Source organism: Sceloporus occidentalis, unplaced genomic scaffold (genome assembly GCF_023333645.1).
Source record: "Sceloporus occidentalis isolate IW3139 unplaced genomic scaffold, rSceOcc1.0.p SCAF_3, whole genome shotgun sequence".
Lineage (NCBI taxonomy): Eukaryota > Metazoa > Chordata > Lepidosauria > Squamata > Phrynosomatidae > Sceloporus > Sceloporus occidentalis.
In genome coordinates, this window is record NW_028316983.1 from 30,990,826 (window position 1) to 31,222,537 (window position 231,712).

At 41.3% G+C, this 231,712-nt stretch overlaps 3 protein-coding genes across 7 annotated transcripts; 1 reads left to right on the forward strand and 2 right to left on the reverse strand.

Moving 5' to 3' along the window:
* The first annotated feature begins 2,708 nt into the window (after positions 1-2,708).
* Positions 2,709-19,895, forward strand: LOC149315730 (apoptosis inducing factor BLCAP). The gene is made up of 2 exons (XM_089513963.1): positions 2,709-2,985; positions 18,174-19,895. Exon 2 carries the CDS (start codon positions 18,202-18,204, stop codon positions 18,571-18,573), a length of 372 nt encoding a protein of 123 aa, XP_089370089.1. The 5' UTR covers positions 2,709-2,985; positions 18,174-18,201; the 3' UTR covers positions 18,574-19,895.
* An 18,237-nt stretch (positions 19,896-38,132) lies between these two features.
* On the reverse strand, positions 38,133-170,579 carry LOC149315731 (proto-oncogene tyrosine-protein kinase Src). 4 transcript variants are annotated; one of them, XM_089513964.1, is made up of 14 exons: positions 170,267-170,579; positions 93,416-93,491; positions 77,924-78,169; positions 76,942-77,041; positions 73,381-73,398; positions 61,450-61,548; positions 59,367-59,470; positions 55,653-55,802; positions 54,614-54,769; positions 52,780-52,959; positions 52,145-52,221; positions 50,131-50,284; positions 49,693-49,824; positions 38,133-44,926 (listed from the first exon to the last, which is right to left on the reverse strand). In XM_089513964.1, the coding sequence occupies exons 3-14, from the start codon at positions 78,159-78,161 to the stop codon at positions 44,718-44,720; spliced, it is 1,617 nt and encodes a 538-aa protein (XP_089370090.1). In that variant the 5' UTR covers positions 78,162-78,169; positions 93,416-93,491; positions 170,267-170,579; the 3' UTR covers positions 38,133-44,717. The 4 variants fall into 4 exon arrangements, with proteins under 4 accessions (XP_089370090.1, XP_089370091.1, XP_089370092.1 ...); XM_089513965.1 differs by lacking the exon at positions 93,416-93,491; XM_089513966.1 differs by lacking the exon at positions 73,381-73,398.
* Positions 170,580-203,772: 33,193 nt separating this feature from the next.
* LOC149315732 (protein MANBAL-like) lies at positions 203,773-213,247 on the reverse strand. Of its 2 annotated transcripts, none has more exons than XM_089518520.1 (3): positions 213,208-213,247; positions 208,885-209,081; positions 203,773-204,890 (listed from the first exon to the last, which is right to left on the reverse strand). In XM_089518520.1, exons 2-3 carry the CDS (start codon positions 209,032-209,034, stop codon positions 204,783-204,785), a joined length of 258 nt encoding a protein of 85 aa, XP_089374646.1. In that variant the 5' UTR covers positions 209,035-209,081; positions 213,208-213,247; the 3' UTR covers positions 203,773-204,782. The 2 variants fall into 2 exon arrangements, with proteins under 2 accessions (XP_089374646.1, XP_089374647.1); XM_089518521.1 differs by lacking the exon at positions 213,208-213,247 and adding an exon at positions 210,471-210,629.
* Between the last annotated feature and the right edge of the window lie 18,465 nt (positions 213,248-231,712).

The window sequence follows — 231,712 nt, forward strand, 5'->3', positions numbered from 1 at the left end:
GAGATAATTTGTGGGCTTATTAACAAGACTAGTTTCTTGTCCAACATGTTCTGGGTTGCATTACAGAATTCCTAATCAGTACCTTACATTGCTGCATAACAATCTTCTGTTTCCCTTCCAGGTGTGTGCATTATATTCTTCCATCCTTAAGGTATTCCTAAAATACAGGCTGGTGTCCTCTTAATGAGTTACGATAGCATAATTATATATTGTAGTTATGATATCTATCATAATTATATACCTTAGGGGCGAAAAACAGGTTGCCTCTAAACACCAGCTTCCCGGCAGCTGCCTGGCTGTCCAGATGTGGGACAGCTCGCAGCGGTGCACACCATAGGAGTGCTTTAAAGCTGCAGCGGGGTGGGAGAAGCCGGCTTTTAGCTGTTACAAAAAGGAGCAGCAATTTGCCGCTTCTTTTCTAGCCAGCAAAAAGGTGGATTGTAACCTGTTTTGGGGATTATTATGCAGGTTATGCAATTACCAAAAATCAGTAAGCGATGTAACTGCTCCCAATACAGCCATTTCTGTGTCAGAGAGCAAGGAGACCAGTGGAGATGCACACTTTGCACCAGACATGTTCAGGGAAGTCTGTGGTTCCTTGGGGGATCCCTGCAGATGATATCCTTGCATACTGCAACAGGAGAATAGCTGGACACCGCTCTGCTGATCCTTGCACTCTCCAATAACATGGAAATGGCTGGTTTACCTTGCTTAAAAGATGGGTTTGGGGGAGGTAGCACCAGGAGATATAGCTACAGAAACTCTGTAACAGTTATGCGACAGATGTATTTCTTATGCAGGATCTCGGCCCCAATCGGATTTTATTAGCTTTGGACAAACAGAAGAAGCTCCTTTACAGATACTCTGTCTGGCTTGGTATTAGAGTGGTGGACACCTACCCATGCCCCCTGCAGGCTGCTCATTGTTGGGATGGTTGTCCTTAAGTTACATCTGATGTAAGTTCTAGCTTATCCACTGGCAGTTTTGTTCAGGGGCCCAGCTTTGTGCCTTGTGCCACTTTGCATGGAAAGGTAAAAGGTGACTGGATAATTTTCCACCTTTCCCTGCCTGTGGAAGATCTACTTGCAGCGTGTGTTCCTAGGATCTCTTAGGAATGCCAGCTTAGAGGTACTCAGATAACTTCTTCACTGGATCTAATCTCACCTAATATTCCCAAGAGTTGCTGACAGCAATGATTATTTCGTGACCACAACAATGATCATTTTACCACATTTCCTGCTGTACAAATGAGCAATATGTAGTCCTGCTAGGGTGTCAAAAGAAAGAAAGAAAGACAGCTTGATTGCAGAAAACTGAAGCTTAGTTTAAGGGCCAAACTTCAAAGCATTTTTTCCATTGCTGTTTTGGAGGCTGATCTTTGAAATGTAAGTCACTCAGGATAAGGAGGAAGCAGATTAATACAGGTTTTTGTTCCAAAAGATTCAGTTTTACAGTAGGACAGATTGTGCTTTGTCAAAAGGAATGCAGAAAGTGAAACTGTTGTAAGGTGACTTTGCCATGCTCACCCAGTGGATTTCCATGGCCAAGTGAAGGTTCAAACTATGGTCTCCAGAGTTGTAGTCTGATGTTCAAACCCCACACCGTCTCTCTGTGGTCTTGCTATTGAGATGCTTTTTCCATAGATAAGGAGTATGGCACTCCTTATGTGCGGCAAGGAATGCCATACCAGCTTTTTTACACACAGGGCTCCAGCAATTGCCCAAGGATGCAGTACTCCAGACTTGCAGGGACTGTATTTTTCAGCCATCTATGGTAAATTCAAGTTGAAACAAACAAAACATGGGTGCGTGGGGCAAAGGCTTTACCTGGAATCTTTACATTTGGGTGTTCTTGTTTTCAATATGGAGGGGGGATTCCAAGTGTTTTCCTCCATCTGCCTTGTTAGTGCCATAATCCACCCCACACCTCATCATCATCATCATTTATTTGTATAGTGCTGTTAGTTAGTGTACATGGTGCTTTACAACAGAATAAAACATTTGGAACTACTTCAAATCGCAGTTCAAGTGAGATTGATTTTCAGACACATCGGGCGACATTAAACCAGTTAGGAAGTCGACAAAATGCAATCCTTTTTACTTTGGGAATTTTGCGGAAGTAAAAAGAATCGACTTTCTAGCCGGGTTAATAATGCGGTTTGGCCCCGCTTTGACTCTTTTTCTGGCTCAAAGCTATGGAATTCTGGGAGTTGGAGTTTGTTGTGGGGCCCATAGCGGAGCTGTGCTCTGGGCCCACAACAAACTCCAACTCCCAGAATTCCATAGCCTTGAGCCAGAAAAAGAGTTAAAGCGGGGCCAAACCGGGTTATTTCCCCAGTGTGGATGTAGAAATGATGACCTAAATCAGTGGTTCCCCCCCAACTGTGCCCTTTTAATTGATTTGTTGGACTCCAGCTCCCAGAATCCCACACTACTGGCCAACATGGCTGAGGCTTCTGGGAGCTGTAGTCCGAAAGCAATTAAAAGGGCAACGTTTGGGGTGGGGGACCACTGACGCAACGAGAAGAGTCCCGACGCCTCTCCTCATGGAAACGTTTCCCTCATGATGCCAGGGATATTTTCCCTTAAATAGCCGCTTTCCTCCCCGCCCCGCCCCCTTTTTTGCATATTCATGAGGCGGCGCCAACGGCCCTCCATCAGGGGCCTGTAATTGACAGTTAAGCCTTATAGGTCGAGGGCTGTCTACAACGATGCCTGCTCAAAACAAACCAAAAAAACCTTGCCTCGCTGCCCCTCGAGCGAATTGAGAGAGATAATAAGACATTTATGGACGACACGGAGCAAGGAGAAAGCCTGGCTTGTCGGAAATTGTGGTGGGAGTGCGCTTGGAGTGAAGGCAGCGAGGTAGACGGCCCGTGCCTGGGGTCCTGAGGCGGCGGTTGCGGGGTCCTTGGGAGCGCGAGAGGAAAGGGGATGCCGGGCAGAGCGGCCTAGAGGCGAGGCGGCGCCATGGCGAGCAGCGCAGGTGAGGCGATGTTAAATCCGGGAGCTACTAGTACAAATGGCAGGACTTGCCCATAGGGAATCATTGCAGAATACTTGCCTTATGTTTCCCTATGGGAAAGCCTTCCCCTATGATGCTTCCCTAAGGGGCAAGGATTCTCCAATGATTCTTTATGGGCAAGTGCTGGCCTTTGTTTTAGTGAAGTCGAAGGCTTTCACGGCCGGAATCCATAGTGTTTTTTGTGGCCATGTTCTGGAAGAGTTCAGTCCTGACGTTTGGCCAGCAATCTGTGTGCCCTGAAAAACACCAAAGTCAAGACCCAGCAAGTGCAGATGGAGACCAGTCAGGGCGAAGGGGGTTTCCCAGCAGCAGGCAGTAGATCGCTGATTACATAGACACCCTGAAGCCTTGCCATTCAGCAACAGACCAACACAGAGATTAACTTGGAAATCACTTCCTCTCAACCAAGGGCCACACAGTATATATATATATATATACACCCCACTCACTTCCATGCCAGCGTCCTCTGAAGATGCCAGCCACGGATGCTGGTGAAAGGTGAGGAATAAACTCTTCCAGAACACAGCCACATAGCCCCCAAAACCCCACCAAAAACTATGTACATTCCTGCTTCGAAATGGAGGGCATTTTGGAAGTCCTCCTGGGCAGAAAGCTGGAATGGAGGGCATGTCCTGGAAAAGGAGGACGTGTCTGGGCCCCAGGGAGTCCAGATGGCAAAACCACGAAGGAGGAGAAGGACTGCAAAATGTGATCTTCAAGAATAAGGGACCAAAAAAAGCTAAAAACACTCATAGAAATCCGTGCTTCTTAGCCATGCTCCAAGCGGAGGGCCAGTTGGAACGGGTGAAATGTAGGACATGTCTTGGAAAAGGAGGACACCTGGTCAACCTGGGAGGGAGGGAGGGAGAAGCCCCACACTCTCCTAGGGATACTCGTCCTTTGTGCCCTAATAGCATCCCCACCATATAGTACCTTTACTTGGGGTCGCAGGTGAGGATGGTAAACTTGGGCTTCTCCCCCACCTTCCTCCTTCACTTCCATGAAGTACAGGTCGAGTCTCCCTTATCTGGAATCGGGAGATCCAACGTATTTCAAAATAACCCAGATGGGTGGCAGAGATAGTGAGGCTTTTGTTTTTTGAGGATTGAATGTTCTTGATTTCAGGCACAAAATTATTTTAAAATATTTTATGGAAAATTGTGTCTTGTTTAACTTCAAGTCATTTCCAACTGACAGTGATCCTAAAGCAAACCTCTCACAGGGATTTCAGCCTTCTGTCAAGGAGGAATTCCAAAACATCATCCATTTGGAGCAGGACTAAGAAGCATGAATTTACATTGATACGTTGTGCTTTTATTTTGCAATGCCCTACAATGTCCTTCATTTTGCAGTTCCTTGTCATTCTTTGCAGTTAGGACATTTGTTCACCCTGGTTTTGCCATTGCCTTCCCTTGAGGCTGAGAGCATGTGATTTGCCCAAGGTTGCTCAGTGGGTTTTTGTGGCCAAGTGGGAGTTTGAACCCTGTTCTCCAGAGTCATAATCCAGGGCTCAAGCCACTGTGCCAGCTGGCTCACTTCCAGGTTATAGGTATAAGGTGTGTACAAACATAAATGAATGTTATGTTTGGCTTGAGATCCCATCTCCAGCATATCTCATTATCTATACATGGAGGAAGGGGGAGAGAAGATCGGAGGGAGGAATATCAACAATCTCAGACATGCAGACGGCACCATACTGCTAGTGGAAAACATCAGTGACTTGAAACAATTACTAAAGAAAATCAGAGAGGAAAATGCCAAGGGAGGCTTGCTGCTGAATATAGAGAAAACAGAAACAATCACCATAGAGCAGCTACAGGAAATCAAAGTAGACGATGAGAAAATTGTAGTTAAAGATTTTCCATACCTTAGATCAGTTACTGATTCAAAGGGGGATTGCAGTCAAGAAATCAGAAGAACACTAGGATCGGGAAGCACTGCTATGAAAGAACTAGACAAGGTTTTAAAGTGCAGATATCAAGCCAAACACCAAAGTTAGGATTGTCCAAGCCATCATATTTCTCATAATCATGTATGGATGTGAGAGCTGGACATTGAAGAAAGCCAATAGGGAAAAAAATTAATCGTTCTAGAAGTGGTGCTGGAGATGAAGGCTGAGGATAACATGGATGGCCAAAAAGACAAATGGGCCATTGAAGAGATCAACCCTGACCTCTCCTTAGAAACCAAGATGACAAAACTGAGGCTGTCGTGCTTTGGTCACATCATGAGAAGGCATGACTCAGAAGAGACAGTAATGTTAGGAAAAGTGGAGGGAAATAGGAGAGGAAGACCACATACCAGATGGACAGCCTCAATTAAGGAGACCATGGCCATGAACCTGATGGACCTGAGCAGGACACTTGAGGACAGGGGGCTTGGAAGTGTCTCATTCACAGGGTCAGCTTGAGTCAAGGCTGACTCAAGGGCAAATTAGCAACATTATACAAAAACTCCAAAATCAAAAAAAAAACCTCGGAAATCCAAAACACTTTTGGTCCCAAGCATTGTGGATAAAGGAATCTGTAACATTCCTTAGAGTTTCCCAGTTAAGGTGAGCTCAGGATTGGCAAATGGAATTAGTTGCCCCATCACCTCCTCATTCAAAATATGACTAGCATATGGATATCCTTGCCAAGAATTTTTATCTGGAAATATTACTTTATCTGGAAATATTTTATCCCTGTTGTTGCCTTTATTAGTTGTATGACAGTTTTCCGTTCAAAGCAGCACCTCAGGCAGCTCACAGAACACTGAAACTCAGTCAGAATAGTCATATAGAAAATGTGTAAACTTCAGAAGCACACCATATACATTAAAATATTTAATGAATAGTTATGTTGTATTGGGTAGTGGTTTAGATGGACTTTGTTTATGTGTACTTTCATGAGTCGTGTGTGTGTGTGTGTGTGTGTGTGTGTGTGTAGTTCAGAAATATATAATAGGTTAGGAGTGGGGATAAATATTGCTACCCAAGTCTATCTGAGGTTAAAAGATAGCTAAAACCTTGTTTTCTCTTAGATGCAAAACTGGCACATGATAATGCAGCTTTCTGTACCTAGAGGAATAAGTGTTTCTAGTATCTGTAGCTATTTTATCTGGAAATAGTTATTTTTATTTTGGAAATATAGCAAAGAGAGAATGATCTCTACTGTCACATCTTCTTCCCATGTTGATTCTTTATTTATTAAAAAAAAATCACATTTGTTGTATTTACACTCATTTAATGTATCAAGGGGTAGAGAAGAAGCAGGCTAGAGTCTCAATATATCTATCTGTTTGTATGTTTGTTTATTGGATTTATATCCCACCTTTCTCCCAAACTGGGATTCAAGGCAGCTTACAATTTAAAAGAACAGTACAATTGAAAACATACAAAAAGAACATTAAAATAGAATTACCTACATACATAAAGTCAGAGTACTCTTTAAGTCCCAAAACACTGCCTTTGTGAGATAATCGGAGGAAAACACAAGGGACCACATAGATGTTTGGTTCCTTGGACTGTGTGTTGAATTTGAATCTAGGAGAGCTGAGCCCAAGTCTTGTGCTCATCCATGGATATGTTTGATGATTCTTTGTTGTGTTAAAAGATGAACAAAACAAAGGTTGTAATACACTTACATAGTTGTGCTTTATCACAGAATAACTGACAAGACCTTATGCTACTTTTACCTTAACTGTTCTTTTTAAAGAGAGATTCCCTGTCTCTGATTATTCCATTCCTGCGTATCTGCTTTAGCTCCTTCTATTCTATCTTTCAGCTTTCCTTGCCTCTTTTGCCCTCCATGGATTGACCTTCTTTGGCATCTGCCTGCATATCTCTCTTCCTTGGATACTAATGTAAATGTAGGAATTTCTCCACCATATATTGGCATTGCTTTAAAAAAGTGTGCATGAACTTCTTGACAGAGCTAATTAAGCTTTCAAAGAATACCTTTGTACCATATTTCGTTTGCTTGTAATTAGCTTGAGGAAATGTGTTAAATATTCTTGCTCTCATCTTCTAACGTATTCTGTAGAAATTGATATATTTTTAAGCAAAGCAGCCTAATAAAGAGGGTGGCTCACAGTGTATTGTTTCACCCACAATTTTCAAGATCCTTGTAATTTCATATATATTCAATTCTCATACAAGATAGTGTCTCTCTCTCTCTCGCTCTCTCACACGCAAGGAATATTCAGAGATGGTTTTGTCAGTTCCTTCCTCTGAAATGTAGCCTACAGCACCTGGCATTTGTTGGCAGCCTTCCATCCAAATACTAACAGGCTGACCCTATGTTGTGTATAGTGTATATAGGCACCTGTTAAGATATTGTTATTCTGTTCCAGAGTCATACTTCAACACTCAAACCACTACACCACACTGTGGATCCTGTTAAGCTGTACAGGATACCAAAATTATGGGTGGGGAGTTTTCCTTCAGTGGAACTATTGTAAAGTATCTATCTTTGCTTCATTCATCCATAACAATCTGAAAGGACATCTGCATTTCCTGCTGTAGTCCTGCAAATATAGGGAGTAAAAAAACAAAGACAGCTTGATTGTAGAACATGGAAGCCTAGTTTAAGGACAAAACTTCAAAGATTCAAAACATTTTCCATTGTTGTTTTGGTGGTTGATCTTTGGAAGGGAAGTCACTCAAGGTAAGCGCAGAGTAGATTGATATAGGTTTTTGTTCCAAAAGGCTCAGTTTTACAGTAGAACAGATTGTGCTTTGTCAGAAGGAATGCAGAAAGTCAGCTTTGTGACCCACTGAGCTATCTGTCTTTTGTGCACAATGCTGTGGGATTACATGTTATGGAAGATCCTTAAACAGTGGTCATACTGCCTTTATTAATTGGAAACTGTACTATTTAATGTAGTAGTGAATATTTCCCCCCTTTCTTCATATTTGTGTTCACAACAGTGGAAGACCCTGTTTAGGTGCATTATTTTAATTTGTTATCACCTAAACACTTAAAATACTAGAATGTTTTTCTAGTTAGGAAAACTGCAGTATAATTATGTGTCAATTGAAGTCCATAGCTTACACTTAAAGTGTTTCCATTCTCTGTGTGGTTGCTGTGGTCAAACCGCATGCTATAAACGCTGATAATATGATTTATTAAAGGAAAAGGAGGGGAACCTTTGCCAACAAGTGTTTTACTTTATTGATATACCATAGCTGCACTGGCATGAAAACTCATAGAGAGGATGCGGTTTTTTAAAAAGTATGGGTAAGGGTTATTTAAAAGTGACAAGTGTTGTGAAAGCTTCACTGAAGAAAACTGGGAAATGGAACCCAACTCATCAGTTGTGACGGAGTTGAACATGCATTAACCTATTATATTTGCGATCCCTAAAGGGGGAGCAGCACTTTCGTTTGCTTGGTATTATATTATACAGCTGTTTTGAGATGTTCCTTAATGTGGCCTCTAGGTACATTACTGAAGTACAGATAGTGGTTTTACAGATGCATAAGAACGGACGTGCCCCAGGCAGACACTTTAAAGTAGTTGAAATCCATATAATAGCAACTTGTAAAATTAATGGTATATGGAACACAAGGAATGGTTTTAGTAGTATAGCGGCTTTGTACTCTATTGTATGCAACAGCCAATAGCTAATAATTTTTTGCTAGTTTTCCCTATTAGTATGATTGGTGTCACTTTTATTTCTGGAAATGATCAGTAAAACAGTTATTATCCTTTTATTTCTAATGTGCATATTTAAAGGTTTCAGGTGGCACCTTCTGCTTTGTTCTGTTCTGCTGTGTTCTCTTCTTAAAGCCAACTGGATGTTCTTTCTCTAAAGATGGAGTGGGAATCTTGTTGGACTGTAAGTCCCCAGCATAGTTAATGATGAAGAATGCTAAGAGTTAGCAATGTCTGAAGGGCCACATGTTTTCACTACTGCTGTAAGTCTCCTGATAGTTAATAGCTTAGATGGTGCTGGCAGAGGCTGAGAAAATAGGATGTTAACTGACATGATTTCTTTACTCCAACAATTTAGAGTCAATAAATATACAGCTTTTCAGTCTTCACTTACTCATTATTCATAAGTAGTGAGTAGGATTTGGGGCATTGTGTGTGTAGAGGAGAGAAGTAAAGAGAATACTAGCCATGGTTTGTTCCATAGTAATCCTAGATGCTGATCTCATTTGGTTGGCCTGTAAGTGTTTCCAGGTTGTAAGTGAAGTCCAAATTAAATCTGTAATGGAGAAGATCAAGTTAGTAGAGGAAGTCAAATTAGACAGAAATTGAAAAATTACCTTTTTTTAGATGTTTGTGTTATGAAACAAATACTATTTTGACAGGTTGACCGTCTACTACCAAATATTTTCTTCTTGGAGACATAATGTGAGATTATGATAAACAGTATAGTAGATTATAATTAATATGTCTCAGCCGTTATGGCATAGCTAAGATTAGTGATGATACTCAGAAGGTATTATAGTGTTAGAGGGGATCTGGACTCAAAAATCAGCTTGGTATTGTCATTTATAGGAGTTAGGCTTTCTTCAGTTTACATCAGTTCTATTCTTATATTAGCATTTCAAATCTTCACTCTTCTCGTTTATATCTTGACCTTACTATTCACTTGAAAGCTTTATCAAAGTAAACTCAGGCCTTAGCATTGCTTGTATAAAAGGCTAAGAGAAAATTGTTTTGTTTTTTTTTTAAAAAAAAAAAAAGCTGAATGCTGTCTCAGGAAATTTATTTGTCTGATGAAATGAATGAAATGTGGAATCCTTAAATGCACCAGATCCTGTCTGATCTTGGAAGTTAAGCAGGGTTATCCCTGGTTAGTACTTGAATAGGAGACCACCAATGAATACCAGGGGCTGTAGGTTATATTACAGAGGAAGGAACATGCAAAATCACCTCTGAATATTTCTTGCTTAAGAAACTTATGAAATTCATGGCATCACCATAAATCAACAGGCAACTTGAAGGCGCATGTATGTGCACACACACACACTCAGGAAGTCATTTGCCCATCTAGCTTAGTAGTGTTCACTCTGGCTAGCCAAGAATATCCATGGTATCTGCCCTTTCCCAGCTGCCTAAAACCCTTTTAATAGGGAATATCTGCAGTTCAGCCTAGGACAGTGGTTGCATGGTTGCAAAACCATGTGCTCAGCCAAAGCTGTGTGCATAAGCATTTTCTTGTTTTAAAAACAATAATCTGTGGGAGATAGTAGGAACTGTCTTTGACAAGATGGCCAGAAGAAAGAATGGACTTGAAGTGTTAAGTCAAAATGTCACCAGTTTAGGGGAAAATGTAGCTTACTAAAGTACAACTTTTAACTCAACATCAACAAAGTACTGAACAAAGAGAATTTCAGTGCTGTGTAACATCAGTAATACACTAACCTGCAAAGCGTTCATGCCATGTAGCCCAGGCTTGACATTCCACTAGTGTTAGTCTCTTGTTCCTGAGTCATTGGATTGCAACATGATCAACAACTGGCACAATACTATGACTACTTCTGACAAAAATGGTCTCTCAGACAGCCCTCAGTGTGATATTCCTCACACATTTGAGCTTGACAGTAGTGCAGAGGGAATGACAAGTGGGATGGCTCCTGGGAAGAATGGTATCACAGCTGAAGTGCATGCATGTGAAAATATATTTTAGTGCATATCCATTATGGTTACTTTTCCTGTAAGAGGAAAAAGAAAACTCCAGAGAACATGGGCAGCTGGGATAGTGTGTTTCCATTGTGGTCTCTAAATGGATTTCTGCTCATAGGATAGTCCAACCCACAGAAGCAGGGAAAATGGCTTTTATTTTATTCCCCCCTGTTGTTTATTGTTGTGTGCCTTCAAGTCGTTTCCAGTTTCCAGCAACCTTAAGCCATACCTATCACTAGGTTTCCTTGGCAAGATTTGTTCAGAGGATGTTTTCCTTTCCCTCCTCTGAGGCTGAGAGTGGATTACCCAAGGTCACCCAGTCAGTTTCCATGGCTGAGCAGGGATTCTAATGCTGTTCTTTGGAGTTGTAGTACAATGCTCAAACCATTTGGCCATGCTGGCTTCCTCCCATACCTGACTTTTGGCAGAAGTTGACAATAGAGAATCAGAGATATTAATCAAATCCATGAATAATCAAATCCACTATAATCAAAACCACAAATGTGGAGGGCTGACTGTATATCATATCCATTTAGCACCCTAGAGGAAGCACTTGCCAGAATATTTGATAAGGATGCTCATAATAATTTTCTGGTTGAGCGTTCCCTCGGGCACACTGAAGCTTCAGACCAAGCAAAGCAACAAATGATAAACGTCTTTCTGCACTAGCGACAAGAAAAATGCAGAAGACAATGTAAGATAATCTGCTCCTGTTGATCTGAGCGAGGCATTTGATGCAATCAGCAAGGTGGGACTCTGCAAGATCCTTAGATGTTTCAGAGTTAGTTAGCCTTATCTGATGTTTCCATGGCAATATGCATAATATTCTCCTCCTTGACATAGTCATGTATAGTAGCTTTTCTGCTACTGCATCTCCTTGCTGTTCTTTCTTATCTCTCTTCTCTTCAAGAACCTTGCTCTGCTGCCATGGTAGAGAAACGTTATTTACAAACAATTCATTGCTCTTTATTGACAGATGAGGTCAGGTGTATGATTAGTATTCTCCCACAGAAGTCCCATGTTTCGTTATGGATAGCCTTAGCAAAAGGACAGCTAAGAGGCATTATAATATTCCTCTTGGGACTGTTTGTATTGCTCCATTTCCTTTATAATGACAATACTTCCAGATGCGCTGATGGGAGCAATTGTGCAGCACTGAGCATAGATAATGTATCCAAGGACAGTCTCACTGATGGGAATCTATTCTCAGGAGCCCAGAGGTTGTCTAAACACTGGTGCAAGGGTTGTGTCCTCTGGATAGTGATTTCAATTGGGGAGGAAATTTATAAAAAAAATACTTGATATCACACTGGGCTGGTGCACAAGACAAGATGGCTTCTTCAGCTTCAGAAAGAGAATGAATATAAGAGGCAGGAGATCAGTCATTACCTATTATTTGAAGACCCTCATTTTAGCACCTTGGAAAGATTCTGGTGATGCAAGATTAGTCACGTTAATTAAATATAACCATTCCTCAATTAAAAATATTTTTAAATGTTTATTTCTGTCAAATTGAACTTCAGATTAAATGTCATTTCCCCTTCATTTTCTTCAGAATGCAGCACCAAATAATCTTGGAGTGCCATGCTCTGCCTTCCAATTTCTTTTTTTAATTTTTGATATTTTTAAAACTAAAAATGTCCCCCATTCTCCAGTTATTTATACCCTTGGCCTGCTTTAGGCCTAGAAGACGCCTGTTTAGAACCTGTACTAAGAGAAATGCAGGATATAAATTAAATAAATAAACCCAGAACCAAACTGTAAATTGACTTCCAGATTATTTGCTAGTTCAGCAAAGGTCTCTCTGGTTCGGTGGTTCCCAACCTGTGGGTTGCGACCCCTTTGGGGGTCGCAAGACCCTTTCACAGGGGTCGCCTAGGACCAGCAGTGAGGCAGTGTGTGTGTGGGGGGAGCCTAGAGCTGCCTCTCCAGAAGCTTCTCAGGGCTGAGTGGGAGGCAGAAGTGGCTCCTTGGGGGGTAGAAGGAGGAGGCGTTGCCTGGGAGCAGAGCCTCTTGCCGGCAGTGAAAAGCAGGGTCTCCTCCGAATGGTCCTGGCCACTTCCCTTGGCTCCCTCCCTCCTCCTCCTCCTCTTCTTCTACTTCCAGAGGAGCCTCAGCCCAGGTGAGCTACTCATTCACACTTTTCTCTCTCTCTCCCTCTCTCTCACACACACACTGCACTTTGAGACCCCTTTAATTGCCCCGGCTCAGTGCTCTGGAATTCTGGTGTCTTTGAGGCATTTAGCCTTCTCAGTCAGAGAGCTCTTGTGCCACAATAAACTACAATTCCCAGGATTCCATAGCACTGAGTCCTGGCAGTCAAAGCAGTGTGTTTTGGACACAGAGATCCTCCTGTTGTGAGTTAATGAATGAATCCAGTCCCTAGCCTTTATATCTCTCTCACACACTGCAGGAATAATAACCCACTTTGAGACTGCTTTAACTCAATGCTAGGGAATCCTGGGAATGCTAATGTTCGGGAGACACTGAGACTTCTCTGTCAGAGATGGCTCTGAGACCACAATAGACTACAATTCCCAGGATTCCCCAGCACTGAGCAGTCTCAAACTGGACCATTTCCTCAGTGTGGATGCACCTGGTGAGGCATTCTGGGCACTGCAGTTCAACTACGTTTGGAGGGTTATGTGACTCCCTGTCAGAGATAGCTCTGGGGCCACAGTGTACTACAATTCCCAGCATTCCCCAGCACTAACCAAGGACAATTAAATCACTCTCGAACTGGATTATTTCCTCAGTGTGGATGCAGCTTTGGTGAGGAACTCTGGGCATTTCAGTCCAGCTATGTTTTATTTCTGCAGTGTATTTTGGACCAGAGAGAAAGTGACCAGACATCCTCCTCCTTTTCCAGGATATGTCCTCTTCTGTCAAATTTCAAAATGCCCTCCATTTGGATCATGGCTAAGAAGCATGAATTTATAATTACATGGGTGTTTTTAGCATTTATTTTTGGTCATGTCCTATATTTTTTGCTTGAGTGCCCTACATTTTGGGGTGAGGGCATTGGTCACCTTGGTCAGAGAGCTTTACAGGGGTTTAACTGCCATTCTGCTGTTGTGCTGGAACAAATCACCATTCCCAGAATTCCATAGCATTCAGCTGAGGCAGTTAAAGTGGTCTCAGACCAGATTATTTCTCCATTGTAGATGCAGCCCAAGCCTTTTGCCTCTCTTATGCCTGACATTTCAACATACAACTTCAAAAACACGATACAATTCTTAAAAATCCTGTTAATACAAAAATTAAAAAACAACTAAACCAACTTTAATTTAAAAGAGGTCTATCATATATTGTAGTGTAGTGACTTGAGTGTTGGGCTAGGACTCTGAGAGACCAGAGTTGGAATCCCCACTCAACCATGGAAACCCACTTGGTGAACTTGGGCAAATCACACTCTCTCAGCCTTGGAAGACGACAATGCCAAACCCTCTCTGAGCAAATCATGGCAAGAAAATCCTGTGATAGGTTACACTTAGGGTCTGCCGTGTATCAGAAATGATTTGAAGGCACAGAACCACAAAGTGGAACAGGACTGGATCCAGAAGGTTCTGGAATGCTGTGAGAAGACTAAGACCATCGGAAATATGTGTTTTCTGATGGTCTTAGGGACCGAGACACCACTCCAATATGGTTGGGGGTCACCACAACATGAGGTACTGTATTAAAGGGTCGCAGCATTAGAAAGGTTGGGAACCACTGCTCTGGTTGATCTGAGGAGAGGAAATATGGCAAAATTACCCCCTCCCTAAAAGATTGGCGAAATGAACAGTGAATTCTTATGTCCAGTTTCTATAATTCCAGATTTAAAAATATGTGGAAGGATCACTGGGATTTGGCTGTATTTGACATACCTGTGTCCCACAATATGTAGTAGAGAGATCTTGTAGCACCTTTGCAAGTAATTAGAGAAAGAAGTTGGCAGCATGAGCTTTCGTCGATTTAAATCTACTTCCTCAACTGTCTCCTAGTTGTTCTGCATTCATAATCCAAGAACTCTGTTGATTCTTCATGCCTTAAGATCAAGTTACCAAGGCAGTACTTGTGGTCATAATAAACACTATATTCAAGGAACGGTGCTTATATGATCCTTTGTATTGCTATTTTCAGCTGTTCATAGATTGATCAACAAGGATGGGAAGCTGTAGCTTTTCTGTAGAAAGATAGAAATCTCAGTGAGTGTGGGAAGGGTGGCTGTGGTTGTAGCTGATATGGGACAGCATTTTCTTTTAAATACAAATTGCCAACAGTGTGTAGGTTTTGTAACAATGTTTCTGTCTTGCTGTAGCAGCTGAGCCTTAATGCAGCTTGATATGGATAGGGTTGCCATTTCACGGTGGTGGGCGGGACTTTCCCGGCCCCTGGGGGGCGTGCCCGGTCCCGTCCCGCCCCCGGGTGGCTGCCCAACTCTGAGCTCCCAGGGCTGCTGCCTGCCTTCTATAGAGTGCTGCCTGTGAAGCATGGCTGGAGCAGCAGCAGGAGGACTGAACCCAGCAGGGGCGGGGTCTGCTGCACTGCCCTGCCTCTATTGGCCAGCCCTCTGCTTCCTTATTTGGGCAACATCCATGCAGGGAGGAATTTGCATTCAGGCAAGCTGCTTCCCCCTTTCTCTTTCCCCTCCTTCTCTTCTTCTTGTTACTCCGTGTTTTTTTCTTCTCCTCCTCTTCCCCTCCTCTTCCTCCTCTCCTTTTTCTTCCCCCTCCTCATCTTCTTTTTCTCTTTCTTCCTCTCTCTAAGCCCCCCTCCTCTTCTTCTCAGGGGTCCAGGGCTTCTCAAGGCTTTGCCCCCATTAGAAAAGAAAAAAGGCTTTGGATCTGTCCCATAAATCCCTCCTAAGTTGAGACATACCTGGGAAAAAGAGGGGGCGAGGGGTTTGGGGGGGTTGGAGGGGGCAAGGAAAAGGAGGAAGGGGGGGAAATTGCTAAGAAGGCTTGGGAGTGAGAAATGTAGTTTTCAATGGCACAAAGGACTGCCTGTGATCTTGCAAATGCTATGCCTGCTTGGGAGTGGGAAATGTAGTTTGCAATGGCACAAGGGACTGCCTGTGGTCTTTAAATGCTATGCCTGCTTGGGAGTGGGAAATGTTCTTGTAGAATTTGGGGGGGGGGGTGTTTGGCCAGAAAGAGAAGTACATTTCAGCCTTCTGTCTAGGAATAATGCCAAAATGTCCTCCATTTTGAGCATGCCTAAGAAACATGCATTTATATTAACATTTTAAAAAAGTATCAATTTTTTCATGTGTCCTCCATTTTTTAAAAACGTGTCCTACATTTGAAAATGTGGCCCTACATTTGTCCTACATTTGTCCCAGTTTGGAGGTCCTGCCTTATGGCAACCCTAGATATGGAGCATTTGCTAGCTTTGAAATTATTATGATTGGCCAATTTAATATGCTTCCATTATATGAGTGGAAAATGAATATCTATTAATCTTTCTCAAACCCTCAATAGAGTATTACACAGCCACCTTGAAACCCATTTTGAGAGAAAGACGAGATGCAAATCACTTAAATAAATAATTAAATAAATAGAATTTAATAATTAAATAAATAAGGTTTTAACTGAGCAGTCTCTGGAGCATTCTCCCACTTCTACCTAATAAGCTGCTAAAGAACTTTTTACCATTTCCTTTTTGTTTTGAATGTAAGATTATATTAGACAGTGCAGCTAGCCACTAGGACATTAAGCATGTCAAGCAGATATGTAGGATTCCCTTTGGATGCAAGATCAACATATGTCAACCATTTATTTCCTTAGATTTGCTTATTGCACTACAGCTATGAGATTACACCTGTTAAAATGTGCTTTCTCATGCACCTTTTTATAGTGTAACACAAACCTATATAGCTTGTGACCCACCAAGCTAAACAGCTTACTAGAAACATATGGCTCATTTTTGCTATGTGCATGAGATAGGAGATTTCAAGTGCCTGGAACACTACAGTGCATACCTAGGGGCCCTTCTTTGTTGTAGGCTATCACAGGTTCTGGATATCAGATGTGATAACAGCTCTCTTTTCCCAGGATGGTTTCAGTGAGTTAAAATTGTAAATGTGATTTCCATGTTCATCGTATTCTTACAGGCTTGGGTTTGTTTACAGTTCTGTATTTCCAGAAACAAGAGCTTGAAGCTGCAAATGATTCATCCCATTTCTCTGCCAAAGCAGTATTATTTCTAAGCTAATCTTTTTCTAGTGCTTCACATTTGAAAAAAGGTATAGTGGTAAGCTTCTAAATCTGGGTGGTTTCTGCTAAAAGCTCAGTGTAGAAACAGTTCAATGTGTGAAGGAGAATGGTTTCCATCTGCCCTGGCCCTCAGTTATTCATTTGTAGCATACTAGTTTTCCTGTACCACATTTTGACTTTTCCTTTCTAATCTCAGCTGAATAAAAATAATAATTTGTACAGTGCCATTTAATGAGGTAATTGTGGTAAATGTAAAATTCTCATGACTCCCTAGCATGGCAGTCCTAAATATTAAGTCAGTATCTTCTCTAAGTGACAGATGAGGCCTTTAATATGAGAGGTCATGGTATTAGGCAATCTGCTTAGCTCAGGGGTAGGCAATCTTTTTGAGCCGGGGGCCGGGTTGCTGTCCCTCAGACAACTGGGGGGCCGAAGCCAAAAAATAAATAATTAAGTATTTTTTTTAAAAATTAAATAAACCAGGAAAATGTAGGACAAAATTTTCAAATGGAAGACACTTTTTTTAAAAAAATGGAGGACACGCAAAAAAATTTTACTGATTTTTAAAAAAATGTTAATATAAATGCATGTTTCTGAGGCTTCTATAGACAATTGCTCCCCAAAGGCCCCGGCGGCCATCGGCGGCAGGACTGGGCTGGGGCCGGTCCCAAGGCCTCGCCGGGCCGCATCCGGCCCGTGGGCCGCAGGTTGCCTACCCCTGGCTTAGCTTAATACATGTGGTGAAATTTGAACCAGCAGTTTCCAGGCTCTTACACTTGGATAGCTTACCAGTCTCCAAATTTGGGGGAAGAATAAAAAGTATATTTGTGCCTATAGGGTACAGTTGTTTCTTCCCTGGAAGCTATTGTCTTGGGGATTATCACTTTGAGTAGCAATATTGTAAAGAATTCAGCTATCATTTCAATTCAGATAATGTGTAAATTGAAGCTGTCAAGTAATAGCATAGTGTACACTGGCATAGTCTTTCATCTTTTAAAAAGGTTTATGTTAAAATTACAATGCACTTAAATACAGGGAGGAAAATATTTAGCAGGAACTAAAGATATTGCAAGGAGTGCATTTGCCTCCTGACCATTCTTTAGGGGGCTAGAAAAAGTCACAGTTGGGGCTTGGAGTTCCACAGGTCAAGGGATTGAAGTGGCAAATGAAAAAGCAAGAGTGTATGAAAATTAAAGCTGTTGCTAGTTGTGCTTATGTGGATTTGTAGTGTGTTATCGGTTGGATTATTAATAAATACAGATTGTAAAATGTTTGAGAATTAAATTTGCTGACTTATTATTTTTCTTCCTCTCTCCTTCTCTCCATCAAGACTTACTCATACATTACCACACAGTTTTATGAAGCCTGCTGATCCAAATTCTGAAGAGTTGAAGGCGCAGAGGAAAAGTTTCACACTGCTGCTTTGTATTGCTGGCATCACTGTAACACCCCGATCACCTGACACCATGTACTGCCTCCAGTGGTTACTGCCTGTTCTCCTCATCCCCAAGCCCCTTAACCCAGCCTTGTGGTTCAGTCACTCAATGTTCATGGGCTTCTACCTACTGAGTTTCCTGTTGGAGCGGAAACCTTGCACAATCTGTGCCTTGGTCTTCTTGGCTGCTTTGTTCCTCATCTGCTACAGTTGCTGGGGGAACTGTTTCTTGTATCACTGCTCTGGCTCCCAACTGCCTGACTCTGCTCATGATCCCAACATAGTTGGCACCTAAAACCTTCCACTTGGTTGCAAACTTCTCTTTTTCCCCCTTTTCTTTTAAAGGGACAGTTTTATGGGAAGGAGGGATTCTAAGGCATATGATTGGAGAACAAGCAACCTGTTTGTATGTCTGGATTAAAGTGTTTCATTCACGATCACCTGCACTTCCAAAATTTGCCTGTAAAATTTTACAAATGCTGTTCATAGTGATAACCAACATTGCTGTCTGCCCAAGGGTAGTTTCCCCACCCACACCCACCCCTCCTGCCTTCTGTATTGTCTGAAGTTGGTCCTCCCATTTCTGATTTGGTGACGAAGACATCTGATGAGTACTGCCTGACATCAGGATACCAACATCAGCCTTCTGGAATATGTCACCCAATTCTGTTGAGAAAGTTGGAAAGACTTTTCTCCATCTTGTATTTGATAAACAGTTATTGTTTATTGCTCTGAACATCTGAGAGTGAACTTGCAAATGGCTAATAAGCTTGAAAGCTTTGTGAAGCCAGAGGCTGCTTAATCATCTGAGCAGGCCAAACAGGAATGTGTGTGTTGCCAGAAAAGCGTTCCAAACTATTTATCTGCATAGATCATAGCTCAAAAATTCCAGAGTCGTCATGATGCCACTTTTACAGCACAGGTGCTGAAGCTTGTCTCACCCCCTCCCCTGCCAAAAATCTGCTGTTTACAAAGGTCTTAGGTTGGGAAGAAAGCATGCTCTGCTATAATGTTTTGGGGTCCTTTTTATCATTCTTGCTTATGAATTTTAAGCTCTCGGTCTTTCTACCTTAGAAAAGCAAAGGGGGTTCAGGGATGGGGGACTGAATGTGCTAGGATTGAGATGGGACGAGTGGACTGCTTTCCAGTATTGAATTGGAGCTGACACTTGAGCAAAATGTTGCTTTTTTCTTTGAAGCCAAGAGTATTATTCTGTCATCACAGACAGAGCTACTGCTCACATATATGGGAGGAAGAAAGTGAGAGATGTATCATAGTTCCCCCCCCCCCCCCATGTTCAGCTTTTATTCTCTTGCACATCAGCAGTTTCCAGAGAATATCTCTTCTTTCTTCCCAAGGGAGGGATTGCTTGTGGGAAACATAAGCTAGCCCTGGGAGGATAGCAGAAATACCCCTTTTCCCTATAATTTTTCAAGATTATCTTTTTGTTTTGCCACTCGTTTGGCTTCGCACAATCTTCCCTGGAGGAGCATTGCTGAATATTTTTTTTCTCCAAGGGAAACCAATCGTGAAAGCTCCACAGAGAATTTTTATTTTATTTTATTTTTGTTCATTGCACAGCTGTTCAACAGGTTTAATAAAGCTTTATAAACTTTGGTCTATGGGTTAGTGCCATTTGTGATGCAGTCACTCTTACTGGACTAAGGCCTCTGAGATGGTAATATTTTTAACTCCTTGTTTCCTTTCTTTCTCCCCCAATTTATCCTTCTGTTCCCAGGATTATTTGCTTGCAAGTTGAAACAAGAACTGAAGTGAATATGAGTAAGTCAGGAGTTTTGGAATTAAGTACAGCTGGGAATAGGCTATGTGAACTTTCTTAAATTTGTAGAAAGCAACACATAGTTGGAGCCCAAATCATAGCATGGATGCCTAGTGATAGGATAGTGGGCCTTTTTTGTGTAATGGTGTATTTGTTAATGAAAATGTCAAAATCCAGGTTTCCATGAAATCCAAAAGTTGAAATTTCAGAATTCAGATTTTGCAAATTAATGTACCTTTTTTGTGCCCCAGTGTGAAAGTCTTATTGGGATGGAAGACAAAGTTAATATGCACGGAAATTATTTGGCAAGAACTTGGTTGGAAGCTAAGAATGGAGGAGGGGAATACACAGTGGAAACAGTCGGCATGATGGGACAAGGAGAGAAGGGGCACAAAATGGGAGAATGAATATAAAAGTATTTTCTCCTGACAGTTGGAACACCTGCCCAGATATTGTTGGGAGTGTCACCAGTACACTTCCTCATAATGAAGGCAGTTTCACTAGATAACCAATTTTCGCCCTCTGACTCAAAAGATAGCTAGATAACCTATGATTCTAGGCACAAACAGACCCACTTCACAGTGACCTTTGGCTAAGAAAATGCACTTGGCAAGCCTTTTACAAATGAGGCTGAAAAAAGAAAACCTTTGTTTCATTCTAGCTTGTTAAATGCCCAGTATTTTACCATAGGACTTTGTTCCTATCACCTTTTTTGATATTCCCTGCTGTTAGCTTGCATTAGACTGGCTGGGTAAAGCCTTTTATTGTTCGTGCAAGTTTTTAAACATATTTTCTGTATCATGGAACAAGAAGATGGATATCAACAAAATATTGGCTTCATGTAACTATATGTTTATGTTTTGGGCAATTAACTGTTCATGCTTCATAATTTTAGATGTTCACATAAAATTGGGGAGGGACATGGATACTCATTGCTGTTCGGAGCTGATGAAAGCTAGAGTCAAAAAGCAATTGGAGGGCCATAGCTTTCCCAACCCTTTTTAAAAGCATTTCTTGTATCTACCTTAAAAATATAGGCATGCTAGTTTTGCTTAAGTCGATTAACATAACTGGGATGGATTGTGAAAATCTAAGAGAATGTGGTGCACATAGTTTAGTCCCAAACAAAAAAGACACTTTTTGTTGTGTGCCATCAAATTGTTTCTGACTTATGACAGCCCTAAGGTGAACCCTTTATAGGGTTTTCTTGTCGAGATTTGCTCAGAGAGAGTTTGCCATTGTCTTCCTCTGAAGCTGAGAGAATGTGACTTGCTAAAGGTCACCCAGTGGGTTTCCATGGCTGAGCTAAGATTTGAACCCTTGTCTCCCAGGTCCTAGTCCAGCACTCAACCAACTATATACCATGCTAGCTTGCCCTCCATTCATACGTGATGTTTAATTTTTTAATTAAAGCTTAAAATGAGACGTTTTGATGTGGAATGTCAGCTTCAGTTACAAATGTTTAATACACAAAAAATTAAATCCTGTTAAATTTTGAAATTTCTCTGTGGATTGGATATAAGACTGTGTGAAGAAGCCCACCTTTATTAATGTTTGCTCAAAGTATGCACATTATTTAAATGAATGCTAATGTGTACAACATACAGTTAGATGTTTTAAGATTGCATAATACAAGAAATCCTGCCCATACACTGAAGCTTTAGCCGTTTCATCTTGAAACACTGGAAGAAAACTTTGCTACTTTTTATTCCCTGTACACATTAGAGTAGACTGTTTGTAGAAAAGATAAATTTAAAACATGAAATGTAAAGACTACTCAGTTCCTTTTGTAACTAATATCCTCCCATATACAGTACTATTTGGACTGAGTGTTTAGCACACATTTGCAGACCTGTATTTTATAAAACTAAATACTTAGTAAGTACATTATTGGAAGGGGTCTTTTATAATTATTTGTACAAGTATACCACACTTACCAAAGCAGATGTATTCCTGGGCTTTATTTCTATTACAGAGAGTTTGGTACCAGAGGCAAAACAACATTGATTGATTGATTGATTGAAATTTTATTTATATACCGCCATTCCTGCGATCATGGCGGTTTACAAAACAATAGTAGAAATACATTACAGGACAAGTTACAGATTATAAATAAGAATTAACAGCAAAAAAAACCCTCATATAAAACCATACACTACTATACATCATTAAAATCCGTCGTTAAATCTACTCAAAATCGATAAAACAGTCTAAAAATACGATACACAATACACAGGAGAAAAAACAATCAGGACAACAATCTCCTGACAATACTAGCTACACACCCTCTCCTCAGTCTCCCTCCCTCCTGAGAATCCGCAACATGGAAAGAATAGGAACAGGTTACTACAGCACAAGAAGGAAGAGCAGTTCCACATGTTTCAACAAACTTGTTATTAAAAACTGACAATATGCGCATGTGAAATGAGACGACCAGTACAGATGAACCTTTGCATAAGTAAACAAAGACATTTTGAACCTTTTAGAGATGACCTCTTGGAAGTTTATTCCAAAATGCATCCAAGGATGATTTTTTTCCCCTTTCACCAGCCTCCACCTTAATCTTATCATAGACAAGGTTTTCTTGGCAAGATTTATTCAGAGCAGGTTTGCCACTGGTCTCTGAGGCAGAGTGTGTGACTTGTCCAAGGTCCCCCAGTGGGTTTCCATAGTTCGTGGGTTCAACCCCTCAGCTCCCTCTCAAACCGCTACACCACATTGGCTCTACATGGAAAGTGTGCCCATTATCCTGCATTGGAACTTGGTATTAACAGACATTGCAGACAGGAGTGGCACTGGGCTTGTCTCAGTTGTGTCCAATCTGATATTGAAGACTACTGAGTTTTCTTTTCTTTCTCAAGTTACATTTCCCATGGTAATACAAGTGAGGTGGTGGAAATCCTGCAGTTTCCCCCATCCCTGCATTTTGAGGCTAGAGGTAACAGCAGGATTCATCTGTCCCTTGCACACTGCTTGCCTTCTGTGGGGTAATGGCACAAACTGGACCAAAACCCTCACCACATCAAGCCTAATTGGAACATCCAGATTCAGAAGGAATGTGCTACTGAACAGTAAGTAGTTCAGGCCAAGCAGAGGGAGACAGTTGAACAGAACTATTTTATGTTCTGTTTGTGGACTTCCAGAGACCGATAAACCTTGACTGGATGAACTTTTCATCTAGAACAATAAGGTGGTTCTTAGGTATTTGGTCAGGGCTGGGCAGACTTCAGATATCTACTTTTTCACTTGAACCCTAAGGTCTGCCAACCACTGCAAAAGAAAGATGCTTAAATTAAAGCAAAGGGTTTTAATTTTTGTTATTTAGAAGAATGGAATATATACAGAAACATTTCCCATGCATGATAAATAATTAGCTTTCTCACCAACATCAATCCCATATTTTCTAAAATGGGGTGGAGGAGCTCTAAACCTCAGTATAACAATGGGATGTGGTCTGCATTGTGAGTCTTTCCATCTCCCTGCCTTTTCAGATGTGGCCTGACAAATTTTATTTTGTATTGGGAAGCACTCTACTTGAGGGCACAAGTTTGCCTGCTGTGCAATTTCACTGACAAGCTAATGTGCCCTTTGACTCTGCTTGTGGAGGACTCCCATGAGAACGATGACAGACAGCTATGCTGTCTTGCAGCCAAAAGCAGACCAGACACTGACTGAAGATTTAAATGCCTTTACTGTGGCATTGGGGAAAGCATACAAGTTGTACCAGCCAGCTGCTCTAGTTGCTTTTCCTAGAACTATTCAGCTAAAACACAAACACTCCATATAGCCAAAATTATTTGCAGCTACTAGCTATAATTCAAAGAATCCTGGGGGAAAAATTCCAAGGGGCCTTAAGATGTGCTTTTCTCAAGCATCAGGCTTCTGTGGCATGCAGCAATCTGCTTTTGAACTGCAGAATGCATGAATTTAAGTATTATGAGATGGCACAAGGTGAAGTTCAAAATAATTCACCAAGGTAGCACATCCCTATCACAGCCAGTGTGAAGCAGTGTTTTGACTGTTGGACTCTGAAAATGAAACCCTTTGGGTGACCTGGGCAAGTCTAGCTCCCTCAGTCTTAAAGGATGGCAGTGGCAAACCCCCTCTGAAGAAACTTGCCAAGAAAACCCCATGATAATTTTGCCTTAGGGTTGCCATACGTCAGAAATGACTTGGACTCACAAAACAGCAGCAACTCATCCCTATTGTGGACTTAAAACAACTCTTCTTTGGACTCTCATGCGTCCTACCATTGGTCTGCAAGATCCACATGTTTCCAAGTTCCTTTCACTCCTCAATCTATCACTTGCACATTTTACCTCCCTTAGAAATGCTCACTTCTTCATGCCCTCTTCTTACCTCTGAGCCGTGATGGGGGCATACTAATTCTACTTGTCTCCTCAGGGTTCAGACTTGAGGCCTATGATGGGGCCTCTGGTAAGGCAGACCCAAGAAGCTCCCAAAGTCCATCAATCAACTCAAGCCAGAGCCTGCTGGCTGGATGATTCTGAGAAGCTTTTTTATTGCTTAGGTGAATATAAGAAAGCTGTTGCGTGGCAGAATATCATCATTGCAACAAGAACCAGCCAAAAGGAATACAGAAAACCTATCCCCCCTCTCTCAAAAGTCCAGCTTTTCTTCTAGGACTCTAAACAGTTTGTCTATGGATCCTAGCAGGACTTCAGCAAGGTCTTATTCTGTTCTGCCTTTTACCATTCTATTCCACATACATCACAATCCCAGCTGGGTATTGAAGCACATATACTGCTTGCATGGACTGCTTTGGTTCAAATAAGCTGTTGCTTTATATACCTTCTGTGCATGGTTAATTTGCAGTTGCTTCTTTTGCCCTCTTACTAGGCAGAGGAAAATACCATCTGTGAGAGAACAAATAAAGGAGAAATCTAAATGTTCAGAGGTTATTGCACAGTTTGCACTTCTAAGAACTCAGCCTTTACAGCCATTATAATGCAGCTGATTAATTTTGTGCAGTGATTTCTGTTGCCCAATTTAAGCACCCCACTAATTGGTATGATGGCTTTGTGTGTCATGCTTCATTGGTTCATTGATGCATCAGCAGTGTGTCTCATACATTTAACAGGGGTAAAGGGAGATTGAATCTGAAGGGCATAGTATGGGGGGAAGGCAGAGGCAAGGCAAGTTCAAATGGCTTTTGACTTACAAGCCTGTAAATAGGTCAGTTGATGAGACTTGAGTTTCATCCCAGATTGGTATAGTAAGCTAATTTGAAAAAGGGCAAAAATGCAGATTTATCTGATTAGGAGGGTAGAAACTATGGATTCTTCATTCACAAATACATTGCTTGTAATCAGAGAGCCACAGCTGAGTTATCAAAATTAGGGCTATTTCACTGGGGAATTCAGAAATTACTATATTTCCATTCTTTACAAAAAAAAAAAGTTTCTAAGCCCTAATGCTCACATTGTCTGGCCCGCACCACTGTATGTCAATGGTCATATCACATAATGCATTCATAGGCATTCTCTGCACATAGAAACTAGATCTCAGAGAAATTGCTCAGAGGATCCTTCTGTATATGAAAGACTGGTTTTTGTATGAGGGTGGGGGCATTCAGTTATACAAGGCCTTTCTTAGACTATAGAGTAGTACAGCTCAGACACAACTTCACTGGTTCTATTTGAAAACAAACCCACCTAGCTTTAGTATAAGTGAAACTAAACATGGAAAGTCCTGCTCTTGTCTCTCTGGGGTCCACTGATAAAAGTGTTCTGGCCAAAAGTGGGAAAAAGTTTTGAGTGTAACAGGCAACTGTAGCACAACTTCCCACTCAGCATTCTTTGAGTGTGACAAAGAAACATGAATTTACCTTTCTGTGAGTGTTTTTAGCTGCTATTTGGTGATCGGCTTGGGCTGCCCCCAACCACATTTAGTGCAGTGGCAATTTCCTCTTAATAGTTCTTACCATTTTGGCCCTTATGAGCCAGCTGTCCTATAGTGTCCCCTAAACTAGAATTCAGAAGGCTAGTTTTTATTTATTTCTACTTTTAGACTGTCCAGCAAAAAAATTTAAAAATCCAAAATTGTGCAAGCTAAAATGTCATGAGATAAAACCAGCAAAAGGGATTAAACACATCGCACCACACAATAAAACAGCAGTAAAAAAAGAAGAAAACACTAGCATTGGAAAAATGACATATGCAGAGGCCTAAAAATAATCCTTAAAATAGCTGAGATAGACAAAGGTGTTGGGGGGAGGAGGAGAGAAGTAATGTACGCACCTAGTAAGCCACTTTGGGAAGGGCATTGCACAGACAGAGTGCTGCTATGAAAAAGCCCTGTTTCTTATAGTTATCCAGCTTGCTTCAGCTCAGTTGAAAAGAGAATTTGTGGCCAGGAGGGGGCTCAGACAGTAGTCAGCATATGTGGATAGGTTTGTCAATATGGGTAGGAAGATATGGGAGATGTTACTTTGGAGAATATGATCCCAAACTGTTTAGAGCTTTGAAGTTTAAATCAAGAATTCTGAATTTCCCTTAAAGCAGACTGGCAGCCAATGAAGACAGTAAGGCAGTAAGGCACTGGTATAATACATTTTGCCCAGTTCCCATTAACAGCCACTCTATAGGAATAACTGAAGTTTCCAGGCACATAGCAATAGCAATAGCAATAGAAGCTTCATTTATATACCTCTACATACTGCCTAAGCAGTCTCTAAGCAGTTTCCAATGTGTAAGCTAATTGCCCCCAACAAGCTGGGTACTCATTTTAGCGACTTCAGAAGGATGCAAGCCTGAGTTGAGCCTGAGCCCCTGGATGGGATTGAATTTACAACCTTATGGTTTGTCAGTGAGAGGCTGCAGTACCGGCATTTAACCACTGTGCCACCTGGACTCCTCAAAGATGGTCTCACTTCAGGGTAACAAACATTCTCCTTTTCCAGGACATCTCCTACATTTCAGCCTTCTGTCCAAGAGGAATTCCAACATGTCCTCCATTTCGAGGGCGACAAAGATGCATGAATTTACATTTCTGTGAGTGTTTTTAGCTGCTGTTTGGTCATGTCCTCCATTTTTCATGACTTTGTACATTTTTGCAGTGCCTTGTCTTTCTTTGCAGTTAGGACCCCTGGTCACTCTTTCTCACTTGGAGTTACTAGAGCCTGAATACCTCTTGCAAGCTATCTCTCTCCAGGATGGGGCTGAAGTTGGCATATCAGTATATATTATCTGTTGCAGAAGTCTACAATTCAGGAGGAGTTTAGAAAGGGAGCTGTGCTGGAAGTCAGAAACTTGTGTATCACTAGATTTGTGGACTCCAGTATCTTCTAGCCACATCATGCTAGAAACCATGAAACTCCCTCTGTAAGTCCCACATAACCAGTTTATTATTGGTTCGCTCTGCTCTGCTCTGCTCTGCATACTTTTTTCTCTGTTACCACAGTTCATTTGGTACTTACTAAGAGCATTCTTATGTTCATTTTCTCACCAAGACACTTGTCATTTCTTTAACAGAACTGTTCAACAGACCATTAACACTTAGCAGAGGTCAGCTACCAAACTCAGTTTAGAAAAAAATCCACTTTAAAACAACACCTCCGAAACTGCCCTCCTTTCTCTTAGATAAGGAAGGTGGAATTGTTCTCTTATATTTGTGGTCGCAAAATGAATTCAATTAAACTATTTAAAAATCAACAGCTGCAGTTGAATACTCTATCCAATTTCATTAATAAATACAGCTTTTATTTTGATGCTTCCCACCACCCAGATTATTTATGCCTATTTTTCCATATGAAGTTTACACAGTAAGACTAAAGGGATTTTATTAATAACAAAAAGTCTTGCACTCTGTCTTCCCAATAGTAATCCATGGTTAGCAGTGTATTTTGCTACACAAACTGACTCTCTTACAGTCCTCATGATGTGTACATTGTCTGGTTTCAAAATAAGTTTTAACTCTTCATAGTCCTAGAATCTTAGTGAGCCAATTTAATTTAAATAGTGGGAGATTCTAGTCAGGAAAAAGGAAGTACTTCCTTATATAACATATTCTTCAGCCTATGGCATTCGCTATCACAAAATGTAGCAATGATCACCAGCTCGGATTAAAGAAATCCATGGGTATTATCTATCAATGGCTGCAAATCACAAAGGCAGTATATTACATGAAGTCGAAGGCTTTCATGACCAGCATCCGTGATTTTTTGTGGGTTTTTCGGGCTATGTGACCATGTTCTAGAAAATTTGCTGGATTTTCTTCGTCAGTTTGTTTGCCAGGCCCAGGAAAACCCAGAGAAGTGAAGACAAGCAGCCACCCAAAGGGAAGGTATTTTTACCATACATCAAAGGAATCACAGACGGAATAGGCAAAGTGGTGAGGAAGCATAACCTGCAAATGGTTTACAAACCGATAAAGAAAACCCAGCAAATGCTTTGCTCAGCCAAGGACCAGAGAATCCCTCTCGCAGCCACAGGAGTTTACCGCATATCATGCAGCTGCGGACAAGTCTACATAGGGAGCACCAAACGCAGTGTGCAAACAAGAATCAAGGAACACGAGAGACACTGCAGACTGGACCAGCCAGAAAAATCAGCAGTAGCAGAACATGCCACAAACCATCCTGGGCATAAAATACTGTTTTAAAACACTGAAGTTCTGGACCATGCCAACCACTACCATGTCAGGATGCACAGGGAAGCCATTGAAATCCACAAGCATCTGGATAATTTCAACCAGAAAGAGGAAACCCTTAAAGTGAACAAAATTTGGCTACCAGTCCTGAGGAGTAGCAAAATAAGGACTCAGCAAATTAAAATGGGAAACCATTCAGAGTTAAGGGCTTTCCCAGCAGATAATGATCACCAATTAGCAGACACTAATCCTCTTTTGCATTAGCCTCCCAGCCTGAGGCCTGCCATCAACATAGAACAATACACAGGCAAATCACTCCTGCATTCCCAGGCTCACCCAGTATATATAGACCCACTTTTTCCAAGCAAAGCATTCTCTGAAGATGCCAGCCACAGATGCTGGCAAAACATCAGGAAGAAAATTTTCTAGAACATGGAATTCTTTCATTTGTATCCCCCCCCCTTTTTTTTTTTAAATCAGGCAGCAGTCTGCATCTGAGGCTACACCTTTCATTCCAAGATTCATGACTTATACTTGGAAGTAAGATAGGGACCTTTTGTTCTTCAAGGCAAGAATACAGGTTAGAAAGGTCAAGCTTACTCCCCTCTGCTTTGTGCCTTCTATCTCTTAGAGGGAGGGAGGTCCATCTATCAACATGAGATATTTCTTTCCTGTGAACTGAAGGCAGGGTGATTTTTGTCTCTTGGATGGTTCTGCAAAGCTTCTGTTTCCAAAGGTGAATGGTTTAATGGCTCACTATTCCCTCATTACTAACAAATGGTGGAAGGCGGGGTGGAGAGAAGCTGTAGGCAAGGTTTTTTCTTAAGCTTGGGCTTTAATTTAGGATGAAGCAAGGGCCTTCCTTTCCTGATAATGAGAATTTCAGCACAAACAGCATAGGCTAGCCCATTCCTTATTCCTTTCCAAAAACAATATTCATGATATTCAGAGATAACATTAGCAGGAAGCTCAACTGAATGTAGACCAGATGTTGCTATTACCCCCTCTTGAGAAGCAATACCATTGGTAAACAGGGATAACCTCATACAGTAATAATAATAATAATAATAATAATAATAATAATACATTTTATTTATAGACCGCTATTCCACAATGATCATAGTGGTGTACAGTAAAAAAATTGCAATACAATACAAAATACAATGTGACAGTTAAAGGAGGGAGAAGTCTCGTCCTTCAGGCAGTCCCTGATGTTGCTGGGTCTGCCTGATGGCTCCCTCTGAGGCCGAGATGACAGTTGAGGAGGGAGGGGCCTCTTCCTTCAGGCAGTCCCTGATGTTGCTGGGTCTGCCTGATGGCTCCCTCTGAGGCCGAGATGACAGTTGAGGAGGGAGGGGCCTCTTCCTTCAGGCAGTCCCTGATGTTGCTCGGTCTGCCTAATGGCTCCCTCTGAGGCTGAGATGACAGTTGAGGAGGGAGGGGCCTCTTCCTTCAGGCAGTCCCTGATGTTGCTGGGTCTGCCTGATCGTAGTCCTCTGCCATTGTTTTCCATAGAAAGTCATAGGCAGAGGTAAGCTGTTTCTGATCCTATAGCCATAATGACTACTTGTTATTTATAGCCTCAGCCTTTCTTAATACATGCAACCTCTTTTTAAAGGCATCTAAGTGAATGGATATCACTATAGGATTTTTCTGTCATTATGAAGAACATTCTTCCCCATGAACATAATCCATAATAGAGGGAGAGCTTTGATCCTCCAGATGTTTTAACTAATAACTCTCCATCATCTCTACTGAGCATGGTCATTGGCAAGGCACTGTGGAGCTCTAGCAGAAACCATCTGGAATACCAATGATTCCTCACCCCTGAACCATATCTTCTCCAATCAGGGGTGAAATGTCCTTGCATAGTAGTCATAAACTTTTGAATCACTCCTCAGAAATATATAATGCAGAATCACATGTTAACTTGAACACAAGTGGGGCAAGCAGAGCAGGGGGGCTGGGGCATTCTTTAGCTTTAGTGTTTGCAGGCTTGTTGGATTCAAATCCTATCTCTAGATTGCCAAGTAATCAAATGCTAACACAAACAGTGAGATTAATTCCTTTAGGAGTTGAATGAGATAATCCCTCAAAGGTTCACCAGCTAACTCAGATCAAGATTAGCAACTGTCCTGACCTATTATTGGTAAAGAATTATAGTGCCATGGCACTGTGAATTGAGGTTGGCAGGAGTATTTTTTTTTTGGGGGGGGTGGCCATGATGGGCTAAGAATGTGCAGCAAGCGACAACTTCTGGTGATACTGGTTATCCATTAAAAATAAATCTTACTGCTTCCATTAATAATAATAATAATAATAAGTTTTATTTATAAACCGCTTCTCCGCAGTGATCAAAGCGGTGTACAGATAGAAATTGCAATGACAGAATATAAAGTGCAGACTAAAAATTGCAATACATAAATACAACTTCAATAAAAACATTACAATTATACAAATTATAACCATTACATCAAATCCAAGCTAGCTGAGTGCAGTCAATAATACAGTACATATAGAGGGGAGTCACATGATATCAAGGAGCATCGGGGAAGGCCTGCCGAAACAAGAAGGTCTTGAGTCTCTTTTTAAAGAGATCCAGGGAGGTGGTGGAGGTGGGCCGAGATGGAAAAGGCCCTTTGCGAGGTTGATACATATCTTGCCATCAGGATCCTCAACAAATTCTTCCCGGCTGACCTAAGTGTGCGGGGCAGATTGTATGGGGAGAGGCGATCCTCCAAGTAACCTGGGCCGAAGCCATTTAGGGCTTTATAGGTTATAACCAACACCTTGTATTGCGCCTGGAAGCGAATAGGCAGCCAATGGAGATCTTGCAAAACCGGTTTTATATGGTCAGCCCTGAAGCATCCAGTGACCAACCTTGCTGCCATATTCTGCACAAGCTGAAGCTTCCGGGTGTGGTACAAGGGTTGCCCCATGTAGAGCGCATTACAGAAATCCAACCAAGAGGCTACCAGAGCATGTACCACTGTTTCAAGGCCCCCCCGGCCTAGGTAGGGTTGCAGCTGGCGTATCAGCCGAAGCTGATCACAGGCGCTTCTGACCGTTGCATCCACTTGAGAAGTCAACTGGAGCGACGAGTCCAAAAGCACCCCCAAACTGCGGACTCAGTCCTTCAGGGCGAGCATTCAGGACGAGTGGGCAAATTTCACTACCCAGACTGGGAGAGCCTATCACTAGTACTTCCGTTTTCTCTGGATTCAAACTGAGTTTGTTTTTCCTCATCCAGCCCATTACCAACTCCAAGAAGGCATTTAGAGGAGAGATGCCATCCCTGGTCACTGCATCAGTCGGAGACACAGAGAAACATATTTGGGTGTCATCAGTGTACTGATAACACCGCGCCCCGTGTCTCCGGATGATCTCTCCCAGCGGTTTCCTGTAAATGTTGAATAGCATGGGGGACAGAATAGCTCCTTGAGGGACACCAGATGTTAGTTCCCTCTTATCGGAGCAAATGTCCCCCAGCTGCACTATCTGGAATCTACCCGAGAGGTAGGAATGGAACCACTGGAGCGCAGTGCCCCTGATACCTAACTCCCTCAGGCGTTCCAGAAGGATACCATGGTCAATGGTATCGAAAGCTGCTGAGATATCCAAAAGCACTAACAGGGACACGCTTCCCCTGTCCATGCCCAGATGGAGATCATCGACTAAGGTGACCATGGCAGTCTCAACTCCATAGCCCGCCCGGAAGCCGGTTTGAAATGGGTCTAGAAAATCTGTTTCTTCCAAGATCCCTTGAAGCTGGAAAGCAACTGCTCTCTCGATCACCTTCCCCAGAAAAGGCAGTAGTGACACAGGCCGATAGTTATTCCGAATCAGGGGGTCTGGGGAGGGCTTTTTTAGCAGAGGTTTTACTACTGCTGATTTTAAGCTAGATGGAAAACGCCCCTCCCTGAAGGATGAATTAATTATACGGCGTAACATAGAAGTTACTGCTGTTCTCCCCTGGGCCGCCAGCCATGAAGGACAGGGATCAAGAGAGCATGTTGTCTTCCTAACACTTCGAAGAATCTTGTCCACTTCCTTGGTACTCACAAACTCAAAGTGATCCAGTTTAATGGAGTCCACGGAAGCTCTGGAAGCCTCTCTTATAGGATCTGAAGAAATACTGGCGTCGAGATCAGCCCTTAGCCGAGTTTTATCCGTGAAGAAGTTGTTAAATTCGTCGCAGCACGCTTTAGATGGTTCTAAAACAGGGTTCAGGGAGGGGGGCAGTTGTGTCAGCTCCCTCACTACCCTGAACAGCTCTGCCGGACGCGACTCCGCGGACGCAATACGTGCAGCATAAAACAAATGTTTTGCTGCATTTATTGCCACTCCGTGAGCCTTCAAAAGAGACTCAAGGAGTGTCTTGTCAGCTAAGTGCTGGTGTCTTTGCCAGTTGCGCTCTAGTCGTTGCACGGCCTGCTTCCTTCCCCTGAGATCTTCTGTGTACCAGGGTTGTTTGTTGGAAGCAGGCCGGAAAGGACGCTTGGGAGCGATACTGTGTATAGCCCTTGAGAGACCTCTGTCCCAGAAGTTGGTCAGGGCATCAACAGAGTCGCCGCCAGTTCCAGCCATATTACCCTCTAGGGCTTCTTGGAACCTTTTGGGTTCCATCAGCCTTCGAGGGTGGACCATCCTAATAGGTCCTCCACCCCCGGGGGGATTTGGGTAGAAGCCTTGATTCGAGCCTCGACCAGGAAATGGTCCGTCCATGATAGGGCAGAGATATTAGAGACCTCTGCCCACAGAGTATCCGTGTCCATACTAAAGATGACATCGAGAGTATTACCAGTGCAATGCGTGGGCCCTGAGACCAATTGGGACAGGCCCATGGCAGTCATGGTAGCCATGAACTCCCGAGCCACACCTGTTGGACCTTGACTGGCCTCGAAAGGGATGTTGAGGTCCCCCAGTACATACAAGTATCTTTTCCACATTACTCAATCAGTTGCTTTCTCCAGGGACTTGAATTCTCAGTCTACCTTATCTATCTCCATGCTGGAAGCAGTAAATCCAATTTCTTCATTCTAATGAATGAAGCAAGGCATGGCCATCTTTGCAGTGGTTCACCCATAATCATAAGAATTTGGAGAAAGTGATGGCGTTACAGATGATGTATGGGGCAGGAGGAGTCAAGAATCAAGAGCCTTTCCAAAACATCCAGTTCAGCACAAGGGCTACAAGCACAGAGCCTGTTTGCATGGCTCCTGAAGTAGCAGAGCAGCACATGGAGAGGGTGATCATTTTTGAGCTATTCCTTTCAAAAGAAGGGGGCAAACACGTCATACCTGGATAAGCATTCGAGTACTGAATCCTTGGACTAAAAAAAAGCTCATGCATACAAATGCACATTTATTGCTGATTGTACACAAGAGCATACACATCAACCCTATGTGTCTCCTTTAAGAGACAGTTGTGCTAAATGCTATGTCCTAGTTTCTTTGCATCATGCTGTCTCACTGCTTCATGTACATTTCAGGGAAACAGTGGCTGGCAGAAATCCTCTTTTACCTTTTCTCCCAGTAGAAATGGATGTACCAATTAAGCAAACAGCCCCATGTGGCAAAGATGTGCAGCGAAGTTGTTGCTGCAGAGTGAGATTCCCTTTCTTTGTGTAAGCTGCTTTAAAGAGAGGTGTATAGTACAAAGCATTTCACATTTAAAAGACACGAATGACTCCTTTACCAGCTTGCTAGATCAGAGGAGTAAGAGGCAAGAGCCAAGCAAGCCGAAGTCAGGAAATCAATGACTGCAAAATGAGCAAGTGTGGGGACTCCCAAGACCCATGGCTTTTCAGAAGTGAGACTTTGCATGATTAATTATGTGTGAATGAACAACAGGACTGACTACCTTCCAGCTCCAAATGAAACAGAAGGTAATTTCTCAAGGCACATGCAATTCAACGGATTTATGAAACTGACTAGACCAGAAATTCCTAAGAGCCTTTCAGTCAAGTCAGCTTCACTCATAAGGCGGTCTGGAAAAAGAAAATGTTCTGGAATGACAGGATCTTGCTGGGAGTATAACTATACCATCTAATAGTTTCCTGAGCTAGATTAAGGGATATGGCTGTGTACCCATCCTGTTACATGCTCCCTCCCACACAACTGTAAAACAACAACAATCATACAATATGCAGCAGTGCAATATGCAGCTAGTCTGATTTCTAGGAATTAATTTTGGGTTTTCTATTATATAGATTGAAGCAACATGAATAGGGGCTTGAACTGGATGACCCTTGAGGTCTCTTCCAATTCTATAGTTCTATCTAGCCTGAAAAACTCACAAAAATCTATAATTCTATGATTCTATGAACAAAACCCTGCAAAACTAGTGTAACAGTGGTGATTATTTAGTACAATCTTTGTAGCTCTTAAAAGCTATCTGCCTTGTACAATATAAATAAACTGATCAAGAAGGTAATTTAAATTTAGAGTGCATATGTTTCAGATGCTTGTAATATAGGTACAACCTAATATGCCTTATTTATTGACCACTTGTAGAACCTACTGTACAGAATTCGTAACTCAAAACCTGTCATTGATTAAATTGCAGTTCAGGTATAATCTGCAGTGATTGATCACTTGAGCTTTTTGAATTCCTTGGTTAATATATAAAAATTCTCCTAGAACTACACTTCTGTTGCTGCCATCTAACTTTAAAAAAAAAAAAAAACATGGACCAACTCCCTGTCTAGAACATAAAAACTGGAAATCCTGATAGAGTTCAAACATCCTCCTCTGCCTTAGTTGCAGCTCTTACTTTACTAATGGTTGCTTGCACAAGGAAAAGTGCAGCCAGGCTCCATTCAGGTCTTCCGGGCCGTTACTTTGTGTGGGAAGGTGAGAACTGTGGAAAATGCTCATGACCTATTTTGGGGGTGGGACTGTTTCTCATTACAAAAAATGTGGCAACTTGCAGGACAGGCTACAGAGTCCAAACCCACTGCACTGCCGTTCTTTGGCCATACAGATGGAGAGCACCACACAGAATGATGGGCTAGATAGTTCTTTGGTCTGATGCAGCACCATTGTTTCTGCCTTCTTTAAATGGAAACTCCAGCAGGTATGCCTTTGCTGAGATTACTTCATTTATACAGTTTTAACAGCTTTCTTCACCCTTTCAGCATTTTTGAACGCATACATTTTAACTTGTTCTTTTTGTGGATGTGTTATTTTCTATTTCTCTTTAAAATTATAATGTAGGAAAGAGATTACATTGCAGACTGTCATAGACGGGGTGCATGTGTGATATCAGAAATGATGAATTCCACCTTCCAATCCAAAATAATACCATTTGGGGACCTTGCTATATATGAGCCTGAATGTTTCCTAGCTTGTAGAATTCGAGGGTAGGACTGCTTATCAGCACCTTTGTGCTGATTGAAACTGAAGAAGGCTATCTGTTAAATTAATTTTTTTCAAGAGCCAGCATTTGGCAAGACAGTCCTATGCTCCGTCTGGGCACCAGGTGGCAGTAAACAAATAGAGAAGGAGCATTGTAGGGCTATACAGTACATACAGTCAGGCAAGAATCTTCACATTTATAAAGGTGAAACAGATTCATCTGGTAGTAATATCTCAGCATCAAGGGAATCTTAAGTTTCAGGTTTTGGTCTCTTGGGGTTATAGATGGCTGTGCAAAGGAGTGAGCTCTAAAAACTTCTACCTGTCAGATAAAGCAGATCACACCCACAGGGTTTAGATTATTATCTCTGTAGCCATGAGGCTTTTGAAAATGTTAGAGGAGAAAAATTCAATCCAGCCACACATCTGGTGTGGTAATCGTATTTGACAGGTTGAAGGGAAAGACAATAGCATACAGGATCAAAGTTTTCTGCTTTCTGCCACAATAAACCCAGCATCCATTTTATTAGAACAAAGAAAATACAAACTATCAAGAAAACTTGGGAAGTGGCTCAAGGTTGAGTAGCTGGGTGATACCAGCACACCAATTTCCTACAGATTCTATTCCAACAGGGTTGCTTGACTTTGCCATATTTGAAGGCAAAGGGGCTTTGTAATAGGTGAAAGCAGTCTCTGGTCTGACACTAGATCAAACTTACTGATGAGAAGTATGTGCTGCATCCTAACTGCCACTGCCCTGGCATCATAGAGATTGAATACACAGGCACAGCCCCACATGCCCTCCCTCCATCTGAACCACTACCAACTTGGCCTTGGAGGGAGAGAAGAACCAGCAGTATCTGCTAGGCTTGGTCCTCTTCCCTTTTCCCACTGCCACGCCCTTCTTTTTGTTTCATGTCTTTTTAGATTGTAAGCTTGAGGGCATAGTTTCTGGAAGACTATTCCATTTGAAGTGCACAAGTTTCATGGAAAAGGTGCTTAGTTTCTTGTCACTGCAGGGGGTGGGGATCCCATTTCCCAATTACAAGATACAAAACTGTTTCATTGTTCTTGATATTTGTTGGGACTCGGAAAAATTGAGATTTACCATCCCTAGATAACAGTCACATTTACCTTTGCCAATAGCCACCATTTCAAACAAAAAAAACCAAAAAAAACAAAACAAAACAAAACAAAAAAAAAAAAAACCAATGGCTTAAACAGAAATAGTGCAAGTCTTTTGGTGCCCTCACTGCATCCTGTTCTGCTGTGCACATGATTTCAGACTTTTTTTCTCTTATTAAGGTACAATACCAGCTACTGCGTTCCTGTTCCTTGACATCTTCCATGACAAGACAAGCTGAATGTATAGTGGTGAACATCTTGGGCACACTGCAATAGCTACTTCTTCCTGACAAGTTACCAGAAGTAATGTCTGGCATCCTGTTCAGTCATTACAATATTGTAAGTCTGCCTTATGCCATCACAATTCACTTTTATTGCTATTGTGCGCACAACCATGAAAGTCTTTCCAAAACCTATGTTTTTTGCAGCAGTCCCCCAGGCAGGGTAATTTCTGTGTTACTGTGGGAAGGGAGGGTAAGCAGATGTGTCCAGCTCTCTTCCTACAGCAGGATATACTGAAGGGCATCTGAAGGGAACCATCTCTACTGTTTCCCTCCACTCTGGCAACTTGAAAATGGCTGTGAAGTAGGGGGCTGTACTGCTGAACAGGTAGGTTTTACAGGGTAGCATGGGGATACAGAGCTATATCTCCCAATGTAGGACCACCATTTTATTGATCTGTTGGGGCTTCCATTTCCAATTCTAGTGTCGTAGAAGCAGCACTGGATTTCTATAAACAGAAGGGTCTCAGCAAAGTTTAATGACCCAGGCCCCGGACAGAATCAAGATTCAGTTGCCAAACAAAAGCTTGTTCATTTGGAGAGCATTTGTTCTTATATATGTTATACACATATGTCACAGCCACAGCAATGTTTTATCAACACAGGTCAACTAATTGCTCTTTTTTGAAGCAGAATTATTTGTGGTTTTTCACATATACCTAATATAATAACCCTTTTATTAATTTATAACAATCCTCAGTATGCAGAAACAGTATGTTGGTCAAAAATATAGGTATTCCTGAAAGTTAAAAGCTCATCATTACATGTAGTCTGTGATAATGAGCGGGTAATATATCCCCACTTATGGAGCTAATAGATTTAACATGGCATTTGTTATGTTAGGCATGTTAGGTCATTTCCACACACCAACACTGTAACATCTACTGATATTAAACAATTTTTTTTTTAAAGAGAGAGGGATACATACCAAATTGAAAGAGGGCCTTCACCTTCATAGATTTAGGAAATGTCATTTTCAAAACATTTTATTTTTTAAAAAAGAGTTAAGTACTCAAACACTAAAAAGGCAAGGGAAAATGAGAAAAAGCATCACATTCTCTGCATAGTTATCTGTAGACTTTACAAAGGGTATGTGCGCGTGCGTATGTGTATGTGTGTTTATAGAAAAGAACGATAATAGCAGAAGAAATCCATGTATGGACTTGTTTCAATGTTATTCAAGCAATGCCAGAGCCTCAAATTCCTCTGTTGTGGGCTTTACAAAAATGAAGGGAATATAAAGAAGGACAATAAACATCACCACAGGAAGCTCTTTTAATGCTTCCCTCAGTTCGTATATTCCTTGCAAAGGTCAGTTGATCTCCAATCCTAAAACTGCCTGTATTTCACTGCACAAGCATCTTTTGTATGTAGCAAAGATTCTACATCTACAAAATGAGTTGGGAAGTTCACAAAAAAACCCCACCTGTATTCTGTATTTTTCTTTCAAAACTTTCCTGATGACAAAGAAGAAAATTAAGACTTAAGTACACTGTTCATTTAAATTAGTATTCATCATCATTATTGCTATACCAAAACCAAGAGATTTTAAACAGACCTATTTGTCTTGATTTTTTTTAAAAAATGTACATACTTGGAAAAAAAGGAATCTTTATACATTAATATCTATACATATATATGTACAGAGTCATACACAAACCCTGGTTTTCACTTCCATGTTGAAGCTCCCCCTCCCCCCACCCCCAGCTTGGTATATGTTCCATTTTGTATTTGCCAAGAAGCTGTTCCTCCTTGGTAGCAGACATTTAAAAATAAAGCATATAAGTTATACAAGAGTCATTGGCACAAAATAGCAGTAACCTCTTTCCCTTCTGCAAAAGGGACTTCTCTCCATATTTAATTAAACAGCAATAATAACAAAAGTGGCATCTCCTTGGAGAGAAAAATCTCCCCTTTTAAAACAACTGTTCCAGCTTGTACAAAAACCCTGAACACATGTAACTGTTAACATGAATATGCAAATGCAAGTCCTGCTCACAAATAAAGAGTGCTTTTTAAAATACAGCAATATTACACAATGGAGAAATGGCTCAGTCACAGATTTAAGAGAGGAAATTTTTAGGCCAGATTCTTCTGACTGAGATGGTGAACCAAAATCACGGAGTCTGCAAGTGGGAACTCTCCTAAGAAAATGTGCCTTGCTACCATACTTTTCCTGTGGAGGTGTTAGAGGGAAAGGTACTGACTTACCCATCTACTATTTTCTATGTGAAGAGTTTTTAGGGTTTTTTCTTCTAATAAGGAATCCTCACCTGGAGTCAGAGGTGACATAGCTCTGCCACCCTTTTACTGTATCATTTAAAACTGCATATTGTGGAAAGCATTAACCGAACTTGGTAGATGGAGCAATTTAACCAAGTATAAAATATCAAACAGTGTCCTTTACCCTGAAGGCAATTGACATTGGTGTTTCAACAAACTTTGCTTTAATAAATGAAGGTAATGAGTGGAATTAGGTATATGTTGAAAAATTAGAATCCTAAGAAATGGCTAAAGGAAGAAAATAATTCATGTCCCAGCAGCAATCACATCTCTGAAAACAAGGAAATGTTCAAAGCGGAAAAGAAAAGAAGTGAAACTGAAAGTTTTAGGAGTTGAAAAGTGACAGTCTCCTTCACGTTCAGCTTAGCTCCTTTTCTATTCAATGTGGTAGGTTGGTCAAAATGACCTATATGATCTCCCTACAATTCAAATGGCACCAGAACTGAAATTCAAGATATCAGAGAAAGGAATGTTTCAAAAAAGCAATTGTGTTTCAAGGGCTTGGGAAGAAATAAATATATAAGGTATTATGATACATAGTGCAAGAGATTCAGAAAGGCAAAGAAGAACTGCTGACCTTGGAAACAGCCTTCCACAATGTACCATAGACACCATGGTCATATTGGAGAAAGGAGGTTAGACCCTGTTCCGACCACAATGAAAGTAAGAATTCTGTTAGGAGTTCTATAGAAGATAGGGATCTGGGCATGTAACAAAACAATTGGTTGAAAGGATGGTTATGGGGCCTTCCCATTGTTCAACTTATGGTAACCCATTGATGGAGTTTAAAAATTATTTATGGTAACGCATTGAACATTTGGTAGTTTTGAGGCACACAAATAACCTTGGCATAAGACTGAAGAATGGCTCAGTTACCTTGAAACGGATATTGAAGTCTGGTTCTTAGTATCAGAAAAATGTCAATCCAGACTATTTAGGGAAGGAGCTTGTGCAAAAATGGGAACTTCACTATGTTACACAAATCTCCTGACACACAGGCATGGTTGCAGAACTGAATGGAAGAAAAAGCACATGAGGATTTATCACTTCAGGCCATTTTTTGGTTTCTTGCTGCATATGTTTGGGGTTGTAACTGAAACACTGAAAGAGGTTCTATACTCCAAATACATAGTTTGAGCAATCCCACGCATTATCTTGCTTGCATGAGGTGGAGTTATCAGATTTCTACTTTAAACCTTTCTGAGCAAAAATGTCCAAAACACCTCCTCATCCTAACACTGAGCTGATTGTAAGTACTATTTACATCTTGTACATATGAGATGACACCATAGAGAATGGATAGGAAAATGTAACACCTATTTGTCTAAAATAGGCAAGTTATTGGAAACAACATCATAGTCCTGACATAGGTTGGCCCTGAAGGCTAATCAGATATATGAAAATGTTTCTGCCCTTGGATTTTCCCCCTTTTTCTTTTGGCACATCAGAGAATACCCACATTTTGGACATGAAAAACAGACAATAAAATGATAAGCCAAAGACAATGAACATCAGCTAAGTATAATTGCAACAAACATTCTCATGACTGTAAAAATCACATGCACAATTCAACATTCAGAGCCACTGAGCACTAAGAACTCAAATGACTAAAGGGCTATGTACAAAAGAGGGGCTAATTTACAGCTGGTAAGAAATTCTCCCAATAAAAAGAAACTGCTGCACTACAGATGAATTTTTGAAACCCCCTTGGAAGTATCCAGTGAGACAAAAGGCAGATCAATTTACATATGGCTTGGCTTACTGTTTTTGCCTTCACTTACATTTTTGATACAGCTCTTGTAGCAGGCACCAGGCCACATCAGAGAAATTGCTGCAGTGGTTTCCTAATATTTTTTTATCTCTTCTATTGCAAGCATAGCAAGATTCTAAAGCCTACTCCAAAACCATCTCACATGCTGTGTGGATGAAAGGCTGTCTCTTGGGTTGTAGGTTCGGGAGTCCAGCTGTAATCAGAGGCCTCATCCCACAGAAAATGAGATTTTATATGGGATAAAAGTTGTAAATAACAAGAATTAATTATTTCAGTATGATTTTAAGAAAACAACTAGATTTCTCTGGATTGGGAATATCAAACTATAGGCACCAGAAACATGGGATGGTGCAGTAACAATGTTTGTAAGAACAGCTTGAATAAAAGGAAGATTAACTGAATGCTCCACATATCTCCAGGGGGGAAAAATCTTGCTTCATATACTGCAGTGACCTTGTCGATTTAAAAACACTTCTTCACCACAAGTGCTTCAGAGAAGCTGCATTTTCAGTCACTCTGAGGTATTTTCTCAGGCTGGGAATCTGAAATGTACAGCTCTATTTGTATAGAGCAGTTTGCCCTAGTTAAGGAAATAGGAAGACTCAAAAGCCTAAACTCTCCTGTCAGTTCCTGGAGTGCATCTCAGGTCTTTCCTATCGTGCTGCATATAGTTACTCCATCTGTCCAGCCACCCCTAGGGTGAAGATTTCTTGGCTGACAGACTAATGTAATAGGCAGGCTCCAGCCAAGTCACCTGCATTTTTGCTCCCCTGGGTGAATCTCGCCAAGCAAAGTCACAAGACCAATAGCGGATGGGATTAATTGCGGGTGTCCATGATGGTTTGGGCCTATACTAAAGAAGCAGGATCTTAGACTAGACTAGAAACTTCCTCCTACTCCATGCACATATTGCCAAATATCAGCTGTGTATGCACAAACTCAAATGTAACCTACAATTTGCTGCAGCTAAAACAGCTTTTGATGCACAGCAGGATATATATGAGCCTGGAAAGCTCTTGCAAGTACTGTGTTCCTGAAAAGAAACCAGTGATTGAAGAAGAGATGCAGAGGGCCTGATCCAGCAGAAGCCTAAGCATCCATAAGAAGGAATGTTACGATCAAACTAATTGTCACATCTAGTTGTGTAGATCTCTTCTCCTTTTAAAAAAAATCCTCTCATGCTGTGCGTTTTTAGAAAAGCAGTGATATTATTGTGTGTACATATGCATGTATGTGCATGTGTCCTTTTGCTTTCCAGCTGTTTCTCCATCTGAAAACCACATCCATACTAGCTTTCCCCCTATGAATTGAAAGCAGATTGGAATGGGCACCTTTGAGTGAAAAATTAGCAAAAATAAAATAAAACGAAGCACTCCACATACACTATTATCTTCCTAAAATTCACATCAACAAAGATAGCTTTTAATTTAAAAATACAGAAAATGTATATGCAGCTACATGTAATGTGTAGCTTAGTCCTCTTTTCTGCTTTCCCACTGTTTCGGCCAACAAGGCTTAAAAATGGTGGGGGAGGAGAAGCCAAAAGGCAAAACAAGGACATTTGGCATGATTTGTATCAATCAAAGGACTATTTTCAGGTCATGACCAGACTTCACACAAAAACATAGAGTCTGATTTTTTTAAAAAAAGTCATTCTGTGCAAAGAACCTCCATGTAGTTTTCTCTTGTGCGTACTTTCTAGAACAGATAACTGAATCAACGACTTAACGTTCTCTGCAACAAGCTCATCCTCAGGATAATATACAGCTTAGAAAACAGGCCATATGCTCTCTAGAAAAAAAATCTGAAGATTTCCTCCATGGGCATTGCTAAGTCTTCTTTACTGGAACCCTTGACCTGCTTCATCTATGTCACAAACCATAGCAGGGGAAAGGAACTGCATTCCAATTTCTGTACAGAGATTAGGCCAAGGATACATAATATACAGGTAAGATATCAGGTACTGGAAAGTTTGTCCAGCAAAGGTATTATCTTTCTGAGGCACTAAGGAGCTCCAGAACCAGTTAAGATTAAAATGTAGCAATGTAGAAAGAAAATAAACTATGTGCTCAATTAATTCTTAGAATGCCATGTGGAATGCTAGTCTTAACTGGGGTGGGGGACACTGGCATTTAGGGGCTGGTAGTATTTTATATACAGGAAAAAGAAGGACTTACAATTCTGCTGGATGGTTCTTTTCCAGCAGGTCTAAGAAATCTATTAATAGGCTCTCATTATTGGACTGAAATGCTAAACTGGAAGACAGTCCAATATCTAACATAGTCCTGAGAAATACATAAGTCATCACTGGCACTACAAGTATCACAGCAAAACCAGCCTCCCCAGGAAATCCTTGTAGTTCTTCACTGACTCCCCCGAGGCCAAAAACTAACCAAATTCAGCACACTGACAGTTTTCAAGCAAGCCTAGCATCTCCAGTTCAGCTTATTATATGGCTAAAATCTGCAACTGCACCATACACAAATGGGACAAGACTGCATGTACAGTGAGACAGTGACATCCTCAGTGGCAGATAAAAAGAAAGAAGTTCACAGGTACATGGAAACATGAAGTGCCCAGAATATTAGTGAGCTACAAATTTTTCTTGGAGTGAAATAGTTGGTCCACTTCCAGGCAGTGTGATTTGATACAGGAGAGAAAGGAGAAATTTGTGCTGGTTTTATATGCAAAAAAGAACAAAAGCCATCAGAATCCAAAAGGCAGAATTCTGTAGCATCACCACTCAGAGATGACACAGTGCACTGAAGTCATACAGCCAACAAAGCATATCATTGCCATCAGAATAAAATCTGTCATGTTCCTTCTGATTGTAGTCATGAGTGGTTTTGTGGAAAGACAGATTTCCAGAAAGTAGGTGGCTTTCATAAACAGCATCGCTTGGTTTTCACTTGGCCTCTTTGCTTCTGGAATAACCTGACTTTTTTTTGAAATTTTGTCTACTGAAAGTTTATATTAAAGAAGTGGAACCATGTCACTTTGCTAATTCATGACCAATCAAGGCCTTCATTAACCTAGAACTGGCAAGGGCACCACATCTGCTTTGTAAGGGGCCCAGAACCATTCTTGGAAGGAAGAGTGAATCACCAGAATGAGGAAGAGACCTCAGCAGGTGCTTCAGAGATGTTCCAAGTATGCTTCAAAGTCTCTCCCTTGAGCACCTATGCAGTAGAAGCAGCACTGAGTCTTTGGCAATTGATTCTGTTTCCAGATTTATAAGTTCTCGCCTGGTTGATACTGAGGTTCTGTTGACGTGAAATAATCCTCCAAGAAAGCTTGAAGGTACTCAAAAGTAGGCCTTTCTTCAGGATCCTTCCTCCAACACTGGCACATCAGATCATGCAGAGATTCTGGGCATTCAGGTGGGCAGGGCATCCGGTAGCCTCGTTCCACTTGATCTAGTACTTCCCGGTTCACCATACCTATCAGTACCGAAAAAGAGATGGATCATTGGTACCAGTAATAACATTGGAACTATTAGCATGCAAACGAAAATTATTCAAATTTCTCTTGGTTTCTAAACTTTATTATATCTTGAAAAAGTAGTATAGTTGGCCCCTCTTATCCAAGGATTCTTTATGCACAGATTCAGCCATCCACAACATGAAATTATTTTAAAAAAATATAAATTCCAAAAAGCAAACCTTGATTTTTTTTTACCATTTTATATGAGGGACATCATTTTACTACACAATTGTATTTAATGGGATTTAAGCACCCATGGATTTTGATATCCATGGGAAGCCCTAGAACCAAACCCCAGTAGATACCAAGGGCTAACTGTACATGACTTGGCTATTCATCATATCATTCCATCACAATACACACTGACATTAGTAATTTAAGCCAGAACCCTTTTGTACACAAAAGAGATTCCACCTCAACATTAGTAACAACTTCCTGACAGTAAGAGCTGTTCAGCAGTGTATTATTATTATTATTATTATTATTATTATTATTATTATTATTAAACTTTATTTCTAAAGTGCTGTAATATGCTGCCTCAGAGTGTGGCAGAGTCTCCTTCTTTGGAAAATTTTAAACAAAAGATGGATGGCCATCTGTCAAAGATGCTATAATTGAGTGTTCCTGCATGGCAGGAGGTTGAATACGAGGGCTCTTGAGGGCTCTTCTAACTCTATGACTCTCTGCTGGGTACATATACTTGTTTGGGCATTGCAGAAGAAGGTCTTCAGTGCCATCTCCTGCAATTACCCCCCTTCCCACTGCAACTGAAGCTTGATGGTACCAGGTAACAGCCACAGTGGCTGTGAGGGATGGGGATCCTGGGCACAAGCCACCTACAGCTGCACAGCTGGGAAAAGGAAAAGTTATTGCCTGAAGTGGCTATCCAGGAGGGCAATGGCTGCTCTTTTTTCCTTACCATACTACTGCACCTGGATGGTGCCTAGGAATCCTCTACCTGCCACCTCTGATTGACTGTGGGGTGTCTTCTTCAGTGACATCACGTTATTTAGTGCAGCTGATGCAGCAGAAGCACAACAGAAGTATGGTAATGGAAACTGATGCTCCACCACCAATGCACAGCCTCTTGTATTTAACCTCCTGTTAACTAAGTATAGTTGGACTGAATTACAAGGAAGCAGTATACGCAGTTCCCTTAATTTGGCACAGAAGCTTTCCTCTCTTTTCTTATTCCCCAGGTAGTTTTTCTACTGCTAGCAAATACAGAGCTAAAGGCATGTTGAGGATGAAAACCCTCTCATAGCTGAGTCCAACGTCTTTGTGGCATATGGGCATCCTGACTGTGTGGGTGGTGCAATTGCACTGAAATTCCATCAGATCATTCATGTCATCAGAAACAATCATGTGACCCAAGCCATCTACAAGGTTGGAAAATCTATAATATTACTGATGATAGGTAAAAGAAGAACCACAAGGATAGGGGAAGAAGTTGTTCCAGAGGCTACGATGCTGTTAGCAGAAAATATGAAATGGGCTTCAAAGGAAGAGAAAGGCCTGCAGTCCATTTTCCATAAGATATCTAAAAATTTTGCCTCCCTGTGTCAAATACCTGTCTGTGTAGCTTCTTCACTAAACAACAACAACAACAACAACAGCAACAAAAATGATGAGCTTTCCCCTTCATGAACTAGCCCCAGATGATGGCAAATGCAGCTTCCGTTTCTTTTGAACACCACAATAGATGCTTGAGAGTTCTGCCTTTTCCTCACATTTAAGACATCAGTGGGAGAAAACATGGCAGTCTTACATTAAAGTCAAGCCAAAATTTGGTGAGTTTCAGACACGTGTCAAATTTGGCATGGTGGATGAGGGAAAGATCTTGTCAAATGTTTAAGCAAACTGAATGAAAATGCAAAGTATTTCTCTGCTTTTTCTTTAAGCCCTGGATGCTAATTATATCTCAAGACTGTGTCAAATACACACACATTCCCCACATTTCCCCAAGGACTGAATTGTAAGGCTCCAGGGAAATGTACAGTGCAGAAACTACTGGCACAGCTCAGAGATGCTCTCAAGGCAGTGCTTGAAAGTAAGATGTTACAAGTCTGTAAAAATATTACCTCTAAGATTTTTAACGCTGCCTATAATGGATTGCTATTTGGGGTAATGAGGGCACAACAACCCCCTGAAACACACTCACAATTTAAAGCAGTGCTTGGTAAAATTGTTACTTCTTCATGTAATAAATAAAGTTTATTTATTAGATTTCCTTGCAACTTTTGAGAGCTAAAATGCTTTGGAAGACATTTTGAGGTATTTCCTTCTCCTCATCTCAATTTATAGACCATTGTCTTATCTTTTTAGGTGGATTTTCTCCTACAGAAAGCAAAATTTACCTAAAAAGGTTTTGTAATGGTACACAAGTTACAGAAGTAACTTTTAAGCTCTCTCTGAAGGATTAAATAAGTGCTGTCTTTCAGCTCAACCAGTGAAGGTAAAGACAGCTCCCCAATTAATTAATTAATTAAATTGAGGCACAACTCCTTTATAGTCTTATAGTCTTCCCCAGCTCACATGACCACAAGCAGAGGCACAACATGGCTTCTCCTAGTCCTATGGCCTGGCAGCAAGGAGCCTTACAGATAAGATGCAAGGGGAATTTATCTAAGCTTTAGCCTATCCAACTATGATGCCAAGATCAGAAACTCCAGGGCTCATTTTTCCATGGTTTGAAAACTTCCCTAACTGTATCCTATGGCCCTATAACATAAAGACAGCTACTAAAAATACATTAATATACATTAAGCCTCAAAATATATAAAATCTCCTCCTTATAGTGTCCAAGTCTTAGATGAAAAGAATTTAGATGAAACTGTAATGAGAAAGTTCCAAGTGAACAGAAAAACAAAGGTGATTTTCAACCACAATGGAACTAAAACAATCTAGATTTTTTTCCAGCCAGCTTTTTTTTTAACTGCCAGTATGGGATATCCTTCAAATTGAACATCACTAGAAGGAATAGCTTTCATCCAGATAAGCTAAATTTTGTTCTTTGCCCATATCCAGACATCAGAGACATAGTAGTCAGACAGGATGACAACAAGTTACCATCACAAGTATTGTACTTAGTGTTGCAGCAACTGTGAAAACTTCTTCCCTGATCTGCCTTGAAGTTCATTCTTCTGCTGCTGTATCAGCACTCAGAAGGAGAACAGTGGGCTAGGCAAGGATACCTGTGAGTCCCCAGGGATTGTGTCAAGCATGGAGGGATAAGCTGCAGCTGTCACTTAGGATACCGCAAATTAGGCTCACCAAGAGGCAGCAAAGCAAAAGGAGGACTATGACAGACAGTAGCTTCCTGGTGTGCTTTTAAATTACAAGGGACTATAGGAAGTTTCTAATTACCAGGAGTGGTTTCAGGCAAGGCTTTCATTGGGCAATAGCACTTATTCACAAAATGATTGGAAATTCAGATGAAAATGTCTTCCATTTGTAAAACCCTATGTTTCCCCATCACGTGTTCCATCTTATTTCTATCCACACAAAAAAATCTATTAAAGAGGGAAGGCAGAGTAGCTACACAACATCTTTTGATTGGTACCAGCTAGGAGCCCTCCATAAGGAAGCAGCTGAGATCAGAAGTGTCACTAGCAGAGTGTGGGGGTGTGTGTCCAGTCTGCACTAGGTGACACCCTAAGGGTGAGTGACACCACTGCCCCCCAAACATTTTCCTTTTGGCAGAAATGGGCTGTGGTATTCGCCTGCATCCCTTTAAAATGCTGCAGCTCAGCAGAAGAAATGACATGAGTGAGATGAGACTCAGTGGGAGGAGAAAAGAGAGGCCTCAGGGTTTTTTTTTAAAAAAAATGAAAGAATATATTAGCTTTACATTTTCTTTAAAAACATCACATCTTGCCAAATTTTCACTTTAATTACACAACACGTAAACACATTTACACTGTGTGTATGATATTGTAATTTAAAGGTATAATTTTAATTTTGCTAATTGTTTATGCCACAACTATTGTCCTTACATTCAGTGATATATGGAAATTATGATTTATGAGTAACATTAGTACAAAAAACATTACTAAGGATTCTGTAGGATGTGGTATGGGAGGAGGTCAAGGGTGTGTGTGTGACACCATGAGTTACTACACTGGGTGATGCCAACCCTAGTGACACCACTGGCTGAGGTCAGAGCTATTTAGAGTTGGTCTCTATGATCTTAAGCAGATCTTTGTGGTTTCAAGTTTTCCCTTACTTGCTGTCCGTCCGACCATGGAGATGGATTAAATTTGGAGCTTTATGCATGCAAAGCATGTGCTCTGTCACTGGGGTAATGGCTCTATCCTAAGCGAATGAGTTCTTTAAACCTGGCTCTATGGCCCTGGCAGAACAAGTAGCAAAACTAAGTACAGTTGTCCCTCCATATTCGCTTGGGTTAGGGGAACAAGACCCCTGTGAATATGGAAAAACCGCAAATAACAAAAACACTGTTTTTACCTGAGAGGACACCTCTCTAGGAATCTCTAGGTCCTCCGGTGCAACTCTGTGGTCAATGTCCAAGATACACTGACCACAGAATGGCACTGGAGTAGCTACAAATGGTCTTTCAGTGCAACTTTTAGTTAAAGTTGACCACAGAGTTGCACTGGAGGACCTAGACAGTCCTAGAGAGAACATATTAATGAAATTCATGAATAATCAAATCTGCAAATATCAAAGCCGCAAATATGGAGGGATGACTGTACACACTTACCTGGATATGGCACTCGGCCCTTTGTGGCCAGTTCAGTCAGTAGTATTCCAAAGGACCATACATCTGACTTGATGGTGAATCGGCCATAAAGTGCAGCTTCTGGGGCAGTCCATTTAATGGGGAATTTAGCACCTGAGCAAGGTAAATACAAGAATAAAAAACAAGTTTAAGAATTACCACTCTTGTAGAATTGTAAGATTGGAAGGGACCCCAAGGATCATTTGCTGCAACCATGATGACTTCAGCTAACAATTACATCTGTATCTTTCACTCGCTGTGCTGAAAAGATCCAAACAGTGAATTCTGTACCTAAGTAAAAACTCACTTCTACATTATGTCACTAATGCCTTGCTGTATTTCAAAATCATCCTCTCTGACACACTAACTAGTTGCTTCTGAAAATTATCTTCAAAGAACACAGGAACGTGTAGTCCATACCTTGCCTTGCTGTGTATTCATTGTCTTCAATCAGCCGTGCCAGCCCAAAGTCGGCCACTTTGCACACCAGGTTCTCTCCAACAAGGATGTTGGCAGCTCTGAGATCTCTGTGAACATAGTTCATTCTCTCCACATATGCCATGCCAGATGCGATCTGTAACCATCCCAAACACAAAAGACATTCTAAATCTTCTTGAACTATCATTAGGTTCTGTCAACATAATGCCTAACAAGGCTCAATCTATTGATCCAGGGTGGATTCTGAGCCCTGGTGGCGCAGTGGTTAAATGCCTATACTGCAGCCATTCACTCAAAACCACAAGGTTGCGAGTTCAAGACCAGAAAAAGGGCCCAAGCTCGACTCAGGCTTGCATCCTTCCGAGGTCACCATTACTTGCTAATTAGCTTACTTGCTGTTCACCGCTATGATCTTTGGAATAGCGGTATATAAATAAAACAAATTAAATTATTTTAGTAACCATTTTGTATACTGGCTGATTGAATGAAACTGCTAGGTGGGTGGTGGGATCATTTTTAAATGCTCATTTGGACAGTTTAGGGGGAAACAAGCTAAATGGTCCCAGAGTTCACCTGGGATAGTGACTCAAGGAAATCTGAATAGAGGAACTGGAGGAAGATAAAACAGATGAAAAATAAAATGTCATTCACGTACTACTAGGAAGTGGCATTGCCCCACATACCTTGCCAATACTGCACAGACTACAAGCGGCATTGACTAGCACTGTGGGCCCTTGATATCCACTGGGATTTGGTTAGAGGACTCCCTGTAGATACTGAAATCTGTGGATGCTGTGTCTGGTGTTTTAGAAAAAATTCCAAATTTGGCATAGCTGTGGAGAATTTCCTCCTCCCCTTTTCAAGTCTTTTCAGCCTCTGCAGAGTGAGGAAGCATCTTGCTACTTTTCAAGCTTTGCAACTCTGCACAAGGTAGAAACTCTTGAATAAAAGCCTCTTCCTTAACCAAGAACTGGCTCAAAGGAAGCTAATGTGTGGAACCAGTCCCTTTGGGTGTCTGTGGCTCCTCACTCCCAAAACAATTCTGCTCAGTTTCTCCCAAAATACAATCAGTACCAAGATAGAAAGAGGCAAGAGGAATGTGAAGGATAAAGGAAGCAGGAGCCACCATAGTCTTGCTCTCTGAAGCTTGGTTGATTAACTTCTCACTCAGGCTGGAAAAAGTCTGATAGGGAAAGTACTGTTGCAAGATATGAAACCAGAAAATGCATGGCAAGCAACAAAGAAGTGTGATGCATTTTCAGTATAATCCAGCTGTCTGACGGACCATTTCTACCACAAAGTGACTTAATGCTACCTAAGGAAATTGTGATCCGCTTAAATCTTTACAAAGTACTGCTTTTTTTCTGAATTTTAAAAGAAACAGGGAATAACATGGGATTAATTCTGTCAGCACACATACACACACAAAAGCACAGGATCAGGGCTTCACATAGACACTGGCATCTGAATGACTGAAAAATTGCCACTGCAGATTTAAGACCCCATCTGAAAGCACTCAGAATATCATATTTTTTTCCAAGCATGTACCACTTCAAACTACAACAAGGAGAACTTCATGTTTTAATACTTCAGCCAATAATCCTCTTCTCTGTCTCTTTCCCACTCTCTCTTTACACATAGATAAACTCAGTACAGTCAGCCTTCCTTATCCATGGATTTTTTTTACTCACAGATTCAAGCATCCATGGCTTGAAAATATTCAAAAAAGTATGAATTCCAAATAGCAAGTTTAGATTTTCCATGTTATGTAAGGGACACCATTTTGCTCTGCCATTATATTTACCGGGACTTGAGCGTCCATGGATTTTGTTATCCATAGGGGATATTGATAACATTGGATAACAAGGTCCCACTGTTTGTGACAGAAAGAGACTGTGGTAGCCTACCATGTGGACAGTCTCTTTAAAGGGAGATAGTTTTCACAGGGAAGCATTCAAAATAAGCAAAAATGTTTCCCAAAGCATGCTACACTCACCTGAGCTGCCATGTCCACCAACTGAGGTAGTCTCAAATACTTGCCCATCTCACCCTTTAAGAAATCCAAGAGGCTTCCTAGGATTGAACATACATTCATCATTAATTAAGACCAATCCTTCAATTTGTGCAGATGTTTCTCTCCCACCCCACTTCACAGATCAGCAGCTGTTTTAAACTCAAAAAACAACCTTTAATTGGACTAACCTGCTATTTTAAAAAAGTAGAAGGCACTTAAGACTAATAAACCATCCATTACAGCCTCCTCACATATACTGGTTTGGTGCAATTCTCTACACTCCTGTTATAGTGGCATAGCAAAAAAAGTGTTGAACTGTGAGTTGGCTGTATGACAGAATAATGTGGCCTCTTTAATAATATTAGCCAGTTTCTTCACAATCCATTCTTCCTACATTTATAGCACACTACTTTCGTTATGTGATTTGGTCCTTGTAAAATGCAAGTGTCCTGTGTGCTGCCTATCCCACCTATAGCTAAATGAGAAAGACAAGGGGTAGTTGTGGATTTTTCCCTCCTTGCCTGAATTTCTAGCTTGTTCAGTGTTACCCATCTGATTTGAAAACAACGGCATCCACACAAAGTATCCAACCACTCTGACACATGTATATTAAGCACCTTTGCACATATATTCCGTCACAATGTAAATAGGCTCCTCAGAAACCACAGCATACAACTGCACCAGTTTCTCATGGCGCAGTTTCTTCATGACCTGAGCTTCCTGTAGAAATGCCTCTGGAGACATTGTCCCAGGTTTCAGAGTCTTTATTGCCACTCTGGTGGTGCCATTCCAGGTCCCTGGAGTAGAAATAGGAATAGATTAGTAAAGCAGACTTTTAACCAAGAAACATGTGTTCACAGGCTCCATTTTACCACATACATGTATCTCAGAATATGACAAGAGATTAACAGCTATTTCCCACAGTTTAGTGTTTTTGGACTTCAATTCATGCTCCCTCAACCACTGCTCATCTTAGAGAAGATTGATAGGGATTGTAAGTGACCAGGCTGGGGATGGCTGAAATATAATTTGTACTGAAGAACAGGCAGGGAAAGGACCAGTGGAGGATACAGTTGCTAACAAATGCAGATTACCAGGATTTTTTGTGAATCTGAAGTATAATAATTCTCCTTCCAAAACTGTATGTCACAAAATAATTTTTTTCCCTATCTGAGGGATGTTGTCCCTTTATGAGAAGATAATCATTTTGGTTAGCAAGAAATAAATGTTTTCAGAGTTATTTAAAATGTTTGTAATCCTTCCCTCAAAAAGTTAAGTGTTAAGTCTGTGCAGTTCCAAAAGCAACCACCTATTCAGGTATTATCTATGTTTAAATGTCCTCTGTTTCCAAGATAGAACCATAAGTCATGTTTGACCCATCTTTTGGATTGTATTCTGTCTTCAAATTCACGTAGCTTTTAACAGTGTCTAGATGAACAGAGGAGCAAGCAAATTGCAATTTTCGTGTTTGGCAACACCCTGTGGTTTGTTAAGAGACTAGGAATTAGTTCGATAGTTAGTTAGCCTTGGAGCAGACTGACTGAAATCAACTGAACATATAGTAATCATGACTGAGGACTTTATCAGACTGTCAAAAAAGACGGGAGAATAGCGGTATGCTCCCATCAATATTGAGCAACAACTCAAAGATTATCACATGGCATTGTATAATATTGCTATTATCCCATGATTATCCCAAGAATAAAGAGGCATTCTAGAATGCCTCTTTATTCATGGGATAATCGTGCAATAACCACGATGTCGTGTGATAATCTTTGCATTGTTGCACGATAATGACGGCGACATACCACTATGCTCCCATCTTTTTTGCCAGGCTGATAAAGAACCAAGTTCCATTGATTTCAAAGATATTGTTCCAAGTATGATTAAATATGGAACCAACACACACTCTGGAATACTCATGTTCATGTCTATTTTGATCTGTGACCAATATATACATAAAACTAAACTAGAATAGTCTGGTTTATAATTCCTACATTGTGTTAGTCCAAGAGGAATCCCTAGTATTATCCTTATTGCTTAAATATTCTTGCTTTGACTTGGTTCCTTCTTTCCTACCTACCCCTTAACCTTTCCCCTTGCCAATAACTGACAAGCCTTTACTGTACTGGTGGCTATTATGCTGCTCCAATGCAACATCGAACATACTTCTGATGCAAGCTGGCAAGGCTTCTGTTACATCTGACCTTGCCAGCCTTTTGTTTTTCACAGCAGATCATAATAAGGCTTGGGTGCAGATTACTGAGATGGATACCAGGAGAACTTGATAGCCATGAAACAGCCAGAAAGATGTTTGTTTTGCAAGCAGCATTAGTGGCTGCCTTCCTAGATCTCACCCTCCTTCTAAAATTCATTTTCCTTCCTAGAAATTTAAAAGCCATCAAATCCCACGTGTACCTTATGGCTCAGATATCTGCTAGAAATTCTTACCCATCCACACTTCTCCAAAACATCCTTGCCCAAGCTTCACCTCTAATCTCAGGGATTCCCGGGGAATTTCCCATGCATCTTTTGCAAGGCCTTGGGTCTGAGGCTTGCTGGTTGGGCAGACATTGGTGAGACGGTGGCACAAGCCATCTGCATGTTCTGGAACAAGGAAGCATGGAATAAGACACAAAGAAAAGCCACTTTAAGAAGTTTTTTCCCCCAAGGTTAAAAAGGAGCACTTTTCCTGCCTCTCTGATCTCTATGTGCTAGAAAAAATATTGGAGAGAGACACCATGAAAGTGTTTTTTCTCTCTACCTCTCTATTTATAGGTTACTATTTTGTATCTTTTACTGGATTATCACTTCTTTCTTTCTGCTCTAACAGAAATCTCTGAACCAATACAAAATGATGTGCACCCCTCTTATTATTTTCTTCTGAAGCAGAAGCTGCTGATTTATGGTCTTATAAATAAGTAGATCAGAGGCTTTATGGTGTTATGGCAGTTAGGAAGCAAAAGCTGGAATCAGTGAAATCAGCAGAAAAAAACTGGAGACATGTCTCAAGGTGCTCAGAATGTGGAAGAATGATTTATTGATAAAAAGGCCAACGTGTTTCAGCTTGCATAGGCTCTCAGAGGCCTTCATCGGGGACTATATAAAATCATAAAAATAATGGATAAGGAATAGTACTCGATGGATTGGCCTGCTGGAATTTTTTGGATTAATGCATAGGGAGTCAGTAAATACGCTGGGTAATGTTAGGATAACAGATAACAGTGAACTCCTTTAAGATCATTCAACTCTACTCTTGCTTCCCTTAGAATTAAAGGTAAGAAAGCAGCTTGCCCAAAATTAAAAAAAAAAGTTTGATTTGTTGCCTCCCCCTTAGGGGTTCTGTCACATTTTTGGACTCCCACCCTTTCTTTAAGATACTGTTTAAACTTCCTCAGCTATTTGCTTTTTCTCAAAGTACCTTGGAAAAGACCTCTGTATTCTGCAAATAATTCTTCATGATTACAAGTTATACTGATAGGCCACTTACTGGAGTAATATGCCACCAGCTGCTGAAGGCTGCTGAATTGCGTGCGAGAGGTGATGTAGAAGCCACCATTGTCCAGCTTGCGGATCTTGTAGTGCTTCACATTGAGGCCTTTGGCATTGTCAAAATCTGAGACAGAGAGGCAGTAGGCACCTGTTGAGGAACAGCACATACAGCTCAGAGATTCTACCCAAGAGACATTTCAGGGCCAATCTTTGTCAGGACTGTATCTCCACATGATGTGCATTATTCATTCATTTAAAGGTGAAAATATTAACAACACTAAGAATGTTCTGATGACCAAGGAACAGAATGACCCAGTGTGAAATGGATGTATAGACTCTTGTTTGTCTTATACAGACCTAGACTAACCTATCTCATAAGAGATGGGAACAAAATACAGAAAAATGATACACAAAACCCTATTGATTCATCATTTCCTTCTGGCACTCTGAAATAGAAAAAAATTTCTGAACAAACCTCACACACAGATTTCCAAGCAAGCCTCTCAGCCACTAGAATGTTTTGATGCTATTTGCATTTTTTTAAAGCTGGAGATGCTGCAGTCAGCAGGATAGTAACTTCACAGCAGGATTAAGATGGGGGAAATGCAGAGCGGTTACCTTTGAAGAACAAAAAAGAAGCCAGCAAGGCCAGGGCTGTCTAATTATGGCTTCCAGCTGGATCAGCCTTCACTCTGATCCTGTCAAAGCTCACCAACTAATTTGTGTGGGGTTAACACAGAGCTCAGAGACAGAGGACCTTTGCAGCAACACCTCAAGGAGGAGGGGGGGAATAGATTCTGGCAGGAGATCTATAGGGAAATGTGGTTTCTTCCTTCACTGCTGATGTGATGCTCCAATTATAACAGGAAAGTGCTGTTGTGTTAACTTGTCTGAAGTGTCAGCTTTTGGATAGTATGTGCAAGCCTGGATTGATTGGCCAGGCATTTCTAACACAAACTCTTGCATTTTTTTTAGAGTGGCTCATTTCCCTGTTTTCTGAGTGTTACCTTCATCTGGACATCTAGTGGTCAACAACACACTGACCAAAATTAACAACTAGGTTGTTATTTATTGCCTTTTAAGAATGTTGGGGGGCCAATCAAAAGTTTAAAAATCAGTAGTAAAAAGCTATATGCCATTTACATATTTATTTTTTAAGATGGAGATGCTACAATCAGCAAGCTAGTAACTTCACAGCAGGATTAAGGTAGGGGGAAATGCAGAGTAATTACTTTTGAAGAACAAAAAGAAACCAGGTGTTGGGTAAATCACACTCTCTCAGCTTCAGAGGAAGGCAAAGGCAAACGTCCTCTGAACAAATCTTTCCAAGACTGCCCCATGATAGGGTAACCCTAGAGTTGCCATAAGTCAGAAATGACTTGAAGGTACACAACAGAGCTATTTTGTAGGAAGTTGATTTTATTTTACTATCTTTACTGCCTCAGACAATTATTCTTTAAAAGGGACCATGGAATAAATAGTTTTCCCAAGTGTTTCACCTTTAATGTGAACTGCAGAAGCAACCTCATATGCAGGTTGGTGTAAAAATAATAAATCTCACATTCCTTTTGATGTGTCATCGGCTGACAGCATACTGTACAAAGTTTTAGCACACAGCAATGAGGAATATTTCAAGGAGGAATGCAGGAAAAAAATCTTGAAGAGAATATGCTACACAGATTCTGTTATAGCTCTAACCACCAAACTCTCCTACTCTCTTCTAGTCTCAGTGGGCTCTTGGTATCCTCTGGGCTATGATTCCAGAACCTCCTGTGGGTACCAAAATCCATGGATGCTCAGGTCCCACTAAATGCAATGGCATAGTAAAATGGTGTCTCTTCTTTATAATGGCAAAATCAAGTTTTGCTTTTTGGAATGTATATCGTTTCTGAATATTTTCTAGCTATTGTATGGTTGAATCCATGAATAAAGAATCCGTTGATATGGAGGGCCGACTATAAATATATGGCCTATTCATAGGTATGAGGGCTTCTTCCTTCATGCCTATCTTTGATAAACTTATTTTGCAGACCAGGAACTGAGAGGTCAGAACCAAGAATTTCTACTGCTAAATTCTGTGCTCACATGGGTTTTATTGCTGGAGTATGTATGTATATTAAATATATGTTGAAGCTATCCTTTGTCTCTACCAACAACTTCCTACAGTACTACGCATAACTCCATTAAATAGTTCCTGTAAACACAACAAACAACAGCCCCTGGCAGCGAAGAAAGACAAAAACTCCTTTCCTCCTCTGCAGAGTTCCCTGTTGCCATTGGTTACCCAGCTATTCCCAGCTCAGTGACCCAGTTTCAGCACCATTCTCTTACAAAGAGGACAGGCACAGGATCCAGTCTCTGTTTACATTTAAATCCCTCCCAGCTCTCTACCAATCAGATCAGTGGGGAGGAAGAGAAACCGAGGGAGTACAATTCTGTTGACAGGACTGACTTTAGATACCATATACAGGCAGAAGATGTGAGAATATGGCCATAACAAAAACATACCTCCTTGACTGAAGATATTTGTTCTTAAGGATTTTGAGCCATAACACTGGAAGCCTGCAGACTATACAAGGTCTAAAGCTCCTGGGTTTGAAAACTTCCAATTTCTGATTGCCCACAAAAGTGAATCCACATTTATTTTTTGCATGCTTGTGGCCTTTCTCCTTGGACAGCCAGAAAATGTGTGACTGGTAAATGGTAGTCCCCAGTGATAATGTCTTTTTACTGCCCTCATCAAGAATTCCAAGACAGGAACACAACTAGGGTGCAAGTCTATTTCACTCTTCCCAAAGAGCTTCACTTTAGCAGCCTTAATATGTGAACTTCTCCAAGAAGCTTAAGAGAGGGACGAGAGGTCCTGCTAGAACAGCAATTCCCAAACAGCATGTCAGGAGAAACATTAGTGGGTCATTTCACCAGAAGCTTCTGTGAGCTCATTTACTGACCCATGGAGCAAGGTTCCCACTACATGTCTCTATGATGATTTGCTTCTTTCTGATCAGAGAGGTATTTCTGCTTTGCCTTCTCTTTGAGTACCTCTGGAGCTTTAATCACTTCCAACCTTGTCTCCTTCTTTGGAGGTTTTTAAACAGAGGCTGGTTGGCCATCTGTCAGGGGTGCTTTGATTGTGAGTTCCTGCATAGCAGGGAGTTGGACTTGATGGCCCTTGAGGTCTCTTCCAACTCTATAATTCTATAACCACACAGTTATAAGCCAAATTATGATTATCCAGAGGTAGTTACCTGTTGCAAGTCTACATGAGTCAAGAGGCACACCTAGAACACAGATCTGATGAGATATAACACCCTACACCCTGTTTAATCACTTACATCATTTAAAAAGGATACATTTACTTGTGGCTCTCCCAGTGTTGTTGGACCATAACTCCAATCATCCCTCACCACTGGCAATGTGGGTGAGGACTGATGGAATGTGCAGTCCAACAGTATCTGTAGGACCACAAGTTTTCCTCCTCTGCTGAAAAAAATAAACTCTTTGTGGTTATAAATGTGGTATGCTTCTCAAATTAAGTGATGTACTTTCTGTCTCAATTCAGGAAAAAAGAAGAGCATGCCTAAGCTATTAGAAATTTGGGCACCACCATCTTAGGATTGTAGAATTGTTGCAGTATTCTAGGTGAAACAGGAGTAGAGTCTTCACAATGATACTTTCCAAACATATGTATTGCTTCACCAATGACTGTTACCTTTTGTTGTCTCACTCTCTCTTGCCAGGAAAGTTCCTCGAGGATTTTCAGGATTGAGTAGTAGCCGTTCAGATTCTCGGCGAGTTATCTTGCCAAAATACCACCTGTAGCAATGGAATAGAGATGAGCATGGAAAGATCACAGACTCCAGGTTTCCTCAGCTATTGGCCCGAAAAAGACGAGCCACATAAACCGGTTTCCAGCTGCATTTTGGGCTTAGTGTTTAGATGACACACGCCCCAAGCGGAGCCAGAAACCACACTGAGGCGGTGTCTTTTACAAAGAACCGGGCCAAAAAGGAGTGGTAAAATACCTCTTATTTTGCTAGCCCAGTTCAAAACCATGATGGGAGTATAGATTGGGCCTGCGGCCTGATTTATCAAGCCTGTCTTGTTTCAGCCCTATGGTTAACATCTCTTTAGAGACAGGAGAATCAACACCTTCTCTTATAAGCACATAGCTTGCAGATACTAAGGCTTAGGCCCAAGTATTTGTAGACAATAGGAAGAAATATCAGATACTATTCAGCTGATGCAATCAACAAAAGGGAGATCAAGAAGCTGTACTATAAAGAACAATCAATCAATCAATCAATCAATCAATCAATATTTCCAGTGGAAATGTAAAGCTTATTAGTTGTAAATAGGAGGGGAAGACCAAATTTAAAATGTTTAGAAAAACCCTCTGGTTCATCTTACACAGGACTGTATGGTATGAGAACGCAACTAGGAAATAGCATGCAGTGTTCATCTTCTCTCCCATATCCAGGTCCCTGCACATGAACTTACATATTAATGGTGAAAAAATGTATATAGAGGTACTTTCCATGGACATATGTTTGTTTTTTATAGAAGTTTTACTGAGCACACCTTCTTACACAATACATTCTAAGGTGGCAGAGCTGTCAGTGTTGAGATTGAATATCTGAGCCCTCGTACACTGGGTCCAGAACTTGAACCTACATAAAGCAGTATGCAAAGTGATCTTGTAGCACCTTTGAAACTAACTGTACAAAATAAGTTGTAGCGTAAGCTTTTATAGACTTGGTCCATTTCCTCAGATGTATCTTCCTCTTCCATCTAAAGAAGTAGACCAAGTCTACAAATATATGCTACAACTTCTTTCATAAGATTCCTTTGCAAACTAATATTCCAGACTAACATAGCTATGTCTCTGAATTCTGCATAAAGCAGTAAATGTTAGGTAAGGTACACCAACAACCATTAGCTAACCTGAAACTCCAACCTCAAGTATAGTATACTAATTGTATACCAAATACTGAGGAAGTAACAGGAGGATGTTTCATATCAATTTGTGGACTTTCCAGAGGCATAGGACTAACAGTGCTAAACTAAATGGACCTTTCGTCTGGGTCAACTGAGCTCTTTTTATGGTCATAAATTTTAAAAAAGAATCTGCACCATCTGTTATCCTGTGACAAGAGATGACAGTCTGAAATGCATCTTGATCTTGCCAAGCGTTGTTGGAAAGTCTGAGGTTTATCTCCACAGAATATTGTGGAACTTCCCCTTGCCATGAATGTCTCTTATCCCAGGACTCAAGAAACAGGCCACAAAGTTAGAAGCTTCTCCATAATTTCCTACCACCAGCAACTACAGTGCACCCGTGTTTTATGCGGGCTGTGCCGGAAAAGCCCCTCGAGTGTCCCAGAAGTAGCAATGGGGCACGAACCCCATTACTTACAATGGGGCTGCAGCATATGCTGATATCCCCTTATGCAGAGGGATCTGGAACGGATCCCCATGTAAGGGGAGGGCCCACTGTATATGAATTCTCAAAGGGAATTTATGGGTTTATTAGGCAAGGAAAATTTTATCCTGTTTCAGGGGCCTGGAAAAGTTCTTTCTGGGGACTAATTGCCATAATCTCAAATTATCACTCAACACTACAAGCAATCAAGGGAAAATATCTTATATGCAAACCAGAAAAAAAAATCAACAAATTATGTTAGATAATTGTTTGAACTTAATATGTGCTCAGGTGTTGTGGCCAAAGACTTAGTGAAAAACATTCTGGAGTTTGTTCTTCTTGTTGTTAAAACTGTCTAAAAAATTTCAATTACTCTTCAGCCTGGATGGAGTCTGAGGGTGCGACATAGTTACTGGGGATGTAGCCTTTCTGACCAGTTGTGAGAGAGTGAGCCAGCCACCAATCTCCTTCCCTGGAAAACACAAAAATAAAAGAATGCATCAGTGGAAACATACAGGTCAAATGAACTTTCCAGACCAGTGATATTCCCAGCATGAAGTCAAAGGCTTTCACGGCCAGCATCCATAGTTTTTTGTGGGTTTTTTTATGCTCACATAGCCTGAAAAAAAAAAAAAACACACAAAAGTCTATGGATGTTCCCAGCAGTTTTCATTGACTCCAAACCAGCTCCACCTGCATGAGTTGGGAAGGCCAAACTGCATGTTTGAGATTTACTCTACATTAATTTTTGTGGACCAAAATTCTCCAGCACACATAGATAAGATCTATAATGAAGTTAAATATCATCCAATAATGGACATATGCTAGGATGGTATGAGATCATTAGCATGGGAAAAATGAATGTGCTTCCCAAAAGACTTTGCCTTTTCTCCTGAAGCAGATCTGTAATTGCTATTTACCTTTCCAGAATGTATAAAATAAAGCAATTATTATTAAACACAGATGATATAATACATCCAGAAACACAATAATTAAAAAAAATTATTAATGAAATTGAATGATTTTGTAAGCACACCTCCGTCCAAATATGGTAGGACCTCTGGGAGCCAGACCTGGCTTTCATTAAGAATCCCTGAGATCTTATACAGTTCTTTGACAAAACAACCTGATCTGTATCTCTTGGGCTAAGATTTGGATTGGAATTTAGCTATCACAGGAGTATGAAATCCAAATGTTGAGAAGCACTTATTGGTGGGATAAATGTCTTAAAATATGCTTGTAAACATATTTTGAAATAATATATATATTTAAATATGAATTAGCATACATACTTAAACACATATTTTATTTTTTAAAAATTAAAAATACAGAATAATGGAAAGAATGAATGTGATGAAATTAGGGGTAAAAATAAAACATGCAAAATTTGACAGGGGTTGGAAAATAAAGCATCTTCATCCCCAGCTTAAAGACCACAAGCTGGCCATCCTGGCATAGGCAAAAAGAGGACATAAGCAATTAAATGAAATATAACCTCTGAACAATCACCATTCCGCAGACAGAATAAGTAGACGGATGCATGATTTATGCAATATATTCCAACAAAAGAATGTTGGATTTTTTCTTTGTAGTGAGTTCCTCAGCACATGGCTATGGGGTATGCTGGTAATGAGGGTAACTCAAGCAAATAAGGTGGTCCCCATAGCAACTGAACTGTGTCATTATCAGAGATTCCACAGCTGGCACCTTATTAGTTTGGTTAAGTGACACATAACACACAGTCCTTTTAAATAAGGAACTTCCTTACTTAAAAAGGCATGTCAAGTACCCACTGAAAATACCTTTGGAGCCCTTTGAATCTGAACCAGATCTGGTTGCTGTATAGGAAGCATTGGAAGTCCAAGAAAGCAGAGGTGGGAATGGGGAGGAACAGGCATACAAACAAACACAAAAGAAAGAATTGTGATAATAAAAAAGGGAACACATAGCCCAAAAGCAAAGTTTAAATACAAAACAGCATAAAGCAACAGTAAGAACTAAATATTAAAGCACAAACATGCAGCCTGGGAGGGAGGAGGTATAGTGGAGGTGGGGAAATAAGTGATGAAAGAGGAATTGTATATCCTGGAAAAGGACAAAAGCATGCTTCATCTGACAGTAGCAGGGGGAAAAGCCACTGAACTGGTTAAGCTAAACTATACAGAATAGGTATGGCAATGTATTTTACTGAAGCAGCTTCTCTTACTGGGGGTAGGGGAATTATACTATCTTCTGAGTTTCACAAAATCTTCATTAAGGAAGAGACATTTCAAATAAATATTGACCAAAACTTCATCTTAATGATTTCACACATGGCTGAAACTTAAAAGTTAAGAGACCAAGTGTGAGTAATGGGGGGAAAAGATTGAATAGCTGCATAGTGCATTTTGATTGGTAGTACTAGAGAGTGCCCTTCAACATACTGTGTTACATTTTGAACTGTCTGTTATATTTCGAGGCATCACTTGGAAAGATAATTTTTGGAAGAAAAAAACTATAGTGGACACTGAAGCCACCCCTAACTAAACAATCGTGGGATTATATTCTGGGACCCATCGCACACCATTTTACCATTGTTCAGTTGTGGATTGCTTCAGCATATTTTTCTATTTATTTTCTAGTCACCCTGAGTCCCATTGGAGAAAAGTATACAGTCAGCCCTCCATTTTTTCAGGGGAGCCATTCCAGGCCCCCCTGCAAAAATGGAAACTTGCAGATATTCAAGCTCCATAGGCTTGAATGGGGATGCATGCCTATGACTTGAGTGGTTGCAGGCACGCCCCCCATTTTAACCTCCTCAGTTTGTTCCTCGCGAGTAAGTGAACGTCATGGATCTGAAGTCCATGCCAATGGAGGGGCAACTCTATAAGCAATCAGTTTTGGGAAGTAACTTTCCACGCACATCTTTTTAAGAAAGTAAGAGTAAGAAAGCAATTCAATGCACCAAATATATCCTGGTCCCAGTAAAAGGGGGCAAGAAATCTCTGGCGTTTCCAGGTAGGTTCCAGCTGCGTCCATGCAAGGTGTGATACTGTAAGTATAAACTGTGATATATCCAAGGGCAAAATAGGTTAGAGGTGAGGAATGCAACTAAGACTCTCCTAGGCCTGCATTTTTCTTTTCCTTTTGCATGACTAAGCTTAGAAGCACTCACAGAATGTCCAGGTGGCTTGGAATGCCTTTATCTTGCAGAAAAGCACAAAGAGCGCCAGTAGCAAAAAGACAGCGGGTGGCAAATATTTAGACTCAAGAAATGCCTGGGAACAGCAGAGAATGATCATCTCGAGCCAAGCACTGATATAATGTTTTTCAATGGTTTGGGGAGTTTTACTCGACTGTGCAGATGTATTGTTAACACTGCAGAAAGAAAGCAAAGTCTCAACAAATCAAGAATCCAAATATTATGTATTTGATTTCCAAAAATAAATAAATAAAATGGTGCCGTCCACAAAGATCTTTACTGTATACTGACTGATACTTTTTACGTTGCTGGTTAAAAATTTACACTTACAGTATTACTGACATTCTTTACATCCCAGTTAAAATGTAAGGTATGGCTAATAAATTGACTTACTAATCATGTCAAGGCTTCCGTTAATGCAGCACAATGAAACTAGTGTCACTCTTACAGGAAGAAATACTTTTTTAGGGATGACAGGTAAAATACGATAGTGTGTCTAGAGAGACTGGCGTATTAAGAAGGGTTTTCAGATATCCTACTTTACTCCACCCCATGCCACCTAAGGGAATTTTTGTAACTGGGGCAAGTATGGACGAAAATGCAAGAAGATATGTTATTCATTTGAGAAAGAGGCTGCAAATGATATCCTACATATTAGAAAGAAGTGAAATTCCCCTGACTTCTTTCCATGATATTTCAGTGTCTCTCATTTACCATGACCGCAGGGAGAAACAAAGCTGGAAAAAAGAATCCCTAGAATTTTCTTCCAAGGCACTCTCGAGAGAGAGAATTTGCAGAAGATTATACACTTTTCAGAACAACTTTTCATAGGAATGAGTAACTCAGTAGAACCAAAAATCACAAAAGGCAAATCTCTATGCTTTGATTAGCAAGACCTGGATTCAAAGGCTAGCGTGATCACTGTTTAGTTCTGACCAAACTATTCTTCTCTGTTTCATCCAAATTTACCCTGCAGGATAGATGTGAGGATAAAATGGGATACTGCCTTGGATACAAAGGCGATAAACTGGTTGAATTTTACAAGGTTACATATCAAAACTTATCAATACCTTACGTTTATGCTAGGGGATAAACCTAATTTCAAGGCATGTTTGCTTTAGTTCTTTCCCAGACAAATTTAAGATACAAAGGAAGATTCAAAAATACCCTAAAATACTGAGAGAAATCTGGCTACATATGTCCTTAAAAGACATTCAGGAGACTAAGAGACATGGCAACTTTTTTTCTAAGTTGAAAGGCTTTCACAAAAGAGGGCAGACTTGAGCCAAACCCAAGTGATTGGTAATTTGTGTTGCTTAGCCTGCATGGCATAGTGGTTTCAGTGTTGGATTGTGACTTCAGAGACCAGGGTTTGATTCCCTGCTTGGCCATAAAACCCACTGGGTGACCTTGGCTAAGTCACACTCTCTCAGCCACAGAGGAAGGCAATAGCAAACCTCCTCTGAACAAATCTCGTCAAGAAAAACCCATGATAGGTTCACTTTAGGGTTGCCATGAGCTGGAAACGACTTCAAGGCACACATTAAATACACAAATCAAGTTTTCCCACATTATTACTCTCCTCTTCATAAACACTGTGAGCGCAGTGACAGTGGAAGGGCAAGGCATGTACACTTCTTTGGGTTTTCCCTTTGTTGTTGCCTCCTCTTTGACTAACACCTCAATAGGTGTTTCTTTGCAGCTTCAAAAGCCAGGACTGGATCTAATGCGTTTTAGTTATAGGAGGGTAGGTATCAGCTGAACAATTTGGTAAGATAAATGACTACCAAAGTTCAACCATAGAACCAATTACTGCCAAGGCTAATACGCTCTCTCATTCACTACAGGTCTTCAAACAAGTTGGACAGCCTTCTTTAGGGGATGCTCTACCTCTGAATTTTCTGCATGGAACAGGAATATATGGACTAGTTGAACGAGAGCACTCCTTTATCACTTTGAACTCCTAAACATTTTAAATACTGCCATAATAGTAAGTTCTGTGAGAGCCAGTGTGGAGTAGTTGTTCGACTAGGACTCTGGCTGCATCCACACTGCAGAAATAATTCAGTTTGACACCACTATAATTGCCATGTTATAGAATTCTGGGAATTGTAGTTTCTCTGACAGAGAAAGTTAAATATCGAACAAAATGGCAATTCCTAGAATTCCATAGTATTGAATCATGGCAGTTAAAGTGGTATCAAACTGGATTATTCTGCATTGTAGATGCAGTCTCTGGCAGACTCAGTCATGGAAACCCACTGGATGTCTGTGCACGCCCCTGCGAGTGCATGTTGTAACGCATCGGGGAATGTTTTATCCCCGATGCGATAAACTTCCTTATTTCTTACTTATAATTCCAACCGGGAAGTAATATTGGATATTGTGGAATCATAGCTTGAACTTATTTTGCTCCCTCATGCTTCACTATAATGCTCTAAAATATAAACAACTCATCTCCCACTGACATTCATTTTGTTCTCAATGTTATTTATCCAAGAGATAAATTATGAAATTACAGTACATCTATTCACAATATTTTATCAATTCAAGTAAAACACACACACACACACACACACACACACACACACACTACTTTTTACCAAGACACTGTTGATAAACATTCAGAGACCAGATCTTTCAGTGGAATGTGTGTTTATACTTTGTTCCGTAATTTAAAAAGAAGCAGGGAAAACAGTTTAGGTAAGGAATATTGCAACATTTCAGTTTGGATGCCAGCAATACTGACATTTCCGTAGCAAGTGGTTCAAGAAAGCAAATATATGTGAAAATACATGGACATCAAGGAACCTAAAAATGATATTGATTATTGACTGACTTCATTTATATACTGCCTATATCCCGGCATGGGACCTAAGGAAGCTCACAAACAATAAAACGAAAAGGCATAATCCAATTAAAACTCAATTAAAAGAACATGGATTTACACTTTGACAGTGCTGGCAAAAGTGATAAAGTGTACTTGTGAAATTGTGGTATGTGATTAGAAAAATTCAAGAACCATACACAGTGTGAGTCCTACTATTAGGAAGAGTAAAGGCAAAAGATGGTGTGTGGTGGGTAATGTTGGATATGTGTAGGGCCCCATAGCATCTAAAATGGCCAGTCCCTCACCAGTCACAAAGGGTTTTTTTTTACTATACAAGAAGAGAAGCTTGAAGCCATCTTGTTCTGTTTAGGGAACAAACTGTCTTGGGCCAACCCAACCCCCTTTAAAAAAAGAAAGTCTTTAGTTCTTTTAGGTGCTCAGATATAGCATAAAATGTTCAATCACAAGCATCCCACTGCTGTTCAGAGTATTTAACAAATGAGGTCTCCCACCCTTCCCTAATTCTAACTCCCAAGGTTAATATTGTGATTTTGAAGGAATATTTAGCTTTCCAGGGAAAGTCTAGATAGGGTCTGTTTTGAAGAGATCTTTGCACAGATTACACAGAAGGCAATGGAATAATCAGATGTAAAGAGGCAACAAAACAGGGTAAAAGATACTCATACCACCATATAATTAGTGTTTATCACTATATCTGTTGCCTTTGCTGACTTAACTTTTGCATGACTTGATACTTGTATAGGGTGTTGTTAGATTTTTTTTGTTTTTTTTTAACTGTTCTTAATTATTAACTTTGTATTATTTCATGCTAATGTTTCAATTGTCTTACTCTTTGATGTAAACCGCTGTGATCGCTGGAATAGTGGTATAGAAATAAAATTTTATTATTATTATTATTATTATTATTATTATTATACACTTGCATAATGCATTTTTAGCAGACTATTTTTTTTAAAAAAAATCAAGTTCCATTTTATGAGGGGCAGCTAAGGTTTCTCTTATTTGCCTGATGCAGGAGGAAAAGAGACATCCCCATTATTGCCTCTTCTCTCTACCAACCCCTTATCTACTGCCCCTACTACTGCCCTTGCTACAGTCTCCATCAATCTTGCTTTCTCTCCTTCCTGCTGCTCTTTAGCTTGCAGTGCTGAGAAGGAACGGTTTGCTGGAACACAAGCAGTGTTGCCAACAAGCCTCGAAAATAATTCCCGGAAATGTTTGTCCAAAACCCGCTGAATCCCCCCAGATCACACGGAATATTCAGTCACAATTCCCGGGAAATTCCCATAATGTTAAAACGGCGGATGTTTTGCAAATAAACGTAAACATAATTGAATAAAAATAATTGTAACTTATTTCAACTCTCAAAATCACCATTGAACCAAACAAAGAATCTTTCAGTCCTTTTAAGATATTTATTTTGACATGAAGGGGGTTCAGGAAGCTTTGTGCCAAATAGAAATGTGTTAGGCTGCAACCGCACTGCAGAAATAAATCCAGTTTGACACCCTTTTAATTGCCATGGCTCAGTGCTAGGGAATCCTGGGAATTCTAGTGTTCGGAGACATTTATCCTTCTCTCTCAGCAAACTCTGGTGTGACAACAAACTACAATTCCCAGGATTTCATAGCACTAGGCCATGGCAGTAAAAACGGTATGAAACTGGGTTGTCTCTGGAGTCTGGAGTGAAGATGCAGCCTGAGTTGGGTCTAAGACACACTGCAGAAATATTCCAGTTTGAGACTGCTTTAACTGCCCTGGCTCAGTGCTAGGGAACCCTGGGAATTGTAGTTTTGTGAGAAAGAGCTCTGGTGCCACAATGAACTACAATTCCCATGCATCTGAGGAAATACGCTTAAGTCTAGGAAAGCTCATGTTGCCAACTTTTCTTTCAGTGAGACTCAAAGGTGCTGCAAGATCTCTCTATCATCATCACCATTATTATTATCATTATTAAATCCAAATGCAGCTGAAGAACTGGACTTAAATTGGCAACACTGATATCCTGTAGACTCATTCTCTAGGGCTGTGATCTGGAAGCGTGGAGGCAATTCCCTTGTTCAACCAGGGAATCCTGGGAATTGTAGTTTCTTGTGACATGTTGAGACTCTGCTTTTACCGGCAGCCAGGGCTCCATGCATGAAATTCTGGGCTTGGTGGTTTGTTGTGCCCAGAATCCCATCATCGCATGGAGCCTTGCAGTTTGAAGCAGTGCCAAACTGGATTATTTCTGCAGTATGGATAGCAATGGAAAAGAGAACGAAAAAGAGATCCACAAAACAAAATTCTTGGAAGACAGGGCAGGGATGCCAACTTACCAGGTGCTCTGCCCATGCTCAGAGGCATATTCAATCACTAACACACACACTCAGGGACATCACATTCACATCACACAACCCAAATGGTCCTCACAGTACAACAACAACCCTGAGAGGTAGGCCTGGGGCACTCTGCCCAAGCTCAGGAATTCAGAGATTCAAATGTCACTCTCAGGCAGACACAGAAGTCCACAACATCAAGCCATGATACCATGATCAAGTATTGCCTTTGTGTGCCTTAAAACCTATGTCTTACTTGGAAATCCAAGGCAATTGGGATTAAGCCAGCCAAGATCCTGCCTCTCTCCAGCACTTTTGCCCCTGGAGCCTGAGAATGCCTGAGGGGGGGGCAATCACTGTCCTCTCTCTGATTGGCTGAACTGTTAGTGTGAATGTGATTCCTCCAAACAGTTGGGGTTGGTTGGGCTTGCTCCGTCCTGGCTCTCAGAGGGAGTCATTAGAGAGAGAGAGAGGGAGGGAGAGAGAGTTTTTTCTCCAGCCCAAGGTTGGTTGCTCTGCAGCAGTCTGGAGCTGAAATGGGCCAAAGTCGCCGAAAAGGCACTGAAAAAGAGCCAGGCGCGAAAATCACATGGAACGCTCTGAAAAGTCCCCGTTTTCACGTGAAAGTCGCGAAATTGGCAACACTGAACACAAGATAAGGCAAGGGCGGGGAAAGGAAAGGAGGGTGAGAATAGAATGGCTAACTTCCTCTGCTAGTCTTTTAAACTGTTCTCTATCTACAGCAGTACAGCGGCCCTATGCAGTCACTGCTTCTTTAGAGGACAGGCTGGCAAGGCAGCAGGACAGAATGAGCCAAGATGTAAGAGAGAATGGGAAGTACAAAGAAAGCAAGCATGGTGTACTCCAAACTACTTGTGAAGTATGTAGCCTAATGGTAGTTCTTCTGAGACTCTTTGGGGATTATCACATGGGAGGAAAGCGTCCTTCTCCCGTTCTTAATTCGTATTATTAGTGTGATCGGGGGAAAGATTACACCCCAGCATGCTTATCCTGTTCTCCTACCATCTGTAAACAATAATGGATCCATGATCGGGTATTAATGGGAACTCCCATTAATACCCAATAATGCTCCCACTACTGTTTACAGATGGTAGAAGAACAGGATAAGCATGCTGGGGTGTGATAATCTTCCCCCCGATTGTGCTAATAACACAAATTAAGCACAGGAGAAGGCTTCCCGCGCCCATGTGATAATCTCCTCTGTCTTTGAACATATACTACATGTGCTCAAAGGCTCTCTCTCTTTTTAAAATCCCACTTCAGTCATTTCTGGTCTGAAGCTTGTAATACTGCAAAAGGTACTGCTGTTCAGATTTGTACTGAATGAAGTCCTCAAGACTGGCAACTTAAAGAAGAAAGAGAAATAAAGAACTTGATTTCCTTTGCAGAATTAATCAACCCATATTAAAGATCTTAAATTTTTTTTAGTAATAAATCAATAGATTTAATAAAGGGGAAACCTCAACTATGAACATTTCCTTGACACTCTATCCTTTTACAAGTGTCAGGAAAGTTACTGCGATTGGAAATTAAAAAAGTATTGCCATGGAAAAACAAGGAGACAGAACTGGCCAATTTTTGTAAATCATATACAGCTGGCCCTCCACATCTGTGGCTTTGACTTTTGCAGATTTGATTATCTGTGATTTTGATTAATATTTTCTCCCTAAAGGAATCTCTAGGTCCTTCAACGCAACTCTGCCAGAGGTTGACCATAGAGTTGTGCTGGAGAACCTACAAGTTCCTAGAGAAAACACTTCTCTAGGCATTTGTAAGTCCTTCAGCATGATTCTATGATCAACCTCTGGCTGATATTAACCATAAAGTTGCACTGCAAGACACTGGCTGATGACACCCAAATATGGTTCTCTATTTCTCTGGCTGATGCAGTGACTAGGGAAGGCATCTCTCCTCTGAACGCCTGCTTAAAGTTGGTAATGGGCTGGATGAGGGAAAACAAACTCAGAGTGAATCCAGAGAAAACGGAAGTACTAGGGATAGGTCCCCAAGGTCTAAGGAAGGATATTTGTCAACCCGTCCTTGACGGGATCACACTTCCCCTGAAGGACAAAGTTCGTAGTCTAGGAGTACTCCTGGACCTGTCCCTACAGTTGTCATCTCAAGTAGATGCGACGGCCAGGAGTGCTTGCTATCAACTTCGGTTGATACGCCGACTGCGACCCTACCTAGACCGAAGGGACCTTGAAACAATGGTACATGCTCTGGTAACCTCTCGTCTAGACTTCTGTAATGCGCTCTACATGGGGCTACCCTTGTACCAAGTTCGGAAGCTTCAATTACTACAAAATATGGCAGCCAGACTGGTCACCGGTTCTTCAAGGTTTGACCATATAACATCTATATTGAAAGATCTTCACTGGCTCCCTATTAGCTTCCGGGCACAATACAAGGTGTTGGTTATTACCTATAAAGCCCTACATGGCTTGGGCCCAAGTTACTTAAAGGACTGCCTCGCCTTTCATAATCTGCCCTGCACCCTCAGATCATCGGGTACAAATTTATTGGAAACAAGGAATCCCAAATATGCCTCCACTTCACAAACAGCCTTTTCTATAAGGGCTCCGAGTTTGTGGAATAGCCTTCCTGAGGACATCCGCCTGGCAACCTCACTACAGGCATTCAAGAAACGATTAAAACCGAGCTTTTCTGCCAAGCTTACCACGATATGATATAATATACTGACTGACATGTTCCCTGAAAGAGATGCTGCTCTATTCCCCGATTGTATTGTTAACTAGTATTTTAACTGATAATTGTTATTGATATGCTTAGATTTTAATGTTAGTAATTTGTTTAAAGATTTTTATGTATATGTTGGATTTTATCTAGTCTGTAATCCCGCTTCAATCCAATGGGAGAGGTGGGGAAACATAAATAAAATTATTATTATTATTATTATTATTATTATTATTATTATTGAGATTCCTAGAAAGGTGTTCTGTTGGGTAAAAAGAATAGTGGTTTTTATTTGCAGTTTTTCCACATTCGTGGGGGTCTTTCACCACTAACCCCAGCAAATGGAGAGAGACCACTGTACTCCAACTGGAATAATCGACAGGTTTTCAGGAGGAAATTGTTATTTAGCTTCCATGCATTAGAACTCCAACAGATAATGTTTCTGGTGTTCAGATCTGCAGGTACATAAGTGAAAAAGTGTTTATCCCAAACATGGACATGCAGTTGGGTCAATGGAAAGAATATCAAGACAAAGTGACAGAGCAAGCATTTGTTGGGAAATGGAACACAAAAGTACACATATTTCATCACGTCCATGGCAAAAGGTTCTGGACTAGTTTTTTAATATCCTATTGTAGTTCACTTAAACAGTTGGCCAGTGATGTATAGGATTACAGCATTAGATAATAAATAATGAATGGAGAGAAAATTATGCAACAATGTAATTTTATATTCAAATTTATGCATTTAGATTTAAGTGTGCTTTCATAATTATAATACATTTGTGACACAAGAAGCATTTCCCTTCACTTCAAATAATAATAATAATAATAATAATAATAATAATAATAACAACAATGTTTTTTTTAAAAAAAATACTAACTTTCAAGTACCACTGTGCTGTGACTATAAATCAAGTGGATCTGGGTTATTATACTTTCCCCCCAAAGACCTGGAGGTATACATCGGTTAACATAGACAGAACTGTCAATTGGAACAACACCATATACTTGGATGCAAAGAGATAAGGATACTCAAAGACAGAGTGAAATCTATTAATTCTGTAGATGTGTAAATAAATACCATAACAAGTTCAAGTTTTATATATAACATTATTCTCTTTTGCAGGCCCAAACTGCCCTTCTCTCATTCAACCCTTTCCCCACAGATTAGACATCAGAGATCACGTTTGCTCTTACTGTTTATGCCAGTATCAATCAAATAAAAGATACACACCTGACATCCACCTTTCTCCTAAATGAAAGCATGAGGATCAGGATATAAGAGAAAGAAAGAGAAAGAGAGCTTAGATTAAAAGAACTGCAGTTTTGAGATGCTATTGAAAATGGGAAGGATGCATTAAATAAAAGACTAACAGCAACATGACTGTGTTTTTACATGACATTTTAAAGAGCCCTGGGTATTCTTCAAAAGCTTGTTGATTTCTTAAAGAATACATCTATAAGGTTTTAAAACAAGCACATTCCCTGTGTGAACAGATGCTGCCACTGAGAATATGATATTTCCAAGCCCATTTACATGGGCTTTTTTTGGCACCGAAAAGGAAAAATATTTGAGAAGTATTACACTAGGATAGAGATGGGAAACCTCTGGCCTGTAGAATGGATCTGCCTTTCCAGGTAAAAACACCCATTTCCACAGATCCCCCTTAGCAATGCTCTCCCCTTGTCTCAATTGTAATTCTCAAGTATACTCAGTTAATGGAATTTATTCCTTCCATTCCCCAATCTGAAATGGCATATAGGGATGAAAAGTCAGCCCTGGCTGAGGTATGTGGCCTCAAGAAATGCTTCATGAGACTATGTGCCTCAGCTTTTCACCTGCCTCATATCCTTGGGGACTGTAGATGTGGTGGGGTGGGTGAAGCAGACTTTGAATAAATTTGTACTCCCAGAGATACATGGGTTAATTGGAGCTTCACCCACCCCCACAAACATACATACTTCCAAGTCTTAATACCTAACATCTTTTTAAAATGCCTGTATTGTAGAAAAAAAGAAACACATTCCATAGAATGGACACATTCTAGTCCCTATGAATCTTTTCTTCCATTGATCAGGAAACAATATTCTATATTCCAGGGTAAAATTTTTCCAGTCTACAACTTTGTGGAACACATTTGATTTTCACAATTTTAGCAGTGCAGAAATTTAATTCTGTCCACCCGCAGAAAGCTCTTGACTTGCCTAACCATCTCCTATTGAGGGGTCAGCAAACTCTGTCAGAAAGACATACAGTTTCAGATGATCCCTCCTCTCTCTGTTACATACCACTGATCCAGCTGTTTTGTTGGAACAAACACAAAAACCCATCTAGAAACAGAAATAGCAAGTACATTTCTATAACACTTATCAGTGCACTTAAACTCTCCCTAAGAAGTTTACAATGTGTAAGCTAATTGCCCCCAACAAGCTGGGTACTCATTTTAGCCACCTCAGAAGGACGCCAGGCTGAGTCGACCCTGGAGCCCCTGGCTGGTATCGAACTCACATCCTTGTAATTGTGAGTGAGTGGCTGCAGTACCAGCATTTAACTGCTATGTCTAATAGATGCACCTGGGAAATTCGCAAGCAGGATATGATGGGAAGAACCATCTTTCCCACATGTTGCTTTTTGTCAGCATCTTGTAGTTAAGATGCATTTTGCTTGCTAAGAGAAGAAAGGAACATCGTAGACAGCAACCATTAAAATGGAGTGGGGTGGGTTAATAGTTAACTAACTCATAACCTTTCAGAAAGGTTCCTCACTGTTGTGGGTGACTGTTAGCCAAGAGAGGAAGAAAGGAACAGGCTACAGAGATGCTAGACAGCCTATAGGCACATTCAGTGTTTAGACAACAGAGCAATGAGTTGAAAACATGCGTGCTGAAAGGAAGCAGCAGGAGGGTGCAACATCTGTCATGAAAAGTCCACTTCCATCTGCTCAGTCATATGGCAATAATATCATTAATTGTTTACAATGTGCTTTTAATGTGCTAAGTGCTTTACAGTCTTTATCCTGTTTGCCTCCACAATTACCCTATGATGTAGAGCAATACAGGTTTCTCAATATCTAAGATGGAAACACGGTGATTCCCCACTTTCTTTGTTAAACAGCACTTACCTCCAGAAGGGTATCTGTACTGCTCAGGTCTAAAGGGTCTAAGGAAGGATTCCCCTTGCATTCATGGGTAAAAATATCCCAATGGCATGGGTCATCCATTTGCTGCATATTCTCTGAGGTGAAGCTAGATAGCTGAATAGTTACATTTTGCAGCATCCAGTTGTGCAGATGATGATCCATTCCAGTAAGATTTATGCTTACATATACATGTGGAAAACACCCCAGAAACCATCCCACAGATGTTGCTTTTTCTCGGTCCACGCAGCAGTGGGGATGTTCCAGTCCAAAATGAGCACATCATATGAGATATATAGATAAATTAGGGGAAAACTTTAGGTTTGAAACCACAGAGGCATCTCAGCTATAAAAATAAGCAAACATACCTAGCTGATTCAAGGTACCAGTATTAGTTCTTATAGGTTCCACTTCACCACGTATCCAAATTTTAACTTCCCCCTGCTACTAGGTACTCATGAGAAAGAGAGGTTGTTCAGGAGTCCTCTTCCAGGTGTATGAAACACTGACTGAAGCAGAAAGCCTTGCCTTCTTTTTCTTGAGTCAAGTACCTTGTTTATCTCTACTTACTGGAAATGTACAATGATGTTGATTAAATTCATCAATGCCTATGTGTTATGTGGGACATAAGGATGCTATCATATTTTCTTCTCTTCCATCATCTCCCCAGGAATATTACTTTAAATATGACAGAAGATGCCATCAAATAACATGTTCTTCCCTTCCCACACCCCTCCTTCATACAGCAACCAGTATGAACAAGCATAGAGCAGAAAACATTATGATGCAGAATGCAGTAATGTTATATAGCATGTCTTGATTAACTAAACGTTATCATGGAGGAGATGGCATGAGACAACTACGGGTATGTAATTCCCTTTAACATGAAGTTTGGTCCAAATATAGAGAGGATTGAAACATACTACCTCAAGACACAATACTATCATTTTTATTGGTAGTTCTGAAAGCAAGATACACAGGAAATAATGAACTGTTGGCTGATATGTACAATGATTATATGATAACCAGTCTATTACTGCACAGGGAAAAGGAGATGAAGCCCTTCTTGAAGACCAGAAAAGGAAAGTTATACAATCTAGTTTGATATGGGGTGATACTTACTGGAGACTGTGACAGTTGAATGTATATTGTATTCCAATCTCCATCCCTCCCATTTAAGCCCAGGTTATTTAAAGATCCAGACATACTCTCTCATCTGATTTGATTTTGTTTTCAGTTAAGAAGAAGCTAAAAACAAATGCAAGTCCCTCAAAACAGAAGAGTATAATCATGTCTTTGTTACCTCTCAGCTTGGGCATAATTAGCTGAGGAATACAGTGAAAGAGCCAGTGTAGTGTACTGTACTGTAGTGGTTTGAGTGTTGGACCAGAACTCCAGAAAACCAGGGTTAAAATTGCTGCTTAGCCATGGAAGCCCACTGGGTGACTTGGACTAGTCACATGCTCTCATCCTCGAGGAAAGCAATGTCAACCTCTGCCCAGAACCAATCTTGCCAAGAAAACCCCATAATGGGATTATGTTAGGATTGTGATAAATTAGAAACAACTTGAAGGCATGCAGCAACAAACAATGAAAGAACAAATTTACTATAAAATTAAGTGGGTCTCTTATTTGAATACCAATGTAAATGACACTTACGTATTATTGAGGATTTGGAGGCGCTCCCCTTTCTTAAAAGAAAGATCTGATTCTGTCCTTGATTCATAATCATAGAGAGCCACAAATGTAGTGACTCCGCCTGCAAAAAGTAAAGTTCAAACATTAGGCAAATGCCTTTCCAAGTAAAGTATATACATCAGAAAACAAAATACAGTGGGGCCCTTGTTATCTGCTGAGATTTAGTTCCAGGACCCCCATCCCATCTCCGTGGATAACAAAACGTGTGAATGCTCAAGTCACATTCAATACAATAACATAGAAAACACAAAATGGCAAAATCAAGGTTTGCTTTCTGGAATTTATATATTTTTAAAACATTTTCAAGCCGTGGATGCTTGAATCTATGGATAAAAAAATCTGTGGCTAAGGAGGGCTGACGGTACACTATAAAGGAAACATGGTGTGAAGAAATTAATACCCTGAAGTCCTTTGCAGACATTTTTATAGTGTTTACAATGGATATGTGGGGGAAGCATAGCACTGAGCTCCATTCTTTGACATACACACATAGATTGTATAGTTCTGAAAACTCCCTGTACATAGAGAATAGTAACATAAAATAGGTATACATCAGAGAATGGAACTTTCCACCTTGCTCCATGCTCACTGTAAGTTTGATTAAAATATCTTGAAAGGGTTTGAGTCATACTTTTATAATTCAGCTTGAACATATGCACACTTTAAAGTTTAGATAGAAATTTCTCTTCCAGGACTACTGCACCCTACTTTCTAGATTTAGATCAAGTTGTGGCTGCTCCAGATGTTATCTGTTAAATTTAAACTCCCATCATCTCTAGCAAGCAGAGCCAGCAGCGAGCATTAATGTGAGCTGCAGTACAACAAGACCTGAAGGGTCACAAGCTGCCTTCCCCTGGTTAGCAAATAAAGAAAAAAAATACAGTTCCGATAAATGACAAAAGTCATGATTAAAAGCTCTAGTATAAATAGCATTCATACTGACCAGCTAGAGCTCCACAGCGCTGAGGAGAGGTGACTGTATCAGATGTATTTGAGCCTCCAAAGAGTTTTGGTTCTGGTGTTGTGCTTCCAAATAAACGACTGGGTGTCCGATGAGCATCTGGGACAGTGGTCTTGTTGGGTGTCTGAGAGGCAGAGCAGCCACCATGGATATTTTCTGTGGATTCCAGACTGCGTCTCCGTTGACTGGGATCTTTGGGCTTGCTCTTACTGCTCCCCATGGCCCAAGCTGCAGGAGAAGATGACAGCAAAGGGTTAGCAATTGTCCAAGGAACAGTTCTTGGATAACACAAAATGTTTTCATACTTTGGTGTAAGACTGACCAATCAAAAATTGGCTAAATGATACAAAGTACAATAGGGCAGTATTTAAAGAAGTTAGCTATTTTACACCACTGAAAGAAAAGTAAAATGGAAGTATAAACAATCTTAAATAACTATCTGTAGACATGTTTATGGAAACAAAGCCATATTAGTACAGTCGAACCGCCTTATCCACAGATTCAACCATCCATGGCTTGAAAGTATTATACATACATACATTCCAAAAAGCAAACCTTGATTATGCCATTTTATATAAGGAACACCATTTTATTATGCCACTGTATTTAATGGGGCTTCAGCATCCATGGATTTTGGTATCCACAGGGGGTCTTGGAATCAAACCCCAGCAGGTACCGAGGGCCCACTGAAGGAGCAAAAAAGCGGTGTTAAGATATTATTAATGTCATTACTAATATCTACTAATACTAGTAAGATATTACTAATGTTATCTAATGCCTCAGAGTGTAGTGGAATCTTCTTCTTTAGAGGTTTTTAAACAGAGGTTGGATGGCTATCTGTCAGGAGTGCTTCAACTGTGTCTTCTTGCATGGCAAGAGGTTGGACTGGATGGCTCTTGTGGTCTCTTCCAACTCTATGATTCTAAGATTATGGTATAAACTTTCTGGTACTAGAGGTCACCTCAGCAGACACATGAGTTTCTATCATCTTGCATCGTGTACTGTTGGATTCTGAAATGTGTATGATACACCTCTTTGATTCTGCATTTTATCATCTTTTGGTTCTCTGTTTCCCTGTTAATGTGACAGCAAGAGTGTATGTATGTATGTTGTAATAAATTATTCTTTAAGCAACTGCTTTAATATCCATTGGATGGATGTGTGGAAAGCAACTGGATATCTGTTTGAAGAGGAAATAAAAATTGGCATGGCCAGCTGTATCATAAGATGCCTTGCATTCTGGAAGTGTAATTTGGGTGCCACATTTTCAATTTTTAGTAACTTATTTCAACTTAATTTTATAGGTGTGCATCATATAGATTTAATTTTTAATTTATACTAAAATGTCTGTCTCACTCAATCAGCCTAGCAGCAATTTTTGTGTGAAATATACCATTAAAATGTTAAAAGCACAGACATTAGGATCTTGGAATGAACCAAAAGACCAGCACATCTGCTCATCAGCAGCCTATGAATACAGTCTCAGCCTTTTGATCAGGCACTAACTAGTGGTTTCAAGACTGTCCATCCCCTTTGTATGTTTCTTTATCTTTAAACCACAATTGCATCAGGCAGCCCTTCAATGAGAGGTTGTCTTATAAATACAGAATTATAATTTGTCAGCCCTTCAAAGAGAGGACAATTTCCATTAAAGTATGATGTATGGATAAAGGGCTCCAGTATGTTGCTATGGTTAGGAATCTTCAGCTAGTACTCATAGAGACTTACATACAAATCCCTACTCAGCCTGGAAGCTCATAATGAGTCATGATCTCCCAATCTAATCATTATCTTACAAGGTTGTTGCAAAAATAAAGTAGGAGAGTGAGGGAAGGGAAGTATGTGGACTGCCTTCAGCTCACTGGAGGAAAGGCAAAATTTAAATTTAAATATATAAATACCCACAGCGAAAGAGTCTCCTTCAAAGAACTTAAAACCATGATTCATTCATTCATTCATTCATTCATTCATTCATTCATTCATGCATTCATTCATTCATTCATTTTATACCATGTCTTTCTCCTGGGATGAGATTATCTGTTTTAAACTGCTTTTAAAGCCAGGTTTATACTTGGACACAAATCAATCCAAGTTCCAGCCGTGACCCTATTATGAAATAGTATAGCAAGGAGGCAGTTTTTAAAATTGTATATACTTTCTTAAATTTCCAGTTAGCTTTTTTAAAAATGTACTCCATGAATGAAAATTGTGGCATGGGGCAAGGTGAGAGAGAGATGAAGCAACTACCACAATGCATAGAGTAGTGTTAGTCTTGGTTGTTAGCCTTGGTTCTTCTTGTCCAAAGAATTCTGAGGTCAGTGTCTGGCAGAGAGATCTATAAAAACAATGAACCAGACAGGCAAAGAAGATGGTTCTGAGGATTTCAGGCAATGAGCAACAGAATGTGAGGCTCTGATGCTCCACTGCTTATACAATGGCAGGACCCACTGGGATTTCTCTTACTGAATGACACAAGTACAAGTCAATTGCCCTATGGAGATAAGAGAGGGGATATTGTCACAGCAAGCTTCAGAAGGATTAGACAATTTCTCCCTGTATGAAGCCATAATCAAGAACTGGCAGTAGGTATTTTCATACTTCAAGAAACTAACATGATCACTGGCTGGTATTACATGGCCATCGCTGTCTTTCTGTTGCAAGGCCTGGGATTTTTTTCTTGGGATGAACTATTAAACTTTCTGCTAGGTTTCCCTTAAGAAAACCAAAAACTTAACTGAGCCCCCCCCCCCCTCTCTCTCTCTCACACACATGGCCATTCAATTAATCTTGGGGTAAGAAGGAGCTGGTGTAGTATAATGAATGAGAAAGTAATCCTATGGACACTTAAGCTCAACTGGTTCAGCAGGACTATTGCTGAATACATGTGGATCTAATCAAGCATCAGGAAAGTGTCCTGAATGCTATGGGTCTTTAGTTCTACCTTATCTTAGCCACCAACTCAATGAGATAGACCCTGGTATCCTCTGGCTTTCAGCCATGATGGTTATGGCTGATAGGAGTTGTAGCCAATAACAGGTCACATTAGTCCCTGCCATCATGACTAAAGGTCAGAGATTATGGGTGCTGAGGTCTAAAATATCTGAGGGTGGCAGGCTGCTTACCCTTGTGTTTTTAAACACTCTGCTCCATACTCCACACTCAGCCAATGAAGCGTGGAGCTGCCCATTGCCTCATTCCACTCACTGCCACTGTCATTTGGGAAAATATTTTGATATTGACATGTAAGGTAAATAGTGCAAGAACTGACACTGCAAAGTGCACAAGGCAAAATTGATCCCCTACAATTTTGTATATTGAAATACTCTTCTCAGAATTGAAGAGGCTGGAGCAAAGGAGAGTTCCTTAGTGACAGAACATGTGTTTGGAATACAGCAGGTCCCCTGAAAGGACTGGGTAGCAAATAACAGGAAAGAGTCTTCTTGAGATCCTTGAGAATTGTTCCTCATCAAAGCAGGCAATCCCCAGTTATCTAGAATTTAGGCAGCTTCTTATTTACCTTTCAAGACTCCAGTTCCCTTACAAATGAACTATGCAAAATCTGAGCTGCCCAATAGTTCTAATCCAAAATTTGTTGATGCTGTTGTGTGACTTCAATTCATTTCTGACTTATGGTGACCCTAAGGTGACCTTATCATGGGATTTTCTTGGCAAGATTTGGTCAAAGGAGGTTTGTCACTGCCTTCCTGAGACTGAGAACATGTGACTTGCCCAAGGTCACCCAGTGGGTTTTGTGGTCAAGCAGGGAATCGAATCCTGGTCTTCTGAGTCATAGTCCAACACTTAAACTACTAAGCCACACTGGCTCTCTAGTCCAAAGTACTGCATGACTAAGTGGAGACTACTGGTTTTTTGGATCCGTTTATTAAAAAATCAACTTACTGCTGAACCTTGAACTATGGAAATTTAAAGCACTACATTAGTTCTTATTTTTAACAATTTAGGCATATGATCTGGAAGAATACAGTAATAGCTTGTAATAGCTTGTCCTTAGTCTTCTTGCTTTTTCTTTCAAGTAGATAGATAGAGAAAGGGGGTTTCAGGGTCAGAGGAAGGATCTTACATCTCTTTCTTTTCAATTTTCAAAACGTAGGGCATATGAAGATATGGCCTGTTTAGTCCCATAATCTGTATCTCTGATATATCAGCTGTTTTGGCTAGAACATCATAGCAGGTTCAGACTTTATGCCTGATTGAGCATCTTGTACTCAGCTTTCTTCTCAGAGGGTTATTGCTGAGCTACTTTTGAGCATGCACTGCTCTGACATGGCCGAGCCTGGCCTTTTCCTTGTTCATGTTTTTCATGACTTTGGGTGCAAAAAATAGAAGACGGCTGCCCGTATCGCCGGGCAAGCCGATTTGCCGACGCGGCGGCAAAGAACTACAGGCCCCAGAGTGCTCTGGGGCCTGCCCCGGCTCCCTATTGGTGCGCGGGGCGGAAGGGGCAGTCCTTCCTCCCCGCGACGCTCTGGGAGCCGGGCTCTGTGGTTGGAGCTCCCGGTCCTCCAGGGCAACCCATTGGCCGGGTTGCCTTGGAGGAGGAGCTCCGTAGCCACACGTTGGAGGGGCGGGGCTTAGGCCTATATAAGGCCGCGTTGTCGGCCCTGTCCCTCAGTTGGCGCTTGGCTCTGCACGGTGCAGAGCCAAGATAGGAAGGGAGGAAGACCGGGAATCTTCCTCCCAGGCCTGGCCTCCCTTCCTTTGGAGCCAGCCAGGGCCGGGGTAAGTGGGGCGGTGTGGTGGGGGGGCAGTTGTCTTCCCCCCCATCCCCGTTCCACTGGGGCTATTTGCCCCGGTCCGCGGCTCCACAGCCAACGGACCCGCGGGGGTCCATGCGGCCCCGTTTAGGGCCTTGCCAGAGGGCGCGGCAGCCATTTTGCCTCCTTTTTAGGAGGCCTTTTGGGTGCGCCCGCCATCCTGTTTCCCTGAGCGGGAAAATTTGGTGCGCCCGCCATTTTGTTTTGGCGGGAAGCCGCCATTTTGTTTTGGCGGGAAGCCTCCAGTATGCAAGTCACATCTATTAGCCTCATGTGAGGTTTTATTGTGGGCTCCTTTTCATGAACCTGGTATATTTGTCCATTAGTTTGCCTTTTATCATGCCTCCCAAGAAGTCCAACAAGAGTGGGGGCCAGAGCTCTGGAGCTGCACAGCAGCTCAGACTTTCGGTTGCTCCCAGTGAGATTCCAGGTCCTAGAGACATCTCTCCCAGTTCTGGCAGTGAGATAGACGAAGGGCTTTCGCTTGCTGCTGGTCAGTCTGATAGTACCTTGCCATTGCCGGCTGGGGCCTTTGGGCTGACTGAGGACTCTTTGGCTGATCTGCTCGGATCCATTGCAAAACTCATCCAGAAAGCTACTACATCTGGTCAACCCGGTCCTTCAGCATCTGCTGCACCCGAGCCTCGAGCGTCCGATCGACAACTCCCCAGATCGTCGGTTCCAGTTTCGACATCTTCTGGTGGTCAAGGCTCCAGTTCTGCAGCTCCTGCATCTCGTCATCGAAATCGGTGGGGGTTAAGTTCCTCCAGCTCGTCGGGCTCGAGTTCGTCGTCGACTTCATCGGCTGAGCGTCGAAAGGAGAAGAAAAGAAAACGCAAGGCCAAGAGGAGACGTCGCAGAGCGCGCCGCGAGGGAGTTCTTCAGCCTGCCGCAGGAGGTCGAGATCTTCGTGGGGTGCCTGTTGGGAGGGATGGTTTTTGGGTGGAACATGCCTTGGTTCCAGGTCTGCCTACGTGGGCCATCAAGAAAAGGGCTTGGCGCCCGGGCCTTCAAGGTGTGTGGTTGGATCCGCTTGCGGCGGATTTTCCTGTTTGTTCGCCAGGTGAGCGTCCACCTGGTGCTCATCTATCCAAGAAGGTGCGCAAAAACATCTTAAGGGGTTGCTACGTTGATGTTTTTACCCTGCTGCAGCCTAAAGGAAGTGATGCGGTTGCTGTCACTTCAGCTAAGAAGAGCAAGCGTGAGCCACAGGTGGTTCCGGTGGAGCCCACCTTTTCCAATTGGTTGGAAGGTTTTGCCATCTTTAGGGCTGTGGTTTCTATGGCCTTCCCTGAACGTGCTTGGCATTTGGACAGCCATTGTTTAAATGTTTTGCGGGCAAGGGACTTCTCGGGAGATGCAGCTGCCATCGCTTACGATGCGGCCTTTCGGCAACATGCATCCCAGAATTCCAGGGAGCGTTGGGATTTGCTCCATCACGAAATTTGGTTGTTGGAGGTTGGCACACCTGCTGCCCTCAAGGAACAACAGAAGGGACTTGTCAAGAAGGACTCTAAATTCTTACCATGTTGGGACTTTAATTCTGGTCATTGTGCTCGTATCCAATGTAATTTTGAACATAGTTGCACTGGCTGTAGAGGGGCTCATCCTAGATCTTCCTGTTTTCGTCCGGCTCAAACAAATCAGATTTTTCGTGGAGGGCGCACTGCTCCTGCCACCATTGGCAAGCGTGCTGGTGAAGGGGGCCTAGTTGCTGGTTCTTTGGGGCCGTAATTAACCAATTTTCCCTGCTTTTATAAAACTATACTGGCTTTGGTCTGATTCCTGGTGCTCCTTCACCTGGGGCTTGTAGCATTCCCCAACCTTTAGCTGCCTCAGCTTGGCTTCAGTTTCCCTTCCAGATTCAGGCTCTAGTCCCAGAATTTGTTAATTTCTAGCCCAGCTGTGTGTCTGGCCAATTTTGTTTTTTCCTCCTCTTCACTTCTTCCTTTGGTTTTCTATTTGGCTTGAGGGGTGTTATGGGTCAGTTTCATAATAAATTTTGTCCATTTGGAGCTGTTTCATTCTTTCTAGCAGCCTATTTGGGCTGAGTTCCTCAGTAACAGGTTCGTCTCCCCCTTGTTCAATTGGTTATGGTAGTTTGAGCCATGCAAAAATTTGATTCAAGGAATTAGGAATATGGTCTATTATGTGTTATGTTTTTAACGGTAATTTCTTTCACAGCTCTCAGTTTGTCCAGAAGGGGTGTTTCTATGTTGCCTTTTATAGCCTTTTGGGGGTTTGTTGTTATGGCTATGTGCTGAGTTCCTTTCCACCTTGATACCTGCCATTCAATATGCTTTATATTTTCTTTGTTATTTCATAATTCTGCATTGCTGCTGTGTCTGGCTCGAGAATCACAGGTGTGGTTTGTGCTTTTGTTGGTTTTACACTATATATTTGCTCCTAATATTTTTGGTCAATTAGATGATGTTCTTTCATTTACAGGCCAAGGTTCCAGTGACCATGGTGCTCCTGTCGAAGAAAAATAAGGGGCTATGGGATGGTTGGAGATAAGGCTTCGGCCAAGGTTGCCAGGCGTTCTATATGTTTTATTTGACATCCATTGTCTACCCCTCCCCCCTTTTTTCCTGTTGTTATTGCATCAATTATGAATCTGTTCTACATCCGGTGGTCTTCTTTGAGGGCTCTTGTGGGGGAGAGCTGGTGGTTGGGTCCAAGAGCGATGTGCCGGGGGGCTGTGGTGCCTATGGCATTTGCTCATGTAACATGGTGTTATTTTCCTTTATGGTCCAAGTGCAACCTTCGGTCTGGGTCTGGCAGTATGGTTCATTTGCTTTGTGGTTCAATTATTTCTAGGCTGCTCAGGCTTTTCCAATTTGTTAGGTTTGGCCTGGGGTTGTTCATTTGTGTTCATGTCTATTTACTGCAATAATATGCTATTTGATTACACTGTTTGTTTTGTCCGTTGTTGTTCTGGGCTCTCACCTGGGGACAGCCAGGCCCCCCCCCCATTTGTTGCTGTTGTCGATTTGCTGCTGCCTGCAGGATTGCCTTCACAGCACGTTGCCTCTCGTTGGGAAGAATTGGCCTATGCTGGTTGTTCTTCTGCACTTGGACCTATGCAATGAATGTTAGCATCGCTCTTGGCAGGGTTGGCGGTAGGCCTGCTCGCAGGCCTTTTGTGGCGGCAGCATAGGCCAGGATCTGCACGGTGTGATACCAGGGATAGGGAGCTCTGGTTTGGGAGTCACAAGGTACCCGGGGGCGAATAGGGCAGGCGTATGGCCATTGCGGGGGCCATACGTGGGAGCGCCTCCCGGTGACTAGGGGCTTAGTGAATATGTGAACGCATGACATGGTTTGCGGTCAAGGTTGTGTTCCTTAGCCCCTAGGTCATCCCATGCGCCTGGTGGGTGCCAGGTTTTGAATCAGACAACATCGGGTTGTTCGATTCCGCAGATCCTGACCTCATGCTTTGTGCCAACCCTTACCAATTGCTTGCTAATAAAGTTGTGGCCTTTCTTCCAATATGTTGTTGTGTAGTTATTTGCTGGAGCCTCTGAGGCAAAAGACGGCTGCCCGTATCGCCGGGCAAGCCGATTTGCCGACGCGGCGGCAAAGAACTACAGGCCCCAGAGTGCTCTGGGGCCTGCCCCGGCTCCCTATTGGTGCGCGGGGCGGAAGGGGCAGTCCTTCCTCCCCGCGACGCTCTGGGAGCCGGGCTCTGTGGTTGGAGCTCCCGGTCCTCCAGGGCAACCCATTGGCCGGGTTGCCTTGGAGGAGGAGCTCCGTAGCCACACGTTGGAGGGGCGGGGCTTAGGCCTATATAAGGCCGCGTTGTCGGCCCTGTCCCTCAGTTGGCGCTTGGCTCTGCACGGTGCAGAGCCAAGATAGGAAGGGAGGAAGACCGGGAATCTTCCCCACCCACCCACCGCTTTCTCGTGGGTTTTCCTTTTTCTGTCACAACTTTGGGCGGCAGCATAGGCCAGGATCTGCACGGTGTGATACCAGGGATAGGGAGCTCTGGTTTGGGAGTCACAAGGTACCCGGGGGCGAATAGGGCAGGCGTATGGCCATTGCGGGGGCCATACGTGGGAGCGCCTCCCGGTGACTAGGGGCTTAGTGAATATGTGAACGCATGACATGGTTTGCGGTCAAGGTTGTGTTCCTTAGCCCCTAGGTCATCCCATGCGCCTGGTGGGTGCCAGGTTTTGAATCAGACAACATCGGGTTGTTCGATTCCGCAGATCCTGACCTCATGCTTTGTGCCAACCCTTACCAATTGCTTGCTAATAAAGTTGTGGCCTTTCTTCCAATATGTTGTTGTGTAGTTATTTGCTGGAGCCTCTGAGGCAAAACATGTCTACTGAAAAGGAAGTGCTGAAGGGCACAGACTTTACATTATACTGCAAAACAAAACAAGGAGAGCAGTGATGCTGAGACAAAAGGAGAGCCAAGGGACAAAGTAGGGAAATCGCTAGCAAGAAAAGAGACCAATAAGCAAGATATCTAAGGACCTGCAAACACAATCACTGCTGAAGATCTTGGTAATTCATGGTTATTCTATCTAATCTAATCTATCTATCAATCATCTGATGTATATCCTAACTTTCTCCTGGTACAGGACCCAAGATCCCAGGTAAATGTGAAGGCAATATGGAATCAATACCCTGTTGTTATCTGAGTCCCTGACACTGGAAAAAAACTGGAGGCTTATTTTTCTGAGAGATCCTTGACTGAACGTTCCAACATTTCTTTTTTTTCAAATCAGCTGCAAGGGGTTTAGAACTGATCAGAGCACTAGACCTTTGGGGGGGGGGGGGTGTTACCTATTTTCTGACTAAAATGAACCCAGTACCGTAACCTTGTTGGGAAGAAATACAGCTACAAGTGCTAACAGGATCTTCAGGAGGAAGATTTCACTTCAGAAAATGGCATGGGATGGAGAGGATTAAACCCACCTTTCCTACAACTTTAGACAAACCTGCACTTACTTTCTGTATATATTTTGGATGTTTAAATAAAAAAGGGAAGAAGCCATCTGAGGCTTCCTTCACCATGGTTCTTTTGGTTCTCTGTAACCTAAGACTGAATGCCAAAAAGATCACACACTCCCTGTGGCTGAAGCCAAGACCAGTTCCCAAGTGCCATTTTGTCAGGCACTGGAAGAAAACAGCTTCCTGTTGTTATCTATTTTGGAAGACATAACAATATTTGTAAGTCAGTAACCAGTAACCCAGGCATTTCCCCACTAAGCAGACCTTTAGTTTGCCTGTATACCTAGGAATTTCTCCCACTAAACAGATACTCTGATACTGTTTTTGCTATCACTGATTCTAGGACAGAAAAAGTGAACATCAAGTGTGCCTGCTCTTTTCAGAAGCTTTTCATGCACTGAAGAAAACCCAGTCAACATATCTATGTTCACGGACGAATTGCTATTCTGAGTTTACCAATCATGATGGGAACACGCTCCAGTTCGGGAGTTGAGGAGAAAAAAAGCATTGGGACTGAGTCATACCATATGAGAACAATGGGAGAACATCACTTGTGTCATTTTCTGAAACCACTGAATTATCTAACAAAACCTTTATTTTCAGACATTTTGCCAGCTGCTTCTCTTAAATAAGTCAGGAAGCAGTTTGTTGCGTGGCATTTCATGAGACTCCTTGGGAACAATGAGGCCCTATTGCTGAAAAAAGGGACTCTAAAAGAAACCTTAAGCTCTTAAAAGACCCAGAATATTTTGTTGTACATCTCCCATCTCATTGCATGATGTTGAAGAGCATGGCCCTCCAGATGTTGTTGGACTGCAACTCTTATCAGCTGAAGTCAGCACTGCCAGTGGCTAGTGATGATGAAAGCAGTTCCCCAACAACACCTGGAGGATCACAAATTGCCCATCCCTGGTCTCAATAATGAAATGTCCAGAAATACAGCTCAGCCCATCTCTGAATATGTCACATGTGCCAAACCTCTTCTCTGTATCATGAGCCAGGAGGAATGATACACTTTCCATGGGAAGAGGAGGTGGCAGGGGTTTGACTGTCTGGTGGGAATCAACACTACAGTGTCAAACTAGGGACAAACAAGTTTTTGTTACTTATGGAAATCATTTCCCACAACAAAATACTCTTTTTGAAGTTGTCCAAAGAAGGAGACTCCCCCCCCAGCAATTGGTTCCATTGCCAAACCACTCTTACTGTCAAGAAATTCCTTCTAATGTTCAGTTTAAATCTACCTTCATATAACCTCAGACCATTAGACCTATTTCTACCTATGAGGCAGCACAGAATAAAGCAGCACCCTCTTCTTTGTGGCAACTCTTGAGTTATTTAGATAGTGAAATACTGTCACCCCTTAATCATTTCTTCACCAAGCTCAACATTCCCAGCTCCTCCAACCTCACCTCATATGTATTATTCACTGTACCTTTTATCATCCTCATTGCCTTTCTCTGAACTTGCTCCAACTTGACTATATCCTTCTTAAAACGAGGTGCCGAAAACACAGTACTCCAGATGAAGCCTGACCAGCACAGAATATGGGGAGACTATTATTTCCCTTGGCTTGAAAACCATGCTTCTATTAATGCAGGCTAAGACAAGATTTGCCTTCTTTGCTGCAGTATCACACTGCTGGCTCATGTTCAACGTATGATCAATAATAATCCCAAGGTTCTTTTCACATGTAGTACTGCTGAGCCAAGTACGCCCCCATCCTACATCTGTGCATATGTTTTTTGTGGCCTAGATGTAAAATTTTGCATTTGTCTCTGTTGAATTTCATTTCATTAATTTCAGTCCAGTTTTCTGGTTTATCAAGGTCCTTTTGAATTCTGTTCCTATCTTCCAATGTTTTAGCTACCCCACCCAGCTTTGTGTCATTTGCAAATCTGATAAGGATTCTCTCCACCCCATCACCACAATCATTGATTTAGAAAAATTGAATGAGGTGCAAGAGGACTGGAGATGAGCAAACATTACCCTCTCTTCATAAAGGGCAAAAAAAGAAAGTTCTAGGAAACTACAGGCCAATCAGTCTAACTTCAAAAGCAGGAAAAATATTAGAACATATTATACAGGAATTAGTCTGCAAGAATCTTGATGAAGGTAAAGTGATTAGTAGGAGCCAATATGGATTTGTCAACAACAATTCCTGCCAAAGTAATCCTATATCTCTTTGTGATTCTTTCACTAGTTTAGTAGATGGTGGGAATACTGTGAATGTCATTTATTTGGATTTCAGCAAAGCATTTGATAAAGTCTCCCATGATATTTTGATAAGGAAACTGACTAAATATGAAATAGATGGAACACCATCAAATGGACCCATATTTGGTTGGAAAACCATGCTCAAAGAGTTATCACCAGTGGCTGCGCTTCAAATTTGAAGGACGTCTTGAGTGGAGTGCCGCAGGGTTCTGTCCTGGGGCCGGCACTCTTCAATTTCTCCATGATTTCTCAAAAACCATGGCAAGTGATTCTGTGGGTATGTCAGCAAGTTCCCTCAATACTGGTATGAGTTCATTTGGCCATGCAGATGTGAACTCATTTAGGTTAACTAGGTGATTTCTGACTAACTCTTTATCAATCTCAATTTGCAATCCTTGCCAAGGTCTGTGCTGGAAACACACAGTCTTCTTTGGGAGCGGGGGATGAAGCAAAGTAGGCATTGTTCAGTTCTTTCTTTTCATTGTGATCTGTTAGAATTTTATCATGGTTTCTGAGCAGCAGTCCCACCATTTCCTTTGTCATTCTCTTTGTTCCTACATATTTTTTGGGGGAAATCCTTTTTGTAGCTCTTTGCTTTCCCAACTACACTCAGCTCATTTTGAGCTTTAGATTTCTTTACATTACTCCTGCTTGGGCTGCACAGCTGTATGCTTTCTTCATTCCATACTTTATACATGCTCTTTTTTTCTTCTCATTTCCTCCTCAAATTTACTGTGCACCCACGCTGGTGCACCGACATTGGTTTTTTCATTTGTTTCTTACTGTTTCCTACCTCTTGTTTTTTATATTGTTCTTCTATATCCCGAAGTCTATTTGATAAAAGCAGTTTCAAAATCTATCTTTAATTTGTTTAAGGTGCTTGCAACTGATTTCACACCTGGTTTGCCAGAGATATGGATCAAACATGAATGCTTGACAGCACTGGGATTGTTCCCTTTCCTCCCCAGTTCTCCATTTCTGCCGTGTCTTTATGCCAAGGTAAAGTGGAGTGTAATTGGAAGCAGCCAGCGTTCTCCAAAGGCTGGTTTCTGACTGATTAGACATGGCATAATAAAAGAGACCTTCCTGCAACCAGATTAGTAATGAAGGCAAGTCCAAACTGGCAGAGGCTTGAATGAAAAGAACCGTGAAGGGACAGAATTGTTTTGAGGCTCCTGTTGGAATAGGTTGTAAATTTTATGCTCTGTGCCCTGAGAACTCTTAGAATTGGAAGAGTACTAAAAGAGCCATCTGACACAAGAGTGAAAAGATTTAAAGATTCCAGAATTAACCTTTAAAAACAGAGGGAAAAAAGCTAGCACCTCAAGGTCCACAGTAGGAGCTCAGTGCAAAATGCTGGCTAGATTCAGAGGTGTTTAATTTTAAGCAACAAGCTATGCCTCAGAACACCTCTGACTAAGAATTTGTTTCCAGTATCAGAACTGAGTCTCCAGTTGTTTCACATAAAATGTTGCTCCTGGTTGCCTGTTCCCTATAATTTCAGCAACCTAATCTATATTTGCAGGTATGAGTATGAGAGGTCACAGGGAGTAAATTGTTTTAACATTGAGCAGTTCAGAAACCTTTGCAGATCTCTGCAAACCATCCAAAGAATCAGATCTTGATTCTAATACAGGTTCCTCCTATGACAAGGATAGGAATCATGCGACCCTCCAGATGAGGTTGGACTGGAACTTCCAGAACTGTTCACTATATGCGTGGTAAGTACAACAATATCTGGAGGACTGCATGAATCTCACCCCAGTTCTATAAAGACAGAGGGCACTTTATGCATAATCTGTTCACCAAGCAGAACATAGATGTTATCTGGAAATGTGCCTGCAGGGAGAATATTCAACTATGAATGAGCAAAGAGACATTCTTCAAATGGAGCTATAGACAACAATTAGTCTCCAGCTAATTTGCCCTGAATATTCTTTGTCCTTAATATGGAGGAAAAGCCAAGATTTGAATGTGGAAAAAAGACTACCACTATATTTTATAATAATTAAACAATAGATAATGTAACAATAGATGCAGAGACCTAAAGCATTTTGTAGAAAATAGTACAATCACACCCCATTAATTCATTACTTCACTATCACAACTTCTTGGAAACATTACATCCTGTAATCTCAGGGAAACTTTAACAGTAGATTCCTACATTAGAAGGAAACTGACCCTTGGAATCAGATTAAATTCTATGGCGCTATGATTCTACAGGCAGTCAGTGGGAATCTTTAAATGCCTCATCTCTGTGTTGCAACTGTCCAATTTCCAACTGAAATATATTTTTTAAAAAATCAGAAAAGCTTCTGGTCCACCAGACTTTAGCCTTTCTCTTCCAGTTTTCATGAACAATAGAACTGAGATGTTAAGTTATACTGAGTAAGGACTGTTCTGTACTGATTGACATTGTTAGAGTATCTCACTTCTCTAAAGAATTTGGTCCCCCCCCCCAACGGAAGAGGAGGTTTCATCGTGTTTATAAAGTGAGGAGCTGTAAGCATGTTTATGTTGATTGGTTTTTCTGGAAAGTGGCAGTTAAGTCAGCCATTCATCTCTTGGACATTCAAGTCCACGGTCATGCCCTTCTGGGTTTATGTGATTTGCACTGTTTGGGGGGAGTATGAATGGTCACCCTTACTTTAAAGGCAAAAGCAACTATCATTCAACAAATAAGAACATTGTCCTCTTCACATCAGTTCCTTGTTGGAAGGAATTGAGTGATGGACACATGACTAAACATCTCTTTTTAGTCAGAAGCCAGATATTTCTGAAATTGGGCAGTCCTCTGATTTCCTCATCTAATGTAACGTAATTAGCAGGTTCTTGTTCTATGAACCTCAGATAACCTACTGGTCTTCCATACTGTACTTGTAGTATTTACCCATGTTTACACAAGCTATGGGATTTCTCTCTCTCTCTCTCTTTCACACACACACACACACACACATAAACGCATGCACAAACACTTGCAAAACACTGATAACCTAGTATGTAAGAACTGTAAACTGCTTATACAAACCCACCACTGCTATCTATAAAGGAAATGTTCCCAAATTTTGAACATTTGGGATTAGTCATTGGAATTAGAGAAAGAGAGAGAATTAGAATAAGGTCTAATGGTTTTAAGTTAGAGGAGGGTAGATTTTAATTGAAAATTGGCAGGAACATGTTGACAAGTAATGGAACCAACTGAATCTCCTTCTCTGGATGTGTCCAAAAAGAGGCTGGACAGCTGCTGTGGATGTTCTAGCTCAGAGGTTCTCAACCTTTGATCCTCCAGCTGTTTTGGACTTCAGCACTCAGAAGCCTTTGCCAGTATAGCCAACGATGAGGGAATCTGGGAGACGAAGTCAAAAACATCTGAAGGACCAGAGGTTGAGAACCACTGTTCTAGCTGGTGATCCTGCATTGAGCAGAAAGTTGGACCTGATGGCCCACAGGGCTCCTCTTCTAACTCTATGATTCTCTAAGAGAGAAAGAGAATGAATGAGAGAGAGATTGAGATTACTCACATAGCTCTGTCAAGTGATAGTGTTTCTATGGATGACAGGAGAGCAGAAGACCAATCCAAGATAGCTGTTCTAAAGTCTAAAGAAGAGAAAAGCATAAATGTCTTTTTCTGCTTAGAAGATGCACAACTGAAGTCTGACTGTATAAGTTATAGTACTTCCCCATGCACATAAAGTTGCAGTTCAGTGGGTCTTACTTCCAGGTAAGTGCTCTGAACATTGCTACCATGCACTGGAAGTAAGCCTTACAGTATCTAATGGGTTTTGCTTCTTATGGAACGTACAGTTAGCCCTTGTTATACACAGATTCAATCATCCACAGTTGAAAATAAATATATTTTTTAAATCCGAATAATGCACCTTGATTTTGTCATTTTATATAAGGGACTCCATTTCACTACATCACTGTATATAATGGGAACTGAGCATCCATTGATTTTGGTACCTGTGGGTGATGGGGTGGTCCTAGAACCAAACCGCAGCGGATACCAGTGGTTCACTTTCCAGTCCACCCTCTGTATCCATAGATTCTTTATTCATGGATTCAACTACCCACGGCTTGACAATGTTCAAAAAATATATAAATTCCAAAAAGCAAACCTTTGCCAGTTTATATAAGAGATATCATTTTACTATGCCACTGTATTTAATGAGACTTCAGCATCCACGGATTTTGATATCCATGGGAGGGGGAGTTTCTCTTCCAGTCCTCAAGGTAAGGAGAAGGAATCTTAGGATGAGAGCACTCTCTCAAAAATGTGTGTGTGTGTGTGTGTGTTTTTCCTCATTGATTCGACTTTGTTTTTTTTTTATTGGAAAGTTGTACTCTGTGCAACTGTGCATGATGCTTAATGTATCATGCCTAATGATATCAACAGGGGCTGTCCCATGTAATATCACCCTTATAACATCAGTAGGGCCTGCCTCCTGTGACCTGAGAAGGGACAGTCTCTAGATTTCAAATTTTGGCCCTGGAATTTCAAGGGCCTGATACAATTCTGACCTGCAATGTAAGGAAAGTGTGGAAGGGTTCACCTTTCTATCTGTTGTTTTCCTACCAACCCTCCCTTACTCTGCCTGCGTACGTATGTGTGTGTGTGCGTGTGTGCACACCTTCAAGTCACTTGTCATAGAGCTCTTCTTTTTCTCCAGCATTATTACAGCAGGATTTTGGTTGCAAAATAACTGAGGTGAATGAAAATATAGAGAGCCATGTTGGTTCAGACCAAAGGCCCACCTAATTCAACATTCTCTTCATACAGTACCCAATCAATTGTCCATGGAAAGTCTGCTAGGAGTGTAACTGGGAGGAGAATGTTAAAAACTTTTCTGTTCACAGAACCATCTTGATATTTTTGAATATTTCAGATAAGGATTTTTGTTTATTGTTTTATTGGCTCTAGTTATTTTATTGGGATAAATTGTTTATTTACTGAGGCCAGCAATTGAGGCTGAGAGACACCAGGCCAGCAACTTAACCCCAGCTCCCCAGCCCTCCAGAAGACTGCTCCAGCCTGAGAGGAATGTTACTATTATTATTGTTGTTGTTGTTGTTAGTTAGTTAGTTAGTTAATGCTTGAGGGAGTATAAGGGACCAGTCTTTTGTTGTTATTGTCGTCTTGCATTTTGCACTGTATTGTATTCTTGCTGCCAGGAGAGAGTTAGACATTGTCAGTTTTTGTTATTTACTGCTATTATGATTTGTTGTTATTTTTGTTATTGTTATTTGCTATGTATTCTGGGGATTAATTTTAAGTTGTATTGATCTGATATGTTAATTGTTATGCAGTTTTTATTGCTATTATTATTGTTACTTGCTATGCATTCTTCTTGCTATTTATTATTATAGTAAATTGTTATGTTATTTTTATTCTGTTGTTATTGCAATGTACTTTTCTTACTGCTGTAACCTGCCCGGATTCTGTGTGGTTGGGCGGGATATAAATAAATAATTTATTATTATTTATTATTATTACTATTTTTGTATTTTGTGATTTTAGACTGTATGCCTTTGGCTGGTTTTATGTTGTTTTGATAACTCTGTAAAGTGCTGTGAAAAATGTACAGTGCTATATAAAAAAAACACTAACAACAACAACAACAACATTGCCTGCCCACAGTCCTAATCCAGTGAACAGAAACACAAATAGTATTAAGGCCCCAGCACCTTTGGATATTGTGTATTTGTAATTTACATCATGTCATTATTCTTAGGAAAGAAGCATGACACTGGGGAACATCCAACTGAATCCACAAAAGAAATTGGACACGTGTCTCAAGATTAGGGTTGCCATAAGCCAGGACCTACAAACCGGGACAAATGTAGGACAAATGTAGGACAACATTTTCAAATGTAGGACACGTTTTTATAAAAATGGAGGACACACGTGAAAAAAATTGATGATTTTTAAAAAATGTTAATCTAAATGCATGTTTCTAAGGCATGATCAAAATGGAGGACATTTTGGCATTATTCCTAGACAGATGGCAGAAATGGACTTCCCTTTCTGGCCATATTTATATATTTAATAATAAAAATAATGAAAAAAAATAAAAATAAAGACAGGGGTGCATATATTTAATAATAAAAATAATGAAAAAATAAATAAAAATCAAAGACAGGTGTGTGTGTGTGTGTGTATATATATATATATATATATATATATAATAAAAATAATGATTAAATAAATAAAAAACAAGACAGGGGTGTGTGTGTATATATATATATATATATATATATAATGAAAAAATAAATAAAAATCAAGACAGAGGTGTATATATTTAATAATAAAAATAATGAAAAAGCAATAACAAAAATTAATAAAATAAAAACAAGAAATAATTAAAATTAATGAAATAAAATATAAAACAAGCAATAATAAAATTAATAAAATAAAATAAAATAAAAATTTTATATTTTAAAAATTAATTAAAAAAACCCAAGGCAGACCTAATGGCCACTGACTCACCTTTCCTCCTTGTGCTCCCCCCCTCCTCTTTAGGCTTGCTCACTGCCGCTGGCCCCTGCTGAGGCCCGGGTGGTGCGCGCTGAGGAGCCCGCCTCCTTTGGCCAGCTGGCCAATGGCTGGCTGGCCAAAGCAGGGGACAAGCTCCTGCTTTAGAGCCCCCCCCCCGTGCGTGGACGGGAAAGCCCTGGTGCGGGAGATGCAGCAGTGGCGGCGGTGCTGCCGTTGCCAAGAAGGAAGAGGAAGGCGGAGCCGGAGAGGAGGTGGGTTGGCGCTACCCACCAGTCAAAGGAAGGGAAGGAGGAGGTGGGTTGGTGCCGCGGCCAGCCGCATTAGCGGCAGCGGCAATGGCCGCAAGAGTGGGCCCCGGACCAGGACAAATGCATGGCTGGGGGCCAAACCGGACTGGGAGGGGCCCCCAGAAGCGGGATTTTCCCAGCGGCCACTGGGATATGGCATCCCTACTCAAGATGCTCAAAATATTGTTGTTTTATTACCAGAAAAGACTGACATGTTTTCACTTGTTCAGTAAATGGTTTGGGAATCACTGATTTAGAAATTTCTGGTCTGATTCTAAATAGCCCCTTGAAGAAGGCCTTAAGAGTGCACAGAGACAAAAAGCATTGACCTTTTTAAATAATACAACTACCATCTTTTCAGCATCTTAAGATACATTTCCATTTCCATCTGAAACAGTCTCATGCAATCCTAGACATGTTGTATAAACATAATACAGTAATAATGTATCATATACCAGGGATGGGAAATGGATCCCCCCCAACAACATCGCTGAAATGCAAGATCACCCCTAGCCAGCACAGCCAGTAGTGAGGAAAGATGGTAGTTGAAATTCAACAATATCTGAAGACTTGCTTATCCCTCACTTCATCACACAGCACTCGAAAGAACAATAGTATTATTTTGGTACCAGATTTCATAGGTTGAAATTTGAGAGGCCTGTTTTGGAAAGGCTGAGGAAGGCAAACATATGTTTATAATAAATGGGTAGACAGCCAGTGTGGTGTAGAGATATACCATATACACGTCTATACAAAATTACATATATACAAAAAAATTGCTCCAAACACCTCACCCCAGAATCCTGGATCGACTTAGATAAGGGTCAGTATGGTAATACTCCTCTGAAAGAAGTCCCAGCTCCCCATTCCCCTTATCTTGGCAGCTGCTGCTCAGCCAACAAGCGTTTGTGAGTGTCCCTCCTTTCCCAGGGAGTAGTGAAAGATCCCCAGTTGGTTTACAATGCATGTGCATGTGCAAGTCTCCTGCTTTCCCTGGGACAGGGAAAGAGCTGGTTGGTTTGCAAGGAGAGAGTGCATGGGTGTGGGTGTGTGTTGTCATTTACATCCTTTGTTACATGCCCCTAAGTTGTACCCTTGACTTATCCATGGGTCATATCAAAATCCAAAATTTTGTCCCCCAAATCTGACCTCAACTTAGAGATCAGGTAGACTTGTACACAAGTATATACGGTAACTGTTGAATTACAATTCTGGAGATCTGGGTCGCCCACTTGGCTTTGGAAACCCACTGGGTGACCTTGGGAAGTCACATTCTTTCAGTCTCTGTTTCCTGTTTTAAAATTGTGACCTGGCCTACTTATATTCATCTTCAAAAAAGGACACCATTACAGTATAAAAAGAAGTGTAAATCAATGGTGTGATCTCCTTGCACACTTTCCACCTTCCTAGATTATTGCAAAATGGGTGGAGGCAGCAGACTTGCCTTCCTGACCCATCATGCGTGAAGAAGGGACAATTCTCCGCTCCACTTCACCAAGTCAACAGGGCAAGGAAAAGAAGTGGTGGTTGCCGACAGCCCAAGGCTATGAACCAAGCGTATGCAATGAAGCATTTTATAAGGAAATAATCCCATGTTTATCTAGAGCCAATAGGGGCATCTATCCAGACAGAAGACAAAGCTATTAAATATGGACTCAGGGCAAATTTTCTTATTCTTCAAATTGTCTTGGTGCAGCTAGCAAGTTCTACACTATTTATTTATTTATTTATTTATTTATTTATTTGTTTGATTTATATCCTGTCCTTCCTCTTATGAGCTCAGGATGGCTTACAATCTCATATAAAAATACATAAAACATTACAAATGTGTAAAACCACAAGCCTAAAGTTGCAAATCACACATGTCCAAAATTAATAATGTCTTTAATCTTAAATTATAAATATCTACTAACATACAGTGAAAGCAACCTTGTACAGAGTTTAGCTATTCCTGACAATCAAAGACATTGCCTCTGTGTTTGAGAAGCCCTCAGACTCGATGGCCTACCATTAACCAGCCTGATAACAAAGACCAGGGAAGGTCATTTATCTCCATTCCCTGCCTTTGGGATTTACCAAATGGCTGATCACTGGAAAGTGGTGCAAACAAGATGCTGGACTGAATGCACCTTTTATTTGAGCTCCATGTCCCTCCCCTCTCTCTTTCTCTCTCTCTTTAAAGCATATACCAGCATGCATGTGGAGTGACCATCCTCACATAACTAAAGAAAGTTAGGCTTGTCCAAACCATTGTAGTCCCCATCAGCATGTATGGATGTAAGTAAGAGCTCAACAATGAAGAAAGCAGAAAGAAAGAAAATCAATTCATTTGAGATATGGTGTTAGAGAAGAGTGCTGAAGATACCGTGGATGGCCAAAAAGACAAACAAATGAGTCCTAGAACAGATTAAGCCCAAATTCTCACTGGAAACCAAGATAACTAAACTGAAACTGTCATATTTTGGCTACAACATGGGAAGACATGCCTCACAAGAAAAGACAAGAATGCTATGAAAGGTGGAGGGATGCAGAAAGGGAGGAAGACTATATACTAGGATAGGGGGGCTTGGAGGTGTCTCATTCACAGAGTTGCCATGAGTTGAGGTCAACAAAAACAAAAAGAACAAGGTCAAAGAGGACAGTAATTTACATATTTTTTGTATGTGATATTGTGTACGTAGAGAGAGAGAAAGAGAGAGAGAGAGAGAAATTGACATTTAGAAAAATTTACCTAATTTAAACAGAAATACAGTACATCTCACTACTCTGGGAAAGACAATGGCTAGGTGCCATGTATACCTGCTCAGCTGGCTGTCAGTGCTATCTATCTGTTGATGAGCTGCTTCAAGGCCTTTGTTCTCTTTTCTTGTGGAAGTTAATATTTTAAAGTACACTTGGACTGACAATTCATAAAGCTGAGGGATGCCACAGCCACTACAAGTGTCTGTAATGAGCTTTTAATTGTGTATTGCTTTGTTGCTGTTTACATCAATTTTTTAACAAATTTTTAAATGTTTCTAATTCTATAGATTGTTTAATAACTTTTTAAAATAGCATGCACACACACACATACTAATGATGCTTTTGTACACTTTTAATTTATTCTGCCTTTAATGTTCTGTAAGCCTAATTGAGGACATATATGAATAAGCCAACTCCACAACAGGTGTTTCAACCTTTGTATTCCTTGCAGTTGCTGAATTGCATCTGCCAAAATAACTGTGTGTTTTGGTAAAAGCAGAAACATGGCAGTTTTTTCTTTGCGTAGCTGTGCTTCAAAACAGGAACCATAAATCTGAAGTCCTTTTTGTCCTGCTGTGTTTAAGAAGTTTGCACTGTAATTAACATTAACTTGATTTCTAGAAAGTTAGCACTGACAATCATCTTAAGGAGCAGAATCAGCCACCTTAAGTTAATACAGCATCCTTTGCTGTGTGCCAGAACTCCTCCTCCTCTTCTATAAAGAAGTGATGAGAAGTTGGAGTAGGAAAACTGGCATCCTCTCTTGAATCTCTAATTAGAAGCTTTAAAAAAAGCCATTCATTAGAAAGGCCCAGTCTTGAATCCTTCTTAAGCAAGCCCTGTTACATGAGGTGGCACAGCAAATGCTTATCTCTCAGTGCCTCAAGATGCATAGTACCCAAAGCAAGACAAGTTATTTGGTGCCTGAGGCAGTTGTCACACACTAACAGAGTAGGGCTGATCTTGTTGCTTTGCTGTATATTTACTACATGGCCCACAGCATGCTTTTTCTCCCAGCTTCAACCCCCAGCCACAAAATGAGGATAACATTGGCCTAATTTACAAGGTTATATACAGTACAACAAAGTACTGTAATGCTATGAGAATGATTTAAACACGAAGGAGTACTGTAAAAGTAGAATGTTATAAGCCTCCACATGGTAAGGCCAGCCTTCATCTAAATATGATTTTGCCAAATGAATGGAATCAATTTTGCTTTTATCATCTTCATCCATATATTATTCTTTCAGGGGCTGTCAGTACCTCATACAAAAAACAAAATCTCAGATCTGCCTAGTTATCTCTATCCTTATTTCAGAACAACCAAGTCTAAGCAGCCTCAGATCTAGCTCACTTTTAAAATGTCTGAGTCAGAACACTGCATATTCAAAGTAAACAATCTAGAAGAGAACGAAGCCTGGTTGGGCAAGAGGGTCCCTCCAGATGTCCATTAGTGACAGCCAATAATCACACATTGATGAGAGCTGCAGTTGAAAAACAACTGGAGAGTTACATGTCCTCTACCCCCTTCCAGAGTATGGAAGTGTTGTTAGGCAACTGCTCAGATTAAGTATCACAAGCTTCCTAGGCTTTGGCTGGTTCCTTATCAGGCTGGACATTTTAAAAGCCTTCTCTTCACAGTCAGACAGATCCACTATCAAAGAAGGGTACAATGCAAAGAACAGGACCGGATGGCCCATGAAGGTAGGCTTCAAGCCATTCCTACAAGCCCTTTTAATGAGAGCAAAAATGAAGCTAAATTCAGGACATTAATGCAACTCTCCTCCACAATGAAGGACCTCAATGTGAAATTCAGTGATGTCCATCAGCCACAGGGTGAGGACAGAACAAGCAAACATCAATAGAAAACTGTCTTCCTCACATCCTTCTTGAGAACACACAGACATGAACAGAAAACAAACATTTGCAAAGCAACTTCTACCACTTGTAGCTGAGCCTCTCTATACAGCATGTTGTCTCAAGACCTACAGCCTCCTTACTTTAAGTTTCTTCCAGCAGTTTTTTTCAGTACACAGATAATAAGAACAACAATGTTATGGCAGCAGGAAAGAGCTTCATCATTGACTAGAAATATCAAGGGCATCTGGAGCCAACTCTAGATTCTAAGGCGGGGTGCATAACTGTGGCCCCCAAAGTTTTGGACAACTCCCTTCAGCCTTAGACTCTTTTAGTTTTACAGAACAATGCCTTTTCAGGAAGGCTTTCAAGGAAAGAGAAAGTGAGAAAAAAGTCTCTGTTGACGAATTTGTACCAGCCTCAGAGAAATAATACTTAGGGTCAAACAGGAGAAGCAAGTGCATCTTTAATGAAGTGCTTTTCTGTCAAAAAAATCCCCAAATCCTGAAGTGGGTATTCTAAAGAACGGCATTATTATAATGACCTGCAGATGGTACCAATTGTTTCCAAGACACTTCAGAAGAAAAATAAATGGCGTGAATAAACCAACAGGCAGAGCTTTCAACATTACTTATACAGTGTTTGGTACTATTTTGGACAATTGCATGCTACCTAAGGTATTCTGGGAGTTGTAGTTTAACATAGAAGTTTTTCCAAGCTCTGTTTCTAAGAAGAATGTATAGAATGACATGCTGAAACCATCTATAACTGAGGAGGATTTCATAATCCTCTGGGACGCAAGGTATCATCCTACCACTGCTCAATTATTGATGGTTTCTATAAGCCAAATTATACCATTCATTTTAAAATAACCTTTCCAAAGTCTGCCCTGACATATGTCTGAAATGATGGTGGGAGAAATATTATTTTCAGCCCTTGCTTTTAAAGTTCCAACCTTGTACAACAGTAATACTGGATAACAGAATAGTTGCTTTATTTCATTATGCCAGTCTTTCTTCTCTCAGCAGTTTCCCATTCCCCACATTTTAAAGTGCTCTTGATTAGGAAAATAAGAAGCATTTGATTGACAGCACTTGGTCAGAGGATGATAATTTGTACTTCACTAATATTTCTCTAGGAATAATTCTGCTGCATGAAGGCAGGTATTTGAATTAAGTGTTTCAACTAAGGACTGCAGTACATACAAATGAGGTCTTCCCCTGTCTGTGACATTGCATCTGACCTTTGAATAAAGGACATTTCTAGAGCATAGAGAGCAGGCAGTCTGGGTTTTTATACCTAAATACATATTAGGAGTGCTAGATCTCAGGGCCTGAGCACACATGTATATATTTTTCCTTCATTTGTTAGACTTGGTGTTTTTTATTTGAACAGTGTTTTCTGTTTAGCTAAGGTTCCCTTGAATCCCATTTTGGGAGAAAGGTGGGATATAAATCCTATAAATAATGCTTGATGCTTAATGTCTCATGCTTAATAATGTCACCAGGGCCTTCCTCCTATGACATCTCAAGGGGACATGTTATAGCAATAGCAAGTACATTTCTAGACCACTTATCAGTGCACTTAAGCTCTCCCTGAGTAGTTTACAGTGTGTAAGATAACTGCCGCCAACAACCTGGGTACTCAATTTAGTGACCTATGGAAAGATGCAAGGCTGAGTGAACCCTGGAGCCCTGTCTGGGATCGAACTCACAACCTTTTGGCTCTGAATGGCTGCTGTGAATGTTTTGGCCTATCTCATGGCCTAGGATAGTCTTGACTAGGCATGCATGCACACACACACACACATACACACACACGGGGGGGGGGGTGTTGTTGTACAGCCTTAAAGGCAACTTTGCTCCAGCTTTCATCTATAACTCTGCAGTAGTCAAGATAGCTTGATTGTAACTATATAGAAAGTGGAAGACTCATTTTTGAACGAACACAACTATAACATAGTAAGAGAGAAGTTCAAATTTAGAAGTTACATTGTCTCACTGCTGTTCCAGCAACACATGAGGAGGAAAGAATACAAATAGAATGCAAAGCGGAGATATTATGAAAATAAGTGTGCATGTGTGCTTTCAAGTCACATATTGACTTATAAATTTCATAGAGTTTTCTTAAAACAGGAATACTCAGAGGTAGTTTGCTATTGCCTTTCTTATAAATACAGCCTACACTATCTAGTTTTTCCTTGTGGTCCTCCATCCAAATACTAACCAAGGCTGATCCTGTTTAATTTCCTATGGCTTATCTACATGCTTAAAATATGACTCCTCACTTGCTGATTCTCTTATTTTTGTGACTGTGAATAATCTGTATTAAAGAAAGCAATCTATGCTAAGTCAGTACTAGGTCTAGAAACATAACATGTAGGACACAGATGGAAACTGTGTGGGGTGGTAGCTACGTGTGACACAAAGAGAATTTTATACAGCCTTTGGGTTTCCAGTCTTGATTTTTGGAACCCTGCACCACAAAAAGGCCCACACACTAAGAACAGAAACCAGAAGTGTCTGGAACATCACTTCCAGTTTGGGGAAATGGTGTGTCCCACGTTGTTTCTGAGCGGACCAAAAGGAAGTTTGCCTCTCAGACCCTCCAGGGCTGCCCATGCCTAGTACAGAAGCCAAATAAAATAAAATAAAATAAAATCCTTCAGAAATTGCTAGAAGTGCACATCCAGTGCAACATTCTGTACTTACACAGAATCAAGGCACACCTGTAAAACACGCACGCACGCACGCACACACACACACACCCCTACCTGCCTACATTTTCCATCTATCAGCCTGCCTGAGGAACCACTGCTGTTTATGCCTCCTGGTTTAGTATCATATTTCTGGGGTGAGAAATAGCTATCTCCTCAACTCTCCCTGTCCTACGTTCAGAGTAGAACAAGATGTTGGATAACCAAGGATTTGTTATAAATGACCCAAGACCATTTTGAATTTTGAGATCTGGGCTGACAATCTTCCAGGAAGTGTTTCAGAAAACCCAGTAACCAGCCATTCTTCCTCCCCATGGCAGTTATTAAGAGTTGGGGAAGTTCTGTATAAGCTAAGACAAGCCATTTCCCCCCTTCCTCCAAAGACAAACAAGGCAGACAAGAGGAATTGGTATTTTGCTGTTTCTCCTGTACCCTCCCCTGCACCAAAGCAATTAAAAAATGAGACAGCCAGCTGTAAAATTCAGCCTCCAGCATGTCAAACAACATCTCCTTCTCCCCTCTCAACTCAATTCCCATAAACCAATGAGTAAATAGACTATCAACTTGTAGAGTCCTAAAAAGTAACATAAAAAAAAAAACAAAAAACTATGGCAGCCCATTGCAGGGCTGGCTCTCCCATGAGGAAGCTGCCTCAGTCAGGAAACAGAATGGTGGGTTAGATTGGCTCCTAATGTAATCCCATATGGTTCTTCTCATGTTCTTATTGTTGTTGCTGCACTTTCAATACATCAGGAGACAGAGGCATTTGTTGGGTTTTAAGTCTCGGGTTCCAAAACACTTGGTTGCCCTTGAGCATAATCACTTATTCAGCACAAAGGGTTTTTGTTTGTTTGTTTGATTGTTTTGGGGGGGGACCAACATTTTCTGGTATGCCACAGATAGAAAAATATTTTTGGGCAGCCCCAGTCCACTTAGCAGGAAGTAAAAAGGAAAAGAAGATGAAAGTATACAAGAGAAAAAAGGGAGCGTTGCTGTCCATTTTTTGTTCCAGCCCTGCATATTGCATGCAACAGCTAACATGTCATGTCTGACCAAGTATGGCCCTTGACAAAACAACAAAATGTTCCCTATTCTTCCTCTATGGCAAAGGGTGGTCAACATGTGGCCCTCCAGTCTTACCTGGCTCAGTCAATGGTGGGAGTTACAGTCCCAAAACACAAGTTAGCCAGCCATATCTCTGGGATACCTGGTTCTTAAGGAAATGATAGTTAACACAAACCACCGTGGGCAGAAACAGTGCTCCTTTTGAAAGCACAAGTTTCTGCATATTCCTCCACAGCACATGTGGAAATTCACTGCAGGGAGAATAATAGCTAGGACAAAGCCAAGGCAGTATGATATAATCTCTTCTGAAGTAGGAATGAGACAAATGGGTAGAATGCCCTCCCCCACATTTCTTACAAACTGAGGGGAAAAACTCAGGTCATAGTGTCCTATCAGGACATTATCTGCTCTGTTTTTTGCAAAAGAGCAGATGGGGTATTAAAACTGTGTCTGGACTGCCCTACTTCAGACTGCAGGTAGAGACTCATATGATCAGATCAGGGACGTAGCCAAGGGGGGGGGGGTTTCTTGGGGTCCGGACCCCCCCTTCCGTTAGATAAAATGAATGGTGTGTGCTGCCGCGCCGTCGCACCCAAGCCCCATTATAATGGTGGCACTTAGTCTGGACCCCCCCCTTCCCAAAATCCTGGCTACGTCCCTGATCAGATGTCCTGTATACAAAAGCCCGCCCTATAGAAAGTTTAAAAAATCTGGCCTATCTCGGAGAAAGATAGACTAGAAGTCCTCTTTCTAATAGCTTTTTCTGAATGTATATTTATTTTATATGGTAGAGCACCCAGTCATAGGTGTCCACACCTTCAGTCTGTAGTGGTACAGTCTAAAGTGGTGCAGGGCTGTCTCTTGCTTCAGCTGTTGGTGACAACTGGACTTCTGTTACCATCACAAGATTGCGGAATGTTTTCCTCAACACTGGCCAGCAAGATTGCCCTTATAAATCTAAGCATTATCACAAGATTTCTCCGTTTTCTTCTCTAAGGACTGGTGCAGCCTTTCCCAGTATTGGACCCCCAGATTTTATCTGTAGCTCTCATCAGCCTCAGCCAACTGAATGATGGATAGGGATAAAAGGGGCCTTAGTTGAAAAATGACATTTAGGGAAACCAACACTGGGAAATGCTGTCATTAGCATGTAAAGAGTTGTTACTGTCACTGTCCACTTACCTTCACAGCAATGTATTCCCAAATTCTTAGCAAAAAAAGGTAAACAAAGGCTACTGCTTTCAGTTTTCCTTCCTTGTTTTCTGTGTAAATGTGGCTGATGCTTCTTCCTTCTCCCTCTCACTACTGCAGACAAGAACAGCTGCCAAAGACAATGAGGAAGGAAAGCAGCCAAGGTAGTGATTTCCTTGTTTTCTCTGGCAAGAACTGTCTGTAGTTCCTGTCTGAACTGGAGTCCACTACAGGTGCAAGGGAATGGATCAAACACACATGAAAGGTGTGTGAGACAGCTTCTACCTCTTTCAGACATTCACACACAGAGACGTACAAGAGTTAAAAGTATCCCAAGGATTATATAAACCACTAATTCTCAAACTATAGTGCAGGCCTACAATGCAGTTACAAAATAACTGAAAACTGGGCAAAACAACTCAAGAGAAAGGGAGAAAATTCTGTGGCAGGTGTCAATTTTCTGTTTTTTCCACAGAACAACACTATTCACAGTGGTGGTGTGGAGGCTGCTGTTGGTGTCTGAACCATTGGCTTCCAGTCCACAATGAGTTCTCAGGAAGAAATACAAATACAACAATAATATGGCACAAATACAGTACTGGTCTCTTGTACAGTGGGCAGAAAAATGCTGATCCGCTACATCTGATACCTTGATATGCACTACCATACAAGAAATGGCTTGCAGGGAATCTACAGTAGTTTACACTGGATTTGCGGTGGTAAATGTTTCCCATTTGGGGCCTATTAGCTACTTTGCTCAAATGGAGTTTCCCCTATGGGTTTGTTTTTTTCAGGTAGGATTAAGAGACTTTTAGTTTTATCTCTTTTCTGCTTCCACCATTAAATTAGCCTGAGCACAGAGAAGCAGTGAATTCATGTGACGACTCAACAGTCCAGTGCTTAAGCTGCAACACAAAAGAATGGGGGCTGGGGGGAACTGATAGCTACCAATTTTAGCCGAATTGTGCTGTCTGTAGCATTATGTCGCAAAAGTTATGAGCAAAAAAAGGGAGGGTAAGGAAAACAAAACAAAAAAGACAAGACAAAATAAAAGAGTCTATGTATATGATTCACTTAAAGTGTCTATGCATATGATGCCAAGCAGAAATCCATAAAGTTTAGAAGCCTTCTAAATACAGTAGCTGAGGGGCCATCCAAAAGTAGGGTAGCCAGCTCTATTGCCCCCATCCTGCTGTAAGTCCCCATAAGTAATCTGAGCACTGACACCATGCACTGTGGAACAGACAACTGGAGTTTGTCTGAGAGCCCCCCACTTCCCCTGGGTAGAATACAGGTTAGAAGGATGCCAGATTCAAAAGGTTTGGGGAAAACTGGGTTAAACTGATATAGGATACTTCCAAACAGAACTTGATTGTACGGTTGCCAGATTTCCCTATTTTCTTCTCACATTCAAGAGCAGACTGGATTGAAGATTACTTTGACATTGATGTGGGGAGACTGTCTTCTACTAAACCCGCAGGGCAGCCAGCTACATTAAGGTCATGCAGGGCAGACAGTGTGTCATCTACAGTTCTGTCCGCCAGCACTTTGCTGTTGCTCCCTGCCTCAGAGCATCTGCCACCTGTGGTGACAGCCCCACTCTGCCCCATGGTAGAGCCTATTCTGACAATACCCCTTCAGTCGTGGGTCCAGTAACTTTCCACATGGAATCTTCCTGGAGTTTCTATGCCAATTTTTCACTTTTTCCACTCTTACCGAAAACCCAGCAAAGATGAAAAGACAGAAAGTCTTTTTCTTGGTAGCACTAATACACATTCTGTACTGTGTATGGCATTAAATGATCATATCTGTAATTTCTATGTAAGCTTGTAAAAACTGGACAGTGAAGAAAGCTGAGGGAAAACATTTCCTCATTTGAACTGTAGAGCTGGAAGAGAATTCTATGGATAACATAAACTGTCAAAAAGACAAAAAAAAAAAAAAAAAAAAAAATGAGCCCAAGAGCAAACCAAACCTGAACTCTCTCTAGAAGTCAAAGTGACCCAACTGAGGTTATCACATTTATATAAGATGACATGACTCATTAGAAAAGGCAATAGTGCTAGTTAAAGTGGGAGGCAGTAAGAAAAGAGGAAGACCACATTACAGGTGAATACACTCAACCAAGGAAGCCAGAACCATGCCCCTGAGTTTGTAGGATCTGATCAGGGCTGCTGATGACAGGGTGTCTTGGAGGCCTCTCATTCACAGAGGTCATCTGACAGTAGTAAACAACAACAGCATTAATTCTACAATGCAAGCTATCATCTTATTTGCAATTAGGCTGTTAGTTTATTTACCAGAAATTTAACCAGTTTACCACAATTTCCTGACTTGGACTTCCCTTGGGATACAAACCAAAATTGCTGGCAAAAGAGGAAGAAAGCCGCCCTGGCAATGCAGACCACATTAATGGCTGAAGCCCAAGGATATCCAGCTGCAGTGGAGTGTTCATTCAATTCTTTCTGTGAGATATCCTTGATTCACTGCCTGCTCCTGTTCCAGCATAAAAGAGTACTTGTTGCATCCAAATATCTCGAGGCTAGAGTGATATCAATGAAGTTTTGACAGTTGTGTGTGAGATACACACAGAGAATAAGAAAGAGGGAGTGAAAGAAAGCTACCGCTTTATATATGTTTCACAATAAGAGGCAGCAGCAGAAAGAAGAAAATACAAAAAATATAAAACACACAAGTCGAGCTTGGAAAAGTGACCCTTTTCTGAACTAGACCCCATAATCTCCTGGTCAGTCTGGCTAATGGTCATATGGGCTGTAGGATTCTGGGAGATCTAATTCAAAAAACTTCTTTTTCCAAATTCTGAATGTTACTAGCTCAAAGTCCTTAAGGATGTAAGGCTACAAACAAGATTACCCATGCTGAAGAATATGACTATCCATCATATTTTCTGCAAGCAGAGCACTCCACATAGGGGCATCTAGAAGACTACTGCCCTAGGATATATGCTGAGAGCATGTTATGCGGCTAAGCTGGTCCAAGGCTGACTAATTCCTGGGTAGAACACCGGGTAAAACCTTGTACTCTCTCTGTCAGCCTGTTTGACATGCTGCAGCCTTCCCTACCAGTCTCCCTGCAAGTTTACCATGCATTCAGCAGCAGCTCCCCACTCCCCACACTTCTTTACTGAAATAGTAGCAGGTGGAGCTATTCACCAGCCACCTGTCATCTTCAGTTCCTCCTGGTAGGCCAGACACTTCACCATGAAGTTGACTATAAAAATAAATAAATAAACAGTAATTTTTAAATAGCTTCTTTGGAAGAGCCAAGAGCACACTGACAACCACATAAGACCTGGGGAGGGCAGCAGCACTGGACAAGGACTGTGGGAAAGCAGATTCCAAACTCATTTTAACCATGCCATGACCATAGGCCCTACTGGGAAGTCATCTAAGGAGTTGCCAGAAGGCAGTCCTCCATTTTAAGTCAGTGGTACTCAAACCTTTTACCCTTGGGACTCTTACATATATCCCTTGAGACCCTTATATGTACATGCACATGTTGCCCCCCTCCCCCAAAGTAGTACAGTGGGACCTCGGTATCTGCAGACTTGCTATCCGCAGATTTGAGCATCCACAGATGGCAAGCCCATGTTGTCCCAATGGCAGCACGTACACATGGCCACACTGCCACTAGGAGCAGCACCATTGTTCCTAGTGGTAGCGCGTGCACGCAGCTGCACCAGCATTAGGGACAACAGGACCTCACCTGAAGTCCCATTATCCCCAATGGCAGCACGGCCACATGCACACACTACCACTGGGGACAATGGAACTTGAGCATCTGTGGATTTTGGTATCTACGGGGGAGGTCTGGAAAGGATCCCCCATGGATACCGAGGACCCACTATATATGAATAAAAATATTTTGTTTATTTAGTGTGTATTTTCATTTGCACATTCATGTATATTCATATTTTACTATTCTATAGGGAAATAACATCATTCAAATTAGAACAATCTTATTTAAATAAATTCAATAATTAAGACATGTGCAAATTTTATACATAAAAAGTCTGGGAAGTAGAGGAAGAGGAGGAATCAGATCCTCCAGGTCTGTGCCCCCCTGAATATCAGGTCCCCCCAGAAGCTCTGGTTTTACAGGACATTCTATTTGCAGGACAAAAGAAACCAGATCCCAACAACAGAAGAGCAGACACAGTAAGGATACCAACCACTTGATTACAGTACTCTTCATGATAGTGAGACCAAGTTTATTTCTATTTCCATTTAATAACTATTTCTAAATTTGAATGTTTAATCATTACACAATTATGTTTTCTCCTTTTTTGAGGAATTATCCTATTCAGCAATAAAGCACACTGAACAATCTTGGACTAGTCACCTAACTAAATTGTTGTGAAGATGAAATGGTTAAAAGGATAATGCATTTCATTACTCTGAGTCCCTTGCAGGATGGGTGGACTTTTGATTGTCACACAGATCTAATCTGCACTGCAGAAATAATGAAGTTTGACACTGCTTTAACTGCCATGGCTCAACACTATGGAATTCTGGGATGTGTGGTCTTGGTTGACATTTAGCCTTCTCTGTCAGAGAGATCTAGTGTCACAACAAACTAGAAATCCAAGGATTCCATAGCATTGAGCTATGGCAGTTAAAGCAGTGTCAAACTGCATTATTTCTCCAGTGCAAATTGGACCACTGTTTTCAGGAACTTTGATATATTGGTAAAGAACATAGAAAAACAGCTTTTGAGGATGATACCTCTCATAATCTCCTGGCTTTGCAGTGTGGGGGATTGTGGGAGATCTGCATCCAAAAAAGTAATTTTTCCAAGTTATAGTACTGAGGCATTTTATTGGCAAGACAGCATTTTACTAGAAATAACAGATGTATTTACTACATCTTGACCCAAGTAGAAAGTCAAGATTTCATGGATAACATAAAACACAATGAACGCATCCTGATAGTAACGCCGAGACACTATCTAAAACACAATCTATTGTTTCTGGCACAGCAATGAATACTAAACAATAGTAGTTTAAACAGCACTTGGGCAACAATTACATTTTTCTAACAAGATAAGCTTTTATAAATCCTTATTTAAGCTAAGAGATCCTTTGTCAGATCTGTTAATGAACTCCAGTTGGGCACTTCCTTGATCTAACAGTCCTAAGCATTGTTTTTTAAAATAGCTTTTAGATCAGAAACAGATTACTGAAGGCAGTTGAAGAGATCTGACACATTTAATACTGGACATACTGTATATACTATAAGTCGACCTAATGTATAAGTTGAGGGCAAGTATTGGGGCCAGAATTATGGATTTTGACATGACTTGTGGATAGGTTGAGTGTAAAACTTGGAGGCTCCTTCAGTGTGTGTGTACGCAAGAGGCAAGAAGGAGGCAGCAATGAATAGGAAGCTTTAGTGTTTCAGGAGACACCTAACCAGGCAAACAGCAATCAATCAGTCACCAAGGACTCTAGCTGCTTGGCTCAGGACAGAAAGAAACTGAATGGGGAAGTCTGAAAGAGTTGCTATCAAATTACCATACAGACCCGTAAATAAGTCGACCTAGGATTTTGGGGTCAATTTTTGGGCATAAATTTTTAGACTTATAGACAAGTATATACGGTAACTGTTCATTTGGTGTATACTATTTCTTTTTAATAATTCAATAATTAAGACTCTGCCTTTTTTTAAAAAAAAAACCAAAAACTCAGGACATAGGGCAGACTCCAGATATGTCTTCAGGCCTCCATCATTACTATGCAATAGGAGTCCTGCTGCCCCTCTGGAGCAAATGGAAACCAGCGAGCACCACAGGCTACAGAGCAGAAGTCAGGAAAATATTCCATTTGTTCACTGTTAGATGATATTTTGTACTTTGAAATATGCAAAATTATTTCTCTGAATAATAACTGAACAACTCTGCTCAAGTGGCATCAGGTTAGAATCGGATATTGAAACAGAACCTTCCCTTTAAGTGTAAGATAGCAGCCAGTACATTCCTTTAAAGAAGTATTCCCAGTAGATTGACTGTTATACTCATTACTAAAGACTTTGCAGTATGGACAACGAGGGATCTGCTGCAGTCACCTGCAACTCTTGTGGGATGTTTCTCTTCTTGCCTACAGAAGTGGAGAACTTCACATGCACCAAGTGCAAGTTGGTAGCACTCTTGGAGGAGAAAGTGCAGCAGCTGGAGTCCAGAGTAGCTACACTTCAGCATATTAGGGAACAAGAGGATTTCCTGGACACAATAGAACTAACCATCTTGGATGAGTACCACGCAGAGGAAGACGCTAGGGTGGAAGAGGTCACTTGCCAAACAGAGGAGGCAGACAGCTGGAGGAATGTCACAAAGAGAAGTAAGCCAAGAAGGAATTGTTCGGGGAGCTTGCAGCTAGAGAATCGATTCAAAGCTCTTTCCCTTATCAAGGAGGATGAAGAAGAGCAGCATGGACAGACTTCAGGGACGGAGCAGGGGAGCCTGAGAGTCCCACCCGAGGGAACAGTCGCTGCTAAGCCTCGGAGGAGGCGTGTGGTCGTAGTGGGGGACTCCTTGCTGAGGGGTACAGAAGCAGTGATTTGTAGGCCTGACAAGATGTCTCGAGAGGTGTGTTGTCTTCCAGGTGCAAAGATCCGTGATGTGACAGAGAGGCTGACAAGACTGGTCAAGCCTACTGACCAATACCCCTTCCTTTTGGTCCACGTGGGAACTAATGATACTGCAAGACACAGCATTCAGAACATCAAAAGGGATTACGAGGCGCTTGGTAGGAAGCTGAAAGGAATGGATGTACAGGTTGTCATCTCGTCTCTTCTGCCAGTTGAAGGGCATGGTCCAGGAAGGGAGAGGAAAATAGCAGATGTGAACAACTGGCTTCGCAGATGGTGCCGCCGAGAAGGATTTGGATTCTTCGATCATGGGCTGCGGTTCCATGAGGAGGGACTTCTTGCAACAGACGGGTTGCATCTCACGCCAGTTGGAAGAAATGTTTTTGCCAACAGTCTCAAGAACTTGATCAGGAGAGCTTTAAACTGAGTTCCGAGGGGAAGGGAGACAATATTAAGGAAGGCGAAAGGGATGGCGAAAATAGTCAAACTGACATAGAGAAAACAAGGCAAACAGTGCAAGGACCCAACAGTGGGAGGCAAAAAAACTTGCACGGGCAGCAAGTAAAAGGGAACCATGGTCTGCGATGTCTCTACACTAATGCACAGAGCATGGGAAATAAGCAGGATGAACTCGAACTCCTAGTACAACAAAACAAATATGATATAATAGGCATCACTGAAACCTGGTGGGATGAGTCTCATGATTGGAATGTGGAAATAGAGGGGTATAACCTTATTAAGAGAAATAGGCCAAACAGGAAAGGAGGAGGAATAGCACTATATGTCAGAGATACTTACACCAGTGAAGAGATCCTGGACATCAATCATGGAAGCCAGGTGGAGAGCATCTGGATAAAAATCAAAGGGGAGGGAAACAACAAGGATGTTACAGTGGGAGTCTACTACAGACCCCCAAGTCAGACTGAGGAATTGGATGATATCTTTCTAGAACAGATGACCACACAGTCAGAAAAGAGAGATGTTGTAGTGATGGGCGACTTCAACTATCCTGATATTTGCTGGAAGTCAAACTCAGCAAAATCCTCAAGGTATAGCAAATTCCTCACTTGCCTGGAAGACAATTTCATGGTCCAAAAGGTGGAAGAGGCAACAAGGGGGTCAGCTATTTTAGATCTGATCCTAACCAACAAGGATGACTTGGTTAATGGGGTGCAAGTGGTGGGATCATTAGGTGGAAGTGACCATGTTCTCCTGGAGTTTGTAATACAGTGGAAAGGAGAAGCCAGGCATAGTCAGACACGCATCCTAGACTTTAGGAGAGCGAATTTCAGTAAACTTAGAGAAGTATTGAGGGCGATTCCATGGTCAGAAATACTAAAAGATAAAGGAGTTCAGGATGGATGGGAGTTTCTCAAAAGAGAGATACTGAAGGCACAATTTCAAACAGTTCCAGTGAGAAAGAAAAACGGGAGGTGTCTCAAGAAACCAGGATGGATGACTAAGGAACTTTCAACTGAGCTAAGTTTGAAACGGAACATGTATAAGAAATGGAAAAAGGGGGAAATCACAAAAAAGGAATTCAAAGAAATAGCAGGCATGTGTAGGGGTAAAGTCAGAAAAGCTAAAGCGCAGAATGAACTCAGGCTTGCTAGAGAGGTTAAGAACAATAAAAAGGGCTTTTTTGGATATGTCCGCAGCAAGAGGAAGAAGAAGGAAATGGTAGGGTCACTGCGTGGAGAAGATGGCAAAATGCTAACAGAAGACAGAGAAAAGGCAGAATTACTCAACACCTTCTTTGCCTCAGTCTTCTCAGAAAAGGCAAAGGGTGCTCAACCTGAGGATAGTGGAGCAGAGGACAGAATAGGGGAATTTCAGCACAGAATAAGTAAAGAGATAGTAGAGGAACACCTTATTAATCTAAATGAATTTAAGTCTCCGGGACCAGATGAACTCCATCCAAGGGTATTAAAAGAACTGGCAAATGTTATATCGGAGCCATTGGCAATAATCTTTGAAAACTCCTGGAGAACAGGAGAGATCCCAGCCGACTGGAGGAGGGCAAACGTTGTCCCCATCTTCAAAAAGGGGAAAAAAGAGGATCCCAACAATTATCGTCCAGTTAGTCTGACATCAGTTCTAGGAAAGATTCTGGAGCAGATCATTAAACAGAGAGTCTGTGAACATCTAGAAGGCAATGCCATAATCACAAAAAGTCAACATGGGTTTCAGAGAAACAAGTCATGCCAGACAAATCTAATCTCTTTCTTTGATAAAATTACCAGCTTGGTAGATGAAGGGAATGCTGTGGATATAGTATATCTTGATTTCAGTAAGGCCTTTGACAAGGTTTCCCATGACATTCTTGCAAACAAGCTTGTAAAATGTGGGCTAGACAAAGGAACTGTTAAATGGATCTGTAATTGGTTGACCGGCCGAACCCAAAGGGTGCTCAACAATGGCTCCTTTTCATGCTGGAGAGAAGTGACCATTGGGGTCCCACAGGGCTCTGTCCTGGGCCCAGTGCTATTCAACATCTTTATCAATGACCTGGATGACAGAATTGGGAGCATACTTATCAAATTTGCAGATGACACCAAATTAGGAGGAATAGCTAATACCCCAGAGGACAGGATCAAGATTCAAAACGACCTGAATAGACTAGAAAGCTGGGCCAAGGCTAACAAAATGAAATTCAACACAGAGAAATGTAAGGTATTGCACTTAGGGCGGAAAAATAAAATGCACAGATATAGGATGGGTGACACCTGGCTGAATGAAACTACGTGTGAAAGGGATCTAGGAGTCCAAGTAGACCACAAGTTGAACATGAGTGAACAGTGTGATGCGGCAGCTAAAAAGGCCAATGCTATTTTAGGCTGCATCAATAGAAGTATAGTGTCTAGATCAAGAGAAGTAATAGTGCCACTGTTTTCTGCTCTGGTCAGGCCCCACCTAGAATATTGTGTCCAGTTCTGGGCACCACAATTCAGAAAGGACATTGAGAAACTGGAGCGTGTCCAAAGGAGGGCGACAAAAATGGTGAAGGGTCTGGAAACCATGCCCTATGAGGAACGACTTAGGGAGCTGGGGATGTTTAGCCTGGAGAAAAGAAGGTTAAGAGGCGATATGATAGCCCTGTTTAAATATTTGAAAGGATGTCATGTTGAAGAGGGAGCAAGCTTGTTCTCTGCTGCTCCAGAGAACAGGACCCGGAACAATGGATGCAAGCTACAGGAAAAGAGATTCCACCTGAACATTAGGAGGAACTTCCTGACAGTAAGGGCTGTTCGACAGTGGAATGCACTTCCTCGGAGGGTGATAGAGTCTCCTTCCTTGGAGGTCTTTAAACAGAGGCTGGATGGCCATCTGTCAGGGATGCTTTGAATTGGATTTCCTGCATGGCAGGGGGTTGGACTGGATGGCCCTAGTGGTCTCTTCCAACTCTACGATTCTATGATTCTATGATTCTATGATTCTATGATAATGCCTGTTGTAATTTCTGTGTGGAATTAAGTTGCAGGAAAGTCTAGGGGCTTGTTTGAGATAATTACATGGCAAGTGAATACAGTACTAACATGTGAGTGAGTGTCACTGTACAGTTCTTAAAATATTATGTTTACAGCATTTTTAGACATCAAGCCTGTCCTCAACAGATTAGAACTTGAAATGCAGCCTTGTTGTGGTATCCAGACATGTGATGATGGCACAGTGTCTTTCCCTCTGAAGTGTAGTATAAAGCTAGAGACAGCCTGGGTCTGGCAGTTTGTCTTTGCCAGCTACAACAGGAATGGGTAAAATCTATCTCATGCATTGCATGCAGGGGCCCCATCCATTTTTGTGATCTCTGGGAACCCTGAAAAGGAAAAAAAAGCTTCTTTTCACACCATTAGAAAACAGTCACAGCCAACTGTGTTCCTTAAAACCTCCCAGCTGTGTGAGTACTCTTTAAAGCAAGGTGCATGTTCCACGCACACCTTGTTTTAATGTGTTTGTTCTTTTTACCAAACCAGAAATTGAAACATTCACTCTTGGTTGCTATTGCACTGCTGAATTATGGTGCTGTGCAATGGCAGGAGGGGAAGTAGAATTCAGAGTAGTGAAGCTGGCAAAATCTGACCACTGTGGGCTACAAGGAGCTAAGTCATACATAGCCACAGAAGCCATGCTTACACTCTGTATTAAAATGTAGTAAAGGGTAATGGACGTGAATAAGAATGAGCAGTAGAAAGTTCTACACTTCTGCGGCCAACAGGAGTTTCAGAACTTTCAGTTTTTGTTTTCCTTTAACTGATTTGTTGCTATGACCTCAAGCAACAGACTGTGACTAGCATTAACAACAGTTACTATAAAGCAAACCACCTCTTTGGTTTCAAAATGTTGGTTTCTGAACCTGGCTTGTTTAAATGAATCATAGTTATTGTGAGTCAGAATTCCAAGAATAGGAGGGGGGAAGCAAACTGGAGTTTCCATAAGCTTCTTCATGGATTTCACATTAGGTGGAAAGGAGAGCACAATAGCCCATGACGTGCTGCACCTAGTTCACACTCATGCCTGTGATGTTAAAAAAACAGTTTAACATAGTGGGCTAATACAGTCTCACAATCAACAATGTCGAATTTAGCAATGATGGACAGAAAACTAAGACCAGTTTAGCAATATCCATAAGCAAATCAAGCAAGCCAACTTTGATCACCTATAAAAGGAAGCCAAAGAAAACACCATAATAGATGCAGCCTAGTTAGCAAATTTGAGATCATGTGGGCGACTGTTCTCCAAAAAAAGAATATAAGAACATATTCACTTACTTATCTGAATGCTGTCAGCATCAAGAGAGAGAGAGAGAGAGAGAGAGAGAGAGAGAGAGAGAGAGAGAGAGAGAGAGAAATTAGAAGTCCAGGCGGTCAAGGGTTAGAGAGAGGAGGAAAGGATAATTTAATTAAACACAGGAACATACACTCTTTCTCCTCAAAGATGATAAGGGCAAAAAAAATGCCAGCTTTCAGTTGAGAGGGGAGAGAGAGAAAGAGAGAGAGAGAGGGTTTTTTTTAAAGGAGCAATTGAGTTTGTCTGGCCAAGAAAGCCTTGAGCAAACGAACACCATGAAGACCATCTCAGATCGGATGGCAAACAATAGCCCTGGTCTTGATCATATATAGGCTGCCCATGGCTTCCTGCACGATCAGAAAGACAATCAAGTTGTCACCATCAGTTGTATTTTGGCTTGGCAAGCAAGCAAGATGTGAATTACTTGCTAAGACAGGCAACATTCTACACATAAGTGATCTCTAAACATCCAGCAGTGCATGAGAAGAGCCACTGAAAGGAAGAGCCAAGACTTAGCTGGGGATGGTGATGGAGTGCTCATATTTACTGGTCAGACCTAAAAACAAGGAGAGCTTGGAAAAGTTACTTTTTTGGACTGCAGCTTCTAGAGCCTGTCCTGTCACAGTCAGCATTGCTTGAAAATACGAGAAAAAGTAGAGATGCAACTCTTTTAATGCCAAAAATTTCTCCCTCAAAGGCTGCTGTTGAATATTCTACACTCAGGATCAGCATATGACCTAAGTACAAGTATCGATATTTTATACTTGCTGCTATTGTAAACTTTTGCACCTCTGTGCTGCCTTCCAAAAAACTTGTAACATAAGCAAGCATTAGTTTTTGATATTTAAAATGCATTACAGACAGATGTCTTCAACTTGCATTCATTTATTGCAGTCTCCAGAAACACAGGACATCCACTATCTGATCATCACTTAATCTCCTTTGCTCTCACTTATACTCCTCCTCCTCGTCATACTGTTCAACACCATTTTCGTAACCTTCAATCTGTTGACTCTAACCATCTTGGTCAGACCCTGGATTCATCTCTCTCTTCCCTAAATTTCGGGGATTCTGCTGATTCAGCAATGTCTTTATTTAACTCCCCTCTTTCCTCGACTCTTGACCATTTTGCCCCTGTGTCTGTACGCACTTCTTCCTCTAAGACTAGGCCTCAGCCCTGGCTTACTCCCATCGTTAAGTTTCTCCGGTCCTGCTCTAGAGCGGCTGAACGTCTTTGAAGAAAGTCCAAAAAGCGGCCTGATTTTATCCATTTCAAATTTGTTCTTTCTTCCTTCTCACGCGCCCTCTGTATGGCAAAACAGAATGATTACAAATCATTGATCTCCACTAATGAGAGGCACCCGCAGCGCTTGTTCTCCACCTTCAACCCTTTGCTTAAACCTCCCTCTCCTCCTGTCTCTTCATCATTCTCTCCTAATGACTCTGCTAATTATTTCATCTCTAAGATCACCACTATTCGCTCTGAGATAGTCCCCCCCGATTCTTCTTCTGCTCATAATCTTCTGTCGCCCTTGCCTAACAAATTTTCTGCATTTCCTCCTGCTTCTTTGGATGAACTCTCTACACTTCTGAACTCTTGCAAACCTGCAACTTGTTTTCTTGATCCAATTCCTACTCGTCTTCTAATCTCTATAGCTCCTTCTTTTCTGCCCTCGCTTCTCCATATCTTCAATCTCTCTCTCTCTACAGGCTCCTTCCCTTTGGACTTCAAACATGCTCTCATTTCCCCAATTCTGAAAAAACCTTCTCTTGACCCCTCCTCTTTGTCTAGCTATCGTCCGATTTCTCTTCTTCCCTTTCTTTCTAAGGTTTTGGAACAGGTTGTTTATTCTCGATGTCTTGAGTTTCTTGAAGCCAACTCCATTCTCAATCCCTTTCAGTCTGGCTTCCGCCCAAGGCATTCTACAGAGACAGCCCTCACCAAGATCTCAAACGATCTTTTACTGGCCAAGGCAAATGGCCTTTACTCTGTTGTCATCCTTCTTGATCTGTCTGCAGCCTTTGACACTGTTGATCACTCTCTTCTAGTTAATATACTTTCTGACCTTGGGTTCTCAGACTCTGTTCTCGACTGGTTTCGATCTTATTTGTCTGGCAGATCTTTTGCAGTGGTCACAGGTGGTCAGACTTCTTCTCCTGTTCCCTTATCTGTTGGAGTTCCCCAGGGCTCTGTTCTGGGTCCCCTTCTGTTTTCTCTCTACACACTGTCCTTAGGTAAACTCATTAGCTCTTTTGGTTTTTCCTACCATCTGTATGCCAATGACACCCAGCTGTATCTTTCCACCCCCGACCTTTCTCCAAGGCTTGAACAGCAAGTTTCGTCTTGTCTCACAGCTGTCTCGCAGTGGATGCGCCATCGGCGTTTGAAGCTCAACATGTCCAAGACGGAGCTTCTTGTCTTTCCTCCTAAGCCCACCCTTCAACTCTCCTTTTCTGTCTCTGTGGACAACATTTCTATTCAACCAGTCCAGCAAGCCTGCAGTCTTGGTTTTATCTTTGATTCTTCTCTGTCGTGTATCCCTCAGATCCAGACCACAGCCAAGGCTTGTAGATTCTTTTTGTACAATATTGCCAAAATCCGACCATATCTCTCCGCCTCTACTGCCAAGATCCTGGTCCATGCCCTAGTGATCTCACGACTCGATTACTGTAACATCCTCCTGGTTGGGCTTCTTCTTTCTCACCTCCGTCCTTTAATCTCTGTCCAGCATTCCGCTGCACGCATTATCCCTTCCACCCACACCGCTCTGACCACATCTCTCCTGTGTTGGCATCCCTTCACTGGCTCCCCCTCCCTTTCCGTATTCAGTACAAGCTCCTGCTGTCGACGTTTAAAGCCCTCCATGGGCTGGCCCCTCCTTACTTATCAGACCTTCTTTCTCTTCACCTTCCCACCAGGGCCCTCCGTTCTGGTAGTCAAGGTCTGCTGTCCCAGCCCAGGATTTCCTCTGCCCCATCTCTGATTTGCCCCTTTTCACTTGCTGCCCCTCACTTCTGGAACCTTCTTCCCTCGTGAGCAAGGGCCATCACTTCTTTAACCAGCTTCAAAACAGAGTTGAAGACCATCCTGTTCAGAGAAGCGTTCCCAGGCATTGCATAATTGCCGCTTGCTATTTGATGTTCTTTTGATGCCTGTTTTATCGAACCATTTTCTGTATTGCTATGTACTTTATATGTATTAGCCTACTACGCCCACCACCTTTCCCTTCTCCTTTTATGTCATGTCTTTTTAGATTGTAAGCCTGAGGGCAGGGAACCGTCTAATTAAAAAGATTGTATGTACAGCGCTGTGTAAATTTACAGCGCTTTATAAATAAAGGTTAATAATAATAATAAAAATACAAAGCTTGCCTGAAATGGCCCAGGTTTCACTTGGTCCCTAAAAACATGATGTAGAGCCCAGAAGTACTCCTAGCTTTATGTCCAAAGTTCAAATCATTCTGATTTATTCCTCTCACAAGGCCTACTAGCAATGAGAACTTCTAAGAATGCCTTAATATACTCTATATGACAATTAGAATTAAGTTTTCCATGTAGGAAAAAAAATGAAAAATGGAGATAGGGGCTATATGGATCAAAGAAGACTAGGCTGAACTTTGAACTTAGGAAAACCTGTAAAGTGATTGGGAGATTCTGGTCATTATAGCCAAAAAGGAACTTTTTTTTTCCAACCGTGGGCTTTTGAAGGTATCCTTGTGACATTGGTCAGCAGCTAATGTCAATGTGAACCCCATCAGCAGGAAACAAGATATACTACCTCTTGACACAGAGGTTCTATTTAAATATAATTGTTGGTGTGAGAAGATTCCACAGGCTCATGGGGATTAAAATGGAAAGGGGGAAGAATTGTAGCAACTTATTGACTTGCTGTATCCTTGTGACAACCCCATTATTTGGAGGCACCAGCTGCCCTTGAAGATTGCTGTTCTTTACTTTAGCCTGTGAGTCATCTTCCTACTGTTGGCATAATCTTGAGCAATCAAAGAACCTGATCCTTACTCAGATACTCAACTCACCTGCTTTCTAACTCTGTTCTGTCTAGACACGTTGTTTCCTCTTTTGATTCCATGCTGTCATCAACAGCTGAGGTGCACAAAGGGGATAGGTGAGAGGGAAGGAGAAGAGCTGACTTTTTCCAAAGAGCTTCATAAAAGCCTTCCACCACAGAAAGCTGCTAGAGGATAATTATCTTGAGCACCCCACAGACCCACTCCTGACCCCCTGCACAGAGAGTCACAGCTTATGATTTAGAAAAGAACCAATTACACTAGACATAAATAACCTGCCACCAACGGCAGCTGTCTGCTCCACATTCAATCTCAGGAGCCCCAAACTGTGTGGGGCAAACACTCCTTTTTGAGGCACCCAACAACACAGATATCTCACACATTTTTTTGCCACAGACACAGCAGTCAATAGAGTCCTAGAACACATGTAAATGCAAAAAGACTAGAAATAAGGAGTTGCACAAGCAAAAGGAAAAGCTGAGGAGAACCTAATATTCCTTTCAGAGAAGAAAAAACACAGGCATATATCAGTTAACAAAGCTTCTGACAAATAAATAAGAGAGAAAGAAGGAAGAGGAAAGGGATAAAGGACAGAAGAAGAAAGGAGGTAGTGGAAGGAAGGGGAAAGGAGATTTGAGGTATAGAGAAGGTAGGAAAAGGAAAGAAGAGGACAGGAGACAGAAGATAAAGGAAGAAGAAATTGAAAAAGGAGAATATGGAGTAAACATGTTTGTATGGTTATATTAATTTGATTGTTATCCCAAATAGTCACACAAAACACAAAACAAGAAACAAATAAAAATAAATACACCTCATATAACAAAGTCTCTGACAAAGAAGCTCCTTTCTATAAAGTCTTTTTATGGGAACCCAACACACACACACAGAGCTCTTCTTGCCTCTTCTCTAGCTGGAAGTTTGTTTGTTTGGGTTTTTGTTTGTTTGTTTTTTGCAGCATTTGGCATTGAGAGAATTGTGATGAAGAGCTAGAGAAAGACAGACTCTGAGGGTTTGCAGTAAACAATGAAATAATGAATGGGATTCTACTCTAGGTGATCCTACTGTAGCTGTGTGTGCTTACAAAGAACAGGCAAGATAAACACCTGCCTCTAAAATTACTTACTGAGTGTGTGTGAAGAGCAAAACAGAAAGAAAAGGAGATCATCCTACTTCATCAGTTAACCTTTCATGTCGAAGAAGCATAGATTTATAAGCTTCACCACCAAAACAAAATAAAAGTGGAGGTTGTTTGAAAAAAAAAAATCATCATTGGATGAATTCTGGGAGAAGTGTTCAAAAGTGATCTCCAGAAGGTTCAAAATGTTTTTATTTGTTTATGAAGGGTTTACTTGTCCTGGTTGTTAGTTTTGAATAAAGTATTTCTGAAACATATTGAATGGCTCTTTTTTCTTTCTTTGTGGTGTACGAACCAATCCCTGTTCTTTCCACACTATTTCACATCTGGTACTAAAGTTCCTCTTTAAAAAAGTAAACCCTGGGATCATATCTACTTCAGAAACTGTTTGTTTGATGCTTTTCTTTAAAGACCCTTCAGATTAATCACTGGAACATAAGGAACCACCAAACATAGCTTGGAAAAGATATATTTTTGGAGTACTTCTCCCAGAATTCTGGTAGTTCTAGTATAAAAAGCAATACTTCCAAGATCTTTTGCTATAACACAGCCACAGCAGATTAGACTGTTCCTTCATCTAACCTAGTATTTTATTATTATTATTATTATTATTATTATTATTCTGAGTGGCAGTGGCTGCAGGTTCTTAAGGGAGCTTGGAATTAATTCATTAAAGCTGATAGAAGTGAGAAAATAAATTTGTTGTCTTTAATAGTGGGATGAGAGGGATTTAATTTGTAGTGATACTGTTATTTAAGTTGTTCATTAAATTGTTAGCTTTTTAAGAATCCATGGGATTGACAGAGAAAGGTGCATTTGGTTGTTATTGCTATCTCTGGCAGTGGCATTTTTTTTTAAAGTAGCCCCCTAAAAATGTTCTTTGTCAACTTAAGTTGCCTTCTCCAGTCTAGTACCATCTAGACACATCAGATTAGAAAAGGTACAGGCTGACTAATGATTTGTGATTATGGGATTCATGGTGCAATACAAGAGATTGCCGAATGAGGATTTGCTCTCCTATAACAATGAATCTAACAACCTATTAAGTTAGGTCACTGATCTGCATCTATCCTTTCACCTCCACCAATGTGCTGTTCATCCTCCTCCCTACCCCCACCACCATAGACTAGGATTGCCATTTATCCCAGAAAACTCCACACTGAAGAGACTAAAAATATGTCCTGGCTGGCTGGGCCAGTTGGAGCAGTAAATCCTGGATTTCATTTTTGTCACAGGCTGATGGGCAGGTTAAAATGTGGCAGTGGCAATGACGCAGAAGGTCATGCAAGAAGACTGGCATGAGCCTCATCCTACCCTACAGGCTCTGGTTGCTACTGCGCAGGTTTAGCATTGCCACCTTATTCTTCCATTCCCTCCCCTAGGCCCAGAAGGTAAGAAAAGAAAGGAGACAATTGGAAATCACTTTGTGTTGTTGGTGACTCTAGCCTAGGACTAGGCAGCACAGTGGAATTTTACTTCCAAGCAGCCTCAAGAGTCCCTTTATTTTCTGGGGCTGCTTGGAAGCGTCCCTTTTTTCCCCAATTATGGGAGGGGGGAAATAGAGCTCTTAGCTTTTTAGTGCTACTGGGGTTGAACATAATGGTAGAAAAAGTAGTAATATTTTGTATTTGTATAATCAAAATGCAAATTAACATGCATACTTATAATAATTTGCATAATATACAAATTAGGTCCCTGGATATGCAAGATTGGAATATGGCAACCCTACCATAGACTGTTTGGATGGGAAGAGTGAATAAGGAATCATATGTTCTTTCCAGCAAGAGGACACTGATCCTGTGCAATGCATACAGAACCTGCAAATATCAGTTTATTGAATCAAAGATAGAGAATTTGTAAATAAGAAATATTTTGTGCACCTCTAAGCATATGCAGAGCATTTTCCTGCACTACTGAATAACTCTATTCTCTGCTTCTTTATTCACTTAGAATCAAGGAACATAGTCAGCAATGAGCAATATGTATTAGAGGACATGCTTTCTATGCAAAAGCCAGACATCCAAAGTTCAATCCCTGCCAACTCTGGTTTCTGATAATCTCAGTGCTTTCCAAACATCCTCCTCCTCTTGAGAAAACTTCCAGCAATGAATAATGAGGAAAAGCTCCCCTTATTCATTGTACCACAGTAATACTGAGTATTCTTAATTGGGACAGAACATGGGGGAAATTAGTTAGTACACAACTACTTAAACTGAACTAGTTATTGCTAAACTATGGTGTTCAGGCAGAGAAATTTTCACCAGCTATTAGATCCAAACTCGAAAACTTTGACATGTATGTATTTAACCTTTGAACTCTGATTTCTCTTCAGGATAATATCTGAGAAAGACAGAACATTAATTTTAAGAGTATTCCCTTAACAGATCCCAGTTTCGGGTGTCTGGATATTGAATTGTAATTCTCATCAGTCCAGATGATTGGCCATGTGTGGTCAATAGCTGTGGGTGATGGGAGCTGTGGACCAACATGTGGAAACCTAAATTGACATCCACTCCTCTAGGAAGATGGAGTGATCCAAGTTTTGGTACTGACAATGTTTCTATAAACAAAGTTGCAAGAACTGCACACAGGCTAATGTCTCCCAAATGATGCTTCACATTACAAGAAGCATTAGATACAGAGAAAAAACCCCACAAGACTCACTGGGAAAATGAATGAGTTCCAAATGTATGCAGAATTCATGCACTGCGCCACTGATATGACTGCATGCAGGTAAAACTGTTACCAAGAAAGCTGGACCCATAAAAGTACTTTTTTTTTTGTTAAAGACAGCACAACAGTGAATATTCAGAATGTCATTTTGGGTATCTCACCACCATAGGGAAAGATACAATGTGTAAATCATTGCCTCCTTGAAATGCTACACTCCAAGAAGGATTGGGCTGCAAAGTATGTTTGTGTTCTAGTATGCTCTTTAGATTGCTACCTTTTTCAGCAGATTAAAGATCAAACACATTTCTATAAACTGTTCCTTTGCCAAAAATGGAAAGAAAGAAATCTTCACCCACCAAACTCAAAATATATGTTTCAACATACATCTAGAAAGCAAGGAGGACAGGGGAAAGTACTCTGATTCACATGGAAAATAGTCTCATTGGAAGTCCCCCAAAGGCATGCACATGATGGTGTCACATTGCATTCTCTGGGCAGAAGGGGATTTGAGGTATCAAGAGCATAAGGAAATGAGAATTACAGCTACATTGCTGATTCAGGTTTTTTTTTTAAAGTTGGAAAATATTTACTTGAACATCCCCAACCACATAGGAACTAGACTGGAACAATGTTCTAGAACACCTGTTCTCTGTGTGTGTTTTCAGAACTATAGATTACACTCATCATGAATTTGGTTCTTTTATATCCTCCTGCTTCCTTCAAAACAGTATACATCCTCCTTCCCACTTTGATTCAATAACCCAGGCTGAGAGTGTGTGACTGGTCCACAGTCACATTCTTAGCTTCATAGATGAACCCAGGTTTGAACCCAGGTGTCACAAGTCCCAGCCAACAATCTTGGCTCTATGTTAACAGAACAGTGAAGATGCTCCTATATCCTTCCATTTCCAAGCTACTACAGATAGTAGTACAGTAGTATTGTCATAGACTATGTTAGGTGAGGTAAGCCTGTATATTACTGAAGGCTCTCCTCCACCTTCTGTGTTCATGAACTCTCTAGTACATTGTCTTACACTGATTTAAAAGCAAAGAGAATATTCCCTCTGGCTTCAAGATATAACAGACAAAAACATTAAGGCTGGCCTGATACATTTTATTTCCTGAGGCAACTGACAAGATGGTACCCACTCTGCATTCCATGTACAGAAATGTACTGGAGCTGCAGTGGAATTTTACTTCAACTCTGAGAATGGCATAGCATCTGCCACCAGACTTGAGGCATCAGGTTAGTTTAGGAGACCTAGGAGACACTGTGGCCTCATAGCTCTGTTCTCCAAAAGAGAAACAACTGGTGAGTCCAGAAAGAACAGCCAAGAGGTTACCCATGCTGCTCCTTGGAATCTGCTGCCTAAGGCAATTACTTCACTTTGTCTGATACTAGAGCTCACCCTGAAGAATGTTATTACCTCACAGGTTTTGCCATGCATAATTTTTCTTCAAAATGATTTTCACCTGTGCTCAAGAACAGGGGGCTAGAAACAAGAGTTGGAATCATGCTTCCCTCCAGGTGTTATTCGACTGAACTCCTATCAGCCCTAAGCTAGCATTGACAATACTGAAGAATGCTGGAAATCTTAAGGGCCACACAAGTCCCTTGTCTGGGCTAGCATCCAGGCTTCGGATGTGGCATTGTAAAGGTGGTTTTTTTTTTAAAGTATGCCCCACTTTTTATTCCCAACAAATTGGCAGAATACAAGAAAAATAAGAATGTAAGAAGAGCAATACCAATAGAAGAGAACACATTTTTTTAAAAAAAAATAGCCACAGTAACACTAGGTGGCTGAGATCCTACCTGTGTGTAGCTATCCACGTGCAGTTCTGTATTCTTCCACCACCTAACAAGCTGACTGGATGGCAGAGAGGCCATTCAGACCATAGAGAGGCAGCTGGCCACACCTTGGTTGTGGGGGTAAGGAGAGAAGGCATGCCCTCAAATAGGGTGCATTCCCCTTTTCCTCTCCCCAGGAGCCCAGAGAAGCTGGATCTTCACCAGCTAAATCACTTCTGCTCTCCCTGCCTTCTTGTAAGCAGAAGCAAGAGGGATCCCTCTTCAGGCTTGACCACTTGAATTGGCCATTGCTATTCAAATAGCTTGACACTTTGAATAGCAGTCTGTGCCCTATCCAAAATGAGGGTTACATTCACTTACACATATGTAAGTCATTAACAGGATGCAAACCATTCTCACACTCCTCACTTACATTCTCTCACACACCCATACCCTTAGAGATTAAAAAAACCTGAAAGATAGCATACAATTATTCAACAAGCAATAACATCTGGGTTCCTTGAAGTGGATGAGTGTCAAGGAGGCAGCAAGATAAACCTTGTTATGCAAGGAAGTTCCAAAGTCTGGATATGACAAAAAAGCAGGTGATGTCTGCTTCCTTCAAGGCAAATTACCCCTTTCCTGTCAGTGTTTTGCAATAGAAAGGCAATAACCAGGCATTTCTGTATACAAGTGGGATGCAATATATTTCCAGGCTAAGTATAATTTTATATCTTACATGCATGTAAGATATGAAATCTCCTGCAATTTGCTCAGTATTTTTATATTCTAAAGAAGCAGATTTCGAGGTGGAAAAGAATGCAAGGAAAGGTTAAAAAAAAAGTTTTATCAACATCCTGAAAATCTTCACCAAAAGCAGGATCAGAATAGTTAACAAATTGTTAGAAGTATCCTAGGATAACAGGGACCACTAGAGAGAGGCCAAACTATTTGTCAATCATTCTGATCAAGAAAATGAAACTACAAAATGGTGATTCTGGCACATTACAAGTGTATCTGATCTATGCCAAGCCATCTTCTCTGTGAGCCCTATCAAGTCACCTGCCAATACACTGGCTTTTTTTCTAACTTTGATGCTGGCCAGATACATGCTCCTTGATATAGGGTGCCTCCATCTATTTTAAAAAGCTTCCTTTATATTCTTCAGCTCCCCCTTCATTTTAGCATGAAGGGATCTCTCATTTAGCTTTGTCAGTAAAATGTACTCTGAACCAATGGAGGGAAAGAAAAACCTCTCCATAGCTACATTTGGGGGCCCTTACTCATTCAAAGCCAAGAATTCCTGCTGTGCGCAATCAAAGCAGCTCCTGTAGCTGAAGGACATGAACAATGCAGCTTTCTTGGCTTTAGTTTGCAACTGAAGAGAAGAGGCCCCTGTTCATCTTCTTCCATGGTTAGTGGTCATGTGTCCTACTGGCTATGGATGATGAAGAATGTAGTATCCATGTCTGGAAGGCAGCAGTCAGGTGTAGCTGATGTAGGCAAAATATACAGGGTACATTAATTACACCAGTACTGTAATTTGCATTTTAATCAGGAACAGCATTGTTATCATCATCAACAACTTGAGTTGCTCAGCATCCCTTATTATGAGGGATGTCTCGTATTTGGAGGGCTGAAAATGTCTCTTATAGTTGTCCCTTATTTGAGGATTAGAAAGCTTTCCCTTTTCTTTTTACGAAAAGAGGTTTTGGAGTGTGGACAAAAGACAGTAATGTGTGCCTCGTGTAATTTATAAATAAGGAAAATACCCTAAATTTACAGAGAAATGCATGACTAGGTTAACTGAAATCAAAACTATTGTTTGGTATTTAGGGAAAACGTAAACTTGTTAATAGCTTCTTCCTGATTCTCATTAATTTCAACAATCTCTTGTTATTTTGAAAACTGGGCAACATTATCAACAAACAATATTATATTCATTTCTGCTCTTCTGCAGTGTCTACTGCAATTTACACTAGAACAAGTTAAATACAATACTGTTAAAAATGATATCAGTGAAAGATATATATATATATATATATATAGAGAGAGAGAGAGAGAGAGAGAGAGAGAGAATTGTATACTCAAAAGTTCAAATTCTAAAGGCAGACATCTTGAGGTGAAAAAGGTCAGGACAGAACACCATACTGATGACCTGCTCCAAAACAATGTGTTTAGTTTCTGTGCAAGACATAGCAAACAAGGAACATGAGGATAGCTATGGCTCCATGACTAAGAAGGCCCCATCACTCACATTTACATGTCTAGAATGTTGTTGCAGAGAAGCAGAAAGTAGATATGTATCAACAGCATCTTCACTGTGGTAGGAGTTGCTTTGTGGTGGTGGTGGTGGTGCTTTCAAGTAATTTCTTGCTTATGGTGACCCTAAGGAAAGTCTATCATGGGATTTCCTTGGCAAGATTTGTACAGAGTGGCTTTGCCTTCCACTGAGCCTGTGAGTGTGAGACTTGCCCAAGGGTTTCCATAGCTGAGCTGAGATTCGAACCCTTTTCTCCAGAGTCATAGCCCAATGCTATGTCACTACACCATGTCACATAAAGTGATGGTATTCCTTGAGGATTTGAAGGGCCATGGCCCACCCTTTGATCACTCCAGCTAGGGTTTCAGCATATCTTAATCTGCTTTGCTCTAGAGCAAGAGTGAAAAAAGTATGGGCCCTCAGAGCAATTTCTGTGGCTCCTAGCGGTAAAATTTTATTCAAAAAATTTTCTACAACTTTTTTTATGCTTCAAAATGTTCACAAAATAATCTCTAGGTACTTTCACCATGTTTGGACACCTCTTCCTGCTACCCAAAACAATTTTTAGTCATTTTTAAAATGTTGTTTTGCATCAAAAAAAATTACCCCAGTGCCCTCTAGGGGCCCAGGAAGGCCCCAAAACATGGGAGATAATGCCCCCATGTTATGCAGAAGAATTTGGGAACAAACATGTTTATTTTTATTTTGTCAGAGTGGGTGTGGTGAGAGGTGCAACCATACAAAGTTTTCTGGTGGACTAGCAAATTCTCTAGTCCTCCCCCCCCCCCCCCGCAGCCCCCCAGCCTGCTACAGTTGTCCACCTCTGACCTACAGGAATACATATAAGAGCTCACTGGGACAGCCAGAACCATCCATTAGTATGAGAATGTAACTCAATTTTTGAGCTTTTTTTTTTTTTTAATTTAAGAGGTTTTAGGACCAGAACCTAATCCTAAAGCAGAAAACAACTTGATAGTTCAGCAAAAGAAATATGGAAACTTTTGGGGTCAAGCTGATAATGAACCATCTCTTCCTGAAGATTTCTATTTAGCACTAATCATCTCCCAAAATAAAATTCCATTTCCTGCTAAGAGGAAGCACACTGGCACAAAGAAGAGACTGGGCCCACATATGTAGAGCTAAGTAAGCAGAACTTTAGTACAGATGAGCAGATTGCTCCCTATTCACTAGGCTGCTCTGAGTGTATGGTTATTTCCTCCTATTATCCACTGACTCACAGGCTGGTAGGGAAAGATTTACTTTTTAGGGAAGAATATAATGCTCTGTCCTTATTTGACCACTAGTTAGTGTCAATGGAGGAAAGAAACAAGGCTATGGAATCAGAAATGATGGCTGGAAAGTCAGGCAGACCTAAGGATGATGTTTCCCTTTTTTTGAAAAAAGATACACAGGCGGTTGAGAAAGATCATTTTGGACTACATCACCCAGAAGGCACCAGCAATTATAACCACTGGTCATATTGCCTAGGGGATCCTGGGAGTTGTAGTTAAAAAATTAATTTCCCAAGCTGTGCAGTCACAGGTGATGTTGAAACAAATAGTTAAAAGAGACATTAACAAGCAGGAGTCACTACCCACATATATATATTAGTTATCTGATTTGAGGGACTGGTAATTCCTCCCCCTCCCCATGTTCCAGGGACTAGTACCATATTTGTACCTATTGGCTACAATTTTTCTATTGTTCCTAGAAATTCCCCAGGGACCAGGAGCCAGTGGCTCATGGAAGAGCTCTAGTCCATGAATCACCAATTTGAGCAGCAGCACTCTATTGGATGATACTCCCAGTATCACAAGTGGGCACTTTTGTGAGGTCTACATAATGCATGTATTTCCCTACCAGAGTCTAGGGGGCTCCACTTAACTCCTCATTTAAAAATATCTGCAAAAGCCTTCTTGACGTCCATGGTGCCCTAAGCAGGGCCTTTTTTCAAAACCAGAGGTGATCAGAAGTTACTTCTGATTTTTAAAAATTCTCCTCTTTATGCCTGCAACACCCAGGGTGGGGGGAAAACCCAATTTCCCCCCATCATCTTAAAGAGTGAGAGATCCTTTGAATTTAAAAAGTTTTTTGGAGACCTAGGGGGAAGAGCCAGTATGGTATAGTGGTTTGAGTGTTGGATTATGCCCCAAACAAACAAGCCAAAAGAAGCAGCTTCTGGCTGCTTCAGGGGCATGGCATGCAGATGACACATCCTCCAGAGTATCCAGAAGCTGCTCTGAAGCTGCAGGGAGGCCACAAGAGCCAACCCAAAAAGGAGTGGTAAAAGAATGCTCCTGCTGGTGGCCCATGTGGAACCATGGAAACAGCCTGTTTTGAGAGTGGGCCATGTGGTCACCACAGTTCAGGCCAATCGGGGCCAATAGCGGCTGAGCAGCCAGAGTCTACTCCTAGCTGCCCATCTGCTTCAACACTAAGACTCTGGAGAACAGGGTTCAAATCCCCGTTTAGCAATGAAACCCACTGGGTGACGCTGGGCATGTCACACTCTCTCATCTTCAGAGGATGGCAATGGCAAACCCCCTCTGAAGAAATCTGCCAAGAAAACCCTGTGAGATGCTTGCATTAGGGTCACCATAAGTCAGAAATTACTTGAAACCACACAGCAACAACTGGACCAATGCAGAATGCTGGACCAAAATGTAAGAATGCTAGGCTCTAGTTATTTAATTATACCAGGCCTGGCCAACACAGAAGTATCAAATTTCACAAGGGCCAAGGATGCACACACCTGTTCCCATCTACACTTGAACAAGGCTCCAATGCTGTTCAGCCCAATATAGATCCTTGTTTCTGACCATGGCATTCAACCATACCAGATTCAAGATGGGTTCAGCCTCCCACTACTAGGGACCCTCAAGATGTTTTAAAGTGACTGTATTTTCCATCACTTGACAATTAGCTGTGATAATGGAGACTGTAGTCCACAACATCTGGAGGGCCATAGGTCAGGGAAGGCTCAGTTAGGTAAATGGCTTGTTAAACAGCAAGGCCTACCCAAGATATTTTGCTGTGGCTAAGAACAAGACGTTACCCCTCCCATTTCATTAAACAAAACTGAGAAGGCTGGCAGGTGACTCTTTCTTCAGCACTGGTGACAGACTCCATTTCTGTCTTCCACTGCACTGAAAACACCGGGTGCAAAACTCTCGCCTTCAATTTCACCAGGTGCAAAATTCTCCCCAGCATTTGCTGCCTAAGGCAACCACCACATTCTGCCTAATAGTAGAGCCAGCCTAGATGCAGTATGCCTCTTGATACCAAATTCTGGAGAGAAATGATAGGACGGGGGGAGGTATTACCTTCATGATCTGCTTTCCCAGAGAATTTGGGAAAACAAGACACTGGACAAGAATGATTGTTGAAGGTATCTGGACGTATGCAAAAGGTCCATTGTGTATTAGTGATGAAGGAGCAATATATTCAGCTGCCAAAATTCAGAAGTATCATAACATGTATTGCAAAAGAAGAAAGAAGAAGAAGAAGAAGAAGGGCAACAACACACAATGATAAATGAGGGAAAACATATATAAAGGTGCAAAAAGCAGAAAATATGATAAGACGACAGCGCACATATTCTACATATGCTGGGAGAAAAGGAATGCCTAATTAGACTGGTATTTTTGGTACAACACTGCATAAAAAAGGGATGCCAACAATTTGCTAGCTTCAATGTGTGCTTGAGGACCAGCTGTTCATTTCATGACCATGTGGCAATAAGATTAGTGTGTAGTCAACACACAAACACATACAAACTCAATACAGATTGTCTTAATGATCCATCATGTCAATCCAGTGCTCTGGCCAAATCCTTTTTGTATTTCGTATGAGTAAACGTTTTATTCATTATACTTGTTCAAAAGATGACAGAAAAATAATCTAGACTTCTAAACAGAGTTCTGAGTCTGCAAACAATATATTGCTAGCATCCCTAATGTGACACATTGTATTTTCAGCTCATGACAATTTTGTTACTTTTTAAAAAGAAAATGATGCCAATAACTGGTGCAGTGTGTGTATGTGTATGTGTGTGTGGTGTGTGTGTGTAATGAGTAAGCCTTGTTATTCCTAGAACATGGGGGAGGAATTTTTTGCCTTTTAAAAGAATCAAACAATTAGACCTAAAATATACTATTAATGATCAGTAATGTAATTAGCAATGTTGTACATCATTCTTCCAACAAGAAGTAACTTTTAAAAAGTAACATTCCAACCTCTGGCAAAGTTGTTAGAGCTAAAATTGGCTCACCAAGGATTTAAATTGAATCAATGTATCAGTATATGCCCAGCCGCAAACAATGCCTTGTGAAAATTAACTCAGCCAGCTAGCAGCAGCTCCAGACAATGGGCAGTTTCAATGTGCATTTATGAGAATCCTAGGTGGACAGGCAATAGTTCAAGGAGCTAAGGCAGCACAACATAGTTTGTGTTAATATTCTCCTGTGCATCACACAGATTTGTACTTTAGTTCTAGCTGCAGCCCTCATTCAACATCAACAGGGCGAGAGGCATCTAACACTGGTGCAATGCTAGACATAACAGGACAAAGAGTGTTTACTGACCTTGCCTCTAATCATTTTTATTTATTGTTTTAAAAGGACAAAGGCAACTGCTTAACCCTTGTAGGTAAAATCCTATCCTATGCAAAGATTATTTTTCCAGTGGAGGAATAATAGGTTAGCCAGCTTTGAGGAGAAAAGAAGCCTTATTGGTTTAATCCTTAGAATGTCTGGCAGATTTCCCTCTCTGAATTGGTCCTCCTTCCCATTAAAAAGAGAAAAGAGACTAATCCATTTCAAAGCATTCCCTATATAAAAATAAGGGAACCAGAGAGCAGAGAACAAGGCATCTTGTGCAAAATGCCAGCTGGGGAGGTCAAGCATTTGCAGACAAGGGCACACCCACCTTTTGTTACTCCAAATGCAGGGAGAGGCATCAAAATGGCAACAACGGCAGGATATATACAGACACGGTAGGTTTCCCTGAGGTGGCAGCCAAAGATCAAGGCAGGTGGACAGAAACCAAACACATCCCAGCAGAGAAATGAGCCTGCAGCCGTCACTTTCCCTTCACCGCTGAGATGAATGCATGAAAATCCTCCCCCCACCACAAACTCTTTTATCCTTCTGAGCAGCCTTCTCTGAATGAGACAGAACAGAGCCGGGTTCATTCTTCCCCCATTAGATCTACTTTGCTATGATCTCCTTTATTCAGCTTCTCCCCCATAAAATAGCACCTTGTTTCTCTTCTCATCTTTTCTTCACTCCCTTACCCATCAGGACCTATTAGTCACACCAGATGACAGGACTACAGGAGGTTCAGTGTTTCAGACACCCTCAGACTCAGACTCAGGCTGTCTGACCTGCAGCAATTGCTTAACCACACAGGAAAATACAACTGCACACCTCTACCTGAACCCTATTGCTGCATCACCAGTCAAGAATGTGTCAGAGCAAGAAAATAAAACCCTACTCATTATTCTTTTAAAATATTCCCTTCTCTTCAGAAAGTTAGGGCAGAGATGGGACTCATGCAGCCCTCCAGATGTTGGATTGCAACTCCTAGCATTTCTCATAATTTGCAAGGCTGGTAGGCCAGGGACTTGCAATCCAGTAAAATCTGGAGGACCATATGATTCGCATCCCTACTGTTGAGTCTTATTTAATAATTTATACTGTGCCTTTTCCTAGCATGGAGACCAAGACAACCATGGAAGGATGTTTCGCATGGCCAGAGTTGGGGCCTACTGAAGTTCATAGCCTACAGGAGGGCACTACTGACCTCTAGAGCATCCCCACCATCTTTCTTCTCATTGTTGATGCCCCTTGATGTTTTACAGCAGTGGCAAGAGGGCCTGGGTCCATGCCTTAATAGTTTGGTCAGCACTGAAGATTAGGAACAGAGGGACAACCCAGTGGCAACAGTGACAAGAAGGTGATCCTCTTCACAAAGCCCACTGTGGGTACTTTTCTGCCTGGCCCTTCAAATCAATCAACTACCAAAGGTTTAGTTCATAACAATAATGTGTAGATTAATATCCCCTCTTTACTCAGATCCTGGAAACACTGTGGTTGTTGTTATTGTTTTAATTACAGTTGTCAGAATGCCTAGGTACTGTATTCTGTAGGATTAACAATTGCACTCAGTCAGATCAGTCTCCTTTCAAGTTGTTGGGGAGCATGGCCACTGGGCAGTAAAGACGAGGCTGCATGGATTTATAAGGAAAGGCTTTTGTGCCTCATCATAGAAAACAAATTAAAGATCAATCCTCATCACATGTGTAATTCTCTCTTATTACAGTTCAGCAAATTTGTGGCTAGTACAGATATTCATTCTGCATGTGTGCACAGGAACGCACCCTAAATTTACCTGTCAACTTATGGCAAACCCAGGAATTTCATTGGATTTTCTTAGGTAAGGAATATTCAAGAGTAGGTTTTGCCACTTCCTTTCTCTGAAATATAGCCTAAGCACACGACATTCATTGGCAGTCTCCCAATTACTATCCAGGCCTACTTAGCTTCCAAAATCAGATAGGAACTGGTATCTTTAGGGTATTTAAGTCATTCTGTAGCTCTCCACTTTGAGCCAGTATGTAAGACTGAAACACAGGCTAAATCCTAGTCTGATATACTTCAGGCCTGGGACCTTTTGCAGATTCCAGCTGTCAACATGTTAGCTGCTTGAAGTTCAAAAATGGTTCCTAGAAATCCTCTATTAGAATGCCAACCCCTGTAAAAGGCTTTTGTAATGCTAGATTTCTTTTCCTGGTTGGTGGAAGATCCTGCTCGATTACTTACAGTTAATTACCCAGCTCCATCAGGGCTAGCCTGAAGATAGAGGCTCCTCCCTCCATAACTGTCATCCTTCAGCCTGTGAGGGGGAGACTAGGCTGGCCCAGCTCAATCAGGGCTAGCCTGAAGATAGAGGCTCCTCCCTCCATAACTGTCTTCCTTCAGCCTCTGAGGGAGAGAATAGGCAGGCCCAGCTCCACCAGGGCTAGCCTGAAGAAGAAGATCTGTCCCTCCGGTCCATCTGCCTTGGTCCAGAGGGAGAGAAGAACCACTGGACCTCATCCCCTTTCCCACCACCATTCCCTTCTCCTTTTGTGTCGTGTCTTTTAGATTGTAAGCCTGAGGGCAGGAAACCGTCTTATTAATAATTGTAAGCCGCTCTGAGAGCCATTAGGGCTGAAGGGCAGGGTATAAACAATGTAAATAATAATAATAATAATAATAATACTTTCAGAGCCATTTAGAGCAATCTCTTAGACATCTTAGGAGTTACAGCTGATCACTCTAGAACTGGAAATCCTGCTAATTATAATTAAAGTTTGCTTAGACATTTGCTCTAACTGATCAACATCCAATCTGGTATCATCACAACTTCTTGGCCTGTTAACATCTTCACAATGTCAAGAATGATGAGTCTGTCATCTATTTTGTCATTTCCTGGGAAAGTTAGCAGTAACCGAAGTGGCTCACTGCCATTTCAAAGACAGTAATCTTGACCTAGGCTGTATTCAAGAAAGAGAAATACCAGTTTTTGTAAGAGTCTGAGATGGAGGGCATTTTCCCCTTGGGAATAAGAGTACATTTGTTATCTATACCAAGAACTGTGTGCTCTCCCTAACCTAAGAAAGCCTTGAAGAAGATACCTGGCATACCTGGTGACATTTTATAAAGGGGGCATTGCTCCTTATTTTGTATACTTAGGTAGATTAACATGCTCAACAGACTTTTTTAAAATTTTGCCTTGATTTTTACATTCTAGGTGAATTGATTCTCAAGATACCACTCTATCCTTCCTTGTTCAATTTACCCCACTTTTAAAAGCAGCTCTTATCCACAGAATCTGGAAATCCAAGAGCTTTAAGCTAAAATATCATTTGGTAATTCACAAGCTCAGACAGGTCATACTTGCTACTTCCTGGCATCTTACAGCTGTGAAAATAAAGAAACTAAAAACAAACAGAACTGGTAGTTGAACAAATTCTTCAACAATGCCATGAGACTGGGCAGGCCTAAATACCTTAAAAGCACCAGATCCTATCTAGTCTTGTAAGCTAAGCAGGTTAGTACTCGGATGGGAAACCATCTGTGAATACCAGGTGCTGTAGGCTATATTTCAGAGGAGGAACACCTGGCAAAATCGCCTCTTGAGTATTCCTTATCTAAGAAAGCCCTACTGTATTCATGGGGTTGCCATAAGTTGATAGGTGACTTGAAAGCACATTCACACCAAGAGACTGGACAACAGCAGCAGTTTCCCCAGATTATTTTTTAAAGCAAGGGTATTATGTAGAAACCATTACTTAAAATAAGTGTTTACTCTGCATGTTATGGCTGATTGACAGCATCATGTTATATGACTCTATCCTCCTTTTCCTTCATTTTGGGTATGCTATTATGGGGATGTCCACTTCTGAGTGTACTGTGAAACAAACAGTTGGGAACAACAAATATATATGTTTCCCAAGCTCTCCACACAGAGCTTGGGAAAATGTGGACTACAACCCCCAAAATCCTCCTGCCACACAACCACTGAAAGTTGTAGTCCAAAAAGCATTTTTTTCTATATTCTGCCCTAACAAATCAACCTCCTAAAAGGGGTACTGAGATATCTTTCCCTAGCAACATGCAACTAGTGGTGACAAGGCCTGCTTCAGAGATGGACAGATGGCTGCAGTACACAGAGGCCCGAAGCCAGTTGGGATGAGTCTTCCTTACATGACAGCTGCCCCACATGTGCTCATCCTTCTCACTTGCCACCCACGAACATCTATCAAAATAGAACAGCCTTGATCATCAACTCATTTTCACACATGCTGACTTCCTACTCACTGTGTGCTTTAAAACTAAACCATCCATTATATTAGCCCATAAGAATAACCCTTTAAAAACCGTAACAGTGATTTCATTTCTACTGAGGCTGAAATTCTATGCATGCTTTTCTGGAAGGAAGCCTCACTGAACATGTCCAGGAAAACATACACTGGATTGTTGCTACAGCTCCAAAAAAGCTGTCTTTCGCCCCATACAGACAGGCCAAAATAAAGCTGCTTCGGGTCACTTTGGAGATATATTGTTTTGATGATGCATGCATCCTAAGAGGCTGGAAGCCATGCCAAAGCCACACTCCAGTCCTAAGGAGTGCAGCATAGCTTTGGTGCAGCTTCTGGCCTCCTAGGATGCATGCATCATTAAAACAGCATACCTCCCAAATGACCCTGCTACAGAGAGGAGGAGGAGAGAGGTAGCTGGGAAGCCATTGAAATCTACAGCAGAGGCAGAATTTGATTGAGCTCGCTGCCACAAATTGTTGAAACATCAGGGGCTTAACGTTGGTGTTTTCTGGAGGATTTTTTTTCGCAGGAGGAAGCCCACAGTCCTGTTCCAGTAATTTCCTAAGACTTTTCAGTATGGACACTGACAGAACCACAGCAGTTGCCTGCAACACTCGTGGGATGTTTGTCTTCTTGCCTACAGAAATGGAGAACTTCACATGCCCCAAGTGCAAGTTGGTAGCCCTCTTGGAGGAGACAGTGCAGCAGTTGGGAGTCCAGAGTAGCTACACTTCAGCATATTAGGGAGCAGGAGGATTTCCCGGACACAACAGAACTAACAATCCTGGACGAGTACCATGCAGAGGAAGATGCTGGAGCCAAGGAGGTCACTTCACATACACAGAAGGCAGACAGTTGGAGGAATGTCACACAGAGAAGTAGGCCAAGAAGGGATTATTCTGGGAGCTTGCAGCTAGAGAATCGATTCGAAGCTCTTTCCCTTATCAAGGACGATGAAGAAGAGCAGCATGGACAGACTCCAGGGACAGAGCAGGCAAGCCTGAGAGTCCCACCGAATGGAACAGCCGCTGCTAAACCTCGTAGGAGGAGTGTGGTCGTAGTGGGGGACTCCTTGCTGAGGGGTACAGAAGCAGTGATTTGTAGGCCTGACAAGATGTCTCGAGGTGTGTTGTCTTCCAGGGGCAAAGATCCGTGATGTGACAGAGAGGTTGACAAGACTGGTCAAGCCTATTGACCAATACCCCTTCCTTTTGGTCCACGTGGGAACCAACAATACTGCAAGACACAGCCTGCAGAACATCAAAAGGGATTACGAGGCGCTTGGTAGGAAGCTGGAAGGAATGGATGTACAGGTTGTCATCTCGTCTCTTCTGCCAGTTGAAGGGCACGGTACAGGAAGGGAGAGGAAAATAGCGGATGTGAACAACTGGCTCCGCAGATGGTGCCGCCAAGAACAATTTGGATTCTTTGATCATGGGCTGCGGTTCCATGAGGAGGGACTTCTTGCAACAGACGGGTTGCATCTCACGCCAGTTGGAAGAAATGTTTTTGCCAACAGTCTCAAGAACTTGATCAGCAGGGCTTTAAACTGAGTTCCGTGGGGAAGGGAGACAATATTAAGGAAGGCAAAAGGGCTGGAGAAAATAGTCAAACAGACATAGAGGAAACAAGAAAAAAAGTACAAGGACACAACAGTGGGAGGCAAATAAACTTGCACAAGCAACAAGTAAATGGGACCCGTGGTCTGCGATGCTTCTACACTAATGCACAGAGCATGGGAAATAAGCAAGATGAACTCGAACTCCTAGTACAACAAAGCAAATATGATATAATAGGCATCACTGAAACCTGGTGGGATGAGTCTCATGACTGGAATGTGGAAATAGACGGGTATAACCTTTTTAAGAGAAATAGGCCAAACAGGAAAGGAGGAGGAATAGCACTATATGTCAGAGATATTTACACCAGTGAAGAGATCCAGGACATCAATCAGGGAAGCCAGGTGGAGAGCATCTGGATAAGAATCAAAGGGGAGGGAAACAACAAGGGTGTTACGGTGGGAGTCTACTACAGACCCCCAAGTCAGACTGAGGAATTGGATGATATCTTTCTAGAACAGATGACCACACAGTCAGAAAAGAGAGATGTAGTAGTGATGGGCAACTTCAACTACCCTGATATTTGCTGTAAGTCAAACTCAGCCAAATCCACAAGGTCTAGCAAATTCCTCACTTGCCTGGAAGACTATTTCATGGTCCAAAAGGTGGAAGAGGCAACAAGGGGGTCAGCTATTTTGGATCTGATCCTAACCAACAAGGATGACTTGGTTAATGGGGTGCAAGTGGTGGGATCATTAGGTGGAAGTGACCATGTTCTCCTCGAGTTTGTTATACAATGGAAAGGAGAAGCCAGGCATAGTCAGACATGCATTCTAGACTTTAGGAGAGCGGATTTCAGTAAACTTAGAGAAGTATTGAGGGTGATCCCGTGGTCAGAAATACTAAAAGGGAAGGGAGTTCAGGCCAGATGGGAGTTTCTCAAAAGACAGGTACTGAAGGCACAATTACAAACAGTTCCAGTGAGAAAGAAAAACGGGAGGTGTCTCAAGAAACCAAGATGGATGACTAAGGAACTTTCAACTGAGCTGAGTTTGAAACGGAACATGTATAAGAAATGGAAAAAGGGGGAAATCACGAAAAAGGAATTCAAAGAAATAGCAGGCATGTGTAGGGGTAAAGTCAGAAAAGCTAAAGCGCAGAATGAACTCAGGCTTGCTAAAGAGGTTAAGAACAATAAAAAGGGCTTTTTTGGATATGTCCTCAGCAAGAGGAAGAAGAAGGAAACGGTAGGGCCACTGCGTGGAGAAGATGGCAAAATGCTGACAGGGGACAAAGAAAAGGCAGAATTACTCAACACCTTCTTTGCCTCAGTCTTCTCAGAAAAGGCAAAGGGTGCTCAACCTGAGGATAATGGAGCAGAGGACAGAATTGGGAAATTTCAGCACAGAATAAGTAAAGAGATAGTAGAAGAATACCTTGTTAATCTAAACGAATTTAAGTCTCCAGGACCAGATGAACTACATCCAAGGGTACTAAAAGAACTGGCAAATGTAATATTGAAGCCATTGGCAATCATATTTGAAAACTCCTGGAAAACAGGAGAAATCTCAGCAGACTGGAGGAGGGCAAACGTAGTCCCCATCTTCAAAAAGGGGAAAAAAGAAGATCCAAACAATTATCGTCCAGTTAGTCTGACATCAATACCAGGAAAGATTCTGGAGCAGATAATTAAACAGAGAGTCTGTGAACATCTAGAAAGCAATGCCATAATCACAAAAAGTCAACACGGGTTTCAGAGAAAGAAGTCATGCCAGACAAACCTTATCTCTTTCTTTGATAAAATTACCAGCTTGTTAGATGAAGGGAATGCTGTGGATATCGTATATCTTGATTTCAGTAAGGCCTTTGACAAAGTTCCCCACGATATTCTTGCAAACAAGCTTGTAAAATGTGGGCTAGACAAGGCAACTGTTACATGGATTTGTAATTGGTTGACCGACCGAAAGCAAAGGGTGCTCAACAATGGCTCCTTTTCATCCTGGAGAGAAGTGACCAGTGGGGTCCCACAAGGCTCTGTCCTCGGGCCAGTTCTATTCAACATCATCAATGACTTGGAGGACAAAATTGGGAGAATACTTATCAAATTTGCAGATGACACCAAAATAGGAGGAGTAGCTAATACTCCAGAGGACAGGATCAAGATTCAAAATGACCTGAACAGACTAGAAAACTGGGCCAAAGCTAACAAAATGAAATTCAACACGGAGAAATGTAAGGTACTGCACTTAGGGCGGAAAAATGAAAAGCACAGATATAGGATGGGGGACACCTGGCTGAATGAAACTACATGTGAAAGGGATCTAGGAGTCCAAGTAGACCACAAGTTGAACATGAGTCAACAGTGTGATGTGGCAGCTAAGAAGGCCAATGCGATTTTAGGCTGCATCAATAGAAGTATAGTGTCTAGATCCAGGGAAGTAATAGTGCCACTCTATTCTGCTTTGGTCAGGCCCCACCTGGAATACTGTGTCCAGTTCTGGGCACCACAATTCAAAAAGGACATTGAGAAACTGGAGCGTGTCCAGAGGAGGGCGACTAAAATGGTGAAAGGTCTGGAAACCTTGCCCTATGAGGAACGACTCAGGGAGCTGGGGATGTTTAGCCTGGAGAAGAGAAGGTTAAGAGGTGATATGATAGCCCTATTTAAATATTTGAAAGGATGTCATATTGAGGAGGGAGCAAGCTTGTTTTCTGCTGCTCCAGAGAACAGGACCCGGAACAATGGATGCAAGCTACAGGAAAAGAGATTCCACCTCAACATTAGGAAGAACTTCCCGACAGTAAGGGCTGTTCAACAGTGGAACACACTTCCTCGGAGTGTAGTGGAGTCTCCCTCCTTGGAGGTCTTCAAACGGAGGCTGGATGGCCATCTGTCGGGCATGCTTTGATTTGGATTTCCTGCATGGCAGGGGGTTGGACTGGATGGCCCGTGCGGTCTCTTCCAAATTTATGATTCTATGATTCTATGACCTGAAGCAGCTTTATTTTGGCTTGTCTGTATGGGCCCTTTGATATAGGCTAAAACCATTGATCCATTTAGGTCAGTACTACCTACTACAGGGCGGAGAGACTCAAGTTCCAGGACTAAATCTTGCCCTCTGAAGCTCTGGACATTCCCATGCCCTTCATGACCATTGTTTAATGGCTTTCCTGCCTTTGTATTGTTCCCCCACCCCATTCTAAAAGGCTAAAATGCTTCTCCTAAGGATCAGGTCTTGACAGTAAGAGGTTCTGGTCCCACCCTTTTGTCCCACTCCCACTTCCCATGAGGATTTGCTTGAATTTGCCTTTAATTCAGATGTGCCTACTCACTGATAGTGAGCTCTTTTGGGTTTCAGAAAGGAGTCTTTCCTAACCCTATATGAAAGAGATTGACCTTGGGACCTTCTTTATGGAAATTATATGTTCTACCAGTGAGCCACTATCTTGATCATTAGATTATGATGTTCTGCTAGTTCTTGTGGCATTTATTCCTTGAGCATGGGAGTCTTCACAGGACCTTAACCAAAAAGTAAGGGTTGCATCAATCAATGTACTTGATCCCCTCAGGTCTCCATATCTCAAGGACTGCATATTGCCATAGAAATCTGGGGATGCTGATTCTGTCACCTGCAGAGGCGACTTTTCTGTGGATACCCCACCTATTGAGATAAAAGACTGAACCAGTTCATCCATGGATACTTTAAAATGCATCTATATCTTAAGATGTCCCGGATTCCTCCTTAGTTCTTCTGAAGTTTATTTTCACATTTAGATTTTGCTAACTGGCAAACAATAAATAACTCTTGGCATGGTGCTTTAAAATGAAAGAGAAATTACTGTACTGCCATTAGACATGCTTGTGGAAATTCATCTGCCTGCTTCCAAATGGTAGATAAAATAAGCAATCACTGCCATCTACAACATATGTATACCAGTTTATGGGTATTATAAACAGATGTCCACAGTAAACATGAACAGTATAGCATACTATAATTACACTATAGCTCTGGCATACAGTTTTGCATATACACTTAAATGTGCAATCCAAATTGCATCAGGTCTTTTCTCTTCCAAAGATCCCGGTTCATTCAAGAGATCAGAGCCACTGCCAGAGGCAATTTAATATTAGATGTGTATACGTACTCTGCACTAGCAATTCTGTAACTTGCACAAGTTATGCAAATTAAGATTGTGTGGAGGGGAAATAAAGGCTCACACTCAGGATCACCAGAAATCCAAAAAAGTTACAAGGACAAATAGACTGTGGTATTTCACTTGGTATTACCAACACATTTTCATGCTTATGGCTGCTACCATAATGAAAAGAATTGTGTGTTGTTTTTAATGTGAATTTTGAGATACTGTATCTTCAGTATACTTCAAATTTGGCACTCAGATTAAGAAGCAAACTGGTCAGACAAGACAAACATCTAACCACAGTTTTGCAATGAGAAGAGAGAATGTTACCACAGGACATCTCATCTCAGTGAATACAAATGTACCTCTGTATCCATCACATCAGTTTTGTTTCCCAAAGTGGCCAAATAAATGTCCATGAGGAAGGCCATGAAAGCAAGCAGGCAAAGTGGTTTGAGTGTTGGTCTATGAATCTGGAGACCAAGGCTCCATTCCTATCTTGGCCATGAAACCCACTGGGTGACCTTGGGCAAGTCACACGCTCTCAGCCTCAGAGAAAGGCAATAGCAAACCTCATCTGAAAAAATGTTGTCATGAAAACCCTTAGGCTCACTATGAGTCAGAAATAACTTGAAGGCATAGAACAACAACTACTACTACTACGTACAACAGAAGCAACCCACAACTACATATGAAGGCAATAGTTCTCTGCTGCTTTTAGTTTATGCAATATGCAAAGTACATTCATGTGGTATTTTGAATACCCCAAATCAACATTAAGATGGTTGGAATCCCTTTCAATAAAAGTATGGAGACTGAGAAAAGCCATAGCTAGCTAAGAGGTTTTAGTCCTTGCTGCTGCCTGATAAAGTTGGGAAAGACTTCTGTCTGAATCCACTGAACTCCACTGGCAGTCACAGTATATAAGACAGATCTAGATGTGCCAATAGTGTTTTGTTTTTTGTTTTTTGTAGTATAAGACATACAGACAAAATAAATAAAAGCAAGGTAGCTTTATATGATCTATGTAGAGAATCAGCAATCTTATGCTTTTATTTATACCACCACAAAGGCATGTGGATCTGGGAATGTAATAGGAGAAACCAACATACCTGAAATTTATTTTGGCTTGGAAGACTATCACATCGATTATTACATCGATACAAATCCATTGCTCTACCAATTCCTTAACACCCAGATTGAAATAGTTGAAGGGGCTACCATGTCAGACCTTTTCACTATATGTATCAACTAATAAAGCAAAACTACTTATGTCTCAAAAAAAAAAAAAAAAAAGATAAAGGAAAAAAGAACTACTGCTGCTGCTGGACTGTTCATATAAGAGATTCTGTTTAATGTAAATTTCCAGTAAAAGCTGCATTGCCTTACAGAATTACCAGCTGTGAATAAAATCTGTTCTTCTTTTAGCTCATTGTAAAAAATGTTCTAATCAGCAAAAGGTTTACAGATTTACTGTGGAGAAAAGGCATAAAAACAAAATATTTGTCTATTTAACAATCCAGCAGCTTAGTTTCCTCATTAGATAATGACATACCTGTCACTTTTCAAAGCTCTTTGATGTACACAGAAAGGATCTCACTCCCTTAGTTACCTCTGTGATGCTTCTGTTTACCAATAATAAATTGGAAACTTCTTTCAGCATTCTACTTTCACCACACCCACCTTTTCCTGAGTTGTTAAAAGGAGCCAATGACCCACCTGTCCTATTATATTTCTTGAGCATGCCATGTCTCAAGTGCCAAAACTCTGGCTTTAGAGATGTGCCCATATGGCCATAACTGACTGGTGAGTCCATCAACACTCTTCCCTAACCCACTGTGAGTGGTGCTTGCTTAACTGCATGTAGGTTTGATATTCCTTTGTAAAAGTGATTATTTACTTAGAGGAGAATTAGGGAACCTTTGGCCCTTTGGATTAAAACCTAGATCAATATGGCTAATGGCAAGGGACTGTGGGAAGTGCAGTCCAAAACATCTGGAAAGCCCAAGAGTCCCTGCCTTGTCTTGAAAAATAAAACTTCCATTGTTTTGTTTTATGCTACATTAAGTCCCAGTTTTGAACTTGAGGTTCAAGTGCATATTTTTGACAACTCATGGGTCTTTCCTCTGTGGGCCAGTTCATATTTTCATACAGCATGCTTTGAGCCAAGGGAAGGCAAAGGGGAAAACAAGCTAAACTTGCTAGGCAGTGATGAGGGAGTTAGTTGGTAATTGTCTTTCACTCTCCCTAGTGAAAAATTAACATGCTGTTCTAGGACTTAGGACAAATTAGGATGAAGGCAAATGCAAGTTTGGGTGTTGCACACTAGCTATGGTTCTAGGTCAATAGAGCAAGCAATTTCCACAGACTTTGTTTATTAGTTGTACAGTATCCTGTTTTTTTCACACAACTGCAATTCAACTGGCTCACAACAAGATTACAACAAGTATAGATAAAACAGACAACCAGTGAAATTATAACACAAATCAATTATAATACTAAAACATTACATGTAAGGGTAGAGATGCCATTCTGCCCTTTTCCCTCTGGTAACAAAATGCCTTTGGCTGAGTCTGTTTCACCGACTCAGTCATTTTTACCACAATATTTGCAGGTGACAGTTGAGAGAAGAGTGGCTTCCTTAAGAGAATCTTTCACTTTAGAAAGACATGATTCAAACAAGTGATTATACTCAGTGCCATCTCTATGAGAGGATATAGTGAAGAAAACAATATCTCTATCAATCTTAATGGGCATGTGTTGTGTGCCTCCAAGTTGTTTCTCATTTATGGCAACCCTAAGGCAAATCTGTCATGGGATTTGCTTGGCAAGATTCGTTCAGAGAAACAAATCTCTGTCACTGCCTTCCCCTGAGGCTGAGAGCATGTGACTTGCCCAAGATCACCCAGTGGGTTCCATGGCTGAGTTGGGAATCAAGCCCTAGTCTCCAGAGCCTCAAACCACTATGCCACACTGTGTTTTTCCTTTTTCCTCCCAGGACAAGTAACTATTTCAAACCACACAGGAAAAATTAACTTTCCAACACTAAACAGTATATGTTGCATTTAAAAGACTAAGAGTCTGGGAAAACAGTGTTCACTCAGCCATGGAAACCCACTGGATGACCTTGGGCAAGTTACTCTCAGCTTTAGAGGAATCAGTGGCAAATCTCTTCTGAATAAATCTTGTCGAGAAAAACGCATGATATGGTCAGTCCACCCTGAGTCAGTCCATTTGAAGGCGCATAACGACAACACTTTAAGGTACCCTCCCTGAACTCCTTTCCTCACCTCAAGTGCTGCCAGGAAAATATAGACAGGATCAACAGAAAATCAAGCTAATGACTGTATCCAGCTCCAAACAATCAGTTTCACATCTTTACTTCTGATCCCCCATGATCTTTTTTTTTAAGGAGAAAGACACTTTACAGGACTACCTAAATGCTCCACAATACTTAAAATTAACATTTATTTTATCCAAGTCTCACTAATATATAAAGAACAATGTACTCATTCAACTGATACTTCAGGAGATTTAACAATCTTTCTTTTTCTTTCTTTCTTGCATTTATAGTCTGCCTTTCTTCCGGAGTGGCATTTTAAAGATAAAATAAAGATAAAATAAAATTCCCAATTCCCTTGGTAGTTGGTTGCAAAAAAATCATGGGTATCTTGTCTTATGGTATCTTAGAGAGCAAAGATTTTGTTGTGGAATAAAATGGCAGGAATGGGCAGAGTGTGGCCTTCCAGATGTTGCTAGACTGCAATTCCCAGGATTTCTTACAACTGGTGATGGTTGATGGGAGTTGCAATCTAATAGCATTCAGAGGGTTGTACTTTTCCCTCTCCTACATCAAAATTTACTACATCGGAATTTACTTCATGAGATGTTATGTTCACATGATAGAATTACACACACTTCTATTCATTCCTTCAGCATGGTGAGATTAGAGAAATTAAGGCCAGGGGTGTATGGTGGAAATAGGAAAAACGTTGGCTTTTTAAAAGTTTTCCCAAAAGCCTTTTTCCCTTTGGTAAAATTGAAAAGGAGGGTTATGAAATATTTATTTCAGAATTATGAATAAAATGTTTAAGGCAAGGTGTTCATATATTTATGCCCCCAAAATTATTTCTAAAAAGTTGCAATAAGTTGGAAATGTCTTGAAGGCATACAACAACAACATGTACAGCATTAGTTCATTAGAATTTCTGTGCTTTGATTCTCTTTCTCCTCCCCCCCCCCATTCCTTTTTATGAGGATGAGTGTTTTATGGCTATCATAGAATAACAGCAGCAATAGATATCTTTATCTGGATATCCTGGAGGGATATGCAATCCCTATTTACCTACAAAGGACACTGGACAACTTCCACTATCTAGCTTACTTCACAGGGCTGTTGGGAAGGTAACATTTGAGGGCAGGGAAACAACTTTACCACTCTGCACTCCTCAAAGGAAGAGTCACATCTAAAATTTAATTTAAAAATAGTAATACATATAAAATACTCAGTATTATTTATCAGTATTGCACAATGACAAGGCTGCAATGCACAACAAGTTTGAGCTTGAGGGCACTGACTATATTTCTTGTTTATTTGCAGCAAAATAGATTTAGGATTTACTGCTGCTCTCCACCAATTAAAAAGCAACCAGCTTTTCCTTTAAACAATGGGAAACCCAGAGTCTTCAAATCCCAGCACCCCCAAAGAATCCAAGATTTACTTATTTTTAAATTAGGGCTTAATTGAGGAAATGATGGGCTGCCTACATTATTATTATTATTATTATTATTATTATTATTATTATTATTAACCTTTATTTATGAAGCGCTGTAAATTTACACAGCGCTGTACATGCAATCTTTTTAGTTAGATGGTTCCCTGCCCTCGGGCTTACATATATTCTTGATAATATTTTTTTAATGGGTGAAAAACAAAAGATTTTCTTCTTGGGCTTAATGAGAAGACCTATGGATAAAGAGAGAGGGAATTACCTCCAGTTCGTTATATTATGGGAGGGTGCCAAAGAGACACAGATGCTCACTTCCACTTTAATGTGTCTGCCTCTCTCTCTCTCTCTCTCTCTCTCTCTGGGGGGCCTCCAGTCACTCAGTCTGGTGCCTCCGACTTGGATGTGTCACTAATGGAACCAGCTGAGACTCCCAGAATTCCTTGACAAGCATCTCCTTCCCCCAGATGCACTCCCTGCTGAGCTGAGGCAGCTTCAGAAACAGAAAAGAGCAACTCTTCCACTCACTACTTATAAGCTGCCTGGGGATGAGAGAGGAGAAGGGAAGTGATTTATAAGCCAGGTAGAGGCAGTAGCGCACATGAAAGACTGAAAGAGGAGAGTGTGTCACTTCTGTTACTTCAGTATTATTAATATTGGGGCATGTGGGGGGGGGCACATAATAGGAGCAGAGCCTGGGAACGTTACTTTTTAAAGTTATATTTACCCAAACTGAAATGATGGCTGGGGATTTGGGGAGTTAAATTTAGGACTGTCCATGCCATCATATTTCCCATTTCCGTGTATGGCTGTGAAAGCTGGACGGTGAAGAAAGTTGATAGGAAGAAAATGAACCACTTCAAACACGGTGCTGGAGGAAAGTTCTGCAGAATTCCCCAGACTGCTAAGAAGACAAATAAATGGGTCCTAGAGAAAAGCAAAACTGAACTTTTTCAGAAACCAAGATGCCTTCTTGTGAGACACAATGAGAGAGTGTGACTTGCCAAGTATCATCCAATGGGGTTCCATGCCACAGCAGGAATTTGAATCCTGTTCAGTGGCAATCCCCCTTTAAGGAAACTTGCCAACAAAACTCCATGATAGCTCACCATAAGTAAACAGCTTAAAGGCACACAACAACAACTCCCAAAATACTAGTGCAACACTCAAGCCATTACACCATGTTGGCTCTCTAAATTATACGACCTTCATTGAATTTTCTCACACGGCCTTGCGGTAAGTCTTGACACTATTTACTGAATTATGTGAAGAATATATACATGAGAAACTATCATAACCCACTTTTTGGATTTAGGGTAGGATCCAACACTGGACTTTCCCCAAGCAAAACAACAAAATGCAATGGAGAGGAGTATTTCCCCTTTCCATTGCACAGACCCATTTTGGTCCAATACTTGATCTAGGCAGCTGGGAACCCCTGCAATGGGGGAAGTGAGGAATCCCATTGTGTTCATGTTACACTGTCAATATTCTACTGACTTTAAACTTCACCAAGAATATAATACACACTAGGTTTTAGAGGCCACCAGCAACTTACAAAATCAGAATTATTTTAGAAAAGAAAAAACATAGTAATTAGATTAAGTTCATATAAAAAAGCAAATAAAATTTGCATAACAAATGCAATTGGAACCATTTTATTTATTGCAACATTTCCCAATCACCAAAAACCCATGTGAAGTTTGAAACTAGCAGCAAATTTTATTTCAACTACCTTTGTCAGGAAAAAAAAGTTATTTAAAGTTAATGAGCATATTATATGGTGCACTGAATATCTGTTTAATATAACTTGGTGTATAGTGTCTGTGTATGATTTTGCTATATATTTAACAATTCAAGCATGTGCTGACAGGCTGTGGGGAGAGAAGATTAAAAAAAAGATTCAATTTTTGTAGTGTGACAGAGATGGAGAGTGCCAGTGTGGTGTTGTAATCTGAGTGCTGGACTAGGATTCAGGGAGAGTAGGGTTCAAATCCCTGCTCAGCCACGGAAAACCACCACATGACCTTTGCAAGTCACACTCCCTTAGAGGAAGGCAATCACAAACCCCCTCTGAGTAAATCCTTCCAGGAAAACCCTATAATAGCATTGCCAAAAGTTGGAGTTGAGTTGAAGGCATGTAATGACAAATAACAATTGAGGACCCTGCTGCTGTGCTGGTTTGAAGGACCTATGAATAACCTAATGGTGAAAACAGATCCTGGTATCAACTCTGAATGCACTAATTTATTTCCACAGTTATGATTCTGGAATGTATTTATATGTAATAGGCCAACCAACAGAGAACTATCTGTCTTTACTTAAATAAATGTAACTGATTGTCTCCCTCATTCCCAGCTTTTACATCAAGTCTCCATCCTGAAAAAGCAAAGGTTTCTTCTTAATTCTTTGCAGCACAAAATAAATACTCCAGAATGTTTAATCTTATGACAGCTAAATAGTTCCGATCTGAAGTCACAGCTAGGCCAGTTTCCCTTCAGCTGCAGTAGAGCCGACCCGGACTCATGCTCTTCTCTAGGGTCTCTATCAACTATCTACTATTATCTCCTGGAGAAAATTGTTAATAGGAAAACGTTCAGATTACACATCAAAATTTCCCAAATCAACATCTGAACTCTCCCCCAGTAATAGTAATCTCAGTACTAGCAATCATGTATTTTGAACCTCTGTAAACTTCACCATCCTACCTATTCAATTTATATGCAGAACATATTGTAAGAAAAGCAGGCTTGGACATAGAAGGAAGAGTGAAAATAAGAGAAAGGGATATCAACAATCTAAGATATGCAGAACACCATAATACTAGCAGAAAACCTCAAAGACCTCAAACAACTACAAAGAAAGATCAAGGAAGAAAGTGTAAAGGCAGGTTTACTGTTGAACATAAAGAAAACAAAAATAATGACCATAGAGAATTTACACAAATTCAACCTAGAGGAAATAGAAATAGTAAAAGAATTTGCATACCTGGGATCAAACATTGAAAGGAATGGGGACTGCAGCTAGGAAATCAGAAGAAGATTAAGAATGGGGAGGGTGGCTATGAAAGAACTAGAAAAGATCCTAAAATGCAAAGATATATAATTGAGCACAAAAGTTAGAATCATACAAGTCACTGTATTCCCTATTACCATATATAGATGTAAGAGATGGACAGTTAAACAAGAAGATGGGAAGAAAAATCAGTTCATTTGCTGAAGAAGAGTGCTGAGGATCCCATGGACAACCAAAAAGACAAACAAATGGGTCAGTAATCTCAGTGGAAGCCAAGATGGCAAAAATGAGGCTGTCATACTTCAGACACATCATGAGAAGGCACAGCTCATTGAGGAAAAAAATAATGTTAGGAAAGGTGGAGGGAAGCATAAAGAGAGGAAGGTCCATGCTAGATGGATGGACTCTATTAAGGAGGTCACAGGTATGAATTTGCAGGAACTAAGCAGAGCAGTGGAGGACAGGAGTCTTGCAGATGTCTCACCTTTGGGGTTGCCATGGGTCAGAGTTGACTCAAAGGCAGTTAACAACAAAAAAGCCATCTACATGTACAGTAGCTCTATTGGAGGATTGATCTTTACTTTTCATACCTTGTGCTCAGTCTAAAAATATGCTAGATTTAAATAATGTGCAAGCAAATCTTGCACAGAAAATCCAGATTGGAGAGGTGTCAAAGCCAAATAATGGAACATATAGTTTTTGTACACAGGCAGACTCAGATTCAAACCCTCATATGCCAAGCAGTTGGGCTCGGAATCAGAATCATGCAGATATTCCTCCCATAATGTTTGATAATCATTGCTATCCACAGAAGACAAGATGCACCAATAATGTTGACACTGTATACAACTACATTATATGCTTATATTTACTCAAGGTAACTAGGGTTTCTCCTCCAACAGATCAGTTAGCATAAACATAGCCCATTCAAAGCAGTTAGTATGTGTACATCCAATGAGGTAAACATTTATTGCCCTCCAGATCAGTCTCTCAGACTTTTTTATCATGGACAATCCCTTTAAATAATTTTCATGTCTCAGAGAACCCCTGCATAAAAATGATTATATCTACAGGTTTTGTCTTTTTTTTAATCTCAGTCAAGATCTGTTGCAGAATCCTAGGCTTCCAGGAAACCCTGGTTAAGAAAACTTGCTCCAGATTATTTGGATTACAATTAGCTAAACTGGCTGGGGTTTGTCACAGCTGAAATCCAGAATGTTACCAAGACTCTACGATAAGAAATATTTTTCTTAAATATCAGTTGCATGACAGCCAGCAATATTATTGTCACAAAAACAAGGCCACAGGGCAGAACTGGCAAAGGAGGAATTTTAGACCATAGGGGCTTCTTTCACCTTTCAAGTAGGGAAAGAAAGGCGAATAAATGCTATACATCTGCTGGATATTGTGCCAGCCCAATCATCCAGACAAAATAACCTTATGAAGCACAAAAATCAAAACCAATTTCAGCAAAATAAGGCCATCTCCTCTTCTTCCACCACTGTGACAAGATAACCTCTTGATTACAAGTCCAAACAAATCCCTGTGTTTCATCTTGTTCTCTATAATATAATATGCTGGGGCACTTCCTGGAGACTCCAGCAGCTTCAGCAAGGTGCAACAACAACAACAACAACAACAATAATAATATGTTTTATTTATAGACCGCTATTCCGCAATGATCATAGCGGTGTACATAATAATAATGTAATAATCTACTTAACATTTATACATCTTCTTAAATGCTCAAATTATTTCATTATTTTGTGTTAAACCTTTATAAAACCTCTGAATGGTAGTTTAGTATTATTAGCTTTCCTTCTGCAGACTGCAGGATTAAGGGGCCATTCAGACTACCTTTTGTACCGAATTGTAAACCAGATTAAAAGTCGGAAGTACCCATTGGCACCAATTTAAACACATCAGAATTAGGGTCTTGCACACCCAATCCAGGGCAAATCCCCCTTCGAGTGGTTTTTCTGAAAGTGGATTATTTCCCGTGTCTTTTAGGAAAACCCGTTTCTTCCCTGCTGCCAGCAAATGTGAACTTGGCCCCAATCATGATCAGGTCAAGTTCAGGGGAGGGATTTAGGTCAGAGGGAGGGCAGAGGGCGGAACATGCCTCCTCTCTCACACCGGTCGCTTTGCAAGTGGAATTTTTTTTATTTCTGTATGTGTGACAGTGCGAATGCTTGTGGAAAATGATTCACAGAGAAGGATAGATGGCATTTTGGGGTGGAAAACAGAGGCAGAGCAAGGAGATCCAAAGAGGAGGGAAGCATAGATGGCATTTTGGGGTGGAAAACGGAGGCAGAGCAAGGAGATCCAAAGAGGAGGGAAGGCTAGATGGCATTTTGGGGTGGAAAACACAGGCAGAGCAAGGAGATCCAAAGAGGAGGGATCATGATCGGGTCAAGTTCAGGGGATGGATTTAGGTCAGAGGGAGGGCAGAGGGTGGAACATGCCTTCCCTCTCGCAGGCAGTTTTTTCTCTTTTTTGTAATTTTATATTTGACAGATTATGCGAATGCTTGTTCTACAGGTTGATACATATTGATAGAATGTGTCTGCTTGTGCTACATTTCCCTTTCATTTGCTTGCTGCCGGCACGCACGACACATCAGTTTGCAAGTGGCATTTTTTAAAAATTATTTTTGTGTGTGTGTGACAGAATATGCGAATGCTACAATGCGAATGTTACAAATGTTTCCCTTTCAATTTGGCAAATAGACATAATGTGTGAATGCTTGTGCTGCATGTGTGTATGTAAGGAGAGATGGCATTCTGGGGTGGCAATCAGAGGGAAAGCAGATGCAGAGATGGCATTCAGGTGGCCTCCCTTGCAAGCGACATTTGTTATTATTATTAGTAGTAGTAGTATGAAAGTTTGTGCAAATGCTTTGGGCTGGAAGGGAAGGGAAGAGGTTACAAATATGAGGAAATGCTGGGCTGGAAGGGGGAGCTAGAGGCTGGCATTCAAAGGGAAGGCTGTGGAAACCCATGAGTTTGGGGGAGTCACACTCTCTCAGCCTCAGGGGAAAGGCAATAGCAAATCTCCTCGGAACTAATCTCACCAAAAAAAAACCAAAACACAGGATGGGGTCATTTTAGGGTTGCCATAATCTGTAATGACCCAAATACACACAACACACACACCTGGAGGTTTTTAAATTTGACAAGTTGACAGAATATGCACATGCTGCAGCCAGTTTTTTTTTTAAAAAGGAGGAGGGAAGTACCCATTCAGTTGGCCAATGGCTGTAGGATATGTCACCTTTGACGAAAGTGGAAGTGAATTTGATTGACAACAAAGGAGGCTCCATTTTAAAGCAGTACTGAAATGTGAACTTCAGAGGGGCAAATTGCCCCAATTGAGGTAAAGGGTAGTGGGCACTTGTAACTGGGCTGATTCAGTATGGGGGCAACTGGGCTAGTGAGAATGGGGCCTAAATTGAAAGTGGCTTGCTAAGAATCAATGCTCATATTATAAGAGGAAAGATAATGAAACCCTCTGACTTATCCCAGTTTTAGCCAAAATCTCTCTCCCCTAACCCCTCCCCTCTTTCAGCAACTTTCCATGTACTACAGTACTTGCAACTCTACCTTACAATTCAGTTGACTGTGACCCCTCAAACATTTCTGACAACAGCCATAGCCTCCATGACCCAGCTGGCTACCCAGAAAGCACACAGTGACAGCTACATCAATCTGGAAGACCCTACCCACAAACCAGGTAAGTGAATGTAGAACAGAGCTTCAGGTGGGAAAGCCTACTAATTCCTTCCCATCACATTCTTCCTTTCAGCATTACACCAAAAGCAGCCCAGATTGCACTGACTGAGGTTTATATCTCTTTCCTTTAGGCTCTGAAAATCTTATGGCTACCCTTATGCTGTGCACTTACAAAAGAACTGAAACTTTAAAGCTGTAACAGCCTCATTCAGCAACCCTGGCATGGAGACAAACCACCAGATGGAATGTCAGCATCATAATTACAAGCCAACAGCAACATTTCAGTGCTTGTGAGCAGCAAGCTTAATTGTTTAAGAACAGCCATTACTAGTAGGAAGAGGTTTGGTATGGATTTGCCAACAGCAATATGTGAAGGCACATGCCAGGCATGCCCCCATCATTTTTTGGTGTAACTGTTTAAGAATAATATATGATAGGATTTGGATTATATCACAGTGAAGCAGCAACATATGTGAACATTCCTTAAGAAGCCCATGTTTATTATCATTTGCTGATGCAGCAGCATTTTGACACTTGCTTTTAAAGCTTGGAAAAGTTACTTTTCTGAAACACCACAATGGCTGGCGAATTCTGGGAGCTACAGTCTCAGAGAATAATTTTTCCAAGTTCTATTTACTGCTAGCTCAAGCTGGTTAGAAATGGGGATACGCGAAGGACAGCAAGGTGATTATTACAGCTAAGTGTTCCAAAGTCAGAAGGACAGACATTTTTGATCTTCAAAATACTGTGAAATTAAGCTTTTCTCACAATAGATAATTCTGACAAAACTTACTTCTCTGCAATATCAAGTCATCTGAACATTTTTGGTAGCAGTAAAAGTATGGGAATTCATCCTGAAACATGCCATTTATTTATTTATTTGATTTATAACCCACCTTTCTCCCTGGAGGGGACCCAAGACTTTTGCATATTTGCATTATGTAAAAGAGGCTCTCCGACTGTAGTTTTTGAATCATTGTTGCTTCAAGAAACTCCAATTCAGGTCATTACCAAAAAAATCTGTGGACATGTTGAAAATATCTGTACTTGACTTTGCACTTGTGATTGGGGCATTTTGTTTGTTGTTATAAACCTTCAAGTCATTTCTGATTTATGGCCACCCTAAGGCTTTTCACATAGTTTTCTTGACAACATTTTTCAAAGGACAATTGCTGTTGCCTTCCTTGGAGGTTGAGAGAGCATGACTTCCCCAAATCACTAGTATGTTTCCATGGCTAAGCAGGGATTCAAAACCCAGTCTTCCCAGAATCCTAGTCAACTATATGGTAGAAGGAGCAAACTTGTTTTCTAATGTTCCAGAGACTAGGATATGGGGCAGTGGATTCAAACTATAAGAAAAGAGATCTCACCTAAACATTAGGAAGTACTTCCTAACAGTGAGAGCTGTTCAACAATGGAATAAGCTGCCTTAAAGAGAGGTGGAGTATCCTTCTTCAAAGGTTTTTAAGGAGAGGCTTGATGGCCATCTGTAGACAGTGCTTTGATTGTGTGTTCTTGCATGGCAAGGGGTTGGATTGGTTGGCCCTTGCCTTGTGGTCTATTCCAACTCTATGATTCTATTCTATCATTCTACTACACCACTCTGGTTCTCGGGGCATTTTGTACAGGGCTGAATTTCTGATCAGGCAAAAGTGGATTTGGCCAAGGGCCCACAAATTTCATTAACACCATGTTGGTGCAGTCTACAATTTCAACCCCTCCCCCATTAACTAGTTAAAGAGACTCTTCTAACTGCCCTGCCCTTTCTAGTATGTCAGTGGTGGTGATGAATACGTGTTATTAAAACTAGAATTATTATAATCTTAGTCATACAGCATGACTGATTTGTAGAATTTATAAGGTGGTCTTTAGCAAAGTGGAACTTGACAACCATTGCCTTAGGAGATCAGAGAAAGAGGGAACAATTAAGTTATTTGAAAGAAGAGACCGTTATTTCTCAAACCGTTAGAAAACTACTCCTGGGAATTCTTCTGAGTTTGAAAATATTATTGGATTTCAGAGGCAGACAATAGCAAACCTCCTCTGAACAAATCTTGCCAAGAAAAGCCCATGATAGGGTTGCCTTAGGGTCACCATAAGCCAGAAATAATTTGAAGGCACACAACATAGTTCCCTGTACTCAGGACAAGAGGCTGCCACCAGAACTGAATATGGAGAAAGAGAATGGTTCCCAATCAGCAAAGGGGTCAGACAGGGCTGCATATTATCACCCTATCTATTCAACCTGTATGCAGAAAATATTGTATGCAGTGTAAGCTTAGACTCAGAGGAAGGAGGAGTGAAGAGGAAGGAACTTTAACAACCTAAAATATTCAGATGACACAACAGTTCTAGCAGAAACAAAGACCTGGAGCAATTACTGTAGAAGTTCAAGGTGAAAAGTGCCAAGGCAGGCTTAATGTTGAACATTAAGAAAACAAAAATAATGACCATGGAAGAGCTACAAGAATTCATCCTAGATAATGAGAAAATAAAAATAATCAGTGAGTTCCCATAGCTTGGATCAAACATTGAGCAGAACAGAAACTGCAATCAAGAAATTACAAGATGACCAGGTTTGGGAAGGACAGCTATGAAGGAACCGGACAAGATCCCAAAATGTAAAGACATTAACTCTGAACATTAAAGTGAGAATCATCCAAACCATCATATTCCCCATCACTATGCATGGATGTGAGAGCTGGATAGCGAAGAAAGCCAATGGAAAGGCAATAAACTCATTTGAAATATGGTGCTGGAGACGAGTGCTGAGGATACTGTGGACAGCCAAAAAGACAAACAAAATCGGTCCTAGAACAGATCAAGCCCAAATTCTCTCTGGAAGCCAAGATTACCAAACTGAGGCTTCAAACTTTGGCAACATCATGAGAAGGCATGGATCATTAGAAAAGACAATAATATTCAGAAAGGTAGTGGGCAGTAGAAAGAGAGGAAGGTAAATGCCAGATTTGTTGGATTCAATAGGAGGCCATGGCCATGAGCCTGCAGAACATGGGCAGAGCAGTGGAGGACAGGAGATCTCATCCACAGGGTCACCATGAGTCAAAGTAAACTCGAGTGCAGTTAACAAGTTCTCAAAGTTCTCCAGCCAGTGGCCATGTTGGCTAGGGGTTTCTGGGAGTGCCAATCTAATTTTCTTTTTACCAAGCTTTAAACTATCTCTCTCACTCTTATTCTTCTAACATGCTTTCAAATCAAGTTTTTCCTCTTGTGAGGCAAGTCATCAAATTGAAGTATTACTAGTGGAAACCATAACCTCTAAGATCAGGCAGTGAAACCATTGTTCAGCTGTCAGTCTCACATCCAGTACATTTCATATTAGATCATAGTATATGGTCAGTCCCAACAGACAGTTTCAGAAAATCTTCCAGCCCCACAAAAATGTTTGCCAGTCAGCCTGTCTGTATATACAGATAGTGGTCATTTGCCACACAGCGACAGGCTTGGAGGAAGCAAGAACTGAGTGAAAGAATCCATCTCCTTCAACTCAGGAGATTACTGCTCATTATTTTATAGTTACATTTACAGAATGCCTTTTCTTCACTTCAAGGAGCTCAAAAGGCACACAGGTGAAGGTAAGAGAGTGTTACCCAGTAAAAAAAATTGTGATTATCCAGTGAATTTCATAGTTGCACAGGAACTTGTACCTCTATCTTCCAAGTTTGAGTCCATTATTTTAAACATCACACCACTTGCAACAGATACAGGAAAGCAGGCAAATAGCTATTTCAAACTCTCCTCCACCAATAGTTATATATCTGGAGTGTCACACAGCACTCCCCGTATTCAGTTTTTCAAAACAATTTCCAACCAGAGGAGTATGAAGGCTCACCTCATCCTATTGTAACTCTTCAAATTACTAAAGGGAAAACCCATGGGAGGGAATGTGTAATAAATATCCTGAGGAAGTAGGCGTCAAGAGACAGATTTAGATCTCAAAAGTTCCTGGTTCCTTGTCCAATGCTTTGATCACATACTTCAAACCCCATTTGTTTTCACATCACAACTTTAATCAGTTTTACAGTTTCTCCAATCCTCCAAGTCCATTCAACAACAGTGGTTCGTAAGTGCACCAGCAAGATTCTGAAGGACAATAGTGCTCTGAAATAAATTGGGGTATCCAAAGAAAAAGTGTGGTTTAGAGTACCCTATTGTCTTGAGTAAAGAGGGCCTAGATATCCTAAAGGCACCAGATCCAGTCTGATTTTGTAAGCTAAACAGGGTCAGCCCTGGTTAGTACTTGAATGGGAAATCACCAATGATTACCAGGTGCCATAGGTTGTATTTCAGAGGAAGAAACTGGCAAAACTACCTGGCCAAAAAAAGAACTGTTCCTGGTTAACATGAAAACTGTTAGAACTTATTTGTCAATACATATCAATATAGATACCTCAGTTTACAAATAATCCATTATGGCCCTTTCTTCCAATGGGAACTGTCACATTGAGAGACCACTCAAAATGTACTGCTATACCAATGAGCAGAACAGTGCATAAGGTGTATGAATGTGGACTCTTATATGGTGTCCAGCATGACACAGGCAGCTACCCCCTACTCCCAAGTAATGCATCCCAAAGTCTTCTGTGACATCAAGATGTTTGGGGATGGATCAAGTTCACACAGGAACACATCTGATCATCTAATACAGAAGGAAAATCTTGAACCAGTCCTAGTTGGGTGACTTAGCCCTGGAAGTACAGAAAGAAACAAAGGTTATAACTGGAGCTTAAAAAGATGGGGATTGTCAAGGCAAATCAAAATAACCAGGTACTGAAATGTTGGTTTCTCTAAATTATTGTATATAGTCGACTATAAGTCAACCTCATGTATAAGTCAAGGGCAGGTTTTGAGACCAAAATTATGGATTTTGATATGGCCCATGGATAAGTTGAGGGTAAAACTTAGGGGCATCTAAAAAAGGATGTAAAGGATGAAGTAAACAATGCCAAAGAACTTACAAAAATTCAGCAGGCATAACTGTTTGTGTTCATACTAAAGGCTGGATGGATGAGAAAATAGAGGGGTTTCAGTGATTCCAGGGCAGATAATACTCCTGCCTTTCCCCAGGGGATGGTTCCTTTTTTTAACAAGAGTTAAAGTAGGTACCTACATTGACTTGTGGATAAAGTGACCTAGGTTTTTTGGGTCAATTTTTTGACCTAAATTTCTAGACTTATACATGAGTATATACAGTAAGCAGGGACTTCTGATGCTACTATGCGGTGATGCATGGATATCCTACCACACATATAGACTTTCAGTTCTGCTCTTTGGCGTTACAATTGTTTCAGAAAATTCCAGGCCTTTGTTACTGTAAACAGATGTCCTTCTCTTAAAGAATCATTAAATAATCCAGATCTATCTTAGTCCTATAACCATAATCAGTCTTTATTCTAGAGCATTATAGTGCTATAGAACAGACCACCCAACACAATCCATAGAGTTGTTTAATATTCAAAGTCTCAGTTGGCAGGCTTTAACCAGTCTAGTTTATTATTCTTTGTTCATAAATTCCAAAATTTACCATTGGACAATGTCTTTATTAGGAACTATTAACAAACCATAAAACAATGATCAAGCTCTTGGGTTGTTGGGTTTTGTTTTGTTTTTTGTTGTTGTTTGTATTGGTCCTAATAACAACATTTCCTGATTAGGATTTCATTATTTTCCCTCACAGATCCCTGTTTACTTTGGTTACTGTGATTTTTTTCCCAATTTATTAACTCCTTGCTTGTTCCCTTCCCCCATCAAAGTCAGACTTTTGAAAAGTGTGTCCACACTAGTGCTATCTTTAACAGACATTCTGTTGAAAAGCCAAAAACCAAAAGAATAGATTGGAAAACATGGGAGGCTTACAAATGGGAGACGCCAACTTCCTCCAAATGGGGCTTTCATGGACTATTGCATTGCCTCATTTAGACTAATTAATGGGAAATCTAGACATCATACCTCTTTACTTTGCAGCATTTTCCTGCATTTTCTTGTTTTTCCATCTTTTAATTACTTTATAAATTTTACTGAGGAAAAAAGATAGAGTATCTGTGCAATCCCTTGCAACTATATGCAATAGCAACTTCCTTGTCAGGAAACACCTCAAATTGACTAGAGGCTGTGGAAAATTACATGAAGGAAGCAACAGAATGGCACTATAAAGAGCAAACAGACACCTAATGACCCTTTAAACAAAACATATATTTGGAGTCTGTGGCTAAAATCTTACTGGTGGCTTATGCTAGTACAACCCTAATTAAGTACTTCTTTTTAAGGGCTGTGCAAGAAGGTGTCCAGTACCTTGCTGTGTTGAACTTTTGCTCTGGGTGCAGAAGAGCAGCTGTTTACCCCCACCACCACCCTGGCGCACATCTCTTATTGGCTGTGGAGATGCACCTGGGCACTGAACAGGTACTTTGTGTCCCAAGAAAGAAACCTTCCCTTATTGGATGGAGAAGGGTTCTCCTTCTTTCTCGGGTGTGCAAAGGAAAGCCAGACGATGCCCAGATGCACTACCATAGCCTATCAGGAGCAGAGCTGTACCCAGGAGCCATCCAGCACACAGGAAAGGAGCAGCCTTCATCATCCTTGGTTCTAAGTATGCTGGCAGAGATTTACTCTTTGCCACCAGCACTTTTGGATCTGTGCCCACCTTTCAACACTAGCTTAAAGCCATTGGAATTTCAGAACAAATTTTCACTCCCTTTTTCATTCCTGCAATTAGGCCATAGCTGTTTCTGTAGAATAATTCAAACTTACAAACCCTCCTGTACCCAGGTGTGGTACAATGCAGGAGAAATATTCCTACTACTTTGTTCAAGCAAGCAGATCCAGCTAGCTTTTGTTAACAGCTACAAGTCACACAATATAATGTATACATGCTGGATTCAAGATACTGAGATAGAAGCAATAGTAGTAGGAATAAAAGAGGTGGTTTTGGAGATAACTTGTGTGGACTTTTCATATTGACAGAAGTGAAAAATCAGCAGAAAGCTTCCCAGCCAGTCTGTTTGAAAGGCCAGAAGCACTGAGGAAGTGAGGTTGTCAGGGAATTTGTTCCAAGAGAAAACAGCACAACTAGAAACTGAACTGCTAAGTAGACAGCACAGGAAACAATAGATTGTTAGATAGCCTTTAAAATTTCCTCAAGAGATGCCAACACACACACACGTGCGTATGTATGCAGCCATTGGTAGAAGTGGAAAGAGAGAATTTAAAAGTATATCAAAGGAAAAAGGCAAGAATGAATTGACTTTATTCACTTCAGGGAGCCTAACCTATGCACTTCCCTAAAAAGAGTCATAGGCGCATTACAGACCGCCCCTTTGAGGCGGCCTGTAGGCGCTGCTTTCCCCGGTGTATCGGGGCCTCAGCTGCCAGATCAGCAGCCTCCGAGACCCCGATCCACCGCTTTCCAGGCTGTGGGGAAGCGGCAAAAGGCCGCTTCCCCGCAGCCTGGAAAGGGGTGTCCTTGGGGCTTCAAGCCCCAAGGACACCCCACGGGAGCGGGGAGGAGGAGAAAGGGGCCGCTTGGCCCCTTTCTCCCTTGCATTGCTGGGTGCAGCCATCTAAAGGCTGCGCCCAGCGACGCAAACCAGGAAGGAGCTCCGAAATGGAGCTCCTTCCTGCTCTGTGGAAAGGGCGCACTAAGCGCCCTGGTGCAGAGCGACGATTTCATGTCCGCGCCGCCCCATATAGAGGCGGCGCAGTCGTGACATCATCATGGTGGCCCCCATGTGGAAGGGGCGCCGCCATTTTGTACGGACTCAGTCCGTACTAGGTTTAGGAGCATCCGGAAGTGACGCCCCTTTTTAACCCTAGTACGGACTGAGTCCGTACTTAAAGGCCCGTCTGTAACGGGCCATAGACAGGAGATACGGTAGTAATGATTACCTGAGCATTTTAAGTTAAGCTAAATTTTCATGAATGACTCCAAAACCTCATCTAATCTTCTCAAATACAACCCACACTGGGAAAGTTCTCCAGAGCAAGCCCCAATGAAATGAATGGGAGTTGCATGAAATCTATTCCTACAGGTTGTGGCAAAGTATGTTGTCAGAACCCTACTCTATCTTGAACACTTCTCATTACACAGATGACCAGCTAAAACTCACTGTAGTTTCAGATGCTTTATATTTCCTTTGTAGAACAGTAATATTATTGCTTTTTGGGCTTTTGGCTAAGATCAAGTGTAGCAGACCAGTATTAAATGAGTATAAAACTGAATGAGAAATAAGAGACCTGAGAGCAGAGTATCCAAAGTACCTAAAATGAGTTCCCAGCTTATGGGGGCCAATTAGGGTACACACTGTAAACCACTTAAGGAGTGCTTTAGTGCACTGATAAGTGGTATAGAAATGTACTTGTTATTGCTACTTGCTGCCAGGACCAGAACCAAGTAGTTCAAGAGTGCATAAACCCCTGTAAGCACTTGAGGTGACATATATGATTCTCCTCTTCTTCTGTAAGGACTAAGAATATCTAGGCTGCAGATTAGACTGATAGAAATTACTTAATCAGAAATTTCTAGCTACCCTCTGAAGGTTTAAACTGCACACACACAAGGCCATAACCAGATCTAGAACAGACAGACCCAGATCTAGAACCACATTCTAAGTAACCATTCCCTATCATCTCTGGAAATTTCTTCATCGCTTCCTGCACCTATTTCTTCTATGCTCCTAGGAGGCATCCTTGATACAACTGAAATCCACCCAGTGATGGATGAATGAATGGATGGATAAATGGGTGGATATGAATGATAGAGAGAAATCTGTCCATTAAATATGGTGATAGGATGAACAATCAGAATTAGAGCATGTGATACACTGTTTTAAATGGCACTTCTAGGCAACAACAGAGTCAACACTTGATGGAGGGGAACCCCAGCTTTATCTATAAGCAAGTCATGGGTGACTTTCCAACTATCAGTTCAACTCCAGTTGTTTCCAAATCAGAGTAACATTTCATTGGAATTTCAATACAATAGTCTTATGGTAACAGAAAATTCGATACATTTATTATTATACTCAGTCTATAAAGTGCCACAAGTCTCTTTGTTTTTGCTTAAACAGATTAAAGTGGTCCTCTCTCGTGAGCACTGAACCAATTGTTTGTAACATATCACAGCAGGATACCTAGCATGCTCATAATGAAAACTATTTTAGGTGGGCCAAATGGTAGGGAAACAGGATGTGCAACTGATTTATACTTTCTGTTCCCTAGGCATCTTCATCTCAACAGGAGGAGAAATTTCACATTTCTTTCAGCAGAGAGACTCAGAAGTCCCATTATCAGAGTTTTGAAAAGTTAGTGTTGCAGACCACAGCTCCCAGAATCCTCCAGTCAATACAGTCAGTGTCTGTGCTGGCTGGGGGATTCTAGGACTTGTAACTTTTCCAAACTCTGTTCCTGGTGTGCAGGCAGTTTATCTATCTCTGAGAGTGTCCACATGGCTGTGATGGAGAAGTATAATAAAGGATACACATCTACTGCCAAATGTTGTTTATCAAACTAGCTCACAATTTACTTGACAGTTTTCACAAGTCAAGATGGGCAGATAAAATTCAGATTATCCAAGAACAGGCTCTATACTTGGTCACCAAATTCTTAAAAGTAGAACATATGAATCATTTCCCTGCTGTTAAGTCAGTTGTATCTCAAGTCAGATAGCTATCATGCCCTCACTTCCCCCATTAAAAAGAGGAAGAGCTGCTCTCTATATCATGGTTGAGGAATCTTTGGTCTGCCAGATGTTTTAATCTACAACTCCTCTCAACCCCACCAAGCATAGCTAATAGTATTATGGGAGCTGGACTCTGATACACCTAGAGGGCCAAAGATTTCTAATCCTAACCCTTGCTCTGTGCAAATGTAGGGGGGGGGGGGCAAATCGTGCATTCAAATTATAGCAGTGGTTTGGGTTTAGCTAAACTATCAAACCAAGTTATTCTCCTTTAAATTAGTTAAGATGCAGGAAAGTTAGCCCTCTGAAGATGTAGATTAACCACCTCCAGAAATTTTTGCAAAGAAAACATGATTTCAGTTAAGTGAATACCACCACAGTAGTGTTTCTTCTAGATAAACTTTTCCCATTCAGCGGTTCTACTTTACCAGCCAGAGGCAATTCCAACTGGCAATCGTGAAACACTTCACTAAAATGTTGATACTTGTAATAAAATTAAGAACTGCCATTGTTAGTTTAGTATGATAGTGACACTGTCTCTGCTGCTGACCTTAGCAATCTTTGATGACAAGTAGTGGTCAACATGGAGAGCTTCCCTAACAATTTAGTTATACTGACATTTTGTCTTCAATATGGTCAAGGTGACATATATGATCCTCCTCTTCCTTTTCCCACCTTGGTCTTCACAACATGCATGCAAGATAGATCAAGGTGCTCAATGCACAGTGAAGACTAGAAACTGGATATCCCAAGTTACAGTCCAGTATTCTAAGCATCACACCATTTTTGACAATTGGTACTTTGATTTATACTAGTATTGTCATTTGAAGTGCTGGACACCCACATGATTCTGACTGAGAATTATGACTGGTTCACAGCAACCATGCAAGATAAGACTATCTGTGGCTATCAGCCGCCAGGTCTCTCTACATGTCAGATGCTAGGAAATCACAGCAGGAAATGTTTGTTGTCTTCATGTCTTGCTTGTGGCCTTCTGGGTAGCCACTGCAGACAAATATGATGCTGGGCGAGACAGGTGCTTGCTCTGGTCTAGAAGAGCCCTTCTAATGTTCTTATTCCCTAATGATCTAGAGTTTTTAGAATTATTATACAGTTTGAGGTTTTTCTTTGCAAAGCAAAGAAGAGAATGACACTTCCTTTTACTTTTGCACTAGAGTAATCATTTTCAACCTTTGTTCCCCAGATGTTTTGGGCTTCAATGTGCCTCCCTTTGCCAAACTTTGGGAACAAACAATTCCTTCAAATATAATATATAGCAATGTAGCCAATTACACCCTGATCTGATATAGACTACTGAATAATGGCATGATCAGGCACAGTATACCTTCGCTCAGTTTTTACTAATTTGCTCCTTCTACTATAGTCTTCCAACCCCTGTAACCATCACAAAACTTTATTGACTTCAGGGGTGGCTTTTCAGGACAGGGACTACATGTTGTAAGCATCCAAAGTGCATCAGAGAAATGGGATTGCTTCCAGATGAAGCTTAAATCACAGGGGTTCTTAACCTTTTTTGTGCCATGGACATTGGCAGCCTGGTGAAACCTGTGGATCCCTTCTCAGAATAGTGGCAGGTCCTCAGGCCTCACCCCTCCTTCCCAAGTAGAGATGAGCTTAAAAATATTTCCAGACATCTGCAACAACTGTAATGTGATATGAAATCATCTGTGATTTCTACTGGTGACAAAATCACAAGCAGTGTTGCTACTACTGTGCCTTGTTGCATACATTTATAATAGAAGAACACCAAGTTAAGAACCCCTTCTTTATCATATCAAGGCTTCAACTTGGTTCTTGTTTACTGTACTTAGGGCCTGTGCAGACTGGCCATTAAGACTGGCCTGTGGGCGGAGTTGGGGCGTGGCGTCCACATGATGGCATCACGGTGCTCCTCTGACACTGTGTTTAGATGATGCAGCACCAAAGGAACAACATAAAGTCATGGTACACTGGCTATGGCATCCTTTCCAGGGTGCAAAAAGGAGCTTTTTGTGGCTCCTTTTTGCGCCATGGAAAGATGAGATCAGGGCCACAGTGTACAATTGCCACAGTGTGTGATTGCCATCTGGCTCTAAAACGGGGGGCTGCAGGTCACCCCTTAGGGGTGGTCTGCATAGACCCTTAATCTCAGATAGGTGATGCCACTGAGCAGGATCTCTGGGTGCTTCAAAATAAAGTTCCAACCAAAAAATCACCCTGTTTTATTTGCAGAATTTTAAGTGGATTCCAGAATGATATATCTTTAACTTGTAGCTCTCCTATTATCCATCTTTTCTTTTCTTCCCACAAAAAATATTCACTCAAGAGGACAAGAGTGAATAACTGCATTTTGGTAATTTATCTGGGGGCACCTATAATTTCAGTAAATGTTTACAACTCTTGAAGGTAGAGCCAGTATCATCTCTATACTGCATGGCGTAGTGGTTTGAGTGTTGAACTATGACTCTGGAGACCAGAGTTCAAATCCAGGCTTCACCATGTAAACTCACTGGGTGACCTTGGGCAAGTCATATACGCTCAGCCTCAGGGGAAGGCAATGGCAGACCTCTTCTTAACCAATCTTGCCAGGAAACCCCCATGATAGGTTTGCCTTAGGGTCACCTTAAGTCGGAAAAGACTTGAAGGCACACAATGCACACACAAGGCTCTTCAGAGAAGTGCAAGGCCAGTTGGTGCAATATTGTGGCAAAGGTGAGACAGGAACTTCCTGGTTCCTTGATCACACTGCTAGCAGCAAGGAAAGCAGTTTGCATTAAGAAAGAAGGGAAGATCCTTCTATGCAGCACCAGACACTGACTTGAAGAGGACCAACACCATGAGCAAAATGATCAGGTACTCCAGGTCATCTCTCCTTGAGAGTGGCAGGGTACATCGGCATCGAAAGCAGTGTCGCTAGTGAAAAGGGAACGTATAGGAAGAATAAATCAGTGAAGACATACAACTCAGCACAAAAGTCAGAATCTTACAAGGCATTGTATTCCCTACTGCCATGTATGGATGTGGGAGCTGGACAGGCAAGAAAGACGACAGGAGGAAAATCAACCCATTTGAGATATGTTGCTGCAGAAGAGTGCTAAGGATCTCATGGACAGCCAAAAAGACAAACAAATGGGTCCTAGAGCAGATCAAGTCAGAAATCTCTCTGGAAGCCAAGATGACAAGACTTAGACTGTCATATTTGGAGACATCATGAGAAGGATGGACTCATTGGAAAATAAAATAATGTTAGGAAAAGTGGAGGGAAGTTGAAAGAGAGGAAGGCCACATGCTAGATGGATGGACTTTATTAAAGAGACCAAGAATATGAGTTTGCAGGAGCTGGGCAGAGCAGTAGAGGGCAGGGGAGCCTACAGATGTCTCATCCATAGGGTCCCCATGGATTGAGATCAAAGCAAAGGCAGTTAAAAACAACAAAACCCAGCATGGCGTAGAGGTTGGAGCACTGGATTACAACTTTCCTTTCTGATTCCCATCTCGACCATGACCTTGAGCATTATTATAATTATTATAGTTTATTTCTATAGCGCTGTAAATGTACACAGCGCTGTACATACAGATAATCAAGTCAATAGAAATATAAAAAGTGCCAATGGTGTACAATCTGCAGGTCACTTCTCTCACCCTCAGAGGATGGCAATGGCAAATGCCCTCTGAAGAAACATGCCAAGGAAACCCCATGAAAGGTTTGCCTTAGGGTTGCCACAAATTGGAGACAACCTGAAGGTGCACGACAACAACAAATCATCTTGAGAAGCTGCTAAAGGGTTAACCAGGCTCCCCCCTCAGATTCCTGTAATTTTTCAGAGCAAACACCCACATACACACACACAACCACACACACACCGACTGCCCTCCTCCCCACTAAGGTCTTGAGCAGGATTATTACTCAATCCCCATGGTTTTCAGAGTGACACAGAAACATCTCTGTCTCTCTTTGGATGACAACCAAGTGGGCTTATAACACATTATGCTCCCAAACACAAAGCATTAGGCCTTACAAGGCAGCCAGAGGGGCCCATTTGTTACTTCATTAACTAGATCCCCCCTCCACCCATTTTCCACGAGGTTAAATCCTTACCACCTGCATTTTGAAGCATGACCAGGTGAAGGGAGAGCAAGAGAGCTCCAAGGCTGGAGGGGGCCACAATAAGACAGGAAGATTGTTAGACAACACAAACACACACACAACACACTCCCCTCCAAAGCTGAACATGAGGATTTGAAGCCAAAACCAGGGGGGGGAGTGAGTAAAGGGGGGTTGACCTGGAAGAGCCATCGAAATGGGGCGGATTATTAATATTTCATATCCTGGCCTAGATAACAGCTCCTCCATCGCCCTCCTTGTTCCAGGACCCCCTCCCTCTCGCCCTGGTTTCCTAGTCCCCAGGGATCGGAGTCTGCATCTAGAGAAGGGCAAGGGATGGGGAAGGGGCTGGGATTGCAGAGGGCTGCAGGAGCCATAACAAAAGAAAGGGACTCCAGACCCCAGCCAGCCCTCAGCCTTGCCTCTCTCTCTCCTCAGTCCCTGGAGGGCGACTGCCTGGCTTCACACACACAATGCACACGCAACAACAACAAGACCTCAGATCCTTTAGGAGGATACTCTATCTTTCTTTCTCACATTGGGGAAAAAGGGGGAAAGCCACTGGCAAGAAACTGCTGCCTTGAAAATAAAGGGGGGAAGCCTGGCCGCATCCACATTGGAAGAATAACCCGGTTTGGCCCCGCTTTAACTTTTTGTCTGACTCTTTGCTATGGAATTCTGGGAGTTGGAGTATGTTGTGGGGCCCATACTCCGGCTCCCAGAATTCCATACCTCGAGCCAGAAAGAGTTAAAGCGGGGCCAAACCGGGTTATTCTTCCAATGTGGATGCGGCCAGGCTTCGGCAGGCAAAAGAGAGAGCTAGACTCCCCCTCCTGCCCGACATCCTTGCCCACCTCCCCCAGCAAAGGCCCAGCCAGCCTCCCCAGAGCAGCGGCTTACCTTCCTCTTCCCTCCGGCCGCCTTCCTTGCGAGGGTCTCCTGGAGGGAAGCGATCCGAGGAGGAGAGCCTTCGGAGCCTCCTTGCCTGCCTTCCTGCTCGGCTTTTGTCTAGACTCTGCCTCTTCTTCTCCTTCTTCCAAATGTGGGCAGAGACTGAGGCTGGTCGCAAGGGAAGAAGGAGGAGGAGGAGGAGGAGGAGGGCGGGCTTCGGGGGAGGCTTTGAGGGGTTTGGGCTGAGCTTCAAGGCAGCCGACTCAAGGGGAAGACCAGAGCCCCGGGCCCTGGCTCATGCGGGACCCAGGCTGGGAGGGAGGGAGGGAGGCCGAGGAAGGAAGGGGCCCGGCGGGGTCTCCTGCTTGCAAGGCGAAGGTCAGCCCTGCAGTGTCGGCCTTTCTGGCTTCCTCTCTGGCTTCCCAGCTTCGGGAGGATGGCTCCCCGGCGGCGCCTCCTTGTTGGGGGCTGAGGCAAAAGTGGGGGACCCTCGGGGGCTGTCTGTCTTGTCTTTAGGGTTCCCAAACTGAGCGGGGAGCGAGGAAGCGACGTCTCCCGCTTGGAGGCAAAGGGGGCTCTGCTTTCCTGGCCCCTCCTTGGCTTCCCAAAGGGGGAAGGGGCTCCTCCGCCCCGCAAAGACCGGGGGGCCCTCAGGGCTTCTTTGGCCGCTTGCTTGCTATTTGGGGGGGGGGGGGGGCTTGGTGTCCTTTTCTGCCCCTGCTGGCCTTTCAAGGCTGGAGAGGGCTGGCTGGCCTTCCTCCCGGGGACGGCTCCCAAGAGGCCAGCCAAAAAGGGCCCGCAAATGGCCGGAGCGAGGGCTGGGAAGCCGGAGACGGGGTCCTGGCGGCGGGGGCGGCAGCCCAGCTTCAGAGCTCCCGGTCCTTGCTTTCCTCCTCCTCTTCCCCTTCTTCTCTTGCCAACGAGGGACTCCGCGGAGCAGCCAGAAGGGGCGGCCGGGAAAGCTCTGCCTCTTTCTTGCCGGGCCTCAAGTCCTGGGCGGCGGGAGCAGCAGCAGCAGCAGCTCCTCCTCAGCCTGGCTTCAATGCAGCAGCAGCAGCAGCAGCAGCAGCCTCCCCTCTTCCACTCCTTGCTTCGATATTATCCCATTCTGCAACTGTTCTTCCCTCGAATAAAAGGGGAATATGATGGCAGCAGCAGCAGCACCGGAAGCAGCTTTGAAGGGGAGAAGAACAGGAGGAGGAGGAGGAGGAGGAGCTGCCCCTTCCTTCCTCCTGCTCCTCGCCTGGGTTTTTGGGGAAGAGGAATGAAAGGAAGCATCCAGGAGCAGCCTGAGAGCTGGCGGGAGGAGGGCGTGACGTCGTTGTGACGTCTGCAGGCGGCTCACTGACGTCAGAGGTCGAGTCCGCTGGATGGAGGGGGCTCTAGGGGTTGTTTTCTAAAGTATATTTGTTATTACATTTCCCACTTATATGTATAAAATACTACACATTTTTGTTGTACCTATTTTACATCACCATTACTTCCTCTGAACTTGATCCATTCAGTACTTTTGTCTTGTCTTATATTTTTACTTTCTCTTGTTGAGACACGTTTGACTTTCCCTGTAAAAGTCTGGTGCCTTTAATAATAATAATAATAATAATAATGTATTTATATTATGCTCAATCTCAAGGAACCCAAGCGGATTACAACAGTAAAAAATAGCAAAATACCGTTAAAAGAAAGATGCTTAAAAATGCAAAACCCCATTCCTCACCCCAATCTTAAAAGCAGTTAACACTAAAAAAGAAATTAAACCTGGAAAGAGCATAAAGCCATTAATATACAATCGGAATTAAAATAGAAAGAGATATAAATAACCCCATTCAAATAATAGCTTCTTTTCTGATCTAATAAACCGTTGTCCAATTTTTTAAGTATAGTTATCAATATTAAGTAGATTGTATATTTATGCTACACTTATTCAAAAATAAATACACCAGCATATGTTCCTTTTATTTCTTTTAGATATTCTATCCATGGTTTCCAATCCTGTTCAAATTCTTTTGTGGATTTCTTTTAGCAGATCCATTTCCATACAATCATAAACTTTCAGTATCCAGGAGTCAATATCCAGTACTTTTGCTGTTTTCCACTGCGCTGCCAATAATAACTTTGCTGCACAGATCATATAGAATAGTACATAGTTCACCAGATCTTCTTTCTAGGTTATCGTCATCAATCATATTAAGTAAAAACATTTTGGGATCTTTGTTTAGGTAAACCTTTTTATAAAAAATTGCATATTCATGTGCATTTCTGTCCAATATTTAATCACCTTTTTTTAAATTTCTTTATTGCATTAAAAAAATGAGTACACAAAACACAAACATAAAACACAGTCAGACACATCCACACGGTTTAAAATGGCTTCCAAAATCCAAAGCAGTCGCTATTTGAGTTATTTTGAGATAAGTTCTTTGAAACGTTCTCCTGATTTCAAACGAAAGAGAAAAAGAAAGCGCGAATGTGCTTAATTTCACCTTTGCATTTGCAGCTCTTGATAAGTTCTATAACTGCAAAACTGAGGCTAATAACTTTGTCTATTACATCCCTGATTTATTCCAAACTCTATATTCCCTTACTTTTTTCTATCTGTGTATAGTACGGTGCAGAAAAGATAAATACACAATGTTTTCAGCAATATATTCTAGTAACATTTATCTAACATCTGTATATATCTCAAATTCCAAAAATAGTTCTAATATCTCTAATATCTATCACATTTTTAAAGTCTTTTTAAAGGACTTTTAAAATTTCATTCACCTTTTTACACTTCCACCAAGAATGAAACATAGTACCAACTTCACTGTTACATTTCCAACAGCTCTTCCTATGATTGCAGGTGGGACATGATTGTTTTAGCAATTTCATCTGGGGTCAGAGACCATCTAAACTGCATCTTAATCAAGTTGGGGCTCTAAGGGTTTTAAAGGGAAGAGTTTGGTTAAGTATAAACTAAGAAGACGAATTAGAAAACGAACACGGTAGATTACTGTTTTACATGTCAACAGCAGCTAGACTGGTTTGTGCTTCAAAATGGAAAGAAAAAAACCCGGAACCAGATATAAAAGATTGGGCATTAAAAATATTTGATTTAATAGGAACTGATAAATTGAGACAATACAAAAAAATATCCTTCAAGGAATTTAAAAACGATTGGAATCCCCTGATTTGTTACTTAAAAAACAAATGGGGACAGATCTGGGGATTATTGGTCTGAACAGGAGCAAACTAATAAATGTAAATAGATGAAAAGGAAATTAAAAATACCAAATTACATATATACTACCGTTTCTGTTTTTGATTTTAAAATTATGTAGAAAAACACTTTCTCTTAATGCACTGTTTTGGGAGAAAATCTCATACTAAAGTATATCAGTAGAACTTGAAAAGAAAGTAAATTTGTTTAAATGTTTTTCTTTGTTTAGATTTTAAATATATGAAACGTATGTTTTGTTATGTCCTTTTTATATGTGAGTATTGAATATGTGTTTTAAAAGAAAAGAAAGAATTTAAAAAAAAATAAAGGGAAGAGTTTGGGGATGGTGGCCCTGGAGGTTCCCTGCAGCGAAGGGATACAAAGGCTAAGCCTTTATGGCTTAGGTCCATCTTACCTATGGGATCGCCTTCTCCCATATAATCTGCTCCACACACTGAGGTCCTCAAATAAAAACTTACTGCAGCCAGCTAAAACACACCCACAAAAAAAGGAGGTTTTTGGTGCATTTTGTGCCTGGCTCTTTAAAAAAAGGAGAGGGGAAAGCACACTTCCGATGCGCCCAATGAGTGCTGCACCCATCACCTATGACGATCGCTTGATTGACAACAGGCGCCTTCATGGTAAACCCCGATTTCTGAAGAAGACATTCAGGTTAAAATGCCCCTCTTCTTGTAGTGGGAACTTACTAACGGAGAGATTCGGGAGGGCGCCCCCCGAATCTTCCCAGTTCCTTCAGGATCAAACCCACCGGTGGGAATGGGGCCTTAGTAGACACACTGAGTATGCTTGCAGTAGGAATTATTTAACTTGTAACTAGAATATTTGCAGGTGCTATAAGTATAATTATTCTAATGTATTTTTATAAGTGTAAAATTAACACAAAAGTAAACATGTAAAGGTTATTTGCAAATCAAATGAAGGCTATTAAATCACAGGGGCATTTAAATTTCATGTGTTCATATAGATAGGTATCACAAGATTTCAGTGTTGCAACCCACAAAACCAGTCTATGTATATATATATATGTGTGTGTGTTCATGTGTATAGATAGGCTGATATGGAGGCATACATGTATTCCATAGCTCTGTGTTACATCTCCTGATGCTACACCCCAAATACTCACCACATAAGTGGAACAGCTCCCCCCTTTCCCATTGTTTTGGAGAGTGAGGGATGAGTGGGGACATATCTTCCTAGTTTTCTGTGGTTAGACATGCCAAACAGACATCTGTGGATCCTTGCAAAGGTCCAAATGCTGCCCATGCAAAGGAAAAAATTGCATGGTTGGAACAGAATCCTAACCTACACAACAACCATAAAAGGCGGTTGTAATGCCATAAGTCTAACTTATACCACTGAAATGGACTAACTCATCCAGCATGACATAATGGTTTGAGCATTGGAGACCAGAGTTTGAATCCCCTTATGACCATGGTAACCCACTGGGTGACCTTAGCCCTGCTGTAAGTTGGAAACAAATTGAAGTCACACAACAACAAAATGGATTAAAAAGGTAAATCTCTCTGTTCATCTCTGTTACTAAGCTGAAAAGCCAGCAGTGCCCAAGAACTAGTCTGGTGGTTATATGGCCAGCACGACTGCACCAAATGCTGTTGTCTTCCCACTGAAGTGGTTTATCTACTTGAATTTGGATGCTTTCAACCTGCTAGGTTGGCAAAAGCTAGGACTAGTGACAGGAACTCACCCCATCATGCGACACTTGAGCCTCGATCGTCAGAATTGGCATCTAAGCTACTAAGCCATCACATTCCATACCTACATTCATATCCACATACAGCTATGTATACCACTGTCTAGACACACATATACACATGATAATCTATGTTGAGCATGAAGGCACAGACTTCAGTTGTATACATGTCTGCTTAGAAAAATTTTTTGTTGAGTTCAATGGAAATTACTTCAAGGTAAGTGTCATTAGGATTGCACCCTTCACAATGTGTGACTTCATATTTTAGTGAATCTGCATCCATGTAGGTGGTAAGAATTTATTTATTTTATTGGCTTTATATCCTGCCTTTCTCCCAATGTGGGATTCAAGACAGCTTACAATAATGTAAAAAAAGATTAGTTTACAAAAGTTTTACAAAATTAAACAATTTTATTTTTAATGATTAAAAACTTTTAAAATATTTAAAACATAATTCCAAGTAAAAGATTAAAAATACAGTTTTCCACTTTAAACACATACACTCTACTGCTTTATAATTAAAATTGAATAAAAACATCTTCCCCTGCTGGCAGAAAGAGAATTCAATTCACGCAAATATCTAGTCATATGTAAGCCTTACTAAACTTATTGGACTTATTCCCAGGTAAGTGTATATAGCTTCAGTGTGTCTTAATGCAGACATCTGTGCACAGAATGCTTTTTCCTTGCAAGTGTGGGATCATCCATTCATGTGAACAAGGGTCTGGCAAATTACCCACCCTAAGTTGTTGTGTGTGGGAACACTTCGCATGCAAGAGAACTGTATGCGATGGGTTTTTTTTTATTTGTTAGCTTCTAACTAATAAAACCACATCTTGAGGCTAAAGATGAATTAAAATCTAAATGAAGAAGCTGTTCTTGTGTGTTTCAGAAAACAAATGCAAGACAGTTAACAATATACAAAATATAAACTGCACCATTTCCCTCCCCTTCCAGGAAAGCCTGAATAAGCTGCTGTATTCCTATTCATGCACAGCTTGAGGAGTTTTGAGTAGTCTTCTTACTTAAACACTTTGTACCTACAATCTCAAATAATCACATTTTCTAGATTCATATTATAAGGATAGGGTTTGGTCTAGAAGTCATGTGTCTCTGAGTGTCTAAATAAATATGTATTTGAGAGAAACAGGTATATTTATTTTTGAAAAATACTATTGTTAGGGTATTATATACTGAATTGTTGTGATTAGATTTCTAATTCCAGCAGTTTAGTTGGCACGTTACCAGCAGTTAAGCTGTTAAAATGAGATGACAGGTCTCAAAGCTGTCTGGATTTGGAAGCCACACCCCCTGACCCCAAAACCCAGAAACCTGCTTGGGTATAAGTCCCACTGCACTCAGTGGGATTTAAAATTCAGATAAATATGCACAGGCTTTATGTGTTCAAGCTGTCAGAAAGAAACAGGCACATGTACACGCTCTAAATAACTGTCTTTCTGGCTTTCCATTGGTTTGGGGGGAGTGGGCTTTTTTAATTGAAACACTTATACGAACAGTGGGCAATGTGTGGCATTCCAGGTGATGGTGTATTGCAACTCCAAGTATCCATCACTATTAAGTCCAGCAACACTGGGAAGGCTGTAAGTTGCCCAGTCCTGTTTTTTGCCAGCAACAGAGGGGAGGCTTAGAGTGACCCAAGCATAAACACAGGATTTGGATTCAATGTTTCACTCATCTCCTGCTATATCTCCAACTTCCCTTGGTGTTATAGCGGTTCTCTCAATGCTATGCCATACCTATGCTATGGCTTAAAGAGGCACAAGGTAGTACATATATCCCATGTAGTTCAGCACCTTGGTCCCTTTCACACTACACATTTATAGCATTTATAGCACTATGATTCCACTTAACAATCATGGTCCCATCCTATGGAATCCTGGGACTTGCAGTTTAGGGAATGGTATTTAGAATTCTCAGTCAGAGAGCACTAGTGCTTCAACAAACTATAAAGCCCAGGATTCCATAGGATGCAGCCATGGCAGTTAAAGGGGAATCAGTGCTATAACTGTATAGTGCGAAAAGGCCTGTGGATACCACTCCTCCTCCATCCTCCAAAAATTATCTGCTGCTTGAGGTGGCTGCTTCACCAATGCTAGTTCCAGCCTTGAAAGATCATACAAATTAATGAGAAGATACTGTCTTAAGGTACATGGTTTGGGAGGATGTGTTTCTAAATTAATTCAGTCTGTGCCAGCAACCTGTATAGATTGGAAGAAAATAGGAGCTTGGCATCTTTTTGTTGAATAGTATAGAACCAATCCACTCTTTGGAAATCTCTGTAATACCTCATTCCACCCCCAGTTCCAATTCCTAATGTATCACTCAGTTAACAATGGTCCTGGTCATGTTAACTATACATAAAAAAAAGGAAATGGAGTGCACTGAGCTCTTTCTAGTGCCTCAGGACTCTGAGTGCTTTTCTATGAGCCGTTACATAATGTAATAAAAATGTGGTCTATTTTTTTTTTGGGGGGGGGGTGTTTGAGAGAGAATATCTTGTTCTGAGATACTTCTGTATTTTCTTTAACAAACACGCTGTTTCAGGGAGAACCATCCCTGAGTAACAGAAAACCAAAAATGACTCTTCAGTGAATAAGACTGTTTCACCTCTTCCTCCCCACACCTTTATTTAAGTGACTACAAAGAAAGCTGACATGCTAATGAGTCACTGTAAGCAAAGGAGTCATTTGGAGGTCCAATGCCCTTCTTATTAACACAGAATCCACCATATTAACACCTGGAGTATTATCCTAACTCAGTGTTCACTTGATAATTTCTTTGAGTGTTTACCACTGAAGTAAGATAGCCTTTCTCTGTGATACCAGTTTGTAGCCTGAGAGGACAGAACACACATTTTGCACTTAGATGGTCACAACTTCAATCCCTGTTACTTCTAGTTAACAAGAGCAAGTTGCCAGTGATGGAAAAGACCACAACACGAGAGTCTGGAAAGCTGCTCCCAGTCCATATAAACCATTCTTCCCTGGCCTGCATTCCAATTTCCACCAATGACTAGGGAATGATAGAAGTTGTAATCTAATACATCCATAGGGCCCTGGATTGGGGAAGTCTGAAGATAGCAATCCTGGGCATTTAGTACAAATCAGTTTCCAGTGTTCTCATTATTGTTGTAAAGTATAGTTATACGTCAGTTAACAAAGGCTCTGGCAGAGATCCTCCTTCTTATACGTATTTTTTTTATATATACTTGTCCATCTCACACCTCTTTCTCCTCATCCTCTGTCTAGCTGAATTTTTTAGCAACATTGGCAATGAGAAAATAGTGTAGAAGAACTGAAGAAACATAAACTACTAGTGTCAGGTAGCAGCAGCACGTCTGTAGTAAACAATGCAGTAAACCAGTGGCATCACTAGGGAATGTGGGTAGTATGGACCACACCAGTTGACACCCGGCTGAGCCAGGGATTCCCCCTTCCTGCTGCATGTCATTTTACTCATGAGTAGAGCGGTGTGCAGCAGCATGGGAGAGTCTTTTCTGCTGCTCAAGAGAACAGGACCTGGAACAACAGATGCAAGCTACAGAGAAAGAGATTCCACCTAAACATTGGGAGGAACTTCCTGACAGTAAAGGCTTTTTGACAGTGGAACACACTTCCTCAGAGAGTGGTGGAGTCTCCCTTCTTGGAGGTCTTTAAGCAGATGCTGGATGGCCATCTGTTGGGAGTGCTTTGTGTCTTCCTGCATGGCAGGGAGTTGGATGGTCCTTGTGTTCACTTCCAACTCTATGATTGTATGATTGTACTGTCCAGTGCACCCCCCTCCCTGCTGTGCACCATTCTACTCATGAGCATGGCAGTGAGGTCAGGGGGCATGCCCTTTTGTTATTGCCTTCAAGTTGTTTCCAACTTTTGGTGACCCTAAGATATAAAATTGTTGTTGTTGTGTGTGTTCAAGTCGTTTCTGATTTATGGCAACCCTAAGGTGAATCTATCATGGGGCTTTCTGGGGCTGAGAGGGTGTGACCTGCCCAAACTCACCTAAGAATGAAAACCCATTTTCCAGAGTCCTAGTCTTATGCTCAAACCACTACGCCATGCTGGCTCCCAAGATATAAAATATTAATACATACAAAAATAAATTTCTCTCACAGTTTTCCTTTCTGATGCTTCTGTGCTGCATTTTCTACCAAACATGCATTTGAAGCAGCTTGAAAAGTAACATGAAATAACTTCCTACCTGTAAAAGGTTGGCAACTTTAAAATGTCAGCAGTTAAAAAGCCAACACCAGCTAAAACAAAACAAAAAAGATGTGCAGTGTATTTGCTAATAACAAAGCCACTATTAACTATGCTGGCTAAGGCTGATGCAAGTAACAATCTAACAGTGTCACGGTACACACGGGCCCTTTGCGACGCCCTCGTCATGTGCTAGGATTGTCTGAGGGTGGAGCGCCCACATGCCCCGCAACCCTAGCACGTGATGAAGGAGTAACAACGGCGGTGCCCTGTATACATGGGCGCTGCCATTGTTACATTAAGTGCCGCGTGGTGTCCACACGGTGCCGCACAGCACCATACGGTGCTTACATAATCAGTGAACCCGTGGCGCACTTGTTATGCCGCCGTGGCTTTACAAGAACTCACTTTTCGTGGGTTCTTTTTCTGCCGGCAGGAAGCCGTGCAGGTTGGCGGCTGTGGCTTCCCTCTGGCGGAAAAACAGGCACCAGGAGTCCACCTTTTTTGGGTGGTCTGTCCCGCGCCAGTATCTTAAAAGGTGAAAGCTCAGCCTGCTCCAAGGTATGCACTATGCAGGTACAACACTGAGGGTTTTAAAAGTCAAAATAGGCTCCTTCTATTGTATAAAAGTAATTACAGCAAGGATGTTGCTAAGCATTTAAAAGGTATGGGGTCCAGCCCCACAGGACACAAATCTGAATGAAGTATGCATATGCTAACAGAAGTGAACATGGACATGTAGGAGCAGATCTGGAGCTCCAGACAACAAGTTCAAGAATGAGGCCTCACTAGGCCCATACTGGGCGATACTTTCAGCTGCAGTGTGTGGAACAGCAGGCTGTGTTCTGCCTGATGCTTAATAGTACAATCCTAAACATGTCTGAAAATCAGTGTAGTGGTCTGAGCACTGGGCTAAGACTCTGGACACAATGGTTTGAATCCCTGCACAGCCATGGAAACCCCCTGGATGATCTTGGGCAAGTCACACTCTGTCAGTCTCAGAAGCAGGCAAAGACAAATCCCCTTTGAACACACCTTGCCAAGAAAACTCCATGGTAGGCTTGCCTTAGGGTGACTATACCTCAGAAATGACTTGAAGGCACACAACAACAACAAGCAATCATATCTGCTCAGAATTCCATGGCACTATGCTTAAATTAGTGTTTATCTAGCATTGCAGTTCTGTAGTAAAAAAAAGATTATTTTTTCAAATGTTAGTCTCTTACAGTTGACAACAGTACCGTATTTTGATTCTCCTTTAACTGTCATGGCACCATTTTATGGAATCATAGGATTTGTAGTCTAGGGAAGTTTTTAGACTTCTCAACCAAAGAGCTCTAGTGCCTCATCACACTACAAATTCCAAGATTCCATAGGATGGAGGCATAGCAGTTAAAGTGGTACTGAAGTGCTCTAATTGTGTATTGTCAAAGAGACCGATTTCCTCTAGATGTTTTAAATTGCAATACCCACAATTTCTGACCATTAGCCATGTGGTCTGGGGCTGATGATAGCGGATATTCAAAACATATAAAATACATGAAGTTGGAGAAAGGTAAGCTTCGGACTGATCCTGCAGAGCAAATGTAAAATTCTTAAAGGTGGGCCAGAAAAGAGAAAAGAGTTGACCTCCTGGCCCTATGTTGGAGTGTTTAAAATTATATAAGCCTGACACCATGAGCCAGTAAGCTCCTCAAAGTTACCCTGCCAATTGCATGAGGTCAAGACTCCTACCTGACTGTTCAGATGTTCACTGGGATCCAATGGAATATGGTACATGGGAGGTTCCATTCAGTGGCTCAACTTTCATCAAGTGTGATGTCCAGCTAATAATGGATTGCAACTCCTGTGGTTCTTTGCCATTGGTTAGGCTGGCTAACAACTGTTGAGAGTTCAAGTGCAACATCTGGAGGGTTTCACATTACCCATCCCTGGCCTATATAATCAAGAATACTCCTTGTAGATAATTTACCCTCTACATGCTCCTGGATTATGTGTATAGGAATGTGCATGCATATGGAGGTAAGCCACAAACAGTACCTTTGAACGTATGGCAGTTAAGAGTGGAGTCATCAGGCATCATTCCAATTACCTTCATCCATGCATTTATCTGTACCAAAATCAGTGCCTGAACAGAACCACAGAATTGCATCTTGGGAATTTTATTTTTGTTTCACTACATTTATATTAGCAGCAATTCTAGGAGAACTGCATGCTTCTAAGCAGTTATAATGTATTCCTAAACTCTCTCTGTTTAAAACAAGAATGCCTCAGGAAGATGGTGTATGCTTTCTATAGACAGGGATATATAGTTGGCTCTCCACATTTGAGACTTTGACTTTAGAAGCTTTGATTATTCATGGGTTTGATTAATACTGTATGTTATCTCTAGGAATATCTGGGTCCTCCATTGCGACCCTATGGTCAATATCTGACAGAAGTTGTGCTGGAGGAGCTAAAGATTCCTAGAGGAAAACACTTTCCTAGGTATTTGTAAGAGTGCAACTCTGTGATCAGCCTCTGGCAGATGTTGACCAATGAGTTGTGCTGCAGGATCTAAAGATTTCTAGAGCAGTGTTCTCTTGAGTTTTAAAAAAGTTTTTTTATTTGTGGTTTTCCCACTTTCATGGGGCCCCTAACTCCAGTGAATGTGCCCCTAACCCCAGCGAATGTGGAGGGCTCACTGTATTTGTGGTATTAGTACTTTTGAATGTACAATTTCATATGCAAATACTGATGCAATTTGGCAGTGTGCAGGACTTTACTACATACTTCCCATACTATATAGTCACCATTTCACAGATTAAAACTAGGTCATGTGAGGCTAAGCAACATCAGAATGTGGTCAAAATGGCAAGTTATTAATAAGAAAGAAAAGACAAGCAGCAGTTTGCTTTTGTCTGAGCTTCTGGGAAAGGCAAGAGTTCCTCCCCTCCTTTCCTACCACACCCTTTTCAATTCCCTGCCCTGCCCTTCCCTCTTCTCCCCCAGTTGAGCTGAGTGCAAACTACTTTTGCATTTTGAACTCAAGTTTCCATCAATTGAAGCAAGCCAAAGACAAAGGAGGAAAATGGGAGGAGGAGAAGGAAACGGCAACATTTTAAAAGCAGATGAAAAAGTGGAACAACAAAGGATTAATTGAGACTGTCCTTGCTAAATTTGGACAGTTGGAGGGTTTGATAATGTATGGATGTACGAAATACAGAAGTCATACGAGAACTACTGTAATTCTCAGAAGTTACAGTCGCACAACACTGAGATAAGGATTGACAAATATATGAGCATACCCTGTTATGCTATCAAGAAACAGCAGAGTTAACTGAAAAGATGGCCCCTCAAGGCAAATTAAACCTGCCCTAATTGGCTCCAAGAGGCATGACTCAGCTGTCTGGATTGTACTTGCTGCTGCTGCTGCAAACACATGGCTAAAGCAACTCCAGTTGAATGCAGTCTTCCTTTGCTCAAGGGGATAAGAGCCAGTTCCTGTGACTCTTCCATGATCAGTCTCTGCAAGTACGTGCTGTAAGAAACATGAGGAGTAACACTGAGGATTATTGTCTTTATGCATACAGATCTTACAGTATTTTCTATAATATAGTTGGCCCTATGTATCCACGGGTTATTTATCCATGGATTCAAACATCCATGGCTTGAATAAAAGCAAACCTTGATTTTGCCATGGGAAACTGTTTTACTATGCCATTATATGTAATGGGACTTGAGCATCCACAGATTTTGGTATTCATGGATGGTGGTGGTCCTGGAATCAAATCCTAGTGGATGCCAAGGACCCACTGCAATACAATGCAGCGAATAAACTAGTGAGATATAATGGTTAAAGCAGGGGTGGATGAGCAGAGCCAATTTCCTACACTGGGTACCTACCTGGGACTGCGCCAAGCCATCAAAACAGAGGTGGGGAATTGGAAGAACTTTTATTTTGTCGATGGCATACTGAAGCTAAGAAAAAGTGTCATGCCAGGTGCTGTTGCAGTTTGAAATATATTTTCTAGAAGTGATGCAGGGACGTAGCGAAGGGGGGGGGGGGTTCTTGGGTCCGGACCCCCCCTTCCATTAGAAAAATGAATGGTGTGTGCTACTGCGCCGCCGCATCCAAGCCCCATTATAATGGTGGCGCTTAGTCTGGATCTCCCCCTTCCTAAAATCCTAGCTACGTCCCTGAGTGATGCCTTGTCCAATGCACAAGGGACTTAAAAATCTGAATGGGAGATTCTAGTTTACAAGGGCCGGATACAGACCGCCCCTTTGCCCCAGAGACCCCAATCTGCCGCTTTTCCAGGCCTCGGGGAAGCAGCAAAACGCTGCTTCCCCGTGGCCTGGAAAGGGGTGTCCTTGGGGCTTCATGCCCCAAGGACACCCTGACAGCAGCAGGGAGACAGAAAGGGGCCACTTGGCCCCTTTCTCTCCAATATCGCTGGCCATGTAAAGGCCGCACCAGCAATACGCGGTGCGAAAGGAGCTCTGTTTTGGAGTTCCTTTCGGCACCGCAGAAAGGGCGCCAGTAAGTAATGGCCGCACCGTGCCATTTGGATGTGACATGGCTATTACATCAAAATGGCGGCGCCCATGTAGACAGGGTGCTGCCATTTTGACGTACTCAGTACGTACTAGGGTTAGGGAGAGTCTGAAAAGGACGCTCCCAGGCAACCCTAGCACGTACTCAGTACATGTTATCAGGCCCATCTGTACAAGGCCAAAGTTTCCAGTCTGACCTTTCTTAGTAGGGGAAATCAATGGAGCAGTTATTGCCACACCCCAAGTGTTGCGGGTGTGGTGCTAACAAGGGCAGAAGCTCCCTATTTGGCAGCTTTATAGCCTCAGACACCATTGTCAAAATTTCCACTGTCATAAATTTCTACCAGTACACCTTCTCCAGAGGTGGTATACTTTTTTGGCCCTTGTTATGTGTTTGAAGGGGGAATGGGAGAGTTTGAGTTTAAGAGCATACAAGGCCTCTCCCCATTTCTCCCCTGCAAATCTACTGCCCTCCTCTATAATACTGCCCTCAGAGGAAGGAGCTGGAGGTCTCCAACAGTTGTCCATCTCCTTCACCTGAGGACTCCCTCTCTGTCCAACCACTGAAAGGGAGGTCTGTACTATCTTAAGGAGTTCTACATCATTATTGCTTTATCCCTAATACTTTAACATCGTATCCCATATGTCCAAACAAAATTAGTTCCCATGGTGGAGTACCTGTTTTGCAGCCAAGATTCCTGATTCATTTCCTGGTATTTCTCTAGGTACATGATCTCAAGTAACAGCAGGAAATACCCTAGTCTGGGACCATACAGAATTTCTAGAATCCCAGAAGATTCAGAATGGTGGGGTAGAAATCTTTTAATAAAACAATATTCAGACCCTACCCCCACCCAAAGTATGTTATGAAGAGAATAGTAACTAGAAGTTATTAAATTAAAAACAACTAATATCTGATTTTTGTATGAAATGGGCCACCTATCATGGTCACATATATGGTGGGATGCATGTAGATATATAGGCAGCCACAATGGGAAAGTAGCCAGATTGGTTTTTGTAGCTTGATGCAGATGTTCATTTCTTGTGGATGTCATGATGATATACTTGAAATAGTCAACTTCATGGACATCAATAGAGTGTCACACATAAAACAGATGTAATGGCTTGATGTGCCATATAATTATCTGGAGTGGATCTTTCTCATGAGGTAATACGTGGAGTGGCTTTTTAAAAAAAAATTTCCTAAGCAACAAAATAGCATTGTTTTGTGTTTTCTTTAAAAATGCCTTATAATATATTTGTTTATTTATAGGGCAACATAATACACTTTGCCCTCTGTATCCACAGATTCTGCATACATGGCTTCAACCATTCATGGCTTCAAAATGTTCAGTGACCATGCTAGCTGGGTATTCTGGAAGTTGTTGTGCAAAAAGTAATTGTTCCATGCTCTGATCATGACAGGAGACCAGCAAAGATCTAAAAGTAAGGGCTAATAGTAATGCCTCTTGTGGTTCAAAACAATTCCATATGGGTAAACAAAACAGGATAATATTTATTTTTGAAATTAATATCCCATTTCATTTTCAAAAAAGCCCCCCTGGGCCATTGTTAGCATTCATAAAAGCATCCAGATCAATATACAAGTTGATATTGAAGTGAAAGCCATACAATGAAAAGCACATCGATTAAAACACCACAAAATCCTTGTCATATTATAGCAACTGCACACATGCCTTTAAAATCCACAATACAGCTCAGCAATCTCAGCTGAGCCCTCCAAATCTAATACGAATGAGTTAATATAGATGAGTTAATCTATTTCAATCATTCCAACAGGACACATTTCACTCTTGGTGGTGACTGTCTTGCTTGGGGATGGGGGTTCTGCTGTATAAATCCAATGTAAATCTGTTGTGGACCAGCCAAGAGAATGTGAACGTAAGATGCTCCTTCAGGGCTGTCAGTGCTCTCTGTTAAGAGAGATGCCTCACTTGAGATGTTTTCCAGATTCAGGGTTCTCAAGGTGATGCATTTTAAGCTTTTGGTCATGAAGGCAGATTCACAAGGCAAGAGTTGGGATCAATTTTTTTCTGATCTGTTTAAGTGTAGTATCCTGAAGCAAAGGCAAATAGTAATAGTAATAAAATTTATTCGGTCATTGACCAGTATAAAAGGCAAATATTTCCAAGTAAGCAACTTGTTTCAACAGGAGTTGGGGCTGCACTGAGTTCTTAGAGCATGTGTCTTAAGTCCACAATGCAGGAAACATGCCAGCACTTGTGGTGAGCCATGCTAGGATAAACCATAGAGCACAAACTGGCAGAGCTAGAATGAACAGCAGTTTAAAGGAGCAATCATTATTCACATAACCTGCTCTAGTTAGATTACAATTGACTTTTCTTCTATGAATCTTCTGATCTCCTAGCCAATGGATGGATTCTGCAGAGAGAGAAGGACTAGTAAAGAAAGTCATGACTATTACTGTAACTGATCAATAAATTTGTATATGTTTGCAGGGGTGACAGCTCAGAGGTGGGTGTCTATTTCAATACCCCCTGACAGACAGGAAGTCTCTGCAAAAAAGAGGGGGGCACTACTATTTCATAGCACTGTCCCCTCCACCCTTCCCTCCTGCTGTCTCACTTTTCCAGTCATGAGTGGGTTGGTGAGACAATGGAAGGAACGGAGGGCAGGGATGCAGTGGCTTAGTGCTTAAGACACTGATTCTGATGATCATAAGGTTGGAAGCTTGGCCATTCGAGACCCAAGCACCGCATGACAGAGTGAGCTCCCATCACTAGTCCCAGCTTCTGCCAACCTAGCAGTCTGAAAGCATGTAAAAGTGCAAGTAGATAAATAGGTACCATTTTGGTGGGAAGGTAATATCATTCAATATAGTCATGCTGGCCATATGACCACCGAGTCGTCTTTGAACAATGCTAGTTCTTCGGCTTCGTAATGGAGATGACAGTCAGTTACGACTAGACTTTCATGTCAAGGGGAAACCTTTACCTTTACTAAGTTATTCCACCCCCATCTCACAGTCTACTATCATCCAGTGTGTCAATTTTAAGGTGAGTGGCTGAGAGAGGACAGATATTGTATAAGTGTTCTGCCCATTCTACTGCTCAACAGTCTTTCTGAGCTTGGTGAAGGTCATCTAAGAAATGGTGTAGGAGTATTTCAGCATCTTCACTAAGTCAGAAGTGGGTCTGCAACTGATGACAACCTTGGGTCTGTCCCAAGTAATATCTGGTTCCACTTACACTGTTGGCCACTCTCTGGATCTTGTTTCTGTGCTGGATGGGATGATGGTGATCTGGCAATGGAGGAGCTTTCCATGGTTTCATTGTCATGGGCAGAACATTACATAGTCATGTTTAAACTCAGTGGGACTCAGATCCTTTGCAGAGGTGAGGGACTGGTTAGGATGTTCTGCCCCAGGAGGCTAATGGATTTAGAAGATTTCCTGATAGCTCTTGGAGAATTTCCTGGCATATCAGCAGGCAGTTTTTGTTGAAGCCCTGATTGAACTCTAAAATGAGAAAATGGCCAGGGTAGTGGACACAATTTCTCCTTAGTATTCTGTTTTGCGGAGTGGGGTCAAATCAGCTTCCTGGTTTTCAAAATAGTTGGCAGCAAGGAAATGAAACAGAGACTAGCTGGATGTTGGCAGAAGGCTTGGAGGAAGTCTGACTGAACATGAGCTAAACTTTAGTGAAGGGGTGATCTGTGGCAGTGTGGTAAGCAAATAAATTATTCTTTTCTGCCACCATTGTGTCTCAAAGGAACCATCCAGCAGAGCTGCTTTGAATGGTCACCAGTCAACTACATTCTGGCACAAAGAGAATGTACACCATTCAACAGCTTGTGGCGGGTTATAGGCCGCCCATTTGGGGCGGTCTGGACCCGCCCCTTTCCCCGGAGTATCGGGGCTTCAGCGGCTACACCGGCAGCCGCTGAGGCCCTGATCCGCCGCTTTTCGGGCTGCGGGGAAGCAGCAAAACGCCGCTTCCCCGCAGCCAGAAAAGGGGTGTCCTTGGGGCTTCAAGCCCCAAGGACACCCCGCGGCGGCGGGGAGGGGGAGAAAGGGGCCACTTGGCTCCTTTCTCCCTTGCTTCACTGGGCGCAGCCGTCTGAAGGCTGCGCCCAGCGAAGCAAAGCGGTGCCGCGGACCAAGAAGGAGCTCCGAAACGGAGCTCCTTCCTGGTCCGTGGAAAGGGCGCCCTAGGCGCCCTGCCGTGGATTGAGGACGTCATGTCCACGCCGCCCCGTCTAGAGGCGGCGCGGCCGTGACGTCCTCACGGCGGCGGCCATATGGAAGGGCCGCCGCCGTTTAGTGCATGACGGGCACGCACTAGGGTTAGGGCGGTGCGAAAGCACCGCCCTTTTGTAACCCTAGTGCGTGCTCGTCACGCACTAAAGTGCCAGTATGTAACCGGCCACTGTGAAGAATTTGCAGAGCACTTTGCCAATAAAATGCTCAGATACACTCTGACTTCTTTAATATAGTTGATTACAGTCCCTGTCAATGTAACTTTGGTCGCTGCTTATCTAATAATAATAGATTTTTTTTCCTATTCTGAAACCTGAGGATAGGAAGAGGATCACTGGGGAAGTGAGGGCCACCACAAGTGTGTTAAATCCTCACTCTTCTTGACTTATTAGAAGGAACTGATAGGGACTGGCTGAGAAGGTGGAAGTTGCCTCTCTGAGCCCTGACATTTTCAGGGGAGGCCTTTGTTTCAGTCACACCATTTTCTCAAGTGTGGATGGTAGGAATGAGAGTGCAAACCTTCTCAATGGCTGCCCCCAAGCTCTGAAGTGCCTTACTAGGTAGACTGGAATCGCTTCCTACTTGCAGTCCTTCCATCACCAGACAAAGGTGTTTTTTCCCTTTAATAATACTCGTAATAATAATAATAATAATAATAATAATAATAATTCTGATAGGGTGTTGAGAACTGAAGATTACACAGGCCTGTGATGAAAAAACTGTTTTTAATATTGTAGCTGTTTTTAATATATTTATGGGTGCTGAATTAAAATAAAAACACAATAAAAATGTCATACCAGACACAGTTCTCACACAAATTTGATTATTTTTTATCACTTCAGTTCTTACTCAGTTTTGATTTAAATACATACATTGTTGTTCCAGTGTCATTTCTTTTTGTGCTTTTGAACTGATTTCTGTGTTTCATATCAGTGAATTAAAGCGTTTTGAAGGTTTATTAGACGACTTTAACCCATTGCTGACTCTTTGCAGGATCTTTTCATTCTGTCAGGTATTACGACACAGACATGTCAAAGCAAGTTGTGATCAAATTGTATGTGATGAAGCAAATCTGAGGCCATTTTTGGATTTAGAATGCCAGATTCCTATAAAACCAGAATACATTTTTGAAAGTTGTTATGACTCTCAGTTTTGCAGGACTGTGTTATTAAAGAAAAGGCTTTTAAGAGGGTGCTGTACTGTTTTAATTATACTGGCTTTTAAAACTGTTTATATTATTTTTAATTATATGTTTTATTTTTAGTGTTGTATATTTGTATATAATTCTATATTTTATTTTTAGAGCTTAACTTTTTTTTAGTGTTGATTGTTTAATTCCATTTTAATGTTGACCTTATGTATGTTTTAACTATATTGCATTTGTTCTAATTTGTAAACTCCCTTGAGTCTTTGTTATGGGGGAAAGCAAGGTAAAAATAGAAATAATAGTAATAATGATATCAGGAGATTCAGGACTGGCACAGACCACTGATGTAAAAGATTGTTTTATTGGTGACTAGTGGGCACAGTGGCTATTTACAACAAAGAAAACCCATATCTTCCAGTTGATAGGGAGCTGGAATCCCTCCATAGCTATTAGTGAGCCAGGTCCAAAAGAAGCACCATTGTTAACCCAAGGGCCAATACAGTTTCCCAAAAGTGGTACATGCATTTCCCCCTAGAGAGAGACTTAGGTGCGGTTGCTTAATGCTATTTAAGCAAAATACTTAAAAAGCAAAAGTCTAAACAAAAGAATCCCTTCTGCACAGAAAGTTACACTCCTCCTTCCATCAGCTTTGAAACCAGTAGAGCCAGACAACTACTTTTCCATACATACATACATACTAAGGTGGATGATGGTGATGATCTCATGGTCTGTCCACTAATATTTCATAGATGAAAACTGGGACATGTGTGGGCAAGTAACATCAGATTGTGGACAAGATGGCAAAAGTTATTTTTAAGTAAGAACACATAAGATATCAGAGGTTGTGGCAGTTTGCTTTTGCCTACACTTGCTGGGAAGGACAAGATTCCACTCTCTTCTGTCCTCCTTTAATTGAATCAGTTGAGTACAAGCTACTTGTATACTTTGAACTCAGTTTAGAGCAATTCATATAAGCTGAGGACAGAGGAAGAAAGTGAGCAGAGGAAACTGTTGTTGTTAACTGCCCTCAACTTGGACTCAACTCATGGTGATGCTGTGAATGAGATATTTCCAGTCTTCCCTATCCTCAGCCACTTTGCTTAGGTCCTGCAGGTTCAGGCCCTTGGCCTCTCTGATTGAGTTGACCCATCTGGCGTGTGGTCTTCTTCTCTTTCTACTTCCCTCTACTTTACCTAGCATTATAGCCTTTTCTAATGAGTCGTGCCTTCTCATGATGTGGCCAAAATACAACAGCCTCAGTTTGATCATCATTGGCCCACTACACAAGGGCACCCTAGGACAGACTCAGTCCGTGCTAGGGTTAGAAAGGGGCGCCCCTAACCCTACCACGGACTTAGTCATTAACAAATGGCGGCGGTTCCACATGGCTGCCGCCATCTTGACGTAGCGGACGCTCTGCATCCGCACGTTGCACCCTGGAAGTGATGCCGCGAGTGTGCTACTAGCGCCTTGCGGCGTCTCTTCCGGGGCCCAGGAAGGTGCGCGATTTTCGCGCTCCTTTTCTGCAGCATCCGGGAACCGCGCCATTTGGCTGCTGTGGTTCCCGGACGCTGCAACCGGCAGTGGCGGCAGACTGCCGAGAAGCGGCAGTCTGTAACGGGCCTTTGCTTCCTGGAGAGTTCAAACTTGACCTGTTCTAGGACCCATTTGTCTTTTTGACCATCCATGGTAGTGTCAGTACTCTTCTGCAACACCAGTTCTCAGATGTGTTTATTTTCTTTCTGTCAGCTTTCTTCATTGTCCAGTTCCTGCATCTGCACATGGTGATAGGGAATAAAATTGCTTGGATGATTCTAACTTTAGTGCTCAGCTGTATATCTCCACATTTTAGGATCTTGTTTAGTTCTTTCATGGCTGCCCTTCCCATTCCTAGTCTTCTTATTTCTTGACTTCATTCTCCATTCTGATCAATGTTTGATCCTAGGTATGGAAAGTCTTTAGCTATTTTGATTTCCTCTAGGTTGAATTTATGTAGATCCTCTGTGCAACTGATACTGGGATATTTTAGAAGCAGCTGAAAAAGTGGGATGGCAGAGGATTAATTTGGACTGTCACTGGTGCTTTACAGACCGCCGCTTTGCGGCAGTCTGCCGGCGCTGCTGTTTGCTCCATGAGGGAGTCGCAGCAGCCAAACCACGCAACTCCCTCGCGGAGCAAAAAAGAAGCTCAAAAATGGAGCTTCTTCCTGCGGCACACTTATGACGTCACGACGGGCCAATGGCACCCTCGCGATGTCATAAGCGCCGCACGACGTGCGGACGCACAGCGTCCGCTATGTCAAGATGGCGGCAGCCATGTGGAATGGCCTCCGCCATTTGTTACGGTCAGAGTCCGTAACAGGAGTAGGGGCGTCTAGAAGAGATGCCCCTTTTTTAAACTGGGACGTCCTGGGGACGTCCGAAATGGCGGTATGTAACCTGCCACTGTCAAATTGGGACAGATGGTGGGTGTGATATTCTTATTTACTAGAATGATTGCCAGGATGAATACTGAAACCTAACTATACTAAATGAAAAATAATCCCTTGTATGACACACCGGAGCTGTATAATAAGATAGGTATTTAAGATCATCTCTTTTGGTGATGAATGTCATACTCATCACACATGGTTCTGAAGGCAGGGTGGAGAAAACTATTATGTTTTAGTGTATGCCTCCATTATTTGAATTAGTTGCTATCTAAGACAAAACATTCTCTTTTGTGGGAGAAAAGGGAGAATGCTTCTTTTACAAGCACTGTGGTATCTTCCACCCAGTATATATATATTTTAACAAATACGGTAATAATAATAATACCACCAGAACCTGGAAATAATGTATTATGAATAACAATGCTATCTGTAAATTGTTGATGGTTTTGCATATTGAGGATTAATTTTGTTACCTTTCCCTGGGTTCCCAAGGTGAAACTTTAATGCTAAAGGATGTGTTTGTGGCATACTGAGTAATGCTTGCTTGTTATGCAACAAACAGTATTTTGGGCCAATTTACAACACACACAAACAAACACACACACACACAGCTGCTGAAAACTAACCGTTTGTTCTTTCTTTAATGAAAATGCAAGCCATATGGGATCTGCACAGCTTTTCTGCAAGGCTAATAAAATTCTGGGAAGCCAAATGGAAGTGCTGAAAGTCTTAAGACATATGAGGTTGCATCCTGTTAGTGACATATGCATGTATAAGTGTGGCTTCTAAACACACGTCTCTTCTTGGACAGGATACATCAGGGGTAGGCAACCTGCGGCCCGCGGGCCGGATGCGGCCCGGCAAGGCCTTAGGACCGGCCCCAGCCCGGTCCTGCCGCCGATTGCCGCCGGGGCCTTTGGCGTCTCGTGCGAGGGGCATGGTGGGGCAATTGTCTATAGAAGCCTCAGAAACATGCATTTATCTTAACATTTTTTTAAAAATCAGCAATTTTTTCGCGTGTCCTCCATTTTTTATTTAAAAAGTGCCCTCCATTTGAAAATTTTGTCCTACATTTGTCCCGGTTTATTTATTTAATTGATTTTTTAAAAAATTATTTAATTATTTATTTTTTGGCTTCGGCCCCCCAGTTGTCTGAGGGACAGCAACCCGGCCCCCGGCTCAAAAGGGTTGCCTACCCCTGGGATACATGGATCTCAAATAATAATAACAACAACAACAACGGTGGTAATATTCACAATCCCTTTGTGCTCTGCCCAAAATCTCCACTCTGCTGCAACTGTCACCCCCTTGGAAGGGCTGTTGTTACTCCTTACTGGTATAAGTGGGTGAGATACTCGTGATTTAGATGATTCAAATGTGGCTGTTTTGGGCTTCTGGGGAAGAAAAAGAAGTATGTTCTCTATCTGTCAATCAACCTCAGTTCTTCCTTCCTCTAACCTGTGACCAGGTGCTGCTGTTTCATCTGAAATGAGTCTTCTCCTCCCTTCAGCAACAGTGGTCTTTCCCAGGATCTGACAGTTACTAGCATGCAGGGAAGACATGGAACTGGATCCTGGCCATAGTCTCTCATGTCTTGCATCTTGTTTCCGGTGAAATTCCTGTTCTGGAAATTCCACCAGAAGCAACTAAAGACATGGAACTGGCTCCTGACCATGGTCACCTTGAACCTTGCTTCCAGTAAAATTTCTGCTCTAGAAACTTCACCAGAAGCAAGGTGTTTAATCAGTGGATAACATCTGTGCCTTGTTTACACAGCTATTCCTACTTCTGAGATGCTTCCTAAAGGACTATTAGCCTCAGATAGAAGCCACAGGAGTCTGAAGTGGCTTGCATTTTGGTTAATGAAAGAACAAAAGGTAAACGTTCAGCAGCAGGTGACTGGGTTCTGGGAGGTGAGGTTTTGGAAAAGGGCTGACATAGCATTTGATGTCAAACAATGTGTTATTAACATACAACACATGCCAATGCAGCTCCCCATAATGAATTACTCAACAAAATAGTTTTTAAAATTAATGTTACAGGCTACATGAAATGCATTAAATTCCCTGAAAAGTCTGCTGGTCTAGTAATCATAAGCACCTTTTTAATCAGTTTTAAAATCAATCCAGCTAACCCACTAAATGCTGCAGACCCTTTCCGATCCATGCACATTTTTTGGTTCCTTTCTTGCCATGTCCTTGTCTCACCTTCTTATGTTCACTCAGATCCACAGTGCATTATGGGTGAAATGATTCACTTGGGGAGGAGCATATTCCACATGCCAGTCTCTCTACTGTTCCTGCTTTCCCAGACAGCCAGGTTTGGCAAGAGGACAAGGAAGAAGAAAGGCAGGCTATTTAGGTTGGCCGGTGGCCATTTGAATGCTGTTGTTGCAAGCCAGCCATTGGGCACATGTCTGCCAGTTGATGGGGCAGATGTCAAAAAGGAAAAAGAGTGTTAATTTTCGGTGAGATTATAAATGGGTAGAGCAGCTGTATCTTGAGGTTGATCAAATGGAAGGAGATCTTCATACTTGCTTGCCTGTTTTGGCCCAATCCTAGCTGGACATAAAGCATTGTGTGGGTGGCTATGAAAAATGCCCATTACATCACTCCCAGTTGACTTGACAAACTCCACAGTTATGGAAACACTGGCATGATTACTGGAACAGTGGTAGTGATTTACTCAAAAGATCTCTTAGAGTACACGTTGTGTTGTGATCAGGTTGGCTGAATATGTTGAAACCAACATGATCCAATGGGCAGAATTATGAATGTGAGTTCAGCGGGCTTAGCTGAATGTCACATATGCTCAACATGGTTGAAATTAGGTCAGATTTAATAGTCTTTCTCTCTTTGCACAATGCTCTGGAACTTTAGATCTGTGATGGTGGCTAAGATACTTTCAGACTCCTCATCAATCTCTGCAACAGTGGAGGGAATCATGGGGCCCTCCAAAGATTGTTGGTCTTCAGTTTCCAGTGTTCCTCACCATTGGCTATATTGGCTAGGGCTGATGGAAGTTGCAGTCCAGCAACAATTGGAGGGTTGCATGACTTTCACCTTTGCTCTACAAGATAGTCCCCATAATTCTTTGGGTAAAGCTGAGATGGTGAATGTATTGTAAAACCTTGAAGGGTGCTTTATAGTATTTTACTGCAGCACCCATATTTTCTGGGTACACTATATTGCCTTGGCACAATCTTTCATTCCTTTTATCAGTTGCAAGAGCACTAAGGAATCCTGGACATACTCTGGTTTGGCTTTGCTTATCCTCAGCAATGTCAGCTCCCTAATGTAGAATCATAAAATTGTAAAGGTGGAATGGGTCATAAGGGCTATCTAGTCTTGCCATGCAGGAAGGCACAACTAAAACACTCTTGAGAGTTGGGCATCCAACCTTTGTTTAAAGATATCCAAAGAAGAGTCTTATCACCCTGTGAGGCAGTCTATTCCACTGTCTATTCCACTTGTAATCATGAATTGATCACACATTGCTGGGAATTCTCAAGCCAACAATAGCCCTGGCAAACAATGATTGGGAGTAGTATCGTTCTCTCTCTCTCCCTGTGTGTTGGGAGAGGGGGAAACACTTTGTTCCTTGCAGAAACACATTGTTCACAGGTGAGCACTTGCAGTTCTCTTTAAAAAAATACAATGTGTTCTTGAATGAATCCAAGAGCCAGCCTTTGAACCGTATTGTGAATTTTGCCTCTCTCCACACAGTACCATCTATTTCCATACCATAAATCCCTGGAGGTAAAGTCACCTACTGGAATTATCTGCTAGTTTGCTTTGCAGAGCCTTTGCGTAGGAAATCCTTCTGGCTTGCCAATGCAAATTTAAAATATTTGTGTAAGTTGCTCAGAGCTTTTAGGGAATGGTGTGAGATATATAAATCAAATAGATTAATAAAGGAAATGGCACCCAGTCCTAGTCTCCAAACACATTATAGTCATGTGTTTATACTGGTTGAATATTCGTATTTCCAGTGCTTGAAAAAGGACTTTTTTCTACTACAAATCTGCCCTTTACGAGAAAGAATCTGGCTGGGGGAACTGAGAATTGTAGACCCCAAATATAACTTGTCCTTCCTCTGCTTATTTCATGCACATGTTTAGCTTAAGCACCATGCCTTATGCGAAGCAGAACAACCCGCTGAGAAATAGCCCTAAACAATCAATTTTCAGTGTTTGGGAAACTGGTGGTGGTGGAGTGGGGTACCTGCCCGTTTGCAAACCTGCCCAAAAGATCCAGCTCAGTTTCTTTTCTGTGCACAGCTCTCTGCTTGGGTGCATCTGAGGCAGATAAAAAAAATGTGACACAGCAGGACAAAAAATGAATGAGGTCTGAATAAGATTAATATGGATTTTTAATGAACTGTGCCCACCAAGAGTTTTGGTCACGAGCTACTTATTACAAGGCTTCAGGGGATTTTGTGCCACCAGGACAAGAGCTGCATAAAGGCACATTGTTAACATAATCACTTTTACTCAAAGGGAGAACAAATGCAGCTGGGTCATAACCAAGCAAGGTGATTTGCAGGGAGGTATTTTGAAGGGAGTGGTAGTAGGGAAGGAAGAAGAAAAAAAAAAACACAAAAAAAGTATTTTCATGCTAATTCAGCACATTGCTATCCTAGCTGCATTTTGCTGAAAGGGAAAAAAAACAGCCCAAAAGAGGATTCACTACAGAAATCTGGGGCATTGTCCACTGGGAATTTCTGAAGTAGGCCCCACCACAAATGAACAGAAAATAACATAAGAGCACAACTGTTCTCTCAAGAAGCATTTCAATTATTGCGCCCTTCTCTCAGAGCTGGAGCCATCCCACGAGAAATAAATTTAATTTAGTCTTGCTCTTATTTATTTCCTTTCTTGGCAAAGGTGGGAGGATGGAATAAAATACACAGGAAAGGTATGCTGTTAACAAAGCAAATTAGATCTCTTAAAAGCTTCCAACAGTTTTTCTCACCCAGTGTCCTCTGAATGCATTGGGCTACAATGCCCATTGTCCCAATGGGCATGGCTGGGAGTAGTGGGAATTGTAGGTCAAGATGCCATATTGCGAAAGGCTGCAACATCTGCAAAAAGAAAAGTCTTAAAGAGGCTGGGGTATAGCTTAGCATTATATAGCTTTGTATAGACCATAAATCAGTAGGCAGGGGTTATATGAGTGCTTATCCGTGGAATCACTTTGTGGCTATTGAATGCTTATCCATGGAATCAGTTGCTTGTCCATGAATGAATGCTTATCCACAGAATCAGTTTTTGGCTATTAGATGTAATATTTGCCAGAGCTTGAGAAGCTGAAAAGTAACAATACAGGCTGGTGTGGCTCTGAGGACATGCCAAATGTTTGTTCTTCATCCTTTACTAACTTCTGTCAGCCCTACAGAGATTTGTTTCGGAGGGCTTGCAAGTTCTGATATACAACATCTAGGTAGATGTGAATAGTAGAAAATGAATGGTGGGACCTCCTCTTTGAGAAAAGGGTTAAACAAAAAAGACTGTCCAACAATGTGCCTTGGTGTTTAAAATTATTGTCAAGTACTGTTCCTAAAAATGCATCCTGTGATAATTTCTTAATTATGTTCATGCAAAATGAACAATAGATCACAAATCTGAAAGATACTGGAATAAGGGAGTTTATTGAGGCTGTAACTCTTTCACATTCAGAATTTTACTTTATCCTTTGCAATAGGCACTGTGCTGGTCATCTGTACATACCTCCCATGTAGCTGTGGCAGTCATTTAGATGACTGCTGGAGTTTATATTGTACCAGCTAGCAGAATCTACTATTGGTTGTCTGTTTCTTCATGCCACTGCCTGGGGCAGCCTGAAACTACTTACAGCATCTGGTAAAACTAAGGTAGGAAATCTATGGTACTCTACAACTTCCATCAACTCCAATTAGTAGAGCCAATGGTGATGTATAAGGGGAAGTGTGGTCCAACGACATCTCGAGGACTACAAGTTTTCCACCTTGCTGTAGAGACTAATCTGAGTCTTTGCAATTTCCTCATATTCTCATGTGAGAATAGCAATTTCATGAATATGAATGAATAGAATGTAAGTATAAATTTTTCTCCCCTCCTTCTCTCCTTCACTTTAGCTTCCTTTTCCAACATCTTGCTTAAGAAAGATACCTGGAAATTCCTACAATGCTTGCACATTTGAAGGATGGTGGTGTATGAGGTGGTGACCTTTGAGTTAAAAATTGATCCTTCTTAATTTGCTTTTTAGTGACTCTTCCTTGGGAGTTGTTTGCACTGAGAACTTATGGGGGTGGTAGAAGACTGTGTGTGAATATGGGAATCATGTGTTGACTTATTACTCAGCAGCTGATTCAGTGGATCTGCATTAGTTGGATTTTGGTCGGAGAATCCAATTAAGTATTTATGGAATATCAGAACTATCCATTCAGGGATGTAGCTGGAGGTGGGGCAAAATGAAGACATTGGCCACCCCAAATCTACCCCTTAATGAAATTTCCCTTCAGTCCCAAAATTTCTACCATTATAGACACTGATAATCATTCATACCTAAAACTCATATTTGCTGTGTTTACATCCCCTTGTAATTTTGTCTGCTCCTATTCTTTGGATGCCTAAATTGTATTTGTAAATGCTCAGCTAAAGTTTGAAGTTATCACAATGCTAGAAATTTGTGGACTGTGGGGAAATTTCATGGCCTGGGGCACAATTCTTATGGCAGGAGCAATGCCCTCATTTTTCCACACACACCCTGCCATAACTACATCCCTGCCTCCATCTTCCCGAGAGCTTAACATCAGTGTACTTTGAACTTAAACAAGCCTGTGATGATGTAGATTATTTGACCATTCTCATGTCTGTAGAAAACAGTAACTGTTACATTTTAACACTCTAGATATGGGAATAGACCAGCATTTTTGTGTTGCAGTTTGCCCTGAAGCTAAAGACCTTGCTCATCATGTTTTAACATGCCCTATATATAACAGTTTCCAGGAATGGTTTCTTTTGCCTCTAATTTAAGAATGTTCTTACCAGTTTCCTGTTACACATAATGTTTTACAATGTTGGTAATTTATATAAATATGTGGATTTGTGTATAGTTCTCTATGTTATTGCTACTGAGAAAGTTAGGAAAAATTATTTTGTCTGGATGATAATGAACAGTAATGATATAATTTTTAAAACCTGCTTCATAATCCATATCATTCTATATATTTTGAAATCAAAGAATCATAGAGTTGGAAGAGACCACAAGGCCCATCCAGTCCAACCCCATTCTGCCATGCAGGAAATCACAACCAAAGCATCCCTGACAGATCGCCATCCAGCCTCTAAACAGACCTCTAAGGAAGGAGACTCCACTACACTCCGAGGGAATTTGTTCCACTGTTGAACAGCCCTTACCTTACTGTCAGGAAGTTCCTCCTAATGTTGAGGTGGAATCTCTTTTCCTGGAGCTTGAATCCATTGCTCCGGGTCCTGTTCTCTGGAGCAGCAGAAAACAAGCTTGTTCCATCCTTAATGTGAGACCCCTTCAAATACTTTAAAAGGGCTATCATATCACTCCTTAACTGTCTCTTCTCCAGCTTAACATACCCAACTGCATAAGTCTCTCCTCATAAGGCATGATTTCCAGACCCTTCACCATTTTAGTTGCCCTCCTCTAGACACGCTCCAATTTGTCAACATCTTTTCTGAATTGTGGTGCCCAGAACTGGGCACAGTATTACAGTTGAGGCCTAACCAAGGCAGAACAGAGTGACACCATTACTTCCCTTGATTTAAAATAATTGTTAAATAATGCTAAGACCTATTTGTTAAATAGGTTTATTAGTTAAATAGGTTTATAGTTTATTTTATGTGTCATTTATACATTCTGATTGCTTTGTATTGCATGTATTTGTAGAGGTCCTTGGCAAACTGCAATAAATATGGCTGACTGTATTCATCTAATGAACATGTGCATAGAAGGGTAGAAAAAGGCTCAGATTTTATTGAGCCAGCCTATAGAAATCTTCTGTGCACAGATCGAATGAATATATAGCAGTAATGCTAATTTTTTGAAGCACAGGACAGTATCACCTTGGTACTATAGGCAGTTCCCAAAGCTGTTTGTCTAGCTTTTGACCCCTCCAGACCTCCTGGATTTACCTTTTTACTGGATCCCCAATTACCTCTTTTGGGAGCATCCAAGAGACACAGTTCACATATAAGTAACTGTTGAGTCCCCCCTGCACTGTTTTAACATCAAAAATGAAAATTTTTCAAAATTGGTACTTGTAACCACTTCACTATTTTATTTATTTTTAATAGTTCATGCAGCCCTGGAGGGTTCCAGGGACAGGAAATTTTCTCCTGGATTTGCTATAGTTGCCACTCCTAAAGTGTCACAAAATCTTTGTGGACAGTGAGCAAATCTGTCATTTCAGAAATGCAGAGTAACTGAGCTCCCTGTCAGTTTTACACTATCTAGGCCACAAGACAGCTCCTTGTTACCAGAAAGAATACCCAAAAATATGTTGCAGTTCTTCCAAGTCACGCAAGGTGAAATGGCTCTGGAGATAGAAAGTGAGATATGACCTCATTTAGTAATGAAATATGATGAAACCTGCCTCCAGGAAAAGTAACAATGAGGGTTATTCATCTGAAGCTGCTGGACAGGATTACTAAGCATACCAAAAGGGTATTGACCCATTACAGGTGACAATCCTGTATAATGTGTAGTAGAGAACTTTCGGCAACACAATCATTGCTGCACAAGCAGTTGATTCATTTTAACTGGGCTGGAATTCAGAATTTCATTTGTTACAAGTTAGCTTTACGTTACAGTATGAGAAGGTCTAAATATGCAATAAAAAACCTCTAAGCAATACAATAGAGGCAGATAAAGGGCCATCCCTCCATCCCAAGTGCCATCGCTCTGGCCTCAGAGGGAGAAAATAAGAGGCAGCCACAGCTCCACCAGGCCTAGCTCAGAGGTAGAAGAAAGGCCCTCTGTCCATTTCAACTGCCTCCATCCTAGAAAGAGAAGAACTGGCTGTTTCTGATTGACTTAATCCCTTCCCCGACTGCCATCCCCTTTTCTTGTGTATCCTGTCTTTTTAGAATGCAAACCTGAGTAGAGTCTCAGGTCTATAAATTGGTCTAATTACCAATTTATAAGCCATTCTCAGAACACTTCTGAAGAGTTGGGTATAAATAGAATAAATACATCAAAATAAACAAGCATGGGAAGCTCTAGAGGTCAGGGGGACAGGAGGATATATGACAGAAAACCTGCTTGGCTTTCTATGGTATGGGGAGGGGGGCAGATTCTGTAGCCTGCGATTTCCACTTCACTGCCCCATTCTTCAATACCACCTATGCACACATGCATGCAAACCTTTGATTTGGGGATCCCACAAAGGTTCACAGAATTTTCACTCCTAGCACAGAAGTAGGTTGTTACTGAATTCATAAAGGCCAATGCAAAGCTGGTTGAAAACTAGGATAGTACTGTTGCCATACATTTGTTGTTAGCTGCTATTGAATGATTCTCAACTCATGTCGACCCTGTGAATGTCTCCTAGCCACCTTAGTCTCTACCTCTCTGCTCAAGCCCTGCAGGCTCAAGCCCATGGTTTCCCTGATTGAGTTTATCCATCTGACATGTGGCCTTCCTCCTTTTCTACTTCTCTCCACCTTCCACAGCATCATTGTGTTTTCTGAGTTGTGCCTTCTCATGATGTGGCCAAATTGACAGCCTCAATTTAACTATCTTGGCTACTAGGGAGAGTCCTGGCTTGATCCGTTCAAGGACCTATTTGTTGTCTTTTTAGCAGTCCATGGTATCCTCGGTACTCATATCTCAAATAAATTAGTTTTCTTCCCATCTGCTTTCATCACTGTCCAGAATATGGAGAAACAGAATGTTCTTACAGTTCTTACACTTCAGATGATGTTCTTACACTTCAGATGACTATAGTTTATAATAGTAAGTACATTTCTGCACTGCCTATCTGTTCACTTAAGCACTCCCTATGTGTAAACTAATTGCCCCCAATAAACTGGGTACTCATTTTAGTGACCTACAGAAGGATGTCAGGCTGAGTCAACTCTGGAGCTCTGCCTGGGATCGAACTCACAACCTTGTGGCTGTGAATGGCTGCAGTAAGGCATTTAACCACTGCACCACCAGGGCTCCCTGGTAATGATACATGGCTATAATGTTCTTACACTTCAGATGAAATGTCACTTCTAATTCTTTAAGAGTATTCCATAGCTTTTCGTGATCTATGCAATCAAAAGCTTTGCTATTGTTTATAAAGCACATGCTAATTTTCTTCTGGAATTCTTTGGCTTGCTCCATTATCCATTGTATGTTGGCAATGTGGTTCCTAGTGCCTCTTCCTTTCCTGAACCCCACTTGGACATCTGGCAATTCTCTCTCCATATATGGTATTTCATAAATACTTAATTAGATTCCCTGACCTAAATCCAACTAATGCAGATTCACTGAATCAACTGCTGAGTTCAACACTTACATTACAAAATATGTCACTAAACAACAAAGTTAGAATAATCCATGTTATCGAATTACTGATTTCTGTGTATTGCTGGGACAGTTGGATAGTGAAGAAAATTGATAGGAAGATCAACTTATTTGAAATGTGGGATTGGTGAAGAAATTTACTGATATCATTGACTACAAAAAAAGACAAATGGGGTTGAGCACAAATCAAGTCTGAACTCTCACAACAAGTCAAATTGAATAAACCAAGGATACAGTACAGTACTTTTGAAATATCATTACTTGACATAGTGGAAAAGATGATAATGCTGGGAAAGGTAGAAGTCAGTATGAAAAGAGGAAGACCACAGTACATGTAGATTGAGTGTACAAGACCTGAAAAAGGTTGTTGACAACTGGGGTTCAGTCAACATGGAGCTGATGGAGGTCCCTCATTGATTGGATTTCCCTAGGTTGAAGCCAACTGAATGGTAAACCAGTGAACACTTATATCTCATTGACTCAATGGGACTACTTTAGTTGGAACTAACAATTGGATTCAGAACTCTGTACATTAGTAAGAAAATGAAAATGGGTTCAACAAACATGAAAGTGGCACCTGATGTATCTTGGCCCACATCAAGTGCCCCTTGGGATGAGCATGTGTCCATTTCACTCCAGATTTGTTTTTCTAGGCTTCCTTGATTGTTAATTCCAGAGTGAAATTGACAGGCATCTTATTTTTTTAAAGACAGTCGGATATGACATGGGACTTCAAGAACTTTATGTAGTAGGATGTCTTAGCAAATAAAATTAAGTTTCTGTCTCTGTGTATGTGTGTTTCTTTGTGATTACAGCCACAGAATAATGAAGGAATCTTTTAGGACCTCCTGAGGTCCTCCAACGGTCCTGGAAAATGACATTGTCACTGTGTGTCTTCCATGTTTGAGGCCCCAACATGGTTATGGGGTGGTTGTGGCGGGAGGAGGGGGTGGAGATACTGAAGGAAGATTAACCTTGCTCAAAGATAGGGTGGAGACATTTTGTAGTTCCACTATGGTAGAACATTACAATACATCCCCCAATACATTTTTTCCACTTCTTGAAACATTTTGTTTTTCTCCATGCTGTTAATATTTCCCTCTTGTTTCTCAATTGACACATAGCCTTTATAATTCTGTACCTGAGTTCTCTATTAAAATGAGTAGTGTACGTAACCGAATGAAATCTCACGTATCAGAAGGATTTACATCTGTCCTACTGTTGTCTCTGTGGGTTTTCACAAGGATGTAAGTGCTTATTTTTCAGTGAATATGAATCATGGCTCCTATGAAGTCAGCCCACCCGACTCCTTTTTTTAAAAAAAAGAGCACTGAAGTATGTTTCAAAGCAGAGACAAGAGCAATGACGTATGTAATTAGGCACAAAGTGCAGGGGAGATAGTTAAAACTGTCAAAGAATACTCAAGAAAAGCTAAACTCAGACACAGGAATTATTTTTAAGAAATAAAGTAAAAGACACAATAATCAGGCTGTAATGTCAGGTATATTAAGCATATAAATGAAATACAAAATAAAAGAGTTGTAGTGTTTGATCCTTTTGTCTTATAAAAAAGCATGAAAAAGAATATGACAGAGACAAGCAAGTCTATTGTCCTGTTTCCTTTTATGGGACTTTGACTTCACATCTCAACAACAAAAAGGAGGTGACTGTCCTGGACTACAACCAGCACACACAAACACACGCCAATAAGGAGGGCTCAGCAAGGTAATTAGCTCTGCAGCTGGAAATAGTCCACAAACCTTGCAGAGATTGAGAGAAAGAGCAAAGCCAGGAGAACAGAGATCACGATAGTCAGTCCTGTCCAGAGTCAGGTTCGCTCAAAGGTCAAGATACACGGAGCCAGTGCAGGCAGCAGTCACACCAAAGGATCATGCAATAAACTCTGGCACTGAGTTAGCATCTCACAGGTGGTTAAGTAGGAGATTCCCTCCTCAGTGCCAGCTGAGGCTTGTTTGCCAATTGCCTCTCAGCAATCCTCCTGGACCTGCGTCTGCCAGCACTCTCAGCCCTGCATTGCCTAAAGGAGGGAACCTCCAGGCCTGGTTCTTCCCCAGAGTCACCGCTAGGCTGCTGTACCACCAGAAGAATCCCATCAGCACTAGGACCTGGCTGAACCTCCTCCTCTGGGGCTGGGAGATCAGGGCTGGGCTCTGGCAGAGCAGAATTAACACCAGGTGCAGCCTCAATTACCCCTTGCTCTGGAGTAGACCCATCCTCCTCCTCATCCTCAGAGTCCTGCTCTTGGCTAGCCATGACAGTGACCTTAGTACAAAAGTTCAGCAAACCTTACATATATTTACAACAGATCAGACAATAATAATCGTAAACATTTTAGGAGGTACCTCCACTTGATCCAAAACCAAAATGAGCACAATGTTATTAAAAGTCTTTACAGTTGTTTTTCACCAAATATTGTCTCCAGGAAAGCTTGCTGCTTGCCATAATCTGGTCTTGAAAATATATTATGAAGCTGTTATCGCTTCTTCTTGGTTTCTTTCTTGGGCTTCTTATTTAATGATGCAGCAGTAGCTTTAGGTTTCTTTACCACTTCTGAACTTTTTGTCTCCAAGTTTTCGGTATCCTATTTGTTTAGAGAAACAAAGTCAGTAATTTTGGGCATGCATTCACAGATGTTCACACACTAAAAGCAACCCTAAGCTTTCATATGGAATTCTGTTCATCTATGAGAATACTATAGAGGTGGGATAGAAAAGGGAACACTATTTTTACCTGGTTTAAAAACACATTATTTAAAAAGTAAATGCAAAAAAACTGATTATGCATACTGATCCAATGCAGTTTGTCTTAAGTGACTGAGTACTAAGACTTAATTCCAAGGAAGTGTGTATAGGACTGCATCCTGCTTACATTTTAAGAATATAGTGCACCCTTGGCTTACGCAGGGATCTGTTACGGAACCCCACCCCCCCCATAAGCCAAAAAACGCGTAGGCTCGAGCCGTGCATGTGGTGGCGGCGCACACATGCCCCATTCATTCAAACAGGACACGCCACCCCACATGGCTCTACACAGGTTTGAGCATATGCTCAAATCTGCGTATAGCGCACCCGCGTATGATGCAGGTGCACTGCATACTGTACCTCCAGTTTAGGCAGGAAAAAAGAGGGAGGGCTTGATGTGAAAACAACGAAGAGCTGGATAAGGGTTAGAAATCAGGAGGAAGCAGAGAAAGCATAAGGAGGGAAGGGTTAATTGGGCCTAGACGAAGGAGAGCAAACAACAACAAAAATGTGTATAAAAGCAGGATGCTTACTGCAGGTTAATTCTGGTTGATATATTTTTACTATGAAAACCTGTACATGCTCACAACACATCAAAGTCTACAGGCTGGATCTAGTTAGCTGAATTCAGTTCCCATTTAATTAATGGAACAAATTTGCAATGACAATTTCATCATTTCATCAAAAGTTGTTCTGATAGGAATTAACATTAACTAGTTCTGTATAGGTCCATCCCAGTGGTTTATATTATTTTGTCACTACATGTAGCAAAGTACATATGAAAAGGGCCTACCAAGTTGAAATCTTCAAGAGGAGAAGTTGTGTTAACATGTTGTAGCAAGAATGCCTTAAGGGTTAACCAGTGTATTATACCCCTATGTGTACATTTTCATGGAGTAAAGTTAATTTTGTCAGATATGATCTTGGGCCAATGAAACTAAGTGCCTGAACAGACAGGCCAAAATAAAGCTGCTTTGGGTCACTTTGGAGGTATGCTGTTTAAATGACACACGCATCGTAAGAGGCCAGAAGCTGCACCAAAGCTACACTGCAGTCCTTAGGACTGGAGTGTAGCTTTGGAGTGGCTTCTGACCTCTTAAGACGCATGCATCATTTAAACAGCATACCTCCAAAGTGACCTAAAGCAGCTTTATTTTGGCCTGCCTGTTCAGACCCTGAATTTAGTCCATGGAAGCTTCTATTGGGGTGAGCAATCTTCTAGGCTTTGGGGCATATATTGGTTTTATTCAGGGTCAAGGAGAGGGGAAAGACCATCATCTAACTTGCTACATCTACAATAGTTGCTGTCAAATTTTATGGTAACTGCGGTGGTTTACTATGGTGAATATAGAGCTAAAAGACAGGAAGAAAGCAAGAGAAAGAATAGGAAGGATGAAGCAAAAAAGAGAAAGCAGAGAAAGATTTCGCTAAGGGAAGGGGATCGTGTGATGAGCTCTGAATTGTGGCAGTGACTGTGTCACCAATTTTGAGAGGTATATGATACAGCTTTGTACTTTTTAAAATTAGATGACCCTCTTGCCTGTTTATATGATAGTATTCCCCAATCTGAAAATCTCTTGATGTGCACAACAAATTGATGTGCTAGTTGGAGGCGACAGAAGTTATACTTCAACACATCTGAAGGAAGCCAGTTTGGGGAAGATTGCAGGATAGAAAATCACAGTTACTCTACATGGGAAAGTCAAATGTTTGGCATGGTAAATAGACATAGAAGTCCACCTTTAGGGCTACATAATTCATAAGAGTTTCAAATGCCGAGGCCCTTCAAACAGTTAAAAACATTAAAAAGAAAAAGAAAACTTGGCTTCTCAAGCTATCAAAGCAAAATAAAAGAGAAATTAACATTTAATTGTGAAAAGCAAACAAACAGAATAATTTTCAAGTAATTTCCCTGCCATAACTTCTTACCCACCTAATCTTATTTGAAACCTGGAAGATTTTACATTTTAAAATCTAGGAAATCAAGGATACATTTTTCTTTCCCATCACGCAACTGCTTTGCTATCATCTCTGATCAATGACAGCAGAAAACATTTCTTCCATAGGAACTAAAGAGTCATCATCTTGTAGAAAAGAAAAGAGAACCGCACACATGATTGGTAACAGAGCTAAGCTCCCAGAAGTAGCCACATAGATGCACAGATTGTTTTTCATCATTAAACAAGCTTTTGTATAAATATTTTTTAGGCTTTTGGATAATCAGAAAATCAATGTGTGCCAACTGGAAAAGGCCACAGAAAAATGGTAGAGATATTTGCAAATGTCAAGTCTCTAAGGAAGTGCGGATAACACTGCACTGGAGAGAACAGCTGACAGTATCTTTATCATCAAGGAGTTTGGCTTGAATCTCTCACAAGTAAATGGGTTATTTCAATTCATGCTCATGTGGTATTCTAAGAAAGGAGGCTTGGCTTACTTCCTAAAAGATGTGATTCACCAAAGGAAGCTGGCCAAAAGAGAGTCAGCCCTCTCACAGAAAAATGGAGCAAGAAGCATTATTTATTCAGGGACTTAAAGTTCACAGGTCCTGAAAGATCACTGCTGCCTTCTAATGTTCAGTTCAAGGCAAGGCTTCAAAGACATATTTTCCTGCATATAAATAAGATGCTTATCATGAAAAAGCTACCGAAGCAGGTAGCACCAATACCCTGGCCCAGGAGCATCTTGAGGTTGATATGGTTGACCTTCTCTAGCATATACATATACAACTCTCAACCAAGTGGCATAATTCTTCCATTATCCGGCAACAAACGGGAAGTGAAACTCATTTATTAAAACAATATAAAGGGAAGCAAACCTATGGAACCCACTGGTCTTTGCAGTAGAATTAGGGTGATGTAAATTCTCAACTGCACCACTTTTTGGAACAGATTAGGACTACTCAGACTGCAAATGAATTAAGCCCCACATCAATATTCTGTACATTTTTAGTGCAGAATGAGTAGAGTGTGCCCTATGGCTATATAAGCTTCAAGTAGCTCAGTTGGGTGGGTATCAAACAGGGGTGGATAAAGACTATAAAAAGAGTAATTCCAAAATATATTGCAGTTTTGGAACCTGCCTTTTTTGTGGAAAGCCCTAGGCCTAAAATGGAGGACTTTAGAAACCCCTGGTGACGCAGTGGTTAAATGCCAGTACTGCAGCCATTCACAGCCACAAGGTTGTAAATTCAATCCCAGGCAGGGCTCCAGGGTCCACTTAGCCTTGTTGGGGGCAATTAGCTTACACATTTTAAACAGCTTAGGGGATGCTTAAGTGAACTGGAAAGCAATATAGAAATGTGCTTGCTATTGGTATGTATCACTTAAGTTATTGGAAAGCTGAGTTTTGCAGACATGAATGTTACTGCTCCTAAGCGCCATAGCTAATTTGCTGACATATTACCCAAACTTTTAGAAAAACCACTACATTAATGAAATATCAGGTATGAAACAAAAATTATTAATCACAGCATAGATGCTAATATCAAGGAGGGTTGATCATCAACTAACTGGAAGAAGAGGTATTCATCTCAGTTTTAGATGCTTCTGCATCACCAAGACCACAAAAATAGTCTGGACCAGTTACGTTAGGGAAAATTGTTACTCAAAATTTTAATTCTTAATTAAATTTTAATTCTTAATTTACTCTTTTGTCTACTGGAAGAGTAAAGCAAATAATGATCAGAGAGTTATTGCTCTATCAGCCAAAGGTGACCACTACAGAATACCATCAATACATTGAAAAATTATTAACAATCTTGGTGAGAATTTGTATCAAAATAGATTACACATCATCATTACTACTGAATTAAACTAGTCTATCACTGCTTACCATTTTGTGTGTCTTTGGAATAGGAAGGATTATGGCTAACACACAGATGAGCTGGAAAATGGCACCAAAGAAAAGGCCATAGTGTAGGATATTTTCCAAGAATGTAGGTTCTGGAATTTCAGGGGGTGAGAAGTCCAGCTCAGCAGCCATGATAGTAGTCCACACCTCTCCCTCCAACAAGTTCAGATTCCTTGTTTCTGCAGTGAAAAGAACCTATATTTCAATTGCACTTTCTCTTCGCATAAAATCCAGTTTGCACATGTTCTGACTGGTGCCAGTTAACCTGATGATTACATCTACTTGGCTGGTAGTTTATTTATTTATTTATTTGATTTCATAACTATGCCACTTTCTTCCAGAAAGGACCTAAGGTAGCTCACAAATAAAACCTTTTAAAAATTTTACAATAAAATTTTTGGGAACAATTAAAATTAACTAAAAACAGTACAAAATTACACAAACAAACAAAAGTTAAAAACATAACTAATTCTGCAAGGAATTCCAGTGCCAACTATATCTTTCAAAGCCATAAATGGTATCTCATCAACCACAAATTGGTTCATCCACAGAGGTTGGCTAGTGAGGCCTTCCTACAAGTCCTACCGACCTCAGAGACAGGGGCCTTTTGTGTTTTGGCATCAAATTCACTATGTACAGATCCATTATGTCTCCCTCTTTACCACGTCTTTCATGATGACTGAAATCTTATTCTAGTATGTTTCCATCAGTTCATGGCCTGAATCCATTGTCTGCAGGCCTGCTATCACTAAATATTTCATCCATTGTTTTCTAAGCTTTATTGAAATTGTTTGATGGCTGATTGTTTAGAAGGCTTTTAATTGGTATGAACTGCCTTAATTGCTTTGAAAGTGGAAAGGCAAGATAGAAAATTTATAATTAATTAATAAATTTAATTGAACAGCTAATTAAGTGTTTTGCACCTTTGAAATTTCAAAAATCAAGGATTAAATATATCTTTTGCAGCCCCCAAACGGAAGAATCTTGAAATAAACAGCCAGACTATCTAGCGATGGAGAGTGGTACAAACTCATCTAGCTATTTTCCTTTAGTTAGTTGCACTGCTACAGGCCTCCTCAGGGCTCCCAGATTCCTCATGAGGTTCCTGAGGATGCCATTTGTATTGTGTGCCACCCAAAGAAAAAGAGCTGGATATGACTCTAGTGTTTCCCCTGTTTTCCAACAAAACATAAACGACCATCAAAGAGAGGTAAGGCTGCCACACTGAAAAGGTAGGTTGGGTCCAAACTCCGATGTCTATCAAATATGGCAGCCTAAAATCTTCCCTTCAAAGCTCCTTTTTTCTTTTAAAATTTACTCACCAGGGGAACTTCCTTTATTTATTTTTTTAAAGTCTCATAAGGGAAGTAGCAAAATTTAAGGGGTGAAACTGCTGGGGAAGGCAATCCCCTCAAGAATACAGATTGAATTCCAAAGTGCAAAATGCTCCAAAAACCAAAACATTTTTAACGAGTGGCTGAGACAGTGACACCTTTGCATTCTGGTGGTTCAATGTATACAAACTTTGTCTCATAGACAAAACTATTTTAAAAATTGTATAAAATTACCTTCACACTATGTGTATATGGTGGATATGAAACATACACCAAAGGTGATAAGGCTTTGGGTTTTGTTTTTGTTTTTTAGAGCCGCTTTGCTGCTAAAATCCTGAAGAAAAGCTCAGATAAGACCAGAAATTCCAGATCTATCCAGTGCTTTAACTAGGACTGCAAGAGAAGGACAAAGAAGAAAAGACCATAACTTAGTGTTTGGCATGCTGAAGATTCACGCTTCAACCTCTGCCATTCACTGCCACTTCAAAAAGACCAGGTAGTTCTAGCATATGGATGGATAATCAATTTCCTTCCAGATCTTGTTGAATTGCAACTCATAGCACCCCATACCGATGGGAAATTTTGTATCACAACATGTACGAAGGCATAAATTGCCCAGCCCTGCAACAGCAGAAAATATTAAAGACCTTTGCCAGTGACTAAAGAGAGCTGCTGCCAGTTAAAAGAGTTACAATAAGAGCGTACTAGATGGACCAATAGTCTGATCAGCTCCAATAGTCTGATCAGCTACCCAGAAATCTCCTTCACTGAATTACTGTTTTTTTTGTTTGTTTCTTTTTTGAACTTAGGTGGCACCACTTCCAGTTGACTTTGACATGAAGGCATACAAACTATGTGTGTCTCTGTGTGTGTGTGTGTGCGCACACACATGTATGTATATAGAATAATAGAATCCTAGAGTTGGAAGAGACCACAAGGTCCATCCAGTCCAACCCCCTGCCATGCAGGAACTCTAAATCAAAGCATCCCTGACAGATGGCCATCCAGCCTCTGTTTAAAGACCTCCAAGGAAGGAGACTCCACCACTCTCTGAGGGAGTGTGTTCCACTGTTGAACAGCCCTTACTGTCAGGAGGTTCCTCCTAATGTTGACATGAAATCTCTTTTCCTGTAGCTTTGAATCCATCGCTATGGGTTCTATTTTCTGGAGCAACAGAAAACAAGCTTGCTCCCTCCTCAATTCGACATCCTTTCAAATATTTAAACAGGGCTATCATATCACCCCTTAACCTTCTCTTCTCCAGGCTAAACATCCCCAGCTCCCTGAGTCGTTCTACATAGGGCATGTCAGAGTAGAAAGTACTTTTGTGTGCAAATGTATAAACGCATGCTTGCAAATATAAAATATGCTCAGTTGGAGTGTGCGGTACCATATACAGTTGGCTGTCAGTATACACAGATTCCTTATCCACGGATTCAACCATCCATGGTTTGAAAATATTTTTAAAAACATATCTAAACTCCAAAAATCAAACCTAGATTTTGCCAAATTATAATAGGTACACCATTTCGCTATGACACTGTATATGACTTTGAGTGTCCATGGATTTTGGTATCCATGGGGTGAGAGGCAATCTTGGAACCAAACCCCAGTGGACACCAAGGGCCCAGTGCAATGACAATGATTATGTGTGCGTGTGTGTGTGTGTGTGTACACACACACACACACCTGTCCCTCCATATTCGCTAGGGTTAGGGGCACAAGACCCCTGTGAGTATGGAAAAACCGCAAATAACAAAAAACATACATTTTTACCTGAGAGGACACCACTCTAGGAATCTCTAGGTCCTCCAGTGCAGTGATCAACATCCAACAGACCCTGACCATAGAACTGCACTGGAGGAGCTACAAAGGCCTAGTAGCATATTCTCTCTAGGAATCTCTAGGTCTTTCAGTGCAACTTTTAGTTAAAGTTGATCATATAGAGTTGCACTGGGGGACCTAGATATTCCTATATATGCCGCTTTGATCACATTGGAAAAGCGGGGTAAAAATAAACTTATTATTATTATTATTATTATTATTATTTTATTATTATAATATTAATCAAATCCGTGAATAATCAAATCCACAAATATCAAAGCCACAAATATGGAGGGATGAGTATATATATAATATAATCCTTGAGTTGGAAGAGACCTCAAGGGCCGTCCAGTGAGTCCAAGCCCCCGCCATGCAGGAACTCACAACCAAAGCACCTTCAACAGATGGCCATCCAGCCATATATATAGATGTGTGTGTGTGTGTGTGTGTGTGTGTGTAATAATGCTTTGGGCACCACTCTTTGTGAAGCAACCCCCTTCCTCCCACTTTTCTAGCCCCGCTCTCCATTCCTAGAGGATTTTCCCCCCTTCATTTTTATGCTGAAACAGAGAAAAAACAGTGTTTCCTGACCTACTTTCTTTCTCTTACTCCTCCAGGAAAGAACCAGGAGACTAACTGCTTGCTCAGGAGAGAGAGAGAGAGAAAGAAAGAGAGAGAGAGAGAGAGAGAGAGAGAAAGAAGCCTTATTTCTGAGGCCATTAGGGAAAGAAGGAAAAGGGGTGTTGGGGGGGGGGGAATAATAAGAAACCTTGAGGCAATTTCTAGCAAGTACTGGGTTAAAAACCAGCTTTGCTGGACTTGTATCACAGCAATGCATCACGCAGAGGCTGGTCTTCTAATTAGAAAAGAGAGAAGAAAACTGTGTGCTGCATCCACACTGCAGAAGTACCATGGTTTGATAGCACTTTCACTGCCAGGGCTCCATGCTATGGAATTCTGGGAATGGTAGTTTGTTGTGGCATGGAGTTTGTCCATAGCATGGAGCCCTGGCAGTGAAAGTGCTATCAAACCATGTTCTTTTCTGCAGTGCAGATGCAGTTCTAGGCATTCCTTGCACAAAGGACATTTTGAAGCCCCTGAAAAAGCATACTATAATTATAGCTCATTCCCAATATATCTCTCTTACCTCCAGCCAAAACAGCAACCCTCTCCCCTGGAAGTGCTTCTCTTCTTGCAGGGAGTGCTTCCGCTTCTCCTCCCTTAGCAACCGGCGGTTGTTAGGGAGGCGCGGCCTCTAGTCATTCATTCATTCATTCCTTGCAAGAGTTCTTCTGAGAAAGTGCAGAGCGCCCTGCTGCAGTGTGTGTTGGGGCTGAGAGGGCGCCCCCCTCCCCAATAAAGGAGAACCTATCAAGGGGTTTTTCCTTGGCCAGTTGGTTCATTCAGAGGGGGGTTTGCCATGGCCTTCCTCTCTGAGGCTGAGAGAGTGTGACTTGAATACTAATTGATCCCTTCCCACCCCCTCACCCCCCAATTTTGGGGTGTGGACAATCCCAAAATGTAGTTGTCTATAGTGGATTTCTCTCACGTTTATTTAAATGTTATTAAGAATTAAAAATATAATAAACAATACATACAAAAACAAATGCAAACAGTACAAACCACACAAACATTAGTAACTTCCTGGAATTGCTGAATTTTTAATTTATAACATCCCTCGCTCTTAATCCCTATTCAAAATCACATAAGTTATATACCCTTTTCATCAAAGAGGTCTTGAGTTCTCAAGTTTATACCATTATACAATATTGTCCCTTTTATGCTACTTTTCCCTCTCAAACTATAAATCTTTACACACCAAATATCCTTCCCCTTACTTATTATTGTAACCTTATAGCTGACTTCATAACATTATCGGATAATTTTTAAAATGTTGTTATTATTCTATTAAGACAATTATTATTCTGTTAAAGCAATACACATACTTTCCTTTTCTTCGGTTTGCATATAATACTTCCAAGAATCCCATTCTCTGTAGAAATCATTTAAAGAGTCCTTTTTTCAGCAAGCATGTTATTTTCTCCAGTTCAAATGTCTCCTAAACTTTAAGCGTCCGGTCTTCTATCTTGGGAATATCTTCTTTCTTCCAGTGTTTTGCATAAAGCATTCTTGCTGCCACGATGGTATATAAAACAACAATTTCCCTTCGTTTTTCTCTAGTGTTTGATTTTCATTCATGTTTAGCAGATACATTTTAGGGTTTGCATGATTCTTGAATTTAAATTTAATATAATTTTTTTCCATTTCACTGTGGATATTTTTCCAATACAATTTAGCCTTTTCACATTTCTCTCACATTAGGACATCTGAGAAAGCAGGAAGAAGAGCAACTTATTTGAGATGTAGAAATCAAAGATATAGCCATGTTAGTCTGTAGAAATAGTACCTAGGACCTTATCACACCAGTGAGAAACGGAATTTAAAGTAGATTTAAATTTAAAAAAAAAAACCACAAATGCAAGAGGTTTATCAAACGACGTTTCGCCAGACCAGAAATAACGTGAAAATAAAGCAAACGTAAAGGGGACAAAAACGGTAGCTTTTTACTTTTGGGAATTGAAGAAATTTACCCAGAAAATCCTTGAATAGGTTCACCTTAGAGTCGGCATAAGTCGGGAGGGAGTTGAAGGCACACAAAAACAATGCACATAAAGGACATCAGACAAGGGAAATTGGAAGTATAATTCAATGGCAATCCGAACGCAATCATGGGGTTTAACGTTATTGCGTGATAGACTACCACACACAATTTTGGGCAATGGCAAGCTATTTTTGGGCAATAGGAAGTCAGTTTGAACGCAATTCGAATTCACGTAAATTTGCTGAACTAGCGAATTCACGTGAATGCATTCTGGCCCCACTTCCTTATCATTTGAAATTAAGAGAAGTTCCTTCCGTGTGATAAACTCCACACACACACATGTTGATGCTGTGTATCAGGGTGAAGAACTGTACATCCTCCAGAGATGGTGATGAACTATTACTCCTATTGGACCAGGCTGGTTATAGCTGAAGGGAACTGGATTGGGTTTTTCCTAACGTTCCAGGAACATAAAACGATAGATTTGGAGGGGCATCAAGTCCACTCCTCTTGGCACAGAAGAATATAATGTACAACTAAAGTACTCTGGAAAGATTGTCTTAGGCTGCAACTGATGGTTTCGTTCCTGGAAACTCACCCCAGAGAATGGCATCCATGAGCGACTGGCTTGCTTTGTGATATCTGAAGGTCCACAAGATCAATAGTATGTCTCAATATCATCTGCACTAGTAGGGGAAGCTGTAGTTATGTGTGGTATCCAGCATTTTTCCTGCCATTATTTAATTAACCAATTAATTAATTTATATCACACCTCTCTCCTTGCACAGGGTCTACAGCAGCCCACAGCTAATTAAAACAAGGTATAGGTAGCTCTTTTTCTTTTCTTCCTCTTTCGTACATGACATTCATTTGTTTGTTTTTAAATGTGGTACACTGCTCTGAAATCTAATATGAAGGGCGGTAAATAAACATTAAAAATAATTATGAAAAAGTGGGGATCTGGAAAAAATAAATAAAAGCACATCATTCTTAACATAACTTTGGTCCAAAACAAATGTTTCACAAAACTACAGTTCCCAAAATTCCCTAGCATTGAGCCGGGGCAGTTAAAGTGGTCTCAGACTGGATGATTTCTGCAGTGTGTTTTGGACCATTGAACAAGAATTGATGGTTTCGTGGAGGTGGCTGTATGAAACCCACAAGATCTCTAATGTTGCTAAATATCAACTGTACCAGTAGGGGAAGCCGTCTGAAATTTTTATGGTATCCAGCATTTATGCTTCTGTTATTTAATTAATTCATTAATTAATATCTTATATTTCGCTTTAAACAAGGTCTAGGAGCCAAAACACACTGCAGAAATTATCCAGTTTGAGACCGCTTTAACTGCCCTGGCTCAGTGCTAGGAGATCCTGGGAACTGTAGTTTATTGTGGCACCAGAGCTCTCTTGACAGAGAAGGCTCAAGGTCTCACAAACATATAGTTCCCAGAATTCCCTAGCACTGAACCAGGGCAGTTAAAGTGGTCTCCAACTGGATTATTTCAGTCACCTTACCGCTAATTAAAACAAGGTATAGATAATTTTTCTTTTCTTCTTCTTTTTGTATTTGACATTCATATTTTTTTTATTTATTTTTTGTGGTCTGAAATCTCATATGAAGGGCAGTAAATAAACATTAAAAATAATTATGTAAAAGTGGGGATCTGGAAAAAAAATAAAAGCACATCATTCTTGGCATATTTTTGAACAAGAATTGATGGTTTTATGGGGGTGGGTGTATATACCTTCAAGTCACCCATGAAGTTAAGCTAACCCCATGTATTTCATAGGGTTTTCTTGAGATGGTTTTGCCTGTTCCTTCCTCTGAAATATAACCACAGCACCTGGTATTGGTTGGTGGTCCCTCATCCAAATACTAACCAGGGCTGCTATTGCTTAGCTTCCTAAATCAAACCGGATCTGGTGTCTTTGGAGTACCGTATTTCAAATCTAGAAATGCATTGGTTAACCATGAAAAAAAGTCAAGTCAACAATTTTTTTTTCCTTCTGGATTTGCCTGGTGATGATCTCCAATTGTTATAGGCAGGATGGTATATTTTGGATATACAATATTTTGCAAAGTGTAAGGCCCTGAAGCCTTGTATTGAAGAAAGGATGGCAGTAAGTGCATCTCACAGAGGTCCAAAACACACTGCAGAAATAATCCAGTTTGAGACTGCTTTAACTGCCCTGGCTGAATGCTAGGGAATTCTGGGAACTGTAGTTTTGTGAGACATTTAGCCTTCTCTGTCAGAGAGAGCTCTGGTACCACAATAAACTACAAGTACTGGGCCAGGGAAGTTAAAACAGTCTCAAACTGGATTATTTCTGCAGTGTGTTTTGGACCAGAGTTAACATATAATGAAGCCACATGAGTATAAAAAATAAGTGTAAATGTGAGATAAGCTGAGAGAGAGAAAAATGAAAAGGTGTACTTAATAGTCACCTGACAGAAGGTAGCCAGACTAATGATGGTGACCAGTTAAAAATGTGTATCTGATTGGTGTCATCTCAAAAGACCAGTTAAAAGTATTACGTGATTGGATGAGTAGTGGGCTTGTATAGTAAAATCTCATTTACAATTGGATGATGGATTACCTTTAACAAATGGGCTACTAAAGTATTATCTAATGAGCTGGGGGGAGGGGGACCTGTTAAATTCATCATGAATTGTCTGATAAAAGAAGACCAGTGAAAAGTCACTCCTCGTATGCAAATGATCTGATAAGAGTGAGAACTAAGCATTTGCCACTGCTTCATCTATAGCTGTTTCAAATAGCTGCTTACTATGCTATTCCTAAGATAAGTACCATATCTGCTAATGCTAGATAGGGAGGCTATTAGATACTGTACTGCACAAAAGTGCAATGCTTGTTATGATAAAGTTATAACAGATGCCTTAGGTTTTGATACATGGGAATGTATAGATGGTGGAAAAGGATGGTTTTCTTCATGGATGTCTCTTAGAACTATAACAGATGACACATGGAATTCCTCAACAGATGGTTATGTTATAATGCTGTGCACAAGATATTTAACTCCTTACCAATATAAGTCTATATGACTGCCCTTAGGCTGTAACTATACTAAAGAATTAATGCAGTTTCACACCACTTAAAATTACCTTAGCTCAATGCCATGGAATTCTAGGATTTGTAGTTTTATGAGATGTTTAGCCTTCTTTGTCAGAGAGCTCTGGTGCCACAACCAACTACAAATCCCATGATTCCATAGGATGGAGTCATGACAGTTATAGTGGTCTCAAACTGCACTAATTCTGTAGCGTGGCAGCAGTCTAAGGGATGTTTCCTAAGATGAAGATGATGTTCCAAGATTTTATTTACATAAAATAGGTAAGTAAAAATAAATAAGATGAGATTTCTTATTCTTCCCCAAGGGGACTAAGGGGAATATGTGTGTGTAAACATGATTTGTTTGTATTCATAAATAGCCATGATTGCAAAGCTGCATTTTTTAAAATTTCCTGACTGAAATTCCAAAAATCTAAGATTGCTTAAGGAACTCCTAACAGATATAAACTAACTGACAAGTGGCAATTAGCCTGCAAATTCCTCAAATAATTTTTCTCATCAGACATTTTTTTTCTCATAAGAAAAAAAAATGGACAAATGGTGGTAAACACTGAGGAAGTAACACTGGATAACCTGTAAAATTTTCTAAGTGAAACTGGGCAACATTATAATAAAAGCCTCCACTTGAAGCATCCTCAGTATAACTGTGTAACTGGAATCACCAAAGAACTATTCAACAGTGACATCTGGTGTTCAACAGTAATGAACTTTCATTTCTTGAAAGGTACCGTGTTTAGTCATTAGGCTAAAATGCAGTTGCTAAGAACTTACATACAAGTTAGTTTAACCACATTGATTCACTGGATCTGTTGTGGCTGGGACTAACAATCATTAAGATAGTAAGGTTTTAAGGTCATAATTTCCAGTCTACAAAATGAAAAAAACTTCTGCGAGGCAACGCCTATCAAACCCACAACAATTCTGTGAATGTGAGACCATGAAAAGCTATGAAATGTTTTTAAAGACATGGGCGTGCCTCTATGTTTGATAGTCCTGATGAGAAATCTATACTTAGGACAAGAGGCTAGTGTTAGAAGAGAACACGGAGAAATAGAATAGTTCCCAATTGGCAAGGGGGTCAGGCAAGGCTGCATTGTATTACCCTATGTGTTTAACCTGTACACAGAAAATATCATATGCAGAGCAGGCTTAGACTCAGAAGAAGTGAAGAGGATTTCCTGGACTCAATAGAACTAACCATCTTGGATGAGTACCACGCAGAGGAAGATGCTAGGGTGGAAGAGGTCACTTGCCAAACAGAGGAGGCAGACAGCTGGAGGAATGTCACAAAGAGAAGTAAGCCAAGAAGGAATTGTTCGGGGAGCTTGCAGCTAGAGAATCGATTCGAAGCTCTTTCCCTTATCAAGGAGGATGAAGAAGAGCAGCATGGACAGACTTCTGGGACAGAGCAGAGGAGCCTGAGAGTCCCACCCGAGGGAACAGTCGCTGCTAAGCCTCGGAGGAGGCGTGTGGTCGTAGTGGGGGACTCCTTGCTGAGGGGTACAGAAGCAGTGATTTGTAGGCCTGACAAGATGTCTCGAGAGGTGTGTTGTCTTCCAGGTGCAAAGATCCGTGATGTGACAGAGAGGCTGACAAGACTGGTCAAGCCTACTGACCAATACCCCTTCCTTTTGGTCCACGTGGGAACTAATGATACTGCAAGACACAGCATTCAGAACATCAAAAGGGATTATGAGGCGCTTGGTAGGAAGCTGAAAGGAATGGATGTACAGGTTGTCATCTCGTCTCTTCTGCCAGTTGAAGGGCATGGTCCAGGAAGGGAGAGGAAAATAGCAGATGTGAACAACTGGCTTCGCAGATGGTGCCGACGAGAAGGATTTGGATTCTTCGATCATGGCCTGCGGTTCCATGAGGAGGGACTTCTTGCAACAGACGGGTTGCATCTCACGCCAGTTGGAAGAAATGTTTTTGCCAACAGTCTCAAGAACTTGATCAGGAGAGCTTTAAACTGAGTTCCGAGGGGAAGGGAGACAATATTAAGGAAGGCGAAAGGGATGGCGAAAATAGTCAAACTGACATAGAGGAAACAAGGCAAACAGTGCAAGGACCCAGCAGTGGGAGGCAAAAAAACTTGCACAGGCAGCAAGTAAAAGGGAACCATGGTCTGCGATGTCTCTACACTAATGCACAGAGCATGGGAAATAAGCAAGACGAACTCGAACTCCTAGTACAACAAAGCAAATATGATATAATAGGCATCACTGAAACCTGGTGGGATGAGTCTCATGATTGGAATGTGGAAATAGAGGGGTATAACCTTATTAAGAGAAATAGGCCAAACAGGAAAGGAGGAGGAATAGCACTATATGTCAGAGATATTTACACCAGTGAAGAGATCCTGGACATCAATCATGGAAGCCAGGTGGAGAGCATCTGGATAAGAATCAAAGGGGAGGGAAACAACAAGGGTGTTACGGTGGGAGTCTACTACAGACCCCCAAGTCAGACTGAGGAATTGGATGATGCCTTTCTAGAACAGATGACCACACAGTCAGAAAAGAGAGATGTAGTAGTGATGGGCGACTTCAACTATCCTGATATTTGCTGGAAGTCAAACTCAGCAAAATCCTCAAGGTCTAGCAAATTCCTCACTTGCCTGGAAGACAATTTCATGGTCCAAAAGGTGGAAGAGGCAACAAGGGGGTCAGCTATTTTAGATCTGATCCTAACCAACAAGGATGACTTGGTTAATGGGGTGCAAGTGGTGGGATCCTTAGGTGGGAGCGACCATGTTCTCCTGGAGTTTGTTATACAATGGAGAGGAGAAGCCAGGCAGAGTCAGACACGCATCCTAGACTTTAGGAGAGCGGATTTCAGTAAACTTAGAGAAGTACTGAGGGCGATTCCATGGTCAGAAATACTAAAAGATAAAGGAGTTCAGGACGGATGGGACTTTCTCAAAAGGGAGATACTGAAGGCACAATTTCAAACAGTTCCAGTGAGAAATTAAAACGGGAGGTGTCTCAAGAAACCAGGATGGATGACTAAGGAACTTTCAACCGAGCTAAGTTTGAAACGGAACATGTATAAGAAATGGAAAAAGGGGGAAATCACGAAAAAGGAATTCAAAGAAATAGCAGGCATGTGTAGGGGTAAAGTCAGAAAAGCTAAAGCGCAGAATGAACTCAGGCTTGCTAGAGAGGTTAAAAACAATAAAAAGGGCTTTTTTGGATATGTCCGCAGCAAGAGGAAGAAGAAGGAAACGGTAGGGCCACTGCGTGGAGAAGATGGCAAAATGCTAACAGGAGATAGAGAAAAGGCAGAATTACTCAACACCTTCTTTGCCTCAGTCTTCTCAGAAAAGGCAAAGGGTGCTCAACCTGAGGATAATGGAGCAGAGGACAGAATAGGGGAATTTCAGCACAGAATAAGTAAAGAGATAGTAGAGGAACACTTTGTTAATCTAAATGAATTTAAGTCTCCGGGACCAGATGAACTCCATCCAAGGGTATTAAAAGAACTGGCAAAAGTAATATCGGAGCCATTGGCAATCATATTTGAAAACTCCTGGAGAACAGGAGAGATCCCATCAGACTGGAGGAGGGCAAACGTTGTCCCCATCTTCAAAAAGGGGAAAAAAGAGGATCCCAACAATTATCGTCCAGTTAGTCTGACATCAGTTCTAGGAAAGATTCTGGAGCAGATCATTAAACAGAGAGTCTGTGTACATCTAGAAGGCAATGCCATAATCACAAAAAGTCAACATGGGTTTCAGAGAAACAAGTCATGCCAGACAAATCTAATCTCTTTCTTTGACAAAATTACCAGCTTGGTAGATGAAGGGAATGCTGTGGATATAGTATATCTTGATTTCAGTAAGGCCTTTGACAAGGTTTCCCATGACATTCTTGCAAACAAGCTTGTAAAATGTGGGCTAGACAAAGGAACTGTTAAATGGATCTGTAATTGGTTGACCAGCCGAACCCAAAGGGTGCTCAACAATGGCTCCTTTTCATCCTGGAGAGAAGTGACCAGTGGGGTCCCACAGGGCTCTGTCCTGGGCCCAGTGCTATTCAACATCTTTATCAATGACCTGGATGACAGAATTGGGAGCATACTTATCAAATTTGCAGATGACACCAAATTAGGGGGAATAGCTAATACCCCAGAGGACAGGATCAAGATTCAAAATGACCTGAATAGACTAGAAAGCTGGGCCAAAGCTAACAAAATGAAATTCAACACAGAGAAATGTAAGGTATTGCACTTAGGGCGGAAAAATAAAATGCACAGATATAGGATGGGTGACACCTGGCTGAATGAAACTACGTGTGAAAGGGATCTAGGAGTCCAAGTAGACCACAAGTTGAACATGAGTGAACAGTGTGATGCGGCAGCTAAAAAGGCCAATGCTATTTTAGGCTGCATCAATAGAAGTATAGTGTCTAGATCAAGAGAAGTAATAGTGCCACTGTATTCTGCTTTGGTCAGGCCCCACCTAGAATATTGTGTCCAGTTCTGGGCGCCACAATTCAAAAAGGACATTGAGAAACTGGAGCGTGTCCAAAGGAGGGCGACAAAAATGGTGAAGGGTCTGGAAACCATGCCCTATGAGGAACGACTTAGGGAGCTGGGGATGTTTAGCCTGGAGAAAAGAAGGTTAAGAGGTGATATGATAGCCCTGTTTAAATATTTGAAAGGATGTCATATTGAGGAGGGAGCAAGCTTGTTTTCTGCTGCTCCAGAGAACAGGACCCGGAACAATGGATGCAAGCTACAGGAAAAGAGATTCCACCTGAACATTAGGAGGAACTTCCTGACAGTAAGGGCTGTTCGGCAATGGAATGCACTTCCTCGGAAGGTGATAGAGTCTCCTTCCTTGGAGGTCTTTAAACAGAGGCTGGATGGCCATCTGTCAGGGATGCTTTGATTTGGATTTCCTGCATGGCAGGGGGTTGGACTGGATGGCCCTAGTGGTCTCTTCCAACTCTACGATTCTATGATTCTATGATTCTATGATTCTATGAGAGGCTGGAACATCATCAATCTAAAGTGTCCAGATGATACCATACTACTAGCAGAAAACATCACAGACTTGGAACATTTACTAAGGAAGGTCAAAGAAGAAAGTACAAAGGAAGGCTTACTGCTGAACATAAAACAAAAATAAAAATAATGGTCATGAAGGATCTATATAAGCTCAACCTAGATAGTGACGAATTTGAAATAGTTAAAGAATTCCAATTTGTTGTTGTGTACCTGCGTCCTTTCCTGGAACCGGGGGACCTGGAAACAGTGGTACATCACTGGTAACCTCACGACTCAATTTCTGTAATGCGCTCTACACAGGGTTACCCTCGTACCTAGTTCAGAAACTTCAATTAGTCCAAAATATGGCAGCCAGGCTAGTTACTGGATCAGCTAGAGATGCCCATATAACACCTATCTTGAAATGTTTACACTGGCTGCCTATTAGTTTCTGGGCACAGTACAAGGTGTTGGTGATGACTTTTAAAGCCCTTCAGAGCTTGGGTCCAACCTATTTGTGGAATCGCCTTCTTCCTTACAATCCACCCCGTGCACTTAGGCCCTCTGGGAAGAACCTACTACAATCAATAAAGACAAGATTGGCAGCTCCCAAACTATGGAATGGCCAGTCGGAGGAGATCCAGAACTTACCAGCCTTGACAGCTTTAAAAAGGCTGTCAAGATGGATCTCTTTGGACAGGCCTTCCCTGAGTAACTCACCTGGTCACCCACTGTTATGGACTGTCTCTCCCAGGATGCCCATCTCTCAGTCGGTTGATTGTCTGTTTTAACTAATTTAGACGTTATTTTATTACTGTTTTGTGAAGTATATGATGTAGTTGTAGAGGGAGGGATAATGGATTTTTTGTATTTCTGCATTTTATTGTATCTTATTTTATTGTTGTATTTTACTGTTTTATTGTCAGATTTTACTGTATTGTAAGCTGCCTTGATCCTGCGGGAGTGGCGGGGTTAAAATATATTTTTTATTCTATTCTATTCTATTCAAATCATTTCCAACTTTTAGCGATTCTAAGGGTATCACAGGGTTTTCTTGGTGAGTGTGTGTGTGTGTGTGTGTGCACGCACATGCGCGCGCGCCATTGCCATCCTCTGAGGCTGAGAGAGTATGACTTGCCCAAGGTCACTCAGCGAGTTTTCATGATTGAGTTGGGATTTGAACCCTGGTCTCCAGAGACATAATCCAACACTCAAACCACTACACTATACTGGTTCCTAAAACTTTAATCAAACACTGTCAAGAATGGTGATTGCAGTCAAGAAATAATAAGACTAGGAATGGGAAGGACAGCCATAAAAGAACTAGACAAGTTTCTAAAGAATAAAATATACAGCTGATCTCCAAAGTCAGAACCATCCAAGCTGTTATATTCCTCATTACCATGTACAGGTGCAAAAGTTGGACAGTGAAGAAACCTAACAGAAAGAAAATAAACTAATTTGAGATGTGTGATGCTGGAGAAAAGTGCTCAGGATACCATGGACAGCCAGAAAGACAAATCAGATATTAACACGATGAAACTGAGGTTGTCATACTTGGCCACATCATGAGAAGATGTGGCTCATTAGAAAGGACAATAATGCTAGCGGGGGAAAGAAGGCAACAGTAGGAGAGGAAGACCACATGCCAGATGGATGGACACAATCAGGGAGGTCACAGCCATGAATCTACAGGAACAGAGCAGAGCCGTGGAGGACAGGAGGGCTTGAAAATGTCTCAACCACAAGGTCACATGAATCAGGGCAAATTTGAGGGCAGTTAATAACAATAACAAACAAAATGTCATCATACTGACTAAGACCTGAGAATGGCAACCTGGGTCAGTCCAACCCAGGTTGCACCCACTCTAGCTATTTTCTCCTCAATCGTTATAATTAACTCAGTTATTATGGAGGTGAGTCCAAGCAATATAATTGCCTAACTATTGCATTTTAGTGTTTTCCATGTCATTCTCCATTCTTTTTCTGTTGAGCCCTGCTCATTTTTCTGACGCTAGATGGAACTCTAGCATCAGCTTAGCTGTCCAGTGTGGACTTTCAAAGCCCTATTTATGTACTTGTACATGTAAGGAAGAATATGCTGTTAAGATTGTTGGTGATGTAGTGGATGATCCCACCTTCCTGTATTTTCCCCACTAGATCTCAGCTCTGGAATGACATGAGAAAATTACCCACTCAAATATTATTTTGCTAGTTGAAATCAGCTTGTGACCAGAAACCTTCCCAAACTCACAAACCAAATACTGGAGCTTTATTAAGTGAGATATTTTAAAACAAGAGCTCTTACCTTCGTAATGCTCCACCACACTTCTTCCCAAAGCAAGGAAGGACATTTCACAAATGAAAAACCAGAACACATGTGGCCAATGGTGATGTTTCAAAACAGTAATGTGGGACACTTGAAATTCATGGCATGCAGGACTGACAATCAGGACATAGCTGTTAATCTGCTGAAATACCAGATGAAAGTACTGTATTGATTCCTGTTAATGTAACCATGTAATGTAATGTATTGATTCCTGTTAATGTCTCTTTAAAATTAACATATTGTTTCCTTTCATAAGTTAGACATTTCTGTCTAATTTCTGACCACACCTCAATAGCCAGCATGGTGTAGTGCTTGAGCATTGAGCTATGACTCTGGAGACAAGGCTGAAATCCCTGCTTGGCTGTGAAGATCCACTAGGTGACCTTGGGCTCTCTCTCATGCTCTCTCAACCTCAGAGGAGGGCAAAGGCAAATCTGCTCTGAACAAAATCTGCCAAAACCAAAACCAAAATATAATAGTGTTGCCTTGGAGTTGTCATAAGTTGGAAATGACTTGATGGCACATAACAACAAACACCCCAAAATACATGGTTGGTTTGGATTTATTTATTTATTTGCATCTTGTTCAGTTTACTTGAAATAATAATAATAATTAATAATTTGTTTTATTTATATACCGCTATTCCAAAGGTCATAGCAGTGAACAGCAAGTAAGCTAATTAGCAAGTAAGCTAATTTGCCCCCAACAGTCTGGGTACTCATTTTAGCGACCTCGGAAGGATGCAAGCCTGAGTCGAGCTTGGGCCCTTTTTGCTGGTCTTGAACTCGCAACCTTGTGGTTTCGAGTGAATGGCTGCAGTACAGGCATTTAACCACTGTGCCACCAGGGCTTTCCAATCCTCAAATAGGGCTCATTCTTTAAAAATAAGGGACATCTCCCATTCCTACTGAGGTGGACAATAAGGGACAGGTTTTTCAGACTTCATATAAGGGACATCCCCAATAGAATCATAGAGTTGCAAGAGATTGCAAGGGCCATCCAGACCATTTCCCTGCCATGCAGGAAATCTCAATCAAAGCATCCCCAATAGATGGCCATCCAGCATCTCTTTAAAGACCTCCAAGGAAGGAGACTCCACTACACTCTGAGGGAGTTTGTTCCACTGTCGAACAGACCTTACTGTCAGGAAATTCCTCCTAATGTTGAGGTGGAATCTCTTTTCCTGGAGCTTGCATCCATTGCTCCGGGCAGGGACGTAGCCAGGATTTTAGGAAGGGGGGGTCCAGACTAAGTGCCACCATTATAATGGGGCTTGGGTGTGGCAGCGCAGCAGCACACACCATTCATTTTTCTAATGGAAGGGGGGGGTCCGGACCCCAAGAACCCCCCCCCCCCCCTTGGCTACGTCACTGTTCCGGGTCCTAGTCTCTGGAGCAGCAGAAAACAAGCTTGCTTCCTCCTCCATATGACATCCCTTCAAGTATTTAAACAGGACTATCATGTCACCCCTTAACCTTCTCTTCTCCAGGCTAAACATTCCCAGTTCCCTAAGCCATTCCTCATAGGGCATGGTTTCCAGACCCTTCACCATTTTAGTTGCCCTCCTTTGGACACGCTCCAGTTTCTCAATGTCCTTTTTGAATTGTGGTGCCCAGAACTGGACACAATATTCCAGGTGGGGCCTGACCAGAGCAGAATAGAATGGCACTATTACTTCCCTTGTTCTAGATACTATACTTCTATTGATGCAGCCAATAATAATAAATACCAGGCAACCCTCGTGGTCCAGCAACATCAGACCATATCAAGATGGCAACAATAAATAAGGTAGGAGAGGCTGCAGAATTTGTATTGCCTGAGTAGGCAATACAAGATTCTGCACCTACTCTCCCCTCCTTACTGATGAGTTAATTGCAAACTATGGTAAATCTGTTCTGTGCTTTAGACCATATTGTAAAGAAGCAACAGGATCAAAGATGCTGAATCTGTTTTATGTATAGAGTTCAGCACCTTGTAAGTTTATATTAGGAACCAAGAGCAGATTTACCTCTCCACTGACAAGGAAGTCACCAGCCACAGTTGAAGCCCAGGATTTGAATGTGTACTTCTGTTGCTTCCAGCTGCTAGTCCCAGAATCAGCAGTCCTTCCTCTCTCCTGCATTCCACAACCCTCCTCTGGAGGAACAGAAAATCCTCTACAGTACGTTTGTGTGTGCTATAAAGAGCTTCAAAAGGAAAGGCAGGTGAATCTTCCTTCAACTATAAATGGTTCAACATTGAATCTTGGCCCTGGTCATTATTGTGCCACCTACATAAGCCTTGTCAGGAGGATGGGCTTTCCCAGATAGCTATAATGGGAACCACAGTTTTATTTCCATCTCCAGTTAATTGTAGAAGACCATCTGATGAAGTTGACTCTGGTCTAACAAAATATATGCCACAACAAATGTGTTTGTTAATCTTGACGATGTCTTAAAATGGTTGTTTTGGAAGAACAATGTGTCACAAATGCTAAAAGGCCTTTATGTAAAAATGAGCCCAGTCTGCATGGTGAAGAAAGATGCTAATAGAGGGTCAGTGTGGGCAAAACTATTTAAAAACAATATTGAGAAAGTAGAATGTGTCCAGGGATTGACAAAATGGTGACAAGCAGTCTTATAGAAAAGTTGGAAGGAGTTTTGTATAGTTAGTCTGGAAAAGAAGAAATGATTGGTGTCTTTAAATATTTGAAGGTTTGCACATAATGATGGAGGAAATTTCTGTTGTTTCAGAAGACAAGACCCAAACAAATGGTTTAATTACAAGAAAGATGATTTCATCTATGTATGAAGAACTTATAATACAAAATATTTGACTGCAGATGGGACAGCAGACTCTTTTTCTTTAACAGGAGTTTACCTAGCAAGGCTGCTTTAATTGAACATTTCCTGTATCATCAGAAGATTAGACAGAAGAAATTGGAACCCCCTTCCAACTCTGTGGCCCTAGAGCAGGGGTAGGCAACCTGCGGCCCGCGGGCCGGATGCGGCCCGGCGAGGCCTTGGGACCGGCCCCAGCCTGGTCCTGCCGCCGATTGCCGCCGGGGTCTTTGGGGGGCAATTGTCTATAGAAGCCTCAGAAACATGCATTTATATTAACATTTTTTAAAAAAATCAGCAATTTTTTTTGCGTGTCCTCCATTTTTTAAAAAAAGTGTCTTCCATTTGAAAATTTTGTCCTACATTTGTCCTGGTTTATTTATATATTTAATTTTTTTAAAAAATATTTAATTATTTATGTTTTGGCTTCGGCCCCCCAGTTGTCTGAGGGACAGCAACCCGGCCCCCGGCTCAAAAAGGTTGCCTACCCCTGCTCTAGAGAGTTTATCCTACAAGGACTAATTTTGGCATTAAAGAGAGATTAAAACATCCCGCAAATAAAGCGAAAATGACGAGTAATTGCACGTCAAATAAAGTGATATTGGAAATGCATTATCACTGAAATCCCGAAAGTGTGCATTAATGCTTTTTTGTGACCACTTTAATGACGGGTTTTGTGAGATGTCATGTGAAATCATTTCATGTCATTACACGATTTCTCTGGGATATTCATGGGATAAACTCTCGATCTTCAGACAATAGATTATTTATTTTCCTGAGATGTTTGCAAGTGTTTGTATCATGAACTTCTCTGCTACTAACTCCTGCTGGTAGAAGCAGGAGAGGAAACTGCAAGAAAGCAAAGCTGATTATTACAAAGAACCAAACATGAAACAAAGATAAATGATTTTACAAGGTAAGGAGGTGATGAAACATTAATGGCCACTCTTGCTCCTTGTTGACTTACACATTAAAAACGAATGTTTTAAAGAGATTTAAAGTTTATCCACTAAAACTAATTTGACCATTGCCCTACCTGGTGGTGATGGTAATGATTGGCATGTAACCATCCACTGTCAGCCTCCTTCTCTCCTGCACCCTTATTTGCAATGCAGGGGTTGTTAAACACAGCTTTGAATGACTGGACAGTAATTGATCCTCTGACGTTCACCAGCTTGCAGGTTTGATGAGGGAGTGAAGGTATAAAAGACAATGCAGCGATAAAACGGCAAGAGACCGGCCACTCTGGTTAGAAAAAGCTGGAGTTCTCCCCATTTTCCAGGACACAACAAAAGTAAAAAAAGTGGCAAGCAAGAAAGAAGGTCAAAAAAGAATTTGCCAACTTGACAGGACATTGTTCCCAAAGGTAAGTGTAAATAGATTTTTTTCCCACTAAATAGCTGCTTCATGGTGGAAAAGTGAGAGCACTTGGCTCATTTTTCCCATTTGCAAGAAAAACTTTGTATATTAAGATTGTAATGTGTTATGCTCTTGTTTGGGAATCAGTCCGACTGAACTCAGCAGGCTGTATTTTTAAGGAAACATGCATAGAATTGGACTGTAAATTATAGATTGACATATTCGTAGTTGGACTCTGACAGCATGTAGACAGCATATAATTATAGGATAATATTTCAGTATGCTTGTAAAAACATATATACATTTTCTAACACAGATACCTAACACAGATAGCAGTGTACATTTTTTTAAAAGTGGGTTTTTAAAAGAATTTTTTTTAAAAAACTGCTGCTGGTTTTTAATTTATATTTCTTTGTCTCAAGAAAGAAAGTAGACATGTAGCTACTTGGTTTGTTACCAGATTGCTTATGGAAAAAAGAAAAGGATGTTGCAGAGGTGTCTATTAGAGACAAAAGCACAAGTGAGAGGGGGACTAATCTTTCACTGGATTAGCTTTTATTGCAATGTGTAAAAGTCTATAAAAGCTATGCAAAAGTAAAGCAAAACAAAACAAAACATGTAGTACCTATGAATGGGTTTGTGTTTCGCTTTGCTTAACAGAGCTACACTTTTGAAATTTTTCACTGTATCCTTACACAGTTATTTTGAAAATTAAATGCTATAGCATTGCCATTATAACATTTAATCTGTAATGTACATTTACTTGGAGGCAAGCTCCATTAATTTCATCATGGACCTTCAAATTTCAGTTTTAATCTGCAGTCCTGTACATACATAACTGGGAGCAAGTCCTGTTGAACTCACTGGGGCTTAATTCTGAATAGACATGTCTATGGTTGTACAACACTGTACCAAAACAAAATGCAAGGCTAAAGGACTGCCCTTAATCTCATCCCTTTTGTGCTATCTTCCAGAAAGATTAGGTAAAATCCCTGCCATAATAAACAGTTTATCCTCTTATCTGTATCTAGCTGTCATCTCATCATTATGTCTGCAACTATAATAAAGTAGCGCTTCAACTGTTTTCTTAAGTGCTATCAGATAACAAGAATGATTTTTTCTTTTGGAATTAAAGACTTTTCTTTTGAAAGAAGATTATCTTTTTGATTCTGTTCTGTACACTGCATCCATCTCTGTCTCTCTCACAGTCTTTGTCTCTCTCTCTCTCTCTCCTGTGCCACCCCAAAGCCAAGATAAAACCAACTGTGTTTTCAGTTTCTTAAATCCAGTAACATTTTGCTAAGCGATAAACTAAACCCAGTGCAGAGAAAAAACTACAAAATATCATCATTTAATATATTTTGAAATATCAAAGCTCTCAGATCAGAGAAAACTGAGATAAAATCAACTGTTTTTATTACTGCTATTCTGGCCTTGAAAAAGCTTTGGCCAACACAACTTCCAGATCTGCAATCACATTAACTGCATAACTGCAAAAATAGTTAAGGGTGCTTACAAGATGACTCACATGATCATAGTATTTAACCATGAAGCAGAACATGAAAAAGTTATTTTATTTTCAGACAACAACTTCCAAAATCCTAGATACTGGGAGTTATAGTTTCAAAATATTACTTCCCTGGCTCTGGAATGTAGGGAAGTAAATGAGGTGGAAAGAGACAGCAGTGTATGAAAAATTGAGCTATAGAAGCCTGAAAGTTCAAGCGCTATTTCCCTTGACATTCAGGAAGTGATTCTGTTACATGAAGTTGCAATCCTTGAGCAATTTAAAAGCATCAGGACTGCTCAGGACAAAGTACATAGGGTTGCACATCACAACAGAGTGGGTCATTTTGTGAAATGGACTGTGCTGTCTTTTGGCAGTTCTAAAACTGCAGGTGTAGATCCTGCTTGAGAGTGAATCTGCCTGCAGTTTTCCAGCTATACTGGAAGCAAATTTGTACGCATTTCTCTACTAATTGTTTTATCTTGTTTCCAAGATCAATGCTGTTTGAGTGCTATTTCTTATGCAGCCAAAACACAAAAGGGAAGAATCAGCAAAGGAGAAATGAGAACAGTTTAATGAGGACTGGGGTGTATCCAAACTGTATAAACGTAGCAGTTTGATGCCACTTTAACTGCCCAGGCTATATCCTCTGGAATTCTGGGATTTGGTGAGATGCCATTACCTGAATAACAGTACTAGTTGTCTCCAGCAGAGATTCCTAAATACCCTAGAAACTAAAAATGCTAGGGTTCTACAGGGTGGAATCACTGCAGTTGAAGTCGTATTAAAATGCTATAACTGTATAGTGTGGATACACTTATGCTCAATGACCACAGAATACAGGCAATGTAAAGATAAAGGTGGAATGGGACTGCTGGAATCCCAAACAGCAGCACTCCCTGTTTGCAACATTTTGTTGCCAAACTTGTATTTACATATTTCTGAAACAGACC

Coding starts and splice junctions, on each gene's coding strand:
- LOC149315730 (XM_089513963.1), top strand. CDS start 18,202: ATGAAGCCTGCTGATCCAAATTCTGAAGAGTTGAAGGCGCAGAGGAAA.
- LOC149315731 (XM_089513965.1), bottom strand. CDS start 78,161: ATGGGGAGCAGTAAGAGCAAGCCCAAAGATCCCAGTCAACGGAGACGC. Junction 52,222..52,779: donor GACGGAATATATGTGCAAAG/GTGCTTAATATA, acceptor GTTCAATCCTAG/GAAGCCTCTTGGATTTCTTA. Junction 44,927..49,692: donor GGGCCGAGTGCCATATCCAG/GTAAGTGTGTAC, acceptor CGGTACTGATAG/GTATGGTGAACCGGGAAGTA.
- LOC149315732 (XM_089518520.1), bottom strand. CDS start 209,034: ATGGCTGCTGAGCTGGACTTCTCACCCCCTGAAATTCCAGAACCTACA. Junction 204,891..208,884: donor TTCCAAAGACACACAAAATG/GTAAGCAGTGAT, acceptor CTAAACAAATAG/GATACCGAAAACTTGGAGAC.